Source organism: Entelurus aequoreus, linkage group LG02 (assembly GCF_033978785.1).
Source record: "Entelurus aequoreus isolate RoL-2023_Sb linkage group LG02, RoL_Eaeq_v1.1, whole genome shotgun sequence".
In the NCBI taxonomy this organism is placed as follows: Eukaryota; Metazoa; Chordata; class Actinopteri; order Syngnathiformes; family Syngnathidae; genus Entelurus; species Entelurus aequoreus.
This window is the reverse complement of record NC_084732.1, coordinates 40,836,940-41,125,297: the sequence shown is the minus strand read 5'-3', so window position 1 is coordinate 41,125,297 and position 288,358 is coordinate 40,836,940. Positions and strand designations below refer to the sequence as shown.

General features: G+C 40.0%; 1 protein-coding gene and 1 long non-coding RNA gene across 3 annotated transcripts; both read right to left on the bottom strand.

Moving 5' to 3' along the window:
- Nucleotides 1-82,431: 82,431 nt before the first annotated feature.
- Nucleotides 82,432-84,103, bottom strand: LOC133663233 (uncharacterized). The gene is made up of 3 exons (XR_009828268.1): nt 84,062-84,103; nt 83,930-83,987; nt 82,432-83,457 (listed from the first exon to the last, which is right to left on the bottom strand). It is a non-coding gene; the product is annotated as an uncharacterized LOC133663233 (long non-coding RNA).
- Nucleotides 84,104-123,739: 39,636 nt separating this feature from the next.
- mafa (MAF bZIP transcription factor a) lies at nt 123,740-284,080 on the bottom strand. 2 transcript variants are annotated; one of them, XM_062026837.1, is made up of 3 exons: nt 282,690-284,080; nt 274,740-274,805; nt 123,740-124,602 (listed from the first exon to the last, which is right to left on the bottom strand). In XM_062026837.1, exons 1-2 carry the CDS (start codon nt 283,682-283,684, stop codon nt 274,778-274,780), a joined length of 1,023 nt encoding a protein of 340 aa, XP_061882821.1. In that variant the 5' UTR covers nt 283,685-284,080; the 3' UTR covers nt 123,740-124,602; nt 274,740-274,777. The 2 variants fall into 2 exon arrangements, with proteins under 2 accessions (XP_061882821.1, XP_061882831.1); XM_062026847.1 differs by lacking the exon at nt 123,740-124,602 and adding an exon at nt 137,101-137,181.
- Between the last annotated feature and the right edge of the window lie 4,278 nt (nt 284,081-288,358).

Here is a 288,358-nt window from a genome sequence, read left to right as displayed (position 1 = left end):
TGAAAACAGAGCTATTTTGTATTGTATTCAATGGGCTACCGATACTTCTGTTTCACTGGTTACGTCACGCGCATACGTCATCATCCAAAGACGTTTTCAACTGAAAATTGCACTTTATAAGTTAACCCGGCTGTATTGGCATGTGTTGCAATGTTAAGATTTCATCATTGATGTATAAACTATCAGACTGTGTGGTCGGTAGTAGTGGGTTTCAGTAGGCCTTTAAATTGGGGCATGTTGTTTCTTAATGGGGAAAGGTGTCTCTTGAATTCATGTGAGCATTTAACCTTAAGAGTTAGCGCTTGTCAGTCCATGAGTTAATCAAAGTGCAGGTGTTAATCAGGTTTTTGATCTTTTTCAATTTGAAAAAGTAATACTAATTGTCAAAAGTTTTGCCTTGGTTACCATTATTACCATTTGTCGTTACATCATTAATTGGACTATATCAACGATATATGAAAAAAATTGTAAAAATGTAGCCTACAGTAAGGATTTTAATGCAAGTTAACACACTCTAGCTGATTCACACAAAATCGAAAGCTGCAACAGCCTGCGACGACGTGTCATCAATGCAATATAGCATTTTGATTGAAGGCTAGTGAGTGTGGCTAAAGTCTGTCCATCCACAGTGCAGAGCCACTTTTAGGTCACTAATCCTCATCTAAGAGGCAGCAAATAAACAACATTTCTTTGAAGTACCCTAATGGGAGCAGAGGCGGCGTGCAGGTAGGCAAGTGCTTAAATCTTCTCTCAAGTTGCACAAAGAAGTGCAGCAAATAAGCAAAATAACCAAAAGCAACAAGCATACCGTTGATCAGACGACGTTCAGGTCGAAATTTAATTCCCATCGAGGCGGGTGGTTTATGCTGATAGCACATGCAAACACTTTTCAAAGTATCCTTACTGCGCATGTCTGTGACATCAGCTATATGTCTGTGTACTGTACTTCAGAATTTACGAACGTAGGTGGAAGCCATGGCGGGAGGCGTGAAGCAGAACCGGTCTGTATCTGAAACAAATATTATACAAGATATATTAAAAGAGTTTCGAATTGTTGTACGACTCAACGGCAGAAAGTCCACAAACGGTTGAAGGAACCCTTAATTGACAGAACAGTTGAACGGATAGAAAATCACTGGAACATTTTGAAGAGTGCCTATTATAAAGCCAATAGTTAGAGCCAAGAATGACCAAAGCAGTCATGAACCTTCAAGTTTTCAGTTTTATGGAGTAATGGATTACTTGATGGGAGGTAGACCGGTAGACCGTTGTCAAATGTGCCTGCCAGTGGTCTTGACGTTGGGTTTGAAGAGAGCGAGGATAGATGCAGCATGCCCATGAGCCAAGGCTTGACATTTGAAATAACCTCCACTAAAATGGCATTACTGCTAAGCTAGCAAACTTCAAGTTTTGTTATTTAATACTATTAACTAGTTGTTTCGGAGAAAAAGACCAATTTGACTTGTTTTTGTCAGCTGCGAGGGAGCAGAAAACACTGGAGGTCACTGCAGACGGGGGAAGACTGCTCACATCTTTCTACAAAGACTACCAACAACAGCAACATAATCTGTTAAGAAAAAAAGTCTAATTAACTTCTTAAAGGTATTTAAAGACGATTGTATCACTTTACAATAATTTATTTTGGTCAGATGTCAGAAGTGCTTAACTGTAAAACTATTAAATAGGACTTAATCTATTATAGTAATTTTTTACTGGTTGCTATAATTATTGTACATGTATATTTCCTGAGTGAAATGCAAATCATGTTTTCTACATCCAATTTGTGGTAACAAATTGTCCTGTTGTCTCTATTTCAAACTCATAATGATTTTTAACTCTGTAGGAGAGAGACCAAGCTCCTCTGGTTATGCCCAAGCTATGTGCACTTGGTCAAATGGCTAAAAAACATTTTTGGAGAAGATGCAGGAGTCCTAAAACAGGTGAATCGAAGAACAGCAAGAATGACGTCTGCAGAGAGAAGAGTGTCTCCTCTCATGGCTTGTTGAAGAGACTTGTTGGCCATCTTTTGGATGGTCCAAGGGCCATCATCTCTCCTTAACCTCCTCCATCAGCTCAAGTATTATTATTATTATTCAAAATGGCGGCGCATAGGAATGCAGCGGCTCTGCTAACGCTCTTGGGAGTGTAGAGTGATTTGGCAAAAAACACCCGTCATTTCTGTCAATTTCATGGCTGGCTCAAAGCGTGAACACTCTGTGATCACATATGACCGACAGACAATTCTGGATGTGGATGGATCGGGTCGTTATAGACTGACAGATGCATGTACGGTGGACCTCCTCGCTAGCATGGGAATACTTCGTGGGCTACATCGAGCGGCCTTTGTAGCAGCGGAGTCAAGTGCTAGCGGTGACCGCCAATGGAGACGACATAGGCGGTGCGAGCGGAAGCAGAAGCGGGGATGCCGAGCTGGGCTAACAACAAAGAGAAAAGCTAACCAAAGAAGCGTGGAGTCTCCGGGTAAGAAGCCATTTAAACTAGAACTAGCCGGCGTCAGTCTGGATAATCCCTGCACACATAGCAATTCTCTTAGAATAAAACACAACTCACACGATGTTTTTTATTTTGTGACCATGTCAGAGGCAGACATACATTGTACTGAGGTAGCTAACTATGATGCGTTCAGTTTATCGCAACATCAAGCAAACAATCTGAATATCCCCGTCGTATCAATTCCTAGATATGGTCGAAACTATTTAAAGTGCAATACGCATAATAAACGCAACATTATTAATATTGCTACTTCGGATAATTCCAACAAACAATCCTCAACACAGCCCACATCCTATAATATGGGCTTTTTAAACATAAGATCATTATCTTCCAAAACGCTATTAGTTAATGAAGTCATTAGAGACAACAAACTTGACGTCGTTGGTCTCGCCGAGACCTGGCTCAAACCAGACAATTTTTTTGCGCTAAATGAAGCATCTCCTCCTGGCTATACCAATACACATGTTGCCCGACCTCTTAAAAGGGGAGGGGGTGTCGCACTAATATACAATGAAAACTATAATCTTACACCTAACCTAAATAATAAATATAACTCGTTTGAGGTGCTCACTTTGAGGTTTGTCACACCGCTGCCTCTCCACCTGGCTGTTATCTACCGCCCCCCTGGGCCCTATTCGGACTTCATCAGTGAATTCTCAGAGTTTGTTGCTGATCTAGTGACGCACGCCGACAATATATTCATAATGGGGGACTTTAATATCCATATGAATACCCCATCGGACCCTCCATGCGTGGCGCTCCAGACTATAATTGATAGCTGTGGTCTTACACAAATAATAAATGAACCCACGCATCGCAACGGTAATACGATAGATCTAGTGCTTGTCAGGGGTGTCACCACCTCTAAAGTTACGATACTCCCGTACACTAAAGTAATGTCTGATCATTACCTTATAAAATTCGAAGTTCTGACTCATTGTCAACAAACTAATAATAATAATAATAACTACTATAGCAGCCGCAACATTAATGCTGCCACAACGACGACTCTTACTGACCTACTGCCTTCGGTAATGGCACCATTCCCAAATTATGTGGGCTCTATTGATAACCTCACTAACAACTTTAATGACGCCCTGTGCGACACCACCTAAAAGGCGTACCCCATGGTTTACAGAAGAAACTAAAGCCCAGAAATTATCATGTAGAAAGCTGGAACGCAAATGGCGTGCGACTAAACTTGAGGTTTTCCATCAAGCATGGTGTGATAGTTTAATAACTTATGAACGCATGCTTACCTCAGCTAAAGCTAAATATTACTCAAATATCATCCACCTCAACAAAAATGATCCTAAATTTCTGTTTAGTACAGTAGCATCGCTAACCCAACAAGGGACTTCTCCAAGTAGCTCCACCCACTCAGCAGATGACTTTATGAATTTCTTTAATAAGAAAATTGAAGTCATTAGAAAAGAGATTAAAGACAATGCATCTCAGCTACAACTGGGTTCTATTAACACAGATACGACTGTATATACGACGGATACCGCCCTCCAAAATAGTTTCTCTCTCTTTGATGAAATAACATTGGAGGAATTGTCAAAATATGTAAATTGGACAAAACAAACAACATGTTTACTTGACCCAATTCCTGGGAAACTTATCAAGGAGCATTTTGTATTACTAGGTCCATCAGTGTTAAATATTATAAACTTATCACTTTCCTCTGGCACTGTTCCCCTAGCATTCAAAAAAGCGGTTATTCATCCTCTACTCAAAAGACCTAACCTCGATCCTGATCTCCTGGTAAACTACCGGCCGGTGTCCCACCTTCCGTTTATCTCGAAAATCCTCGAAAAAATTGTAGCACAGCAGCTAAATGAACACTTAGCGTCTAACAATCTCTGTGAACCTTTTCAATCCGGTTTCAGGGCAAATCACTCTACGGAGACAGCCCTCGCAAAAATGACTAATGATCTATTGCTAACGATGGATTCTGATGCTTCATCTATGTTGCTGCTTCTTGATCTTAGCGCCGCTTTCGATACTGTTGATCATAATATTTTATTAGAGCGTATCAAAAAGCGTATTGGGATGACTGACTTAGCCTTGTTTTGTTTTAACTCGTATCTTACTGACAGGATGCAGTGTGTCTCCCATAACAATGTGACCTCGGACTATGTTAAGGTAACGTGCGGAGTTCCCCTGGGTTCGGTTCTTGGCCGTACACTCTTTAGTATTTACATGCTGCCGCTAGGTGACATCATACGCAAATACGGTGTTAGCTTTCACTGTTATGCTGATGACACCCAACTCTACATGCCCCTAAAGCTGACCAACACGCCGGATTGTAGTCAGCTGGAGGCGTGTCTTAATGAAATTAAACAATGGATGTCCGCTAACTTTTTGCAACTCAACGCTAAGAAAACGGAAATGCTGATTATCGGTCCTGCTCAACACCGACATCTATTTAAAAATACCACCTTAACATTTGACAACCAAACAATTAAACAAGGTGACTCTATAAAGAATCTGGGTATTATCTTCGACCCAACTCTCTCGTTTGAGTCGCACATTAAGAGTGTTACTAACACGGCCTTCTTTCATCTCCGTAATATCGCTAAAATTCGTCCCATTTTGTCCACAAGCGATGCTGAGATCATTATCCATGCGTTCGTTACATCTCGTCTCGATTACTGTAACGTTTTATTTTCGGGCCTCCCTATGTCTAGCATTAAAAGATTACAGATGGTACAAAATGCGGCTGCTAGACTTTTGACAAAAACAAGAAAGTTTGATCATATTACGCCTATACTGGCTCACTTGCACTGGCTTCCTGTGCACCTAAGATGCGACTTTAAGGTTTTACTACTTACGTATAAAATACTACACGGTCAAGCTCCTGCCTATCTTGCCGATTGTATTGTACCATATGTCCCGGCAAGAAATCTGCGTTCAAAGAACTCCGGCTTATTAGTGATTCCCAGAGCCCCAAAAAAGTCTGCGGGCTATAGAGCGTTTTCTATTCGGGCTCCAATACTATGGAATGCCCTCCCGGTAAAAGTTAGAGATGCTACCTCAGTAGAAGCATTTAAGTCTCATATTAAAACTCATTTGTATACTCTAGCCTTTAAATAGACTCCCTTTTTAGACCAGTTGATCTCCCGTTTCTTTTCTTTTCTTTTCTTTTCTTTTCTACTCTGCTCCAAACCCGGGGTGGACCGCTAGCCTGTTCATCAGATGGGGACATCTCTACGCTGCTGACTCATCTCCACTCGGGATGGTTCCTGCTGGCCCCACTATGGACTGGACTCTCGCTGATGTGTTGGACTTTCACAATATTATGTCAGACCCACTCGACATCTTTCGGTCTCCCCTAGAGGGGGGGTTACCCACATATGCAGTCCAGTTTTCCTTGCCCGTATGTGGGCTCTGTACCGAGGATGTCGTTGTGGCTTGTACAGCCCTTTGAGACACTTGTGATTTAGGGCTATATAAATAAACATTGATTGATTGATTGAAGTACCTTCATACTCTCCTCAGCATTCTTACCACAACTACAATGGGTCCCCTGACTTTGCCCAACACAGGCAAAACTACAGTGACAATTACAACTCTGATTATACCCTACATGATCTCAGCTAAATATGTGTTTTGGATGTTAATGTGTCAGTTTTTCATTTAAGATACTCACATATTAAACATTTTGTTCTGCCAATTAGTAGGCAACTTTTAGAAAAAAAAAAAAAAAAATCAATTTATGAATGTACATAACATTTACAAAAACTCCCAATGTGAGGGGCAGTGTATTTGCAAGTGTTTTACAGAATACTGATGCACTAAAGAGGTTTGGTGCACAATATTTTTTTTTTGCACAGTACTAGTAATTAAGTTCCAACTTCTGTTAACAGCATCCTAAAAATGTTCAGTATTCAGTTTTTGTATGTTTAGCCTGACTCAAGGGAAACATGTTTTTTAAGGTCAGAATGTTATTTTTTTGTGTGTTTTTTTTCAAATATGACGCACCACTATTGTTTGTTTTTTGATTGTTTAGAAGGCAGCATTAAATAACATTAACATACTTTAATGGCTTTTATTTTGAATTGCTTTGCAATACAATGCTTGGTTTTCCTTATGCTATGTATTGTAAACCTAAACCATGGCAACAATCTTTTGCACAGTATTTGTGAAAACATATTTCAATGATTTACAACCAATTAGTGTTACACTTTTTTGGGTTAAAATGCACACAATACATGCTTAATGTTGTCGCCCTGTTTGAAGTGGGAATGTTGTGGCCATGTAGTTTGTCAACGCCTCTCTTGTGCTGCTCCCAGCATCACTGCACTGAAACTGCCTGGGTTGAGGAAATTTTTTTGTCTGATCATGAGCCTCTTCCAACCAGCTGCTATTGGAATGATCTACTTCGTTCTGACAGAAGTTTTGAAGTGCACAGCAAGTGGCGATCAAGGTTGGTGCAACAGTGAAATGAGAGTCACTTCTTTTCAGGAGAACCCTTAACCTTGACTTAAGTAATCAAAGTTCATCTCCACTCCCACCCTGACTGAGCTGAAGTAGGTGTTAAATGACACCTGCTCTGGAGTTTGGCGAGGTGAGTTATTGTTCTGGTCATGCCCATAAAACAGTCAGTTATAAGGCTTGGCTAGATGTGGGTCAGCCACAGTTGAACACATTGCTGTCCCTTCTCATTAAACTCTGCAAAGTTAGATGCTGTTCTAGCAAGGGACATATCAGGAGGTGCTTCACAGTCTGTGGTCCAGTGCCACAGCATACCTGTCATTCAGGTATCCCCAATTAGCAAGAGTGGCTTCTGCATGTCCCATCCTTCTGTCAAGTCGTTCTTCCCCACTGAGTGACTCTTTCATTGCTTGTGTTCGGTGTTCTGAGAGGTGAGACGGTCTTCAGGAAACGTTTTCAGGATTTAAGGCGGCTTTTAGCTGGAACAAAGAGAAGATGTCTTTGATCACTTTTATGTTGTTGCCGCTGTTTCTTGCTTACTGCATTTCGTCATGGTTACAGGCAGCCAGTGATAAGGTGGCAGCTAGCATCCAACTTCATGGCAAGGGCAGCTCGCTCCTATGCTGGGCAGCATACTCGGCAGCTGAGTAGCAGAGAGCCAGTGCAATTACTTTCAACGTTTGTGGGTTAGCAACTCCTGGTGTTCCAGCGAGCTTGCGGAAAATTTTGTTCCTCGCACTCACTTAAAACTTGGTCTTCTCAATGTGGGTCTTAAAAGAGAGGCGTCTACCCAGGGTTACCCCTAGGTAGACCGGGTGCTCACAGTGTTCGAGGGAGGTTCCTGACCAGTTGATCGTCAGTTGGCGCTGGGCTTCACGATTTTTCAGGTGGAAGGCACACACCTGTGTCTTAAATGGATTTGCATTTAGGTGGTTCTCTTCATAGTAAGATGTTATCTCTGCCAGAGCATTGGAGAGTCTGTCTTCCACAACTTTGAAATCAGTGGCTTGTGCACCTATGCCAAGGTCGCCTGCATAGATTAAGTGGCGAGTCTTTGCACTTTTCGGTTGGTCTTTGGTGTTGATGTTAAAGAGAAGTGTTGCAAGCACACATCCTTGTTGTGGAAGGCCATTCTTGAGTCTTCGCCACCTGCTTTTCTTTCCTCCAAGCTCAAGAAAACGTGCCTGTTTTCAAGCATGCTTTCGATCAGTTATTTTAGACTGCCGTCCCCTGGTGGACTCCGGGATCTTGCCGAGGAGACATCCAGGGTTAACTGTGTCATAAGCAGCTGAGAGGTCGAGGCGAGGTATGTTTGTTTATCCTTTCATCAGCCATTTAAGGAGTGGATAAGCTGAGTCTCCAACAATTAAGATCTTGATGTATTTTACCTGAATGGTCTTCATGCTTCAAAAGCTAGCAATAAATTATGCAGTGTGATCAATCAATCAATCAATCAATCAATCAATTTTTACTTATATAGCCTTAAGTCACAAGTGTCTCAAAGGGCTGCACAAGCCACACCAACATCCTTGGCTCAGATTCCACATCAGGGTGAGAAAAAACTCAACCCAATGGGATGACAATGAGAAACCTTGGAGGGGACCGCAGATGTGGGGGTGAATACTTTTATTCTAATTCCTTAAACAAAAATCTTACTTTGGGCAACAGATGAGCCCTCTGGAAGTTGGCTGATTGGCGTAGGGCATTAGCATCTTCTGCGCTGCCTGGCATTTTTCAGCTGCTGCTCCACCAACTGATGGTCGTGTCATGCAAAAATTTAGATTCCACTCTTGATCGTTGAAGTCCAAGAGAACAATCCTCTACCACCTGTCTTTACTCCTCACTTTCATCCAGTGGCTCCTTGTCTGTAGTAGTAGACTTAGTACTAAACTTAATAGTATCGGAAATAAGTGATTGTGACTGTCTCATTGCTGTCTCCCCCCATTCAACATGTACAGTAGTAGCGTAATATACTTCTAGTAGTTTATTGCTCTAAAACAGAGACTAGCAACAATAAAAGTATGTTCTGAAGGGCACAGAATACCTCCATTTCAAAAATAGAGGTAAAACTAAAGTAGCAAACAGAACAAACAATTGATAAATGAATAACAAGACAACAACAGACAAGCATAAATGCACACAGCCATGTTTGTTTACAGCGGAAGTCAATACTTCTTTTTTTTACTTCCGTTTACGTTATATACTAAGCATGTCCAAAATAAAATATTCAGATTAGTGTGATACATGTAAATGCACGTCATATTCAAATATTTTTTTAAGGGTCAATGTACACAATAACATTTTAATCCAAATTATGATCAGATGAAATACATTTTGCCGATGTACACATAGCTACCGATCAAAGAAAGGTCAGGTCCACTTAAAAAAAAATATTATTTGCAATCAACTGTGCACTTTGTGCATTTAATATAAATTACTTCAACATTTTTACAGTTGTTTTTGCAAAAAGTAGACCGTTACACTCCTACTTTTTTTTTCTTGTCTTGTCGAACATTAAGTGGGCTCACTGTGGTCAGAAACAACTGGTTCTCATTTATAGCACAATGACGGCTTTGTTTGCTAGGCGTGTACTTTGTGAGATTACATTCCTTTCCATCTTTAAATATGGTGAATTGAATTAAGGTTTTTAGAGTTTTGTTTCACCACCGTTTTCACCCATTTTATGAGAAAAAAAAGGAGACAAACAATTTCCCTCCTGTTTATAATCTGTCACATTAATAAGTGGCTGTATATTTGATATGCTATTCCTGTCTACTGTCTCCACTCATGACTATTCTCCACTAGCACATTCTTTGTCTCAGTTCTCTCCCACCAACACCTAAACTGTCTTCTCCTGGTCAAGTCTCTCCAAACAGTTTCTCACAGCTATTTCTTTCCCTCCCCCTCTGGCCCACTCGCTCTCATGGACATGACAGTGCGGGGGGGATAAGGGAAGAGTAATTATGGTTCAGTGAGGCTGCCAGGTGTGATAAATGACTAATAAGGGGAGCAGAGCCCTGGGTCCTCTAAGGAGGACTATTACAGTCTTATCAGCACTAGGTTGCAGCTCACAGCCTGGCCCGGGACAGAGGCCCTTGTTGCTGTGCTCGTTCCTCTGCTAAACCTTTCACCTCAGCCAGCATCGCTTCAGCCCACCCCAGAGACGAGCTCTAGCTTTTAACATTGTAGCTTTTGGCTCTGGAAATACTTTGTGAATTGCACGTTAATGTCTTGGCAACACGTTTTCATGCCTTGCAAGTTTCAAATTTGTGACATTTGAAATAACCTCCACTATATTGGTACCACTGTTGAACGTATAGTACAATACATTCAATAACAGTGGAATTCCTGGCAAGGACAGCAACATTATAAATTATTTTTATTATATACATAGAACTTCAAAGGTTTAACACAAAACATTTAGGATGCCCTTGAAAAACATTGTAAATGATGTTCAATGACCAAACTGGCATCCTCATATCTGTTCTTAACTGTTGCAGGACTGTTTAACCCAGGGGTTCGTAACCTTTTTGACCTCGAGGCCCAATTTTCCCACTACAGAGGTGCCTTGGGCCCACTCAAATATTAATGCTGCATTAGTAATCTTACTTTTGATTTAAATCATATTCAATAATTATATCTAATCTTTACAGTTCAACACCTTGTCAAATTATATAAAACCATGTGTTAATCACAAAGATTAGAATTTATTTAACACATACATTTCAAGCTTAGGTCAGGCTGATTACAAAAATAAGTACTAAACAAATATACTGCATAAGAAGAGTCTTCCGAAAATGAATTGCATTGAAATGGTTTTGCTCTAAAATAAACTCAATTAATAATTCACACAATGAATATGTCTATGAATGTTCTCACTCATCCAGGTTATTGTAATCGCAGGGCATTAAGTCGATAGCAACTGGATACTTTGGTTTGTCTTAGAAGACCAGTGTACGCTTTATCAGTTTATGCTCATAGACTTAGATTGGTCAGATCTAGTCTTAGACTTAAATCGGTCAGATCTAGTCTTAGACTTAGATTGGTCAGATCTAGTCCAGCGGCTGGTGCCAAAACCCCAAATATTTATACTTCAAAACCAGGAGGTTGTGCCTGGGCAAGGATGGTTCCGCCCTATTGTAGTAAGAAACCAGTTGTTTTGATGCAAACAAGCAATCCTACTGTCAAAGCCAATGACAGTCGAAGTGTAATTTCCCCTTGTGACCATTGAGCAGTTAGGTGGCAGAACAATCGCTGTGGATCGATTACTACCAGTCCAAAATAGTTGGAAAATCCCCACGTTAGCATTCCATTCAGCTGTAAACAAATGGCACAAATGGCATTCTTGTCACCATCTGTGACCAAAATGTTTCTAACTCCTGTAATTTGTTGGAGGCTAAATTGCAAAATATTTTAGAAATGGTTGAAAGGACAGTGTTGTATGTGGGGATAGTTGGTGTCGCAGACCACTTCCTCTGTTCAGGGATGTTTTTTTAACCTTGACATAGATGGCTTTCCTCACACCTCTTTCGAACCATCTGTCCTCCTTGTCCAGAATCTGTACATTTTTGTTCAATCAATCAATCAATGTTTATTTATATAGCCCTAAATCACAAGTGTCTCAAAGGGCTGTACAAGCCACAACGACATCCCGGTACAGAGCCCACATACGGGCAAGGAAAACTCACCCAAATGAGTGCTGTTTATCCCTGAGGTGCAGGTAAACAGCTGGTTTCACTTGACAAATCTCACTTTGCAATCAATATGTTTCTTAACTAAACTGTCAATTAAATTAAAGTGCAAATGAAAATGCAGATTCACACTTTAGTCATAATTTTTGCGCTTAAAAAAATCTATACGACTTTATCTCTAGATTTTTTCTGTTTTTGTATTACAACTGAGTATCGCTGCAATCCATATGAACCACAACTGAGAAACATATATTTTTTGGCGGCCCTGTAGAGGGCGCTCGCGGCCGAATAATGGGCCCTGGAACTTGTAGTTAAGAAATACTGGTTTATCCGCACCGAGGGATGGGAATTGATGAGATTTTTCCAGTTATGATTCCACTTTTGATTCTGCTTAACAATTTGGTTCTTTATCGGTTCTCTTATCGATTGTTATTTGGAAAAAAAGCTGGATTAGCTTCAATTGTGTTTAGTTTAAAAGTAACATGACCTTACAAAGCCGTATACAGTAAAGGCTAAGGCACATACATAGTATAGAAAAAAATACTTTTTTGAAAATAAATACAACAAATACTGTAACTACTCTATTCATTTGTAGAATTTAACAAAATAAATCATGTGAAAATTACACAATAATATAACTTTTTGTAACATGTGATGTTAACTCATTACATGCAAAGTGAGATACACTATATTGTATAAGTATTTGGCCACCTGCCTTGACTCACATATGAACTTGAAGTGCCATCCCATTCCTAACAAATAGGGTTCAATATGATGTCGGTCCACCTTTTGCAGCTATTAAAGCTTCAACTCTTCTGGGAAGGCTGTCCACAAGGTTGCCGAGTGTGTTTATAGGAATTTTCGACTATTCTTCCAAAAGCGCATTGGTGAGGTCACACACTGATGTTGGTCGAGAAGGCCTGGCTCTCAGTCTCCGTTCTAATTCGTCCCAAAGGTGTTCTATCGCGTTCAGCCCAGTCAAGTTCATCCACACCAGACTCTGTTGTAACCTATACGTGCTACAAATCAATGCAATATATATGGAGTGTTATGGGCTAGGAACAGAAGACTAGAGTTGCGACTCGGAGAGAGAAGCTTGAATTGCAGTTTGGTTGGCACCGTGTATTAAAGAATTAGTGATGGACAGCAGATACTGTATATACGCAACAATGAGTTGAATGGCCATTCAACATGATAGCAATTTGAAGAAAAACACAGTTACTATATACATATATACAATTCCAATTCAATTATTTAGTGTCTCTGGATTTTGTATAAATCTCAGCTCAGACTCAATAGAGTTCTTGGAAAAAAGGATGGCAGTACAGTCCATGGGTTGGCTCGAGAGCCTCCTACCAGCCCAGACAGAACAGGTGGTGGGGTTCCTGGCTGGAACCTTCCAAGAACGATCCTTGGACTAGATGCTTCTTTTCCTTAGCTCGCCATCAAAAAGAGAAGCCTGGCCTGTGTAAGAACCAGGACCATCCTTATAAATCCATGTGTACACAAAATATCTTCATTACATAACACTAATTGCATTATAAATGATTCAGAATAGGTTCTAGTTCTTTCCTCAATATTGTACAATATAAATCAATATACATGCCAGAATCACAATATGCAATAAAGTGCTAAAATAACCATTAGCAGCATAAATATGACCTATATGAAGCAGTCACTGCACTAAACGTGCTTATTATGAAAACACATTTAAAAGTACATTCAATACACAATAGTTATCATTGGTTTAAGTCATAAACCTTGTATATGGACGATTGAGAATATGCCACAAAGACTGTTGCAATGAAACAATCGAAGAAATATTAATGCTAGAGGTGCTATTTTCATAAATATGGACTCACCAACTCCCCTTCTACAGTCACACACAGCTTAATGACAAAAAAATCTGGCGCTGGTAGTCGGCTCTATAAAGTTAACAAATAGGCATTTAGTTTAAAATGCGTCAGCACAATATTTCAGGTGAAAACGAGAATAAAAACCTACCTCGAGCAGAAATACAATCGATCTCCCCTCACGTCCTGTCTACTGGCCACTTCCTGCTACCGGCTTATAAGCACAGCTAATTGGACCGTGGCGGTCACGTGTCTAGGAAGCGTGCACAGCGCTCAAAGAGTAATAAAAAGCAAGAGCATACCAGTCACATCCTGCTACTGGCATATAACCAAAGCTGATTGGACTGGCGGTCACGTGACTAGGAAGAGCGCAAAGAGTAATAGAAAGCAAGAGCCTAATAGGCTCCGCAAAAGGTAAGGATTTGACACCTGCGTTACACCATCCCCCTTAAGATAGTGCACCTCCATGTGCATACTATATAATGTGAACGGGTAGTCCTAAGCTAGAGTTCCCTGCAGGGCTGGTACTAAGTATCTCACCATAAGCATCTGCTAGACTAGGGAAAAGCGTCTGAACAACTGAAATAAAAGGATTACCCGTGGAATAACTAAATCGCTTAGGTGGTTGTCGCTGTCTTGAAGAACGACGAATAGCATCAGGCTCAACATCAGGCGCATTAAGAACCTCAGAGTCATCAAACACAACCGACTGGGTAAGGGCAGGGTCGGTAGACTCTGGGGATGTCTCTGCTTGGCCACTCTTCTCCGTTTCTCCATCCATTGTATCTTCTTCTCCAATTTCAGGTTCTTCGACTGAAAAGATAACAGGCTCATTGGATGCAGGTACGTGTTCATGATCTTCTCCCATAGATGGAGGCGGCGATTTGGCTGGATCGGCAGAGGACTTCCCTGGATCAGGTAAGTAGGGTTTCACAGGTTTGGTAAGTATACACTCTGGAGCATTGTCAAGTGATGTTAGGATGTTTTTTCAACAGTTAAGGTTTCAGGTGAAAGGCTTGCAAATAGAGGTAATTGGCAATCATCTACGGCGTGGCGAAGTTGGTAGAGTGGCTGTGCCAGCAATCGGAGTGTTGCTGGTTACTGGGGTTCAATTCCCGCCTTCTACCTTCCTAGTCACGTCCGTTGTGTCCTTGGGCAAGACACTTCACCCTTTGCCTGTGATGGCTGCTGGTTAGCGCCTTGCATGGCAGCTCCCGCCATCAGTGTGTGAATGTGTGTGTGAATGGGTAAATGTGGAAATACTGTCAAAGCGCTTTGAGTACCTTGAAGGTAGAAAAGCGCTATACAAGTATAACCCATTTATCATTTATTATCATTTATCTTCAAAATTGTCATTATTCTCACTAAGCGGTGTCTCTTGCTGCTGGCTTCAGGTCACTGGCTTGCGAGGAGGCGTTGCCTCAGTAGACTTTTGGCAAGTATCACTCTGAAGAGACTCACAGGGCAGTAGAAGATCACGGTTAAAAGTTCGAATTGGAGCGTTGTCATCCCTTTCTAGTCTCACTGTATATACTGGAAGGTAACCAGCACGGCTGAGAACGACATATACCTCACGCTCCCACTTTTCCTCAAGTTTGTGCTTTCCTCGCAGTTACACATTGCGAACTAAAACACGACCACCAATGTCCAAACTAGATAGGGTAACTCGTTTATGAAATCTTATTTTATTGTGTTCTGCAGATTTCTCCGCATATCTAGCATCAAGGTTGAAACTTTGCTCGAGCCGGGAACATAAATGCTCAACATACTGGGAATGTGACTTTGATTGCTTTCCTCGAACTGGAAGACTAAAAGCAAGATCGACTGGAAGGCGTGGTGAGCGACCATACATTAATTCATAGGGCGTAAAGCCAGTTACATCATTCTTGGTACAATTGTACGTATGGCAGAGTGGTTTCACATATTCTTTCCATCGCTTCTTCTGCTTGGGCTCCAAGGTTCCGAACATACTTAATAGAGTTCGGTTAAAGCGCTCTACAGGGTTCCCTCGTGGATGATATGGCGTAGTTCTTGTCTTCACAATACCAGCAACCTCACAGAATTATTTTATGAGCTTAGACTCAAAGTCTGGTCCCTGATCAGTATGAAGCTTCTCGGGTATGCCGTAGTAAACTATGAAGTGTTCCCGTAAGTAACGTGCAACGGTATGTACTTTCTGATTAGGGGTAGGTAGAGCCACAGCAAACTTAGTAAAGTGATCTGTAAGAACAAGTATGTCTTTGGTGTTACTCTGGTCAGGTTCTAGAGATAGAAAATCCATACACACCAACTCAAGTGGCCGAGTGGTGGTGATATAAACCAAGGGTGCGGCTCTCTCTGATGGAGATTTTCGTCGGACACACCGGTCACAAGTCCTGATTTTGGTTTCAACATCTGCTGACATACGTGGCCGAATAAATCTAGAGCATACCAGGTCTAGTGTTCGCTCAACACCTAGGTGTCCCATGTCATTATGAAGACTTTTCAGAACCAAGGCCCTCAACCCTTCAGGTAAAATGAGCTGGAAAAGTTCTTCATCTCCATCTTTCCTTCTCCTGTAGAGGACACCATCCACCAATTCCAGGGGGTTCAATTCTCGAAGAAGCAAGGCCAATTCGGGAAGCTCGTGTCTCACTGTTGTACATGCTCTTCCATTTCCAATTGGTGAATGACCTCTCGAATGGATTGATCAGATCTCCGTTTCTCCCTGATTTCCTCAATAGACACGGCTGGAACAACCAGCAACCCATGCTGATTTTCACCCAGATAACTCTCAGGGATGGCTTTGGCAGAGGTGGTCATGGACTCAACCAGTGTGATGGGAGTGTAATCAGTAGAACTGGTTGAACTGCAGTTTTTCACAAGACGACTTAGAAAAAATTGGCCGCGACGACTTCTGGGTAAATTTCATATCCTGGTTCACTGCTGTGCCCATCGGTGAACTGACGGACGAGATCTAGATCATAGATTAATCAGATTATCAAGAGATTAATCATGGGAACGGCGTGACAGAGCATCAGCGTCAAGGTTTTGCTTGCCAGTCCGATACTGAAGCGTGAAAGTGTACGTTGAAAGTGCAGCAAGCCAACGGTGACTGGCAGCATCAAGTTTGGCAGATTTCAGGATGTATGTCAATGGGTTGTTGTCTGTAACCACAACAAAATTAGTGCCATACAGATAATCATGGAATTTTGCTGTAATGCTCCATTTCAATGCTAGAAATTCCAGTTTATGAGCAGGATATCACGATTCACTGGTGGATAAACCACGACTAGCATACGCGATGGCTCTCAAATGACCATCTTGCTCTTGATAAAGAGCTGCACCGAGACCTATAGCACTCGCATCTGTATGTAAGATGTATGGCTTCTTCGGGTCTGCAAACCCCAGAACAGGGGCAGTAGTTAGGTGCTCAATCAGGTTTTCAAAGGCACTCTGACATTCCGATGACCACCTTCCTCCAAAAGGTGCATGTGTCGAGCCGTGTGACTTGCAATTGGACCCTCTCTGTCCAGACCTACGGGGTGGTGTATAGCCCCTTGTCAAGTCATTCAGTGGCTTGGCTACAGCGGAATATCCCCGGATGAACCTTCGGTAGTAACCGGCGAATCCTAAAAATGATTTTAGCTCTCTCAGGGTGCGTGGAATTGGCCAGGTCTTTGAGGCAGAAATCTTCTCTGGATCAGTCTTCACTCCCTCCTCAGACACCACATGACCCAGGTACCGTACAGAGGTTTGGAAGAACTTGCACTTCTCCAGGGATAACTTGAGGCCGTATGCCTTCAATCGGTTGAGGACTCCTTGCAGGCGTTCTTCATGCTTCTCCAAGGTTTGTGAAAAGACAATCAAATTGTCGAGGAACACAATAACTTCTTTCAAGTGAAGATCTGTCATGCACTTTTCCATGAGGCGCTGAAAAGTTGAGAGAGCATTGGTAACGCCTTGCGGCATGTAATTAAACTCCCAGAATCCTAACAGGTTAACAAAGGCAGTTTTTGCTTTATCCGCTTCATTCATCTCAACCTGGTAATAACCAGACTTGAGATCTAATATGCTAAACCATCTTGAGCCAGTCAACGCTGAAATGTATTCCTCCAGGCTGGGGAGGGCATAGGCGTCTTTAATGGTTTGGAGGTTTAGCTTTCTGTAGTCAATACACAGACGGATATCACCATTTTTCTTGTGCACGACTACAATGGGCGAGGCAAAGGGAGAATCGGACTCTCTGATTACTCCCACTTTCAGAAGATCTCGCAGATGTCGTCAAACTGCCTCTATATCCTGTGGATGTATTGGCCTTGGGCGCTGCTTGAATGGTGTCTCATCATTCAGTTTGATGTGGTGTTTGACTTGCCCAGTTCTGCCAAAATCCAGATTGTGACAAGAGAAGACCTCCGGTATTCCTTTCAGTTTGGTTATAATCCTGTCCTTCCATTCCGCTGGGATTGGTGAGTCACCAAAATCGAAATGCAGATGGTGCGAAGGACTTGCAATGGGTTCGGAAGAGAGAGAAGTTTGATGTAACAAGATTTGAGGTGCCATGATGACATTTGCAATAGTGCTCATAGATGGAATTGACACTTTTTGACACTCTGACTCATTTTTAAGAATGACGAGAACTTTATGGGAGGTATACTTTGCAATTGTAATGAGACAACTTGTCACACAGAGTCCACCAGCCACTGGAGATGAGGGATGCTCAATGAGCACACAGCCTGCAGTTGGAGTGTTGCCATAAATGGAGCCCTCAACCACAACCGTGTGGCCTGGGGAAATTGTAACTGATCCTTTACTTGAGAGCCTCACAACACCTTCGCTGCCCAACTGTGTTTGTTGGCAGTTGCAGGACAGCTCTGTATCCGTGTGTCTCTGGCTGGAAAGTGCCTTGATTTCTCTCCACATACTGGTCGTACAATGGCTCAAGGGTATTCATACCAATCAGTACTTGTGATTGAAACTCTGGACGGAATCCGGGATCACGAGTGCTAGTGTTGCTACTTCTGTGTCTGCACCCACAAAATCTTTGGGGAATGTAACTATCATTTCAATGTAACCCAGGTAGGGTACAGTTTGGCCGGCTGCCCCTTCAACTTGCAAAAGGTCAGAGAGAGACTTCAAGGGTTCCTGAGAAAAATATTTATTATAAACCGCAACAGGAACAGTTGTAACTTGGGACCCAGTACAGAGTAAACAGGAGCAGATTTGACCAGCTATGCGGACTTCACTTGGATCCAATCAACCCTTTCGGTAGACATGTTTTTGTGATTGGAGTAGAAGGAGTAAGCTCAGTGCAGGTAACAGCCGTAAGATTCTTGGGACATTTTTGATCCGAAGCAGTTCCCATTCGTCCCGTAACAGGAACTATGGTCAGTTTAAAGAATGACCTGTGCTTGACTTCTTCCATCCCTGTAGCTTCTCTGCATGTTGTCTTTTCTTGAATGAGACAAGAGCAGGATTTGGGGGACTGTCCCATGTTGCTTTAATATGCCCCTCTTCACCACATTGGTAGCAATAACCGGGCCTTGGTCCAGACGGTGCAGAACCGGAGTGTCGAGTAGCAGGTTTGGCATGTGGGGAACCAGCACCAGTCAATGGTGTCTTAGCTGGTAAGGCTTATTTTTTTTCCCGATTGTCTCTGTATATCTGCCAGTTGCTTTGTAAGTTTTTCCAATGTTGTACTTTCATGATCTGCACCACCAGCATAAGCGTATTGTGCTTGAGTCGCGGCTCTTGTCTTGGATGGGCCGAGATGCTGCTTCATGCGAAGGGTCTTGGCTGCTTCTCGGTTCTCTGTGCGCAATAGCAGCAATAGTACAGCGAAGGATGGCAGATTTTGCTTAAATTGCCTGAGTTGGAGCTCAGAGATTAAGACATTGTCCCAACAGCCTCTATAAAACTGGTTGAGTAAGTGTTTATTGGTCTCCTCGTGTGGAACTCCTCCTCTCTTGACAGTTAAACTGAGAGAAACTTGCAGCCGCTGAAGGTATGACAATGCCTTTTCATTTGCGTCTTGGAAAGTATCCATAAATTTAGCATAAAGCTCATCTCCGTCTTGCACAGTGCCGTACGCTGAATCCAGAATAATTTAATAAATTTGTGAGGCCGAGGCAACCTCCCAGAAAAAACTCTGAGACGCTGGCTGGAGAGATGAAGCATCGCACTGTCCTCATTTTTAACGAAGTGTTCAACCTAATAACGTTCAAAGTCTGGTGGGTTTCAGGTAGTTGCAGCAATATGTGGGAGAGACGTTCTGGTTTGGGATTGGGTTTTATGTTCTGTGTGATCGGAGAGCAATTCCTGACTCTCAGTAGTGGCAGTGGAGGTTGACTGTGTTGCTTGGGCAGCATAAGTTGGCAGAGTTTTAGTTTGGACTGGGCCAAGCTGCTTAACAGAGTGACCAAGCAGACATCACATCATTTAGGACCTCCGTAAAGTTCTTACCAGTTAGCTTAGCTAACTCTTTTAAATCAGATAAATATGCATTTGTTTTCTGTTTCTCTATGCGAGTAGCGCAAACAGCAGACAGTTTGGATATTTCATACAGTTTACCATTTTGACTCACAAAAGTGTAAGGCAAAATGTGACGCAGTGCGTTAAAAGCATCAGTAGAATTATACTCAATAACCCACTTATGCCTAAACTCAGATTCCCAATCATCAATAATCTCACACTGACCAATTGAACCGTATTTTGACAAAAAGTCCATAACCTCTTCATTTTCTTCAGCCTTTGTATCACACTCAATCAACACTGCATTTTATATATTTATGCCATGTTTCTCAATTACGTCCATTGTAAAGTTATATTTTGTCCACACACACACAAACACACAATTTAAGCTGAGCTCTCTCCTGGCTATCTCGCCACTAATTTTGTAACCTATACGTGCTACAAATCAATGCAATATATATGGGGTATTATGGGCTAGGAACAGAAGACTAGAGTTTCGACTCGGAGAGAGAAGGCAGAGCTTGAATTGCAGTTTGGATGGCAACGTATATTAAAGAATTAGTGATGGACAGCAGATATATACACAACAATGAGTTGAATGGCCATTCAACATGAAAGCAATTTGAAGAAAAACACAGTTGCTATATACATACTGTATATACAATTACAATTCAATTATTTAGTGTCTCTGGATTTTGTATAAATCTCAGCTCAGACTTAATAGAGTTCTTGGAAAAAAGGATGGCAGTACAGTCCATGTGCTGCAGGTTAAGGATGAAAATGTGTAGAGGGTTGGCTCGAGAGCCTCCTACCAGCCCAGAAAGAACAGGTGGTGGGGTTCGTGGCTGAAATCTTCCAAGAACGATCCTTGGAGTAGATGCTTCTTTTCCTTAGCTTGCCATCAAAAAGAGAAGCCTGGCCTATGTACGAACCAGGACCATCCTTATAAATCCATGTGTACACAAAATATCTTCATTAAATAACACTAATTGCATTATAAAGTATTCAGAATTGGTTCTAGTTCTTTCCTCAATATTGTACAATATAAATCAATATACATGTCAGAATCACAATATGCAATAAAGTGCTAAAATAACCATTAGCAGCATAAATATGACCTATACAAAGCAGTCAGTGCACTAAACGTGCTTATTATCAAAACACATTAAAAAGTACATTCAATACACAATAGTTGTCATTGGTTTAAGTCATAAACCTTGTATATGGAAGATTAAGAATATGCCACGAAGACTGTTGCAATGAAACAATCGAAGAAAGATTAATGCTAGAGGTGCTATTTTCATAAATATGGACTCACCAACATCGCTTCTACAGTCACACACAGCTTAATGACAAAAAAATACGACCCTGGCAGTCGGCTCTATAAAATTTACAAATAGGCATTTAGTTTAAAATCCGTCAGCACAATATTTCAGATGAAAACGACAATAAAAACCTACCTCACGTCATGTCTACTGGCCACTTCCTGCTACCGGCTTATAAGCACAGATAATTGGACCGTGGCGGTCAAGTGACTAGGAAGCGCGCACAGTGCTCAAAGAGTAATAGAAAGCAAGAGCATACCAGTCACTTCCTGCTACTGGCATATAACCAAAGCTGATTGGACTGTGGCGGTCACGTGACTAGGAAGAGCGCAAAGAGTAATAGAAAGCAAGAGCCTAATAGTCTCCGCAAAAGGTATGGATTTGATACCTGCGTTACACCGTCTTCCATGTCCTTATGAACCTTGCTTAGTGCACTGGTGCACAGTCATGTTGGAAGAGGAAGGGGCCCGCTCCAAACTGTTCCCACAAGGTTGGGAGCATGGAATTGTCCAAAAGGTTTTGGTATCCTGGAGCATTCAAAGTTCCTTTCACTGGAACTAAGGGGCCTAGCCCAACTCCTGAAAAACAACCCCACACCATAGTTCCTCCTCCACCAAATTTCACACTCGGCACAATGCAGTCCAAAATGTACCATTCTCTTGGTAACCTCCAAAACCAGACTCGTCCATCAGATTGCCAGATGGAAAAGTGTAATTCATCACTCCAGAGAACGCATCTCCACTGCTCTAGAGTCCAGTGGCAACGTGCTTTCACCGCTGCATCCGACGCTTTGCATTGGACTTGGTGATGTATGGCTTAGATGCAGCTGCTTGGCCATGGAAACCCATTTCATTAAGTTCTCTGCGTACTGTACATGGGCTAATTGGAAGGTCACATGAAGTTTGGAGCTCTGTAGCAACTGACTGTGACGAAAAAGTCGGCGACCTCTTTGCACTATGCGCTTCAGCATCTGCTGACCCCTCTCTGTCAGTTTACGTGGCCTACCACTTGGTGGCTGAGTTGCCGTTTTTCCCAAACTCTTCCATTTTCTTATAATAAAGCCGACAGTTGACTTTGGAATATTTAGGAGCGAGGAAATATCACGACTGGATTTGTTGCACAGGTGGCATCATATGACAGTTCCACGCTGGAAATCACTGAGCTCCTGAGAGCGGCCCATTCCTTCACAAATGTTTGTAGAAACAGTCTTCATGCCTAAGTGCTTGATTCAAAACACCTGTGGCCGGGCCAAGTGATTAAGACACCTCATTCTGATAATTTGATGGGTGGCCAAATACGTTTGGCAATATAATGTATATCAAGCCTTTACTTCTTATAATTGTGATGATTATGGCTGACAGCTTATGAGCACCTTGAATCGGGGTTTCAAAACCTGTAAGCCATGATCATCAAAATCATAATAAAGACTTGACTTATCTCACTTTGCATGTAAAGAGTTATAATAGTTTCATACCAGGGGCGGTATAGCTCGGTTGGTAGAGTGGCCGTGCCAGCAACTTGAGGGTTGCAGGTTCGATCCCCGCTTCCGCCATCCTAGTCACTGCCGTTGTGTCCTTGGGCAAGACACTTTACCCACCTGCTCCCAGTGCCACCCACACTGGTTTGAATGTAACTTAGATATTGGGTTTCACTATGTAAAGCGCTTTGAGTCACTTGAGAAAAAAGCGCTATATAAATGTAATTCACTTCACTTCACTTCACTTATTTGAAGTTTAATTGTTGACAACTGAGTGAAAATCTGTTGGAAGGAAAAATGCAACTTTTCTTTGTCTACAATTGAAAATTCCCCTACCGAAAAACAGTATTGTCTACTGTCGCAAATTTGTGCAAGCTTTTGACCACAAACTTTGTCACTGCTCTGTAGCATTTATCTAGTGGCAGACGTGAACTGGAGCAAGTAATGCCCGTTTCAGAGCCAGTCAGAGTCTGTCCCTTGTCCCTTATGAGAACGCCTTTAAGGCGGTATAGCTCGGTTGGTAGAGTGGCCGTGCCAGCAACTTGAGGGTTCCAGGTTCGATCCCCGCTTCCGCCATCCTAGTCACTGTCGTTATGTCCTTGGGCAAGACACTTTACCCACCTGCTCCCAGTTTGGTTTAAATGTAACTTAGATATTGGGTTTCACTATGTAAAAGCGCTTTGAGTCACTAGAGAAAAGGGCTATATAAATGTAATTCACTTCACATTTCAATTTAATAAAACATAGCGCTAACTTTATACTACATATATTTTTCATAACTGTTGTATTTACACCTGATGACTGCTGCTGAGATTTAGTTATTGCATGCTATGTGTTCAAATGTTTCAGCATATTGCTAGTATGTCATTTTTATGAAATAGCAAATATGCAATTATTACAAGTAGTGCTATTGCAATCTTTTCTTGTAAAAAGAGTTGGGAGTGTTTCTGCAGCCGTGGGCGTCATTTTGCTGTCTGACCTCACTACTAATTATGTCATTCCCACCTGCCGGAATCGTTAAGAGAATCGTTTAAAAATGGGTTGTGTATCAATTCCTCGGAATTGATACACAACCCATTTTTGATTCCCATTGCTAACCCCACCAGTTACGTACTTAACTATTTCGACTACATAATGCACAGGTCTAATTCTGTCCAAAATTATTATTGCTTTTTTCTTAATGTCATTTGACCATATGCGTAGCCTAACGGTTGTTGCAATACATTTCATTGCTGGTTCCATGTCCATCATGAAATTTGTGCACTAAGCTCAAGTGTTTTGACTTTAGGCTTTTAATCCCAGGAACACCATACTTACCGTCAAGCATGGTGGTGGTAGTATTATGCTCTCGGCCTGTTTTGCTGCCAATAGAACTGGTGCTTTACAGAGAGTAAATGGGACAATAAAAAAGGATTACCTCCAAATTCTTCAGGATAACCTAAAATCATCAGCCCGGAGTTGGGTCTTGGGCGCATTTGGGTGTTCCAACAGGACAATGACCCCAAACACATGTCAAAAGTGGTAAAGAAATGGCTAAATCAGGCTAGAATTAAGGTTTTAGAATGACCTTCCCAAAATCCTTACCTAAACGTGTGGACAAGGCTGAAGAAACAAGTCCATGTCAGAAAACCAACAAATTTAGCTGAACTGCACCAATTTTGTCAAGAGGAGTGTTCAAAAATTCAACCAGAAGCTTGCCAGAAGCTTGTGGATAGCTACCAAAAGTGCTTTATTGCAGTGAAACTTGCCAAGGGACATGTATCCAAATATTAACATTGCTGTATGTATACTTTTTTACCCAGCACATTTGGTCACATTTTCAATAGACTCATAACACATTCATAAAAGAACCAAACTACATGAATGTTTTTTGTGACAAACAAGTATGTGCTCCAAACACTCTATCACAAAAAAATAAGAGTTGTAGAAATGATTGGAAACTCAAGACACTCATGACATTATGTTCTTTAGTGTATGTAACTGTATGTAAACTTTTGACCACGACTGTGTGTATATATATATATATATATATATATATATATATATATATATATATATATATATATATATATATATATATATATATATATATATATATATATATATATATATGGCTATAATGTAATTTAGTTATAGATAAATCAAATAATATACATTTAATATCTACATCACCACACTAACTTCAGTTCTGTCTAAAAGTTATAGTATCTTGTAGTTCATTTTTTTAAGGAGAAAACTTTTTCTTTCTGATAATTTATTCCATATTATGCACAATTGTGAAAGTCCGTGTGTGCGCTGCTCACAGTTAAACAGATGCTTTAATTCACAAGGGACGGCAATAACAATGATTTAGGTCTGAATATAAATGTTTAAACAAATTGAAGAGGGAAGTTTGCCAAACATGATGAACATGTAAAAATCTAGTAAAACCAGCTCCGATGAAACCCGGGTTTTGGGGAAAATCAACCCAAACGCTGTCATGTAGACCCACGCGTGCCAACACACACACACACTCACACACACACACAAAACACAGATATACACACACAACCCTTGTTTCGCCACAGAGCACAGCGTTGATTAAAACAGTTTTTTTGTAAGGATCTTATCGTTTTTCTGTCCGGTAAGTACAACAGACACAGACATCAGTGTGGATTTATGTACTATAGCTTTAATTTCAACAACTCTTGCGTAAACAACTTAGCAATGTACGTAACTGTGTCACAGCGTATATTCCCAGTCCTTCAACAATCGCATATGCGGCCCCTTCCCAAGGTTTCTCGTTTTTTCCATTGGGTTGAGTTTTTTATTGCCCTGATGTGGGATCTGAGCTGAGGATGTCATTGTGGCTTGTGCAGCCCTTTGAGACATCTTTGATTAAGGGCTATATAGGTAAACTTTGATTGATTGGAATATTGGTATCGGTAAAGAATATCAGTATTGGTATCTATATGGATAAAATCCTACACCCTACTTTTAAGAACCTTGGACACTTAAGACAGTATTTAGACTTCTATTATCCACTGAAGTCCAAATCCAAGTTCAAAACATGACACGATGGGGAAACTCCCTTTGTTGACTTTTAGCAAAAGAAGAGCGCACACATTTTGACCTCCACTTTAAAAATATGCAATGCTGTTCCTTGAATTATGCCAAATGATCTGCTACCAGCCACTCCGACACTGCGGAGCCATGTCAACCACAATAGTAAGACACTATCGTAAGATGAATAAAGCTGCTGTTGTGTCTTTGAACTACCCCAGTGACCCAAAGGGAGGATGTAGGGCAAGTGTTTCAGTTTTCATACAATTGGACTGCCAGACAAAAGTACAAAGCTCAGACCTACCAAGTTGAAAAATGTGTTGGACAGATCTCTTGCAATGGATGTATATCTGGTTCTTCTGTGGATCTCATTTGGCTTGAGAACAGTTGTCTAAATGTAAGAAAAAGCTGCAGAAAACCAGTTAATGTGATCAAATTGATTTTGGACACTACGGAATAATTTAAGCCATTGACCTTAACGCCTCACGTTATTATTAATTTACCTTAGGCAACTAAAACATGGTAGTTAGGTGTTATGAGCTTGGGTGTGTGCTTATATGAGCTTGTTCTTAGCGTCTTATCTGGACTGATTGGACCGACTGAGGAAATGAACCACAAATGTGTTAAACATGCATTGCGACCCTTTAAACTACCCCCCCCCCCCCCCATCTAAAACTCCGGGCTAATTCATAGCCCCGTTGATTACCCAGGGGAATTCTTTTATCTCCCCCATTTCATTCCTGAAGCGCTCTGTGGACGTTTTAATGGCTGCACTTTCATCGTCTGTCAGATATTTAAATGGGGAAGAGCATGCGTGTGGTAAGAAGTGAGGCAGTGTCGGAGCCCTCTTAGATTCAGCATGTCAATCTTTAATGCCTAGAGATATAGATGGGCGCTGACCTCTCACTCTGTCATGCTGCCTGGATCTCACATAAATTGACCTCCTGATAATCATTTCCTGCTCCTATATGCCATAACGAGTCATCCAGAGTACTTGGCAGTCACATGACCCAAAGTGAGCCATTAGGGTTGAGAGATTGACCCCTTTGCAATGGCTAGGCAATAGAGCTCCTATCTGACATATGGACTACAGTGGGACGGCCACGGCACGTGAATATCGCTCTGCATGTTATGATCATGAACATCCCAAAATGGTAGGTAATAGAAATGTGAGCCATTCGTATAACAGAGGCACAAGAAGAAGCCATTATTGCTATATGTTAGTTAGTATTGGAGAAATGTGTAGCGAAATAAACATTATGTGGCAAATATGATGTTCTTGGTCAAATTGTGACTATTTTTATGCTGTTTGTATGACATTGAAACAGTCATTTCAAATGTTAAATGCTAATTCATTGGTTTCTGTGTTTATTTAGCGCTACTGCTTCATGCACCTTTTCAGTTACTTCAATATATATATATAACTATATATATATATATATATATATATATATATATATATATATATATATATATATATATATATATATATATATAGTTATATATAAATATATATATAACTATATATATATTATATATAACATATATATATATATATATATATATATATATATATATATATATATATATAGTTATATATGTATATATATATATATATATATATATATATATATATATATATATATATATATATATATATATATATATAGTTATATATATATATATATATATATATATATATATATATATATATATATAACTATATATATATATATATATATATATATATATATATATATATATATATAACTATATATATATATATATATATATATATATATATATATATATATATATATATATAGATAAATATATATATATATATAGATATATAGTTATATATATATATATATATATATATATATATATATATATATATATATATATATATAGTTATATATAAATATATATATAACTATATATATATTATATATAACATATATATATATATATATATATATATATATATATAGTTATATATATATATATATATATATATATATATATATATATATATATATATATAGTTTTATATATATATATATATATATAGTTATATATATATATATATATATATATATATATATATATATAGTTATACTATATATATATATATATATATATATATATATATATATATAGTTTTATATATATATATATATATAATATAGTTATATATATATATAATATATATATATATATATAACTATATATATATATATATATATATATATATATATATATATATATATAACTATATTATATATATATATATATATATATATATAGATAAATATATATATATATATAGATATATAGTTATATATATATATATATATATATATATATATATACATATAACTATATATATATATATATATATATATATATATATATATATATATATATATATATATATAATATATATATTATATATATATATATTAGGGCTGTTAACTGATTTTTTAAAATTAGATTACCAAAGATTGGCTGCCCACCGAGACTCCTGAGCATGATCAAGTCGTTCCATGACGTCATGAAAGGCACAGTTTAATATGACGGCTCGACGTCAGATGCCTTTGACATCCGCTAGTGGCGTCAAAAAGGGCTGTGTCCTCGCTCCCACTTTCTTCTGCATCTTCTTTGCCGTTCTGCTGAAGCACGCCTTTGGATCATCGACAGAGGGTGTTTACCTCCACACTCGGTCCGAAGGCCGACTGTTCAGCCTGGCTCGCCTAAAAGCAAAGAGCAAGGTCCAGGAGGTAACCATCAGATGCTGTTTGCAGATGACGGTGCTCTGGCCACCCACATAGAAGAAGAGCTACAGAGCCTGATGGACCGCTCCGCAAAGGCATGCGACAAGTTCAGCCTGAAGAAGACAAATGTTATAGTCCAAAATGCAGAACCATTCTGTATCACCATCAACGACTAAGAACTAGAGGTCGTCAGCCAGTTCACATACCTTGGCTCCACCATCACCGACAACCTCTAACTGGAAGCAGAGATCAACAAGAGGATCGGCAAGACATCCACAACCTTGGCCAGGTTGTTGCAAAGAGTGTGGAACAACAGCATGCCTACGATAAACACCAAGATCGCTGTGTGTCGTGCCGGCGTGCTAAGCACCCTCTTGTACGCCAGTGAATCCTGGTCTCTGTACTCCTTGCAGGAGAAGAGGCTAAGTGCCTTTCACATGCGCTGCCTCCGTCGCATACTCGGGATTACATGGAGTGATTGTGGGACAAACAACGAGGTGCTGAGGCAAGCCAAGATTCCCAGAATGGTTACTCTCCTCCTGTCAGTGTCGCGTTCGATGGCTGGGCCATGTGCGTCGAATGAACGACGGCCGGATCCCCAAAGACATCCTCTACACAGAGCTTGCCTCCGGCAAGAGGACAACAGGACGACGACATCTCCGCTTCAAGGATGTCTGCAAGTGTGACCTGAAAGCGCTCGACATGGACCTGAACACCTGGGAAGAGCTTGCTCAGGACAGATTCAGCTGGAGACACACCATGAACACTGGACTGAAAGCTGGCGAGGCAAAACTCCGCCAGCTTGCAGATTAGAAGCGAGCTCAGAGAAAGAGCAAGCAACTACATCCTGCAGCTCACTCGACCTACAAACTCACCAAGTGCAACAGAGACTGTCACTCCTGTGTTGGTCTGTACAGCCACAGCAGACGCTGCATGACCGACTAAAACATATCCAAGGGGCGCCAATGCATTGTCTTCCGAGACTTATGGATGCCAACAATATACTATATATTAGGGCTGTTAACTGATTTTTTCAATCAGATTAATCAAACTCTAAACCTGTGATTAATCATGACTAATCACAGTTTATTATTAATTTGCTGAAGAAAATACCCCAATACAATGCACATACAATACAAGGTTCAAGGTTCAACTTTATTGTCCCCGCGGGGAAATTTGTCTTGGGCACAGTGCATCATTGCTTTCTTAACATACACAAAAACAACAGAACAAAAACACAAGCGCAGACACAACTACAACCAAACAACTAACATTTAAACATCAGAACATGGAGCCTGATAGACATAGATGGCACTTTGATGTAGGCATACAATCTACAGTATGGAGATAAAGATAAAGTGCCAGTGTGCATTGCACTAGAGCTCATAGATAAAGTGCTTTGTGCTAAAGTGCTTAGTTCTAAAGTGCTATGTGCTAAAAAAGTGCTAACCTATGTATTAACATTCTATTGCACCTTGTTGGTCAGCTTAATGGAGGCTGGGACAAATGATAATTTAAGGCGGTTCGATTTGCATAGTGGGACCCGGAGTCTTCTCCCTGATGGCAGGGTTCTTTCTATATTCAGGGAAGAGTGGGTGTTGTGAGTTGGAAATAATTTTCTTAGCTTTTTTCCTAACTGCCTGCTCATAGATGCTATGTATAGGCTCATATTCTTTCCTCCCTACGATTTTCATTGCCGTTTTATGCATGCCGGCCAGTTTGCTTTTTAGCTTAATGGTTAGGTTGCCAAACCATGAGGTGATCCCGTATCTAATGATGCTCTCTACAATGGCACGGTAGAAAATCATCATGATGTGGGTGCTTACGCCGTACAATCTTAATCTTCGCAAAAAATATAGCCTCTGTTGCAGTCTATTGCACAGTTTGTCAATATGTGTCTTCCAGCAGAGAAGATTATCAATATGAATCCCTAAATATTTATATGAGGATACCTGGGTGATTTCCTGATTTTTGATGACCACTGGCTTATGGTCAGTCACTTTCCTCGGATCCAAAACCATTTCCTGTGTCTTGGTCACATTTAAAATAAGATAGTTGGTATCACACCACCTAATAAATAGGTCTATCTCGTCTTGGTACACAGAGGGGTCCGTATCCTTGTGTAGAAGGCTTAGGAGCACGGTATCGTCCGCAAATTTCACCATATAATTGTTAGGGTGCACAGTCCTACAATCATTGGTGTACAATGTAAACAGTGTTGGTGATACAACACAACCCTGTGGGACGCCTGTGTTGCAGTGTTTGGTGTCTGACAGTGTTCTGTTGACCTTCACTTGCTGTGTTCCGTTTGTTAAAAAAGAGTGGAACCATTTGATCAAGGTGGAGTTTACACCCATGTCTTTGAGCTTCTCCAAGAGTATGTGAATTTGCACTGTATTAAAAGCTGAGCTGAAATCAACAAATAAAATTCTAGCATAAGCTTTTGTGTTCTCAAGGTGCTTGGAGATAAAGTGCAAGGTGCAAAGGATTGCATCATCAGTACTGCATTCCTGCTTGTACGCAAACTGGTACACATCTAACTTTGGCTTGACATCCTTCATGAGCAGTGACACAACAAATTTTTCAAAACATTTCATAACAATCAAAGTGAGAGCTACGGGACGAAAATCGTTGTTTACTGTGACACCGGGCTTTTTAGGCACTGGAGTTATTATTGACTTCTTCCACAGAGCTGGAACAGTGTGAGTGTTAAGTGACTGTTGGAATATTGGACACCATGCTGTAGTTAGTTCCTCTGCACAGCTTTTGAGCAAAAAAGCTGGGAGGCCGTCAGGGCCTGCGGCCTTGCCTGTACGTACTCTACTAAAGAGACGGCGAATGCTGGTCGGGTCGACTTCCAGGCAGCAGGTGTCATCAGTGTCTGGCAGGGACTGCAAAACACTGTCACACTCCTGAGAGAAGTTTTGATGGTCGAATAAAAGTCATTTAGCTCATTTGATTTTTGCTGCTCATCCAGGGTGATGATTTGTTTCTTTGCAGGGTTCATATTAGTGACTGATTTCATTGTGTCCCAAAGTTTTTTTGTATTTGACATTTGGAGATGATGTTCCATTGTTTGCCTATGTTGTTCTCTTGCATTAGTGAGAAGTTGTTTGAGTTCTTTTTGGACAACTGACAGTCCTGCTCTGTCTTTACTTCTAAAGGCCTGCTTTTTCCTATTTATGCAGTCTTTTATTTATTTTGTTACATAGGGTTTGTTATTGGGATATACTACAATGTTTTTCTTGGGTACCACATTGCCAACACAAAACTCAATGTAGTCCGTTATAGTTACTGTAGCCTCATCTAGTCCTAGTGCATGGAACAGGGACCAGTCTGTGCACATGAAACACCCCTTCAGTGTCTCAATAGCATCGTCTGACCACACATTAATTGTCTTATGCTCAGGTTTAATTGATTTAAAAACAGATTTATATGTGGGTATTAGATGTATGGTGTTGTGATCCGAGTTGGAAAGGGGGGGGCTTTGGTTTTGCTGAATATCCCCCCTTTATATTGCCATAGCATTTATCTAGAATCTTGTCATTTCTTGTGTCACATTTCACAAATTGTTCAAAGCCCGGCAAGGCAGTCTCCAGTTTACAATGGTTAAAGTCACCCAAAAAGAAAACAGGAGCTCCGGGTGTGCGCTGCAGCTGTTCATGTGCGCACTCTGCTATGCTCGCAGCAGCTCTGCCTGCATTGCCGCTGGGTGGGACATAAACAGCGGCTATGATGATGTTGCCAAACTCCCTAGGCAGGTAGTAAGGTCTCATTGATAAACACAGCAGTTCTACGTCGGGGCTGCATATGGTTTTTTTCACAGTGAGGTGTTTACACCACTTGTCACTCACGTACACGCCGACTCCGCCCCCTTTTCTCTTCCCGGAAGCGTCAGAGCGGTCAGCTCGTACGAGTGAGAATCCATCCAGGTCAAGCAGAGAATCCGGGACGCCTTGGTGAAGCCACGTCTCGGTGAACACCATGATGTTGGTTTCCCGGTATTCAAAGCAACTCTTTAGGTTGACCCGAAGCTCATCCAGCTTTGGTGCCAGCGATCGCACGTTGCTGAGTATTATTGACGGCAGCGGTGGTCTGTTGATTCGCCGGCGGAGGCGTTCTCGGACACCTCCCCGTCTGCCTCGCTTGCGTTGTGGCCGTGTGCCGGTGTGTGTCGCTCGGATGACTGCCGGTAGATGTTCTGGTGGTGTGGATTGGCGTGGTGTGGGTCGGAGGGACAGTAAGGCATCTCTGGAGTAGACGCGACATCCATGTTCCCATTGCACGTTCGTTGCAAGACAAAAAATTACGCGTTCGCTGATAAAAAAGAGGATCAGCAGTACGATATAAAAGCTTGCTTCCATTGTTAGGGCTCGTGCTACAAACAATTGGTAGTTCAGACGGCCGAGTTCTTTGTATGTCGAATGTCAATTAATGCCGTGATCAGTTTCACGTAAAGTCACAAGCACCAAAGCATGTTTTTAAAAACGAATAAACAAAACGAACATGATGGTACGAACACTTAAAAAACACACTTAAAAAAACACGTAAAAGCAACAAGCACAAGCCCTGGTCGCTGCAGTGCTGCGCCCTCAGGGTACAAATGCTATTTAGTAGTCAGAATGTCATACATAAAGCTTTTTTTTTTAGTTTTACTGAACTGCAAGTAATTTATTTGGTGAAAATAAGTATACTATAATAAATATTAAGTGCACATTTTGAAAGTCTTTGCAGTTTGTAATAATCTTGCAAACAAGGTACGGTTACTAATTAGTAATGTAGTAAACATACTCATGAACAACTTAACATATTGCACCATTTGTTTTTCTTAAGTTTAAACAGTTGTTGAAACAAACAAGCTTCTTTACGTTTTTCAGATGACAATGCTGATCCCTGTTTTATTGGCAAAATGCGACACCAGCTCGTTATGATTACTTACAGATGTGCAACGTTCTCCAGGAAGCAAAAACAAATTCACATTCAACCCATAGTTGCATCTTCATGCTCTTATTTGTGTAGTACAGTTTGTTCATCCTTGCTGAAATTATAACTCTTCAAGGTACGACAGATCAGCTGTGGTGATGTGAATGACATCTTCTGCAGGACTTGGTCTTCACAGATGTTAGATGTCCTGCTTGTGTGTGTTTAGCAAAGACATACTGTATGTTTAACTAAACTGTGCTACTTTTGTTGACAACATTTAATCAGTAAACTTTGTCATCGTACAGTTCTCCTCTGCTTTTGTCGATGTAGCTAGCATTAATGCTTTCACCTTAGAGTGTCCGAGACACAAAAAAATCTTCAATATCCCTGGGAAAAATCATGAGATTTGTTGCCAGTAGCTGTTTACAAAATAAGTCGCTAAAAGGATTGGCAACACTGTCGGTGCCATCTACGAGTACGTGTTTCGCTTTAAGATGGTATTTTAAACTTAATGTGCGCAGATGATAAGAACGTTTGTCGCTGCAATTGTCACGACGCAGAGTCAAACCCGCGTTTCCTCGGCAACTGGAGCTGCTGGCACCTCCGCTGACAGCGCGCTCAGACACGCCCCTACTTGCGCTGAGCGCAGCACGCCCACGCAGCAACGAGCCTGCAAACAATCCGTAATCAACACACCTGGACTTGATGAGAGGGAGCTGCATAAAGACCAGCGGACCCGAGGAACCTTTGCCAGAATGTCGCTAACCTTCCAGTAAGCATCACCTCTGGCATTCCCTCCCCAGTGCTTTGCTCGCCCTTTTCTTTGCTCTCTCTCTCCGTGTCTCCCTGGTTCATGTCCCTTTGTGTTTTTGCAGTGACTCCCCTGACGTCCATGATCGTGCCTTGTCACGCGACATCCATCCTGATTCCTGACTGCCCTCCTCGATCCATGACCTCCCTGCTCAGACCCGGACCACGCTGCCTCGCTCCTGCTCACGGCCTCTTGCCTGTCCACGAACTGCCTCTTCGCCTTGCCCCTTGTGACTCGACGAAAGATACAACCAACACAGACAACAACCCTTGGTAACATTTACATTATTAATATTACACATAGTCTACACTCATTCACTTAAGGGTAGCATACACACGCCACGTAATCATCAAAGGTTTTAAATAAACATTGTAAACCACAGTTCTGCCCTGGTTGTCTCCTCCTTTTCTTCTCTGAACACAACAGTACGTTCTGGCCAAAGCATGTCGGAACCAGGCGACAAAGGCAAGTCTCAGTCCCGGACATCCAGAACTTCCGACCTGGCTATCCTTAGCTACCTCGTGAGCGAACATCAGGTTTGTTTTTCCTGCCCTTGAAGACAACCTCGAGAGAGCCTTTACTCGATTATATTCCAAGCTGGACGACATGTGCCCTGGGGCAAGCCCAGACCCGTGGTACCTCCGCATGTCTCTCAAACCCGGGGACCTGAACACAGCATTCCGGAACGAGAGTCCAGGATTGCCAGTCCTAGACCCTTTGAGGGTGACTTTGAACTATGTAGGGGTTTTTTGGAGCACGGATTGCATTTATTTTTTCCTTGCTTTCCGGTCCAGCTCTTAAATAGGTTACTGCCACAGTCGACAGGACCGTGGGTCTCAACTCCGACTACTCTGCATTTCGTACTGAATTTCGGGCCGTCTTCGATCACCCCAAGGATGGGGGTGACGCGGCCGGACATCTGCACTCCATTTCACAGGGCTCCAGTTCCATGGCAGCCTATACCTTGGAATTCCGGACCCTGGCGGCGTACAGCGATTGAGGGGACAGGGCGTTCCAAAGCGCATTCCGCCGCGGCCTCTCTGAAGAGATTAAAGACGGTCTACTGAGAGACAGACCTACTTCCTGCAAGGACCTCATCGAACTGGCCCTCCAATTTGACCTAAGACTTTGTGAGCGAGCAGCAGAGCGAGACCAGAGAACTACCTCTAGGAGCCAAACTCTGCCTACCTTCAAGGCAGAAGTGGAACCAGACCGCTCCCCTACTACCTCAATGGCAGTCCTGTTGAGCCATGCTTTATTCCCCCGTAATGAAGAAAACCCCGACATACTGCTATCCGCTATTCTGGCCTGGGACCAGAGGAGCATTCAAGTACAGGCATTTGTGGACTCTGGAGCTGACGAAAGTCTTTTGGACTACAAGTTCGCCCGGCAGATGGGCATTCCCTTGATCTCCCTGGACAAGACGCTGCCAGCACAGGCCCTGGATGACCGGCCATTGGGCCCCATCAAGTACCGCACAGAGCCCCTTTCCATGACCATTTCTGGTAACCACAAGGAGACCATCAGTCTATGGGTGCTGGAAGCTCCAGTAGCCCCACTGTTGCTTGGAAGAACCTTGGCTTCGTCACCACAATCCCCATAGTTCCTGGACTTCCGGCAGAATCCTAGCTTGGAGCACACCCGGCATGGGCAACTGTCTTGGGTCAGCGTCTCCTCCGGTCCACCACTCCACTACCCCGACTCCCCAGGCCGATCTATCCCTGGTTCCTGCTTGCTACCATGACCTAGCCGAGGTCTTCAGCAAGGTACGTGCTCTGGGACTACCCCCTCATAGGCCCTACGACTGTGCCACTGGACTACTTCCTAACGCTACCCTGCCGTCTAGCCGCCTCTACAATTTGTCTCTTCCAGAGAAGGCGGCCATGAGGAGGTACATTACAGAGGGTCTTGCCTCGGGCATCATTACCCCGTCCAAGTCTCCACTGGCGGCGGGATTCTTTTTTGTGGCCAAGAAGGACGGGTCCCTTCGACTCTGCGTTGATTACAGTCACCTTAACAACATTACCATCAAAAACAAGTACCCTCTTCCGCTACTCAACTCTTCCTTTGAGTCCTTGGCACCTGCAACCATATTCACCAAACTGGATATTCGTAACGCCTATCACCTGGTACGAATCAGAGAGGGAGAAGAGTGGAAAACGGCCTTCAACACCCATATGGGGTATTACGAGTACCGGGTAATGCCTTTTGGACTTACTAACACACCTGCAGTTTTTCAAACACTTGTTAACGACATCCTCCGGGACATGCTGGATCAATTCGTGGTTGTGTACCTTGACGATATTTTGATTTTCTCCCGTAACCTCTCTGATCACCAGCAACATGTCCGACGTGTCCTGCAACGTCTCTTGGAGAATTGCCTATTTGTTAAGGCAGAACAATGCTGCTTCCACTCCTCTTCGGGGGGGGGGGGTTCCTGGGATTTGTGGTCGAAAGGGGTCACATAAGACCCGACCCGAAGAAAGTGGAGGCCGTGATGAAGTGGCCGCAACCAGCCACTAGGACGGAACTTCGGAGGTTCCTCGGCTTTGCAGTCTTCTACCGACGATTCATCCAGGACTTCAGTAGGGTTGCGCAACCGCTCCATTCTCTCATGTCAACTAACGTGCCTTTTGTATGGACTCTTTTGGCTAGGAAGGCCTTCAAGGAATTAAAGGAGCGTTTTGTTTCTGCCCCCATTCTAGTCCACACCAACTTGGACACTGCCTTCTTGGTGGAGGAGGACGCCTCAGACTCAGGGATTGGGGCTATTCTCTCTCAAAGATCCAAGAATGACAATTTGATTCATCCTATTGCCTTCTTCTCTAGATGCCTGACTCAGGCCGAACAGAACTACGACGCTGGGAATAGAGAATTATTGGCGGTCCACAAGGCCCTGGTGGTATGGAGACACTGGCTGGAAGGGGCTAGACACCAGTTCCAGATCCTGACCGACCACAGCAACCTTCTGCACATCCGAACTGCCAAAAGCATCAACAATCGCCAGGCAAGGTGGCAGCAGTTTTTTTCCCGCTTCAATTACGTGCTCTCTCTCAGGCCAGGTTCCAAGAACACTAAAGCTGATGCTCTATCCCGGTTATTTGTAAGAGAGCCCACTTGTCCGTCAGTAGCGAAACCCATCCTTCCTCCCACTCGCATCGTGGGAATGGTAACCTGGAAAGTGGAGGACCTGGTAAAATCTGTGCTGCGCTCCAATCCAGGACCAGGAGGTGGACCACCCAACAAGCTATTTGTCCATCGGGAGCTACGAACCAGAGTCCTGGATTGGGGGCACTCGAGCCTGTTCTCTTGCCATCCAAGTTTTCAACGAACCCTATCACTGCTGCGAAGACGTTTTTGGTGGCCATCCATGGCCAAAGACACTCATGAGTTCATCGCTTCTTGTTCTACTTGTGCCCGTAGTAAGATGTCACACAGACCTCCGGCTGGTGTCCTTCACCCTCTCTCCATTCCTGCCCTTCCTTGGTCGCACATCGCCCTGGATTTTGTCACGGGATTTCCAGCCTCCAGAGGTAACACCACTATCCTTACTATTGTTGACCGTTTCTCCAAGGCAGCCCATTAAATTCTGCTACGCAAGTTACCTTCTGTCTCAGAGACTTCTGACCTCCTCACACTTCACGTCGTCAAGCAACATGGTATCTCGATGGATATCGTTTCTGACCGAGGCCCTCAGTTTACGTTGCAAATATGGAGAGCCTTCTGCAAGGGAATCGGGGCCTCAGTCAGCCTCACATCGGGATACCATCCCCAAAGTAACGGGCAGGCTGAGAGGGCGAATCAAAGCTTGGAGACCATGCTCCGATGTGTCGCCAGTCGTCAACCCACGTCCTGGAGCAAGTTTCTGCCATGGGTGGATTTTTCCTATAACTCCTTGAAGAGCTCTGCTACCGGTATGTCCCCATTTGAGTGATCATTAGGTTATCAACCCCATTTGTTTCCTCAACAGGAACTTGAGATCGCTGTACCCTCAACTAGAGCTCATATTAGACGGTGTCAGAGGGTGTGGACAGCCGCTCGTGCTGCTTTGGAAAGAGCATCCGAGAAAATGTGTTGCAACGCCAACCGTCATCGCATTCCAGCCCCGTCCTATAAACCAGGACAACAAGTGATGCTTCTCACTAAAGACCTCAGTCTCCAGGTACCCTCTAGGAAACTGGCTCCACGTTATGTTGGTCCGTTCTCCATCATGTCTATCATAAACCCTGTTTCTGTTAAATTGTCTCTCCCACCCTCGGTCAAGCGGCATCCAGTTGTTCATGTTTCCCAGATTAAACCGGTAGCGGAGAGCGCTCTGTCCCTTCCTGTCCCTGCCCCCCCACCCTCTAGGTTATTGTCTAATGGAGATCAGGTTTGGACGGTCAAGGAAATCCTCAGGGTCCGTCGACAAGGTAGGGGGCTCGTTTATCTGGTCGACTGGGAGGGATATGGACCTGAAGACAGATCTCGGGTGCCAGCCTCCTATCTTGCCTATCCCTCACTTCTAGAGGATTTCTACCGTGCCAATCCTGATGCTCCCTCGCATAAGGGGGGGGGGGGGGGGGTTACTGTCACGACGCGGAGTTAAACCCGTGTTTCCTCGGCAACTGGAGCTGCCAGCACCTCCGCTGACAGCGCGCTCAGACACGCCCCTACTCACGCCTAGCGCAGCACGCCCACGCAGCAACGAGCCTGCAAACAATCCGTAATCGACATATCTGGACTTGATGAGAGGGAGCTGCATAAAGACCAGCGGACCCGAGGAACCTTTGCCAGAACGTCGCTAACCTTCCAGTAAGCATCACGTCTGGCATTCCCTCCCCAGTGCTTTGCTCGCCCTTTTCTTTGCTCTCTCTCTCCGTGTCTCCCTGGTTCATGTCCCTTTTTGTTTTTGCAGTGACTCCCCTGTCTTCCGTGATTGTGCCTTGTCACGCGACATCCATCCGGATTCCTGACTGCCCTCCTCCATCCACGACCTCCCTGCTCGGACCCAGACCACGCTGCCTCGCTCCTGCTCACGACCTCTTGCCTGTCCACGAACTGCCTCTTCACCTTGCCCCTTGTGACTCGATGAAAAGATACAACCAACACTCACAGACAACAACCCTTGGTAAGATTTACATTATTGATATTACACACAGTCTACACTCATTCACTTAGAGAAGCATAAACACGCCACGTATTCATCAAAGGTTTTAAATAAACCTTGTAAACCGCAGTTCTGCCCTGGTTGTCGCCTCCTTCCCTTCTCTGAACACAACAGAAATACCAGTTTTATGAAAAGTTTTGTTTTGAATCGAAATTAGCCGCCTCTCCTTGTAGTTACAGACTGTGTAACAAATGCATGCGTCTTCCGGGTTAATCCTTATCCCGGAAGTGATTAATCATCATTCATATTTGATAACGCGATCATTTATTTTCATTAATCAAATGGTTTAAGGTTGACAGCCCATATAAATATGTATATATACATATATACATATATATATATATATATATATATATATATATATATATACATATATATATACACATATGTGTATATATACATATATATGTATATATATATATATATATATATATATATATATATATATATATATATATATATATATATATATATATACACATATATATATATATATATATATATATATAATATATATTAAGGCTGTCAAACGGTTCACGATTAATCGCATGTTTCAAAGTTAACTCAAAATTAACCGCAGATATACATAATTTTTCATCATTAATAAGTGTACCCTACACAAATCATTTCTAGTTTTTACACTGAACGGACAATGAATTTGCTTTAATGAAATGTATTTTAAACTTTATTATTTTTTAAACAGCTCATCATAAATAGGACAAACATGATTTAATGACAATAATTTAAAAAAAACACCTACTCTGTGTTGGTGTTTTACCAGATTTTATGTGAATACAGAATTTTTATTCCTGCTTTAGGATCAGACTTCCATGTTCAGATAAAAATGTTACGCATAAATAAAACAAAATGTGAATTGTTATGATCATGCTTTGATTTTTGAAGATTTTTGGTGATATTCATCCATCTATTTTCTACCGCTTGTCCCTTTTGGAGTCACGGGGGGGCTGTAGCCAGCTGTAATCTGTGATATTTCTGCAGATTACGCTTGCTGCTTTTGTAACGTCAAAATCAAGGCAGGTGGCGGGAATACTTCCAATTTTAGGAAACATCTGATTAAAGATAGGATTTTTCTCATGGTTGAAAAGTGAAGCCAAGTTAGATGTACGGCTGCAACTCCTGCATTTGGCACCTTTAGCAACTCGGCTGCAGCCAACAACACGGAGGAAGAAATGGCGTTAATATCTGGTGACGATAACAGCGACATCCTCATCGTCTACGTCTGTTCCAGGTAAAAAGCCTATTCTATTGGAATATGGAATATGATATCATAATGAGCTCAGTATCTTGTACTGTGTTTTGTAGTGTAATGTAAAGTGTTTGCTTGACTTTCATTTGTAGTTGAATACTTTAGAAAAAAAAAGGTGGTCTTTATTTTTACTCTATCCTCTTTTGCTTATTTGTTTTTAACTTAATTGGCTTAATTGCCTACATGGACCCCCATCACACATGTTCCAGATGGAAAAAGAAAGCAGTACATGAATCCAGGTTTTATTTTGTGCAACACTAAATGATGTTTTGTAATGTTATTTTGTGATATTCACACCTAAAGAAATGCTAGTACATCCGTTGAGGAACCTGTGTAAATAATTTTATGACATGTTCTGGTCAAGTCCTCAATTACAGAATGATTAGCAGGCTGAATATCAATCAATCAATCAATCAATCAATGTTTATTTATATAGCCCCAAATCACAAGTGTCTCAAAGGGCTGTACAAGCCACAACGACATCCTCGGTACAGAGCCCACATACGGGCAAGGAAAAACTCACCCCAGTGGGACGTCGGTGAATGACTATGAGAAACCTTGGAGAGGACCGCATATGTGGGTAACCCCCCCCCTCTAGGGGAGACCGAAAGCAACGGTTGTCGAGTGGGTCTGACATAACATTGTGAAAGTCCAGTCCACAGTGGATCCAACACATCAGCGGGAGTCCAGTCCACAGCGGGGCCAACAGGAAACCATCCCGAGCGGAGACGGGTCAGCAGCGCAGAGATGTCCCCAACCGATGCACAGGCTAGTGGTCCACCCGGGGTCCCGGCTCTGGACAGCCAGCACTTCATCCATGGCCACCGGACCTATGCAACTCCCCCTCGCAAGGGACAGGGGAGAAGAGGAGAGAAGAAAAGAAACGGCAGATCAACTGGTCTAAAAAAGGGGGGGTCTATTTAAAGGCTAGATTATACAAATGAGTTTTAAGATGGGACTTAAATGCTTCTACTGAGGTAGCATCTCTAACTGTTACCGGGAGGGCATTCCAGAGTACTGGAGCCCGAATAGAAAACGCTCTATAGCCCGCAGACTTTTTTTTGGCTCTGGGAATCACTAATAAGCCGGAGTTCTTTGAACGCAGATTTCTTGTCGGGACATATGGTACAATACAATCGGCGAGATAGGCTGGAGCTAAACCGTGTAATATTTTATACGTAAGTAGTAAAACCTTAAAGTCGCATCTTAAGTGCACAGGAAGCCAGTGCAAGTGAGCCAGTATAGGCGTAATATGATCAAACGTTCTTGTTTTTGTCAAAAGCCTTGCAGCCGCATTTTGTACCAACTGTAATCTTTTAATGCTAGACATAGGGAGGCCCGAAAATAATACGTTACAGTAATCGAGACGAGACGTAACGAACGCATGAATAATGATCTCAGCGTCGCTAGTGGACAAGATGGAACGAATTTTAGCGATATTACGGAGATGAAAGAAGGCCGTTTTAGTAACACTCTTAATGTGTGACTCAAACGAGAGAGTTGGGTCGAAGATAATACCCAGATTCTTTACCGCGTCTCCTTGTTTAATTGTTTGGTTGTCAAATGTTAAGGTGGTATTATTAAATAGATGTTGGTGTCTAGCAGGACCGATAATCAGCATTTCCGTTTTCTTAGCGTTGAGTTGCAAAAAGTTAGCGGACATCCATTGTTTAATTTCATTAAGACACGCCTCCAGCTGACTACAGTCCGGCGTGTTGGTCAGCTTTAGGGGCATGTAGAGTTGGGTGTCATCAGCATAACAGTGAAAGCTAACACCGTATTTGCGTATGATGTCACCCAGCGGCAGCATGTAAATACTAAAGAGTGCAGGGCCAAGAACCGAACCCTGGGGAACTCCGCACGTTACCTTGACATAGTCCGAGGTCACATTGTTATGGGAGACGCACTGCATCCTGTCAGTAAGATAAGAGTTAAACCAAGACAAGGCTAAGTCTGACATACCAATACGTGTTTTGATACGCTCTAATAAAATATTATGATCGACGGTATCGAAAGCGGCGCTAAGATCAAGAAGCAGCAACATAGATGACGCATCAGAATCCATCGTTAGCAATAGATCATTAGTCATTTTTGCGAGGGCTGTCTCCGTAGAGTGATTTGCCCTGAAACCGGATTGAAAAGGTTCACAGAGATTGTTAGTCACTAAGTGTTCATTTAGCTGCTGTGCGACAGTTTTTTCGAGAATTTTGGAAATAAACGGAAGGTGGGAGACCGGTCGGTAGTTTACCATGAGGTCAGGATCGAGGTTAGGTCTTTTGAGCAGAGGATGAATAACCGCTTTTTTGAATGCTAGGGGAACAGTGCCGGAGGAAAGTGATAAGTTTATAATATTTAACACTGATGGACCTAATAATACAAACAGTTCCTTGATAAGTTTCCCAGGAAGTGGGTCAAGTAAACATGTTGTTTGTTTTATCCCACTTACACGCTGTAATAATTCCTCTAATGTTATTTCATCAAAAATAGAGAGACTATTTTGGGGGGCAGTGTCCGTCGTATATACAGTCGTATTTGTGTTAATAGAGCCCAGTTGTAGCTGGGATGCGTTGTCTTTAATCTCCTTTCTAATGAGTTCAATTTTCTTATTAAAGAAATTCATAAAATCATCTGCCGAGTGGGTGGAGCTACTGGGAGGAGTCCCTTGTTGGGTTAGCGATGCTACTGTACTAAACAGAAATTTAGGATCGTTTTTGTTGAGGCGGATGAGATTTGAGTAGTATTTAGCTTTAGCTAAGGTAAGCATGCGTTTATAAGTTATTAAACTATCACTCCATGCTTGATGGAAAACCTCAAGTTTAGTCGCGCGCCATTTGCGTTCCAGTTTTCTACATGATAATTTATGAGCTCTAATTTCTTCTGTAAACCATGGGGTGCGCCTTTTAGGGGCCCTTTTTTGCTTTAGCGGTGCTATACTATCAATAATTTCGCGCAAGGCATCGTCAAAGTTGTTAGTGAGTTTATCAATAGAGCCGACATAATTTGGGAATGGTGCTATTACCGAAGGCAGTAGGTCAGCAAGAGTCATCGTTGTGGCAGCATTAATGTTGCGGCCGCTATAGCAGTTATTATTATTATTAGCTTGTTGACAAAGAGTCAAAACTTCAAATTTTATAAGGTAATGATCGGACATTACTTTAGTATATGGAAGTATCATAACTTTGGAGGTGGTGACACCCCTGACAAGCACTAGATCTATTGTATTACCGTTGCGATGCGTGGGTTCATGTATTATTTGTGTAAGACCACAGCTATCAATTATGGTTTGGAGCGCCACGCACTGAGGGTCCGATGGGGTATTCATATGGATATTAAAGTCCCCCATTATGAATATATTGTCGGCGTGCGTCACTAGATCAGCAACGAACTCTGAGAATTCACTGATAAAGTCCGAATAGGGCCCAGGGGGGCGGTAGATAACAGCCAGGTCGAGAGGTAGCGGTGTGACAGACCTCATAGTAAGCACCTCAAACGATTTATATTTATTATTTAGGTTAGGGGTAAGGTTGAAATTTTCATTGTATATTAGTGCGACACCCCCTCCCCTTTTAAGAGGGCGGGCAACATGCGCATTCGTATAGTTAGGAGGAGATGCCTCATTGAGCGCAAAAAATTTGTCCGGTTTGAGCCAGGTTTCGCTAAGACCAATGACGTTAAGATTGTTGTCTCTAATGACCTCATTAACCAATAACGCCTTGGGAGACAATGATCTTATGTTTAAAAAGCCCATATTATAGGTATTGGGCTGTTTTGACGAGTTTTTGTTAAGATTATCCGTAGTGGCAATATTAACAATGTTGCGTTTATTATGCGTAGTGCACTTTAAATAGTTTCGACCATATCTAGGAATTGATATGACGGGAATTTTCCGATTGTTTGCTTGGTGCTGCAATAGACTGGACATATCATAATTTGCCACCTCAGTAGAATGCATGTCCACCTCTGACACAGACACAACAGAAAAAACATTATGTGAATTGTGTATTATTCTAAGAGAATTGCTATGCGTACATGGATTATCCAGCCTGGCGCTGGCTAGTTCTAGCTTAACTGACTCCTCACCCGGACTAACAGACATTGTAATTGCCTGTGACCGGGCTTGCTCTAGTGTAGTCAGTCAAGTGAGACTTAAATAGTAGTCTATGTTTCTAGACAGGATGATGGCGCCTTCCTGGTTAGGGTGAAGGCCGTCTCTCATCAGCAAGCCTGGTTTGCCCCAGAAAGAGGGCCAGTTATCAATAAACGTTAGTCCCTGCTGCCTACAGTAGATAGCCAACCACTTGTTAAGCGAGACTAATCTGCTATATCTCTCATCATTGCCTCTCGCAGGCAGGGGGCCAGAGACAATTACTCGATGCCTGGACATCTTTCTGGCGAGATCACAAGTCCTGGCTATGTTTCTCTTTGTAATCTCTGACTGTCTCATTCTAGTGTCATTGGAGCCAACGTGTACAACTATATTCGCATAATTAGTGGTGCGATTAGCCTGTCGTACGTGTTTACTAGGCCTGTTGCGAGTTAGCTCCCTAAGATTAGCTTCAATGTCAGGTGCTCTGGCCCCGGGGATACACTTTATTGTGGCTGGTTTGCTAAGCTTTATGTTTCGGGTGATGGAGTCCCCTATAACTAAGGTGTGGTGCCCGGTAGACTGGGGTGTAGGACTAGCTAAAGAGCTAAATCTATTATGCGTCTCAACCGGTACACCGTAGCTTGTAGGCCGCTTAGGACTGCTACAAGCTGGGCTAGTTAGCTCGCTACAGCTAACGCTAGCAGATGTGTCCGCAACATCTAAAGTTACGACATTACTCTGCTCTAACTGGCGGACACGGCCCTCTAGCAGAGCCAACCTCTCCGTGAGTATGGTGCAAGACGCGCAGGAAGCCATTACTCACAGTGTTTTCTGTCACCGAGTGAAGTTCCTGCTGTCCTCAGGGAAGTGGTCGCGGTCTGTGGGAGTAGCTTCTTACTGACCGGCGCTGCCTTTCTCCGCGCTAGCTTAGCAGCTAGCTAGCTGAGGAAAGGGTGGTGGGACAGAGATCGGGTGATTTGCAAGTTAAATAGTACCACTAAAAATGTTTGAGAAGTGATAAAGAAAGCTGTAGAACAATTAAAAGCACACAGATAGAGCACTACTTAGCTTTTTCGCAACAGCGAACAGACGGCGAGCAGTCACGCACGGTGAACCGGAACCGGAAGTCATTATTAATTACATTTTATTCATTAATAGGGAAGGTTCAAACATGGCCATACAGAAATATGAAGACCATTAACTTGTACAACATGTAATTTACGGACTATCAGAGTCATTTATTCAGGTAGTAATATCACAGACTACAGCTAGATAGACTCCAGCCCACCCCGTGACTCCAAAAGGGACAAGCAGTAAACAATAGATGGATGGATATTACCAGACATCTTCAACAATCAAAGCATGATCATAACAATTCACATTTTGTCTTATTTATGCGTGAAACTGTTATTTAAACACGGTGCAGCTCCTCCTCTGAATGCAAGTGCTCCTTAAGCAGAAATACAAGTTCTGTATTTATACAAAATTTGGTAAAATACCCACACACATTAGCCATTTTTTGTATTATTATTGTCAATAAATCATGTTTGTCCTTTTTTGTCATAAGCTGTTTAAAAAAGAATACCGTTTAAAATACATTTCTTTAAAGAAAATTAATTGTCCGTTCATAGAGTTAAAACATGAAAATTAACTGTCTCGGGTACACTTGTTAATGATTAAATATTATGTATATGTGCGATTAATTTTGAGTTAACTATGAACAAAATTTGATTAATAATGATTAAATATTTTAATCGTTTGACAGCCCTATTATGAATATATATATATATATATATATATATATATATATATATATATATATATATATATATATATATCCATCCATCCATCTTCTTCCGCTTATCCGAGGTCGGGTCTCGGGGGCAGCAGCCTAAGCAGGGAAACCCAGACTTCCCTCTCCCCAGCCACTTCGTCCAGCTCCTCCCAGGGGATCCCGAGGCATTCCCAGGCCAGCCGGGAGACATAGTCTTCCCAACGTGTCCTGGGTCTTCCCCGTGGCCTCCTACCGGTCGGAGGTGCCCTAAACACCTCCCTAGGGAGGCGTTAGGGTGGCATCCTGACCAGATGCCCGAAACACCTCATCTGGTTCCTCTCGATGTGGAGGAGCAGCGGCTTTACTTTGAGCTCCCCTCGGATGGCAGAGCTTCTCACCCTATCTCTAAGGGAGAGCCCCGCCACCCGGCGGAGGAAACTCATTTCGGCCGCTTGTACCCGTGATCTTGTCCTTTCGGTCATAACCCACAGTTCATGACCATAGGTGAGGATGGGAACGTAGATCGACCGGTAAATTGAGAGCTTTGCCTTCCGGTTCAGCTCCTTCACAACAACGGATCGATACAGCGTCCGTATTACTGAAGACGCCGCACCGATCCGCCTGTTGATCTCACGATCCACTCTTCCCTCACTCGTGAACAAGACTCCAAGGTACTTGAACTCCTCCACTTGGGGCAGAGTCTCCTCCGCAACCCGGAGATGGCACTCCACCCTTTTCCGGGCGAGAACCATGGACTCGGACTTGGAGGTGCTGATTTTCATCCCAGTCGCTTCACACTCAGCTGCGAACCGATCCAGCGAGAGCTTAAGATCCTGGCCAGATGAAGCCATCAGGACCACATCATCTGCAAAAAGCAGAGACCTATTCCTGCAACCACTAAACCAGATCCCCTCAACGCCTTGACTGCACCTAGAAATTCTGTCCATAAAAGTTATGAACAGAATCGGTGACAAAGGGCAGCCTCGGCAGAGTCCAACCCTCACTGGAAACGTGTCCGACTTACTGCCGGCAATGCGGACCAAACTCTGGCACTGATCATACAGGGAGCGGACCGCCACAATCAGACAGTCCGATACCCCATACTCTCTGAGCACTCCCCACAGGACTTCCCGAGGGACACGGTCGAATGCCTTCTCCATGTCCACAAAACACATGTAAACTGGTTGGGCAAACTCCCATGCACCCTCAAGGACCGTGCCGAGAGTATAGAGCTGGTCCACAGTTCCACGACCAGGACGAAAACCACACTGTTCCTCCTGAATCCGAGGTTCGACTATCCGGCGTAGCCTCCTCTCCAGCACACCTGAATAGACCTTACCGGGAAGGCTGAGGAGTGTGATACCACGATAGTTAGAACACACCCTCCGGTTCCCCTTCTTAAAGAGAAGAACCACCACCCCGGTCTGCCAATCCAGAGGTACCGCCCCCGATGTCCATGCGATGCTGCAGAGTCTTGTCAACCAAGACAGCCCCACAGCATCCAGAGCCTTAAGGAATTCCGGGCGGAGCTCATCCACCCCCGGGGCCTTGCCACCGAGGAGCTTTTTAACTACCTTAGCAACCTCAGCCCCAGAAATAGGAGAGCCCACCACAGATTCCCCAGGCACTGCTTCCTCATAGGAAGACGTGTTGGTGGGATTGAGGAGGTCTTCGAAGCATACCCTCCACCAATCCGCAACATCCGCAGTAGAGGTCAGCAGAACACCGTCCTCACCATACACGGTGTTGATAGTGCACTGCTTCCCCTTCCTGAGGCGGCGGATGGTGGTCCAGAATCGCTTTGAAGCCATCCGGAAGTCGTTTTCCATGGCTTCCCCGAACTCCTCCCATGTCCGAGTTTTTGCCTCCGCGACCGCTGAAGCCGCACACCGCTTGGCCTGTCGGTACCTGTCCGCTGCCTCAGGAGTCCTATGAGCCAAAAGAACCCGATAGGACTCCTTCTTCAGCTTGACGGTATCCCTCACCGCCGGTGTCCACCAACGGGTTCTAGGATTACGGCCACAACAGGCACCAACTACCTTGCGGCCACAGCTCCAATCAGCCGCCTCGACAATAGAGGCGCGGAACATGGTCCATTCGGACTCAATGTCCAGCGCCTCCCTCGTGACATGTTCAAAGTTCTTCCGGAGGTGGGAATTGAAACTCTCTCTGACAGGAGCCTCTGCCAGACGTTCCCAGCAAACCCTCACAATGCGTTTGGGCCTGCCAGGTCTGACCGGCATCCTCCCCCACCATCGCAGCCAACTCACCACCAGGTGGTGATCGGTAGAAAGCTCCGCCCCTCTCTTCACCCGAGTGTCCAAAACATGAGGCCGCAAATCCGACGACACAACTACAAAGTCGATCATGGAACTGCGGCCTAGGGTGTCCTGGTGCCAAGTGCACATATGGACACCCTTATGTTTGAACATGGTGTTCGTTATGGACAATCTGTGACGGGCACAAAAGTCCAATAACAAAACACCGCTCGGGTTCAGATCCGAGCAGCCATTCTTCCCAATCACGCCTCTCCAGGTTTCACTGTCGCTGCCAACATGAACGTTGAAGTCCCCCAGTAGAACGAGGGAATCACTCCCTCGAGCAAATCCAAAAAGGGTGGGTACTCTGAGCTGCGGTTTGGCGCGTAAGCGCAAACCACAGTCAGGACCCGTTCCCCCACCCGAAGGCGGAGGGAAGCTACCCTCTCGTCCACTGGGTTGAACTCCAACATGCAGGCTCTGAGCCGGGGGGCAACAAGAATTGCCACCCCAGCCCGTCGCCTCTCACTGCCGGCAACGCCAGAGTGGAAGAGAGTCCAGCCCCTCTCGAGAGAACTGGTTCCAGAGCCCTTGCTGTGCGTCGAAGTGAGTCTGACTATGTCTAGCCGGGACTTCTCCACCTCGCGCACTAGCTCAGGCTCCTTCCCCCCCAGCGAGGTGATGTTCCACGTCCCAAGAGCTAGCTTCTGTAGCCGAGGATCGGACCGCCAAGTGCCCTGCCTTCGGCTGCCACCCAGCTCACTTCGCACCCGACCTCTATGACCCCTGCTATGGGTGGTGAGCCCATTGGAGGGGGGACCCACGTTGCCTCTTCGGGCTGTGCCCGGCCGGGCCCCATGGGGACAGGCCCGGCCACCAGGCGCTCGCCATCGTGCCCCACCTTCGGGCCTAGCTCCAGAGGGAGGCCCCGGTGACCCGCGTCCGGGCGAGGGAAATCTGGGTCCTTTGTTTTTATCTTTCATTGAGGTCTTCGAGCTGCTCTTTGTCTGATCCCTCACCTAGGACCAGATTGTCTTGGGAGACCCTACCAGGGGGCATAAATCCCCCGGACAACATAGCTCCTAGGATCATTGGGACAAGCAAACTCCTCTACCACGGTAAGGTGGCAGCTCAGAGAGGAGTATATATATATATATATATATATATATATATATATATATATATATATATATATATATATATATATATATATATATTGTGATGTGCGGTCACAAAACAACCTCCCAGAGTCAGTTCTGTTAGGGTTCAAACGCAGCAGCGTTGCTTTATTCAGTCACTTTTTTGGAATGCAGGTTAACTTAAGTTCCTCCCGGTTGGGGCTATCATTTAAACAAACAAATTACCGCATGTCTCATGCCTTGTTCAGGTCTCCTAAATTGCCTGGAACATATAGCAGAGAAACATCTGATCAGAGCAAAGTTCAACTATCACAGCATTCAATGAATCAAACATCTTACACATTTAGCAGACTAATTTACAATCTATATTTCAGTAGAGCAACACACTTACCGCCCGATGGAAGCATGAGTAGTTCATGGGCAACATTCTTGGCGGTAGCAACACGCAAGGGAATGGCCTCGGGGTATCGGGTTGCATAATCGACAATGACAAGGATATAGCGGTGTCCACGAGACGATTTTGGCAACGGCCCCACAATGTCCATAGCTATCCGAGAAAATGGCGTCTCAATAATAGGAAGGGGTATGAGGGGATTCCGGAGAAAGGGCCGCGGTGCCGCTTTTTGACATTCCGGACAGGTGCGACAAAAGTCCTCGACGGCTCGTTTCACCCCAGTCCAATAAAAACGTGCGACCACTCGGTCGTAAGTCTTCTGGGCTCCCAGATGAGCCCCTAATTGGTGGGAGTGAGCGAGGTACAACACCCGGGTGACGTAACTTTTCGGCACTAATAGTTGTTCGACAACTTCCCCCCCCCTTAGTTTTTTCACTTCGGTACAACAGACCCGCTTTTACCAAAAAATGAAGATAAGACATCCCACTCACCCCAGAGACCAGTTGACCGTCGATGTTGGCGATGCTTTGGCGGGCCATTTCCAGGTTCGGGTCAGCCCATTGGGCTGTGGCGTACTCGCCTTGAGGTGGATTCCCCTCGACTGGCATGAGCGGGAACTCAGAGAAGGGGTCTTCACTGGCTGGAGGGGTCTCTGCCCCACTGGCGTCTCTTTCAGATGCTCCACCTCCTGGTGAGGTTCCTCTAGGTGCTCGGAAGGTGGGGAATGCGGTCCGCGGGGTCGAGGCTGCTGGGCGCCGGTCCCGGCGTCTTGTTTGTCGGGGAGGATGTGGGTGGCGGCGGCCTGGGTTCCAATACCGCTGGAAGAGGATACAATCCGTGCCTATCAGCAGAGGGACAGGTAGGTTGGGGACCACCCCAGCAGCCACAACAGCGTCTCCACGGGGGGTCTGGACCCAGATATGGCTGACCGGGTAATGGCGGACATCACCATGGACGCAGGTGACCGGGACGGTGTCTGAGCCGACAGGACCAGCGTAGTCAGTCCTAACCAAGGTGACGACACTGCCAGAATCAATCAGGGCATGGGCGTCGGTACCTCCCACCCGCACCGGTAGGGTGGCATGGGGTCGGCCGGTGTCCCCGGTGTGCAAGCAAGGTCGGTGGCCACCCGAGCTGGCGGCAGAGGGCATTGAGACGTCTCGGTCCCGCGCCGGACAGGTCCTGGAGATGTGGCCTTCTCGCCCGCAGACATAGCACCTTCTGGGGGGTCGGGCCAACCTTTCCGGTGGGTTACTATCCCTTGGGGCATTACGTGGAGGAGTACGGGGTGGAGATCGCTGGCGCTCACGACCCATCCTTTCAGCAGGGGTGGGCTCAGCTCTGGTGGTTCGGAGCATCTCTTTGCTAACTTGGTAGTTCTCCAACAGAGCTACCAGAGAATCCAGGGATGTGGGGCTCACCTGCGCAGCATACTTTCTGGCATCGGGCGGCAAAGCTCGAATACACCGATCAATCACCAATCTTTGGATCCAGGGTGTCTCCCCGCCACTCATCAGCCAGCCCTTGGCATGACGTAGCAGCTCTGCGAGCTGGGCCCTGGGCGGATGGCTGGCACAGTAGGCCCAGGCGTGGTATCGCTGAGCTCTAGCTGGTAGGCTGTACCTATGGCTTGCTAATATGGCGGCCTTGAGCTTGGGGTAGTCTCGTGCGTCCCCTGCTGGCAGGTCACGGCAGGCGTGCTGGGCCTCCCCAATGACGAACGGGGCAATTATTCCTGCCCACTCACCGGGTGGCCATCGCTCCCTTGTCGCAGTGCGCTCAAAGAGCTCCAAATAGGCTTCAACGTCGTCCTCGGGGCCTTGTTTGGTGAGGACTCCCCCCGGGGCTCGAACCACTGCTTCGTCTTTGTCGACCATCTTGAGCAGTTCCTTCATCGCATTTTGCAACTTCGCCTGGCTTTGCAAGAGCGGCCTTACTGCTTGCTCCATACTGTGGTTGGGGAGAGTCTTCTATGCCCGCATTCTCCACCAATTTGTGATGTGCGGTCACAAAACAACCTCCCAGAGTCAGTTCTGTTAGGGTTCAAACGCAGCAGCGTTGCTTTATTCAGTCACTTTTTTGGAATGCAGGTTAACTTAAGTTCCTCCCGGTTGGGGCTATCATTTAAACAAACAAATTACCGCATTTCTCATGCCTTGATCAGGTCTCCTAAATTGCCTGGAACATATAGCAGAGAAACATCTGATCAGTGCAAAGTTCAAATATCACAGCATTCAATGAATCAAACATCTTACACATTTAGCAGACTAATTTACAATCTATATTTCAGTGGAGCAACACACTTACCGCCCGATGGAAGCAGACCTTTCCCAGCAGGGAGCCAGCCACACAATGAGTCAAACACTGAGGTGCTATTTAACTCAAACACAGTGATTGCCAACCTGACACAGCTGCCTTGGGGGAGGTGGCCACACCTCAGCCTGATTGAGGATACAATTAGGGATGTACTTGCCTTCAATGACCACACCTAAAGAGTGGCGTAGTTTGACCATCTGGTGCATGCTTTCACTGTGATGGCTGGCCCTCTGCCCAGTCTCACCTGTTCGGAGGTATTGTGATGCTCCACAATATATATATATATATATATATATATATATATATATATATATATATATATATATATATATATATATATATATATATATATATATATATATATATAAATATATATATATACACACGATTAATCACAGGTTATTACTCTTAAAATACCCCAATATTTGGACAATAATACTATTTCACCGTCAGCATGTCCTCCAGAGACCATTTATTGTTGTTATGTGTTCATACACACAAACATATATATATATATATAGTATATATATATATATAACCACAAGTATGACCTTCTGAATGTATTAAATATTCCTTACTTAGTCCAAGATGCAAATTATAATTCTGTATAATTCGTTTATAATAGCTGCTCACTGCTGGTCCTCCAATAAACATATAATCCCTTTGGGGGCACCTCTAATCTTTTTATATGAAAAACCAAACGGTCAAATGTGAATATTGATTTAATTACACATGGACTACTCTAGAGGCCGTTAAACTAAATGTGTTCGCCATGTACCGACCCAGCCATCGTTGTCCTTATATACAGTATGACCATAAGACTGAGAGCTTGTGGAACAGTGAAAACTTTAACTATTGACCAAGGTGCTACAAGGCTGTCTGTCTGGCTCCAGAAAACAAATACCAAATTCAGAATACAGTTCTGGGCTATAAAAGTAAACATATACTGTACTTGTTTAAAAACATGGATACTAACGTGGGTGGCACAACATCAATTGCAGGTGGATAATTTTATTGTGAAAATCAGAAACCGCCCGACATTGCCGCCAGTTTATTTTAATTTAACTTGCCACTACGTACAAGAGGAAGTTGTAAGAAATATTAGTGACAACATTATTTGCAGGAAATTACCTGACAATAACAGTCTGCTCTGCATACCTTTTAATGTTGGTGCTATTTGGAGGTCTTCCCAAAGTTGGTTTACATCTTTCAAAATTAAAATGGAAGTTTAATAGTTACAATACAATAATAACCCACTTTGTAATAAAAATGATGAACAAATAAAAGCTTTCGCTTGATTGTTTCGAGCACAAATAACGTGCCTGATAGCAGAGCGGGTTAGATTAGGTTTGACACTTTCTCAGTGCTTTAAAAATGAGAGTGGAACAGTCCAAGAGTTTCCATATATAGTCCTGCCAAATTGTGTTTTAAAAGTTGGCAGAAAAAGTGGCTTATTTTACTATTTTGTGTGTATGCAGCCTTTATTTTCATCAAACCCCTACATATTGGTTGGCGGTACGGTTCTAGATCTGTAAAATTGCTACAATACAGGCCATGAGTCTGTTAATACTGACGAAGACTCAAAAATGCACAACAAGTAAGTTGACCATTTTGTTTAAGACCAGCCATCTAGGTGCAAAAACCATGGGTCATACTGTACTTTGTCGTAGTACATGAAACAATTCCTAGGGAATTTTGCAGGTTGACTTAAAATTTTGGGCAAGAATGATAAGACTGACAAGCTTGAAGGGGCTGTTTGCAACTTGTATGCGGATGCCAATGAAGCGCTAACTTTCCAATGTGTTTTTAAGCATTACATCACGCCCTGTTACGGATTTTAATACCTAATCACGTAACTACGTCCGAATGTTCCACAGGTAAGTGCATTAGCTTTGAGTTTTGTGTGTTGTTAGTTAAGGATAGCGATTTGGCTAGATAGGGTTTGCTATCATTGAATTTATATTCTATTGTAAGAACAACATGGCGTATGCACGTACTCCTGCGTGTACGCAGAGGTGGGTAGAGTAGCCAGAAATTGTACTCAAGTAAGAGTACTGTTACTTTAGAGATTTATTACTCAAGTAAAAGTAAGGAGTAGTCACCCAAATTTTTACTTGAGTAAAAGTAAAAAGTATGTTGTGAAAAAACTACTCAAGTACTGAGCATCTGATGAGTAACCTGTTCGTTTAATGACGACGGCAACAAATAATGCACAAAAACATAAAAATAGCAATGAGCAAATTCAGAGCCAAGAATTTCTCTTAAGCAACTAAAACAATAATATATATATATTAAATAATAATACATTAACATAAAAAAGTAAGGCAAATTGAGCCACAATAACTTACCAGCACCATAGGCTCAATAGGCAGAGATTACAAAGGAAAATAACAAGTTAGCTTTTACGCAAACCATAAACTTATAGGTGTGGGCTGCACGTGGCTTTGGAGAATTCAAATCTGCTCACACGGTCACTAAGGTGGGCACCTTGTTTGACATGTCAACTTAATGCATACTTGCCAACCCTCCCGGTTTTACCGGGAGACTCCCGGTTTTACCGGGAGACTCCCGGAATTCAGCGCCTCTCCCGATAACCTCCCGGAAGAAATTTTCTCCCGATAAACTCCCGGAATGCAGCCGGAGCTGGAGGCCACGCCCCCTCCAGCTCAACGCAGACCTGAGTGGGGACAGCGGCGACAGTCGGTTTTCACGTCCGCCTTCCCACGATATAAACAGCATGCCTGCCCAATCACGTTATAACTGTAGAATGATCGAGGGCGAGTTCTTGGTTTCTTATGTGGGTTTATTGTTGGGCAGTTTCATTAACGTCCTCCCAGCGCGGTAACAACACACAACAACAGCAGTCACGTTTTCGTCTACCGTAAAGCAGTTTGTCCGCCGTAAACAGCAATGTTGTGACACTCTTAAACAGGACAATACTGCCATCTACTGGATAGCCACTGAAATTCAAGTATTACTTTTATTTATATGTATAATAAAATAATATATATATATATATATATATATATATATATATATATATATATATATATATATATATATATATATATATATATACATATAGCTAGAATTCACTGAAAGTCAAGTATTTCATACATATATATATATTTATATATATATATATATATATATATGACATATATATGAAATACTATACTGAATTCTAGCTGTAAATATACTCCTCCCCTCTTAACCACGCCCCCAGCCATGCCCACGCCCCGCCCCCAACCACACCCCCGACCACGCCCCGCCCCACCCCCACCCTCCACCTTCCGGAATCGGAGGTCTCAAGGTTGGCAAGTATGACTTAATGTGTATTATATTTATCCATTAGAGCATTTTTGTTGTAAATTGTGAGGTGTGTCTGTTAAAATCAAGGTTGTTTTTACAAATGGTGACAGATGAGAACAAGAGCATGTATTGTCTTTGTGTGATGGTGTAAATGAGGTGTGGTTGTATTGTATATTAAGTACCGGTATGTGTCCATGAAAGGGCATTTTATGACTTTTTTTCTTAATACTTGTGTATGATTTTATTGTCATAATTTTATTGCATGATTTTTGTATCCCTTTAATTTAGGTAGCCAGGGACTGCAGATAAAAATTAGCTATTTAGCTATAATCTGGTACAGAACATATCTGTCTTTGAGCTTAATGTTTCTGTGCATTGACCCTTCAAATAAAGACTAAACTAACTAAACCTGGGAACACACTGTGCACTTCTGATTGGTGTTTCTATGCATGCGTGTGTGTGCGTGTGTGTGTGTGTGCGACTGTGCGTGTCTATGAGGCTGCAGTGCGTTAATAAATGTCTCCACACGATGTACATTTGACAGTGATTCATAGCAGGTAAGCTAACATCAGCCTACGGTGACAGCCAAAATATCTACTAATGTTGCTTCCCGCGATGTGCTTCCTCAAATTTGACGTTGAGTTCATATAAGCTTAAGCTTGTTGTTGTTTTGCCGCTTTATGTTTCAGCGGCCGTCACATGACCGCCTGGCTCTGTTTGATTGGTGAAACGGAGTCAAACGTCACCAGTGACTGTATCTGATTGGTGAAACGCAGGCATGCGATAGATTCTACTTTGAAGGTCTGTCTGACAAACCAAAACAAACAAAGCGTGCATTAACAGATTGATAAAAATCAGTAGCGAGTAGCGAGCTAAATGTAGATAAATTGAGCGGAGTAAAAGTAGCGTTTCTTCTCTATAAATATACTCAAGTAAATGTAAAAGTATGTTGCATTAAAACTACTCTTAGATGTACAATTTATCCCAAAAGTTACTCAAGTAGATGTAACGTAGTAAATGTAGCTTGTTACTACCCACCTCTGCGTGTACGTATGGACGAGACTGCGGTGGAGTGACAAGCTTGAATGCCAGTCAATTCCTTGGCTTGGCAAGCATATTTCAGTATAATTAGTAGATATAAAATATAGAGATTTAAAAACTGTATATGATAAGCTAGCCGGTCGTGCAAAATACCATTTTAAAGCAAGTTGCGAACAAGGCCTTTAAGCCCATTTGTTTGAATCAGCCTTTTTGAGGCAAAAACACTTATCATTTTGGCAATCTCCTTTTAAGATTTTTACCCAAATGAGCCCAAATCAAATACAAGAATACTAGACAGTAGTGTTGTCCCGATACCAATGTTTTGGTACCGGTACCAGCACCACAAAAAATTGCATTATTTGCTTTATTTTAACAAAAAATCTTACAGTACATTAAACATGTTTCTTATTGCAAGTTTGTCCTTAAATAAAACAGTGAACATACAAGAAAACTTATCTTTTATTAGTAAGTAAACAAACAAAGGCTCCTAATTTAGCTGCAGACATATGCAATAACATATTGTATCATTTTCCATTCTATTATTTTGTCAACATTATTAAGGACAAGTGGTAGAAAATGAATTATTAATCTACTTGTTCATTTACTGTTAATATCCGCTTACCTTTTCTTTTAACATGTTCTACCTACACTTCTGTTAAAATGTAATAATCACTTATTCTTCTGTTGTTTGAATGCTTTACATTAGTTTTGGATGATACCACAAATTTGGGTTATCAATCCGATACCAAGTAGTTACAGGATCATACATTGGTTATATTCAAATTTCTTATGTGTCCAGGGACATATTTCCTGAGTTTATAAACATAATATACATTTAAAAAAAATTAACGAAGATATGGTGATGCCAAAAAATATCGACGTAATCATAGTAGTATCGACTAGATACGCTACTGTACTTGGTATGTGAGGTGTAGATCCACCAATGGTGTTTGTTTACATTTTGACGCCGGTAAACTACGGTGTGTAGTGAAGCATGTTTAGCTATTCCTCGTCCTGCAGGGATGATACTTGTAAAACACTTACTTTATTTGTCGCCAAGGAGGCGAGGATTAGTGATTTAGAAGTAGCTAAAACACTGCAGACTGCGGATGGACGTTCGCCGCTAGCTAGCTCGCCATGTCTTAAATCACCTCTTCCTGAGGGCGTTTCAGTGTTATAACTTCACCTTTATCGTTAGTTTTTGAGCCAAAATGCGTCCGTTCTCCCTTTTCTGTCTACACACTGTGTCTGCTTGTAAGTACTCCGTGATTGTGCGCTGCCGAACATGCTCGTCTGCTTGAAAACCAGCAACGTCACGATGTGACAACGACGGGGGCGGCGGACCGGTACTTTTCAGAGGCTGGAAAGTACCGAATATGATTCATTAGTATCGCGGTACTATACTAATACCGGTATACCGTACAACCCTACTAGACAGTTGGTCAACGATAAATTGCAAATTATTTTCAGCTTTGCTATAAAATATGTGCGATCCTCAATTATACCCAGTGTCACCTAGTGGTGACAGGAAGATCCGCCAATTACACGCCTAATACATAATCCCACAACTCACACATGTACACATGGCACATTAAACTGACTGATGATGTGAAGCATGACTTTTCATCTCACGTGGTGGGATGGAACATGGCGGCAAAGACTGCTCCTCGGGTGTTTAACCATTAGGTAGTCATTACTTCACTTCAGATGATCACATCTCCTTTGAAACAGATATGGGGCTTAAAGGTCAAGGTTTGATTTTGACTGCAAATGTATTTATTCAAATAGCACCCCCTACTGGTAAATATTTATAACAGTTATAACTACCTTCGACATAGTCCACTACTCCATTTTTATGATGGGTTTATTTTGAATATAGGATAATACATGACTGCATAGACACGAGAGGTGGGTATCTTTGGACACCCCACGAGTCGATTAGACACCGATTCAACACCATTTTCATAATACATAATTTGGTAAGTAATTATAATGTTCCTCCACATTGAGGGTAGCCAGATGAAGTTGTTCGGGCATTTGGTCAGATTGTCCCACAGACACATCTCATGGGCAGGTTTTTAGGGCACATCCCACTAGTAGGAGGCCATGGGGTGGATCCAGGACACATTGGAGAGACAATGTCTGCCATCTGGCTTGGGAACGTCTTGGTATACCCCAGGAAGAGCTGAACTAACGAGCTGGGGAGAGGGAAGTCTGGGCTTTTCTACTTAGGCTGCTGGCCCCGCGACCCGGCCTCGGAAAGATGGAGGAGGATGGATGGATGGATGGATACATAATTATTCAGTTCAGTTCAATTCAGTTTCAGTTTATTTGGAACATGCATACGATACAATGTAATGCATCACACAATTCCAGTTGTTTCATTGCAGCACGTCCGAAAAGGAGTAGGAAGAAACAGAGCTTATTTAATCCTACCCCTTTTCATACCGTAACAATTTTATCCCATTTCCTTGTTCTCTGTAACAGAACAGTGAACAAATATATAATACATAAATAATATACCATAGTAAGCAAACAAATATTAAATACATAAATAATATTTGTCTCAATAAAAAAAAGGAAAAAAAGGGTTCAATAAAAAATAATAAAATATTTTCAAAACAGGTTGCAAAAACTCCTGCTGCTGACGTTTGACTTATATGAGCAGTGTTGGCCTAGCAAATGTCTTTTTAAACATTTTTTTTAATTCATTTTTGTCACAAAAAGAATGTTAATCAATCTAATAAAAGAAAATAGAACAACTCCAACCCAATCTCAGCGTTACCATACTTAGGATATACAAAGCAATTGAGAAGACACACAAATGCAAAACAAAAGAAAAAAGGAAAACTAAAAATGTAAAAACAGTATCAATACCAATAATAATAATAATGATAATGATAATAATAATATCAATAATTATTGTCTAACATTTTTCATCCAAAAATGATTGAACAAAAGAAATGTGAAAAAAACAACTTTTTTTAATCCAATCTCAAAATGTATGTTAATAAATCTGATTAAATACTGTAAAAACCGCGGTTTGAATGTCAATTGATTTTTTGAGCACCACTGATAGACACGTTGAAGCCAGTGTTGGACCCTACGAATGAAAATTATAACTGTCAAACTGTCAAAACTAACTATGCTTTGATCCGCTTCAAACTTTACATGTGACAGGACACCACTTAATTCTATTTATGTTTATATTTGTGCTTTCACACAAGTACTTTTTTGTTTCTTAATTTTATTGTAGTTTGGTTCCCTCTTGGTGTGGTTTGTTGGGTTAGTTGTAAACATGGTAAGTAAACTCAAACGCAAAACAATATCAACCAATCTAAGACAACAAAAAAGTGGATCAGGCTAATTGATGTCGTTTTAGTTGCAGACAAAGCAGTTCATCCTTTATGGGCACCGACTGGCAAATTAACCAATCAGTTTTGGCTCGCAACAGCAAGATGTATGTGTGCGTGTGTGTGTGTGTGTGTGTGTGTGTGTGTGTGTGTGTTTTATTTTGTGAAACATATTTTGTTGCACAAGGACATGTGTTTTCTGCTCTTGGTAACAGACTGAGCCCTGGATTGAAAATTGCTGTATCTAGACTTTATTTATTTAGCATAGTGAAGTTTAGTTTTATGCTTATGCAAGGGAATTGTGTCTTGACATCATGTTCCCCAACCTGCCCGGCTCATACTAAAAGCACAGCTGCTTGGTTGTATCAGCTGAGTCCAAATTATGCAACACAAACAATGTATGCAAATTATGTTAATATGCATGTACATGCATTTTGAGCTGTTATTAGGTGAAATGAACAATATCATCCTATTTAAATTTAGAACCTTAATTAACTACCCTTATGACAACATTGACTAATGGACAATGTCTTTAATGTACGCAGTGTCCAAATTGTTAGACTACTGTACATTTCTTTTGTGCTCAAAATATTTGTAAGGTATGTTGCCATACATACTGTATAATATAGATATCACCCTCTTCCTGGTTCAAACCATCGAAGGTACGCCCTCATGTGCACACGCACAGAGAAAAAGGCAGACACAATGCTGCAAGTGTGGCGTATGTAGTAATTTATGGTTTTGCTTATCTGTTTAATAGCTACACGGCGACCATTACATCAATTTATTAATTCTTGCGTTTGCAAATATCTCCTTTGTGGGTGGGTAGATTCTCTGAGCAGGCACCCGTGTAGAAGACAGTCGTGATGGACATCCATGAAAGCCAATCAAATCCAATATTTAGTCAGGCCCATGGTAAATATTTTACAAAGTTTAAAGGGGAACTGCACTTTTTTGGGAATTTTGCTTATCGTTCTCAATCATTATGAAAGACATGACAACGGATGGATTTTCTTTGTATGCATTCTAAATATTAAATAATCATAAATAAAAGTCCACTTACAGGAGGGCCAATGGGAGCTCCACTGTTCCGCCCATAAAATCAGATAATCAACCATTCAGAAAGCGCCATTTACATTTCGTGAATTGAATATTAACCAAGTATTAGTGATATTTTTGTTGTAAGCGCAGACAAACTATTTATAGCAGTGCCATGATTCAACTCGGTCGCCGTGATCACTTCCATGTCTCAATCAATCAAAGTATATTTATGTAGTCCTAAATCACGAGTGTCTTAAAGGGCTGAACAAGCCACAACGACATCCTCGGCTCAGATCTCACATCAGGGCAAGAAAAAACTCAACCCAATGGGATACAATGAGAAACCTTGGAGGGGACCGCAGATGTGGAGACTTTCACCCCCCCCCCCCCTGGGCGACCGGTGCGATGGACGTCGAGTGGATCTAGTTAATAGTGTGAGAGTCCAGTCCATAGTGGGGCCAGCAGGAGATCATCTTAAGTGGAGACAAGTTAGCAGCGCAGAGACGTCCCCAACTGATGCACAGATGAGTGGTCCACCCCGGGTCCCGACTTTGAACATCTAGCACGTCATCTGTGGTCACCTAATAACCTCTCCACGCCGGAGAGGGGGGGCAGAGCAGAAAAGAGACGGCAGATCAACTGATCTAAAAGGGGGGTCTATTTAAAGGCTAGCGTATACAAATTGGTTTTAAGATGGGACTCCCTATGTTTACATCATCCAGTGGTCTGCTGTCACCTGGCTTCCATTTGTCCCTGTAAGTTTATTATAGATCATAAATCATGCATCTCACCTGGACAGAAGAAGGCTGAGGAGTTGGGACACTTTGACCGCCATGTTGGACCTGGACCTGGCGAGGACGACATGATAAGCGCTTGTCCAGCCCATCCTCCCATACGCTCCATTTTAACCGGACTTTTAATATTTAGAATGCATAAAAAATAAATCCATCCGTCATCATGTCTTTCATAATGATTGTGAACGACAGACAAAATTCCAAAAAAAGTGCAGTTCCCCTTTAACTTCTAAATATGACACATACAGACAGTTATTTGTTCAAAGCTTTTTTGGTTTAAAAAAATTTAATCTTGAGCTTGTGATATACAGTCGAGCAGCTTTAGGCTATGTCTACACTAAGCCGAATAACCCCTTAAACGAATAATTATTTAGCCTAAGCATCGTTTCAGCCACACTAAACCAGTGTTTAAGGTCCCCCTCCTTGGATAATGTTTTACACAGGTAAGTGCGCTGTGTATTTCTTGAATCTCCGGCTCTTAGCTTTGTATGGACTGAGTACGGAGAGGAAGTAAGGTCAGAAAAACCCCGCCCCACACAGGAAGTGACGTCAGAAAGAACGCGCCACAGCCAGCTTCATAACAACCGGAGCTAACCACTGGAAAGATGGAGGCGAGTCATCCAGACATGCCCGTGTTTCTCTTTCTTCTACATGTACAGACGCTTGTGGAAATCACACATGAATACCTTAAGTGAAGGAAACGTACAATTGCAGCTATTTCGGATAGAACACATCTCAGACGCCAAGAGAACTTTTGAATGTCCGGGTCAGCTGTGATGCTACTTACCGAAAAACTTTGACTATTTGTAGAAAGGGGAGACAAGAAGAATGCGGGCTCCCGCGGATGTGATAAAAAAGGTAGTGTTGCAGGTCCCAGGTAGCCAGGACAAGCAGTCAGATAATAATGTCCTGTTATACAGGAGGAAAATCACACAGAACGTTTCAGTTGTTCACAGACTGGTCGCTCTCATCAGAATTTATTAACAGAAATTAGAAATCCACAATTCACTTAATTTCCCATATATTTTGTCACTTTGTGTTATCATGTAAATGTCTTTTACTTTATCTTCACCTCTAATTTCATCAAAACACTCAAAAAACTATCATTAAACCGTTACTGTATCACTGGAGTTATAATTACCATAACAATACTGTATGCCTTTGCCATATATTTTCACACAACCCACATCATCACTCCAAAACATACAATATAGTGCCCAATTAGACATTATTTCACTGTCTTGTCTTTCTCAGGAATATTCACCTTTAACTTAATGCACAATTTAGCAACATTCATTTAAATACTTTACTTTTCTTCATATTGTCCTTATAATAGAAGCTTTAAGTTACTGTATTTGAATACCAAAGACTATAAAAATGGGACCCATTACCTCCCTGCTTGGCACTCAGCATCAAGGGTTGGAAATGGGGGTTAAATCACCAAAAATGATTCCCGGGCGCGGCTACGCTGCTGCCCACTGCTCCCCTCACCTCCCAGGGGGTGATCAAGGGGATGGGTCAAATGCAGAGGACAAATTTCACCACACCTAGTGTGTGTGTGACAATCATTGGTACTTTAACTTTAACTTGAAATGTTAATTGACCATTCCTGAGAGCTTAACTTATATAACCATGTCTAAACACAATATAATAGCATGTAAAAGCGTGCGTTTTGTATTACCTGGCCGCCGAGTGAAGATCTGAATGCATTTGGGCTGTTGAAGTACACTGTATCAGTTATTGTCCGCCATGTATGTCGCGGACTCAACGTCTAGGTCCAGAGTATATAAAGTCACCAAAAATAAATGGACAATGAAGGTGAAGGCAAAAAAGTGAGGAGTGTCTTGACCAGATATCTAGATCCCTAGATTGATTGTTGTCAAATGTTCTTTATCACATTGTTTACTTTCACATTTCCAATAAATATTTAATTAATTTATGATGGCTCAGGTGTGATTCACACAGCACACTGGATACCAGTTAATTGAAATACCACAACACTGGATATTGTTCAGATAAGTTACATTTAATTTAAGAACTTGCACACAAAGCAACACTGGAGGGGACTATGACGAGCACATTTTCAGCGCATGCGTTCTAGGTCACGTTGCGCCGGACTGACTGGGGAGGGGGTCTTAAACGACCATTGTGTGTGTGTGGACAAGGATAAGGTTAGGTGAGATTTACCTTGGATAACCTTAGCCGGCTTAGTGTAGAAGGGGCCTTAATGTGTGTGCCAAATTTCACATTGATTGGCCTAACACCATACAGTTATATTGGGTATTGTGTAGTGCACATTGAACCATTTGAGGAATTTTGAGAGCGCCCGATTTAGTGTGTCAAATGCCACCATGTGGCGTATTTCTGCTACACATAATAGTACAGGCAACACAGTAAGAATACACTTGTTGCTACTGCATATGATTACCCAGTGACTCTGGAGTAGTTACGCCAACTTTGTGTCTGCTTATCTGAAAGCTAAGTGGTTGACTTGCCTGACTTCAGTCATAGGCAACGTGGGTTCAGTTCCGACTCAGTAACTGTGTGAAGGGTTGTTTGGCTTTATATGTGCTCTGTGATTGATTGGCAACCAGTCCAGGCTGTAATCTACCTTTGCTATAAATCACCTGGGACAGGCACCAGCTCCCTGCCACCCACAACAGGATAAGCAGTAGAAAATGGATGGATGAATGGATGGGTAAACACCGTGCTTCCATGCAACTCTGTGGGAAGTAGAAGCTGTATAGCAACATTGTTGCACTAGTCCGGGGGCCAGCAACCTGCAGCTCTTTAGTGCTGCACTAGTGGCTCCCTGGAGCATTTTTTAAAAAAGGATTGAAAATGGAAAAAGATGGGAGGAAAATATTTTTTTTTGTTTTAGTATATTTTTTGTTTAAGGACAAACATGATACAAACCTTCCCAATTGTTAGAAAGCCCACTGTTGTTTAATATGTTTGTGTGTATGCTTCACTGATGAGAGTATTTGGTGAACATTGTTTTGTCCTACTAATTTCGGCGGTTCTTTAACTCACCATAGTGTGGACTGTGACGCAACAGTTTGTTTACCTGTAAAATCTTCCACTCCTTCTTTGTCTCATTTTGTCCACCAAAAGTTGTATGCTGTGCGTGAATGCACAAAGGTGCGCTTTGTTGACGTTATTGACTTGTAGGAGTGCTACTCAGGCATATTTGGTCAGTACATGACTGCAATAGCATGCTAACATGCTATTTAGGCTAGCTGTATGTACATATCATTATGCATATTATGTATATTTGAGCTCATTTAATATCCTTTACTTTTATCCTCTTTGTATATAATTTAGTGTTGCATGTCTCATGACACATTATATGTATGTAATATTAGCTGGATTTCAGATAGTTGTTTGTGTGCAATGTTGTTCCAGACCATAGCAAACATTAGCATAATTTCTGTCAACAAAGATTTGCTTAAGCCTGCGACACATAGTCATTTTGATAGTAGGCTATTATAGCTAATATAAACACTTACATCATGTGTTGCCTTCGTTATATGACTTATATATGGCTTTTAATTTTTTGCGGCTCCAGACAGATATGTTTTTTGTATTTTTGGTCCAATATGGCTCTCTCAATGTTTTGGGTTGCCGACCCCTGCCCTAGTCCTTCTTAGTTCAAGCCCAATTACTGTAAACTGGCTAAATGGATGTTTGAAAACCATGAATCCGTTCATGTCTTGCACATGAGAATTATAATAGTTGGTTGAAAGAGAAACACCGCTTTTAATGTTCCTTTTTTAATGTTACACTTAACTAGTGTGTGAAGAAAATGTTACTTAAAACAATGCCTGCATAATCAATACATGTCTGAAGATAACAGCAGTTTCTTCTTGAAATCAATTTAATCTGTGCTTGGTCTTCTCAAAACACCACCTTTTAAATATCTAATACACCTGTAAAAAAACAAAAAAAACTTTTCCATAGGAGATATTGTTTAAAACACATTAAAACATAATGTGCTACAAATACCTACAATATATTTATGAAGTAATGTCAAGGTTTCCCCCAAATTGCCAATATGATTATATGATACTACTCAAATCTCATCCGCCTCAACAAAAACGATCCTAAATTTCTGTTTAGTACAGTAGCATCGCTAACCCAACAAGGGACTCCTCCCAGTAGCTCCACCCATTCGGCAGATGACTTTATGAATTTATTTTATAAGAAAATTGAACGCATTAGAAAGGAGGTTAAAGACAACGCATCCCAGCTACAACTGGGTTCTATTAACACAAATACGACTGTATATACGACGGATACCGCCCTCAGAAATAGTCTCTCTATTTTTGATGAAATAACATTAGAATAATTATTACAGCGTGTAAGTGGGATAAAACAAACAACATGTTTACTTGACCCACTTCCTGGGAAACTTATCAAGGAACTGTTTGTATTATTAGGTTCATCAGTGTTAAATATTATAAACTTATCACTTTCCTCCGGCACTGTTCCCCTAGCATTCAAAAAAGCGGTTATTCATCCTCTGCTCAAAAGATCTAACCTCGATCCTGACCTCATGGTAAACTACCGACCGGTCTCCCACCTTCCGTTTATTTCCAAAATTCTCGAAAAAATTGTTGCACAGCAGCTAAATGAACACTTAGTGACTAACAATCTCTGTGAACCTTTTCAATCCGGTTTCAGGACAAATCACTCTACGGAGACAGCCCTCGCAAAAATGACTAATGATCTATTGCTAACGATGGATTTTGATGCGTCATCTATGTTGCTGCTTCTTGATCTTAGCGCCGCTTTCGATACCGTCGATCATAATATTTTATTAGAGCGTATCAAAACACGTATTGGTATGTCAGACTTAGCCTTGTCTTGGTTTAACTCTTATCTTACTGACAGGATGCAGTGTGTCTCCCATAACAATGTGACCTCGGACTATGTCAAGGTAACGTGTCCCAGAGGGTTCGGTTCTTGGCCCTGCACTCTTAAGTATTTACATGCTGCCGCTGGGTGACATCATACGCAAATACGGTGTTAGCTTTCACTGTTATGCGGATGACACCCAACTCTACATGCCCCTAAAGCTGACCAACATGCCGGATTGTAGTCAGCTGGAGGCGTGTCTTAATGAAATTAAACAATGGATGTCCGCTAACTTTTTGCAACTCAACGCTAAGAAAACGGAAATGCTGATTATCGGTCCTGCTAGACACCGACATCTATTTAATAATACCACCTTAACATTTGAAAACCAAACAATTACACAAGGCGGCTCGGTAAAGAATCTGGGTATTATCTTCGACCCAACTCTCTCGTTTGAGTCACACATTAAGAGTGTTACTAAGACGGCCTTCTTTCATCTCCGTAATATCGCTAAAATTCATTCCATCTTGTCCACTAGCGACGCTGAGATCATTATTCATGCGTTCGTTACGTCTCGTCTCGATTACTGTAACGTATTATTTTCGGGTCTCCCTATGTCTAGCATTAAAAGATTACAGTTGGTACAAAATGCGGCTGCTAGACTTTTGACAAAAACAAGAAAGTTTGATCATATTACGCCTATACTGGCTCACTTGCACTGGCTTCATGTGCACTTAAGATGCGACTTTAAGGTTTTACTACTTACGTATAAAATACTACACGGTTTAGCTCCAGCCTATCTCGCCGATTGTATTGTACCATATGTCCCGACAAGAAATCTGCGTTCAAAGAACTCCGGCTTATTAGTGATTCCCAGAGCCAAAAAAAAGTCTGCGGGCTATAGAGCGTTTTCTATTCGGGCTCCAGTACTCTGGAATGCCCTCCCGGTAACAGTTAGAGATGCTACCTCAGTAGAAGCATTTAAGTCCCATCTTAAAACTCATTTGTATAATCTAGCCTTTAAATAGACCCCCCTTTTTAGACCAGTTGATCTGCCGTTTCTTTTCTTCTCTCCTCTTCTCCCCTGTCCCTTTGGAGGAGGAGTTGCATAGGTCTGGTGGCCATGGATGAAGTGCTGGCTGTCCAGAGTCGGGACCCAGGGTGGACCACTAGCCTGTGCATCGGTTGGGGACATCTCTGCGCTGCTGACCCGTCTCCACTCGGGACGGTTTCCCGCTGGCCCCACTATGGACTGGACTCTCGCTGATGTGTTGGATCCACTGTGGACTGGACTTTCACAATATTATGTCAGACCCACTCGACATCCATTGCTTTCGGACTCCCCTAGAGGGGGGGGTTACCCACATATGCGGTCCTCTCCAAGGTTTCTCATAGTCATTCACCGACGTCCCACTGGGGTTTTTCCTTGCCCGTATGTGGGCTCTGTACCGAGGATGTCGTTGTGGCTTGTGCAGCCCTTTGAGACACTTGTAATTTAGGGCTATATAAATAAACATTGATTGATTATGGTGGTGGGGTTGTGGCCAATATGACATCATCATTAATTTAATTTATTTAAAGTATTTTCTTTTTTTTTAAAAGGCAAAAACAAAAAATTGAAAAACAAATATGTTATTAGTATTAAAAAATAGTTTTTCTTATATTATTTTGCTTTAGTTTTCAATTGTTGCTTATTGTACAATGTAACACAGGCCATACCCATATCTGCAGCAGCTCTCCAAGGTGAACAGCGTATGGCATGTTAGAACAAGGCAAGTAAGGGGAAGTCAGCAAGTCAGATCCGTAACTTCGGGCCAAGGATTGGCTCCAAGGGCAATGACACATGCTGTGGCTGGAGGAGCCAGCCGCCAGAGCCACAGTACGGGCGCTGTCTTTGTATGTCAGGGCTGACACCAGCTCCCCGCAGTTTCTCTCCTTCAACGTGGCCACTGTCCTCTTAATATTTACACATTGCACATGTTGTAGATATATTAAACTACCAGTATAATGGAAAAACAAGTTGCCTCTTTATTGAAGCTATTATCATGTATATCTGATTTATGACACCCAATGACTTCCGAAGATTGCGAATAAATAGATATAATCTAAACAGTATAAATTTAACACAGATTCCCAAGCCAATTTAAGAGCGAATGAGAAAGCCAGTCACATGATCCATGACCTAGCGTTAGGAACCATGGATCTCTTCCCCATCAACAACACTGCTAATAGCAGACTTTGTGAGAGCCAACGGTTACTTTGAAAACAATTATGATCCAGGACCTCATACATTTTTTTATTTGTATTTATTTTTAAATATTTTTTTATTAAATCAACATAGAAAACACAAGATACACTTACAATTAGTGCACCAAACCCCAAAAAAACCCTCCCCCATTAACTCATTAACACTCATTCACAAAAAAGGGTTGTTTCTTTCTGTTATTAATATTCTGTTTCCTACAATATATAACAATACAGTCTGCAAGGAATACAGTCCGTGAAGCACACATGATTGTGTGTGCTGCTGGTCCACTAATAGTACTATGGATGATGATGTATCGATGTCGATGCCATTGTCGAATCCTCTTATAGAACCGATTCCTTATTGAATCTCTTATCGAATCCAGATAGGTTGTTGTGTGTGCACCTTGTGTGTGCACTGAGTTCCAAAAGCCGTAGATGTTATGTGAGTGGGCCGGAACGCTGTTTATATGGAGGAAAAGCGGACTAGACTGAAGACAGCATGCGGCCGTTAGAGGGTGAAGGTTTCAGGTGAGAGAGGACGCTAAAGGCACGCCCCCAGTGAGCATACAGTGCTGCTATGTGCGTTGTAAACAAAAAAATTGCAGACAAACACATCACCAACATGGACAAGGTGCCACTCACTTTCGACATCCTGGTGAAGCACACTGTGGAGAAGAAGGGGACCAGCACGGTAGCTAATCGATATGCACAACGGGGCAAGAGAAGTCGGCTTATATTGTTGTGCTAGCTTGCTATGCTAATGGACAGAATAGGGGAAGACGCTGCCGAAAGAAAAGTTTCCATCTGGAGTCATCATTAAGGCATGACGAAGGAACTCCAACCGCTGGACATGGGTGTAAACAGGACGTTCAAAGTGAAGTTGTGAGTCTCATGGGAGCGACGGATGACCGACGGACACAGCTTCAAAAAAACTGGGAGGCAGCGTCGGGCGAGTTACGCCACAATTTGTGAATGGATCGTGGATGCTTCAGCTAACGTGTCTGCTTGCATTGTTGTTCGAGCTTTCGCAAAAGCCGGCATTTTTTCCGAGGAGCCCCACGGCAACGATACTGACTTTGAAAATGAGGAGAGGGAATCTGGCGTGTTTGATGGCGAACTTTCCCAGCTGTTCATTTCAGACACAGAAGATGAGTACTTTGATGGATTTGTGGATGAGGATTGATCAAAAAATAATGTGAGTACATTGATAAATACTTCAATAAAGTACAACCAAACTCAGCTTTGCTCCTGCTGCCTTTTTAAAACAGCGTCCATGCATGCTAGCGTATGTTTTAAGCTAGCGTATGTTTTAAACTAGCGTATGTTTAACCATGCCTGCGGCCAAAAATATGCTGCGCCTTATTTATGCGTTAAATACAGAAATAGCACTCGTAACTGACAAGGCACCTTTTAATATGGTGCGACCTATGGTTGCTAAAATACGGTATAGTGGCTTCGATAACGGGAACCGGTTCTCCTGTCTGACAAGCTCATAAATGTGTTTGTCATGTATGATATATTTTTGTTATTTTTTTTTTGTGATGTGTAATGTCTATTGTTTAAATGTACGGCAGTGAAAATGAATTTCCCCACTTGGACCAAAAATCTATCTAATCTAATCTAATCTAATCTAAAAAGGTATTTTAATCAATGGAATCGGTTCTTTTCTTATCGAAGCATAGGGAGAATGGGTTTTCAAACATCATCCCTAAATAGTACTAACCTTTAACAGTTAATTTGACTAATTTTCATTAATTACTAGTTTCTATGTAACTGTTTTTATATTGTTGTACTTTCTTTTTTATTCAAGAAAATGTTATTTATTTTTGTATCTTATTTTTTTTAAAAAGGACCTTATCTTCACCAAACCAGGTTGTCAATGACATTAGCTGGTTTAAAGTGTTCTTCAAACCAGGTTCAGTCCAGATTATGTCCAGGTCGGGCTGAGCAACACCCACCTTCATTTATGTACACTCAAAATTAGAGAACACAACAACAGATTGCACATAATCTGTAAACAAAATTACTTTTTCAAAATAAGCATTAATATATTTGAGAATGAGCAATAAGTTTTAAAAGCTGATTGCTAAACGGATGCAGCTTTATTGAAACACTAAAACAGGGGTCCCCAAACTTTTTGACTCGGGGGCCGCATTGGGTTAAAAAAAATTTGGCCGGGGGCCGGGCTGTGTGTGTGTGTGTGTGTGTATGTAAATATATACATACATACATATATATATATATATATATATATATATATATATATATATATATATATATATATATATATATATATATATATATATATATATATATATATATATATATATATATATATATATATATATATGTCACATTATCAATGGGAAAATGCATTTTTAGACAATATGACTTGCCTGAGTGGCTAGGAGACACCAAGAGTAACAAGCAGTAGAAAATGGATTAGAAAGGACAGATTAGAAAAAATAAATTACATATTTTTTAATTTGGGACTTCCCGCAGGCCGGTTTTTGGACGCTGGCGGGCCAGTTTGGGGACCCCTGCACTAAAGCATCAGCAGCATTGCTAGGTGCTTCTCTGCTTAGGCTGCTGCCCCCGCGAACCGACTTTAGATAAGTGGAAGAAGATGGATGGATGGTGCCAAACATGCAAACTAAACCATAATAAACTGTTATAAAACAAACACTTGCTGTACAATTACAAGTAGCTCTCTTGCTGAAAAAGTGTGGGCACCCTTAATCTATACAATATATTTGTAATATAATATGTCATTTAAAAGGTCCGTGCTCTGATCATGAATACCATACATAAATAGCATGAGTAAAATTGTAATGAATAGAATACATGTGATGGATTTGTGTGGTCTTTACAAGATGATGACATAACAATTGCATTAGACCTTGCACTGCAAACATAGTTGACTTGTTTCGGCCTTAAAAAGCAGGTGTTGATAAAAGACTTACTGTGACGATCTCTCACTTCCATTCTGTTTGTTTCCTTGTTTGGTGTTTGTCCCCTGATGGCACTCTTACTTTTGTTCCATTTCCTGCATGTCTCCCTGAGCGCTCGTTTCCCTCACCTGTCCTGGATTGGCAGCCCGGCACACCTGGTTGCAGTTGCCAATCAGGCTGCTATTTATGCTTGCCTCACCTGTTCCTCAGGGCTCGAGGATTGTGATTATGTTGAGAAGCTTTACATGTATGACTGCTTCCTCCTATTTTCAGAGTAATAAAGCCTTACACCTGCACATCAATCTCCTGTTTCCTGCATCTTGGGGTCACAAATACTGCAGCCATGCCAGTTCCTGACACTTACCTGTTGTGAGATGATGCTGGTATACAATAACCTGACTCTCGCCAGATCCTTGTAGTTCGCTGAGCTCCACACAAGGATCTGGGACTTCTCTTAATAGGAGATGTATTTCAGAAGGCGGGGCCTTGTAAAAAAAATCATTGTATGTGATTGGATAAACCACTTGTCCGTTATCTTGAATGACGTGCTACTTCAACCACTCACATCCAAATCAACTCGTGACGCTGATGAGAGCGACGCTGAGGAATCCAAAACAGAAGAGCTGACATATTGGATAACGACAGAGCGAAAAGTTAGAGAACTTTTACTGAAACAACGCAGCAATGTCAGTAGACGATCGATGTCGCAAAAAAGTTGCATTAGCAGAATCAATGTCAGCACACGACTCCTCGCTGCGTTTCGTTGTTTGAATCAAACAGTCGCTTCGGCGCAACGTCACATCTATGAAATCTCGCCCGGCGATCCTGATTGGTTCATAATTTTTTTGCTATCTTGAAGGAGTTTTCAATGCCCTCAAGTCCAGATCCTTGTGTGGAGCTCAGCGAACTACAAGGATCTGGCGAGAGTCAGGTTAGGTATACAACCTATTGTGCTAATAAAAATGCCAGTAACAAACTTCAATTTTTACCCAGCTTTATGTACAAAGATTGCATAAAGTGCCAATAAGAGTACCGATGAATACCGGTATCGATAAGGAATATTTTGATATCGGTATCGATAAAATCCTAACGATATACATCCCTACTGTCGAGTCTGTTTATTTTCCAGGTTGTTTCATATACAGCACAGATCTTTTTCTTATCGATTCTTCACAAATTTTCTCACAATTACCGACTATATGTACTGTATGTTTGACAGTTTCTAAATTTGCTATGTTGGGAGCTACATCACAATTCTTAATTTTTTGTCATTCCAGGAAAACTAATTTGCAGAATTGTTTCCACCACGCCAAGAGCAGGTGGGTGAATAAGAAAGGTTATATAACATGCACAAGAGTAAACAATAGGTATATTCTGACTGATCTGTTGATTGTTAAAAGGATATAAATCAATGTTGGTATGGTTACAGTAAAAAGAAACTGGGAGTTAAAACGTGTGTATAGAAGGGTAGTAATGTAATGTAGAAAAATAAATGTGATATAGTTGCTTTGTGAGATGAAGTTAGAGACAGGGAGGGCTGAAGAGATACAGGCACTGTTCTAATGACTTCACACCCCATTAGCCACTTAGTCTGATGCGTCACACCCCATTATGCTGCTCGAGCAGCAGTGCATGAACGCGTGAAACCAGCCGCTCAGCCAGACCTGTCCATCCGCTCCAAAGACTCACTCACTTACTGCAATTAGTGTGTGCACGTTTGTCTTCCACTGTTGCTCGCTTGTTTGCGCGTGTGTGTGTGTAAAGGTAAAATCCAATGAGCTCACATGCTTTCTAAAAACAACTATCACCACCGACACTTTTTCGAAGAAATACCTTCTTTTTTCCCGCAATGTGGCATTTCCGCACAGGCTTGCCATGGCTACCCTGCAGCTCAAGCTAAATATGCTGAGAATAGGCCAGAGCACAGCTCTCTTTGTCAGCCTACATAAGAGAGGCGGGCTTGCATGCTTCAGAGGGCTCTCCTTAATCGCCCTCAGACATCCATGCACAAACACACACACACAGTCACACGTTTAAAGATATTGGAAGAAAGAACACCCCCACCTTCCTCAACGCCATTCCCTGCATGGGCAGCCCCAGTTGGCAGACTGTGAAGTGTTCCTCTTCAGGACCAAAGCTTGCTAACTCAAATCCTTGGCCTTGAGCCATGCTCCTCTCCATTACAAACACTAGGCCCATTTATTCCAGTGTCACCCCTCCTTCCTCTCCAATCACACAGTCACCCTTGGGGGAATACCACAAAATAGGTCTATAACCACTGTAACGGACGTCTATGTTCCAATAAAGTTGATCTCTTTACTCTGATTGGTTTGTTGAATATAACTTTTGCAGCAGAGCTCAGAGAGGAACAAAAATATGATGTGCATCATAAATGTTTCATTTTGAATCTATAACACTGCTTCTGATACCAGCTAAGTTAGCCTTTATGTAATTTACCCTTGATTGACACTTTTACAAATATATTCTTTAGCTCCACTCACATTGTTTTATGGATGCAAATAATGCATTACTTTTATAAACAATCATGCTATTTACAGTGTATACAGTGGAACTTCTGAGGTCAAACACAGTTCATTGCCATGATCGCTCATGACAAGTTGGACTCGTGTGTGTTTGTTGACTTGTGTTTGTTTGTAGATCCTGTCCAGCGCTCTTAGTTTTCATTCCACTTCCAATTTGCATTGTTTTCAGTCACTTCACCTTTGGTTTGAACACTGATTCACACACCTGCCCCGACTTAGTAATTAGGATATTCACCAACCTGTGAGCAATAATAACCAGGAAGCTTCTTGTGCCCGGCCTGCTCTGAGGGATGAGGCTGCATCATTGAATTATGTTGTCCTCTGTGTTAAGTGCTTTCTGCCTTCTCAAGTGTTTATGCTTTGCTACTGCAAAATAGTTTTGTGCTGCTACGTGTTGCCTTGCCTTGCATTTCTTATGGTCCACTGCCTCAACCACGCTGGTCCAACCTGGGTTTTTTTTCCCCCTCATAAAAGGGATTTTTACCTGCACGTCGCCCTACCTTCTCTACATTTTGGGACCGCACCACCAGCAACCATGCACAACTGTAACACACATGTCAGTTCATTTGTCATTTTCTCACTGCAAATACAAATAAAGAGTTCAGGAGTCAAACGATTGCTATCAGGAAACATTTATTGCTTACTATACAAAAAATACCATATTTTCCAGACTATAAGCCGCACCAGTATGTAAGTCGCAACCACTAAATCAATGGTTCTCAACCTGTGGTACGGTACACAGGCTCCATCTAATGGTGCGCCAAATAATCACTTGATTAAAATACAGTGTTTTATTTTTTTAGATTTAAACTGTGTGTAATGTTAGTGGCCAAACATATTAAATAGGCTTGTTAAATAAAACCTCTGCTTTGTTTTTAATAAATACTTAGGCCTTCTACGCTACTGTATATTATTATTATTATTAATCATTAGGGTGGAACTTCGAGAGCCACATTTTTTCCAAGGTTTTACTTGGTGAACAAAATTTGAGAACCACGGCACTAAAATTTAGAAGAAAAACATATTTTCAAATATTAGCCACACCAGACTATAAGCCGCAGCTATATACCAGTATGTTGTGAAATGAGACATTTACATAGAAAGATATTGTAAAAGTTTATTTACATATCTTAATTGTTTCAAAACGATTCCTGTAACACGGCAGTAAAACGGCTGATGAAACAAAACAGAAAAGTCATTAATATATTTATTTATTCTTTATGACATGAATACGATTTTCTCCTTTTTTACTAAGGTTCAATATGTTAAACATAATTCTTATTCCTTGTACTTTGTAAACACTTTGACTTTGAACAGTTTCTTGAAGTGGATCTTTTAGCACATTGTTTGATTTTTTGGGCCTAATCCATTTCATAATTTAGCTATAGATTAGCCACACCTTTTGTATAAACCGCGGGGTTCAAAGCTTGGGAAAAAAGTTGCGGCTTACAGAAAATACGGTACTAACTGCAGTTAGTATTAAAATGCAATATTTTAATCATGTTTTTGTCTCACAGGTGTAAAAAAAGAGAAACCAATGTAAACAATGTAATACTGACACCACTCATGGTGTGGCATGACTTATTTTTTTTAATCTAAATTTTAGACCGTATGGATATTCATTCACAATTGTAAGGTCCACTCTACTTTATTAATCTAATTTACATTCTGAAGTTCACATGCTTTCCAAGTATGTAATCTAATCCTCACTCGGAGTCACAAATGCATGCCGCTACAATCATCAAGAGAGCAATAGAGGCAGAGGGGGCTGTGCGAACAAGCTTGGATGGACCACTGAGCAGATTTGGTGATTTACTTTCTTGCTCAAGGGCACCTTTTTAATAGGGATCCAACACCTATTCAAAAAACATACCAACATCCAAACTTCCTTGTTTGACTTATCACTTTAATCTTTGTGCGCCACACACGTGTAAAACTATGTATTTTGCATGCATGATTTTGCACTCCCAAACATTTAGACAACATGAAGTGACCTTCAGAAGCATTGGGAGCGATAATGTAATCATGGTCAGGGAGTTGTTTCTGTCAAACAAGTCTCCTCCCAGTGATGAACACACGCTGTGTGAGGATGTCAAACATCACACACCTGAACACCTGTCTGGTTCTGTCTCCAACTCCTACCTCACCCCCCATCTTACAGAGTACCAAGGGGGAAAGGACACCATTGGGGGAGCGGTTATTACGGGGGGCGGGGGGTGTAAAACAAAAAATCTTCTTGCACCCCAAGAGCACAAAGATGCCGCATTTGGATCTTAGCACGCCACAGATTATAACTCACGGTAATTACATGTTAATTTGCCAGAATGTCAGTTTAATTAAAACATCTTTATCAGTGAGGGGTGCACATGGGAGGGTACATAAGTAACATTTGACAGTTCAAGTACCAATCAAATGGGACTGACTGACAGCTGTGACAGTGGGGGCAGCTTGTAGCATGTCAGCCGCATGCAGTTTTGTGTTTCACCTTACTGTGAAAATATTGCAGGTGTGATGTCCTCTGTGACACCCCAAGCCTCATTTTGCCCTCCTTTTGCTGTTGTGAGTTGAGTAGATGCAAACATAAAAAAAGGAAAATACAGTTGTGTTACGGTTCATACACCTGCCGCCTCTCACTCTGCGGAGCGCACCTCGGGACACGCCGACGGGTGCTCCTCTCCTGCTGCAGCCGTGCGACTCTACAATCAACACACCTGATGCTGATGAGTCTCCTGTCTTCATAAGCCAGCGTGTCCTGCGTTCCAGTGACAGAACGTAGCTACTTGTACTTGTACAGTAAACCTCTCAGGTCTCTCGCTTCTTTGCTCATGTGCTTCCTCGCTCTTTGTGTTTCCCTCCCGTGGTGCTCACTGTGTCCTGTCTTGTGTCGTCATCCGGCAACCCTTCGTCATCCCCTGGTTTCGAGCTGTGTGTCTCGCCTCCCTGGATCCCCTCTGGACTCTCTGCTGCCTTCCTGGATCTCGACCAAACGCCTGCCTTGGACCACGACACCTCGCTCCAGCCCCTGATCTCTTGCCTGTCCCTGGACCGCCGAGCCTGCCTTGCCCTTTCTGGACTTCTGCGCCAATCTCAACATGCGCCTTCAAAACCACCTGGTAACACTCATATACTTGCTACACATAGTCACACTGTATACATTTGTTTTAATCACACACTTCATATACAGTATATTTGTATATTTCAATAAACACGCTGCAAGCTAATGACGTCCCTGCCTCCGTGCCGTCTCCTTCTCCCACAGTACCGTTACAAGGTGTCTCTCATTTATTGCAGGTAATTGGGACTGGGCATGACCGCAATAAACACATTTCCGCAAAGTAAGATTATTATTATAATAAACACGATACTTTCATACAAAAACTGTTTCCAGCTGCTTTAAAAAAAAAAAGAAGTAACATTATCCGAGCCCTCTTAATATGAATTAACACCAATATAATCACCTTTAACACTATTCTCATCCAATAAAAGTCTGTGAGTGTGTTCTATTGTAGATTACAGCACTCACCAGTAGCCCAGAGGATCCCCAAAGCATCATTGCTATGGCCCTCGTTGGGCCACTAAAACACGGCCACGATGTGGAAATACTTCATCACATTCTGGGTAATTCCTCATAGTTAAAACGGGCCTTCATTCTCCTGAAACCACAGGCGTAAGTTGTTCTGCAAAAACTTGGTCAATAGTAGCAGCTGCAATCATTTGCAGACAAACAAACATTAAAGAACACAAACAAATTAAACACATTAAAAGAGCACAGAGCTGATCCAACCTGCTGCCACTTCAGGCTACATACAGCATTCATCCATCTATCCATTTTCTTCCGCTTATCCGAGGTCGGGTCGCAGGGGTAGCAGCCTAAGCAGAGAAGCGCAGACTTCTCTCTCCCGAGCCACTTCATCCAGCTCCTCCCGGGGGACCCCGAGGCGTTCCCAGGCCAGCCGAGAGACATAATCTTCCCAACGTGTCCTGGGTCTTCCTCGTGGCATCGTACCGGTCGGACATGCTCTATACACCTCCCTAGGGAGGCGTTCGGGTGACATCCTGACCAGATGCCCGAACAGCCTCATCTGGCTCCTCTCAATGTGGAGGAGCAGCGGCTTTACTTTGAGCTCCCCCCGGATGACAGAGCTTCTCACCCTATCTCTAGGGGAGAGTCCCGCCACCCGACGGAGGAAACCCATTTTGGCCGGTTGAACCCGTGATCTTGTCCTTTGAGTCATAACCCAAAGCTCATGACCATAGGTGAGGATGGGAACGTAGATCGACCGGTTATATTGAGAGCTTTGCCTTCCGGCTCAGCTCCTTCTTCACCACAACGGATCGATACAGCATCCGCATTACTAAAGACGCCGCACCAATCCTATTGTTGATCTCACGATCCACTCTTCCCTTACTGGTGAACAAGACTCTGAGGTACTTGAACTCCTCCACTTACATACAGCAACAAAAGTAAAATGCAACAAAAAAACACAAACAAGCAACAAACTATATAAATTGCACACATACAATTGCACCATGCATTGGACAAACAACAAAACAAAAACGCCATCTCAGCACCCACATACGGTGGCCTCCTTGGTCTGCTGGGATGGGAGCAGCACGGCCAGAGACAGGAACAGACCCAACAAAGCAACCAAGAGAGCTGACACCCATTTAACCAGCCCCCGGCCAATGCCCGGTATGTGTGGATGAGCGAGAATTCATCCAGAGACACTGAAGTGTCCGATACGTGCTCATCCAGCCATGTCTCCTTGAAGATTGTCCATCCCGCCATAGACAGCGAACATTCCCCATGACAACTAATGGCATGGAACGGCACAAACCTCAGCCCTCTCTCTCGATCCTCAACACCAGCTCCGCAGCCCCGTCTCTTACACCGCATCTCCACTGGAACCTCTGGTTTCACCACGCAGACTCTGGTGTGGGAGAGCCAGCAGCTGGTCTCTGATGCAAACAACCGAGCCGTGAAAAAGCAGCGCAGAAGTCATAAACCTGCCAACCCTTGTTGTGCAGTACGCCCAACCAAAAGGCAAAAATACATGAAAACAAGAGGGAAACATCAAACACAAAGGATAAACAAGAGCCCAGAGCTCCTGCAACCAGCTTCCACCACAGCCGTCTCAAATATTGCGCTGTAATACATATGATCTATTCATAAAACTTAATTTAGCACTTAATTTTGGACAAAACCATGAATGTGCTTAAAATAGCAGTTTTTAAAAAACAATCTGTGATGTGGCGAAGCTGTGATAATTGAAACACAATATAGTAAGGGACGACTGTTTGTGTATCCACGGCAGTGTTTCCCAAAGTGGGGTATGTGTACCCCTGAGGTGATTCTAGGTAGTACGTTAAGGCCAACGCCGACCGGACGCGGAGCGACAATACAAAGAATCAGAACTCGGTTGTTTTTAACACAAAGCCCAATGGAAACGTCTGCCACGCGGCTGACGTGGAGGGTTGGAAAACTGTTCTAAAATCCTGCACGTCAAGCCCATAGAAATATATTGGTTTCACTTTTTGTTTTGCTTTCCCCAGCCATGTATTTCGTATGACTATTGGATAAAGGCAATATACCACCCCGCGCTATAGACCTACATTCTAAATACATACTTGTCCCTCGCTCAAGTCTTCTCCCGACACAGTGTTTCAATTGTTGAGTAGCAAACAATTAGGCTACTTGTTAACGTCAAGTTACTATTCATAGAAAACAGCCATACCTGCGCCGGGATAATGGACAAATGGCTAAAAAGAGTAAATCCCCCCCTCCGGAGAGACATCATCGGTGTCTACCAGTAGGCCTACAATCGAGGATGCCCCTGCCGGTGACAGCAACCCAGGTTTATCTTCTTTGGATCAGGGTGCAAGCAGTAAGGCTAGCGCTTCAATTGATGCTAGCCAAGTTACTAGCATGGCCACTGATAGTGACAGTGAGTATGATGCAGAGCTTCGGCCCCCTGACATGAGAAAGCATGCGGAAAGAGACATCATAACGACATCATCAAAAGACGCAAATATGATGAACTACATTGCTTTGGGCTTCACTTGTATCAGTACTGTACCTCACAACTCAATGAAACCTTTACTCTTGCGAAGACATCTAGAGACGAATCACTCTCACTTGAAAAATAAACCACGAGAGTTTTTTGAACGGGAATTATGTGGACTTTTGACCAGTAAGATGTGTATAAGGGAAACCGATACAGTGAATAAGAAGGGACTAGAAGCGTCTTATATAGTGAGATACAGAGTGACCAAGACTGGCAAGAAAAACAAACGGGGAGGAAGGGGTACAGAGCTGGAGATTAAATGTTTGAAGGGGTACGGGATGGTAAAAAGTTTGGAAACCACTTATCTACGGTATACTTCAATAGACATGATGAATATCTGTCTGCCCTGTGCGTATTTATATGTTTGAAATATTTTTATTAAAAAGACTTGTGAGGTGATCATCTACTATGATCAAATCCACTTCAGTTATTTCCTTAAGTGATTCCAACCCCTGTTCTGCAACCTCTCTCTTCCTCCCATCTTCACTCCCTGGCTTGTTTATCCTTCTTCTCTTTTTTTGGACAGAGGCATGGCTGAGATCATAATTATGTTTTGACACATGGCGTTAGCCCCCAGAGCATGCAGATTTTAACTCAAAGTGGGAATTGTCAGAGCGGCAGCCATTGCTGCTCATAATTGGAGGGGAGGGCCAGGAGGCCCGCCCACTAACCAGTAGTGGCAGTTTTAATGAGGTTATGTTTGTGCAGGAAGTCAAAGTTGTGACAGGAGGAAACAGTCATTGGCCTGTTATAGAGAGCAGATGACATCTCAAAGCCTGCTGAGCTCACCGTGTAGAGGGGGACCTCACTGCTCCTCTTTCTACAGGTGGAAGCAGGCAATTAGAACAAAAGTGAGTAAATAATAAAACCCATGGCAACCATTCCAACTGGAGTACATTGTCAATATAGACCACATGTGCAAGGAAAAGCTGCGGATAGAGTAATAATTCCTAAATAAAATTATTATGAACCCCCTTGGCATCACCTCAACAAGACTTATTTGAAAAGGAGCCACAATTAACCCCCGACTAAATGGCAATTAATTGGGAGTGCGGCACTCTCTGACTTAGCACGTCCATCGTTGCGTGTCCATGTCTTATGTATGTGTGCACTCCAATTACTTTGCCTTTGCTTTAGTGTTGAAAGTGTGGTGAAAAGGTGTCGAAAGAAAAAGTACAGATCTCTTCAGCCAAGACACTGGCCCCAGTGTGCTCCAGGTGCAGCATGTTGAAGAAAGATGCTGTTGCCAGAGTTTTGCGGTTGTTGATCCTGTGCCTCAACAAGCAGGCGGTGCGCAAACTTTGATCTGCGCCACCTTCAAAGTGAAAATCCCTGGAGGTTCCTTTTCTCTGAAAAAGCCATTTAGTAAATGTGTTCCATTCCTTTCTCTCAGCAATAACTGAGAGCGTAATATTGGCGTGATGTTTCAATTCAAATAGGCATGTATTTAAAAAGGAGGCTGACTTTATTTTTCCAAGTCATTTTTGAAAAGGTTTGAGTTTCATCTATGCTTTTAAGCACACAGGCAATACACCCCTTTTTCCTCACACATTTGACATCACACTCATATGCCCTCCTGGTGTTTGTCCTTTCCTTTCTGCATGTCTCATGCACACATGTCTGTTTTTTAAGGACCAATTCCCAAAACTTCTCTTTAATTTAGGACTTGTTTCACAGTGAACATAATGTTTTTTAGACCAAATAGGAAAAACAATCTTGGTACTTCAAAAACATTATATTTTGTCGTTCCTTAATAGCCACAATTCTCCAGAAAAGGTTACAATTAATTTTGTAACTTGAGCTATATTAAATAGCAGGGCTATTCAACTGCGGCCCAGAGGCCTGGCAATGACACCATAGCGGCCACCAAGTTCAGTTCAAAACCTGGGAGACAAATATTTTTGCAGCAAATTCCTAAAGACGGTATACAGGAAGCTGGAGCACTGTAATGACATTGGCAGATCCTTGTGTAACTTGTATGTTACTCTAATAAAGCACTGTACAAGTATTAAGTAAAACAGTGAATGATATGTCTGGGCTAGATCAAAAGAAACTAAACTCGGCTCTAGGAATGGAGAGTAATAAAAACTGAACACAGGTTTTAAGTTTAAGTGGTACCAAATTATATTAAAGAATAATAGGAAAAATAAACAAACAACATCCACATGTAAATTCGAATGGCCATTCACATATTCAACAGTTCACAGAACGTTCAGTATTTACAATACAATAGTGTACTTGATTCAGTCCTTGTTTTCTACCAACGATGGTATAAGCGCAACACGAGTTCAAAGTTCATTAAATGGGCCCCGCAAAGTCCACGTTGTGGTGGCAGTGTCCAGAGGAGTTTTAGTGAAGGGACGGGGGAAAAGTGAATGTTCAGGAGGACCGCAATGAACACGTTGTGTTTGGTAAAAAAAAAGGGAAAAACAGAAGGCGCCTGCTGAGGAGCCTCCTACCAGCCCGGGGCTTGGTTTGGTGGATTCAGTTCAGTTCAGGTGGTTCGGTTCCAGGCATAAAGCTTCAGACTCTAGTTCAGGGCTCTAAGCTCGCCATCCAAACTGGCCTGTATAAAAGGGCAGGACCAGTCAAGTTTCCAGTGGCAACATAAAAGAAAATACATTCAAATACTAAATACTAAATAATACTACTGTATTCAAATAGCAAAGTATATTCCTTAATATTGTACAATAAATAATTCATAAATCCAATTAGAATAAACAATATAATAATTGTTAAATCAAAATATTAATTTCTCTAATTGTATCAAAATGTAAACACTGCATCCACAAATAGAGTGCTAGCAGACACAGTGGTTGTCTGGACTGCTTCATAAAGTGCCTTGGATGCATAGCACTGATAACCATCAAAGCAAGTAAAACAAACCAAGAAAAATCAGACAATTGTTGACAGTGATAACATTTCATTCATTGGGTTAACTATATTCAGAGAGAGCGGGCATATAAGTAGATGCTAATAGCTCCATTCAAAACGAATGCAGCGGCTAGGCTACGTAAAGCTACACAAATGCAACTCACCAATTCCGCAGATAATTCACACTCCCGCGGGACGACCCACGGCTCCGGTAGTCTGCTCCTACAGTTCGACATTATTACATTTCAGTTTAGAAGGCTTAGTTAATAATTAAAGCGTAAAACCAAGTCACATACCTGCAGCAACCTCACACAGCGTGTCCCTCTCGCTCTCACCGGTAGCAGCCCACTTCCGGGTTTTATGCTAGTCTGATAGCCGCGTTAGGTCACGTGACCGTGTGACGTAATGACGCATGCAGGACAGCTTAGATGACGAAAATAAATAGAAAATATATTTAATGGGGTTTTGTCACCCGGGTTACACTTGCATTGACATTCCAACCTTGCTAGCGAACATAGATCCGTGAGGTCCAAATGTGTCATTTATATAACTGAGGAATTCCTCAAGGCACCGCTTTAAGTCCTTTCCTTTGTGGAAGTTAAAAAACAATTTCGGAATGGTAAGGTGTTGCTGTAGCTTGCTTAGTTCAGATGGAGTCAGTAGTCATTTGTTCAAAGTCTTTAGTTATACTAATAGTTCCTCGAGGTCCCGTTTTGGGTCCTCTCTTTTTCATCACTTGGGCTATTCAACTAGTGGCCTGGAGGTTCAGTTAAAAAATGTGTGTGATTCCCACTTTTGCAGCAGATTCTAAAAAACACGAGGGTGCTGTAATAGATATGATTTTTGACTAGCTTTTTGCATAAGGTCCTTTCAAACAGAGGAACATTCCTGTAAGTCTGACAAAATAAACAGACCAAAATAAAATGTCTACTGTAAAAGAGGAATGTACAAAATAAGACTAATAGTGGTAGAAGTATGGCCCGCTGGTCCTTATCTTTCATATATAGTAGTATATATTGTTTAACCTCCAGCGTTCTGGTTGTCAGATTTACAATCAGAATATAAACAACAACAATAGAAATGTAATTATTAAATTCAAGCCTACACTCACCTGACATTCCAGTGAACATCCTGTTCTTCTTTAATATTTGTTGACTTGTTGTTGTTAAGACATATTTTAAAAACAAACAAATAGATAACCACAGTAGAGGCTCACTCAGCTGCAGTCTTGCATGATGTAACTGCTACAGTGTTTGCGACTTTAGGGGCATATTATTTCCAGAATAATTTTCAGAATTAACCTCCAGATTAGTCAACTTGAGTATACCAATCAAACTTGGTTTATTGCATTGTCTACAAAATTATATATGTTGGTTGGTGAGCGATATATGAATACTTTTTTGGCAAAAGCACAGAGCTGTTGTCAGCCGCCTCTTGGTGAATGTGTTGCCAGCTCTCTTATATCATGAACTTAATAGACCCTCTTTGTCCTCCGTAACAATACATGGCTTCAAACAATTAGAGACGACTCCTTCCTGCCATAGTCCAGATAAGCATCAGCTGCTGGCTCTATAGATTGGAATGGGCCTTCCAAGGTTGTCTAGAGGTCTTTCTGTGTTTAGCTCTGGATCCAAACAAACACCGCGGAGCTCGCTTCTGTGTTGAAAGCGATGTGCTAGGATGTGTTGTGACCTTGTCTGACATGGGGTCACAGTGGACAGAAAGAGACAAGGTCATGTTGGAATTTAGATGTCAGGTTATCTTATGTGAAACAGAACAGTAGAACACCATGTTTGTATGTCAGTTTATGCTGTTGTAAATATATTATTTTATATTGTTGCCCATTTAAAACAAATCTAATAATACATTGGCTACTACCTTCATGCAAAAAGATCACCATTCGGGGTGTAAAAAAATAAATAAAAATGTTCCGGATATATCGAGATTCTTGTTTGTAACAATTTTTAATCGTAATAAAAAAATTTAAAAATAAAAAAATTGGCAAATTATATTATTGATGTAGATGCCCATATTGCTGTAGATATTTACTTTAGAAAACATAAGTGTGGGATACTTCTCTTGTTACCTTATTTGTATTTGACTTTATTAAATGTTTGTGTAGAAATGTAATATACAAACACAGTTTTATTTTAAGTAATATATAAATATGTATGTATCACAGCTGTTTATCTATTTTATAGAGGAGCGTAGTTATCATAGAACTTGCACACAATGTAAAGTAAAAAGGTATTGATTTTTAATTGAGAATCGTTTTGAATCAAGAATATATTCTGAATCAAATCGTTATCATCAAGAATTGAATCTAATCGTGTGGTGCCCAAATATTCACAACCCCAATCACTATAGCGTCATACTGCTAAATACAGTATGTGGCATTGAAACAGGAAATTCAGAACATCCTCATGCCGCACAAAAAAATTACATTAAATACGTAACAATCTCCCTAGTCAACTAAATGTAGTTGATGCCCATACGTAGTTGTGTGTGCTTCATTAGTTTTCAGAATAATCTTCAGGTTTTAGGCCATGCATTACCAAATGGCGACCATGGTCCACATCCAGATCATGTGACTGTCATTTCCAGATCCACCAATTAAAGTCCGTGCACAACATAATATTAAAGTATAATAATGCTCCCACACCATTGTCGACGGTGATTGCAAAAGTAGATTGTAGGTGCAGTAACTACAGTAAGTACATTTATGTTGGGGAAAGTGTGGTGATTTTGTCTAAAAATGAGCCAATTCATTTGTTTGTATATTAGAGGATCATGGCTTGCTCAAAACTCCAATGATGGGAAAAAAATTAACAATAAAAACTAAAAGTGAACGGACGGACCAATTTACAATTTTTCCAAAATACAAAACCCAAAACCAGTGAAGTTGGCACAATTTGTAAATCGTAAATAAAAACAGAATACAATGATTTGCAAATACTTTTCAACTTATATCCAATTGAATACACTGCAAAGACAAGATATTCAATGTTCAAACTAATTATTTATTTGCAAATAATCATTAACTTAGAATTTAATGGCAGCAACACATTAAAAAAAAGTTGGCACAGGGGAATTTTTACCACTGTGTTACGTCCCTTTTCCTTTTAACAACACTCAGTAAATGTTTGGGAACTGAGGAGACCAATTTTCGAAGCTTTTCAATTATTTCCCATTCTTGCTTGATGTACAGCTTAAGTTGTTCATCAGTCCGGGGGCTCCGTTGTCGTATTTTACGCTTCATAATGTGCCACACATTTTTAATGGGGGACAGGTCTGGACTACAGGTAAACCAGTCTAGTACCCGCACTCTTTTACTACGAAGCCACGCTGTTGTAACGCGTGCAGAATGTGGCTTGGCATTGTCTTGCTGAAATAAACAGGGAAAAAGACGTTGCTTGGATGGCAACATATGTTTCTCCAAAATCTGTATTTTCCGTTCAACATTAACGGTGCCTTCACAGATGTGTAAGTTACCCATGCCTTGGGCACTAATACACCCCCATACCATCACAGACACTGGCTTTTGAACTTTGCGCCTATAACAGTCCGGATGTTTTTTTTCCTCTTTGGTCTGGACGACACGACATCCACAGTTTCCAAAAGCATTGTGGAATCGTCAGACCACAGAACACTTTTGCACTTTGCATCAGTCCATCTTAGATGAGCTCAGGCCCAGCAAAGCCGGCGGCGTTTCTGGGTGTTGTTGATAAATGGCTTTCGCTTTGCATATAGAGTTTTAACTTGCACTTACAGATTTAGCGACAAACTGTAGTTATTGACAGTGGTTTTCTGAAGTGTTCCTGAGCCCAAGTGGTGATATCCTTTACACACTGATGTCGGTTTTTGATGCAGTACTGCCTGAGAGATCAAAGGTCACGGACTTTGCCGCTTACGTGCAGTGATTTCTCCAGATTATCTGAACCTTTTGATGATATTACGGACCGTAGATGGTGAAATCCCTAAATTCCGTGCAATAGCTTGTTGGGAAATGTTGTTCTTAAACTATTCCACAGTTTGCTCATGCATTTGTTCACAAAGTGGTGACCGTCGCCCCATCCTTGTTTGTGAATGACTGAGCTTTTCATGGAAGCGGCTTTTATACCCAATCATGGCACTCACCTGTTCCCAATTTGCCAGTTCACCTGTGGGATGTTCCAAATAAGTGTTTGAGGAGCATTCCTCAACTTTCTCAGTCTTTTTTTCCACCTGTGCTAGCTTTTTTTTAAACATGTTGCAGGCATCAAATTCCAAATGAGCTAATGTTTGCAAAAAATAACAACGTTTACCAGTTCGAATGTTAAATATCTTGTCTTTGCAGTCTATTCAATTGAATATAGGTTGAAAAGGATTTGCAAATCAATGTATTCTGTTTTTATTTACGATTTACACAACATGCCAACTTCACTGGTTTTGGGTTTTATATACTACCAAACCGTTGTGTCTTATAGTCTCTGAAACTGTAGCGCTGATCAAAAGGAGTGGGAACTTGAAACACCATAATGGGACTTACCACAAATCATTAAAGAAGCAAACACAGAGGTGTCAAGTGAGAGCTAGTGATATGCGGATCAATTCTGAAATATCGATAATGCCGATACAAAATCTTTAAGTTCTAATATCGATTCTCAAATCTAAATATTGATACTTTTGAAACTTCTGTTATTTCAGATATCATTATCAGGAACACCGTGTAAAGTAACAAAATCATTGAGATCTAAATGAAAAGTGATTGGTGGGGGGAAAAACATATATAATATTTGACACTACACTAATCTCACATAGGCAAAAAGAGCAAAGATTTATTAAAGTAAAGTTTCCAAAATAATTCATAATCTAGTTGTCATTAAATTATACATGGCAATTGCAATAAAACAGCCATTGTAAACTGTATTTGTTTATTTAGGAACATTACTGTCAATTAAAATTAGTCACTCAGTATTTTAAAACTGCAAGTATATGTATCTTGTTTTGTAGGCTATTTGGAGACACTATATGCAGAAATAAGATAACACATTCAGTACAGAATAACACCATCATTTGTTTTGCCCTGTGATTTTCCATTGTTTGAAGATGATTCCAAAAGAGAAATACACAATTTTTCAAGTGTTACCAGACATATGAAGTGTATTTGCACAATATATCGCTACCGGATGTCCGATCTTAAAATACTATTACAAAAAGAAACATAAATAGTGGAATAAAAGAGAAAACAGCTGTAATGAATTAAGGAAAAAGTTTAAACATTGACACCCTCAACACGATGTTGACATGCAGGCAATATTTTTCTTCGAAAAAATATCTATACATTTAATCTGTTTTGAAAGTGAAAAGTGTAAAAATATCTCCCACCTCCCTTGGATTAGAATTGTATTGCTTTTTTTTAGACATTCAAAAGGCTTTACAGTGAGAGCTGAGAACCCCACATTCATTCACTCCACATTCACACTCTGATGGTGGTAAGCTACATCTGCAGCTTAAGCTGCCCTGGGGTAGACTGACAGAAACGTGGCTGCCAATTTGGGCCTACGGCCTCTCCAACCACCATCAGGCATTCATTCACATTCCTACACCAGTATGATGAGCAGGGAAGGTGAAGTGTTTTGCCCAAGGAAACAACGGTAGTCGCATGGATGGCAGAAGCTGGATTTGTACCTTGAACTCTGAAGTTTCTTGAAAACGGCTCACTTCCTGTCAACTGGCTTTATCCAATCTGTCCTGCCTCTTTCAGAAATACTATGGTACAATAGAATGGAGTAGAATCCCAGCACAAGATTGAACTGAACTAAACACTGATGATCAGTCTGTAATTCAGTGTGTGACACGACTGCGGAATTATCTTGTATCACACAGACTTCTTGGTTCTACACTGATCACCTGTGGTTAAACCAAGAATCCGTAATGCGCCAAGGTCCCCTCAGCCGGGCTTCTCTAACATTAATAATGCAGAACATTTTTCTAATGAAGGAACATATTTTTTCTTTTCCATTTCTCTTTCAACATGTTGGATCACTGTGTTATACAAGGCTTTACTTCCACATTCACCCCACCTTTTAATGGCATATGCGATGGAGACAAAAGGTCACAGTGGTAATAGACTGATCTGTAGTCCTCGGGGAGATTCTCTCCTTCCCTTCCTTTCGACGCCACTTCTCCCCTTCAGACACATCGCAGTCAGACGGCCTTCATCCCCGACATCCTCATCTCCCTCCTGCTGTGCTCTCCCTCCTGTGCCAGGATTTCAATCACTGAACTAAATGTAATTATTAAGAGGTGTAAAACTTATTAATCATTAAATTAGCTAAATGATCCTACAAGTGCTATCCCAGAAGAATGACATGACATTCTCTAATACAATTTGTCTCTACAACGGGTGAAGGTCAAGAGGATGTCATGGCATGCATGTGAAGACTTATTTTTCTTTTCTGTAAGGTCTTACAACAGTAGTTTGAGGGGGGAGTTTTGCGTGACTTTAGAGGCCTATAATTCCCCAAATGCTGGATCTGTCATGCAACAGTGGGCATTTACCTTCAGAGGTTCCACAATGTTTGTCATGGTGTTCACTAGTTTCAAACATTCAGTTTTAGACTGTTCATTATAGATGTATGAGTGTGCATTATGTTGAAGTGTGTAGGCTTATGACTGAAATTCATATCTTGACTTCATGTTAGATACTTGTTTGTAGGTGTGAATGTGTACATGCATTTACAGAATTAAACTCTAAGGACCCATAGTGTCCAGAGGACCAACATTTCACCAGCAAGTTCTCCCTGTGTATTTTTTGCTCCTGAAAATTAATAATGACAGTCATTTTCCATAATGTCAAATAATTTTTGAGTGATCAGTAGTGGTACTCAGACCTCCCTCTATCCATCGCCAGACTCGTAAGCTGCCCTCTCTTAGTGACGTCAACTGGAGCCAATTTTCCCGCATAAACAGTGTGGACAAAGGCTTGTATAAATATAATTTGGATCACTTAATTGCATGTTTTTGTTGCCCTGGTCCATTAATTATTCTCTGATATGGTTACCAATATGAGCAAAATACAAATATAGGAGAATCACCATTTGTGGACTTCCTGCCCTTCCATTGACGACAAAGACTGTGATTCCTCATGCTCTTTCAACATTTCATCAAGCATTTTTGAGGAAAACATAATTAAATGAAAACGCAAAATAGCACAGTAGCAGCTTAACTTCCCCGTCTTTCGTTTTTGAGCGCCAAGTCTGCTCTTTCTCCCCTCAATGGTGCTCCTGATATCTGGAATCGCATTTGCCTTGAGTCTTTTAAATTATTTTCATCCAAACTCAGACCAAAACCCTTCTTCTTCAAAGTCAGAATCATTAAAATGGTCTCTGCAAATTACACTCATCTCGCTTGGGCCCTCCTATTTGGTCCATACTTTCCTCATATTCCCGTCAATTGGAAATGTATGCATGCGAACCTCTTCTTTAGTTGTGTTTCTACAACTTGTAACAATGCATCTGTCTGGCATATTTGCTAATTTCTTCAAATTTAGTGCAAAAGTAACGTGATTTGGGATTAGGATGCTACCGAAACACATACTACGCAATACAAAATTGCCTCTTCAGTTGGTGATGTCAGCAGGCAGATGCAGGCCCGGTCACATTTTGGAGATAAAGTTGGGCAATCCAAAAGTGCTGATACTCGTTAGAAAGCAGGCCTAAAATCACTACTGTGCCTATTTTAATTGTATTAATTTTTTTTTGGGGGGGGGGGAATTTATCTGTTTACATACTTTTTAGGTCCAGAACTATACAATAGTTGTCCGCATTAGAAGGGCACCTCTAGGGGCGTGTATTCACTCACCTGTGTCAGGAAGAGAATTAGAGAGTGAAAGGGGTTGGAATCCCATATTTTTGTCTTCTTATACGTTAGTCCAGAAATTGTTGAATGCTAAAGTGTGCTACCCTACTAATATGATTGCATTCACTACATGATTCCATCCAATTAAGCGTTTAACTGAAGTCAGTCATAAAACACAGTCTGTATATCAAACCTCTTATAAGCGTCGACAAGCTCGAGGAACTCATTTCCACCTCTCAGCGGCCAAATGGAAAATGTGCTTAGAATAATATTGTTCATTTGTTGATTACAGCTAAACTACCTGTTTAGCCGGAAAGTGCAAGAAATGACGAGCAGCATTATTTTTGCCTCAAATATTCAAGTACAACCACAAAGTATTTTGAAATCAATTTTACTTTGTATTAATACGAGTATGATTATATATTTAGTCTGTGATCAATATGCCATCGATTGTTAAACAAACAAGGGATTAGAGCGTTGTCTGCCCTCTGGACAGTTCAGCATTCATGATCTGGACATGTTCGACAAGCTGACCAGCTGACCTGCACAACCTTGACCAAGTTTACATCAATATGTGATTGTCAAGCGCTAAGAGGCTGTGGGAAAATAAACAGCTAAAGGTTACAGAGGGAAAGTAGATGATAACGGCATTGCAGTGCATATTCAAGTTAATGATGTTATGAGAGTTTTATATTATGCATGAGTTTTTGTATGATGTTGATTCCACACCAGTATTGTGTTACACTGTTTGTTGCCTTTTATGTAGCCGGTGTAAATTCAATTCTGAACCAATTCCCTCAAATTGAACTAAATGTCAAAGACAAGAGATTTGTGTCTTGCCTCCTTACTAGTTGTGTCTTGTCTTCGTCTAGATTAGTCTACGCACGGGATAGTATGAAACACAATTTCAATTCCTTGTATGTCTTGTACATGTGAAGAATTGACAATAAAGCTGACTTTGACTTTGATTTGCTGTGGTGAACTGTAATGACAGAAACAGCAAGCAACAAGTACTAATAATTAAATAATCCAATAATTAATATATGTACTCGGAACAAAGGATGGAATAGTTTATGAAAAAAATTCTGAACCATGTCAGGTCAACTTAACGTGTGTGTTGTTGGAATTATGTTTTCCTGGTTTAGAACGTAGGGTCCTAATATTCCCGCATTAACAAAATGGAATCATAGAATTGGCCAGGAACAACGGAATCTACTATCAAACACAAAACTTCCTGTAATGTGACTGGAATCCTGTCATCGTGAAAAGGAATGATTGTTTGGAGAAATGGTGTTTACGGGCACACATGCACCTCCTCACTAATACTCAACTGTGATATCCATACACTCAACCGCTCCCACAAAAAAACTAACTTTTCACTCACCTCCATGGAGCTATGCCAGCCTTTTAGCCGACCACCTTACCCTTCTCCAGTGAACTCACTGCCTGCCTCCTGGACTCAGATCTCGAAGCGGCCACCTCAAACACAAGTGTGCAAATTTAAAACAGTTCCAAAAAGACCTCTATGTATCAGGTGATATACTTTTGTTGTCTAGGGACGTGCCCAGAAGACCCAGTATACGTTGGGAAGACTATGTCTCCTGGCTGGCCTGGGAATGCCTCGGGATCCCCCAGGAGGAGCTGGACGAAGTGGCTGGGGAGAGGGAAGTCTGGGCTTCTCTGCTTAGGCTGCTGCCCCCGCGACCCAACCTCGGATAAGCGGAAGAAAATGGATAGATGGATGGATGGAAGCCAAGTTAAAGCACAGAAATACAGTAAAGCCCCGTAGTAATGCTAATGTTTGCTGGCTGGGTGCTGTGGACTCGATCACCAATGTCATGGATTGTACTTTCCTCGATGCGATGCCAGTAGGAACGTGCTTTATAATTATCATGCTTCAAAACCCACTTTTGAAAAGCTGTATATTACAAAACTCTTAATCCTGATTTACTCATTTTGATTGGAAAAAAATCTGCAGAAATTGTATCGATTTTTGTTTTTTATAGATTAGTCTTTTGAATATTGTGTTAATGTTGCTGATCAATTTAAATGTATTATTACTATATCGTTTATTTCATTTTTTTAGTATCAAATGTTAATGTCAGTCAAAATGTTTTTATAGTTTTAATGATTTTGATTTTGTTTTGAATTTCAGGCAAACTGATGCACTTTAAATCTTTCTGTTAAGGACTATAAAACAATATTAAGTTATTCTTTGTCGTAAGTTGATCTATATTTCTTTCTTTTTTTGTTTTCTTTAATGTTAAGACAGATACAATGTTAAGCAGAGGTGCACATATTTTATAAACAATACTATTTATAGTCACGGTGGAGGGTATGGCAAAGGGGCACACAATGTTTTCTTCCTCCTAGGGTGGACGTAACCCAAAATAATTTAGAAGCATTGCGCTAAGGCCATGCTTTGTCCTAATGTCCATACACAAACATACACTTTCTTAATTAAAAACAGAGCCTTTTAAAAACTTTGCCCATAGTGAACAACTTGACTTGGGTGTTGTGTTGATTGCCTCCAGCTGCGGCAGAGTGTGGGCGCGGTCTGCTTGACGAGCGCGGGGGCGTGTCTGGTGCTCACAGCAGCTTCTGAGCGCTCCCGCAGAAGAGGGAAGCAAGGAGCGCGTGTGTGCCGTAACAGGAGTTTAGCGGCTAATCCAATTTATATCACATTCCCTTGTAAAATGTCATGGATATGTATTTATTTTGTTAACATCAGTGCAGGCGGGAGGACATTAGATGAGAAGGAATGACATGGGAAACTTCAGGACACAGTCTCAGCTGCCTGACCACAAGTGCGCATTTGTCAATTTGTGACGTCACAAATGGCCTACTTTTAAAAAAAGATGGCAAAACCCAGCGTTCAGAGGCATCCCAAACTGTGTTCAAGTTTAAACTTGTCATGTCTGTGTGATCATGTTTTGTTTTAGTCATGTTCGGATTTGTTTTTGGACTTTTTGTGCACTTTTGTTTGTCACCATAGCAACCATTAGTTTCACCTGGTTCACATCGTCATGTCACGCACCTGTTTCACGTTTTGAGTCACGCACCTGTTTTTACTAATCATGTCACTATTATTTAAACCGGGTGATGCCAGGAAGTCTCCCTGGCGACATCACACTCCTGACACTCTGTTTCATGTCCATTGTTCATGCTGCTCCTTTCGTCCGCAAGTAAGTTATTGTTTATTAAGGCCATAGTTAGCAAGTTTTGTTTTCTGTCCATAGTTTACGCCAGGGTGGTAGTTTTGTTTTTCATAGAGTTTCATCAAGTTTTCTACCTCCGCTGTGAGCGCCTTTTGTTTATTGTTCCTTTTGAGTGTTAAAATTAAATATGTCTTCAACTTCACGCCATGTCCGCTCCAACTTTTATTGCATCTCGGAAAAACAAACCCGCCATAGTCCACATCGTGACAGATGTCGACAGCTAGAAAGTTCTCCCGCAAACATTTTGAACGAGGCTTCTTGGGCGGTCCTGCGCGCGATGGAAGAGGAAACGCTGCGCTACTCCTCCATGGAGCGCAGCGACTCCATTTGGCATCACCGCAGTCCCGGAAGCGCCGCTCCCGACGAAGAACGTCAAGGAGGGCTTCCGCAAGCAGAGAGGAGGCGTCGCCCCGCAAGCTCCTCCCCCTCCGGGCGGAAATACGTTACAGGCTGCTCAGCTCCCCCAGGACGACGTCACGCTACCGTCAGCAGATGACACCAAAGACCAAGAATTTTTTTTCCTGAATTCTTTTTCTTTTGATCACACGCATCCAACCAAAGACTCTAAAAACATGATAAGACACTATCAAAACATGTTTTTAGAAATAAGAGCATGCCAATCCAAGCCACCCAAATTTCATGCCCCGCCCCCCAGGACTCAAGCCACGCCCAAGTCAAAAAAACATTTTTCACCCACAAAAGCCCAGGTGGGGGGGAAAGAAAGACTTTTTGGACAATTTATAGGGGAGGATTTTACACCCCTCCTGACCTTTCTCCACCCACCCCAAAAAACGGTTCCAGACAGCGGGGAGCGCATCTGGTAACCGCTCCTTGAGGGGGGGTTCGGGCTGGGAACTGTTCAGGTGGGGTCGCTCAGTGTCACGCCAAGCCACAGCCTCCAGCACGGCCACCACCACCAGTCTTTCGGCCTGCTAAGCCGCAACCCCCAGCTAGGCCACCTCCACCTGCTCCACGCCCTGCTCCAAGGCTACCAACATGCCTAGCAGCTCCACGCCAAGCTCCACCACGCCAATCTCCACCACGCCATGTGCCAACAGTCGCAGCTCCACGCCAAGTGCCGCCAGTCGCAGCTCCACGCCAAGTGCCGCCAGTCGCAGCTCCACGCCAAGCTGCCAGTCGCAGCTCCACGCCAAGTGCCGCCAGTCGCAGCTCCACGCCAAGTGCCACCAGTCGCAGCTCCACGCCAAGTGCCGCCAGTCGCAGCTCCACGCCAAGTGCCGCCAGTCGCAGCTCCACGACGCCAAGTGCCGCCAGTCGCAGCTCCACAACGCCAAGTGCCGCCAGTCGCAGCTCGACGATGCCAAGTGCCGCCAGTCACAGCTCCACGATGCCAGGTGCCGCCAGTCACAGCTCCACGACGCCAAGTGCCGCCAGTCACAGCTCAACGACGCCAAGACCCCCCAAGCCAAGACCAAGACCAAGACCCATGCCAAGACCAAGACCCGGCATGCCAAGACCAAGACCCGCCAGGCCAAGACCCGCCGCCTGTTTCGTCTGCTGCACCCGCGCCTGCTTCATCTGCTGCTTCCACGCCTGCCATGACAATGCGCGTAGCTTCCACGCCCGCCAAGATGACGACGCGCCTGTCTCCTCGTCGGCCACGGATACGGCCGGTACCTGGTCGTCCGCCACGCCAAGTGCGCCCACCTCCTCGTCGGCCACGGATGTGGCCCTTCCCGGGTCGCCCACTTCGCCTGCTGCAGCGGCGTTCCACTCGCCGCCGCCACATGACTATGCCTCGGTGGATTCGGGGCCACTTGGTCTGGCGACCCACCCCCATGTCCCCCTCCCGCCCTCCCCTGGCTCTTGTTAATATGTTTTGTTTTAAACATCTGGGATCTGTCCGTAAGGGGGGGGGGGGTTCTGTCATGTCTGTGTGATCATGTTTTGTTTTAGTCATGTTCGGTTTTGTTTTTGGACTTTTTGTGCACTTTAGTTTTTCACCATAGCAACCATTAGTTTCACCTGGTTCACATCGTCATGTCACGCACCTGTTTCACGTTTTGAGTCAGGCACCTGTTTTTACTAATTAAGTCACTATTATTTGAACCGATTGTTGCCAGGAAGTCTCCCTGGCGACATCACACTCCTGACACTCTGTTTCATGTCCATCGTTCATGCTGCTCCTTTCGTCCGCAAGTAGGTTATTGTTTATTAAGGCCATAGTTAGCAAGTTTTGTTTTCTGTCCATAGTTTACGCCAAAGTGGTAGTTTTGTTTTTCATAGCCAAGTTTTCTACCTCCGCTGTGAGCGCCTTTTGTTTATTGTTCCTTTTGAGTGTTAAAATTAAATATGTCTTCAACTTCACGCCATGTCCGCTCCAACTTTTATTGCATCTCGGAAAAACAAACCCGCCATAGTCCACATCGTGACAAAACCCAATGTGTATAAATTATGACTTGACACTTTGTCATTGTTTAACACAAGTATCCAACATTGTAACAACATGTATAAGTCAGAAAAGAGGAAAATCATAATAGGTCCCTTTTACACTAATAAACACTGCAGTATGAGATGTTTTTAGTATTTATTCAGCGCAACTTGCACTATTCCTCTATTTTCACATGAGTCATTAACATGAACAAGTCTGAGGTTGACCATAATTCCAACATTAATTGTGTTCAACTTCAGAAATCATTATCTTTGCATTCAAATCATGCCACAACAAATATTGATACTAAAGCAGTGAATGATAAAACAAATATTGTACAATAATATAGTTTGTCGCTAATCTCCACATTAATGGCAACAACACACTACTTTCCAACTATCAAAGTCAATTTTTCATAAAAATAAAAGGTCTAAGCTTAAGTGAAATGTGTTTATTGGCTCAAAGTTTGTGTATAGATGTCAGCAAAGCAAGTGAAGTTGTTATTCGCCCCTCGCTTGTATTGCTACAATGTGAACTACAACGGTACTCGTAGAGCCTCTTATTTCCCCCGATGTTACTGAGTGTAGCCCCCCAGAGAGTGATTGTTACATCCATGAGCAGTGACTCCTTCATGCTCCACTGACTTTCGATTGCCAAGCAAAGAACTCTGGAGAGACATCAACGATCACAGTCGATGTTTGCCCAACAGTGACTCGCCGTTGCGTGTTGCAGAACCAAGTAGTATTACCCACAAACTGAAAGATAAGTGAAAGACAAATGACATAACTTGAGTCGGATTTAAAGTAGTTCTTTTAATTTTGTCTTCTTATCGTGGTAAATCATTTTCTTTACATCCACCAGTGGCAATATAATTAAAAAAAATGTTCACATGGCAAATTGTATGTTTGTTAGCATGCTGCTTTGTTTTTAAATATACTGTTCAAGCTTATTATGTTGTGCGCATTTAATAATTATTTGAACGTCTTTTCATACCTTCACATTTGTGTCTGTACATTAGTGCTGTGAAATTTGTGACATATTGTTTTGCTCTGTTGAATGAACTTTTTGTAGTCAACAACAAACATCCAAAGATATTGCCAAAATTAGCACAATAGGTACAGTACATAAAAAACCTTTGTCTATTACAATTGCATGCTTTCCCCTCATTTTTCTTTTGTTTTGTGCAGGCTCAGTTGTGATGGTATTCATCTCGGTAAAAGATGCAAATGCTTTGCTTTTGTGTGAAAGAAGAGTCATTTACAATCTACATTAACCAAAAACATTATTTTATCATTACAATAAGCTCAGACAATAGCATGTTGTTCGTTTTTGTGTTGCAGGTGAATAGAATGCTAACGCTTCCGATGTTCTGAGGAAAACACACTCCAATCTCCTCTTGCACTTATGTAATAGATAATGAGAAGACGCTGATACATTTCACAATAAAATATTCTCTTCATTGCTAATCCACATCTTTCCGTATTGTAACGATCACAATTGTGGGATATTACTCCTCATTCAAAGCACAACAATGAGAGAAACACCCTCAGATTACTTCCCCATTGAGGGGGATGAAAGTCTGCCTGGTGGCAGCTTTTAGAGGGGCTGTGGTTGTGTGTGTGGATATGACAACATATGGAATATTTTGGGATGATGGAAATTTGTTATGAGCCTAACAAGGGCTCCTATAACTAAACTAGGCGAAGTGAAGTTGTCACGCGGCAGGCGTACCAGGAAGAGTAATACCATCTGATATCAACGGCATCGTATATTTAATTTTATTTTTTATGAGCACAGCTTTTGTAACCTGACTCTCGCCAGATCCTTGTAGTTCGCTGAGCTCCACACAAGGATCTGGGAGTTCTCAATAGGAGATGTATTTCAGAAGGCAAGGCCATGTAAAAAAAAATCATTGCATGTGATTGGATAAACCACTTGTCCGTTATCTTGAATGACGTGCTACTTCAACCACGCACATCCAAATCAACCCGTGACGTTGATGAGGGCGGCGCTGGGAAATCCAAACCCGGTCAGAAGAAGAGCCAAAACATCCTTGCCACCAAAAAATGCCTTCAAAACCGTTCTCTGTTCATCTTTTAAATAATTAATATTCGATAGATTCAACAAAACAGTTGCAAAACCAGAATCAATGTCAGCACACGACGCAGCATTGTTGTTTGAATCAAATAGTCGCTTCGGCGCTACGTCACATCTATGAAATCCCGCCCGGCGAACCTGATTGGTTCATTATTTTTTGCTATCTTGAAGGAGTTAGCAATGCCTACGAGCCCAGACCCTTGTGTGGAGCTCAGCGAACTACAAGGATCTGGCGAGAGTCAGGTTACAGCTAATGGGGATCCCCACAAATAAACATACTACATTTGTTATAATTTTTCCTTACATTTTTCGATTCTATAACTCCAAGCCAAGGCAGTATGCGTCCCAGGGGATTCCATGTCCGACGATTTAACTGCAGGGTTTATAGTTGATGCAGACTCCTACAAATTGAATCGTTGACAATTACTATAAGACAGCCCTACAATAAATCATTACAGACAAAAAAAAATCAACCACCACAAAAGCTGTAAGCATACGAGTTATAAAGTACCTGAGCATTCTGATATCACATATTTAGTCCAATACACTCAAGTCCAATATAATGTGGTCGTTTGTGTCCATAAAATACAGATCATGTTATTTCCAAGATCGCATTATATAGAACTAAGGGGTGTAACGATTTGTTTCACCAAGGATTTGATATTCGTGTTTGCCGCCGATTCAGGAACACCCTCATTTGTTTCGAATCATACGATCCGAAACAATTCCGTGATTTGAAATTGATTCAGTAACTTTTTAGCAAAAAAAAAACCCAGTGTGACTGTGAAGTATATACTGGATACTGGACACTGCAAGTGACATTTTCTATATCCCTGTTATTTCTTGTAGTATTTCTTGGGGTCACCCAAACAATTTTGTGGAATAGCCTTCATTTCTAAGAACAAGAATAGACTGTCGAGTTTCAGATGAAAGTTCTCTTTTTCTGGCCATTTTCAGCGTTTAATTGACCCCACAAATGTGATGCTCCAGAAACTCAATCTGCTCAAAGGAAGGTCAGTTTTGTAGCTTCTGTAACGAGCTAAACTGTTTTCAGATGTGTGAACATGATTTCACAAGGGTTTTCTAATCATCAATTAGCCTTCTGAGCCAATGAGCAAACACATTGTACCATTAGAACACTGGAGTGATAGTTGCTGGAAATGGGCCTCTATACACCTATGTAGATATTGCACCAAAAACCAGACATTTGCAGCTAGAATAGTCATTTACCACATTAGCAATGTATAGAGTGTATTTCTTTAAAGTTAAGACTAGTTTAAAGTTATCTTCATTGAAAAGTACAGTGCTTTTCCTTCAAAAATAAGGACATTTCAATGTGACCCCAAACTTTTGAACGGTAGTGTAGATTTAAAAAACAAGCAAGTAAACAACAATTAATGGTCAATGCATTCACATTTTCTTTGAACAAAGAGCAACCAACACCTTAGGTTGAATTAACAAAGGATTTTCTTTCTGCTCTCATTTTAAATTTTTAATAAAACTACAGTAACCAACATTTTTATAGTCAAATAAAATTCCCAGACCCGGCCATACAATATCTGTATTCTACCCTGGCGTCCTAGGTGTGCAGAAGTATGTATTACCCCTCTATTTTGATATACTAGATGTACAATGACATGTATGTTATCTTTAAAACCAGACTGCACTTACACAGAGCCCTGGTAACATATAAATATTTTTTTGAAGTGCCTAAAGCGCACATACACGCCTGTGATGCTGAAACACAGCATTTGTTGCATTATAACATGTTTAATCAGCAACATGTTGATTCATTGCATGTGCAGTGAAGTTTAAATTATTTCTAAAATCAGAACAAGGAGCCAAGGAAACCTCTTGAATGTTTAAGTGCCTAAAATGCGCTGCAAAACTCTTGTGAAAATATAACACATTTATTAATCTGTATAGTGATATATCACAAATGCAATGACGTGTATACTGTCTCTAACGTCAGTACCCACTAATAAGGAGGACGCTACATCATGTAGCGTGCGCTTTTTGTAGTCGCTCGGGCGCGTTATACACGTGCGCATGGTCACACCCGGCTTTATTCACAAATGGAACCATCACATACAAGTTAACTTAATGATCTGTTGTTAAAAAAAACATTAAAAATATGACATAATGTTGCACCTTTCGTACGACACAAAGCAAAAACCTTTGCTTGTAAAAGTTGTCCCATCAGCTGGAGGTCCGACAGCGATGGTATCCAAAACAGCTGACTGTCATTGGCGCCGGGCGGAGTGTCACAGCGTCTTTCAAAGCCCATTTTGATGCTTCTTTTTTATCAATGTTGTGTACAAGGTGTATTTATAATATGTTGTGCAAAGGAAATTTCATATTTTTAGGAAGCCCATCTTGTATTTGACATTGTTCGTAGGGTTAGGCGCAATAAGTGTTCAACTTCAGCCTAAACCCTTTCGGTCTGCAACATTTTCAACTGTTTGTTTATGTAAAACTGTTTATTTATTTTGTTGACCACTGCCCGAAGAAATAATAAACAAAAAAAATGTAGAGTGAAAATAGCAGCAACCGTGACGTCATCATATGAGTACAAGTCCCCGTTTGAGTCGTGTACACGCATACCCTGAGCAGAGAGTTTTGGAACTCTTCACCTTGGCCAGCGTTTACAACAGTGTGCCTTTTTAAAGACAAAATGATGTGTTTGCGTGTGGACAAGAGGCCTAAACGCTGAGATAAGTATGCGTTCATTAAGTATATGTGTTTGTGTGGACATGGCCTAAGACGCATACCAGATTTAGCTCGTTAGCTAGTCCTACACCCAAGTCCACCGGCCGCGAGTTTAGAAACCCTAGCGCAGAGCAGGGATGACCACACCCTGCGCTCCCCGGAGCTCATTTGATTGGTCGCTGCAAAGTCCCTTCTTCTTCTGGCTGCTCTCGCTGATTCCTCATGCAGTGTGCCGCTTTTGCCACCATCTCTCGCTGAGGGAAAATGAATCGCTGTCTTGTTCATTATGACACCTGCTGAATTAAGGAAGGTAAAGATGTGATGAAAAGTTGATAACATTGCACTCGCCAGTCATCATCATGCCAAATGCAAATTGTACACACTGCCAGCGCCAGGAAGCAGCGACGCTGAACATCCACTTTTAGGGGTAGGTTAGACTTGTTTTCCACGATATTAATATTGTTAAATACGATTAAAGATAGGCTCCAGCACCCCCCGCAACCCCGAACGGGACAAGCGGTAGGAAATGGATGGATGGATGGGCGATTAAATTGTGATTGCCAACTGCATGCTCTAGTCTATGCTATCGCTATGTGGCCCTTTGTTGTGAAAATGCAGGTTTTTCTTCAGAAGCTGTAATGCTGTTTTCCTTCAGAAACTATTAGGAACCCTGATGATTCAAGTGTGTTCGACAGGCAGTTAATATGTGTTGCTAGACGGTGCTTAAACAATATAGGTAATCTAACGTTAGACATTCACTAAGATTTCTTCCTTTTTTTCTATCTTCTTCCAGAAACTGCTACCTGAGGGCTACGACCACTTGGCATGCACCTATGAGGAGAGTGGAGAGGGTAAATTTAGGGCCCACATTTAATTAAGAATTACCTTCAAAGATGAGGTACACAAATGGTTGAAAGACTTTGAAACATCCTCCCAGCTAATTGGAGGAAGCTTAGAACTTATCCAAACAATGGATGTGAAAACATCATTATGGTGTGTGTATGTGTGTTCTTGTATTTCTACCCTTCTTGAGACACCAACAAGGAAAAGTACCTTCCATATGAGGACCGGTGAAAAAGTTAGGACCCAAATAATGGTCCCAATATGGAAAACCATTGCATCTAATAGATATTGTCTCATTTGCACCCCTGGTGGTGAAATCTATCAAAATTAGGGTGGTCCCAAAAAGGAGGTTTTTTTTCAAATTGACTGTGTGTCGGTTTTAAAAGTGCTCCCCCTTTGGCCAACATATGTAATAACAAGTGTGTGTAAGAAATTGAAATGTGCCCTCTTTGGCCAATTAATTAAAAAAACAAAATAAATATGTATAAATAGACATACTGTATTAACTTGAAGTAAATAATGAAGATTAAAAACCAATTACAAACAAAAAATTCAAAGCAAAAAAAAAAAGACTAAAAGCTTACGTTTTTTTATATTTGCCTAGTATGTATACATTATTAATGTTGTAAATACAAATCTTTATATATCTGGAAAGGCTGGTCCTAAAGAGGTAAGCATTTGTCGGAGGTATTAAGAATGTAACAAATACAAGAATGTGTGTGTGTGTGTGTGTGTGTGTGTGTGTGTGTGTGTGTGTGTGTGTGTGTGCGTGCGTGTGTGTTCATTATAGCGTGGCTTATAACCTCAGCACGCATTTCCTCCTAATGTCACAATTGAGACCGCATATAATTATAATGTATAGATTGGGGGCATAGCTACGTTTGGCCGCCATTCTGCAGTTTTTGTTGTAGAGCTCATCTTGCAGATCTCTGTGAGAAAAACTACGGATTTCGGCCATTTTACAAGTTTTTGCAAATTATGCACGTAATCTTTTAATAAAAGTAGAGTTGTGTTTCCTTCAGCAACCAAAGGTGGCGTACTCAAGGCAAAAGCGAGAGACTTTGCAGCGACCAATCAAATGAGCTCCGGGGAGCACAGGGTGTGGCCATCCCTGCTCTGCGCTAGGGTTTCTAAACTCGCCTACCGGCCACCACACCGCGATATAAACGGGCGAAAATTTGAGGTCCAGAGCACGATCGCGTTTTACAGAATATTGCATTGTATTTGTATATCGAACTTAGAGTGTATTTTACATTATATCAGAATTTAAACATTTAAACTTTTGTACTCGAATTGAACAGCCGCTGAAGTCGTCCCTCGCTTCTATCCCGTTTCAAATCTTGTAGCTTTAATACGTCACAGTTTTATTTATTTTCTTAAGCATATTCTGCATGTTTTTGTACTAAATGAAGTACGAAATCAACTTATATGGGTATTATTTGTGTCCTTTTCCTATTTTGTTTTAATCATGTTTTGGTGATGTTGTAAAAATATGAATTTAGCTTCTTCTTACACTGCTAACAACAAACGGTGGCTAATCTTGTGCTACTCTGTCGTCACCCCGACTTAAACAAGTTGAAAAACTTATTCGGGTGTTACCATTTAGTGGTCAATTGTACGGAATATGTACTTCACTGTGCAACCTACTAATAAAAGTCTCAATCAATCAATCAATCAAACCCTGACAATCCATCCATTTTCTACCGCTTGTCCGTTTAGGGGTCAAGTCGCCACCTCATCGCAGGGCCAACATTCAACATTCATAGACAACATTCACACTCTAGGGATAATTTAGTGTTGCCAATCAACATATCCCCAGGTGCATGTCTTTGGAGGTGGGAGGAAGCCGGAGTACAGAAAGGTCCTGAGCTTCGGGATCGAACCCTCGTATTGTGAGGCACACACACTAACCCCTGTTTCACCGTGCTACCCTGACAATCTCAAGTCAAATTTGGCACACCAATTTTTTGATGGATTTCATCTTTAACTCCTGCCTAGAATAGATACGGTAGTACAATTTTGCATTGCATTATTTTTCTTCTCAGACATTATTTTGATGTTGTGTATTTGTGATCCACAATGTTTATTTTTAGAAATATTTATCTCATTTTCAATGTATATGGGATAGGATATGGCACCTTATAGAGTGTTTACAATAAAAACATGAAGTTTTTATTGTTTTAGAATATCTATAAATCCATCCATTTTTTACTGCTTGTCCCTCTCTGGAGCCTATTCCAGCTGCATTCGGGCGGTAGGCAGGATAAATCCTGGACAAGTGGCCACCCCATCACAGGGCCAACACAGATAGACAGACAACATTCACACTCACATTCACACACTAGGGACAATTTAGAGTTTCCAATCAGCCTATCCCCAGGTGCATGTCTTTGGAGGTGGGAGGAAGCATGAGGGAACCCACGCAATCACGGGGAGAACATGCAAACTCCACACAAAAAGACCCTGAGCTCAGGGATCGAACCCAGGACCTTCTTATTGTGAGGCACACGCACTAACCACTAACCCTTGTTCCACCGTGCTGCCTTTGTTTCAGAATAATTCCCACCAACCGTGTATATGTTCCAGATCTCATACCCTCTACCTGTGATTATTTCCTTGATAGAAACAAGCTACTTCTAAAAATATATATTTATATGAACAAGCCAGTCTTTTGAACGGCTCTTTGAAAGGTTCCTCAAGATCTGTTTCCCTTCGAAGAGCCATAAATCACTTCTCTACATCAAAGCTAATGGCTGTAGCTACTTCTGACAAACTTTGTTAAGGACAACTTATGCTTGTGGTTTCAGCACTCAAAGCGCCAATCTAACTTAAAGGAATAACCTAGGATGTGACGAAGATTTCCATGTCGTATCCTCTGGGCTACCGATAAATTCAGTAATCTACAATAGATATAATTCAAGGCTACTATATTGGATGAAACGCGTGTTAAGGTGACTATATGGCTGTTTTTTCATGTTTAGAGTGCTGTAATAATCAAAAACGTTTTCGATATATTATAATAATCCCACTGCATGGAAATCCATTCATAGCGGTCATGTACGGTCCCAATTAAACAATAAACGAGAGACGACTGTTTTGAGCCTGGACGTGTAATCTTTAATCTGACTTTTTTCTCTGAACTGCCTACAAGATGGCGGCGCTTCACGGCAGCAGCCTCTTGCGAGCGCTCTTGGAAGTGTAGACCGATTTGGCAAAAATACTCGTCAATTCAGTCAATTTCATGACTGGCTCACAGCGTGTTCACTCCGTAATCACTTACGACCGACTTACGATTCTGGATGTGGAGAGATCGGGCCATTTTGGGCTGAAAGATGCGTGTACGGTGGACCTACTCGCTAGCTTGGGAATTCTTTGCGAGCTACATCCAGCAGTGGCCTTTGAAGCAGCGGCGTCCACTACCAGCGGAGACCGTCAACGAAAGAGACGTAAGCGGTGCGCTCGGAAGCAGAAGCGGGGATTGTTAGCGGGGCTAACGAAAAAGCTAAATGCTAATCCACAAATAAGCGCTAATAAGGAGTCTGTTAAGATAGAACTAGCCAGTGCCAGGCTGGATAATCCCTGCACACATAGCAATTCTCTTAGAATAATATATAACTCACATAATGTTTTTTCTGCGTCAGAGGTGTACATGCATTTTACTGAGGTGGCAAACAATCTAAAAATTCCTGTCATATCAATTCCTAGATATGGTCGAAATTATTTAAAGTGCACTACGCATAATAAACGTAACATTATTAATATTGCTACTACGGATACTTTCAACAAAAACTCCCCAAAACAGCCCACTACCTATAATATGGGCTTTTTAAACATAAGGTCATTGTCTTCCAAAACGTTATTAGTTAATGAAGTCATTAGAGACAACAATCTTGATGTCGTTGGTCTAGCCGAGACCTGGCTCAAACCAGACGAATTTTTTGCGCTGGGTGAGGCGTCTCCTCCTGGCTATACGGGAACGCATATTGCCCGTCCCATTAAAAGGGGTGGGGGTGTTGCACTAATATACAACAAAAACTTTAGCCTTACCTCGGACCTAAATAATAAATATAACTCGTTTGAGGTGCTTACTGTGAGGTTTGTCACACCGCTGCCTCTGCACCTGGTCTGCACCTGGTTGTCATCTACCGCCCCCCAGGGCCCTATTCGGACATTATCAATGAATTTTCAGAGTTCGTTGCTGATCTAGTGACACACGCCGACAATATAATCATAATGGGAGACTTTAACATCCATATGAATACCCCATCGGACCCTCCATACGTGGCGCTCCAGACTATAATTGATAGCTGTGGTCTTACACAAATAATAAATGAACCCACGCATCGCAACGGTAATACGATAGATCTAGTGCTTGTCAGGGGTGTCACCACCTCCAAAGTTACGATACTCCCGTACACTAAATTAATGTCCGATCATTACCTTATAAAATTCGAAGTTCTGACTCATTGTCAACAAACTAATAATAATAATAATAACTACTATAGCAGCCGCAACATTAATGCTGCCACAACGACGACTCTTACTGACCTACTGCCTTCGGTAATGGCACCATTCCCAAATTATGTGGGCTCTACTGATAACCTCACTAACAACTTTAACAACGCCCTGCGCGACACCATTGATAGTGTAGCACCGCTAAAGTTAAAAAGGGCCCCTAAAAGGCGTACCCCATGGTTTACAAAAGAAACTAAAGCCCATAAATTATCATGTAGAAAGCTGGAACGCAAATGGCGTGCGACTAAACTTGAGGTTTTCCATCAAGCATGGAGTGATAGTTTAATAACTTATAAACGCATGCTCACCTCAGCTAAAGCTAAATATTACTCAAATCTCATCCACCTCAACAAAAATTATCCTAAATTTGTGTTTAGTACAGTAGCATCGCTAACCCAACAAGGGACTCCTCCCAGTAGCTCCACCCACTCAGCAGATGACTTTATGAATTTCTTTAATAAGAAAATTGAAGTCATTAGAAAAGAGATTAAAGACAATGCATCCCAGCTACAACTGGGTTCTATTAACACAAATACGACTGTATAAACGACGGATACCGCCCTCCAAAATAGTCTCTCTCTCCTTGATGAAATAACATTGGAGGAATTGTTAAAATGTGTAAATGGGACAAAACAAACAACATGTTTACTTGACCCAATTCCTGGGAAACTTATCAAGGAGCTTTTTGTTTTATTAGGTCCATCAGTGTTAAATATTATAAACTTATCACTTTCCTCTGGCACTGTTCCCCTAGCATTCAAAAAAGCGGTTATTCATCCTCTACTCAAAAGACCTAACCTCGATCCTGAGCTCATGGTGAACTACCGGCCGGTGTCCCACCTTCCGTTTATCTCGAAAATCCTCGAAAAAATTATCGCACAGCAGCTAAATGAACACTTAGCGTCTAACAATCTCTGTGAACCTTTTCAATCCGGTTTCAGGGCAAATCACTCTACGGAGACAGCCCTCGCAAAAATGACTAATGATCTATTGCTAACGATGGATTCTGATGAGTCATCTATGTTGCTGCTTCTTGATCTTAGCGCCGCTTTCGATACTGTTGATCATAATATTTTATTAGAGCGTATCAAAACGTGTATTGGGATGTCAGACTTAGCCTTGTCTTAGTTTAACTCTTATCTTACTGACAGGATGCAGTGCGTCTCCCATAACAATGTGACCTCGGACTATGTCAAGGTAATGTGCGGAGTTCCCCAGGGTTCGGTTCTTGGCCCTGCACTCTTTAGTATTTACATGCTGCCGCTGGGTGACATCATACGCAAGTACGGTGTTAGCTTTCACTGTTATGCTGATGACACTCAACTCTACATGCCCCTAAAGCTGACCAACACGCCGGATTGTAGTCAGCTGGAGGCGTGTCTTAATGAAATTAAACAATGGATGTCCGCTAACTTTTTGCAACTCAACGCTAAGAAAACGGAAATGCTGATTATCGGTCCTGCTCAACACCGACATCTATTTAATAATACCACCTTAACATTTGACAACCAAACAATTAAACAAGGCGACTCGGTAAAGAATCTGGGCATTATCTTCGACCCAACTCTCTCGTTTGAGTCACACATTAAGAGTGTTACTAAAACGGCCTTCTTTCATCTCCGTAATATCGCTAAAATTCGTTCCATTTTGTCCACAAACGATGCTGAGATCATTATCCATGCGTTCGTTACATCTCGTCTCGATTACTGTAACGTTTTATTTTCGGGCCTCCCTATGTCTAGCATTAAAAGATTACAGATGGTACAAAATGCGGCTGCTAGACTTTTGACAAAAACAAGAAAGTTTGATCATATTACGCCTATACTGGCTCACTTGCACTGGCTTCCTGTGCACTTAAGATGCGACTTTAAGGTTTTACTACTTACGTATAAAATACTACACGGTCAAGCTCCTGCCTATCTTGCCGATTGTATTGTACCATATGTCCCTGCAAGAAATCTGCGTTCAAAGAACTCCGGCTTATTAGTGATTCCCAGAGCCCAAAAAAAGTCTGCGGGCTATAGAGCGTTTTCTATTCGGGCTCCAATACTATGGAATGCCCTCCCGGTAAAAGTTAGAGATGCTACCTCAGTGGAAGCATTTAAGTCTCATCTTAAAACTCATTTGTATACTCTAGCCTTTAAATAGACTCCCTTTTTAGACCAGTTGATCTGCCGTTTCTTTTCTTTTCTTTTCTTTTCTACTCTGCTCCGGGGTGGACCGCTAGCCTGTTCATCGGATGGGGACATCTCTACGCTGTTGACCCGTCTCCGCTCGGGATGGTTCCTGCTGGCCCCACCATGGACTGGACTTTCGCTGATGTGTTGGACTTTCACAATATTATGTCAGACCCACTCGACATCCATTGCTTTCGGTCTCCCCTAGAGGGGGGGGTGGGGGGGGGGGGGGGGGTTACCCACATATGCGGTCCTCTCCAAGGTTTCTCATAGTCATTCACATTAACGTCCCACTGGGGTGAGTTTTCCTTGTCCGTATGTGGGCTCTGTACCGATGATGTCGTTGTGGCTTGTACAGCCCTTTGAGACACTTGTGATTTAGGGCTATATAAATAAACATTGATTGATTGATTGATTGATATTTCCGTCTCAGCTTGTAACATAGGACAGCAAATAAAACAACAGGTTTCCATGATGACCTCAAGTTAAATGGTTAATGTAGCCACCTGATCTCGACGTACGTACTTTGCAAAAATCAGATTCAGCAAAAGTATCCCTTTTATTATGAATCATCTGTCGCCCAAATATCACCCATTTTCAATATCGTCAGCCCTTGAATGTGATGTGGTTGCAATAAATGTTAATTTCCCCCGAATTGTATTAAAGGCCTACTGAAAGCCACTACTACCGACCACGCAGTCTGATAGTTTATATATCAATGATGAAATCTTAACATTGCAACACATGCCAATACGGCCGGGTTAACTTATAAAGTGCAATTTTAAATTTCCCGCTAAACTTCCGGTTGAAAAACTCCTTTGGATATGACGTATGCGCGTGACGTAGCCAGTAGAACAGAGGTATGGCTCCCCCATTGAGGCCATTACAAAAAGCTCTGTTTTCATTGCATAATTCCACAGTATTCTGAACATCTGTGTTGGTGAATCTTTTGCAATTGGTTTAATGAACAATGGAGATTGCAAAGAAGAAAGTTGTAGGTAGGATCGGTGTATTAGTGGCTGGCTGTAGCAACACAACAAGAGGACTTACTTGGATGGCAGACGTGCTAGCCGATGCTAGCCACCAACCGATGCTAGCCACCAACCGCATCTGTGATCGGGTGAAGTCCTTCGTCGCGCCGTCGATCGCTGGAACGCAGGTGAGCACGGGTGTTGATGAGCAGATGAGGGCTGGCTGGCGTAGGTGGAGCGCTAATGTTTTTATCATAGCTCTGTGAGGTCCGGTTGCTAAGTTGCTAAATTAGCTTCAGCGTCGTTAGCAACAGCATTGTTAAGCTTTGCCAGGCTGAGAATTATTAACTGTGTAGTTACATGTACATGGTTTAATAGTATTGTTGATCTTCTGTCTATCCTTCCAGTCAGGGATTTATTTATTTATTTTGTTTCTATCTGCATTTGAGCCAGATGCTATCACGTTAGCTCAGTAGCTAAAGAGCTTCGACGATGTATTGTCGTGGAGATAAAAGTCACTGTGAATGTCCATTTCGTGTTCTCGACTCTCATTTTCAAGAGGATATAGTATCCGAGGTGGTTTAAAATACAAATCCGTGATCCACAATAGAAAAAGGAGAGAGTGTGGAATCCAATGAGCCAGCTTGTACCTAAGTTACGGTCAGAGCGAAAAAAGATATGTCTTTCACTGCATTCTAGTCCGTCACTCTAACGTTCCTCATCCACAAATCTTTCATCCTCGCTCAAATTAATGGGGTAATCGTCGCTTTCTCGGTCCGAATCGCTCTAGCTGCGTTGAAAACAATAGTAAAATATGAGGAGGTGAACAACTGACTACGTCACGCTACTTCCGGTAGGGGCAAGGCTTTTTTTTTATCAGAGACCAAAAGTTGCGAACTTTATCGTCGTTGTTCTATACTAAATACTTTCAGCAAAAATATGGCAATATCGCAAAATTATCAAGTATGACACATAGAATCGATCTGCTATCCCCGTTTAAATAAAAAAAATCATTTTAGTAGGCCTTTAAGTTCACTAGTATTTTGCAATATTGAATTACTTTGAGACTTAAGCCCTTAATGAGAGTCAAAATGACATTTTAAAATTAAAGCCTACATTTGTCAATGACTTGCTTTAATACATTATGTCCAATGGTGTCTTTAATGATCTGGGCATTTGTTGCCTTTTATAGGCAAACATAATTGCGTTCTCAGTTCCTTCTGTCCTTTCTTAGCACACTGAATGAGACTTTTGGAGCTGCACAAGTACTTCTTATTTAACTCGTTACGTCTCCGCCACTTTCTTTCTCGGTTTCCTGATCCACCTTCAAATGCACCATCCCCCCCGTTCACTACTCTTAACTCTACTCATGCCTGGAGAGGTTTGCACTTGCATGCCAAGAGGGCCTCTTAAACCCACCGCACCACCAACCCCAGCATACACACATACACAGTCTTGTTTTTGAGTTCTCATTGAGCTATGACAGAAGTTACTTGACAGGTGACACAGTCACATGACGTTATCGGGTCTGGCTCAAAGATTTAGCCTTTTGAGTGATGACAGACTGTCACTTGCATTGTTTATCTAAGCTACAGGATGTCAGAGAGGAAGATGAGCCAGAGGGATAGTTCCTTTTGTGGCTTTTTCACCTCATAAAAAATCAAGAATGAAAGTCTTAAGCAGGAATGGGCAATTATTTTCCCCAAATGGCCACATGAGAAACAGAAAATATCGGGACTGACATGTTTGACTAAATCAGTTATATCTCTTCATAAAAACCTTCAAATAAATTGTTCTGCCACAATGTGAGTGGTAAAAGTAAATGCTGTGATTATGCAATGTAAAATATGCTTAGCAGAAACAAAATTAAACAACATTTCTCAAAAAAAAAAGGGCAGAAATATACCCTGCCTGAAATTAATCCCTACATAAATACAGTACCAGGAATAATCTGAGTATGGGATTCTCAGAGCAAGGCACTGCTCCAAACCTGTTTGTGTGGTGTGAAGGGCAGCACTGGCATTTTTTTTTAAAACCTCAAAACCAAGCCTGGTTTATGCTTCTGCGTCAATGCTTGCGTATGCTCCATTCTGTGTGCACCTCAAAAAAATTTTAATACCTTGTAGGAATAGTTATTAAATCAATTAATAAAAAACTAATAAAAATAAAGTCAAAAACTTTGCCAGCATTGATAAATTGCCATGTCCGTGGGTTGTTTTTTTTGCCGTTAGCCTTCAAAAAGGCTGCAAGAAGGTTTACTTGAGCTCTCAACGCCTGTGCATGTGTATTTAACAGTATAACATGAATTAAATTAATATAAATGAATTATATAATTAAATGAATGGCATGAACCCTCTTGTCAGCCATCCACGATCTTTGTTTCAGTGGGAGGAGGCGAAACTGCTATTTTACAAGCACAGGATCCATGGACGGAGCCTGTGAAAATTGAAAAAAATGGGCATAATAATATAATCAAATCAGGGTATTAGTACCGGTAGGTAATAATGATATTGTTTGTGTGTTATTGATTGTTAAAAAATTGTGTCATGAAGCGATTAAGGCAAAATGGAGTTTACTGCTTGGGTGCAGCCAGCAGAGGTGCTCTTAATTATGTGAAATGGTGCTATTTAAAGAATAGTACATAATTAATTACAATAAGTTCATTATCATCCACCCAAACCTTTCCACAACTCCTGTAAATGTAAAAAAATAATCTGTGACAGCTAGTGTCGTGAATGCATAGGTGCATTGCCAGTGAGAAAGAGCAAAATATGGCAGCATATTAATGATATAAGCAATCAATGACATAACTGGTGAATGTCCTTGAACTGTTTCACTCCAAACATGTGTGCATAGTGTGTTTATGAAGACATGAAAAAGTTGAAGAAAATGCGATCAAACAGTGTGCGTGCTTTAATTACTTCCGTGTCAGACATAATAAAGGGAACTGAGGAAAATATCGCTACTAACAAGTCTCTCTTGGTTTTTACAGAGAGTCAGTGTCCATAAGAATTCAAATAACTTTATTGTCATACCAAAACACATGAGACACATGAGCTGGCTCAACATTTACCACCCAACATCCCAAATTTAGCCCAATGAGTACCACAAGAACAATAGTAAGTGAATTATACTTTAAATCAAATAGGATATAAATAGAGTATAGGTTATACACAGCATAAATTATTAGGAATATATTATAAATAGAATAGAATAGAAAAATAGAATACATTGTGATCCTGTAGTACTTTTGATGAGACATTTAGATTTTAACATTAAAACAATTATATTTAACATTCAGATTTATATTTACCATTTATATTTATCATTTAATATTAGTTTAACATTTATAATGTAAGTTTAAGTTTAATTAAGATTTAGATTTAACATGTAGACCTTACATTTAACATTAAGATTTAAGATTAAATTAACATTTGTATTTTACCTTTAGATTTAATTTTGACCTCAAATGTGAAGAAAATGAGCTAAAATAGGTTAAATGTGAGAAAGTGAGCTAAATACTCAAAATGAGTCAGCTAGAAAAGTGTGTTTGATTTTTGTCATTGAGCACCCCACTGTGTACTGCTTATTATGTATGTTAGTGGCATGAAAGCAGAAATTCAGGCCATCTGTTCTCTTGTTTGTTAGTTTTTCTTATAATTGTTTAAAGAAATTGAGTCGAAATAGCCATCACTATGCAACACACAAGACGCTGGCCGTGATGGTATTTGTCCCGAATGTTTAGATGTTGAAAAGGACAAGCTTTTATCTGAGTACAAACCATTGTGGACGTGATGTTTCAAAAGCAACCATACTAGCGATGTGAAACATGACATCCTTTGGTAAATATTCATTCTGATTTGTAATTTACCACAGAAATGTGCAGATGTTTGTTCATATACACATTTTGACCAAATTTATTTGGGACGTAACCTCTTCACTTCTTATTTCAGAAGAGCCGAGTGGGAAGAGGTCAAAAGTCGTCCATCTGAGACTTTTCCATATTTAATCTCGAACATAATGTGTGCAAAAGACAGACTTTTTTTCTCCTTCGAGAAGAACGGCTTGAATTCACTTTGAGTAAATATTGTTTTCTCTTTGTCTTGTTCAGTTTTCACCGTTCATATTTGCACCACCTGAAAGGATAGGCTAGAACAACACACGTTATTGTTACAATAGTTATTTATTAAAGTTAAAATATCTTTAGCACAGGTTAAAAATTAGACACTTCCGTCGACAATGAGCGCCTTGGGATTGAACATGGTGGAAAATAAACACTCTTTTGAAATCAGACATCTTCACCCCTGGTCCCTCATTGTGATCGTCATAAAATGTCACATCCAAGTTTATAGGGTGGAGACAAATTTGGATTAGATACAATATTAGATTTCAAATAAAAATCTGGACATTTTTCTTGATGTGAATACATTCTGTTGTTTGTCTCCAGCTTAATTTTTTCAATATTGCATTTGAACTGTTGGCCTTTTTCAAAAATAGCAGCACACTTTACAGCTGGTGAAGAGTTACTTCCATAGAGATAACAAAAGGGCCTGCCCAACATTTCCAGTGTTTAAACTTAATTCCTTGACTGTGTGCGCATATGCCATTTCTTATTTCCCACACTGAAATGTTCAGCAAATTATTGTATGGTCCTTTCTTGCATCTGTCGAATCTTATAAAACATAAAAACATGGATGAATTATATAAGCAGAGGACTGTAATTGTCAGACCGATGAATCAGGTATCGGTAAGAAAACATTAACAGCAATTAGATGTCTTCTGCTGTTAATCATTTACAAACCATATGCACTGTAATTGTTGTTGTTTTTTTTGTCTTTTTCCTTCCATGCTATATGAGAATTTGGGATTACAAAAGTACCTGAACAAATTGCTTTTACAATAGCATGCATAGGTGTTTGGTATTTACATCCTATTTACAGACGTTGGCTAAAAGCGGTCTCTACAGTTTGTTTTCATTAGTTGTTCTTGGGTCGGTGATCCCACAGCAGTCTCATACTGGTCTGTTGAGTACAGTACATGCACATACAGTAAAATAGAATGCTTTCATGACTAAGAAAACCCCATTTATACAAAGGAATAGCTTAATACTACAAGCTACGTGTTTGACTACTTTGCATAACACAGACCAGATTTTTTTATTTATTATTTGTCTCTATTACGTGCCAGTTTCTCTGTGCGGAGTACTTGGAAAAGTTAATTTATGATGTTAACTGTGCCGTGAATGGAAAATCAAATAGGAAAGCGCATGCACAGCACCAGCGAAGGACATTAAGCTGAGACTGTATCTTTCTCCCTCTGTCTGTCCAGCAAAAACAGTACAGCCTCATCATGAGTAAGAAGACACCATCCATCACTGCAGACAAACTGAGAGGGTTTCTCAATGGCTGTTAGAAGGTATACCACTTCTGACACCACTGTCGTATTTGTGCATCTGTGGGAAAAATGCAAGTAATAAAAGGCAGCCATTGGGAAAAGGGTCTTTACAAAATCAGTGAAACATAATGGTCATTTAAACAACAATAACAGGAAAATATAGTACAGTGTTATATGTATATGTACATTGGATGACTTAGCATATCTTAGTAAGAAAAGGAAGACTTGTTTACGATTCATGGCTAGGTAACCTCCTCATGGGGTATTGCAAAAAGATATTGCTCGGTAAATAAGAAAAAACATCAGCGTCATATCCTCAGTTCTCCCCACAAGTACAGGTCCATTGTCCACCTCCAGCTCATTTACACCCAGCCTCTCATATAGGCAATCAGCTGCTCTGTGTCCTCACTGGGGGTCCATAAACACTCGATTTCACATAACCGCCTTTGATAAAGGAGGCAAGCGGCTCCAGTAGCATGTTAATGGGCTTTCCCATGAAGCTTATCTCCGACGGGGGGTCATGGAGGCCAAGTGGCAAGGGGCTGATCGCCATTGCAATAAGACCCTAGAAGCTGTTAGCGCTGCTTACGACCCCTCGGACGCAGCCGGCCCAGGGCCTACTTTTTTGACTAATCAAAGTCTTCATTCAGGCCCATGTGGGAAATAATACACACCTTTACAACAGTACAATTGAAATGAGGGCCATGCTCAAATTAACCTCTCCTAACTGAGACGTGGGCTCTCCTTGATGTGATATGAGGAGCCATAACTCTTTAATTGTCGATCAGCAGCAGTTTTACAGCATATACAAACTTAGGAGCTGACCCACGGTATTGAGATATTGAGAAAGTGTTTGGAAGTTTAACTCTTTGGGGACATTCCATTTGAATTATCTTCAAAGCCAAACAGTAAAAATCCCTTAGTTTTACTTATTTTGCTCTAATTTCTAAATAAACATGTATCATCAAACATGTAATGTTTTTTACTTTAAAAGTATTTTGATCAGATAAAGTCACAAGTTTAAGTTAATAAAATAACTATTGCTAAGCAAATGTATACTAGTTGAAAACTGTGACATCATTTAATCAAAAGGCCTTCTTGAACTTAGACTTCGACTAAAGGATGGCGAATGAATGTTGTCTCTTCTGACTATGAATACTGACTGTAAATGGAGTTGGATGTTGGATGTGTTAAACAATGCTAAAGCATCAAATCATAAGGCTTACAATCAGTTTTGGATGCCTCTCTTTGCGGGGTTTAGCATCTGGCTATGTCGTGAAGTCATCGCGAAGTGGACGTACTCATTTGGACATCATGTCAAGTTCTCAGCCAGAGCAGGAGGAGCCAAAATAGGATAAAAAAAGGCAGGACATTTTTTTTTTTTCATATTACCTTGGCATGTGCATAATAACACCAACATTTAGTACTATAAATGCTGCTAAAAGCAACGTTATTAATCGATTGACGAGTGCGCAGGTGTACTTAATGCTGTGAATCTATATAACATTTATTATTTTCGAAAATGTCTGGAAAAAAATAATAGCGGCGATGACTGCGAGATGTATATTTAAACTTTGGACATTTTCAAAAGATAAATTATGATACTTTGACTGGGTGGGGCGTGGTTTCATTTGCAATCTGAGAAGGCCTCCAGAATCAAACACCTTGCAGACGGACTAAAATTGACTGTGGAACAAAATTTAAGCATCATTTACACCAAAGGATGAGGTGGTTTTTCAGACGTTTCGATATTGAAGTGTGTCGCAAAAGCAAGAATGAAACATTTTTTTCCACACCTGAACACCGGACATGACATGTCCGTGAGTTCCTTGTTCACAATTCTCTCCCACAAATCCCTTAGTCGTGGCCGCTGCCAAACATAAGGACGTTGCCTTTGAGCGATCACACGCTGCCTTTGTCTTCACAGCTCCAAAACCATGGAATCGCAAAGCGTCCATTTTCCTATAAGTGTAGTCTCGCTGGATGAGATTTTATCAGAATTACAGCTCATGACGCAACACGCCCTTTAATGGAAACACCTACAAGTCCCAAATGTACTCTGTTGAAATTTTAAAAATATGACTTTTATTTTGCGAGAACCTGCATTGGAAACATAGCTGTTGTTGATGTTTGTGCATTGTGTGTAACGTTACAGTGGCCAAAAATATTAAATATGCTTGTTAAAAAAAAACCTTTGCATTGTTTTTAATGAATACTACTGTATTTTAATATTGGTCATTAAGGTGGTACTTGGAGAGCCGAGTGTTTTCTGAAGTAGTACTTGGTGAAAACATTTTGAGAACCACTGATCTGGACCACAAGGATGGGTTTAACTATGGATTAAAATCATGATATGTCCCCTTTTAAATTAAAAATAAAAAATATTACATGTTTGATATTTTTGTTAGGGGCTGAAGTTGATTGAGAGTTTTGAGCGAAAAAACAAACAAAAAAAATACAAATATAAGTCCAAAATGCTTATACAGTTTGTCCTATTTAGCTTTGGGGTATTGTTGAATAACTAGCAGTGTATCGTACACCTGTGAAATTATTGGACATTGACATTTTTATATTTAACATTAAAAGAGCCCTTTTAGGAAAAATTATGTATAATGGAGTAAGACAACGAAAATTATGGCCAAAATATAGTAAAAAATTACTGAATGAACAAAATAGTCAGCCTTTGTCCACCAGGGTTAACTAAAAAGGAACAAACACAAAGGTTTTGGATCTGCTAATTTAATCTGAACATTGTTTATTCAGGGGAATGCGTTGGGTAGTTGTTTGCATGATTTTGCTTACTAGCATTGATGAAAATATATCCCCTGGTTGCAAGAACAAAGCCAAGTAAAATGTGTTCTTATCACATATATGTGCGCGTATGGTTATATTTCTTTAACGTTATTAACGCCATAATGCTTTTTGTCAGGTCCATTTAACGGTATGGTAATTAAGCAGGCTGGAGTTGTACACTTTTGAGGGGAACACTTTGATAGCATATGGTTATCGCTTGCTGGCTTACACTTTCTGCTCTATGGGAGAGGATGAAGGGGATATATGCATAACTCTGTGGACGCTCCTAACTTTTCACTCCTCTTAAACTGAAGGATTACGCCTTGTTCACAGCAGGGAGAATAGCATGTATCCTAGCATATCCTCTTAAGCCACTTGAGTTAACATTGTGAAGCCTGATGTCCAGCCAGCAGTTCTAACATCCTTTGCTACTTCCACCTAAAGAGGAGAAAGCGATCCTTGCAGGGTCCAAATACGCTTGTGTCCGCCACCAGAAAGTCCATTTGATGTATTTTGTTTTTTAAATTCAGAACATTAGTGTCACCAATTGTGCATGCAAATAGGGCAGTAAATCAAGCTGTCAGAAAGCTGACTGTACAGCTAAATGTAGCATGTGGAATGCCACCTGTCTACACCTGCTGGCTATTTTTTTATCCATTTATTTATTTTAAAAGTTGCGTTGTCCATATTCATAAACCCCTTTCTTTCCTGCTTTGACCAAAGTCCATATGTTTGCGCTTTAATTCTACATGACTCTCTTTCGTAGGGAATGACAAATAGAAGTTTAAAGTGTCTGTTTTCCCCCATTACCTAATCAGATGCCGAAGATTTGTTGTACAGCATTTATCAATGGTATTACTCTCATGTCTGCTTAGAGCTTTTTGGTTAATCCGATTTTCTATATTCCTTCTTAAATCTTCTTGGGCGATCTCCTCTCTCAGCAAGGGGGCTTGATGCCTAACTGCTCACACAAAGCACATGCTTATGTGCAGTTGTTCAGAATAAAGAGGGAGGATGGGCTTTAAAGGCTCTAGAATTCCTTGCCGTCATTAGTTGTATAGCGTAAGGTCTGTTTCCAAGTGACTAGACCAAGCCTTTGCTACTGTCCCTGTGTCTATTTCCAAAACCTAAACGAAGTGACCACTTTTAAGAGTTGTCCATTGAGTTTGTGCATTTCAATGCCTGCATGTGTGTGATTTGTGTCTATGCCGGGGGCGAAGGATTAGAGCAGAGCATTTGCCATGGGTTTTTACACTGTAATCCTTTCACCTTTGACCCCACCCCCTCCACTCCAAACATGTCTGGCTTGAGGTCAATAATAAACGTGACACCCCACCAGGCATGTGATGCCAAGCACTTTTCAGTTACGCTGCAATTTCTAGCAGCCTCACCACCTAAAATAAGTTTGGCTGAACACTTTTTTACTCCCAATTTGACACTAATTTGGTGTCCAATCAGATGGACGTGCGCTTCTTAGTTAGGATCACTGTCAAGAAGGTAATCAAATAAAGGCCTACAAGTTAATCAGCTGAAAGTGCACTGCGGTCTATCCCCTTACTGACACTTATGTGCTGCACAACACATTTACAAGGAAAGGAATGAGGCATAGGAGATGTATTGTCCGTATACAATATATGATAACTGCATTCAAACAGTCGAGCTGCTCCCCACCCTCCCTTCCACATATTCATCATGTTAATATACTGTATTTACAACATGGCCAAGTGGGTAATATACATTTGACCTGTGATTAGAGAAACTGCCAATTGTTTACCCATTGAACAATCCTATTACGTAGACATGTTTACATACTGTCTTGCTCTTTAGATTACTGTGTTTATGTGCGTGTCTGACAGAGGAAAATGAATATTTTGTGTGCATATTCTATATATCCTATTACTGGTAGCAAACAGTCGTCATGTTGGTGTACATGCACGTGAATTAAGGTCCCAAAGGTATGGCAAAGTTAGAGTTCTTTCAAAATATGCAAGTGGATTATCAACAGAAAATCTAAAAAATTACTTTTATGAATTAACTTTTGTGAATGGTAATCTACTTCCAGATCTATGTTGTATCACCGAGGGGACAGAAGATCTAAGTGGCCAAATAGATACACATACAGTATTTGGTGGAGAAGCGTAGCGAATACACAAGAGAGTAGTTACGGGCATACAAGTCATAGTCATTGTTAGGGATGGGAATTGATAAGATTTTTTCCTGTTCCGATTCCACTTTCGATTCTGTGATTTGGTGCCTTAAGGGTTGTCTTATTGATTCTTATTCGGAAAAAAGAACAACAGGTGAATTAGCCTCAATTTTGTTTAGTTTCAAGGTAACTTGACTTTAGAAAGCCTACAGAGAGGTCACATCGTAGCATAGAAGAAAAAAGGTACTTTTTACTTTATACATTTTTAAACAAATGTAGTAATTGATAAATATTCTTCTGTAGAATTTAACAAAATAAATAATGTGGAAATTACACAATTTGACAAAATGTCAAGCGATTCCAAGGAATTGATACACTGGGAACCGGTTCTTGTTCAGAACCGTTTTTTGATTCCCATCCCGAGTCATAGTATAACTATAACACTGGCTCAGCCAAAGACAAGGACACAAGACAGATATGGACAAGGCAAAAAAAAAACAGAGAACTATGTTTGTTAGGTACAGCTAACTGCACCTGCATGGCAGGGGGAGTATTTATACAGTAATGATATCATTTTTTTTTACACTTTTATAACCCATTTTGACTGAGGTTGCGGTATGTTATGTTACAGAGAACATTACTTATCAGTCACTTTATATATTTATCTACATCTAAACCAAGGATCCCAAAGAGACCAACGAGTGAATATATAACCTAATCGACATAAAACGAGCACTGCAAATGCAAGCATGTTATATTATAGCCTCAGTTCAGTTTGTGTCCGTATGTTTGATGTCGTACAACCACTAGTGTTCCCTATAGCTCTGAAAATACAGTGAGTATGTCAGAATTCATACATCTCAATACACACCAACCCTTCAGAGATGATTGTTACCTTTTTGATTTCTATTTACTGTTTTTAATTGGTTTTACCCTTTAAAATCGTTTTTAATCATATTTATTTTTACATTGTTTTTACATTGGTTTTATATTTATTTATTTTTTGTTTTTATTCAGTCATTGGTGGAGCTAAGGATATTTGAATATTGTTTTTAATATTGTTGTGCAGCACTTTGGAAAACATTTTGTTGTTTGAATGTGTTATATAAATAAAGTGGATTGGATTGATTGGATTTGTGAAGTGAATTCTATTCATATAGCGCTTTTTCTCTAGTGACTCAAAGCGCTTTACATAGTGAAACCCAATATCTAAGTTACATTAAAACCAGTGTGGGTGGCACTGGGAGCAGGTGGGTAAAGTGTCTTGCCCAAGGACACAACGGCAGTGACTAGGATGTCGGAAGCGGGGATCGAACCTGGAACCCTCAAGTTGCTGGTACGGCCGCTCTACCAACCGAGCTATACCGCCCCATTTCTGCATTTAGTTTTGAACCTACACCTCCTCTACTGAATCTGTGTGAGTAAATGGCACTAGTGCTTGAATAGTACTTTACTTCCAAGAAATATCGTAAATGCACGCACATGTTTGATGGCAAAGGCTGTAAAAGGCTGTATATCTTGATGGTTTTCTCCCTGTGTATTACATACACTGTTATCCTGGGCCGGGTCATTGCTAGAAAATAGCATGCATCCTGTCAAACTATCAACAGTTGCAACAAAGTGACTGATTGTATGCATGGATTTTTTTTGTTAAATGCATTTTCTCAAATGAAAGACAAAACAGGGAGCAGATGAGTAACATCAGGGCCGAGCATCTGGGTGAGCTGACATTCGTGCTCATTAGCACATAGTAAACGTCAAGTAGGACACGAGGTCATGACAGCCCAGCATGTTCAGGTCAAGTTTTTTTTTTTAAACTCTATGATGTGGTCGTCTAGAAAAAACGGGTTACCATTTAAGGTTAGACAGAGCATAGACTTGACACCCCCTTCACTTTTAAAACTCTTGCTTTCTTCAGCTCCGGTTTTGGACTTCTTCGGCAGTATGTCGACTTATCGAGATGTACAAAACCCTTTGACGTTAGATGAATGGACAGCTTCTGGCAGGATGCCCTTTGCCACTTTGTAACTGCCATTTAATTGGCACGCCCCAGTTCCCCACACTTTTTCTCTTCACCCCCACCCACGCTCACTGTGGCCAGGTTCTGTCCCACATCAAAAGTGTGGTTACGTGTCCCTTCAAAGAGTTTAAGACATATTGGCACCACACTGCTGCCTACTTGGCTGAAGAACATTGTCCAATATAAGAATATGTGTAGTAAAACTACATGAACTACTTTTGGGGAGAACTGGTGAGGCCTATCCTTCTAGAACGCAACATGCAGAGTACAGCATCCCGAGCTATACATAGTTGACATACTGTACATACAGTATTTACAGTGGCATATGTGAGCAATGCTGTGTTTTGGTTGTGAACCTGTGAGCCATGACTGTTTATGTCACTGAGCATCTACCGTAACTGAAATATTATTTTACTTTCCCCCAGCGTAACATCTGTCTGTTGCATCCAACACTTTGGCATGCAGCGGGGGAGAGTGGACTGACTTGACTGACGGGATTGTAGAGAAGTCACCACAAAGTAAGAGGTAGGGGATGTACGGTAGAGGTGAGGTGTTCAGTTCCCTGTTGACCATGTAAAGGTTGCCTGTTGTCCCAGTTGAGGTTGTCCGTGCACTGGTTTGGCATCTTATCTGTCCATTTGATCTTAATGGTCCACTGAAGACAGAGGTTGCGGTGTCCTCATATCTACAATCGATGGTGGAGGTGTTCTTTCTCCCAGAGTATTAGGTTGGAATGAGAGCACCTTATGCAACCATGCAAAGCCAAAGTTCCTCCTTCTGGGTTGGCAGCCGTGGCAGCTATAGTAAATAATACATACCGTAGGCTACTGAACGAAAGAAATCATATGAATGGTACCAATATAAAGATTTATATAACTTTTTTTCAAGTTAAGTTCAACCCCCTGATTCACCAACGTTTCCTTTTAGGTATGACTTTTTTTTCACAGCTAGAAATCGTGTGTTGCCTTGTAATAGCTGTAAGCTTGTCTACAAATAGATTTACCTATGCAGTAAGATCTCTACGCAGTATAGAAAACACTTTTCATGTTACTATTAGAAAATACGTTATCATAGAAAGGATGTTTAAAATTACACATATGGAAGTTGAAAGCTATGATACTCTGGAGCTGCAATGATACACATTATGGTGTTTCATGCTGTATTCGTCATCCATCTCTATTTACATATGCTAAAGTAGATATTGGTGTTCAGAGACCAAGCCAGTGATAATTGGAAGCACTTTAGCTTTTTTACAGTCACAATAAGCTGAAGAGAAATGATACTGGAAATGATAATTACATGGTGTCTGAATAGTAGTGGCTTCATGTGGAAAATGGTGGGCCATGAGGACTACCCACAGTCATGAAGGTTTATGGTATGGTGAGAACGACTTGGTATGTGTCCCGCTTTTAGAGTATGGGTTTTATTATGAATTATTTACAGAAGCATGCATCAGTGCAGTTCCTGCTGACGAGAAAGTTGTCCTCTCGATTTCACTGTCTCTCATGTTGAGTCTTTTTTTCCCCCCTTTTTTGTTTTGTAGAAAAAAGCTGAAGTTAAAATATCAGGGAAGGGGACAGAAGTAGCAATTTTGAGGGATTTCAGCAGGTCCTGTCTTTTGTTCCCCGGTGAAGACAATTTTTGAATGTTGTGCTTTGTGGGTGTCTTCACGTGATTGATCAGCCGCTCTGATGTCCTCACTGCTCAGTTGTGGAGTTGTCTGTGCAAAGAAAGAAGAGGAGGAATGGACAGTCTCATTATTTGTGACTCAGACAACCAGACACTCACACATGCATGAACTGTAGTGCTTCCCTGGAACCATCGCGCATAATGTGTAGCATGAGAAAGTGAAGACCACATTAGAAGCTGTATGGTACTTTTGTCTCGGCACGCAGGGTTTATAGTGACACACAGTGAGTCACGGTCACATTATTTAAGGGCTGCATAGAGCTCTGCCAGCATCAAAACAAAGGCAGCGTGACCACCCTCTGAGTGTACATGGCAAGCCCACTTGGCAGAGATTCAGAGTGACACTGGCGTCTGCATGGGGGGGCTGACTCTTCAATCAGCTTCAATTAAGGCCAAAGGTACACAAGCACATTTAGTGCCTGAGTACCGTGTATTGCGTATGTTTTCTAGCGTAGTCACGTTACACATGTTTATTACAAACAAAATACGTCTTTTAATATTTATGTACAACCCACTAATACTTTTCTTTGTGGGTGGGCCAACAGCAACACACTGGATCCACATTCTTTCTACTGAATATCCAAGTGCCTGTCTCAAAAAATGCCCACCCTGCATGCATAATAAATCAGCATAAACAAAGTATTGACATTGCATTGCATTCAAATGAAGTATCTTACACACTTGCAAAATATTTTTTTCTTTGTTGGGTAGTTGTCTCCAGTTGATGTTTTCTTGGGGGTTTGCCACAGCGAGTCACTACCGGTATTTGTTTGGCTCAATCTTTTTTTTTTATCATGAGCCCTTCCTGATGCAACACTTTTATTTAGCCAGATTTGGGACAGTGTCATTCATTAGCCAAAATAGTAATTTTGATAATAACTTGTTTGTTAACATCACACCGTTGTGTTGGAAGCGATAACAGGTATGTTATACATCACACCAGATGCTAGTGTAACGGAGGCCAACTGGCTGTGATCGTCACTCAAGACACCTTAAGAGCTTGCACTGGACTATATGTTGACATCTTAGGCTTTTAACTCGGTGCCTAGCACACTCGTCTCTCATTCAGGAGGACCCAAGTTTGAGTCCCGGACAGAACGGAAATAGGTGAGATACACTGGGGCTGTGACATAGATGAGAGTGACATTTAGGGAGTTGAGCATAAAAAAGGCCAGGCTATGTAATGTGTACATTGTTAACCTAACTCCTTGACCCCTTAAGAGCTTGCGATGGACCCCATGTTGACAGCTTTGGCCTTTAGCTCAGTGTCTAGTGCACTCTTCTCTCATTCAGGAGGACCCAGGTTCGAGTTCCGGGTAAAACGGAAGCTGGGGCTGGACCAAGCGGGGCGAACTGGTGCCATGACTCGGATGAAAGTGAGGTTTAGTGGAGTGCGTGTAACAGAGTCCAGGTTGTGCCATCGGTACATTGTAAACCTCACTCCCTGACTGACACCTTATAAGCTGGATCCCATGTTAACAGCTCAGACTTTTAGCTTGGTGCCTAATGCGCCCATCTCTCATTCAGGAGAACCCAGGTTCCAGTCCTGAGCGGGACAGAAGGAAGGTCTGGACCAGGTGTGTAACACTGCCGGTGATAGTGACTTATATGATCACAGAATGTGGTGTGAGCCGTGGCTGTGTGAAAGCACACAGTTTTGGCAATATCCCTCTTTACTGGGTTCTGTGTAAAAGGCTCAGGTAGACAAATGCTATATTGTCTGTTACAGATTGGATAAGTATGGGATTTCTTTGTGGAAGAGTACCTTATATTCCTGTTTTCTTTGTGGTCATCTAAACACGGTCATGTCCATCTCCCCTCTCCGTCTGAGTATACCACTTAAACCACCAATTGTTACAAGCTCTACATCAATGTATTGTCCACCTTTTGCACAGTAGCGAGCCATGTGAGCCAATAACCTCACCGCAGAGATCACAGCTATTGCCCCGGGGCATGCTACATCCACTCTCAGAGAAACATCAGTTGTCAGGAGTCCGCAGCCCTTCAAGACTCAGTGTGGTCCCAGGGTGTGTGATAATAGAGTATGTGATGGGAATGCAGGGCCATTTGGACCTGCAAAGCCAGGTGTTAGCACTTCAGCTCACCGCCTCATCAATAATTGACAGAGGCAAACCAATCAGAACAATTTGCTCCCAACAGCGAAGTGCTAGAGCAGCCTAACACTGGTGAATCATTAATGAGGCAATTAGCTGAAATGGTTAGACAGTTCGCCCTCACTGGCAACGCTCCTGTGACGCTTCTGCGACGGATCTCCTTGTTCTGAAGCTACAAATGATGGAGTGGTGTTCAGGCCAACACGAGCTGAAGCAAATCAAGAGACACTGGATCGCTTGAAGACTGAATGAACCAAGTCTCCTCAAGACTGGAGCGTTATTTGTGTCGGCAGTGCCAGTTCTCCATCTGTTGACCACAGCTCAGAGCGCCAATAATGGGAACAAACCCAATTGGCTATTACCATGGGAGATTGACCTTTATTGGCTGTTGCTGCTATTGCACAGACCAACAGATGCCATCTCCTGGGTGATTCAAGTGTGGGAGAGCCTTTATGGACATGGATAAAATCGACCTTGGTGACATCACTCAAACATGGGGGGAGGCGGGACAACAACAAGAACAACAATAACAGCAGAGATGTTGCTTGCCTTTGAAGAGCAGAGACCCCAGATTGTTGTTTGAGAGAAAAATCAAAACCCCAAGGGAGCTGCTCACAAAGCCTCATTGACCGGCTATATTGGAACCATTTTATAGTTTATCAATGCGCCTCTGCCTGCTTTCTCAGCCCTGCATCTAGTACAGGCTCAATTAAGCCAGCAACCTTGATCTCAGAAAAAAAAAAGTAAATGCTAAAAGCTGCATAGATGATTCCTAGTCACATGCCCTTGCATGGTCATTTACAAAGTTTATTTTTAGAGACCAATTTAAATTGATTGAACATTTGATTTTTGGGGATTTTTTATTGCACATTTATCTGTTTAAAGCTTTTGCGCTGTAACACAATGTAGGTGATAAAGTTACTGCATATAATCAGTCTAATGCATTATTTTTTCAATACACCTTGGTAGCAGAAGATTCGGAATGATAGTAAGTACTAAAGAGATGGACTGTGTAGCAGGAAGTATGATGGGGTCAGTAATTATACTCCATTGCTGATACTTTGTTGTCCAACCATGTAGGGGACAGGTTCTATATATATACAGTACAGCCCAAAAGTTTGGACACACCATCTCCTTCAATGTGTTTTCTTTATTTTCATGACTATTTACATAGTAGATTGTCACTGAGGGCATCACAACTATGAATGAACACATGTGGAGTTATGTACTTAACACAAAAAGGTGAAATAACTGAAAACATGTTTTATATTCTAGTTTCTTCAAAATAGCCACCCTTTGATCTGATTACCTTTTTGCACACACTTGGCATTCTCTCAATGAGCTTCAAGAAGTAGTCACCTGAAAGGGTTTTCAATTTACAGGTATCAATATTTGTGATACCTTCAAGGACAATCTACAATGTAAATAGTCATGAAAATAAAGAAAATGCATTGAAATTAGAAGGTGTGTCCAAACTTTTGGCCTGTACTGTGTATATATATATGTACACTACCGTTCAAAAGTTTGGGGTGACCCAAACAATTTTGTGGAATAGCCTTCATTTCTAAGAACAAGAATAGACTGTCGAGTTTCAGATGAAAGTTCTCTTTTTCTGGCCATTTTGAGCGTTTAATTGACCCCACAAATGTGACGCTCCAGAAACTCAATCTGCTCAAAGGAAGGTCAGTTTTGTAGCTTCTGTAACGAGCTAAACTGTTTTCAGATATGTGAACATGATTGCACAAGGGTTTTCTAATCATCAATTAGCCTTCTGAGCCAATGAGCAAACACATTGTACCATTAGAACACTGGAGTGATAGTTGCTGGAAATGGGCCTCTACACACCTATGTAGATATTGCACCAAAAACCAGACATTTGCAGCTAGATTAGTCATTTACCACATTAGCAATGTATAGAGTGTATTTCTTTAAAGTTAAGACTAGTTTAAAGTTATCTTCATTGAAAAGTACAGTGCTTTTCCTTCAAAAATAAGGACATTTCAATGTGACCCCAAACTTTTGAACGGTAGTGTATATATTATTTTATTTTATTTTAACATGTCCTGTCCAGCCACTCAAGCAAATCATATTGTGGATGCAGATGTCCACAGAATTGCTCTACAAAAATAAAAATCTAGTATACTTCTCTTGTTGGCTTATTTGTATTTGACTTTATTAAATGGATGTATTTAATATTGGTGCAGCCGGACCAGAGCAGGAGATGATAGAAACGAAGAAAAAAAAGAAGACACAGGGGGAAATTGTGGGCACAAGGGGGTATACGACAGAGATACAACAACAACAAAAAACAACATCAGCAAATACAACATGTACTAATATAATACCAAAAATTACAGCAGATAACTAGTTAATGAAGTAGATGATTGCACTACAAATGGAGCAATAGAAATTGCACTGTTGATAATTAATTATAATAATAAATACCTCTATTATCAACATTACAATTGCTTCAAATGCAACAATACATAAATGTAATGAATAATTAAATTAAAAAATAGAGCAAAAGAGGATCAAACTATATAAACCTTATAGATTGTTATTGTAAAAATAGGGAAAGCTTCAGCAGTGTGCCATGTTTCTAACCAGTTTCCCTCGGGCCGCGGTAACAACCTTAACATATGTTTGAAGAAATGTGATTACATGCATGAGTGTATGTATGTCCTGTATATATGCATATGTATGTACAGTATGTATGTATGTTTGTACAGTCAATGTGCATGCCCACCTTCCCTCCAGGGTAGGCCTGGGCGACACTAGACAACCAAACCAACACGACGACAATCTAAAAAGAAGCAGGCAAGACCGCCAGGCCCGACAACCTTCACTCGCATGGTCCGCCACAGACCACAATAGCACCCCCACCTCCGCACCGGACTTAGCAGCCACGGGCGTCGGCACCACAAATAAACGGCAGCAAAGGCAAACGTTGCAAAACCCCCAAAGGCCAGCACCACCGCACCAAATAAAACCACCGAAAACCCGCAACCGACAACCACACGCTGACAAAACCACGGACACTAGCCAGCCCAAACGCCAACATGCAAACAGGATAAATCAAACCCCTCCCCCCAGCAAGAAACTCCATTCCCCAATCCAAACCCTCACAAACACACCACCGCCCATACAAACGAGCAACAGCACCCACACAAAAAAAAGGCTGTGCTGCCCCCGCACCAAGCCATTGATACGAACCCCATGGCGTGAAGCCAAACCAGACAGACACGGACCCCGCCCATCAGGAAGCAAACCCGCGAGACGCCACACTGACTGACTACCCGATCCACATCAATAAAAAAAAACACTCCAAAACAATAAAGACAAACACATCCATACACACAAACAAAAACACAACGGCCTCCATGAAGCCAGAACAACACCCGATGACCCCTCCGCCAAGAAAGTACACCCCCCCCCCAAAAAAACAAAAAAAAAACAGTTAAAAGATCCCAAAGCGGGCACAACCACCCCCCTAGTACACCAAACAATACCACTAAAACAATGACAACTGCCACCACCCTGGCCACAACAACTCCATCCAGCAATTCCACCCATTTCCCCGGTCGCATATACCTGAGGGTCCCCCCAAGTTCTCCCCAACAGAGACAAAACCCAACCGCGCCCGTGCGTGATCTCACACAGGCGCATAGGTTAGATTATTTATTGTACCAAATATTGGAATGGTGTGAAGATTACATTGAATACACACAGTATATCTACGGCTACTATGTCTGTTGACTGTTGGGCAATCGTGCTGTGTCGTGTTTCATGAGTTTGCTGTTCAGTCTCTTGCTGGTTTTCATTATGACAAAAACCTGACACCAGCTATTGCCCAACTTTTCTGGGAACTATTATCTACTCAATATGATATACAATACATTCAAAGGGCCTCTATTCAATGAAATGATTATTTAATCATTCATTTTCTCCAGAATTGTTAAATATATTTAGTCAAATACCTACCCTATACTTTTATCGAGCAAAAAACAACTTTTTTTTATTTTTTATAAAGGGCTTCAGAAAACCCGAACTGGGTGCACGACATTGATTAGGAAGCAAGGTGAGTCTGTATTGCTGATATTGACACTTGTGTGAACTTTTGCGAACCGCTTGTCTATCTAATGGTTGCTATCAACTTTTATAGCTCTCTCTGGATGTGGTGAGGGAAAACAGGAAATTTGCACTGTGACTTGAGAGAGTCATAATCCCGGCACCTATGTGTTTTGAGATTAGCATGTAATTAAGATAGTAAATCAGTATTTATTAAACAGTATTATGAAACAAATGAGAAGTGAAGTTGTTTATAATGAGTTGGTGGTGCCTCACAAAAACATGTATTTGGACAAGGCGAACTTGATTCGAACAATACAGTTTTCACAATGTTCCATCAGAAGTTTCTAAGTAGAGAAGAACACCTGTGAAACAAACACCATCAGCCTCCGACTCAACAGTTTCCTGCCTCCATATTTTGTGTTTTTTACAAAAGAATGATAAAAAAGGAAATGCTTAAACTTTAATGGTTTTCTCTTTTTTTGTAATTGTTTTTAAAACCAACTCAACACATAAGTGGCTGAAGCAAAGACCAGATCTCAAGTATGCAATAAAAATAAAGTTTACAGCGCATGTTTAATTATTGATGTTAGTTCAGGGTGCGTAAGGATATTGGCAACATTATCTTATAAATTGTTGCTGACGCTTTGTCTCGTATTGATTATTATTCATCTAACATTCTTGGTCTGTTATAGATTGAAAAACACATTATGAATATTGGATATCTAATGCAGTATTACAGGTAGCGGAAGCTATATGGTTTAACTGATAAGCATAATGGGAACATGAAAACAACAGAAACATGCTTGGCGTTAGGACGTGGACATTGTTTTGTGTTTCAACGGAGTCCATAGCAATTAAAGAAATTCATTATATAATTCATTAATTATATATTATAAATTGAGATTTTTCTTTTTCTTGCTCCTATTATTACAACATTATTTGTTGGGTCATTTTTGCTATTGTTTACAAACTCAGTGGGTAATTAAAACCCAGGGTCGCTTTTGTAATTGTTTACAAACTCAGACAAAAATTTAAACCCAAAAGATATAAATTAAAACCAATAGTAGTTTTTGTTTTTGTTTTAGTCTGCACTAGTCACTTTATTTTGTTAAAAAAAACAACCCTGATATGTAGCATTCAACACCACAACTTAAATACATGAATTGAATTATTTATTTACATCAACTCATATACAACAATACTGGCAAATTATAGTAAGAAAAGCTTTATAAAAATGTGTTAGTGGTTACTTTAGTTACTGTACTTGCTATAAAACATGTTTAGTTCTATAACCTATTGTCAAATTATATCTGAAAAGTTGATCCTATCATACTGTATCTTAATACAAAATGTTCATGAAAAAGTATAGCGTAATAATGAAATATAACAGGGGCACACAATTAGGAGCATAATGAAATTGATTGATTTGAAAGGTAATACTATCTAATTTTAATGTGCAATAAAATTAACATGATACAAAACAATACCTAATTTCGTAGGCAGCAAATTATTTGGGCTTGTACTGATTGCACCCTCCTCTGGTTTCTGCCAAGTTATAAAACAAAATGTTCCTCAATTTTATACAACATCATAGTAGATCAAAAACATTTGTATGATGCTTGTTCCAAAAGTCATAATGTATTTGTATCAAAACCTGCATAATAATACACATAAACTGGGCTTTTAAAGCAATAATAGTCCCTCAGTTTTCGGGACTTGTCCACATCGTTTGCTTGTGGTTCATGCAATTTCTGAGCAGTTTGCAGACCACTTCAGAGATAAAATAAACACCATCAGATGTGACATTTTATCTTCTCATACTGATTTTAATCCATCGGAATGTCTGGTTTTACCTGAGGGAACGTTGGACAGTTTTGTCTTGATTAATGCTGAGATGCGTGACAGGGTTTTTTACGAAAATAAAACCCACCACATGTCTTTTAGATAAAATTCCAACCAAATGTTTAAGATTATTTTATGGTTCTTTGAGAGACGAGATTTTAACATCTTAAATTGCTCACTTCAAATAGGGGTCTTTCCTGCCGCTTAAAAGCGGTGGTGAGGCCCTTGCTAAAGAAAAGCAATTTAGATGCTGACAATTTTAATGATTACAGACCAGTATCAAACTTACCATTTTTAAGTACAATTTTAGAAAAACTTGTTTTCAAGCAATTATATGATTTTTTAAATAATCACAATATTTAAGATAAGTTTCAGTCTGGTTTTAGAGTGAACCATAGTGCAGTGACGGCCCTTTTAAAGATCGTGAATGATCTCAGGTTAAGTGCTGACTCTCAAAAACTGTCAGTCTTGGTTCTACTGGATCTTAGTGCTGCCTTTAATACAGTAGATCACCTCATTCTTTTAAATAGACTGAAACACCTGGGTGGCCTCTTTGGTACTGTTCACAAATGATTCACTTCCTATCTGTCAGACTACATTTTTAGTAAGTATGGATACATGCTCTTCAAATACCTATGAAATCACATGTGGTGTGCCTCAAGGATACATTTTAGGTCCTATTATTTTTAATATTTACATGATTCCACTTGGCAGTGTCATCAGGAGACATGGAATTAATTTCCTCAGTTATGCTGATGACACACAGTTGTATATTTCCGTGTCTCCTGATGACACAAGACCAATTGATACTCATTTTAATTGCATTTCAGATATTAATTCCTGGATGGCAGATAACTTTTTACAGCTTAACCAGGAGAAGACTGAAGTTTTAGTCATCGGCCCTGAGATCCTGAGAGAGAAACACATATCAAAACTACAATCATTGTCTTTAACTCAATCACTACAAGTGAAAAACCTGCCAATCGTTTTGTACTCTGACCTTGGTTTTATACCACATGTAAAAAATATAACAAAAATAGGTTTTTATCATCTTAAGAATATAGCCAGAGTTCACCCAATTCTCTCTCAGGGCAAAACGGAGACGCTAATGCATGCTTTTATTACAAGTCGTATAGACTATTGTAACGCCCTGCTTTCTGGTCTTCCTAAAAAGGTTATTGCACCTTTACAATTACTCCAAAATTCAGTGGCACGTGTCCTGACGAAGACCAGAAGGCGGGCTCACATTACACCAGTTTCAAAATCTCTGCATTGGCTCCCTGTGCGTTTCAGGATAAATTTCAAGGTTCTTCTTATGGTTTATAAATGTTTTTATGGTATTGGGCCTTCTTATCTTTCAGATTTGCTTTTACCCTATGAACCTTCCCGGGCCCTGAGACCTCCGGGACTCGTCTCCTAATTATTACCAAAGTCAGGACACAAAGTCACGGGATGGCATCCTTCCACCATTATGGAACAGCTTGCCAGAGGACCTCAGGGCTGCGGAGAACGTTCATGTTTTTAAGAGCTAATTGTTTTTATTTTTTTTCTATTAATCTTCATATGTCTTACTTGTATTTTATCCTTTATCTCTACACATGGTTCTTACTATTTTGCAAGTTGTATTATTTTTATTTTCCCATGTCCTCAGATGAGCAATCTGCCTCAGAGGTTATCGTCTGTTCTGTGGGGGCAATTTGTGTCAGCATCCTGGTGGCCATGGTCTGATGACGTCCTGGTGCAGATGGCTCCTGTGATAGTGTTTGCTCACATGTCTCCTCTGTACTCAGCCATGTAATCATTGGTCCATATAGTTGCATATGTGTGTGTGTTGTGTGCGTTTATGTTTGGTATCTGTATCCGTGCGTACGTATGTGATAATGGGGGATATGGGTCACCGGGGTATTGTTTTTAACTAAGTAAAGCACTTTGTGTTGCATTTCTTTTATGTATGAAAAGCGTTTAATAAATAAAGCTTGATTTGATTTGATTTGATAATAATTGACTGTCTATCCTATTGACTTGCTGACATACACAAAACAACGCACGCATATAGGGAAAAGGGGAAACTGAGACTAATGTGAATTTTAGCCCGAACGCCACAATTTCCAACTTAAAAATAATAAAGATGTTTGTGCAAGAACATAAAGGAAACTTGCCTCGATGCTGTAATAGACACAGATTTTAAAGATTGTTCTAGTTTTCTCTGTATATTGTAAGAACTGCACTCATTCATTTTTTAAATAGCTTAAAGGGGAATTAATGTGCCACATATGCTTAAAATGATCAAATGAGTAGTCTGAGTCATCCATGATTACATATATACTTACATCATGTATATAAAACCTCAATGGAGGTGTTTGTTTAAGGGCTTTTTAGGCAGAATAAAACAGCGCTCGCAGGCTCCATTTTAAGCAGACTTTTAAATGCATTTATTTAATATTTAGAATTTAAAAAAAACTAAACATCCATCGTCATGTCTTTCATAGTGATAGTGAACGATAGGCAAAATTCCAAAGAAAAGTGCAGTTCACCTTTAACATTATTGCGTCAGATAGTGTGGTTTTGCAGTTTACCAGGTCTAGTGAAGTGTGACTCAGTTCCGTGGGAAATACTCATCGTTTAACACCCGCTTTTTATCTCAGAGTAAAAAGCGCTGTGGTGGAAACTCTAATCAGATACACTGCACGCTACGTCATTTATCGCTTTTTGGTAACAATACAAAGGCTTTGTAATGATGGACAGCTGAGGAAATTCCCCATCAAGTGAAGGATTTCTTACTAAAGATATCTGCTTAAGATTTGGATGTGGAGGCACCATGCACATCTTACTTGCGTTACTGGAATATCTCACTAAAGAAGCAGCAGTTTTCTCAGTTAGTGAATCTGACAATCAAGACATGACAGAGACTGGTTATTTTACATACGAGGTGTATTGATTTTCTTTGTGTGATTTTAGGTAAGTTATTTTAAAAAATTACTTCACGCTCCAAACCCATAAACTTAGAATTTTGTCCTTCTACAGTGCAAATTATTTGCCACTTGCCAAGATTTAATTTTAGCATGAATAATGATATGTTTTTCTACTATTACAATAAACAAAACTATTCAAATAAGATATTTTTATTCCCCTTCATAAGAAAGTCGTGTTTAAAGATTCTGCAACATCTCAAGGATGTTTAATTGATAATACTTGTTTTCAGAATAAAATGCATATTTCTATCTTAAAAGTCCTGCTAATTTCTAGATATACAAATCTTAATTTAGAATGTCTAAAGTAAAATGATCTGTCCATGCAGCTAATTAATTTCAGTAGTTTATAGCATTTCTTCCTAAAAATCTAGCCTTTTTATTTTTTATATTGACAGCTCTTTGTTTGGGGTTTAATCATTTCTAACAAAAATAATAAATTTATTTTTTTCATCTTATACAATCTATTCTTTATATTGAATAATTTTGCTCAACATGTGTGCATATAGATTTCTTAATTCATCATGAGTCATGAGCAAATGTATTCTGCCTGAGAGCAAAGTGACTAACATGACTACAAGTGGAGAGATGACATTTTGAGCAGGCATTAAAAAAAGCTCAATGGATCATCTGTCAGGTTTAAACAGGAAAAGGTTCAACAAGATGTTGTTCAAAGAGAAAACAGAGGGACAAATCTAAGGTTAAAACGAGTGCTTGTGATACATCCCATGAAGCATTGTGATTGATGTTACCCCGCGGCTAGACAGTGTGTTGCACTGGCAAGCACAGACTTTTTTTTGAATGTAGGAGCAAGTCAGGGAGATGCAGACCTAAAGGACCCAATGCATCCAGATGACTGAAATCTCGCTAACAAGTTCTCTTTATGCATCGTTTGCTCCTGAAAATGAATCTGGCAGTCATTTTCCATAATATATATTCATTCTTGAGTAATAAGTTGATAATTAACTTTACTTTGGACATCCCCTTTCCATCGCCGGACTCTGTATGTCGGCCCCTCGTCTGATGTCATTTACTGAACTGGAGCCCATTTCCCCGCATACACAGTGCGGATAAAGACATGACACTATTGTTTTGATCACTTACTTACATTTTTTTGTTGCTCCTGTCCATGATTACTTTAAAACTGATATGGAGTCTTCTGTAGGTGACGTCAGCAAGCTGATGCTAGCCCACATCACATCGTGAAACTAAAAGTGGGTGTTCCAAAATATGCTGACATTCTTTAGAAAAGAAGCCTAAATGTAATACTGTGTCTACTTTGGGGGGAATTTTACCTGTAGACATAATTTTTAGTTAGGTTCAGAACTATACAATAAGTGTGATTGTTTAGAGGGGCCCTTTAGGTGGGCTAGCCTAAAGCTAAAGAAAAGGTAAGTTGAGGTTTAGAGTAAAATATAAACCTCAAGTGATTTAGTTCATTCATTTACTGTTTGGCACCTTTCACCTGCCTTCTGAAGTAGTGCCACTTTCCCCACCACAATAGCAATTGGTGGTCAGGGGCCAATGTTAACCATTCCGCGCCTCCATAGCAGTGTGTTGGGTCACATGTGAGCCGCCTGTCCTTTCCTCTTCCAAGGGTCCCATAATGTTCGCCTGTGGAGATCAATACCCATCAGCTCGCTAAAACAAATACATTTATCAAAGCCTGATTGCTGTGTGCTACACCTCGCTGCTACAAGCGTGTTACATCTGATCGCAGGCCCAGATACCAAGGAGTATCCAGCACCTGGTGACGCACCTGCCAGATTGTCCGCAAGCGTTGCGGTTAAACTGACCGCATAAAACACACTGTCATTATTTTGGTTTGGAGCAAGATGATGACAGGCGTTATGGCGCCTGCTTTTCTGCGCCGTGTCCTCCATCAAGCAAGCTCTATGGCATTTAAAATTTAATCAGAGGGAAATGTTCCTTATGTCGGCCCGCTGCTGCAGATAAAGAACAGGCGTTTGAGTAATTATGGTGCATTATCGCTGAGAAACATTTCATTGCGGCGTTTTAAACTGTGTAGTGAATGGTGACAAACGAACAGCCATTTTAATTCCTATCAGGGGGGAAAACACATAGCCGGAGCCAATGAAGGCAACTCTCTCAGTCTGCCACCGACTGAGACCATCTGGACTGAAAAAAAGTTTTTTCCCTTTGAATCAACAGCTGTTAAAACTTACAAGACACCACTTTGTAATATATGTACATATATAACTGTTGGTTGTTCTATTTCATTTAGTGACACATTTGACAAATGGACCAAGTCATAAAAATAGAAAAATAATATAATAACAAAAAACACCTTAAAAAATACTGTGATGTATTTAGTAACATAGGGATGGCCATAAATATGTATTAATCAATTATGTTTTGAAGCAACGGAGGCAAAATGGTTGTACCAGCAGAGGTGTTGTTGACTCAGTCTCCACAAGTTGACAATCTAAAAATGTCAAGTTGAACTACATCCATGGGCAGCATTGTATTGTGTTGACCATCCTTAATATATTGTTTATGAATTTTGATCTACATAAAATGATTGACTATTAATTAATTAACTAGTTGTTGAGCAGATAAATAGAATAGTTTAAAGTGATCAAGAGTACAGTGGAACCTCAATTGAAGAACTCTTCATTGTACAAACTTTTCGAATTACGAACAGTGTTCTGAATAACAACGTAATAGGATGTTCAAGTGACATTTATTTGAACCCAAAAGTAGATTTGTTTTGCAGTGTAAAATACTAGAGAATGGCATATGCAAATATATCATTATATTTATGTAGAATTAATTACTTGTATGTACGCTACAAATCCCATTACCGATGAGTTTGATGTCACGTGGCACGCTACTTTTAATGGTAATGGTAATGTCATTAGGAACAGCGTGAGAAGCACAGCTTAATGCAGGAAATATATTTTTACTAATGAAAGCAACAAACACGACCAGACTAAAATAAACATGATATACACTAGAAGGAGGCAACAGCAAACAACACCTAACATGTAAGTACACGCACACATACACACTACTACCGGTACTTCGAAAGAATAATGAACAACAATCATAGCGTGGCTCAGTTGGTAGAGCGGCCGTGCCAGCAACTTGAGAGTTCCTGGTTCGATCCCCAGCTACCGCCATCCTAGTCACATCCGTTGTGTTCTTGAGCAAGACACTTCACCCTTGCTCCTGATGGGACCCGCCATCAGTGTGCGAATGTGTGTGTGAATGGGTGAATGTGGAAATAGTGTCAAAGCGCTTTGAGTACCTTGAAGGTAGAAAAGCGCTACACAAGTTTAACCCATTTACCATTTAAATCAATGATTGAAATGACAAGCTTGCAATCCTACAAACAATCTCAACTGCATATACCAGACATTTGATTTTTTTTTTTAAGGAGCGCCTGGTTATTATATTTATTAAAGATTAATTATGTTAGTAATTAAAATAAGTTTTGGCAAAGTAAAAAGCAACTATGATAATAACTTTTTAAAAGTAATTTTCCAAACACTGATTAAGAACCACAGACCTAATAAACATATGCTGTTGTGTACAGACCTTGTCTCAGGGTAAGAACGTTTTCCTCCACTCAATGTGCATTGCAGCCATTTTGTGCCTGGCAGCACATCCATTATGAGTGGGCAGTGCTCGTTCAGTCAGCAGGAAAGTGCTGTCGTTTGCTTCTGTGCTTAGTGCAAATTGTTGTACTTTTTAAATGTTGTTAAACCTTTTTTACAACTTTTTCTAGTTTTCTTAGCTCAATATGAATGCCAAGAAAGCCATGGACATGCTTTATTTGCATTCATATTGAGCTAGGAAAAGAAATGGGAGGTTTGAAACATTTAGGAAGTACCACAGTGTTGACATCACTGCCTCCTCCCCATTTCTTCCGCTGCAAGCAGAGAAGATGAACCAGCAATGTAAAGTGGATTCTTTTTTATATAAATTTATTGTCCTGACCTGTTTTTTAAAGTAAAAGAGTTTTGCGATTTCAAACTGAGTACACCACAGGGCTAGTGACAGTGTCAGTGCCTACAAGTGCATACAAGGAGGAAAGTTCAACTCATTGTTGATGTTTTGACTTTGTTATCAAATAGAAAGTCAATCCATCACCCCCTTGTTATGATTGATATACAGTTCTGTATATAGTGCTTTATATTGGAGCAGCGTAGGTTGGTTGGTAGAGTGGCCGTACCAGTGGCCTAAGGGTTGCAGTTCGATCCCCACTTCCGACATCCTAGTCACTGTCCTCAGGCAAGATACTTTACCTACATGCTCCCAGTGTCACCCACACTGGTTTAAATGTTACTGGGATAATGGGTTTCACTATGTAGAGAAAAGTGCTGTATAAATATAATTCACTTTACTTCACCTGTGTTTAGTGTACAAACCTTTACTAAAATATGGACTTTTGTTGAGGCTGGAACCCATTTTTCATGTTTGCGTTATTTCTTAAGAAAAACAATGCTTCAATATACGCACTTTTCTATTTACAAACCCAGTTCAAGAATCAATTAAGATTGATAGTCGAGGTTCGACAATAGTAAAGTGAAGTGAATTATATTTATAAAGCGCTTTTCTCTAGTGACTCAAAGCGCTTTACATAGTGAAACCCAATATCTAAGTAACATTTAAACCAGTGTGGGTGGCACTGGGAGCAGGTGGGTAAAGTGTCTTGCCCAAGGACACAACGGTAGTGACTAGTATGGCGGAAGCAGGAATCGAACCTGGAACCCTCAAGTTGCTGGCACGGCCACTCTACCAACCGAGCTATACCGCCCGACAGTAGATCCCTGCTATTTGCTGAGTTTACATTCCAAGACGTACAAAATTGGCACGCCCATAAAAAGCCTTAAAAATGCATATTTCAATATTCTGAACCTTATATTATGCCTCTTTGTTATCAAACACATTTTAAATTCAGTTTTACACATTGGAAAAAAAATACAGGCAAACAGTAAACAATATTGTACTTACAATACATGCAGTTACACAACATCAAGTCTTGTCAGAGCATCTTCCTGTTAAGTGAATTGACTTGTGGCCCAGTGCCGTCTGCTGAATTCATGGCTGCAGCATTCCTTCCCCTGGCCATCAAACCACCTTCTATATAAGTAACCATGAAATAATATTTTTTTACAGTTGTAAGCAGAGAAAATAAACCTGCAACAATGTGGGGTATCTACTGTATTTCATATTCATCTGGATCCACCCAAACACAATTTAATGGAATTTCCCTTGGCCGAGACACTACCGCTCCTCAAAGTTTTACGTAAATCACCGAGTAGTTTTTGCATAATTTTGACGAAAACAGTGATGAAAACACAACATCTGTAGCAGAGGTAGCAATGCTACTTGATCAAGCAAGTCCCTGCATCCTCCCTCCTCATGCGTGTCCTCTCTCTCCAAGTGATCGAAGGCTTGACCGTGTCTGTCAATCTGTCAGCAGCTGACAGTTTTACAACATATGCACTATACTGATGGCTACCATCACTCAGTAACGATTGAGCTTTACACTGAAATCTAAATATGAGAACGAGAGAGAGAGCGAGAGTTGTAAAGGGCCAGTAAACAGAAGAGATGAATGTGGTTTCATGTCATTTGAGAAAGACATACAGGCAAGAGATGAAAAGGTCGGGAAGTTCATTTTTTTTGAGTGTCAATGAATCATTTAATGTTTTTTTTTTTCACACTGTCAGAAGGTTTGGAGGTTTCCCTGTGTTGAGGTGGAATCATTGACCTTGTTTTTTCCACCAACTAGCAAATATATGTTTTTCCATTCCAGTAATGACAAAGTAATTCTGGGTTAAAATAATGGAGAACCAGAAATACCAGACAAGATCTAACTAAATAGAGCAAAGACGTTTGTCACAGCTTTGTAATTTATTGTGCTGTTTGCAGCAATTTTCCATTTTTTAATACGCGGGATCATTTACAGTAGATGGAATATTTAATTATTACTTTGGTCCACATTAATTTTTTTTTCCACCTGCAAGTCTGAGCATTCACCAAAATCGACACATGATCAGACAAGTGTTCTTTATAGAATAAAGGGGCTGACAAAGTATACACATTTGTATTTCTGAGATTATTCAAACACACATTTTGGACATTCTTTTGTTTACATGTTTTAATCCAATTAATGCATTTAGATTAATCATGAATAAATACAGGTTATTACTCAATTGCATTATTCAAATGACCCCAATATTTGGGTACAAATTAATTTTATTGTCAGAATGTAATAAATGAACATTTTGAAAGGTTTTACTTAAATGCATGTCATTTATTCGCTCAAAATTTGGTAACCGTTTTATTTTCTTTACTTTAAGTTATTTACTCACTCATCTTAGCCCTGCGTATGCATTGACCTGGTCATTGACCACATAACAACCAATGCCATGTGTATATATATATATATATATATATATATATATATATATATATATATATATATATATATATATATATATATATATATATATATATATATATATATATATATATATATATATATATATATATATATACACAGTACAGGCCAAAAGTTTGGACACATCTTCTCATTCAATGGGTTTTCTTTATTTTCATGACTATTTACATTGTAGATTGTCACTGAAGGCATCAAAACTATGAATGAACACATGTGGAGTTGTGTACTTAACAAAAAAAGCTTGAAATAACTAAAAACATGTTTTATATTCTAGTTTCTTCAAAATAGCCACCCATTGCTGTGATTACTGTTTTGCACACTCTTGGCATTCTCTCAATGAGCCTCAAGAGTTAGTCACCTGAAAGGGTTTTCACTTCACAGGTGTCATTGTTTTGATGCCTTCAGTGACAATCTACAATGTAAATAGTCATGAAAACAAAGAAAACACATTGAATTGAGAAGGCGTGTCCAAAATTTTGGCCTGTACTGTATATACTGTATATTCATATATATTCTACCCAAACATTTAATAAAGTCAAATACAAATAAGGCAACAAGAGAAGTATCATACATTTCTATTTTCTATAGTAAATCTATACAGTAGACACGGGCATATAAACAACATGATTTGGCTAAATGTATGGACAGGACAGATTAAAAAATATATATATATATATATATTATATGTATATATATATATATATATATATATATATATATATATATATATATATATATATATATATATTATAAGATATATATATATATATATATATATATATATATAATACAATGTTTATTTTATAGTTTTTTTGGTTTGATTAACAATCGTTAAAGTAAAAATTGCGATTCATTCGAATATAATTGTATATACTGTGTATATATATATATATATATATATATATATATATATATATATATATATATATTTATATATATATATATATATATATATATATATTATATTATATATATATATATATATATATGTATATTATTATATATATATATATATAATTATATACATATATATTATATTATAATATATATATAATATTTATATTTTTATATATATATATATATATATATATATATATATATATATATATTATATATATATATATATATTTATATATATATATATATTGTGTGTGTGTATAAGAAAAGCAGCTAATGTGCTGCTGTGTTTGCAGTTAACACAAAACAGAAGCATCTTGCCACCCTGTGCTGTCATACGGGAGGCAGGCTCACATACACATGTTTAATTACTCGATTTATTCACCCTGTCACCATCTCTTCATCTTTTTCCTGCTGTGTTTTTGTTTTTGTTTTTGTTTTACCGTCTGGCCTGGATGCACTTACTAGTTCTTGTTCCAAATACACAATTTCTGCACAGGCAGAGGGGGTGTTTAGAATAAGTGAACCAGAAAAACTTGGCCCCGTATGCAAAGCGAGGGTCTAAAGTATAGTTCCCGAAAGTGTACCATTCAGGACGTCACTGCGTACGTTCTTCAAGCATCGGTCATACGCTAGCCCAGGTCTGTCTGTCAACGCTATATTCTCAAATCTACACTGACAGGTGATGACATGATGGAGACGGGCCTGCACTATTGATTGCGTCTTCTCCTTTTTTACTTCCTCGCTTCTTTGTCCAATCAGTCACTGCCTTATATGCTTTGCGCCCCCATCTTTTCTACCCTTTCTCGTTCTCCGCGTTGAGCACAAGATGTCAGTTATTTCCCAGCAGACACTGCGCAGTCTGACGGAGGACCCGAGCATTATATCACTACATGACACTTCCTCTACCGCTAAAACCCCCCGCCTCCCACCACCACAAGCAGCCTCAATCGCCCTGCAGACAACATCAAATATCGCCAGGCTTTTTTGATCATTTAAAAGGCTCGTGTTAGGAGAAGAGCTGTGCTTGAACAAAAGCAAACAAAGTGATTCATCTGTCATGTTTGTCAGTGGACCATATGTGCAGCATAACAGCTTTTCTGTCGCAAAGGTGTTAAATCACACATTATCATACGGAACGCAAAACTAAAACACCCTAGGTATCAAAAAAGGGACCGTGAGATTATTCCGTAATATATAGCATTTGACTTCTGCACACTCATTTATATTTACATTTCCGCATTTACAATTATAATTATTGTCAGTTTTTATATGATCGCTCAGTCCAAATCTTCTAGTAGAAAATTAATGCAGTTTGATGAGAAGGGTCAAGTCCCACCTTAGAGTTCAACCCCTCCTCTTATTGTTTTTGTGGCCCCTGTCCCTCAGACTAATAACTCCAAGGTCTGTGCTTGCAAAGTGTGTGTGGATGCCACAAATTACCTTACTAATTCAGCACCAGGGATTTTACACTGCAGCGTCTCGCAGGATTTATGGCATATTAAGAGAAAGGCGGCGAGAAAGAGGAAGACAGACCGATAATGCGTACCAAAGTGATTAGCTCAATAAGAGAAATCATGCATTTGTCTGCCTGCAATTATTACTATGTCTCTCATCACATAAATACTTAGAACAATGCAGTTAATGGTATTATTGGCTGCCCCCCCAGAAAAGGCTTGTTAATAAGCTTAATAGTTATTTCTTAAAAATCTATAACTCATTCCAGTGCATACAATATATATCATAATCTATGTTGTAACAAGACAACCCGCCTCAAGTTATGATATTTGATAGATGATAGATTGATTGATATCATCACACATATGACAGTGAGTGGTACACACTGTCCTCTTGTGGGAATGAGGAAAATGCATAGTTACTGGCCTTGGCCTTTAGAACTGGCTGTGTAAAATAAATATATAAATAATTACATGTAAAAATTTAAAGTATATCTACAAACCCCGTTTCCATATGAGTTGGGAAATTGTGTTAGATGTAAATATAAACGGAATACAATGATTTGCAAATCCTTTTCAACCCATATTCAATAGAATGCACTACAAACACAAGATATTTGATGTTCAAACTCATAACTTAATTTTTTTTTTTGCAAATAATAATTAACTTAGAATTTCATGGCTGCAACACGTGCCAAAGTAGTTGGAAAGGGCATGTTCCACCACTGTGTTACATGGCCTTTCCTTTAACAACACTCAGTAAACGTTTGGGAACTGAGGAGACACATTTTTTAAGCTTCTCAGGTGGAATTCTTTCCCCATTCTTGCTTGATGTACAGCTTAAGTTGTTCAACAGTCCGGGGGTCTCCGTTGTGGTATTTTAGGCTTCATAATGCGCCACCATTTTCAATGGGAGACAAGTCTGGACTACAGGCAGGCCAGTCTAGTACCCGCACTCTTTTACTATGAAGCCACATGATGTAACACGTGGCTTGGCATTGTCTTGCTGAAATAAGCAGGGGCGTCCATGGTAACGTTGCTTGGATGGCAACATATGTTGCTCCAAAACCTGTATGTATCTTTCATCATTAATGGCGCCTCACAGATGTGTAAGTTACCCATGTCTTTGGCACTAATACACCCCCATACCATCACAGATGCTGGCTTTTCAACTTTGCGCCTATAACAATCCGGATGGTTATTTTCCTTTTTGGTCCGGAGACACGACGTCCACAGTTTCAAAAAACAATATGAAATGTGGACTTGTCAGACCACAGAACACTTTTCCACTTTGTATCAGTCCATCTTAGATGAGCTCAGGCCCAGCGAAGCCGACGGCGTTTCTGGGTGTTGTTGATAAACGGTTTTCGCCTTGCATAGGAGAGTTTTAACTTGCACTTACAGATGTAGCGACCAACTGTAGTTACTTGACAGTGGGTTTCTGAAGTGTTCCTGAGCCCATGTGGTGAGATCCTTTACACACGGATGTCGCTTGTTGATGCAGTACAGCCTGAGGGATCGAAGATCACGGGCTTAGCTGCTTATGTGCAGTGATTTCTCCAGATTCTTTTGAACCCTTTGATGATATTACGGACCGTAGATGGTGAAATCCCTAAATTCCTTGCAATAGCTGGTTGAGAAAGGTTTTTCTTAAACTGTTCAACAATTTGCTCACGCATTGTTGACAAAGTGGTGACCCTCGCCCCATCCTTGTTTGTGATGACTGAGCATTTCATGGAATCTACTTTTATACCCAATCATGGCACCCACCTGTTCCCAATTTGCCTGTTCACCTGTGGGATGTTCCAAATAAGTGTTTGATGAGCATTCCTCAACTTTATCAGTATTTATTGCCACCTTTCCCAACTTCTTTGTCACGGGTTGCTGGCATCATATTCCAAAGTTAATGATTATTTGCAAAAAAAAAAAAATGTTATCAGTTTGAACATCAAATATGTTGTCTTTGTAGCATATTCAACTGAATATGGGTTGAAAATTATTTGCAAATCATTGTATTCCTTCTATATTTACATCTAACACAATTTCCCAACTCATATGAAACGGGGTTTGTATATTCAAGATATACTTTCAGTTCTGTTGCAGGATGTATATATTTAAAAGCCAAATGCAGTAAAATTGCAACAAATACATATGCAGAACATAGATAGTGCTGTCATCCGATTAACATTTTTAATTTGATTTATCACGACTAATCACAGTATATTACTTGCTTGCATGATTTTAGTTAACTTTAAAAAATACCCCAATATCTTGACACAAATGCAATTTTATTGTCAGAATGACACAATATAAAACAAATAAAAAATGTTTTAGTTGAATGCATGTCATTTTATTTGCTCAAAACAGTTTTATCTAAAGTCTCGTCTGGGTGAAATTGTGATGTGAAATTTGCCAGGAAGTAGTGCACTCCAGGCGGACTGTCCTCACTCATCTTTGCACTGATGGTTGACCTGATCAATGACCAATCAGGTAACAGCTGCAATTCAAGGGGCTGTTGGCAACTTCCTTACAGTTACATTTTTCGAACCAAAAAAATATAACAAGAACACCATTGCCTATCGTATGTTACAATTAGTGGTTTAACAAAACACATTTGTTTTAAAACGGTCTATATTTTTCGCAATTATTACGTTTGTGTAATAACACGTTTTGCCGTCCGAAAAAAATGACTGGTGTCACTCACCCTGTCACGTCAACACATGCGCACATGAAGCGCGTGCACACATACAAAAGCATTCTAAAAGAAGCATCTAACAATTTGGAGGTCTTGTTATTGTCATGATATATTATGTATTCAATGATAGCTAACACTAACAATCCAAAATGCTATTATTAGCTCACTACATCCAAAGCTAGTGTGCGTGCACCTGTTACGTACATACAGTATGTAGTTACGTTATTATGTCCTAGAAGCCGTAAGAAGACGGATACAACGCTTAAAATACACTGGAAAGTTAGGCATCTGTGTAAAGGTTGCAAACAGCCCTTGACGGTAAAGGAGCAAAATTGGATGATAAATATGCATTTTACATGGTCAAGGGCATATTTTTTTGTAATTAATTGCATGTGTTAATGTCGGTGTATCAAACTTGTTTTCATTGAGGGCTACATTGCGGTTATGGCTACCATCAGAGGGCTGCTTGCCACAGTGAATATATATAACTATAATGTATAATTGCCTATGCATTTGATTATTATATTTTGTTATGTACAAATTAATGGCTAACTTGTTTTTAATCACAAGTCAAGGAGCTATTTAAGCATTTATTTTTATTTTAACAAAAATATGTTTGGGATATATGATTATATAATAACATTTGCTGTAGTATCAGATAATAAAGGAATTGTAGTATCAGATAATAAAGGAATACATACAATTGCATGAAGTACATGTCAATTTTGTGTCAAAATTGAAAAAAGGAATGCATTTAGTAAGAAAGATGAAGTGATTTATTGACACACATTATTTCCAGGCTTTTGCAGGCCACATATAACTACATGGCGGGCTAGATCTGCTCCCTGGGCCTTGAGTTTGACACCGGTACGCTAACACATTAACTTTGGCAGCCTTAACAAATACACAAATAAATAATAGTTTTGTTGAATGAATAATTATTTAATCAAATTAATTAATATTAATATTTGGATTAATCACAATTAATTACAGGTTATTACTCGCTTGCATAATTGAAACTACATTAAAAATGAGCCCAATATATTTGGGTACAAATGCAATTTTATTAACAGAATGTCTTACGGGAACATTTTTTTAATATTTAACTTGAATGCATGTCATTTATATGCTGAAAACTTGGTAACAGTTTCATCTAAAGTCCTATCTGGGTTTATTTTGAAGTTAAATGTGTCAGTGAGCACACCAGTCGGAGTCTTCTCACTCATGTGTGCACTGACATATGCATTGACCTGATTACTGGCCATACAGCAAACTGGGCCACCTTTCAGGCAGCCATTTGTGGTTAAGGTAAAAGAGTGAGTATGTCACAATAAATAAAGTGATTAATAAAGTGATTAATCTTCATAAGTATGTGATGACTGCGATAATCTATTGTGATTAATCACATGAGTAACTATTATATTTTGTGTCTTATAGAGTGCGCCAGCATGTAAGCCGCACCCACCAAATTTTAGAAGAAAAAAATATTTTTACTATATTAACCTCAACGGATTTTAAGCCACATATACAGTATAAATGCTGTGAAATGAGACATTCGTACATTTTTATTTTCATACCTTAATTGTTTCCATACGATGCCTTTAACACGGCAGTAAAACGGCTGATCAAACAAAACATAAGTCATCGTCATGGACTCAATAGCTGCGGAAGCTAACTCTCCAATCAGATGACCGGACTCAATAACTGCACAGTGACGTTTCAGGAATTTATGAAACTGAAACAGTACAAAAAGAATGCCATTGTAAATTAACAATACTAACACAAACACTTGTAAACGTGTTAGCATATTCCTTAATGTCAATGACGCTAGCTTATACTTGTCAACCCTCCCGATTTTCACGAGAGAGTCCTGAATTTCAGTGCCACCTTTCTCACAAATTTCTCCCGATTTCCATCCGGACAACAGTATTGCTACACTATCTTTCACTGGGTGCCGTTTCCGGTCGGACAATAATAACGGCTCCACCTCGAAGTCAAATGCAGCAATCAGAACAGTAGAAGAGACATCATGTCTCAGACATGGCGAGTAAGTAGAGGAAATATGCGTTCTCTGTCTATGTATGCACCTGTATCTGTTGTTGTATAGGCTATGTTTTCATTTTCTTTTGATGATTACTTTTATTATTTTTTTATTTTATTATTAGCATACATTGCATATATTGACAGCTAATCTATGCAATGTATGCATTTTTGTTTATGTTTTATTTTTGTTATTATTTATCTTATTTATTGAACTAATACCACTAGTCACCATTTGCACGGGTACTGTGGACTGTTATTTTGTTGGTCAAATAAATGAACAATGTAAAATTTAAGTATTTAATTGTTCTTAATTGTTTGTGTAATATATATATATATATATATATATATATATATATATATGGACGACGAGTGAGCAGCGAGGCGGAGCGCGCAGGGAGCAACGCCGCAATCAGTACAAGGTGCGTGGATCGCGCAGCTGGGCACAATTGTATAATTTCCTCTCACTGAATAAAAGGGGAGCAGCAGAGGAGGATGGGAGAAAGGAGACGGAGAGAGACGGAGAAAAGAGACAGCCACAACGAGAAGCGGATGCAGAGCGAAAGCGCAAAAGAGCCAAAGGAAGACGAAGACGCACGCAGCTGAAGAGCTGGAGCGGAGGAGCGAGCAGAGCGAAGCGGAGCTGGAAAGCGGCCGACACTGACTTTCTTATTGCAAAATAAAGAAGTCTACACCTGCTCACGACAATGTCCTTCCTTGGTGGTCCTGCGAACCCGGACGACAACCAGAAACTGTCACATTTGGCGCCCACCGGAGGCGGGGGAGGACGATCCCCTGTGGGCTCTCGTAGGCGCTCTGGCCGGCCTCGCAGCAATAAGCCGACAACAATGCCGGCTCCTGCAGGTGTTGGCGGACCAGACGGGGGTGGGCGGCGAATGGCCCCCCGAAGGTGATGAAAATGATGACGAAGAGTGGGATGAAGATGATGACAAAAAGTGGGATGAAGATTGGGATGAAGTTGATGACGAAGAGTGGGATGAATATTGTGACAAAGATTGGGATGAAGATGATGACGAAGATTGGGATGAAGAAGTGAAAGAGGTAAATGAAGAAGTAAATGAAGAAGTAAATACAGAAGAACAAGGAATAGATACTGAAGAATAAGAAAAAGAAGAAAAAGATACAGAAGAAGAAGAAAAAGATTACAGAAGAAGAAAAAGATTACAGAAGAAGAAGAAAAGGATACAGAAGAAGAAGGAAAAGGTACAGAAGAAGAAGGAAAATATACAGACGGATGTGCGTGACGCTCAGCGCGCGCTCGCAGGACAGATCTTACATGTGTAACGGTCTTTTCCTGACTCTCTTGTTATCGTGCTTGGTGACTTTAACAAGGGAAATTTGAGCCAGGAATTACCAAAGTATAGACAGTTTATTAAATGCCCGACCAGAGAGGAGAACACGCTGGTTCACTGCTACACTACAATAAGCAAGGCTTTTCATGCAGTCCCGCACGCTGCTCTTGGACTATCAGATCACGTGATGGTGCACTTAATCCCTTCATACAGACAGAGACTGAAACTGGCTAAATATGTTATGAGGAACATTAAGTGTTTCACCGCCGAGTCTGTGGACGAGTTGCGTGCTTGTTGGGAAACGACAGACTGGGAGGCAATTGGAGCGGCCACGAACAATCTGGACGAGTATACGGACACTGTGACCTCATACATACAGTTCAATGAGGCGGGCATCATTCCAACGCGCACCAGGGTTTGTTATAACAACGACAAGCCCTGGTTCACACCCAAGCTCTGACAGCTGCGCAAGAAAAAGGAGGCTGCGTGGAGAAGCGGGGACCGAAGTACATACAGAGAAGCGAAGTACCACTTCACCAGGGAAGTGGAGAAAGCTAAATCTGTGTACTCTAACCGTCTACAGGAACAGTTCCGCTCCAATGATTCTGCGGCAGTTTGGAGAGGTCTAAGGGCCCTTACGAACTATAAGCCCAAAACCCCCCAGGCCCTGAATGACCGGACTCTCGCTCAGGGCCTCAACACACATTACTGTCGTCATGAACGGCCTTCAGCTCATCAAAGCCATGCCCCCCCCCCCCCCCCCCCCCCCCACCACCAATGCCAGCACTTCATTAAAGGAGTTAAAGGACTCAAAGGAATCCAATGTGACATCACAGGACTCCAAAAACATCATAAGACTGTAAAGACCCTCTCCATCAAAGAAGAGGATGTACGCCGGCAGTTCTTGAAGCTGAATACGCGGAAGGCCCCCGGGCCGGATGGTGTCTCCCCCTCCACTCTCAGACACTGTGCGGACCAGCTGGCTCCTGTCTTCACTGACATTTTTAACACCTCTCTGGAGCTATGCCGCGTGCCGTCCTGCTTTAAGACCTCTACCATTGTCCCTGTCCCCAAGAAAGCACGGATCACAGGACTAAATTACTACAGGCCGGTCGCGCTGACGTCTGTGGTCATGAAGTCCTTTGAGCGCTTGGTCCTGCCCCACCTCAAGGACATCACCGCCCCCCTCCTGGACCCACTGCAGTTCGCCTACAGAGCCAACAGGTCTGTGGATGATGCAGTGAACCTGGCCCTCCACTTCATCCTGGAGCATCTGGACTCCCCAGGAACCTACGCTAGGATCCTGTTTGTGGACTTCAGCTCTGCCTTCAACACCATCCTCCCTGGACTGCTACGAGACAAGCTCTACCAGCTCAGCGTGCCCGACTCCCTCTGCAGTTGGATTAATGACTTTCTGACAGACCGAAGACAGCACGTACGGCTGGGGAAGATTGTCTCGGACAGTCGAACCACAAACACTGGTACTCCTCAGGGCTGTGTACTCTCCCCCTGGCTCTTCTCCCTGTATACAAACTGCTGCACCTCCAGTCAACAATCCGTAAAACTGCTCAAGTTTGCGGATGACACCACCCTCATCGGGCTCATCTCGAATGGCGATGAGTCCGCCTACAGGAGAGAGGTGGACCGGCTGACGTCCTGGTGCAGCCTCAACAACCTGGAGCTGAACGCCCAGAAAACAGTGGAGATGATCATGGACTCCAGGAAAGTCACAGCCCCACCATTCCCCCTCACCCTGATTGACTCTCCCACCCCCGTCCCCATTGTGGACTCCTTCCGTTTCTTGGGCACCACCATCACCCAGGACCTCAAGTGGGAGCTGACCAACAGCTCCCTCATCAAGAAGGCCCAGCAGAGGATGTACTTCCTGCGGCAGCTGAGGAAACTTAAGGTGCCGACCGAGATGCTGGTGCAGTTTTACTCAGCCATCATAGAGTCCATCCTGACCTCCTCCATCACAGTGTGGTTCCCCGGCGCCACAGTCCAGGATAAGAATAGACTGCAGCGCATCGTACGTGCTGCTGAGAAGGTGATTGGCTGCAAGCTCCCATCCCTCCAGGACTTGTTTTCCTCCAGGACCAGGAGGCGTGTGGGTTGGATCACAGCTGACTCTTCTCACCCTGGACACACACTATTCTCCCCTCTCCCCTCAGGCAGGAGAGTACGCTCCATCCAGACCCACACCTCCCGCCACCTGAACAGTTTTTTCCCCTCGGCCATCAGGCAAATGAACAATAACTCCTAACAGCAGCTCCTTGAATTCCTTGAATCCCTTCTAAGTCTATCTGATAGCTCAGTCACAGCTCTTTTTATTACCAAATATGTGTTTTATGTGTTTTATGTCGCACGTTTGCACCAAGAAAAATTCCTAGTTTGTGAACCAGTTCTCAAACAATGGCAATAAAACTATTCTGATTCTGATTCTGATTCTGATTCAATTCACTGGCATGCTGCAGTCAACATGCCAACTGCACGCAACCTCAAAACTGCCGACATATGTGGCATTGTGCTGTGTGATAAAACTGCACATTTCAGAGTGGTCTTTTATTGTAAGCAGCCAAAGGCCCACCTGTGCAATAATCTTTCTGTTTCATCAGCATCTTGATATGCCACACCTGTGAGATGGGATAGATTCTCTTGGCAAAGAAGAAATCCTTGCTAACACAGATTTAGGCAGACTTGTGAACAGTATTTGAGGGGAATTGGTCTTTTTTGTGTAAAGTGAAAGTTTTAGAACTTTGACTTCATTAGAAACAACAAGAAACAACAAAAGTTTTGCATTCATATGTTTGTTCATATATATATATATATATATATATATATATATATATATATATATATATATATATATATATATATATATATATATATATATGTATATATATATATATATACATATATATACACTACCGTTCAAAAGTTTGGGGTCACATTGAAATGTCCTTATTTTTTAAGGAAAAGCATTGTACTTTTCAATGAAGATAACTTTAAACTAGTCTTAACTTTAAAGAAATACGCTCTATACATTGGTAATGTGGTAAATGACTATTCTAGCTGCAAATGTCTGGTTTTTGGTGCAATATCTACATAAGTGTATAGAGGCCCATTTCCAGCAACTATCACTCTAGTGTTCTAATGGTACAATGTGTTTGCTCATTGGCTCAGAAGGCTAATTGATGATTAGAAAACCCTTGTGCAATCATGTTCACACATCTGAAAACATTTTAGCTCATTACAGAAGCTACAAAACTGACCTTCCTTTGAGCAGATTGAGTTTCTGGAGCATCACATTTGTGGGGTCAATTAAACGCTCAAAATGGCCAGAAAAAGAGAACTTTCATCTGAAACTTGACAGTCTATTCTTGTTCTTAGAAATGAAGGCTATTCCACAAAATTGTTTGGGTGACCCCAAACTTTTGAACGGTAGTGTATATATATATAAATATATACTGCGATGAGGTGGCGACTTGTCCAGGGTGTACCCCGCCTTCCGCCCGATTGTAGCTGAGATAGGCTCCAGCGCCCCCAGCAACCCCGAAGGGAATAAGCGGTAGAAAATGGATGGATGGATGGAAATATATATATATATATATATATATATATATATATATATATATAACCCACAGCACGTACTAATATGCATGAAAACACTCCTACAGTCATCACACATGGGACCGTAAAGTAAGTATATATATTTTTTTGTTATATTGTAAAACAAATGTTGCTTGGAGTGATGAATAAAGAATCATTTCGAGCAGGAGCGCTATGGGCGGTTATACTTCCAGTTTATCGTACGAAACAGGAAGTAAATTTACAACCCGCAGCACCTGTAGTAAGCGAACTTGTCTAAAGGATGACACCGTAGCATAAAAAATAACACACCTTTTCAGTCTCTATGTCGGTGTAATATGAAAACTATTTGTTGAATTCAAAACACTATGGCTGTTAGCAAAGAAAAATCCATAAATTAGCTGCACCGTTTAATAAGCCGCAGGGTCCACAGCGTTGGAAAAAACACAGCGGCTTATAGTTCGGAAATCATGATAGTTATGTTTGACAGCAATGATAAATATGCATACACTGTTCTATTTCTGAAGAAGCCTGTGATAAATCCAGTCACAATGAGTTTGTTTACCTAAATGCTGGATACATTCTGGAACATATGACAACATGAGTTATCATTCCATGGCATACACAAATGGTCAAGTGTGTAGGCTGAAAGATGCAGCGGCCCTTTTACTTGCTCTCCTGAAACTACAAGTTAACTTTTTTTTTTGCATCCACACCTACCACCCCCAATGTTCTCTCTCCACCTCCGATGCTCTCATTCTCTCTCTCTTTGACGGCTCAATAACAGGTGCCAAGCTAAGAGAGCTGTTACAACTGTCCCTGAGTGGTTGTGTCAGCAGCAATGTTGGGCTTGAGCTTTCCAACCTGCTAACCATGCAGGAAAAAGAAGAGGAGAAAGGAAGACAAAAATGAAAAAAAACTCTCCAAGGTTCCCAAATGATGCCCGCTGGGAGCCATCGTGCGCTAAATTTCACCGTGTGGTCCTCCGCTGTTTTCTGTCTTTTGGCTTCCGGACTCTGATTAACAGACAGCGCCATATTGGGCCTTTCTGCATGGCGGAACCCCGGCAGCTGCGTTCAGCAGAAAAAGAATAGCAGCACATAATAAAGATACAACCATAAAGCTTATAGATTGTTCCTAGTAGGAAACTGAACCAACTTGGGCCATACAACCATATTACTCCAAATATTTTAGTGGATGACGATTGATGGCATCAAAATAAACTTTCACTTGAAGAGCCAATCCAGCACAAGCTGATAGGCTGATCGTCAACTTTAAGCACAAACGAGACGATCCGTCGTCGTGATTGCTCATCTTAACTCTCCTTCAAGCACACTCCTGGAGATTTGAGAAGTACGTGGCCAAATCTATGCAAATGAAGACGCTTTGTGAAAAGACGCATCCGCATGCATGGAACCAGAAGCGGGCAATAATCACCGACGGATTGTGTGCAAACAAGAGATGCTAAGCACCTCTGAAAGCAACGGCAAGGCACGGCAGCCGCAGCATGAAGAGATAAGTCAGACAGGTGATTTTACCGTTTCTTTTCTGCTGATGAGCTACTTAACATTTCACATCATCTCAACCTAAAACACTGATTATGTGCACTACTTATACTGCACAAACGTCTTTGTCTACTGAGAGCTGTGTTCTTTTGATTACCTCTTTTACAGCAGCAAAACGACTGTGTGTAGTAAATTATAGGACACAACTTAATGGAATGACACATGTTGCAGGAGGAACTTACCATATTTTTTGGACTCTAAGTTGCACCGATGAACAGGTATATTAGGGTCTATTTTCAGACATAAGGCGCACCGGATCATAAGGCGCTTTTTTTTTTAACATTTGAAACACTTTCTTTGTGGTCACATAACATATACTGACCAACTGCATCTCTGTCTGGACTGGAGCCTGCAGTGCCTCAGACTGGAAGTCTCTGCAGAGAGTGGTGAGGACAGCGGAAAAGATAATCAGGACTCATCTTCCTCCTCTCCAGGAGATCACAAAAAGCCACTGCCTGACCAGGGCTCAGAAAATCTGCAGAGACTCCTCCCACCTCCACCAAGGACTGTTTTCACTGTTGGACTCTAGAAAGAGGTTCCGCAACCTCCGTTGCAGAACCTCTAGGTTCTGTAACCGTTTCTTCCCTCAGGCCATAAGACTTGTGAACGCATCAAAATAATCCACTCAATTCCCCCCAAAAACAGATTAATTCGCTAGAATATAAAGACAATATAACATACATCCATAAACATGGATGCATATGCAAAAGTATTTATCTGTACAGTAATCTATTTATTTATATCTGCACCTTATTGCTCTTTTATCCTGCACTACCATGAAATTCCGTTCTTATCTGTACTGTAAAATTCAAATTTGAATGACAATAAAAAGGAAGTCTACATCTAATGTAATGGTGGTTCTTTGGTCAAAATTATAGATTATGTTTTACAGACCTTCTTCAAGTCACTTTCTGACCGTCTCTTTAGGATGCACCATTTTGTGGGCAGTCCTATTTACGTGGCTGCGTCTTCCCCTGCCATCTTTTGTTGTAGCTTTTAGCCCTTTCATAGCAAGTCTGCTAACAGATTACCTTGAAACTAGACACTACTTTGTATTAAAAATGGCAACAGCGGAGGATGAATGCCCCACAACAAAAGGATAGAGAAAAAGAAGGAGCTTATTCACTACAAGACGGACTATAATGGCAGCCACGCGCAAATTTTCGGGACTTATGGAGATCCCAAATACACAACAGCAGGTACCAAAAAGTAAGAAAAGTCGTTTTTGCATAATAGGGCAAAACAAAACGCCATATAATTTCACCTAATAGGTGACATTTTGGGATCTATATACACACACCATAATAATACTCGTAAGTTGAAGCACAGTACGTCTGACTATGGTCGCCGTAATGATCCGACAATGCACCAAGTGGTGGGGCTTAGTTGCTTACCAAAGTCGTACTAAAATATTTTGACACATTTTTGTGTGCCGTTTTATATTCTCAATGAAACATCAAAGTTTTGGTCTTGATTGCTTACTTGCTAGCGTAATTTATTGAACAACCTGCAGGTGTCAACCTGCAGTCCACACATACCTCTTATGTGTGACTGCCATCTACTGGTCACACTTATCATTATGCCATGTGCCACATAAAGTTGGTTCGAGGTCAGTAAGCACAACCAGACTTAAGACATGCATAAGGCGCGCTGTTGAGGATTGCTCCTTATATTTCGAAAAATACGGTACTACATTTTGGTGAGTGTTACAGTTTGTTCTCTCTGCTGACTCTACAAAATCGACAATAGAGCATTCTTAATCACTGGGTCTTTTTTTTTCATCAAGGTGCATATACATACTGTACATACTGTACATGTCTACTCTGACCTGTCACTTAAAGATGTCCATGTACAACATAAACAACAAGAGCAATTCCTATTATTACGTTTAAATCACAATGACCTCCAATCCGTTCGTCATCCTCCATAAACTACGAAATAGTGTCTCTCACCTGTCCACTTTTTTCAGTTTTGTTAACAGTTAAGTACATCTCCATGATATTTTTTCATTGTGTCATTATTAAATTATGCCCACAGACAACATATTCAAAACAGCTACCATTTAAAGCAGGCCTGTCCAAAGTGCAGCCCACATCTCATTTTCCATTGGCCCGCGACACATTCTACAAGCAAAATAAAGATGTCCCAGATTGGAAGAATACACGAAAAATAATGGAACCAGCCCAAATCCCACCAAATGGGACCTTAAAACAAAATTGTTTGACGACCCGTGTATCTTACACTCTAAGTCAGGGGTGTCAAACTCATTTTAGCTCAGCGGCCACATAGTAGGAAAATCTATTCCCAAGTTGGACTGGTAAAATCAAGGTTAGGATAAAATAAAAATAAAGACAACTTCACTTCGACTGTTTTCTTGGTTCAATAATAGTACAAACACATTCTGAAAATGTACAAATCATAATGTTGTTTTTTTACACTTAGATGTTGCGGTTAATAGTATCCCATCTTCATTTGTTGTTATTTATACTTTTGGAATAAATTATGTAATCATGTTCTTCATAATAATAGATGGAATTAAGTCTGGCAGAGTTATACAACGTTCCCATTAGTGTTCATTTTTAATCTATCAGAAGATTAAATCAATAATAATATCAAAATCAAATTACAGGATTTTATTAGTGTAATTTACTCATTTTAAATTTACTCAACCGATGTAATGCTGTTATGTGGTTTATTTTGTACATATTTAACATGATCCACAACAAAAATTGTGAATTTGGACTCATTTAATTAATCACAGATGAAGTTGGAAGGGGATACATATTATTTCAGCATATTTATGCGCCCCCAGAAAATGTGTCTCCAGTTATATGTACAGCACGAAATATACAGATTTCAAAAGCATTTGTTTGGGTATAAATATCACAGGTTACATTAGCAACATATTTAACAATCAAAGCATGAACGCAACAATCCACATGTTGTATCATTACTATCACTAACAGGCAGGGTTAGCACAATGTGTACAAACACAGAAGTGTTGACACACAGCACATAGCTCTGTGCGCTCTTGCTGCAGGGGATACAAAGAATTGCTATTACAAAATGTTATTTTTTAGTTTCTTTCATTTAAAAAAATTACAGCTCGTTTTTATATTTAGCAAACTCAGACAAAAGTTGTTTGCGGTTTTTGATGAATTTCGTGCATCCTGTCATGACGGTTGTGTACACCTTTCTTACAAAACAAGGTAAGTTTTCGAGTGTCCTAAATCCCTCTAAAATGTTTTAATAATGTTAGTGAAGAAGAATAAGAAGACACTAACTTGCTTCTGTTACCTATGACACAAAGCTAAGCTGTGGATGTTTTGATCAGATAGTTTAGCAAACTTTTTTCACCAAGTACCACATTAGAACACAATAAGCTCTCCAAGTACCCCCTTTACGACCAACAATAAAATACAATAGTGTAGTTGGCCCAGGTATTCATTAAAAACCAGGCAAATGCTTTACTTAACAAGTATATTTAATATTTGTATCCACTGTAACATCTCACAAAGTTTGAACAGTAACACTGTTTAATTATAGGATAATAAAACACTACTGAATAATGAAAGAAATTGTTGGCTTACTACTAGATAGAGCCTGTGCTCCATACTTTGACAATCTGGTTTAGTATATATTGATTGATTTACACTGCCTTGGTCTCAGTATTGTTCATGCACAAAAAAAAATCAAAAGTGGCCCCCTTCAATTTTTCTGTATGTAGCCCTTGCTACAAAAGTTTAGACACCCCTGATATAAAAGGATCTGCAAAAAAAAGACAAAAAAGGATCTGCAAAATGGTTGTGTAATTGGCACACCAACATGGTGTGCCAATTAGAATTAATTAATTAAGAATTTAGATGTGCCTCTCATCTAAATTCTTGTTTTTAATGTCGATGGATGATTGAATTCATCCAGGTCATTGTATTCTCAGGGCATTCAGTCGATCGCAACTGGACTGTTCAGTTGGTTTTTGAAGACGTTGTGCCTCTCATAGACTTAGATTGGTCAGATGTAGTTCGATCGAGGTCAAATCTGATCAAGTCTGAGAGTATGAAATGATAAAGCCTGCTCGAATTCAGAGGCGAAACGTCTTTTTCTTAATATTCTGTATTTTCCAGAGTTGAGAGTTTGAGTTATGGGGTCTCTTTTGAAAACAGTCAATGTATAATTTGCTTGAAATGCATTATCAGGCACCATGCATAAATACATGTAATGTACTCAAAAAGTTGTGTTTGGATAAGAAGAAACAAAACAATGCTTTAAAGTATGGTTCCTAAAACTTTTTTTATGGCACTGTATATGTAGATGGACTGCATTCACACAATGAGGAAAAAAGCACTGTGCTCATTCTTATCTCTAGGAACATTCTGTTTTTGTAACACGGAAGACGGGCAGAGGATGTTGGCATATAGGTAATCTAAATTTAGCGGCCATACCATCAGGAAGGGGGCGTTTCATTTTACACGCACTCAAAAAAATGATAAATTTCAAAGGTGACCCGATGGCTTCACTTACAGCTGATTGATCTGCTTATGTGAGTCAGGGTGGCACAAAGTGGACAGGGCAGACACAGAACACCTTTAGGATGCTTGGAAGGACGTATATATAGGCTGCCTTACCACAGCACATATACAGGACACTACACCAGTTCATCCGAGTGCAATGTATGCATCAACAGTCAGTTCCTAATATTTTGTGGAGGTAAATCTGAATACAATTCAGTAAGAAAATTCGGTAACACTTTAGTATGGGGAACATATTCTAAGTAACAAAGACTTAATTAAGAGTTATTTGGACACTCGGGGAACATATTGTAAGTAACAAAGACTTAAAGGCCTACTGAAACCTACTACTACCGAGCACGCAGTCTGATAATTTATATATCAATGATGAAATCTTAACATTGCAACACATGCCAATACGGCCGGGTTAACTTATAAAGTGACTTTTAAAACTTCCCGGGAAATATCCGGCTGAAACGTCGCGGTATGATGACGTATGCGCGTGACGAAGTCAGAGTAACGGAAGTTATGGTACCCGTAGAATCCTATACAAAAAGCTCTGTTTTCATTTCATAATTCCACAGTATTCTGGACATCTTTTGCAATTTGTTTAATGAACAATGAAGGCTGCAAAGAAGACAGTTGTAGGTGGGATCGGTGTATTAGCAGCGGACTACAGCAACACAACCAGGAGGACTTTCTTGGAGCGCTAGCCGCGCTAGCCGCGCTAGCCGCGCTAGCCGCCGACCTCACCTTGACTTCCTACGTCTCCGGGCCGCCAAACGCATCGGGTGAAGTCCTTCGTCCTTCTGCCGATCGCTGGAACGCAGGTGAGCACGGGTGTTGATGAGTAGATGAGGGCTGGCTGGCGTAGGTGGAGAGCTAATGTTTTTAGCATAGCTCTGTGAGGTCCCGTTGCTAAGTTGCTAAGTTAGCTTCAATGGCGTCGTTAACAGCATTGTTAACCTTTGCCAGCCTGGAAAGCATTAACCGTGTATTTACATGTCCACGGTTTAATAGTATTGTTGATTTTCTATCTATCCTTCCAGTCAGGGGTTTATTTTTTTGTTTCTATATGCAGTTAAAGCACGATGCTATCATGTTAGCTCATAGCTAAAGCATTTCGCCGATGTATTGTCGTGGAGATAAAAGGCACTGAATGTCCATTTCGCGTTCTCGACTCTCATTTTCAAGAGGATATAGTATCCGAGGTGGTTTAAAATACAAATCCGTGATCCACAATAAAAAAATGAGAGTGTGGAATCCAATGAGCCAGCTTGTACCTAAGTTACGGTCAGAGCGAAAAAAGATACGTCCATCACTGTCTCTCAAGTCCTTCACTGTAACGTTCGTCATCTACGAATCTTTCATCCTCGCTCAAATTAATGGGGTAATCATCACTTTCTCGGTCCGAATCTCTCTCGCTCCATTGTAAACAATGGGGAATTGTGATGAATACTAGCTCCTGTGACGTCACGCTACTTCCGGTACAGGCAAGGCTTTTTTTTATCAGCGAGCAAAAGTTGCGAACTTTATCGTCGATTTTCTCTACTAAATCCTTTCAGCAAAAATATGGCAATATCGCGAAATGATCAAGTATGACACATAGAATGGATCTGCTATTCCCGTTTAAATAAAAAAAAATCATTTCAGTAGGTCTTTAATTTAGAGTTATTTGGTTAGGGTTAGAGGGTTAGGGTTGTTGTATAATAAGGCCATGCAGAATAAGGCATTAATAAGTACTTAATAATGACTAATTAAGAGCCAATATGTTACTATTTTGCATGTTAATAAGCAATTAATTAATGGGGAATATGTTCCCCATACTAAAGTGTTACAGAAAATTGATATACATTAATTATGTTCTATTACAATTGTTTATAGTTTTCTCATTGCCATACTATGTGTAGAATTAAAACACATATGTTAAAGATTTATTGCTGAAAATGTTACATTATTTTTCTTATTTTGAACAATAATGGACAGAAAAATCTGGCATCATGTAATAAAATCAATGAAAGTTCCAGAATAGTTTGTTTTTTAAGGCTATGCAGTATTATACAGTATGTGAGTGTTTGGGAACAAAGCAGGCATGTGTGAATATCTCGCAAACTCGTAAATAACGCATGCAATTCATCATAAGCACGCAAAGGAAATGTCAAGGGCATAGGAGTCCCCCCCACCCGTGTCGAGGTCACACACAAAACATAAACAGCAACACGCGTTGGCAAACATACGCAACATTTGCATGCTGCATTGTCGGCCATGCGGCACAACGACAGAGTTGCGGCATTGACAAATCACTGAGACCTGGAAAAGGGGCCGAGGTGGGACTAATTGAAATGAACTTTAGAGAAGGAGGGGGGGGAGACGTCTAATTAAACATGAACTTTCCATGCTGTGTTTGTGTTGACATCACACAGCCTAAATTTACGCTCATCTTGTTTAGCCAAATCTGGCGATGTAGGCAAAATGCTGCGTTACATGAACACAAAGAAGGAATAGGGTCATCGCTCCTCCTCAGTGGAAAACAGTTTTTCCCTCGTCCCAAGTCACTTTTTTGGAAGTGGATAATTAGTTATCTAGCTGTTCTCTTTCGAGAGACAGTTGCACATATGGGAAGTTTCGTTTTCTTCATTTATATGAGATCTGCACCTACTGACATACAGCCTCGTGTGATTGTATGCACGAGTGGAGAAAACACAGGCGTGTAATTAATTGTTGCTTTTTATTGCCCTTTCTAGCTTTTATATCACTTAGTGGAGGAGATATGACGTTTCCCAGTGAGAGCCAAATTCCTCAATGACTGTTTACAATGTCTCTATGCTAAGTGTTCTCCTTTCTGTGCCTGATCAGAAAACAAGACCACTTTTGTTCAGGATTCCCCCTAGATTGCCAAGATACCTGTGGCAGCAGGGGTGTGGTCACCATGACGTCATCATATAATTTGCATAATGTTTTATGATAAAATGATTTTCGTTAAAAGGCAAAAAAAATGTATACATACATTTAAAAACTAATCTGTGTTATTGTGTGAATGCTCCAATCACACATATGGTTTTCTACACCAAAATTCATCTATTTATTAAGCTTCTTCTTCTTCTCCAGATTTTGGCGCGGTCTACCTTCCACATTTTTCATCCGATTCAAACTGTTACAACTTCAAACTGTTCAGCCCGTTTGGGAATCACGGGCTTTCCCTTGACAAATACCAAAAATTCCCAGGTTTCCCAGAATTCCAGGTTTTCCGGGACATTTTTCCCATTTAAAATGATTTGGCCATCTTTCAAATTTCTACCATTTCCACATTTTTCATCCGATTCGAACCATTCTACCTTCAACATATTCCACTCATCCTGGACATTTAAACTATTATTTTTTCAGGTTCAAAAATATTCCAGGAATTCCCAGAATTCACATTTTTTTCTAAACCTTTTTTCACCCTTTTTTCTGTCAACTACTCCTTCCACATTTTTTAACACACTTCAACTGTTCCACCGTCAAATCATTCCTCTTAATCAGGACAAAAAACTAAGTTTATTTTTGAACTTTAAAAATTCCTGTTTTTTCCGAAATTCGATAATACCTTTTCTCAATTAAAAATGTTACTACTTCAACATTTCGCGACTGATTTGAAAAATTCCAGCACCAACCATTTCAACTCATTCAGAAAATTCACATATTTTTCATAAAAAAATCCCGCTTTTCCTGAAATTCCCAAATTTCCATGAAATTGCCATTGAAATGAATGGGATATTTTTCAAAGTTCCTCAACTCCCACATCTTTTTATCCGATTCAAACCGTTCCAACTTCAAAATATTCAACCTGTTCAGGAAATGTGTGCTCCTTTCAACAATTATAACAACAATTCCCGGCTTTCCTAGAAATCCCAGTCTTTAGGGATATTTTCCCTATTCAAAATGAATTATCAATTTTTCAAACTTCCACAATTCCCACATTTTCCACCTTTTCAAACCATTCCAACATCAACACATTACAATAATCCTGGACATTCAAACTAAGACTTTCCCAAGTTCTAAACCGCATTCCGGTTTTCCTTGAAATTCAAACTCTTCAACATTCAAACCATTCCAACATTCAAACTATTCTTAAATTCATACTACATTCTGTCAGCATTTCAGTTCAACTTCAGCATTGGAGCATTCACATGCAATTCCTTCAGGAATTGCCTCATGTAGTTATTAATTAGTATTAACATACGGTACATTTTTATATTACAACTTTTGCTATTTTTCAATTGTTGCTCCTTATTGTACAATGTACTTCTTCAAGTGTCTTGAGACTTAACTTTTTCTTTGTTAAAAATGACTAGCAACTAATCTAGCATCTTTTTCTGATGTTATTGAACACTGTACTCGTGTTTAGAGACTCTAATTCTGTCCCTCGATGTCTCCAACGAAAAGTAAGCTGCTGTGAGCATGACGTCACACTTGCTTCGCACCGCTGTGACAGTTGGACTTTCTCTCCTTAAAAGGCGCCACTGTCCTCTTAATATTTACACATTTTGTAGATTGCAGTCCGCGGGTATATCTGTTATATATTTAAGTTACATACACATCGCAGACAACGCTCTAGACAATCGCGTGCGTTTTGTTTTTGTGAATACATCATCCGGTTTTGGCAGTGCTGTTTAAGCGTACAAAGTCTTTTTTCGGGGGCCAGATTTTTGGTGCATCAGTAGTCAATAATGCGCAAATAATCGGCTATACATGTTATATATTCATACTATATATATTCATACTGTAACAACCTGCTGATAGTAGTGTTTTATGTTCATGTGGTTTTGATTTTATGTTTATTTTTCCCATGTCTGCAAACACACCGTCTGTGCCTGAAAGGGCAAGCATGGAGGTGAAAGTGTTTTAACGGGAGGCAAAATCGTTTTGGAATTGAGACGGTTGTTAGCATAAGATTTGCAAAAAAAAGTTAGTACTAGCGGCTGACTTTTGACTTCTTACTTTAATTTGTTTTCATGTAAAAAACCCTTATTTTCAATGATCAGTTACATTAAGAGGAAACCCTGTAGTTGGTTTGTTTAAGGTCCCCTGAGAATTGATCCTCGCATCCTACCTCGGCTCTCTTTTCTTTCTTGCTCATGCTCATAAGGCATTGCAAATAAATTAAACCTGATACATTTTTACTGTTTATCATCGTTTTCTGTCACACTGTAACAAATTCCTGTATGGATGATACCAATTGACATGTAACGTGCATTACATCTTCAAACAGCAACTATTTGTCAAGCAAACAAAGTCAATTGTCCATACCTATCTTTGGTGTTTCAAACAAACTCAGGCTATATTTCACACTGAGAGTAATTGTGTACTTGTTTACACTGTGTATTGAAGATATAGTACCTCATAAAACAGCACATTAATCAATCCTTCGCCAAGTAAATTATGCTCAGTATGCTGATGTTTCTTGGCTATGAACTGACTGAAGGCGATGCAGTCGACTAAAGGTATGAGTGGGGCAGAAAAAAAACATATTTTTAAAGCTGGTACATGCAAACAAAACCTAAATCTGAAGATACTGTATTTTTTTAGCTGTAACAGACACCTGACATAAAGATAACAAATCAGGAATTGAGCAGTTTTTATCTTTGTGTGGTGTTTAATACAATAATATCAACACAGCACACCACACCCGAGGGCTGCACAATTTTGAGAAAAAACCTATTTACGATTTTTCGAATGCAATTCAGTTTGCGATTTTGGTATAGAAAAAAAAAAGTGCAATAAACTGCGAAAATAACAAGTGAGGAAAGACATGTTACTTTTAGACTGTCAATCGAGATATTCTTGTTTTACACATTAGATTCTAGATCAATATGAAATAATTTACTTTGAAAAATATTTGGCTTTATGCAGACAGACTCAAAGCTTTTGTCTACATCATGCTCTTAAACTGAATAAATAGTTGGCACGTTCTGTAAATCGTACTTAAAAACAGAACACAATGATTTGCAAATCATTTTCAACTTATATTCAATTGAATACATTGCAAAGACAAGATTTTTAATGTTTGAACTGAGAAACTTTTTTTTTTTTTTTTGCAAAAAATCATTCACTTAGAATTTAATGGCAGCAACACATTGCAGAAAATGTTGGCACTGGGGCATTTTTACCACTGTGTTACATGGCCTTTCCTTTTAACAACACTCAGTAAACGTTTGGGAACTGAGGAGACCAATTTTTGAAGATTTTTCAGGTGGAATTCTTTCCCATTCTTGCTTAATGCTTACAGATTAAGTTGTTCAACAGTCCGGGGTCTCCATTGTGGTATTTTACGTTCCATAATGCGCCACACATTTTCAATGGGAGATAGGTCTGGACTAAAGGCAGGCCAGTCTAGTACCCACACTCTTTTACTACTCTTTTACACACTGTTTTAACACGTGCAGAATGTGGGTGGGCATTGTCTTGCTGAAATAAGCAAGGGCGTCCGAAAAGACGTTGCTTGGATGGCAACATATGTTGCTCCAAAACCTGTATGTACCTTTCAGAATCAATGGTGCCTTCACAGATGTGTAAGTTACCCATGCCTTGGGTACTAATACACCCCCATACCATCACAGATGCTGGCTTTTCAACTTTACGCCTACAACAGTCCGGATGGTTCTTTTCCTCTTTTGTCCGGAGGACACGACGTCCACAGTTTCCGGAAAAAAATTGAAATGTGGACTCGTCAGACCACACAACACTTTTCCACATCAGTCCATCTTAGATGAGCTCGGGCCCAGCGAAGCCGGCTGCGTTTCTGGGTGTTGTTGATAAATGGCTTTCGCTTTGCATAGTAGAGTTTTAACTTGCACTTACAGATGTAGCGACCAACTGTAGTTACTGACAGCGGTTTTCTGAAGTGTTCCTGAGCCCATGTGTTGATATCCTTTACACACTGGGACTGAATTTCACGGGCATTCAATGTTGGTTTTTGGCCTTGCCGCTTACGTGCAGTGATTTCTTCAGATTCTCTGAACATTTTGATGATAATACGGACCGTGAAATCCCTAAATTCCTTGCAGTAGCTCGTTGAGAAATGTTGTTCTTAAACTGTTCCACGATTTGCTCACGCATTTGTTCCATCCTTGTTTGTGAATGACTGAGCATTTCATGGAAGCTGCTTTTATACCCAATTATGGTACACACCTGTTCGGAATGTTCCAAATAAGTGTTTGAAGAGCATTTCTCAACCTTTTCAGTCATTTTTGCCACTTGTGCCATCTTTTTTGAAACATGTTGCAGGCATCAACTTCCAAATGAGCTAATATTTGCAAAAAATAACAAACTTTACCAGTTCGAACGTTAAGTATCTTGTCTTTGCAGTCTATTCAATTGAATATATGTCAAAAAGGATTTGCAAATCATTGTATTCTGTTTTTATTTACGATTTACACAACGTGCCAACTTCACTGGTTTTGGGTTTTGTGTAATAATGATGCATCTAACCATTTAAACGGATATAAACTTTTATTTCTCATTATTGTATAATTGTTTACCATTTTACTGTAATTGGAAGGAGTATAACTGTGTTATCCTTAATAAATAAACAAAAAAACAAAAAGGGCTTTCATCTCTCTTGATCACGGCATTCGTTCATTCGTCTGTGCTGATGAGCACATATCGTCCATCCAAGTTGAAGCTGAAATATTCCGACAACGAGACATTTGGCTTTGTAATCATATTTTTCCATTTAATTTCTTTTACTTTGCGGAATTTCGCACTGGCGAGACGCAAGGCTCTCTGCTTGTGCTTCCTGTGTGTGTAAAGCTGGCGGTCTTGCTCCACGCCCACCAACACAAAAATGTTGAATGACTGAAAAGAGGGCTCACTGCGTTCAGTTAATTCTGCGGGTAAACACATGTGCTCATTTGCTGTGAGCGATGCATAGAGTGAGACCTCTTTCAAGGTGTTTGAAGCAAGAGACAAGCAACTGAGAGGCTCAACAATTCTGATCGGCTATTGTCTGTCACTCAAATTCCGGTGACGGTAGAGGAAAACAAACACAAAATTACTTGCGATTATTTATCACACAAATTAAAACCCTGACGTCGATTCAATGTCAATTATTCGTGCAGCCCTACCGCATAATTAATGATTTTGTCCTACCGCCGATATGAACTGTAGTCCTCCAGTCCCAAAGTCTCACATGAACAAAAGTGATATAACAAAATAAAAAAAAAGAAACAGCAACCACCATAGCAACGACCGGGAGAACAGGCATTATAGAAATGGACATACAAGAGGAAGGAACAATAGTGGTCTTGAGTATGGGCTATTTTTGACAGGAAAATCCCAAACAAAAAAAGAAAAGACCGCGTAAAAAATCATGGAGGCGTTGTAAAAACAATACTTTTTGAAGTCTTGATTTGCGTACATTCACAACAAAGTAGCCCCAATGCGTGGTAGCTTCTTTTGGCTACTTTCTATACCACGTCACAATTACAAGCAATTACTGGAGATGCGTCGGCTTTCCCCACAGACATAAAAAGTTTTGGAACAGGCTCAATTTTTATGATCATCGGCCTGACCCATTTTGGAACCAGTTATTGGGACAGTTTCACTTTAAACACACATCAGACCACAAGACAATCTTACAAGACATGAGATAAGTGGGCGTAGGCTCTCTTTGCAGAAAGGGAAAAATCAGGACAAAAACAGCCCAATTGTCTTCATGTGTGTAAACTGCTTTTGTATACTGAGAAATAATACATTTATAGTTTCTACGGTTAGAAAGTAAACAGACATTGGGGTGCACAGAAAAGGCCACAAAAATGCTCTAGAAAATGTTATATTTCCAGTGAGTAAATAAGTAGAACCGCATTATATTTTCTCAGTGGAGTCACACTCTGCCAAACTTTGAATGCCCCTGATCTTATGAGTACAATAGCCTGTTGGACAGTACTGTAAATACTGTAATGCTTGATAAATAGTAGAACAAGACAATTTTATTGTGGCCCAATATTTTTTTTTTGTAAAGATATTTGGAAAAACATGCTGTTTTAGAGCATTAATATCAAGAAAATTTAATGTGATTATTATGTAACATTAAGACATTATAGGTGATACATATAACCTCTGCAATTACTCATTTAACACTGCATCAAATATATTTTAAACTATAATTTTAGGCTTTCTGTGGACCGCATTTCAGTCCAGATTAATTTCTCAACCTCACAGTTCTCAAAGGCATCTTTTTGTCTTTGGTATGGTATTGAATAAAGCTACAAAGCTATTGGGGAAAATGATGGAAGCCAAGCTGGACCTTCATGGATTACAGCTCATCTATACATCCATACCATTACTCTCCAGCCTGGGAATGAGATCCATATGACGTTCAAAGGAGAGCTGGACCACAGACTATACCAAGTGGTGGAGCAGACAGGTCATAGGAATGACATTGTTTCTATCAAGGAGCTTTTCACCGGTAAAGTCTTTTGGGTGGTTTAAATACAGAATAGTTCATCATGACAGGTTAGAATACTCCCATGCACTTAATAGGAGCCCACCCAGGCTGTTTGATTAAAGGAAATACTGACTGTGTCTTTTACCAGCCAAGTGAAACTGACAGTAACACTGTATTTATATGAACTTTTCTCAATTGATAATAGCTTGAAAGTTAAAGGGGTACTTTTTTCATAGTTATAGACCTAAAATCAATGTCTACAAGAAAAACTCCCCCAGGATAGACACCATTGTGATTTTAGTACTTTTTTAAAACAGGTTTTTTGAGATTCTCACTTTTAGCTCCAAAACTATCAAATATGTCTGCTTGGTGCATTGTTGCAGGTTGTTGCAATGCAACTAAAAAAGGGGTCAGCCTGCATACATTTCCAACTAATGCAAATGTGAGGAAAATATGGACCTCTCCAGTAAAATTAACTTACGCATAACGGGGCCGACCAAGCCAGATGAGTTTAATTTGCAGACATCATTTTAATCATTCTGACTTCAAAAAGGAATAGTTCCGATCAAAGATTTGACAAAGAAACGTTGAAAGACTTAAGCCAAATACAATCCCAAAAATCAGGAACACCCTAGAGGGGGAAAAGACTTAGCCAGAACCTGCGAAAAAAAACAGAGAAATAAGAGCAGACCCGCTGCTCAAAATTGAGAGAAAAACAAGGTAAGTTTCTAGGTTTGTTTTTTGCATCTTCTACTGATGTTTTCCTCAGGATGCATGAGGAAATGCTGAAAGAGCAAAAGGAAACAGGCTATATTGTCAAAAGAAGAGGAGAAGGAAGAGGAGGCAGGGTCGGAAATGGCATTATTCTTTATATTTCATCATATTTATTTTTTCTTGTCCATCCATCTATCCATCAATGAAATAAATTATATTTATATAGTGTTATTTCTCTAGCGCTTTACATAGTGAAACCCATTATCTACATTTAAGCTACAAACGTACATTTAAAACAGCGTGACTGGCACTTGGAGCAAGGGTAACGTGTCTTGGAATCAAACCCGGAACCCTTTAAGTTGCTGGCACGGCCACTTTACCAACTGAGCCACACAGGCTACTTTCAGGGTTGCAGGGGAGCTGAAGCGTATCCTAGCTGCATTCGGGCGGAAGGCGGGGTACACCCTGGACAAGTCGCCACCTCATCGCAGGGCCAACACAGACAACCAATCACACTCACATTCACACACTAGAGCCAATTTATGATTGCCAATCAACCCACTCACAGGTACATGTCTTTGGAGGTGGGAAGAAACCGGAGAATGCGCTGAGAACCCACGCAGTCACGGGAAAAAAGTATGTCAAATATATTGAAGAGGATGTGTTTAACCTGAAGCGCCTGCCTAGAGTGCTCTAACTTTTGAAAGTGTTATACTTCCCATGTCACACCCCAGGAACTTCATTTTTCTTTTACTCATAATGTTAACCATATCCATTTTGAAGTAATCGTGGACTAGGGTGACAAAAACCTGCAATTAGGTATTCAAATTAATAGTTTGACTTTATCCACATTGTTTATATGGGGAAATGGGCTCCACTTCTCTCGGTGACATCACACCAAGAAGGGGTGGCTTATCGATTCGGGTGATGAAAAGGGGGCGTTACAAGTACAGGTAATTATTTTACCCATTATTTAAATACTAATTGATAGTAAGGGCAGGTTCATTCTCATGAGCAAAATTATGCTTGTTAAATAAATGTTGGTCATCTGAACATAATGGGTCCTTTAAACCAGAGGTCCCCAACCTTTTTTTCCACCAGGGACCGGTTTAATGTACGTATTATTTTCACGGACCGGCTTTTTACGTGTGCCAGAAAAAACAGCAAAAAAATTACCATGAAAAATTAACTCACCATAACGCTGAAGTAGTGGGAGCCCTGGGCATGTTTCTTTGCAAAGACATGGCCCCCTGCACATTGATGGCCAACACTATATACCATTGTTTCTTAACCATAGAACCATTGATGGGCCGCGAGCGCCCCCTATAATTTAACATATGTGTTTTTCAGCTGTAGTTCGTATAGGCCACAGCGGTACTTAGATGTAATACACTTTTCCACCACTTGTGGCAGTAATGACAATATAAAACTATATATAAGAAGAAGTCTGGCGCTAATGTCAGAGAAATTTCTTCAGCGCAAAAAATATGGTGCAGCTGTATTTTCAATTCGCACTTTAATTTTTTTGACAGTTTAGTTAAGAAACATATTTATTACTAATTTTATTTATTTATTTTAGCACAACGGAATACATAATGTGTGTACATTGATCTTTTCTAATCAGCCTGACCTAAGACTAAAGGTTTATTTGTTAAATTAATAATATAATCTTTGTGATTAACACATGCTTGTATGTCATTTTACAAGGTATTAAACTGTAAGTAGGGCGTGGCGAAGTTGGTAGAGTGGCCGTGCCAGCAATCGGAGGGTTGCTGGTTGCTGGGGTTCAATCCCCACCTTCTACCATCCTAGTCACGTCCGTTGTGTCCTTGGGCAAGACACTTCACCCTTGCTCCTGGTGGGTGCTGGTTAGCGCCTTGCATGGCAGCTCCCTCCATCAGTGTGGAAATAGTGTCAAAGCGCTTTGAGTACCTTGAAGGTAGAAAAGCGCTATACAAGTACAACCCATTTATCATTTATTTATTTATATTTAATTTTATTGAATATGATCAAAATCCAGAGTTAGATTACTAATTCAGGTCCTTCTGTAGTGGACAAGTTGGGTCCTGAGGTCAAACAGATTAAAAACACCTGCTATGTAAAAGGACCCTGCAGATGGAAATTAGCCTTTGGCTACAATCTGGCATATTAACATATTTTATATGTTCATTAATGTGTATTAATGTTTTATAACAAATGGCAACTTCCTATCAGGAGTTGCAATATACATCTAATAACAAGTTATTGGTGTGTTTAGTGGGACAGCCCAAAGTTAAGTTGGCGAAAATGTTTCTGTGCGTGGTTGGGGACCACTGCTTTAAACATACTGTATGTGCTTACCGATCTGAGTTCAAAATATTTACATGCCAACATCCCAAGGCACATGTTTTTGAACATGGTGTTATTTTGTACTCTCATTCAACATAAAAAAAAAACCTTGTCAGTTTTACTTTCTCCTCTGGGGAACCAATGTGTTACGCGAAGGTTATCCAGCAGACTATGTGGCTAAGAGGAACTGAGGAGATGTCGTGCAATCATAGTCTTTGTCTTTGAAGGCTTCACGCTGTGTCTGTATCGCTGTTGCAGCGTAATTGATACAATCTCATGCTGTTGAGCTTAACAGAGGCTCGCTGCGGCCTTACGCTCAGATCTCACGCAGCTGTAGGCCTCAGAGCTCTCGTAAAATCGCACAAGCGTGTGTAGGCCTACACACACACATACTGTATACTCGCCCAGCCGGCTTGTGGTGAGATCATAGCCAAAGAGATCCCAGAGTGGAGCTGTTAGGCGGACGATAATGGAGATGAGCTGCCTGGTTAGCTCAATGGAAAATTGAGCAGAGTTGATTCTTATTTCAACCCAGCAGCCGTCCACTCCCCTGGGAATACAAGTGAGTTTAAAGCGCTATGATAGGAAGAGGAAAGGGAAGGAAATTGCTGTGTATAGAGGCTAGGTGGAACACTATAGAGAAAGCTTTATCATGTGAAGTTTTTTTTTTTATGGGACTGCATGTGATAGATGATTGTCTCACAAGAAGCATGCTCAAAGCATACATTTGCAAGGGCATGCTGTGCTCAGTCAATGCTCCTCCACTGACAAGGAGCTCTTATCGCTCGCCTCCTTAGTCGCAAGTGCATTAAATCATGTCGCTAGTATGGAGAAAATGTGTGCCACACCTGAGCACATGTCCTGACCATCAGCACTGTGGCGTAGTAAAAACCACAGAGGATCACTGGCAAGCAGGAGGTGGTCCTTTACTTTTATCCCCCCCACCTGACATTCTGTGACATTTAAGAAGTCGTTAAAGGTGCCAGCATCGGGAGAAGAGCTCCTCCGGCAGAGAAAGACCCTCAGCGCTGTCACCAAATAAAAGCTGGTTGGATGAACTGGGTATGGTGTAAGGAAAATCATGTTCTTACATTACACCCTTGTCATAGTCTGTTTACAAATCATGTTTGCTAATATTATACGTGGATGCCCTTGGAGGTATTTGTAAATTAGCCATACGGTGCATGAAAAATGAGAATGCCCTGCTATTAGTGCATGACATGAAGTCTATCTCTGGTCTGGACTGGCCTAGTTGTGGTTCACAGTGGTCAGACCGGATTGCAACGCAAATACACAGGATCCTCAAAAGATAAGCGTCTCCACTTTTATGAGCCACTTCCTCTTCGCCGACAAACAGCTATTAAAGTGTGGCCAGATCTGCCTCCTGCTGATCATGCTGACGGCTAATGTCCTGCTATTTGTTCATTTCTGGCCTCCATCATCATAAAGAGCCTTGCTGTAAAAAAGCCCCGCTGACCTACGTCGTTAGGGGCCAACCCTGTCTTTACTGCTGTAAATGTTTGTTTTGGGGCACTCCCCGTGTTTTGAAGTGGTGATTAGCCTTTGGTGGAGAGCGGGGCCCTCAGGTTCAAAGCTCTTCCTCTACCAAGAGGCTGTCACCTTCAATGCCAACAGAAAACGCAATTAGAGAAGACCTGAGGTAGAACTTTTACAGAGCAACAGGTATTTCCCTTCTCGAATGAGGCTTAATTCGAATGATCCCTCCTCCACCTCCCTTCTTCTACTTGACTCTCCCCCTTGGCTCGACCAACTAGTGCCTTGGCAAAGTAATGAAACGAGGCCCCTATGCATACGGATGTTGCTTAAGTCTCGCTACGTCATCAACCCTCCCCGTTTTCCAGCAGTGAAGTGAGGCAGATGCGACAAATGTTTGTTTACTCTCAAGATAACATCACACGCGATGTTTGGCTTGGCTTGTGCTCTTATTTTCTTTTGCTTGTCTTTATTAAGTGGAAGACCATTTAGAATACGTTTTTGGCTAAATAACCTACTCAGTGGCCTCGTGCAGTGGTTCTCAACCTTTTTTCAGTGAAGTACCCCCTGTGAACATTTTTTTAATTCAAGTACCCCCTAATCAGAGCAAAGCATTTTTGGTTGAAAAAAAGAGATAAAGAAGTAAAATACAGCACTATGTCATCAGTTTCTGATTTGTTAAATTGTATAACAGTGCAAAATATTGCTTGCTTTTAGTGGTCTTTCTTGAACTATTTGGAAAAAAAGATATAAAAATAACTAAAAACTTGTTGAAAAATAAACAAGTGATTCAATTATAAGTAAAGATTTCTACACATAGAAGTAATCATCAACTTAAAGTGCCCTCTTTGGGGATTGTAATAGAGATCCATCTGGATTCATGAACTTAATTCTAAACATTTCTTCACAAAAAAATAAATCTTTAACATCAATATTTATGGAACATATCCACAAAAAATCTAGCTGTCAACACTGAATATTGCATTGTTGCATTTCTTTTCACAGTTCTTTTTGACAGACATTTTAGTGAGGGTCAAACCATCATGGCATGGGGGAAACTCTGGGTTTATGGTAATGAATGGAATAGCCTACTTGATTTGATGTTCAGTTGATGAACTTACATTCATATTTTGTTGAAGTATTATTCAATAAATATATTTATAAAGGATTTTTGAATTGTTGCTATTTTTAAAATATTTTTTTAAAATCTCACGTACCCCTTGGCATACCTTCAAGTACCCCCAGGGGTACGCGTACCCCCATTTGAGAACCACTGGCCTAGTGGTTAGAGTGTCCGCCCTGCGATCGGTAGATTGTGAGTTCAAACCGAGTCATACCAAAGACTATAAAAATGGGACCCATTACCTCCCTGCTTGGCACTCAGCATCAAGGGTTGGAATTGGGGGTTAAATCACCAAAAATTATTCCCGGGCGCGGCACCGCTGCTGCCCACTGCTACCCACTCCTACCCTCACCTCCCAGAGGGTGAACAAGGGGGTGGGTGAAATGTAGAGGACAAATTTCACCACACCTAGTGTGTGTGTGACAATCATTGGTACTCTAACTTAATTTAATATGCAAGTGTTGGCGCATCAGCTTGCGCTATGTAAAATGTGTTTCATTGTGTATTTGTGTTTGAACCCAATATTTACGTGCAGTAGCAAAGGTTTGAAGTCTGACTAAAACCACAAGTGTCTTTATTATAAAAATCCTTAATTTACATTTATTTGTACGCTTCTTTGGATTTCTGGTCTGCCATCTTTCTCCTTGCACTCGATAGTGTAGGGAGGTCTGCAAGCTCACTTTGCTTCGAGGGAGGTACTTTATCCTTCTCTCCTACCTGATGGATAATTCGAAAGCCTCTTGATTGACGTGATCGCGCAAAACCAAGGAGGGAGAGCAAAACCAAGGGGGGAGAAGGGGTATTGCAATTGCACCTTAAACAACTGTCTTCATGGAATTCATACTAAAACACGAGTGTGTTCTCTATACGTACAGTATGAACAAAAAATTATAAGGATGGGCCCTCAAACCTGTTTTCATAATAGCACCGGTGCCCATGTAAACAGTAATAGTTGGTATGGTATGATACGGTAATAAGACTGAAAAAAGAAGACGCTATCGGTGCTTCATTTCGGTGTTTTTGAATGCATTCTTTTATGACTGGTTCTCAACAAAGGTGGACGCTTCCTTTCACTCTCCTTTATCTCTCCTGCTTTTGCTTCTCTTGCCTTGTCTTAACTTTCTCGGAGTCTCTTTTTGCACTGCATAGACATAGGTTCTTAAACAAATTGGTGTATGTGTAAATAAAGCTGTAGTTGTCAAGGGTGTGTTGTGTGAGACGACAGAGGTTGTAGTGATTTTAAGTACAGACGAACGAGGAGGCAGCGTGCTGTAAAAAAAGAGTATTTAATGATTAAACAAACTAACAATAAGCGATAGCAACAGGGAAGAGCTCTGACTTGACAGACTGTAAAGAAAACAAAACGGAATGCTGGAACACAGCAAAAACACTTACAAAGAATGTGGAGCAGAAGGCGTCCACAAATTATGTATCAGAATCAGAATAGTTTTTATTGCCATTTGTACTTCATCTCAGCATGGAAAGAATAATCAAAAGTGACCAGTGAATAATGTCCCAACAACCAACTGGTGTCTCAAACTCAACTTATATTGTGCCAATTACCAACAGAAAACAGGTGAGGGAAATAGTGCTCAAAGGCAGGTGTAAAGCTGCTGTAGGAAAGGAGAAAACAGGAAGTGAAAAACACAAAATAAAAGCGCAAGACAGGAACTAAAACTACACACAAAAAATACCAAGAAACTCAGGATAAGGCATGATCTGATACAACAGATCATAACAGCCCCCCACCCAATTAAAGAAAACAAAAAAAGTGTCCAAAGTCATGGGAGGGAGGAGGGTGCCGGACTGTTATGGTGCGTTCCATACTGTACATCTGTACCTAGTTTGTTGTATTATTGCAAAGACTTTCAAAATGTGCACTTAATTCTTACTATAATTACATCATCCAAGTTTGTGTAAATTAATGACTTGCTGTTCAGTAAAACATTAAAAACAGTTTCTATGACATTATGATTACCAAACTGCATTTGTATCTAAATATTGCGTTATTTTCTTAGGCAAATTTTACTATGCAAGCAAATATTAACCAGTGAATAATCATGATTAACCACAGTAAAAGAGTGGGATTAATCTGATTTTTAAAAAATAATCACTTGACAGCCCTAATATACATATATCTTAGAGGTGTTAAATGGCAAAACGATATGAATCTCAATACATGGGTTACAATAGAATTCACTTACAATACTTTTTAAAACATTATGATTTGATGCAATTAAATTCTGATGGAAGCTTTGCATGGTGAAAAGAAAATTAAATGTATAATGTACCATGTCAGAACATTTTGAAATAGACACATACAAAACAGGCGGTATGTGTATTAATTTTGAGAAAATAGTAAAAATATCCACTTCAAAGCATTGCAATCAATAAACTTAAAGAAAAAAAAAACACAATCTTCACAGTCCAAAAGGACCGATCCAATTAGAAATCGGTACTAAAACATACTAGTACTAGTACTTGGTATACATCCCAAATGGACAGTGTAGTGGTTGATGTGATTACCTCACAGAGTTGTGGCTAAGTTGGATATGGAAGTCTTTTAAATCGGTTGGTAGCTCTGCTAGCATCACTAGAACCCTCATCGCCAGCTTGAGTGTCTCCATGCCGTCACAACAGGTGAGTGCTCAGATTAGTCGTGCTGCCGCTACTTTATCGCTGCTTTCCATACGTTAAAAACGGTCATACTTTTATCCAACGGATCGTTCCCTTTTTTTTTTTATATCGGACCGCTAACCGCACTTTAGATTTAATACTTGAGGGCGCATTAGTCGTAAACTATTTCGGTGCTGTCTGACATGTTGTTCTGTCGTCAGTCGCAAACGTGAACGGTACTCTCGTATTACGTCATCACAGAAATCTCACAATATTATAGCGGCCATATTTTGTAGAAGATCTTTAAGCAACCGATTCATGACTTTCCAACCGCAAATCGTGACATCACAGACCAGTTTTGAATGTGCAGTTTTGCCACAGTCCCCAACACACACCGAGCAGGCATCTTGTCAGTGCAGCAGATAACTAAAGTAAGTGTATAAAAGTTCAAATACAAGTATTCTGCTGTCTATGGTTGCAATAAGAGCAATATTCATGTGAGCGTGTTTTTTTCGTTACTGAGTGCACACATTAAATGAGGATAGTACACATTCAGTTAGCACTCTTTGGGAGGAAAAGAGAAGTATGTGTCTTAAAGCTATAAGGGACGTGTCATTTATTCCACTTTTAATGAGCTACGAGTGTATGTGTGGTGCTTATATTTAATGACAAATTACACAATATAGCATTAAGACAATAATCTCAATGAGAGGGGATCTCATTCATAAATAAAGCACAATTGAAATGTTGTCAGTCATATTAGTGAAACAAATATATCATCTCTCTTTTTGTTACAGTAATTTTAATAGTGATGCAATTTGGAGACCTGCTTTATCATAAAGCTGCACACTGAATGTATTCTGTTTCAAGTTAAGCAGGACATACGGCTGTTAAATAAATATGTATATTTTTCATTATATGTGGGATCTGAGCCAAGGATGTCGTGGCTTGTGCAGCCCTTTGAGAAACCCGTGATTTTGGGCTATATTAATCAACTTTGATTGATTGATTGATTAAGTTAAGCAGGTAATATTTATTTTTAAGACAAAAAAAACAAACATGTGTAGCTTATTCTTACTGTACTTACTGTCACTAAGTTTTGAGCAAATAAATGACTTGCAGTTTAATAAAACGTCTAATAAACATTCCCGTATGACATTCTGACTACAAAAATACATTTGTATTGAAATATTAGGGTATTTTTTAAAGAAAATTGTATTCATGCCAGCAAATTCATGCCTGTGATTGATTATGATTAATCACAGTATTAGAGTGTGATTAATCTTAACGACATCCCAAATATATATATATATATATATATATATATATATATATATATATATATATATATATATATATATATATATATATATATATATATATATATATATACATATTTATATACAGTATATATGCGGCCCAACAAAAAATGTTCACCTTATGTGGCCCGTCCCTAGTCTAGGATAACAATTGGTGAGTCCAGAGGTCAACTTCATCCCAGATGTGTGAATGGGGTTGAGGTCAGGGTGCTGTGCAAGTTGTTCCATTCCAAAGTTGTTCACGCATACCTTGCGGACCTTGTTCTGTGCACTGAGGAACAGTCAGGCCATGCCTTCCTAAAACTGTCCCCACAAAGTTGCATGAGCATGAAACTTAATAAATGATTGACATGTTAAACCTCGTAATTGATTTAAAGGTGCGTACCCCACACTTTTGAGAATCAGTCATTTCAACCTTTCACTGCAATATGAACCCAGGCAGGCTTTATTCAACACCTCTTCCATAATGCCCAGGATGACATGTGAGCACTGTGTAATTCTGTATGTGACACGAGTGAAAGTCAAGCCGGTCACACCTCCACCATAGTCTACCATTATGACGTTGACTGACGCGTTGTTGCTCTCCGCATGGGGGAGGTCCTGAAATCCCCACTTTGCACACAGAGGTAATAAAGGCTTGTGAGTGCTTAAAGCAGGGGTGTCCAAAGTGCGGCCCGTGGCTAATTATTTTACGGCTTGCAGCACAATCTACAAATACAATAATTTTTTTTAAAAAGTGGAATAAATTAACTAGATTTAACTAGAAAAAGTTGCAATGTTGACCCCAATAACATAAAGCTGCCATGCAGGCTGTTTTTTATTTATTTATAGCACGCATTGCTCAAAACATATTAATGAATCAAAATCAATGTTGTTATGAATTATTGACCTATTCCAGGTTCCGATTACTTCACATCAAATATTCTACTTAAAAATATTTTGGGGTGAAAATAATGCATATGTTGTGTGTTTGCCATATAAAAAAAAAACAAATGCAGAAAAAATTATAATAATAAAAACGACGGATGGATCCGAAGTTTATCTCAAGACTTAAGCGCTAAAAGTAAAAAAAAATAGAAAACAATTGCATTACCCTTTTTAACAATTTTATGAGTGAATGTTTCAGTGTTTTATTTTTTTATTTTATTTTTTTTTAGTTGTCATTGATCAAAATATAATAATGAATCAAAGCCAATGTATATAATAGAATCCTTCCACTTTGACATTCTTTAGAGATAAATATTGCATGTTTTGTGTTTTTTGAGAGAAAGGACAGATAGACCTGAAGTTGATCTAGAAAAGTGTTGAATAAAAAAAACAAACACATCAATAAATGACTTTTTTATTTTTTTATAATTAAAATGTTTATGACTGAGACTCTTTCGGGTCCCTGGGTCGAAACTTGAGACGCGCCCTCAAGGTAAAAAAAAATCGACATATTATACTGAACAAAAATATAAACGCAACACTTTTGTTTTTGCTCCCATTTTTCATGAGTTGAACTCAAAGATCTAAAACTTTTACTATATACACAAAAGATGTATTCCTCTCAAATATTGTTTACAAATCTGTCTAAATCTTCTTTGCCAAGATAATTCATCCCACCTCACAGGTGTGGCATATCAAGATGCTGATTCATCAGCACAATTATTGCTGATTATGGCTGCTTACAATAAAAGGCCAAAAAAAAAACTCAAACACTAAAACTCTCAGGTATCCCAAAGGGCCCCACTCATAATTGTTAAAAATAAGTCATGCATTTATATTTACATTGACCGCTTAAGTCTCGAGATAAACTTCAGATCTATCCGTTGTTTTTATTAATATTATTCATTTCTTTATTTTTTCATTTGTTTTAATGCCCTTTTTTTTTTCAAATAAACTTAGTTTTTTAATATGGCAAACACACAAAATATGCGATATTTTTACCCAAAAATATTTTAAATGCGAATATTTCATGTGAAATAATCGAAGCCCTGAATAGGTCAATAATTCATAACACAACTCTTGAAAAATGGGTGCAAAAACAAAAGTGATGCGTTCATATTTTTGTTCATTATATATTGGTTTGGAAAATGGATAATGTCAAAATGGCCCCCGCATGCAGTTCTCAGTGGAAAAAAGTTAGGGCACATAGGTAGCAGTAAATAAGATATGCTCACTGAATGGCAAGAGGGTAATACAGCAGAGTGACCCCTGCTCCAGGTACACCATTCAAATCGGTGATATCTAGATCAGGTCTGCCCTCAGTGACATCACATGGAGCAGACTAGGTGGATTTTTGATTGATGTTAAAAAGCTGATGGCTTGAGGTTTGGGACCACATTTGTAATTTGTACCTCAGCTGCTATTGCTCTCACAATCATTCACCTATCTGGTGGAGATGACAACCACAGGCATGCATGCTTCGTTGTGAACAGCTACAGTGCTACACATTCTAGACAAAGGACAAATAGTGCATGTAAGACAAATAACAGAAGCGTACCTGTGTCATTAGTCAATAGAATATTCCACAACATCAGCAACAAAGCTGTTCTGTATATTGTACACCCATTTAGAAGCATTATTATAACAAACCAATACACCGGTGTCCTTTTCAATAAACCCTGTATAGAGGATTAAACATTTTACAAGGGAGCTAGCCAGAGCTGACATGGTTTCATAGCCACTTACTGTCAGATCAATACTTCAATGAGCACTTTAGATTATTTATGTAAAAGTTCAAGCGGGTTTATTTAGCATGGTCTGGAAGTTGGGAAGGTGAACTTTACAAAATACATACCCTTGCCTTCTTTAAGCCATGCTATTCCTTTACAGACTCTGTGAATAGTTATTTTTTTCTCAACATAAATAACTGCATATATATACAAGAATTAAATGGCCCGTCAGACCCAAACATGTCTGAGCTAAAGCCAAACTAAACACTCAGACATCTGGTGGCTGTAATCCTCTTACAAGTGCCCTCCACACATACTGTAGCTGCCAATGGTAAATTGTTGGTGACTGTGACATTGTGCCTTTGAAATTAACCTTAACTTATGTCCATTGACTGCCCAAAAGCAGCTTAGACCAGCAAGGGTCAAGGAACTTACTTAAAGTTTAATCATTGAACACAACTGAGGAAGATAGGTCAAGGGGCAGTCGCATCCATATGACTATTAGTTTGTTGTTTTGCTCGTACAATAGGGAAACCCCTCAAATTAAGACAAACTATTTGTACTACCCTAAATACTGAGAACCTAATGATACTTTTGGCAAGAATACATAATAATCTCAAAACTCACAGTTGTCAAGGCTGTTAAATTGTCTTTGGAAGTCAAGGAAATTGTCATCAGATTTGTAAGTATTTTTTACTTTCTGCACGCAAATTAAAACACTTCACATTCACACTGCAGGGTCAGACCTGCAATTCGAATTTGTTGTCAACTCCAATCTTTTTAGTGGCCGTTCACATAACAAAAAAACCCCAAATTTTCTAATAATTGCAGTCTGACCCGCATGCGGACATGACACATGACGTCACACACTGCAGTGTTTATGAAAGTAAAAATAGCTTACACTTTAGTCTGTCTCAGTACTGACACGTTTGTGGCACTTTCAAGGATTTTTTTGCAATCAATGTTAACATTTTCTGAACCAAATTATTACGCTTAGAAGTTTAAGAAGGAGGACAAGTATTTTGGCTCTGGCAATTTTACGGAATATTTTGCATTGATGTCTGCTTAAATATCGTGTCTGTGGGCGAGCGGTCGGAAACAGGAGTGGTGGAACTTTCACATGAATTCCTAAAACATATTATATTCACCTGTTTCCTGCTCCGTTGTCAGCTATTTATTTCGTAACCGTCTATGTTGGCGAATAATTTTGATGCTTATCCCTTTTTGATGACGTTCTGGTCAGATGAATGCGACCTGGGAGCGGGAGCGTTCACATTGAGGATGCATCGCATATATATATCCGATTGACTTCCACATATGAAGGGGGCCTGGGTCGTAATTGCACCGTTCACACTGGCATAAAAAAGTCAGATACAGGTCACATATGGGAAAAAAATCTGAATTGAACAAGGCCTTAAATGCAATGTGCTTTGGCATCACAGTTTTGATGTTGTTTGCTCACTTTACAAAAAAATACTTGGTGGGTTGGGTAAAAACTTCTGATTTCCAATGTATTTGTTGCTTTAAATTCCAGGTACACCACACCACTTGACCAATAAACAAAGATCTGTGAACCACCTACTATCTAAGTATTAGAAATAAAACAATATGGCTGACTCACACTTTAGCAGTATGAAGTCAACTTTCATAACTTGAGTAGTTTAGTATTCAAATAAGTCAAACAATGACCTTTATTGCACAAGAAATGAGTCCAACAAAAGGTAGCAAGTAATGTTTCAATAATGAATTAAGCAAAATAAATACTGGACAAAAAAAAATCACTTCATATTCTCTACTGCTCACTAGTGTTACCATATTTGAGTTATTGTGAATACATATGGGGAAATAATTACAAAAGTACAATATATTTACTAACCATGCACTGCAAAAACTGAAATCTAAGTAAGATTAAATATCTCAAATAAGGGTGATATTTGCTTATTTTCTGTCTGATTAGATAATTCTTCTCACTAAGTAGATTTTATGTTAAAGTGTTTTACTTGTTTTAAGTGTTTTGGTCCTAAATTATCTCAGTAAGATATTACAGCTTTTTGCTGAGATTTTATGACCTATATTGAGTAAAAATTGCTTGAAACTAGAATATCAACTGTTGCAAAGCTGTGTCATCAACACAAGTATAAAACTACTTTTTTAAAGTAATAATTTCTTATTTCAAGCATGAAAAAAAAAAAATATCATGACATTTGACACAATTGTGTCTCATAATTAAAACAGATGACGGCCAAATGGACTTTGCTGTTTTATTTTCAATGAAACAATAGAAAATACGTACTCGTATAGTAGTATAGTTGGCACAGTACAGTAAACTGACTATTTAAACATTTAACATGTGACGTTTCAAACAATTTTGAACAGAAATAGTTCATGCATATTCAAAAAAAATTATTCAAAATGACAATTAAAAAAAAATTTGGCCGGGGGCCGGGCTGTATATATGCGCACTAATTGACTGAAAGAGCACGCACTTGGCGCGATGATGTCATGTTATCGATGGAAAAATGCATTTTTAGACCATATGATTTACCTGAGCGGCTAGGAGACCCTGAGAGTAACAAGCGGTTGCCTTGTTGCCTTTCCATTAAGAACAATAAATTAGTTTTTAGTATAAGTTTGCTGGTTTCAAGAAATGTAATACCAAGCGCATATCATTATGTCAAGATAATGGCACTAGCATTTACTTAATATAAGAATATTTTTCAACATATTGAGCAAAAAGGTTTCTTTTTTTTTCTACCAAGAAAAGTGCACTTGTTATTAGTGAGAATATACTTATTTTAAGGTATTTTGGGGTTCATTGAGGTTAGCTAATTTTACTTGTTTTGGAAAGTCTTGACAAGCCGAATTTTCTTGTTCTATTGGCAGATAATTTTGCTTAGTTCAAATAAAATACCCCTAATTTTTTTTTTTTTTTCTTGTTTTTGAACACTGACTTTTTGCAGTGTGTTACAAAAAAGATGAATTAGAATAATACATAAAGTTGGATAAAGACATCATCCCAGAATGTTTATATCGAATCCAAAATATTGAAATTCAATGATTTGGTACATTTGCAAAGAGCTAAAGTTAAGCACAAACAAAACCATAACCTGCTACTCAATAATTTACAACAATTATTCAATTATTCTCAACAAAAGAAGCGAAATATAACCTTAGAGAACAATCAAACTTAAAACGTGTATGCACGTACAACACTTAAAACCTTCAGTATATCAGTATATGGAATTAAATTATGGAATGGATTAAGCAAAGAAGTCAATGTACTAATATCATCCATTTTAAGAGGCTGTTCAAACTAAAAGTGTTTACAAGGAAGAATAATTTTGATAAACATCTTGATCTTTATTTTAATATTGTACTTATAATGCATTGATTTAAACGGTTTTACAAAAGGAGAACAATAAATGAATAAACCTATTGGAAGTTGTTATAAAGTGGAAAGTGGTAGTATTAAATAATATTTGCTTCTTCCTACTCCTTTTCTGACATATTGTAATGAAAAATAAAAATGTGTAATATGTGATGTAACATCCTGACATTGTACACATATTCAAAATAAACAGAAACTGTTTTGATCAAAAACAGGGCACAGAAAATAAAGCTGGTGGTTTCCTTCGCTCCCTCTTCTCTCAGCCCATATTTTCTTTTCTGCAGTTTGTAAAGAATAACTGTAATAAGGATCAAACCGTACTACTTTTCAAAGATACATTTTTAGGAGTTTTATGATGAACAGCAATTATTTTTGCCATTAATTAACAGGTAAATATTAAAAACAGAATTTAAAAGTTTGAGCTGGTGTTGCAGCTGCTAAATTACTCACGGTTTACTTGGTTATCTCCAGAACCCCTGAGTGGTTAACTTAAAAAAAATAATGTCCTGCACCATGCATCTGTGTTCCAAACTGTTGCAAAGTGTTTTTTGATGAAGGACTTGTATTTGGCAGCAGCCATGTTTGAGGTGTTACCTCGAACAACGGTGTGAACATATTGATGCCCATCACAAGCAATTAGTGAGCAAAGGCACAATTTTTTTGGGGGGGGTGAAAGAAAAAGGAGCTGGGTATACTTTTAAAAAGCTCGAGTGAAAACTCTGAACAGAAAGGGAAGCCAGAGTGTCCCTATCAGAGAACATGACCCTGCTGTCATCACTCACCGGGATGTCCTACATCACCCTTGTATTCCTCTCTGACTTTTTAATATACTCCATGTGTTAAGTGTGCAAACCTCCTGGTGCAACTTTAGCTCAAGCACAATGATCAACAAATGTTTAATTTCTCCCATGGCCAAGCGCTTAGGAGCCCGCATATACGCTTTTTGAGAGAAACCGACTGGAACTACGCCAGCAACTTAATGTCCTTAAGGCTTTCTTTTGCGCTGCAGCGGATAAAGTTTGTCACTAATGTACAAAGCATGGGTTAAGATGAGCTTAAATTGAGAAGTTCAACATATAGAACAATTGGCACAGGAAAACAGTCCTATATATGTAATTACTCAGCCCACAACGCTGTTACAGGTGCTAGCCCAGACTAAATGACGAATATATTCAAAATCTGTCATCCCAAAGGTAGTGTGTCCTGAGGCAAGCACTCAAGGTTTTGAACCATATTTTTTGACAGTGCCTCTCCAATAAGCTGCACTCCTCATTAGTGCAGTCCCATAGAAATGAAATCTGGATTGGCAAGAACTCCCTTAGCGGAAATGCAAGGACATTTGGCATTGACTCAGACCTATTTGGACTTTGGAGCACTTTGTCATTGTCTAGACATGTAGACATAAAAATCGAGTTCGCACAAAGCCTATGCACCACACATCTGGTTGAGGGGGTTCAAGTATGCATACCCAGACACAAAGATAAGACAGATGTTGGAAACTAAATCATATCCTTGCCTTTAAAAAACTGAACCGTATCAATGCTAATCAAAACCAATGTACTCTTACCAGGAGTCATCGCATTTTCTGTTTTTCATTAAAATTCTGGCCACATCTCTACATTTCATCTCTGTGTGCACCTAAATAGTTAATGGGAAAGCTATCCACTCAGCTACTGTACGCAGACTGAACTGATTCAAAAAGTTACCCGCATAGATCAGAAAGTAACTTTACAGTTTTTAATATTCATGGTGTGTTTAGGAACTCTACACCCTTCCCTGGCTTTGAAGTGTGTAAGTAATGCCAAACATATCTGTCTCTCAAAAATCAGTCATGAGTTATAAATCTTGGAGACTGGATAAGAGCACGTACATCAAGTTAAGCATCTGTCCATCCAAACATCAATCAATCAATCAATCAATCAATCAATGTTTATTTCTATAACCCTAAATCACAAGTGCCTCAAAGGGCTGCACAAGCCACAACGACAGCCTCGGTTCAGATCCCACATCAGGGCAAGGAAAAACTCAACCCAGTGGGATGACAATGAGAAACCTTGGAGAGGACCGCAGATGTGGATCACCCCCCCCCCCCCCCCCCCCCCCTAGGGGAGACCGGTGCAATGGACGTCGAGTGGATCTAGCATAAGATTGTGAAAAAAACATAATCCAGATCAAATTACGTTTCAGTTTAAAAAAGACCAATAGACAAAATTGTTTATGTTTTGTAAATTTTTTGTTTTACCAATGCAATAATACCTGAATGGTATTATATTAATGGTTATGTGTTCAATTGATCTTTGACCTCAGCCAGCCCAGAATCAGTCACAATCTCGAAGTGAAATATACTCTAAAAGTTGACGGCAGGCTTTAGTCAAAAGTAAATGACAAAAATCCTGGGTTATATAAACAGAAAATGTGTGCATGTTCTGAGCAAGCTGACAATCTGTTTGTGCGGGGTTGATACTCTTCAATCAAGTGTCCACATTAACTGTGCACTCACTGTTCCCGGGAGATAAACAGTGGGAGGAAGTATATTGGTGAAGTAGTGAAAGATACCACCACAGAGGTGCAGGATACCGGTTAGGAAGTTGAAATCTTAAACCCACACTGAGACTTAAAGTGTGTGCAGCAGGACCTCTTTGAAGAAAACTATAAAATATTAAAGGGAAGTGGAAACTTCACCTGACTGAATGTGGACATGAGTCGAGCAACTCGTTATCGTTATCGTTATCTCTCCCTGCCTCACTGTCCCTGTGGGTTTTTTTCACTGATCTGAGGGTAAGAGAGGCATCATTGAGGTTTACGTCTCAAGAGTTAAACATTGATAGTCCCTCTTAAAGATGCATATGCTTGTGATACCTTGCGATCGCCAAATATTTTTTATACACATACACTAGTTCATCAATGGCTTTAACCCCTATATTTTTGTTAAACCTACACATCTGCTTTGGTCCACTCCTGCAGGAATGTTCAAGTTTACCGAGTCCGTAGTCCAGGTTTAAGTGGTTGTTCACACTCCAAATAAACGTTTAACCTAAAATGTTCATACGTCTGAAGCATACGTCTATGCTTCAGTCAGTCAAATGAGATTTCTTGTGACCAATGAGTTGTTTTTAAATCTTAGTAGACTTATGGTACCCATTCACATAAAGTATTTCAAGTAGTTAGTACAGCAAGGACTCCACATAAATCAGGTACGTTAAATCCTTGTGACGTCATGAGTCACTTCCCAGCTCCACCTGAGCACTGGGGTGTGGTTGGGATGATCGCTGTGTGTAAATGATCCACCCTGAATCGATCAAGACTGTCAGCATAGACCAGACATTCACCTCTGCCTGTTATCTGTAATGAAGCCTGCCTTGGTCACGGAGGCGACCGCAGCCTTCCCTAGCTCGTCAGCTCCAGTCACAACCTCTGTTGCCGAGATGAATCACCTATGACTCCCAGCCAAGTTCTTGTTTAAAGTCAGGTGTAACTTTGTGCAAATTAAGAGCAGGGGGATGTTGGTTGGCTTATATTGCATTAATAGGTTAAATCTACGGTGACCCTATTTTTGGTGAAGCAGTGTGATAATTGGAAGTCCTGCACAGCATTGGGGATTACCGTGTTTATCCTCTTATAATCCCTATAAACATTAAGACACAGCAAGCTACATGCTGATTAGCTTCAGGCAAAAGCAGTCCATCAGAGAGTGATAAATAGCATCCTGGCTTTCAATGCACATGAAAGAAGCCTATTTTTTCTTGTATTTTCCTTTTACACCTTTAACACTGTGTGAAATAAATTTAAATTTCGATAGTCAAGAAGGCCAAATCACATTTGTGGTTTTAAAGCTAAAGCAGTGCCTCTAAACTGTTTGGTCATATTTTGGATAAAATGTATAACTTTAAATTAAAGTGGATTTTTATGGACGTCATTCAAATAAACATGCAGTTCTTTCCTGAACTCCCAATTCGACAATCACAAGTGTAAACATTTATCACATGCCTCAGGCCTGTGGTTAGGATGACTCCTTTGGCACACTGGAGGCCATTCTGCCATGTTGCATATTTGCCCATTCAAACCGGGGAATGGCCCAAATTCCTCAAGCAGAACACATTTAGGCAGGCGTGTTGTGAGGACTTCATGTTTGCAAATGACTTGCAAAACCTGCTACCTGCTCCTGATAAAATTACTTGTTGAAACCCAGAGAAGCACTGCTGCTCAGCTCCTCCACAGAAGCGGGATGGGGAGACGAGCTGTGCGGTGAAATTGGGGGGAGGGAGGCGAGGACTCCGTGAATTTTCCACGTTTGGTGCGACGCCACGATAAGGAGACACTAGAGCTTGTTTACATGCAGCAATGGGAAAACAAATTGAAAATTCCTGCCAGGCCGCAGATGCATATCAAAGCAGGATTATTTTAGAAATAATCATCCATGCCACAAACTGTCACCCGCTAATCTCCACTTTGTTAGAATTCAAATTACTTTCCCATGTTTACATTGCTATTACTGCAAGGGCAGGGGCCAGACACTCTGTTGGAGCCTTATTTTCACAAAAGTAGCAATAAAATACTGATAAAATAAACATACCATAAATATTCCAGAACAGAACAAATGCTCAGGTTTCTGTTAGCGCAACAGAAATATTGAAAATGGGAACCTTTTGAAATAATGGAGACCAAAAGCAGTTATCAAGGAGAAGCAGCAAACAGATTGCCAATTGAATTTGTGATGGTTTGTCAGACAGCAAAAGCCACAGTCAATCATAGACTAAGTCATACCAAAGTTATGTTTCCATTAAGCCATAAAGGTCATTTTGATATTGATTAGATCAGTAAATACTACTGCGACTGGCACCCAAATGAAAAGGTACTTCAAAGTTGGACAGTTTGGGTCGGTTTTGGTAAAAAAATTATAAATACAGACTACAGACTAAACTTAGTGTGTGAATGTGAGCGTGAACGTTGTCTGTCTATCTGTGTTGGCCCTGTGATGAGGTGGCGACTTGTCCAGGGTGTACCACAACTTCCGCTCGAGTGCAACTGGTATAGGCTCCACCACCCCTGCAACCTCGAAAGGGACAAGCGGTAGAATATGGACGGATGGATAAACCGACCAACACAGATTTTGTTTTAAGACTGCTTTCAAAAACTTAGAGTAGCCTCTGCCCATGTCCTGGGCTCGTCAGACTAAACCGGTTGGGTATAAACAAATCTGGACTTTACCTACTGTAGAGGAATTGAACCGCATCGAGTTTGAACTCTTGTTAGCGCTGATCTCTGGATCAAGTTGCTGGTGTCTCTCACTTCTAGCTGTGCTTGCACTTGGGGGAGACATACTATCCCGTATCCAGCACTGTCAGTCACAAAGTGGAGCTGTCTCAAACACAAGAGCATCAGCAAGCTTCAGCGCTTGGGGGAGCCATGGAAAGACAGCACTGTCACTGCAAATCTAAACAGTCAATAGGGCTCCTCCTTAATTGACATGCACACTGAACATTTATCATGCAGCATTTGTGTCACAAATGTCTTGTTTCTCAATGCAATGCAATGGAATTGTGGCAAAAGTCCCTCTATCCTAACCCTAATATATCAGCGTGAAAACAATGATTTTCTGATAAAGTAGTCCCTCCTTAAGCTGCATTAGTAATTCTTAAACTCTTTAGTCATGGTCACAGTTTATTTGTCGTTTGGCCATGCTGTCTAGAGGCCGGCCTTATAGTTCCCCAAAGGATAGAGGTAGTGCGTTGTGGTGTAAACCATACTGACAGACATAAAGACGCAAAGGAAGCGACTATAATATAGCATCATCTCACAATTTTGCTATAAAACTCGTAAAAATACTTTTTGATCATCAATAGAAAAACATTCTTTATGTTTCATGACCATAAGCGCTCCCTGAACATAACACAGGAAGTGAATTAACTATCTGTAACTGCTGTGACAAGGAGAAAAGATAGGATTAAATTAGCTCTGCTTCTTTTCAAACATTTTAAATCGTGCAATTCTTAATGTAACTTGTCAAGCATGTCCAAAACCAATAAAACCATGCCCATGACCAACTGATGACGTTGTTTAGGTGACATTGCAGGACTGTTACTGCAATGTAAATTGGATAGTTACGCAGAAACACTAGTGATGTCTCCAGCTTTGCTGTGACTTTGCTCTTATGTTCCCCAGCCCTTGCCTGAGGCAGCAAACGGCTTTGCTCACTAGGGGAGGAAGGAGAGGGGCCCACGGTGGCTCGGGGGGAGTTGTGGGGCAGACAGAGGTAGGTCAGATTAGCTTTGATAAGGTAAGGCTTTGAACAGGAGTTCCTCACCTTAACCGATGCTCAGTTCTTTAGACACACTCTTTGTCTCTCCTTCAAATCCTCAAACTCATCTCATTTTTTTCAATCAACGTTTGTTTTACCCGCCGAGTCATTTGACGTTTAAACAAACAAAAAATCCAAATATCAGTACATGCATCACGCTTGTGGCTGACTCGACCTTGTCATTAAGCCAAAGGAGATCAGTCTAGTCGGGGCAGGGCTGCGTTTACACAAACTAAACAGGAAACTGCTTTTTACACGTGTGAGACTATAGAATCTAGAGAACCGCGAGGAGGTTATGGCGAGATATAGCTGCTATGGCAGGAAGGAGTAGAAATAGATACCGTCCTTTCTGCAATGCTGGGAAGGTGCAGCTCATATCTGACAATCGTTTTAAGCAGGGAAACAAATAAATCTATGAGACACGAAACAAGTGGAGAATACACTCACGCACTTTTTGAGTCCTCCAAGTAATTCTTCAATAAGGCATACTCATTTTTGTTTTGATCTTGTCTTTGATGTTCTTCTACAACATTTCGACAACTCAAGTCACAAGCTAAGACTGCACACATTATTGAACATCTGTTGTAATGTGAGAAACACTGAGACAGTTGAGGGAAAGTTCTGAGTCAGATATATTTTGGTCCAAGTCATTTCTAGGAGTTTTATTTTGCTGCCACACGTCTAAATGTGGACCTAATGCCACTTGGTGTAGTTTCATTTTTGGAAAAGGAAGTTGCTTTTTTTTGTTAAAGTACAGCCTGGCACCAATGTTGTGGATGCCTCTCAACCATTAACATATCTTTATAGTTGGCCTGGGCGATATGGTCTAAAAATAAAATCTCCTTTTTTTTTTCACAAAAAAATCGATTTACAATTTCCCCGTTTTTCCCCCCCCTACTTTTTAAAGAAACCATTCAATACAAATGACAGAGATCATTTAAAACAAGTTTTTCTTTTATTTGATCAAAAACTAGTAGTTTGAAATGACACTGCATACACTGTATCTTACTCTTAGCAACATTCTAATTTGAATAATGTTGTTCTTTATAGACCAGATATGAATTTTACATGTTATGTAATCATTTTCAAATAACAAAATTAAGTAAAATTAATACTTATGTTAAGAACATGTAGTATTGTACATTGTATGCAAATAAATAATCAAGTAAAACTTTACTATTAGTGACAACACTTTTGCTTTCTTTGGAACAAACGTCTCGCTCTCGTTAGTGTTAGCCATGTTTTGCCCCTCCCTTATTTCTAAAAAAATAAATGAGGGGGTGGGAGGGGGGATTTACAGAAGCTTCTGGGGACAGAAAGTATGCCATAGCAAAATGAGAATGGTGTTATTTTTTAAATTGTCTGCAACAAAAAAATCTAATATATTGATCAAATCGATATATCGCCTAGGCCTACTTTATAGTTCTAAAAAAAAAAGGTGATTTAATACACCAGTCCCTCATTTTTTTTAGGCAAACAAATTATAAATAAAACAGAGAATGCACAAAATATCAGTGTATTGCAGTGCACTGTTACAACAAACTTAACTATCCAAACTTACTAATTGTCTGGACATTTTCCTGAGTCTTTTTTCCGCTTCAGTTTCACTTTTGAAGTTATCATGAAGTACGACAGCGTCTATGGTGACAGAGACTTTACAGCCGGCCTCCCTTGCCTTCGGTCCTGCAGGTGCAGCCAGTTACACTTGCACCCGCTCACTCATAACTGTGAACCTCAGCGCGCCCAATTTAACCGCAGGTTTTCGCTGGAACCCCTCTTGACTTCAACAGTGGTTAAAAGTCATAAGATGCCCTTTTTTCTGTTTAATTGCAATTTTGCAATAGATAAAACAACTACGTCAGGAAAAACTATTTGAATGCAAGCTATTTCACTTCAGCAGTGCTGAGCAGAGAGGCAGATGCAAAGAAGGGCGGTGGTTTGAGATAACAAAGTGAAAGAACGAGAAGTTGCTCACACCTCTCTAGAAAACAGGGCCGGAGCGGTCACAGTTCTTGGGGGAGGTAGAGTGTGATGATGATGAAACACTGGATGATTCACATTTTACTGTCAGAGGTTGTAAAGGGAACGCTTGCTCACTTGCCTCGGAGAAAACAGCGCAACTTCAATACTGTGGCTTCTGTTGACTCATGTCTCCTCCTCTTTGTCACTTGGGCAGTTTGCTTTTTGTCATGACAGCAGGGAAACACCACATGTATTTTTTTTTTTTTTTTAGGCTGTTGTTTCTTCAGTTATAATCTGATGATTTGCTTTGAGTCTTTGCAAATGTTGCACATGCATTTCTGTTTCCAACAGGAAGTTCTGTGCAGTTAAAAGGGGGTATCAAAATATGTACTGGAGTTAGGGATGGGTATTGTTTGAATTTGAATAATTCCGTTCCAACTCCAGTTCCTGAAGATGCTTGATTCCGATTCTTGATTAGGCATTGTCATTATAAAAAGTTGCATGGGTTACATGAGGGTGCGAACCAGAGTTATTATTGGATTACAGTGCATCCAGAAAGTATTCACAGTGCTTCACTTTTTCCACATTGTGTTATGTTACAGTCTTATTCCAAAATGGAATACATTAATTTGTGTCCTCATAATTCTAAAAACAATAACCTATAATGACAATGTCAAAACTGTTATTATGTAATTTTACAAATATATTAAAAATAAAAACCTGAAAAATCACATGTACATAAGTATTCAAAGTCTTGGCTCAATTCTTTGTTGATGCACCTTTTGGCAGAAATTGCAGCCTCACTGTAAATGTCCTCTCTATTAACTAAACAAAAATAAACATAAGAAACTAAATATAAATATATGAATTGCTTACCTGCTAACCTAAAAATATTCACAAATAAGTCTGATTAATAAAATTAGCTCAAAGTGTATTTATAGACTTACGTTTTCTTATCTGTGGGTTGTTTTTGTGTTCATAATATTGCAATATTGTGTGAGGTGTTTACTTTGAAAATCTCTTGAAAACATTTACACATGTTGTTCATATGTTAGTGTACTGATGCATCGATTTCATTGTTAACCAGCAAGAAATAGAAATATTAAAAAAAATATGATTCCGTGAGAATTGGAATGTAAGTCCTTGTTCCATCAATACTCAATGCTTCGATGCCAACCATTCTCGTTATAAAAAAAAACAATACCTTGATACCAAGTCAAAACCAACAAGTAAAAATACATGAATACCTGCTTTTTTCAGTATCATAAGTATCAAATGCTGTACAACATTTTTTCCACGTCCATTATTGGCATGTGAACACAGAACAAAGAAAGCCTATGTTAGCCAATGTTCCCAACATTCATGGTATGTACTTATTTGTGGCAACCAGCTACACCCGAGGATTTGGCACTTCTTGTTCAAGGTGAAAGAGAGGAGTATGTTTTGGGTCATGCGTTTATTGGTAATCAAGCTGTCACAATAGGCAAATTATTCGCCGCTAGAGTGAGAGCGGTTTGAGATCCGCCACCACAAGTCCAAGGAGTGTGCACTAACACGGCTCTGCAAGTCTGGCAAAAAAACAACAGATATTTGCGCCTATAAAAAAATAGGGCCAGTATATCAAATGTCACCATAAGTCATCTGGTACATCTGGTAAGCCCCGGTTTAAAATGTGATGTTGGGTCTGTGTAATTGTCATTGAAGATTGGCAGTTTTCTGCTCTAAACTTTTTAATGCTTCACTTTGTTGTGACTTGTGTGTCTACTGCAAAGTGTATAACATTCTTAAAAATCTAGCACTCGTACTGTATATGTGTAATTGTGTCTCATTGCAACAAATAACAGTGAGTACAATCATTACTGGTAAATTAGTTTGTGTTGTCTTGAATTTGTGTATGCGTAAGATAAAATTGCATTTATAAGTCCATAACAAAAATCAAATTGCTGCAGTCATCGATAAAGATTGGACAGCGGTCAAAACCAGTGATGCTCCTACTGGTCCATAGTCTTTATCTAGAGGATAGAATTACTTAAGCAAACATTTCAAAGGCTGTTTATTTTTTTTTTATGTTTTCACATTATTGCAATTAAATCAGTTATCATATTTTTGTTTTAAAAACAAAATTGGTGAACTTACCACAGTGTGATTTTAAAACCGTTGAGTTATAATTATGATATTATTACAGTAACTGCATGTATGCGGCGGTATGGCGTAGTGGGTAGAGCGGCCGTGCCAGAAACCTGAGGGTTGCAGGTTCGCTCCCCGCCTCTTGATATCCAAATCGCTGCCGTTGTGTCCTTGGGCAGAACACTTCACCCTTGCCCCCGGTGCCGCTCACACTGGTGAATGAATGATGAATGAAGGAAGGATAGGTGGTGGTCGGAGGGGCCGTAGGCGCAAACTGGCAGCCTCGCTTCTGTCAGTCTACCCCAGGGCAGCTGTGGCTACAAATGTAGCTTACCACCACCAGGTGTGAATGAATGATGGGTTCCCACTTCTCTGTGAGCGCTTTGAGTATCTAATAATAGAAAAGCGCAATATAAAATCTAATCCATTATTATTATTATTATTATTATTATTATTATTATTATTATGTGTGAGTGTGCCTTAAAGGGGAACTGCACTTTTTTTTTTTTTTAAATTCACACACACAATCATTATGAGAGACAAGAAGAAAAATTGTTTTTATTTATTTTGCTTACTTACTCATTTTACAGCTCAATTTTTTTTTCATCTGACCACAGAACTTTCCTCCAGAAGGTCTTATCTTTGTCCATGTGATGTCAGATGAAACAAAATTTGAGCTGTTTGGCCACAATACCCAGCAATATGTTTGGAGGAGAAAAGGTGAGGCCTTTAATCCCAAGAACACTACGCCTGCCGTCAAGCACGGTGGTGGTAGTATTATACTCTGGGCCTGTTTTGCTGCCAATGGAACTGGTGCTTTACAGAGAGTTAATGGGACAATGAAAAAAGAGGATTACCTCCAAATTCTTCAGGACTTCCTAAAATCATCAGCCCAAAGGTTAGGTCTTGGGCGCAGTTGGGTGTTCCAACAGGACAATTACCCCAAACACACGTCAAAAGTGGTAAAAGAATGGCTAAATCAGGCTAGAATTAAAGTTTTAGAATGGCCTTCCCAAAGTCCTGACTTAAACATGTGGACAATGCTGAAGAAATGTCAGAAAACCAACACATTTAGCTGAACTGCACCAATTTTGTCAAGAGGAGTGGTCAAAAATTAAACCAGAAGCTTGCCAGAAGCTTGTGGATGGCTACCAAAAGTGCTTTATTGCAGTGAAACTTGCCAAGGGACATGTAACCAGATATTAACATTGCTGTATGTATACTTTTGACCCAGCAGATTTGGTCACATTTTCAGTAGACCCATAATAAATTCATAAAAGAACCAAACTTCATGAATGTTTTTTGTGACCAACAAGTATGTGCTCCAATCACTCTATCACAAAAAAATGAGAGTTGTAGAAATTATTGGAAACTCAAGACAGCCATGACATTATGTTCTTTACAAGTGTATGTAAACTTTTGATCACGACTGTATATACTTGCAGGGTGTATACAAAACATTGATGGAGAGTTTTGAAGTTGTTTTAGAGGGCATTGAAGGCTACAACAGTGACTCCTATTAGCCACTTCTTCCAAACGTTTTTTTTATCATCTTTCAAATACTAATAAAAAAAAAAAGACGTGTGTTCTTGTCCCTCACAATGATTGTGAACGATAGGCACAATTCCCCAAAACGTGCAGTTCCCCTTTAAGTGTTTCAGACAGTGACCTCCCTCTTCTTCATCAGCACCATCTCAGTAGAAATATATAATGTAATAATAATATATATAATGTGAGGAGGTAGCGATATTAAGGTTTCCTTACCTTTGCCTGCTCAGTGGCCTTGTGGTTAGAGTGTCTGCCCTGAGATTGGTAGGTCGCGAGTCCAAACCCCGGCTGAGTCATACCAAAGACTATAAAACCGGCACTCAGCATCAAGGGTTGGAATTGGGGTTAAATCACCAAAATGATTCCTGAGCATGGCCACCGCTGCTGCTCACTGCTCCCCTCACCTCCCAGGGGGTGGAACAAGTGGATGGGTCAAATGCAGAGATTAATTTCACCACACCTAGTGTGTGCCTGACTATCAGTGGTACTTTAAATTTGACTTTACCAAGTGGGTCAAAACAATCACAATGAACACAAGGTCAAAGACACACACTGTAGAGTACTGTATAGCTCAACAGACAACACAGGCTTCAAACAGAAAATAATTGACCAGTGTGCTGAATGGAAAATTCTGTGTAAAAAATGTTTGTACTTGTTAAGGTTCTTGGCCTTTTTGTTGCCTTTGCCACATGGTGTGATCCATGTCCTTTTGGCTTTACAATAGCTTGTGTATCTTTTAGACCCAGCGGTATCTGTGCAAACATTGATATAATGATTCCAGAGTTTCCTCCTGTCATGCAAAGAGCTTACTGCTAAAACAAACACTGACCCATCCATCAGTGACATGCCACAGGTACAATTAAAGCCGGACGTAATCCATTCCCCCAGTCTGCTTCTACCTCCACTTTACTTTTTACATTAATAGCTGCTCCTCTATTGCTCTTTGCACAAGGAATGTTTAGTCCTTCCGCATCTTGAACATTATAACGTTTATGGCGAAAGTTCATTTTTCCTTCCGCGAGCCGAGTTACCGACCCTGTGAATGGGAAGACGCATCTCAGATAAGAATGACGCCTGAGCAAGCAGGCATCCTGTCCCCAATGCTTTTCTAACCCCAACTCTGGGAGCAGCTGAGGGCCTGGAGTCCGATGTCTTAATGGTCCCCCAGGGCACTTAAAGCTGCCAGGCCCATGATGCAGCACACAGTTACTGCACTGACCATGTCACCCAGTGCTCTTTACCATCCCCCCTTTTTGAGGCTGCGCATGTCAAGAAAGGGTACTGGATGTTTGATACATGCCTCATGCTGCAGTGTTAAGATAACAAAACAAGAATCATTTCTCACCTCCTTCTAGCAAGATATTTACTATATGTCCTCTCTACCAAGGGGATGAATGAAGTGGAAAACATGTGAGTAAATAGGATAATAAAATGCTGTAAAGGTTCTTAGACAGTAAAGATACAGTGTGCTGTTCATACCCTGGACTTGCAATGACTCTCACAGTATTTTCTTTTAACATCTGGATGAATTAAAACTGTATTATTGGAAACAGTGTGCAATAATATTACAGTTTAATCAGCATCTTAATATCCCACACCTGTGAGGTGGGATGGATTATCTTGGCAAAGAAGAAGTGCTCACTAACACAGATTTGGACTGATTTGTGAAAAATATTTGAGAAGAATAGGTATTTTGTTTATATAGTAAAGGTTTTAGATTTAGTGTAGTTTTAGAACACAGGATGGGAGCAAAAATAAAAATGTTACGTTTATAATTTGTTCAGTATATATATATATATATATATATATATATATATATATATATATATATATATATATATATATATATATATATATATATATATATATATATATATATAGTCGCAATCAAAAGTTCACATACACTTGTAAAGAACATAATGTCATGGCTGTCTTGAGTTTACAACAATTTCTACAACTTTTATTTTTTTTGTGATAGAGTGATTGAAGCACATACTTGTTTGTCACAAAAAAAAAAAATCATGAAGTTTGGTTATTTTATGAATTTATTATGGGTCTACTGAAAATGTGACCAAAACTGCTGGGTCAAAAGTATACATACAGCAATGTTAATATCTGGTTACATGTCCCTTGGCAAGTTTCACTGCAATAAGGCGCTTTTGGTAACTTCTGGCAAGCTTCCGGTTGAATTTTTGACCACTCCTCTTGACAAAAATGGTGCAGTTCAGCTAAATGTGTTTCCTTTCTGACATGGACTTGTTTCTTCAGTATTGTCCACACGTTTAAGTCAGGTATTTGGAAAGACCATTCTAAAACCTTCATTCTAGCCTAATATTAACATTGCTGTATGTATACTTTTGACCCAGCAGATGTGGTTACATTTTCAGTAGACCCATAATAAATTCATAAAAGAACCAAAATTCATGAATGTTTTGGTGCATTTCAGCTAAATGTATTGTTTTGTGTATGTGCTCCAATCACGCTATCACAAAAAAATAAGAGTTGTAGAAATTATTGGAAACTCAAGACAGCCATGACATTATGTTCTTTACAAGTGTATGTAAACTTTTGATCGCGACTGTATAAATATATATATATATATATATATATATATATATATATATATATATATATATATATATATATATATATATATATATATATATATATATATATATATATATATATATATATATATAACACTAACATACTATGTTTATTACACAGTTTTTAATATTTCGTCTCAACCTGGTGAATCTGCGAACTTGCCTTGCTGTCACTTCTGTTTTGTCCGTCACATTCTTTGTGGTTTAAAGTTAAATTGTGGCTTTATATTTGTGATGATCTGTCACATCACATCTCACTTGTTTGTCATGTTTCCTTATGTTCTGCATTTATTTCCGAGTCAGCGCTCTTATTTTATTTCCACTTCCTGTTTGTCTCCCTGAGCGCTTTCCCCCCTTACCTTTCCCTGATTGGCAGCCTGGCACACCTGGTTGTCAATCAGACTGCTATTTATGCCTGCCGTGCACGCCAGTGAGGGCTCAAGGATTGTTAAGTTTATCTATGTTGTTACTGACTGTTAGCTGCATGCTGTGTGCAAATCGTGTGTTTGCTATAATTAAATACTTGTCTTACCTGAACGTCGTTCTCCTGTCTCCTGCATCTTGGGGTCACAACTATAGCAGCCATGCGAGTTTGTGACAATATTATTTTGTTATGTCATTTTTATTTGTTGTGGCTTTAAAATTGTGCTGTAGCTGAAAGTTTTAGTGTTGTAATTAATGACATTGTCTTGTGGCATTTGGTATGAGCCTTCTTGACCACTGTAGGTATCCGCTATTTTTGTTTTGCTGACAGACGGGCAGACTGACTTAACGTTTAACGTCATTTTCAACAAAGTGCTACACTTCATATAAAGTCTGCCGTTTTGAAATACCATGGTTTCTTTTTACTAATATCGATAAAATCTCTATATTGCCTTTTAAATCGATGTTGGATTGATACCTAGCTTTCGGAAGGCCAACTTGCCGATTACACATTGATATACTTGAAATTTAAGAATATAATTTGATTTGATATATCGATCAATCGTTACACCCCTATATATTACAGAGGACAATGAATACAATATTTTACAGAGAAATAACAGTTAATTGCTGTGGAATATAAGGGTATAGTGATTTTTTCATAATGATTCCGTACATACTGTTTAATGCTGTGAAATCCTGGTATATTTTTATAGCGCATGTTATGTAGACCTCAAGGAAGTATTTTAAATGTAAGATGTTATGATGTATTTATTGTCTGATTTTAAAGAACTCTATGAACAAAATTGGTATGGCATGGTATTGTGCATCTTACGAGAGAATATTGCGTTACACTTGTATGACGGTTAGGAATATTACGATGCTTTGAAAATGTGTTTTTAGAATACTAATGTTTTCGAATTTATTGGCGATTTAGGACGAGCTTCCTGGAACAGACCAAGTTGAATCTTTGAGGTCTCAGTGTTGGTAAAACAAGCAGGACAATAGCTACATCACATTATATAGTACATGTATGGAAAAATCAATGTTGCAGCATCTTGTGTGATCAATACAAACAAAGAAAATTGATCTAATGATCCTGCAACATAAATCTGGAAAGTAACGATATTGAGTTTGTATACAAAAGCACAGCAAGGAAGCAACTATCTTCAGTCTCTTCCCACTATGATTGTCATATACCCGTACGGAAACGCTACCACTTGTATATGCTTATTTTTCCCTAAATTCATTATTGTAATTGTTGGGTGTACATACACATAACCAGGTTTTATTTGAAGCATACAGACACACACACACACACACACACACACACACACACACACACACACACACACACACACACACACACACACACACACACACACACACACACACACACACACTATACTCTTATAGTGTATACAGTATACAGTGGATAATGTCGCTCGCTCTTGGTACCAGGGGACCGGGTTTTAAATTTAGATCAGGGTAAATCCCTTAAGAGGGTGAGTTAAATGCAGATATGATTAAAAAAGTTCAGTTATTCTTATTTTTGTTTTTACATCTGGCCTCATACAATGCAATGCAAACCCAAATATGTATGGTTTTGTTTTGTGAGTTGCATGATTTATGCCGTAAACTCAAGATCAGCACTTCGTATTCAAATGCCCGTCATGGGGGCATCGAAGTGTTAAAAAAGGACTCTGCACACAATGCCCCTAGTGGTAAATAGAAAAGTGCATCTTACTGTTTGTCACGGTCAGGAAGCTTATTAGAGGGCGCTCGTGTTCGAAAGAGCCGTCATCAAAAAAACGAATTGCCATTGCATACCTTTTTTTAATCCTTTCGTCATGTGTGCATGTACAAGCATGTACAAGACAGCCGGGATTGACAGCCATGGAAACCAATCAAAGTCAACATTTTATTTGGAAAAAGTTAAACTTCTAATTGTGAGAACTATAAATATGTTAAACCTCTTCTCTTAAACCACTATTAACATATGCTAGCTGTTGATGGTGGTGTATGTATTTTAAAAAAGTGTAATATTGAGCACCATTAAGGGGACCTATGGTGAACTTAGTCTTTTCTGACTTATAAATGTTGTTGCAATGTTGGATACTTGTTGGATACAATGCCAAAGCGTCAAATCATAAGGACATGCATTTGGCCGTGAGCCTACCAGTTTCTGAACATTGTGTTTTGTTGTACTTTTTTAACACGGGGGATCAGTGATGTCAGTCACTACGTTTCCACGCACTAAATTGGTCTGATTTTTCAAATAGTTAGTTTTTTAAATATTTTTACGTTTACATGTGAAGTCCCAGTGTCCACACACTGATCTAAACCACAAGGAAGTGTTTTAATGTAAATTTAACTCATCTTTACCTGGCAAAATTTGATAGTGCATTATTACATTTTTCAATTTCCTTTCTTTACCATCTTTAAGCCTATTCATTCATGCCGAGTAAGTCAGACGACAGAGATGCAGTGATTATGATGACTTATTGTATCAGAGCTTCAGCAAAGATTAAAGGGGGGGAAAAAAGTCACGATAGAATAATGGGAAGACAAAAGTGCTGTTCTTGTAGTTTATCAACATAAAGGCCATCAAATGGGTGCACCTTGAGCAATTATTTCTAAATATCTGCCCAACTCTCTTTTGAATTTAAAGGGAGATTGGCTGAGAAAGGAGCACTGAATATGTATCCAAAGCATGGCTTCATGTACGTGGGATATCACACAGACTGGTTAATGAGCATTAACATTACAGCTAAAAGATACACAGGTGAAAAGACAGAAGAAGGAACCTCCTGAGGATATTTTTTCCCAAATGCTCCTTTTTTCCCTTCTCTCCCTTATTTCCTCCCCTACAGACTATTAGCCAATGGATACCTCCCACCTCTCCTCCTTTTCTCTTTCTTTCTGTCTGTGTGGTGCAATTAGCACTCTCAATGAATATTGAAGGTATAGAGAAGAATGAGGCCTTTTAAGCTGTTTCTCTTCCGCTAAGACAACGCCGGCTCCAATGAGGGATGGCTGAGGGCTTCGACTAAATCAGGATGCCGCGCTACAGCAGCGGCACTTAGAGCCGAACAATCACTGATCATTTATTTAAACAGACTTATTTATTCATTGCCGTTTGCTGTTGCTCAGAGCTGTGATTATCTCACCGAGGATTATTCTCATGTGAATATGCTGTACCTTGAAGAGGAAAGCTGCTTTTTAGCTCTTCGTGTGATTATGAATCCTCAGGCTTGGTTTACCAATAGAGATGATTTTGTCAATCATACATTTTCAGTATGAAAAACATAATTACAACAATTTTACCAAATCACAATATCTGCCCAATACAAATTGAAAAATGAATGAATAAATATTGTTGCGACAATCTGTATATGTGTACACTATGGCTTTTATCGATAATAACTAATAATAAAACCACTTTTATATTTTACTGATTTAATTTTTTTTTAACTTAACTTGATGTTTATCCTATTTTTACTTAACTTAACTACTGTTCTTGTTGTGTCTTATGTTTTTATATATAACAATGTTTGTATTTTAGTGCTGTCTATCGCCTGTGTTGGTGAGTCAAAAACTATTTTCATCCTTAGTGGACAATAAAGATTTATTTCATTCTATTCCATTCTATTTATTCTATTATAATTTTAAAAAAGACTATAAACTCTATAAAGAAGGCGTGACCTTCAGCAATTGGCTTGTACACTTTGTGTATAATAATGTGTCTTTCGTGAGTTAATCAAATGTGTTTCATTTTATTTGAATAAAGTGTTTATGTATGTGTTATATAATTATATTAATCCAAAACCACTGTTTTTCAGCATTTTGCTTCTTTTTACACATGTCTGATAGTTAAAAATATAAACATTTTATTATAATAATGACTTTTAGGTTAATAAAAAGTGTAATTATAGCAGGAGTTTGGCCCTCAAATAATATTCAAATACATTTCAAGTGTTTTCTATTGGGGGGGAATATAAATCACACAAATCATAAACATTTAAAAATATTTAGTGTTTGTGGGAAATGTAATGATTAAGCTAAAATACATTATAACCTTTTCAGTGTACACCTTCATGTCCAATATGTTCACATTGTTTGCTGTTCTGCTCTGACGAGGAGCTGAAAGGCAACATTTACCACTCGTGTGTGATCCATGAATCAGCCAGTACATTTTTACAGAAAGGCATTCGGTATGCCTCATATACGGTATACTTTTGCATCTTTCTATTGTATTTATCTTAATGTGTTCTTTATCTTAATGTGTTCAGACTGTAGTGCTTTTTGGAATGAGCCATTTATTTAATCTGCTGTATTTCTGAGCACAACTAACACACACACTCCAGTTGTAGAGAAACGAGCTACAGAACAGCAATAAACACACACATGCACAATGTATTTTTTTAAATTCACACAGATTATCTGCTCAATAATCACTACAACCTGTATAAAGGTGACGCTTAGCTCTATTTATTGCTCAGACATGTACTTTGCATGTTGACAAAAATGTTTTAAAATCATATTAGTAAAATCCTCTCAATCTTTTTAATGTGATTGCACTGGATTTTATCGCAATTCCAGTGGAAATGATGTGCTGTTTATACATAATTTAAACATTTGTGCTGACAGTTTTGGCTCTATGTACAAAATGCAATAATGAAAAATAAGTTAAAAAAAAGGTTAATTGTTTCAATGTTGGATACTTGAAAATAGCAAAATATATATAAAAAACAGTCTTGCTGAGAAATATCTAATCTTTTTTCGATTGTGACACGTTGGTTTTGTTGATTTAAGATTATGAAGCAATACCATGTTTTTTTTCATCATGTTCAAATACTGGAACACACGCACGCACGCGACATACACACTGATCAAGGAAGGAAAGTATTGGTGTCTCCTACCACTTCCTTTCATATAGGCGAGCCGTGTGGTAAGAGTCATAATGCAGAACATAAATGCACCACACATTGACAGTGATGCAACTACAGGAATCGAACACATGCATAGAGCAGTTTCCAGGAAGCCTCGTCTAACTGCTGTGAAACTGGCCACAGGCAGCAGCAGACTCTTATCATTGATGTGTCTCAATGAACACTAAAAAAAAAAACACATATTCAGCTGCAGGCAGCCTCTCTGGACCACATTTAAGTAACAACCATAGCAGCAGGACAAGCCTCATGTATGCCATAAATGACATAAAGAGGGAATTACAATAATTACCAAAAAGAGCTAGCTTGCAACCAGAGAAGAGACTTGACTACTGTGGGCCAAAGCCAGACCACAATACGAGACGGGCTCCAGCCTTCGCTTAAAGGTCCATCAATGTTTAATGTGGTGGGGCAGCAAGGGGGCCGAGACTGGGCTGTCATCCTCATAGAGGGGGTCAGCTGTGGAGTCAGTGAGTGCAGCTCTTGTTAAGGAGTTAACAGGAGACACAAGAGGCATCCAGTGGAAACACATAAGCGGTCACAGTCTTCTGTCAAGAGTTGACTCAGTGGAGCTGCTTTGCCTCCTTTAACAATACTCGTGTGACATCCACTTTTTTAGGTGTACTTTTATCAGTATCAGTTACTGTATGTGGCTAAGCCCTAACTAAGCCCTCTACACCCAGTCAATATTTGAAGTCATATTTCATGTACTTTATTTTTGTAAAAACAAAACTTTAAAAAGTAATTTAAGTAAGTAGGTTCCCCGTCAGTACGTGTGCCTCACGATACGAAGGTCCTGGGTTCGATCCTGGGCTTGGGATCTTTCTGTGTGGAGTTTGCATGTTCTCCCGTGACTGCGTGGGTTCCCTCCGGGTACTCCGGCTTCCTCCCACCTCCAAAGACATGCACCTGGGGATAGGTTGATTGGCAACACTAAATTGGCCCTAGTGTGTGAATGTGAGTGTGAATGTTGTCTGTCTATCGGTGTTGGCCCTGCAATGAGGTGGTGACTTGTCCAGATTGTGCCCCGCCTTCCACCCGTGTGCAGCTGGGATAGGCTCAAGCAACCCCTACGACCCCGTAAGGGACAAGCGGTAGAAAACGGATGGATGGATAGGTTCCCCTTGTTGGGTTAATTAAGCCGTAGGCTCCTATTCTGGTGGTGCTCTTCCGTCTATTCCTTTAAGTTCCAGCTTTGCAACCATACTCCCACCCACCATACTCCCACCGGAATCCGAAGACTGGGATGGCGTGGCTTGTTTGGTAGAGCGGCCGTGCCAGCTACTTTTCAGTTCCAGGTTCGATCCCCGCTTCTGCCATCCTAGTGAGTGCTGTTGTGTCCTTGGGCAAAACACTTCACCCACCTGCTCTCAGTGTTACCCACACTCGATTAAATGTACAAACCCCCATATGAGTTGGGAAATTGTGTCAGATGTAAATATAAACGTAATACAATGATTTGCAAATCCTTTTCAACCCATATTCAATGGAATGCACTACAATTGTTATTTTTTTTATTTTGCAAATAATAATTAACTCCGAATTTCATGGCTGCAACACATGCCTGTGTTACATGGCCTTTCCTTTTAACAACACTCAGTAAACGTTTGGGAACTGAGGAGACACATTTTTTAAGCTTCTCAGGTGGAATTCTTTCCCATTCTTGCTTGATGTACAGCTTAAGTTGTTCAACAGTCCGGGGGTCTCCGTTGTGGTATTTTAGGCTTCATAATGCGCCACACATTTTCAATGGGAGACAGGTCTGGACTACAGGCAGGCCAGTCTAGTACCCGCACTCTTTTACTATGAAGCCACGTTGATGTAACACGTGGCTTGGCATTGTCTTGCTGAAATAAGCAGGGGCGTCCATGGTAACGTTGCTTGCATGGCAACATATGTTGCTCCAAAACCTGTATGTACCTTTCAGCATTAATGGCGCCTTCACAGATGTGTAAGTTTCCCATGTCTTGGGGACTAACACACCCCCATACCATCACAGATGCTGGCTTTTTAACTTTGCGCCTATAACAATCCGGATGGTTCTTTTCCTCTTTGGTCCGGAGGACACGACGTCCACAGTTTCCAAAAACAATTTCAAATGTGGACTCGTCAGACCACAGAACACTTTTCCACTTTGTATCAGTCCATCTAGTTACTGACAGTGGGTTTTTGAAGTGTTCCTGAGCCCATGTGGTGATATCCTTTACACGCTGATGTCGCTTGTTGATGCAGTACAGCCTGAGGGATCGAAGGTCACGGGCTTAGCTGCTTACGTGCAGTGATTTCTCCAGATTCTCTGAACCCTTTGATGATATTACAGACCGTAGATGGTGAAATTGTTTGTGAATGACTGAGCATTTCATGGAATCTACTTTTATACCCAATCATGGCACCCACCTGTTCCCAATTTGCCTGCTCACCTGTGGGATGTTCCAAATAAGTGTTTGATGAGCATTCCTCAACTTTATCAGTATTTATTGCCACCTTTCCCAACTTCTTTGTCACGTGTTGCTGGCATCAAATTCTAAAGTTAATGATTATTTGCAAAAAAAAAAAAATGTTTATCAGATTGAACATCAAATATGTTGTTTTTGTAGCATATTCAACTGAATATGGGTTGAAAATGATTTGCAAATCATTGTATTCCGTTTATATTTACATCTAACACAATTTCCCAACTCATATGGAAACGGGGTTTGTAACTTAGATAATGGGTTTCACTATGTAAAGTGCTTTGAGTCTCTAGAGAAAAGTGCTATATAAATATAATTCACTTCAATTCACTAATGCAAACAAGCAAGGTGAATATAATATATAGATGCACTTCGTACATGTCTATTTTGTAAATATTTTTGTTACAAGTGCATAGAAAAGTTAACCACAGAGAGCATAAGTATAAAAGCAATACTATGTTTTCAACTTACTTTAACTTTCAAACTGTTTCCCTAAATCAGTGTTGCCAACTTGGCGACTTTCCAGCTAAATCTGGTGACTTTTCAACACCAATTTAGCAATTTTCTTTTCTCCTAGAGACAAATCTAGCAACTTTTTCGGATGTTTTGGAGACATGAAAGTGCGTATCACTCTGCAGGCAAAGTGGGTGTGGCCGTTAGACCCTCCTCCAAGGTGGTCAGGTTGATGGGAGCCTTGCGCAGCAGTCCCAGCTGCAATCAGAGCAGAGAGCAGACCCACACCCCTCAGCGTTCGGACTACGAAACCCATGTGCATGTGCAAAGTTGCCACTGTTACTGTTTACAGAGCGAGGTGTAAATGTTTCTTCACGGCCTTGTCACACTTATAAAAATAAAAAAATTACTGCAATTTATCAATCCCATCATTTCAGTAAAACGGGACCGTGATGAATTTCGTCTTTTTGGACTTATGTGTCAAATCATAATGTTCATGCATTTTGGCTTGAGTTTGCGCACATTTTCAGATATCTTTGTTTGTGGGGTTTTGCAGTCTGGCTGGGTTGTGATGTTCTTATTTGGATGTTAGGTCAAGCTCTCGCCAGAAGGGGAGGAGCTTCCCTCTCCCACTCACAACCCACAAAAAATGTAGGATCAAGTATTATTTTCATATAATCTTTACATGTGCATAATAACACTGATGGGTGAAATGTAGTGACATAAATGCCGCTACATGTTGAAAAGAGAAACTGGAAATAGTGATGTATCATGTTGTATGCATGCATGTTCGGAATAAACGCAAACTCAAAAGCAGCTTTTTGATGCAGAATCTGAATTGATTGGAGTGTGTGCAGGTGTACCTAATGATGTGACCTCGATGACTATAGATGGTTATGAAGTTTATTTTTGACTGTGTCCAGGAAAAAATAGCGCTGATGACTTCAAGATATATATTTAAACAGTGTACATTTTCAAAAGATAAATCATGATACTTTTGGAGAGGGTGGGGCTTGATTTCAGAAACAAACATCATGTAGACCAGGGGTGTCAAACTCATTTTAGCTCAGGGGCCGCATGGACAACCATCTATTCCCACGTTTATTTTTTTTATCTAACAAATTGTTCTTAAGATAATTTGTATTTGCTTTTTCAATGTGTATTTTACCTCTGTTTTAAGTGTTATTTTTTAGTCTGTCCTTTGCCTGTATTTTTTTGTGGTGCACAGCCCTTTGTTCTTCAACTGTGGTTGTTTTTAAAGGGCTTTATAAATAAAGTTGGTATGGTATGGTATGGTACGTGGGCCGGACCGGTAAATTCATAGCATAATAACTTACAAATACAACTACGACAACTTCAGATTGTTTTCTTTGTTTTACTCCGGCCCAAAATAGAACAAGCACATTCTAAAAACATTGACAAAACATTTCAAGTTAGTTGAAAATTCTAAGGAAATAAATGTCGCAGTTTCAAAAATATATTGAAGAACACAATTACCTAAGACTTAATCTCAGTGTATCTACAAAGCAATTAAACTTTAAGTCACAGTCCATCTAGAATTATAAAAAAAAAAAATTCATGAATAAAACATTTTTTATGTATCAAATAACCTAATTTGTCATTTCCACCGTTCACTTTCTTTCAATTTGCGCAGAAGACACTATTCTTTACAGAACTATATCAATGTGCAGTGTTAATGTAGCATTTTAAGAGGGGTTACCAATTGTTTATTTTATTTTTGTTTTACGTTGGGTCGAGTGGGAGGAGTCACAGCCCCGCCTTTCCGTGTACCTCTTGCTTGGTATACTTGCTCGCCCCGGTATAAACTGTATGTTTTTTTAAATGTGTCCACTGGATGTCACAATAGAAATTCTGTTAGGCAAGCAGTTTCTTTAAGTTAAAAATGCAGCGCAATTTTACACTGACTCATCTCGCGGGCCGGATTGAACCTGTTCGAGGGCCTGATCTGGCCCGTGGGCCGCATATTTGACATACCTGATGTAAACAGATTCGAAGGATGCATTATAAATGTGACTGTGAAGCAACATTTACACAAAAGCATATTCATTATGTATTATCTGGACCACAAGGAATCATTCGTAAATGTCACAACCCTCCAGGCTTTTGGTCAAATTTGATATTCTAACATTCAAAAATGCAAAAGAAAATTGAATACCATTTTAAGAAAAAAAAAACTTTTTGCAGTTCCAATCATAATAAGCAGTTTTTTTAAACTCACTTTCTATCCCTCCCACGATTCAATTCCTCTCTCATACAGCATCCATTGCAATCAGTTATAGAAATGAGGAGACGACTTCGTCTAGCAACTTCTAAGACAGCCAATAACTACTTTCCTTTGTGAGTACATTAAAGGTAGAAAAGTGCTATACAAGTATAACCTATTTACCCATTTAATGTTTCATGCAGGACCATTGCACAGAAATACTGACAATGGCAATAAAAGCATTTTGATTCTGATTCTGAGCTGTATCAGGAAATTTGTTATCGGAGTATCAAATACTATGTTTACACTGCAGGCCAAAGTGGCCTAAATCAGATTTTTTCGAAATCAGATTTTTTTCCATCTGACAGTTTACACTGCAAATAAAATGTTTTTTTCTGTTTTTTTTATCAGACTCCATTTTAAACACGCACATGGTCAATGTGGCCCCAATGGGGCCTCAACGTCACTTGCCTGCGCAGTTTGATAAAGTGAAAATAAAGGAAGTTGACCGGATTCCGTAAATGAACAAGGAAGTCACTACTACTGCTACAAAATAAAATAGAAGTTGCCACCATAGATATAATCACCACGCCTTTAAAAATTAGTGATTTTTTCTATGTGAAAATAAATTAAAGTAATATAATTTATAAATATATATATATATATATATATATATAGTTTAATATATTTGGGAGGATTCTAATCTTTTTTATGGCTGTTAGGTATCAACGTTGACTTTTTTTTTCAACTCACATGTAAGCAAATACGCCACAGCATTAATTCTGTTCCATCAACAATTGATATTTCTTCGACATCAAAATATATGTTAATATATTACACATAGCCAATTGGCTAGTGATGCATCGAAAATTTGGCCGTCGAGAATAGACTTTGCTCACTGAAACCGGATGTTGTGACGGAGTACCCACTTCTGCTGGCGGGCTGCATCTCTCCCCGCACACATAAATGACATAGCTCGCCCAAAGCTGGTGAAAAAGTCTCATACGGGTGGCATTCAGGTCTCATTGCGTTTAGACCAGGGGTGTCAAACTCATTTTAGATCGGGGGCCACATGGAGAAAAATCTACTTCCAAGTGGGCTGGACTGGTGAAATCACAGCACGATAACTTAAAAATAAAGACAACTTCAGATGTTTTTCTTTGTTTAAAAATAGAAAAATCACATTCTGAAAATGTACAAATCATAATGTTTTTTTTTTTTTGTTGCAGTTAATTGTAATCTATCTTTAGTTTTCGTTATTTATACTTTCTGATGTGATAATGTTCATCAGTCAACTCATTGGTATTAATTTTTAATCTATCAAGATAAAAAAAATAATATCAAAATCAAATTATGGGGTGTTCTTTAAGTAGTTTGGTCATTTTCCTCGACTGGTGCACTAACATCATGTGTTGTTTTTACTTTACATATGGAGCCTAATCTAGTCACATCCGTTGTGTCCTTGGGCAAGACACTTCACCCTTGCTCCTGATGGCTGCTGGTTAGCGCCTTGCATGGCAGCTCCCGCCATCAGTGTGTGAATGTATGTGTGAATGGATGAATGTGGAAATACTGTCAAAGCGCTTTGAGTACCTTGAAGGTAGAAAAGCGCTATACAAGTATAACCCATTTATCATTTATCATTTATAATCTACAAAGATACAAATAATTTATCTTGCGACATCTAGTGGACACATTTAGAACAGCAGTTTCTTTCATTCAAAAATTTTGGCAAATTTTTATAATTAGCAACCTCATCCCGCAGGCCAGATAAAACCTGTTCGGCCCACGGTACGTTTGACACCCCTGGTTTAGACTAAAGACACATTTGAAAAGATCAGATTCCAATCGAATTTGGACTACCTCCTGATCTGGCCTGAATCTGATGTGAAAAGATCGGATTTGAAGCACTTTGGAGCGTTTAGACAGGCAAAAAAATTCTGATCTGTGTCACTTGAGGGCAAAAAATATCAGATTTGGTGTCCAGTGTCATTGAGGTCAACATTTTAGTATCGATCCACCGATCACTACACCTTGTTGAGGTTTCCCCTTCTTTTGGAAAAAGTGTTTTCCTTTAAATGCTGTATCTTCACAGGCATATTTCTTCCCAAATTCATACAGTGAATGTAAGACAGTGGTCCCCAACCTTTTTGTAACTGGGTCAACGCTTGAAAATTTGTCCCACGGACCAGGTGGGTAATGGTATTTTTTTTAATTTTTCTTTGTTGTCATAAAAAAATGCAATCATGTGTGCTTACGAGCCCTGCGATGAGGTGGAGACTTGTCCAGGGTGTACACCGCCTTCCGCCCGATTGTAGCTGAGATAGGCTCCAGCGCCCCCCGCTACCCCGAAGGGAAAAAGCGGTAGAAAATGGATGGATGGATGGGTGTGCTTACGGACTGTATCCCTGCGCAGACTGTATTGATCTATATTGATATATAATGTAGGAACCAGAAATATTAATAACAGAAAGAAACAACCCTTTTGTGTGAATGAGTGTGAATGGGGGAGGGAGGTTTTTTGCGTTGGTGCACAATTGTAAGTGTATCTTGTGTTTTTTATGTTGATTTAATAAAAAATAAAAAAAATATATTTTTTAAATGTATTTTATTTTTTGTTTTTTTTTCTTGTGCGGCCCGTTACAAATCGATCCACGGACCGGTACCGGGCAGCGGCCCAGTGGTTGGGGACCACTGATGTAAGACATCAGGGCCACCTTTAACTTTTACTGTTCCATTGTAATTAAAACGAGTAACGCTGGGGTAATGAAGTAAAATAAACATACTGTATTTTCACTTATAGTCACCTTATTAAATGAAAAATAATACATTATGTTGAAATATAAACGGCACCACCCTGACATTCCTTCAAAGAATGAGAAAATGTTAAGTAGAAACACTATGGTGATCTTTGAGCAACATGAACTCAATTATCGGAATCAAACGATTACACCATTAACTGTCAAAAACGCACATCATTGTTGTGTCTTCTGTGAAAGCCAAGAAAGTGTTGAAAATGTTGGTTGAGCTCACGGCTCATAAATTTAAGGCTGTTTGTAAAAGGACATCTTGCCATAACACACACATCAGCCTGCGGTCTGACAGACGTCTGCTCTGTCATCAGAGCAGGAAAAAGTCTGCTCTCCTCAGGTCCACTCTCGTCACAGTGGGATACACTCGGCCAAAGACATAAACCCACAGGGAACCTCCCATGTACAGTCACCTGCGCACATATTACCCTCACAAGCTATGATTACCAGGACTAGAGTCTGCCTTCACTGTTATTGGGGCCATCAGGTGGTGTGTATTTGAGCAGGGAGGAATGATTTAAACACACTTACATAGTGACCTTCATCTGTTTTACCCCTGGTGTGGGCCGTGGTTGCAGGGTTCAGGCAGTACAAAGGATAGAAGGTTTGCGTGGGTGATTACAGATGTAGCACATTTTCAAACTGTGAGACAAAAAAAAAAGAGTATCTGAAACTTCTCGAGTTGATTGTCTTGTACAATTCTGACTATGACTAAAAGCTTTGAAGAAAAATGTTCCTCTAAAGGCCCTCAAAAAAGTCAAACTAATATCAGCATATCTAAAAAAAAGTGGGACAAGAAATACACAACGGCGTTACTTACATTGTTTTCTAGTAACAAGAAATATACTCTTTTTTTAAAGTTACTACCGGTATACGCTCTTACCGTGAGAGTGAAATGTGGAGCGTTTTTATGCAATGCCCCGTTGATGAAGGAAAGACAATTGTATTTTTGTGTGAATGCTGTAAAAGCTGAAGCCGGACTAAAATGCTGTCAAAAAACAACGTACAGACCATAAGATGAAGCTGAACTGAAATACTGATTAGGTAATATATATGTCAGTCGTAGTTTAGGACTAGTACGGGAAGGAAAAAGAAATGCATACAATATAAGTTTGTTTTATTTAGATTTTTTTTAACAATATCGCCATGTGCTCTAAATAATACTCTAAATGCAGGGAAATACATGCTGGACAGATAGCTTAGTTATGAAAAAGTGCAAATTAGCAAAATCTTTACATTCTATGTGTAAACGTTCTAAAGTGGCTATAATGCTTACCTAAAACCTCAGCATGCTAACATGGAAACATACTTGCACTTTACAACTCATAACAAGTCCATGATTTTTAGGTTTAAACGTACAACAATCTTTAAAATGGATGTAGTGTTAGGATTTTATCGGTGCCAATACCAATATCGATATTCCTTATCGATTACGGTATTCATCCATATATTTATCGATACTATACGTAATTGATGTGAATAAAGATGTGAAAAAATGTGTTTTTTATCACCATGTTTATTAGCACAATACACCCCCAAACATCATGTGACATCAACAATCAACACCTGCCTTGTATGTCTTAAACAAGTGAACTATGTTTGCAGTGCAAGGTGCATTCCAGTTATGTCATCATCTTGTAAAGAAAAATCCATCACATTGTTTCTATGCATTACATTTATACTCTAGTGGAAATATTTATGTCTGGCATTCATGTGCAGAGCAGAGACCTTCTACATGATATACCATATCAAATATATAGTACAAATATATACAAACAATTTGTTTATGATTCATTTTAACAATGATTCGATTCAATTCAGAATTTGTTGTTGCCCTACGATTCAGGGACAATATTATTTTTTCAGAACGATACGATCTGAAACGAGTCAGTGAGTTGAAATCAATTAGGGAATTTTTTTGCGAAAAAAATCAAGCAGTGTTACTGTGAAACAAATACTGGATACTGGACACTGCCGGTGAAGTTTCCTATATTCCTGTTATTTCTTGTAAGGGAATAAGATATATAAATGAATTATGGCTACAAACAAACAAATAAACAACAATTAATGGCCAATGCATTTACATCTCTTTTGAATAAAGTGCAACCAGGTTGAATTAACAATAGGATATACTACCGGCTCTCATTTTCAACATTAAAGACATTTTCAATAACAATATGCTGTTGCTGTTGTTTATCAAACATAAAATAATACAATATTAATATCAAAATAAAGTTCAACCAACATCTCTTAAGGTTGAAATTACAGTATGTTTACCTGTTACTTTTACTGTGGTTTTTGACATAGAAATAATATGAATTCAAACTAAATTAATATAAAAAATTAAGTGCAACCAAATCTCCATCCATCCATCCATTTTCTACCGCTTGTCCCTTTCGGGGTCGCGGGGGGTGCTGGAGCCTATCTCAGCTGCATTCAGGCAGAAGGCGGGGTACACCCTGGACAAGTCGCCACCTCATCGCAGGGCCAACACAGATAGACAGACAACATTTACACTCACATTCACACACTAGGGCCAATTTAGTGTTGCCAATCAACCTATCCTCAGGTGCATGTCTTTGGAGGTGGGAGGAAGCCGGAGTACCCGGAGGGAACCCACGCAGTCACGAGGAGAACATGCAAACTCCACACAGAAAGATCCCGAGCCCGGGATTGAACTCAGGACCTTCGTATTGTGAGGCCCACGCACTAACAACCAAATCTCTTCAGGTTAAATAAACAGTGGTTTGACTTGCCATTTTTTGGGTTATAACGGTATTATTTTAACTAAATGTCTGGGTTTTCAAAACTATGAACCATTTTTGGGTAGTTTTTCAATGAGTAACGCATTTTTGGGTAAAAGGCTTTTTTTATTAAAAAGGTACTTTTTTTTATTGAAGGGAATTTTATTAAGGATTAATCTCATTAACATTATTTACAATCACGCATCTCATGTACATGAACATATTTGAGCATGCTGTATAGAACTACTATGATCATACACGGCAATTCTTGTGAAAAAAATGTCACTCATATTGCTTTTGAGTATATTTTAATGGAATAAAAATAATGTTGATCAGTAGTTGGGAAGGAGTAGGACAAACCAGCAGTAACATGTATAATTTTTAACCAACTATTGGGTCTAGGATCGCTAAATTGTGCAACCCAATAGTTGGGTTTGGAATAACCAAACATTGTAGTGAGCATAACTCAGCTTTTGTGTTAAATAAATTCAACCCAATAGTTGGGTTATGAATCAATCAACATTGAGTTAGCATGACTCAACATTTGGGTTAAATAATTCAACCCAATAGTTTGGTTGGAAATAACCAAAAATTAAGTTATCATAACTCAACTTTTTGGTTAAATAATACAACGCAAAAGTTGGGTTGAAAAAAATTACCCAAAATGTTGAGTTAAAAAAACTCAAAAAAGGGTTTGTCCTTTTCTGAACCAGCAGTTGGGTTAAAATTGGGTTATTTTTTAACCCAACATTTTTTAGTGTGTACTCTCATTTTAATAAACAGCTATGATTGCAGACAAAAGCCACGAGAAATACAAACGCCACAACACAACAACATGAAGCCACAACACAACAACTATAAGCCAAAAGACAACAATACAAAGACGGAATGGAAGTGACAGCGGACAAGTTTCGACGACTCACCGACTTCTTGAGGCAGAAAGTGGAAAACGGTGTAATGAACAAAGTTGGGAAAGTAAGAAAAGTTTATTCAATCATAAATATTTTTTTCAATACTACTCATATTTGCACTCATAAATATTTTTTTCCAATACTACAAATAGGCTCTGTTAATTACTCTGTTTTTAACCTTCTCCCTCAGGAAGTTGGTCTGTCGCCGTAACTTGGTCTGCTGTCACTTCCATTGTGTCCGTTGCATTTGTTGTTGCTTAAAGTTACGTTGTGGCTTTATATTATTGTGTTGTGGCTTTTGCAGTCATGATGTAGCTGAAAGTTGTTGTATGGTGGCTTAATGATAGTCTTGTGGCGTTTGTATTAGTTGCGACCTTTCTCAATTTTTGGGGGGCCTGGATTCTCTGTAGCTTGTAGCTTTGATGTAAGCTACCTCGCTATATGTGTCTAAAAGTAGCTAAGCTACAGGAAAAGCTACTCTTTAAAAAAGTAGCTAAGCTACCGCGAAGCTACTGAAAAATTTAGCTAAGCTACATAGCTTAGCTACATGTAGCTTGTTACTGCCCATCACAGTGTGCATGTATACAGTATGTGTCTGTGTACAATATAAATAAAAGAACCAGTGATTACTTAAAATGTTCACTTTTTTGAGAGTATCAGTATTGGCCTTTGGATTACTGAATTGCTAAGAGAAAGTTTGATGGAATGCGGTAGCAGCAGTCGTTAGTAGAGTGTGTTCACTTCAAACTGACAGTAATTCTTATTTGCGGGTGTGACTTTGAGGGACTTTTGAGGGGGAAATAATGTTGTGTTGCAAACGTTTGTGTGGTGTTGCTTCCTTATTTGTGATTTTTTTAAGCATATTATCATCTATCCTTTTTTTTTTTTTTTAAAGCGTAGCAGCGGCACTTGAACTGAATGTGACAGCGTGTCATAATTACAATGGTCAGCTGGATGAAAAAAACCACAGATAGCCGTATTATTTATCCAGTATCTTAGCAGTCTTCCGTGACCGACCCAATTAGGAACCGGTCCCAAAAAATACCGGTACTCCATATACATTCCTACAAAACATTAAAAAAAAAAACAAGCTGCCCTATTAATGTATGTAGGACCCCCATTAGCTTTGTAAGGTTATTTAGTTGCCTACTAAGGTGCCTAAGTTAAAAACACTTTTTTTTAGCTCCTTCGATTTCATTGAGCAAAAGTTGATCAAAAAGGTAAATGAAAACTATCAGCCAAGCAGCCAACACATTTCTCCCTTTGGGTGGAGGTGAGTGTAACCAATCACTTACGCATAGGCTAATTGTTGGCGCTAATCAGCATGCACACAAGTCGCAGTTTTAAATAGCAGTGAACACATTCAACAAGAGGAGCTAATGTCGGCCACTACTCATGCCAGTCACTTCACACAGCAGACCTCGAACGCTGCAATAGGACAGCTAACTCCACTATTGCATGCAACATGTTACTTTTTATTTGTTTCATTTTCTGATGAGTATTTAATTTTTAGCGCTTTATTTTAGCAATGGTTAGCTTGTTTGCTTATGTTGTTACACATGTTTATTTAAACAATTTTGTTGAGACTGGATTATTACGAATTCTGTTTCCATCCATCCATCCATTTCCTACCGCTTATTCCCTTCGGGGTCGCGGGGGGCGCTGGAGCCTATCTCAGCTACAACCATTATTTCCTATTTGAAACATTTAAAATATGACTAAATTAGAGGTCTCAGAGCGGATTGTGTTCAACATTTTAGGTTGCAGAATTAAGCATATTCACTCAGGTGGTGTGTCATCAAGTGATGTCAAACATTCCGCCTGTGCTTGGCATTAGTATGTGGGGGCACTAATGCTCGATGAGGGAAAGTGCTGACTCTGATACTAGCTCTGCGTTGCTAAGACAGGAACCAATAATCTGCAAGCCAGCTTCCGTCGCCTGTACCATTACAGGACGTCATATGGGAGTCCCTCGGGCTGACTGCAACTTTGGGTCTTTGGTGGCACATATTTTGGACAGGCGTGAGAAATGTATTTAACCCTTGTGTGGTGTTCATATTGTTGTTACTCAGCCAGTGTTTGTGGGTCTGATGGACCCGTTGCATTTTGTGGCTTTTAATGCCTCAAAATCAAACACTTTTATGTTAAAATACTGACATATCCCAAAAAACATCTGTAATGAAGTGCTTCGAGAGGCTGGTAAAGGAATACATTGTCTCCAGACTTCCCCCCACATTCGACCCATACCAGTTTGCTTATCGCCCTAACCGCTCCACAGAGGACGCCATCTCCTCTGCACTCCACCTGAGCTTAGCACATCTGGAAGGAAAGAACACACACGTGCAGATGTTGTTTCTGGACTTCAACTCAGCATTCAACACCATCATCCCACAGCACTTGGTGAGCAAACTGGCCACCCTTGGATTCAGTACCCACCTGGCTGCTTGACTTCCTCACAGACAGACCCCAGTCTGTGAGAGTGGGCAACAACATCTCCAGTGCCATCTCCCTGAGCACCGGCTCCCCCCAGGGCTGCGTCCTGAGTCCGCTGCTGTTTACGTTGATGACCCATGACTGCTGCGCCAGGTCCACTACTAACCACATTGTGAAGTATGCGGACGACACGACAGTAGTGGGCCTCATCCGTGACAACAACGACATGGACTACAGGGAGGAGGTGAAACATCTAGTTGACTGGTGCAGAACCAACAACCTGGTCCTGAACGTGGACAAGACCAAGGAGATCATCGTCGACTTCAGGAAGCCCCAGTCCAGCCACGCTCTACTCTACATCAACGGCACAGCGGTGGAGATGGTAAGCAGCACCAAGTTCCTGGGGGTGCAGATAACTGACAATATGACCTGGTCCATACACACCGGAGCTCTTGTAAAAAGAGCTCAGCATCGCATGTACTTTTTGCGTTGGATGAAAAGAGCACAGCTCCCTCCCCCCATTCTCAGCACATTCTACAGAGGCACTATAGAGAGCCTGTTGACCAACAGCATCTCTGTCTGGACTGGAGCCTGCAGTGCCTCAGACTGGAAGTCTCTGCAGAGATCATCAGGACTCCTCTTCCTCCTATCCAGGAGATCGCAAAAAGCCGCTGCCTGACCAGGGCTCAGAAAATCTGCAGAGACTCCTCCCACCCCCACCAAGGACTGTTTTCACTGCTGGACTCTAGAAAGAGGTCCGCAGCCTCCATAGCAGAACCTCCAGGTTCTGTAACAGCTTCTTCCCTCAGGCCGTAAGACTCTTGAACGGTTCATAATAATCCCCTCATTTCCCCCCAAAAATGGATGAACTCGCTGGAATATAAAGACAATATAACATACATCCATAAACGTAGATGCATATGCAAAAGTGCAATATATTTATCTTTACAGTAATCTATTTATTTATATCTGCACCTTATTGCTTTTTTATCCTGCACTGCCAACCAGCTAATGCAACGAAATTTCGTTCTTATCTGTACTGTAAAGTTCAAACTTGAACGACAATAAAAAGTAAGTCTAAGTCTAAGACCCACAAACACTGGCTGAGTAACAACAATATGAACGTTGCATGGAAATGTATCTGCCAGTTTCTGCATCCCACAGGAATTATTCTTTTGTGTTTCTGCACCTGCGGTTCCCACACAAGGTTGCAACATTGTTTGTCAACACTGTCTGCTCTCAGTTTGTCGCACATTTGACCCTCTGATGTTCTGTGTACCTACACTCTGTCCTCCCCGTCTAGGCCTGCTGTGTGTGTGTGTGTGTGTGTGTGTGTGTGTGTGTGTGTGTGTGTGTGTGTGTGTGTGTGTGTGTGTGTGTGTGTGTGTGTGTGTGTGTGTGTGTGTGTGTGTGTGTGTGTGTGTGTGTGTGTGTGTGGTACACAGAACATCAATTTCCACACTTCTATTAGACCCGGGTCCAGTGGACCCCGGACATCTTATATGTAATAGAAATGTGTAGGGGGGGTGTATGGTGTGTGTTCATTAAATTTGTATTCTGATATATGTTCTTCACAGAAAATGAGCCAAAGCCAGTGAGTCTCAGTTTGAAAAATTAATTAATTGTATCATTTTTCTTTTAATAAAAATCGAAAACGGGTCCCACAGACCCGAACACCACACAAGGGTTAACTTTAGGATGTTTTGGATATAATATTTGTATCAATGAGGTTCATGTTGCTGTCTTGAAGAAAAGGAAGGCATACAAAATACATGGCGGCAACCAACAGAGGGTGCAATTATTTCAAGCTCAAAAATGTCTCAACTAAAAGACGACAACTACTGTAAGTGTATCTATTTTCAAGTAAAAATCACAATGGTTGAAGTTTTGTATAACGAGTATAAAGTAAATGAAGTGAGGTTCCCAAAGCTGGAAAAGTAATCACATTGATTGGTCTTCGACTTACACTTCTACTGTGGGAGTGTACAAGAGCCTGCCTGACCACCCACCATACGTCATGCATCATATTTCTCAACAATAGTCAGCTGGAGTTTTTAAAGTTTTTTAAGTTCACTTCCATTTTATTGTACAAACAATTAGATCAGACTCTCAGGTTCTGACTTTCATTTTCATGTTCAAGGAATGGTTGGTGTGCTCATTCCTGGTAAAGTAACAATGATGATGACATGGGTAATTAGTTGCAAACTAACCCAAAGATTCCTTCATCCACGTTCTACTTATATTATGCTATAGCATGCAACTTTTTGCATGCAACTTTTTGCATGCGACGATATTATTTCCTAAATGTCCATCTTCATGGAAAGACAGGGATGTGAATTGGTCCTCTAGATCAGTGTTTCTACATTTAATTTAATTCTGTCATGATCGACTTGATAATATACATTTATTCATGTGTGAGTTACAATATCTACACTGTATATGCCGCTGACGATTCCAGTTTTCTTTTCATTCCTGTCAAAAATGACGTAATCTCTTCGCTTCCGTTCGCCCTGTACACGTATTGCTGTGTACTTACTACTTCTACTGGGTGGAACAGGGCTGATCAGATCAGTGTCGTGTATAGAGAGAGTATGGCCAACTAAACAAGAAGCAACATCTTTGCTACCAAAGACGTGTGCGGCTGCGTCCGGAAGCATGCATTTGCGATAGTTTTGCCGTTAGTTTTCCTGACTAAATCAAGCAAATAATAAGTCTAAATATAGTTCTAAACATAGTCCAGCTAATAAACTTACAATTAAACATGCTTTTATTTCGTCCAAGTATAATTTTTGCTGCCGTATTTGATGCACTCTGCTGTTACATTCATGCAGTGTTTAGTGACCAGCAGACTGTATAACACGCCCTCGACAGCCCAATAAACGTAAAAAAAAAATACACAGAACAATCAAAGAAATTATTTATTACTCTCATCTTGTCAAAATTTTCATTAGCTTTGGACCAACAATGACGGAGAAATTGTGACTTCTGTGTGAAGTATGTCAACTGTGGTGGCTGCCTCCAATGTATTTGTCATCACTGTGCTATTGATGTGCTTTTAGACTTACACTGTCACGTCGGGGTTTTCGCAGCTTACTGCGGGGTTCGTTCTCCCGAAAAGCAGACGGACTACTCCGGAGAAAGCGTGCAGGTAAAAACACGATGTATTCCTCCAGAAATCAAAGGAGTACAATAACAGAAAGCAAGCCGACAGAACAACGTGCCTGATCGCACTCGAAGCTAAACTAACACTTAGCATAGACTATGGACAAGGAATATTCATGAAACTGTGGCATGAAACAAACAAGACTTACGTAGCAAGGCATGAAGCAAACAACTAGAGACAAGGCAAAACTCAAGTAACAGGTGCATGTAGCATACAAATCTTACGTGGACCAGGCATGAAGCGAACAATGACGCCAGACTGAGCGTGGCGAGCAAGGTGAATAAGTAGCTCTCTGATTAGTGGTTGACAGCAGCTGAGCGTGGGATCACTAACCAGAGGCAGGTGAACCCAATTAATCCCCATGGTGACCAAAATAAACCCAGGAGTGCACACAACAGGAACTAAGGGAGTCCAAAACTAACAGAACATAACTAACCAAAACATGATCCGGACCACGGATCATGACATACACAAGCTTTATTGAGTCACTATCATCGATTATAACACCCAAAATTTGGTTTATTTTACTCTTTTGGGCCATAAGACTCTTGAACGCATCATAATAATCCCCTCAATTCCCCCCAAAAACGGATTAACTCGCTGGAATATAAAGACAATATAACATACATCCATAAACGTGGATGCATAATGCAAAAGGGCAATATATTTATCTGTACAGTAATCTATTTATTCATATCTGCACCTTATTGCTCTTTTATCCTGCACTACAACGAGCTTATCTGTACTGTAAAGTTCAAATTTGAATGACAATAAAAGGAAGTCTAAGTCTTATTCTAAGTCTAAGTCTTTCAATGTCTACTCTGTCTATTTGTATTTGACCTTGACTTTCTCTTCTGCTGTTATGGAATAGCATCATCTTAGTTTTACTGAGATTCAAGGATAGTTTGTTTTTGACAAACCATCTATTTAATTTAATTTATTTGTTATTATTTGTATTAGCTCCTGTGTGTTCTCTCCTGAGCAAAACACAAACGTGTCGTGTGTTTACCTCGCACAAGAAAACTGTAGTTGGTGGCTCTCCATTGTTAACGCTGAACCTTTACTTCCCATACGTGTCTTCTTTTCGGGTTGTGGGGACAGCGATGTAAAAGCTTTCCGCAATTCTTGCGGGTGGAGCAGCGCCTTGGACATTTTCACATGCCGGAAAACTAAAGAGAAAATGCAGCAGACAGTGCATCAGCTCAAAGTTCGTAGCAGTCATGGTGCCCTGTAGTCATCTGAGTGCCTTTTCACCAATCATTGAGGAGATCGTCTGAAACTGGGTTGCCCATACTCTCTCTATACATGACTCTGGATTGGATTGAGCACTGCTGACGCCTCACTGCGTACTTATGTATCATTCTAGCATGAATACTAAAGTAGAAACAAATAATACAAATCTCCTGGACTGTTCGCGAGGCCTACCCAGTGTTTGAGAAACACTGCTCTAGACACACAGGGACATGTCAGCATTCAAACTACATGGTGGATCAACAGATTTTTTTGATTTCATTAAACAGCATTTCCTAACTCTATCTTAACAATTTGGAAACGTGAAAGCCTATAGACCAGGGGTGTCAAACGTACGGCCCGGGGGCCGGATCAGGCCCACAAACAGGTTTGATCTGGCCCGCGGGATGAGTTTGCTAAGTATAAAAATCGACCTGAAATTTTTGAATGAAAGAAACAGCTGTTCTAAATGTGTCCAATGGATGTTGCGATAGCAATTCTTTGTATTTCCGTAGATGACGCTACGTATGTACAAAATAAACCACATGATGTTAGTACATCAGTCGAGGAAAATGATCAAACTACATAAATAACATACTGTAATTTGATTATGATATAATATTTTTATCTTGATAGATTGAAAACTAATACCAATGAGTTGACTGATGAACATTATCACATAATTTATTCAGAAAATATAAATAACGACAAATAAAGATAGAATACTATAAACCGCAACATGTAAGTGTAAAAACAACAACAACAACATTATGATTTGTACAATTTCAGAATGTGCTTGTTCTATTTTTAAATAAAGAAAACAATCTGAAGTTGTCTTTATTTTTAAGTTACCGTGTCCGGCCCACTTGGGAGTAGATTTTTCTCCATGTGGCCCCCGATCTAGAATAAGTTTGACACCCCTGCTATAGACCTATTATGTTTGTCTAACATATTTAGAGAAATTAATGATAATGTTCTAATCTACCTCAGAATGTAATTTGCTTCTTTCATCAGTCCATTTTACTGAACACAAAACCATTACCGTATTTTCCGAACTATAAGACGCTACTTTTTTCCAACGCTTTAGACCCCGTGACTTTTTTAATTTATGGATAATTCATGGATTATTCTTTGCTCACAGCCATAAGCCTTAGTATTCAACAAATAGTTTTCTCATTACGCCGACAGAGACACTGAAAAGGTGTACTATTGTTTGTGCCATGGCGCGATCTTTTGGATGAATTTGCTCATTGTAGTTGCTGCGGGTTGACAATTTACTTTCTGTTTGGTGCCTGGAAGTATATTTGTCCATAGCGTTTCTGCTTGAAAGCATTCTTCATTCATTGCTCCGAACAACGTTTGTAAGTTTTATATTATAACTAAAAATTATTCATACTTACTAAAATGTCCCATGTGGGATTTCTGCATGAGTGTTTTCATGCATATTTGTATGTGCTATCATAATGTAATCAAGCTAGCGTAGCTAGCATTAGCGAACACGCTAACACGTTTACAAGTGTCTGTGTTAGTATGATTAACTTACAATGGCATTTTGTTGTATTGTTTCAGTTTCATAAATTCATCAAAACGTCACCGTTAAGTTATTAAGTCTTTTTAGCAAATTGGAGAGCTGGCTTCTGCAGCTAATGGGTCCTTGACGATGACTTATGTTTTGTTTGATCAGCCATTTTACTGCTGTGTTACAGGCACAGCTTGGAAACAACTAAGATATGTAAATAAACATTTACAAAAACTATCTGCGTCTTCTAGTCCGGTGCGGGTAATCTATGTAAAATGATTTATTTCTTCTAAAATTTGGTGGATTCGGTTTCGATAACGATGCACTCTGTAGCCTGGGAAATATGGTAGTTTTTTTGTGTGTAATCCCACTGACAAGTACATATAAATGTTCAGATCAATGACTTTTACCTGACCCATGTCATGCCACCCGTTAAATTTAAAGTTTCAGCACTTCCTAAATCACCTCAAATATCACATTCTGTGACTCATTTCCTTCCAGGTAACACATGTGTTTCACATAATCCACAAAATAAACCTCAAGCCCCGCTTATTCAACTATATAAGCACATGTTAAAATGTATGTACCAAGTACTTACACAAAGGTCCCACGGCTGTGTGCACTTATTTATGCATGCATGTATACACATGGACGTCTCCTTAACCTACACCTCCCCTCGCTGTCCTGCATAAAGAGGGCAGCGGGTGACGCAGTCTTTTTATGACACGTATTGATCCTGTGGAGCGCAGTAAAAACTATCCCCAGACGGACAACAGAAATAACTGTAACCATATAACAGCTTCCTGCCTGGGGAACAGATCCCACTGTGAAGCCACGTGACTCAACTATTTCTGGAGCAGCACTGTTGAACCGAAGCCGGTCCAAGACACACGCATTAGGCACACACTCCTATATGGAACGTGGTAGATGAGTGGTATGGAATTATACACTGTAGGTTAGGGCCCAATTTCAAGTGAATGATGCTGTGGGAAAAAACTATTTCACAGAATAAAAGTCCACTGTTGCCCCAACTCTGCCTAGATAGTCGCCTCTGTCCTTTTCAAAGTTGAAAGCAGAGCATAAGGTACCATTACATCCAAATCAATTTTGTCGGTGTGTTGGGGCATTAAAATAATCAATGAAGTTTACAGCTTTTGTTCTGAAGATGTTCAAAGCTGAAGTCATGTAAGTAGAACATCTATTGGGGTAGACATGGTGTGCAGCATTAAGAGAGCTGAAACCACCACTGTGCATGATGTAATTGAGATTTCAGCACATGTCAAATTTTAGCTTAGTGACGTAAAGAAGAGTTTTTATAAACTTAGTGTTGGTACTCAAAATAGGTGGTGTTGTATTGGGTCGCTTATTGTCAATCTAAGATGTTGGTATTGTATTAATATCAATAAGGCAATCGCTTCCAATGTTAAATTCTATTAAATTCAATGTTCAGCTCAGTTTATTTAAAATTAATATAGTAACTATGTTCTGTTATCTGGACTGGACCCCAGGATGCAGAATAGGGTGGGAAATTTCACGGCAAGATGTTTGTTTAATTAGGGAAACCAGATGTAGTACAAAACAAATCTAGTGCAGCATGGAAGTGTACAGAAGACAAACGCGTATTGAGGTACAAAGTACAATGACCCAGCAGCCGCAAGGAGCAACAGGTAAAACTAGATCGACTAGATCAGTGATTCTCATGTACATGTACCACTAGTCGGAGCCATGTACAGAGAGAGTATGGCCAACTCTTTTTCAAAGTTCGGAGCAAACATGGCATCCTGTAGTCGCGTAAGGGGCTTTTGACCAATCAGAGAGAACGCCAGACAATCTCCTAAATGATTGGTCAATTAGGATTACAGGGTGCCATGTTTGGTCCCAACTTTGAAACTGAGTTGGCCATACTCTCTCTATACACAGTTCTGCCACTAGTGGTACGTGTGCTCCATCTACTAGTACGCCAAAGAATCACTTAATTAAATATTCAAACACAGTGTTACTTTTCAAACCGTGTGTAATGTTACAGTGGCCAACATATTAGATATACTTGTTAAATAAAACCTCTGTCTTGTTTTTAATGAATAATAGAGCTTACTACACGACTGTATTTTATGTTGGTCAATGTGGTGGTACTTTGAAAGCTATGTGTTTTCTGAGGTGGTACTTGGTGTAAACGGTTTGAGAACCACTGGGCTAGATTAACTAATGGACAAAAGGTGCGCTGGCAGGAAAAAGAACAGAATGTGAAGTTGCAGCAAAACAAGGAAGCCAAAAGTAAGTACAACCAACATAGGAACACCAGAACAGCAAATTATACAAATCAGGGAAATAGCGAGATAAAGTCAAAACTGCCACGGGGATCATACCAATCTGTTCTTTACCCTTTGTGTACTGGCTGATCAGTACAATGTAGTGTAGTCGACTTAGGTACAAAAACCTTTTACACCAGAAAATGAGCAGTGGACTAGCCTCCAAAGCAGTAATCTTTTCGCATTAACAAACAGCGGTGAGTCCAATTTTTTGTTGTGTTAACTTATTGTTAAACTTGTATGACAGTTAAATCGTAATAAACACTTTCTTGATGACGGTTAAACCAGAACACATTAGTTCAGTGTTTAGTTTTTATTTATGGCAAAAGTTATTTGAAATTTAAAAACATTTGCAATTGCCAAGTACAGCCTTACCTCTCACACAATACATACAATACTTATCTCATACCAGTAATAATAATACTTTGTTGGTCCTTGTTGAAATGTATAAGAAAGTAAGGATTCTTAACAGGAATTTGTGGGGCGAAACATGTTGTGTATTATTATTGACATGGTCAATGGTGCGACTGTGCCATTACAGTATTTTTAAAGTTCAGTTCATTTATTTATTTCATTCATAAAAAATCAAACAAAGGAATAAAAATTAAAATTAAAAAATCAACATAACAAAGTAAATTATAAATGAAAAGGAGCGGAAATAAGTTAAAAACGTATAATATCTGCCCCCTATTTTCACAAATACAACAATTGACTATCAATGTTGGCGACTACAAAGCCGAATTTTCATTTTACAACAATTAAATCCAATAATTGTGTTCAATCATATCTTTTCATCATCATTATTTATTTATTTTTTTATACAGAAAGAGCTGCTATTTCAATGTAGAGTTTGCCAATCGCAGGCTGATTGAGGCATCAAGTTAGGAAAGCAGCCTCATTGCATTTCTTTAGATAAACATGTCCATGGGTGCTGGTGCATGTTGTGCTATCCAAACATCTACCAGTGACACCTGTGATGTGCTTTAGGTGAGGCGGCGCGATAGCACCCTCGGACTTGCTGCGGCCTGAAAAACGAGCGTTTCATGTACTTGTGTTCACCGAGAGGCTTTCAGTTTGATTGTTTATGAGCGCTTCCTCTCCCTCGCCATATGGTGCCGTTCACTTTTAATTATGATAATATCAACGTCTTTGTCTTGTATAGTCCATTTATGTAATAACATTTTCTCAGTGCACCACTCAACCACAAACACTCCCTCAAGCAAACGCACACACACTTCCAGTAGAAACATAGCATATCAAATTCCCTTAAATGTATATTCAATGTTACATATAGAAAACGTGTTAAATGTAGCCTTTTTTTAGCGGATAAATACGTGCTACCAGATTCATTGCCACAATGAGGAAAGTCACTATTTCTCTGTGAGAACAATTGGGCTGCCAGTACAAAGGAATTGCTGTTGTAAAGCTGTCTGTCATTAATAGAGTCAGCTAAAACGCAGCGAGTACCTGAGAGATGACAGAGAAAGACAAATGGACATAACTGGGCTCTGGGCAGGATGTAAGGGAGCAGAAAAGAGAAAGATAAATGCGTGAAGGTGAGCAAGCATTAGGGTTCTTATACTACAATGTGCTCAGCCTTCAAAGTGCTATGATACTTTGTTTTCTTAGTCTTGCTGAGTTTCAGCCTCACTGACCTGTCTTAACAAACTTAGAAAAATAGAAATGTGATTCATCAAATTATTCCATCATCATGATTAATCAGATGCATTTGTTTAATGCAATTAACCCATCTGCTGCGCAAAATGACTCAAAATCTATTAAACGTCTCTAGCAATGTATTTCAGGCAGTTTGTCCATGTAGTGGCAGGCTGCAGAATTAAACTACTCAATCTCGATGAGCAATTTGAATACAAACATGACAAAACCTAAAGTACTACACAATGTTCAGGAAATATATATTTTTTTCCCACCAAAATGCTTCTATCTTAAAATACCATATTAATAACACAAAACGACTAACAGGTCCAATGTTTGTTTTGTAAACTATTTTGTTCACATGAACATGATGTTTTAATATATTTAACAAAATGTTAAGTGCATGTACAGTATGATTCTGTTTTCCCTGACTTTGTTGCAAAATGATACACCATGAATATAGATTAAAAATATATATTTTATTACAATGAATCAAAATTAATGCAGAGCAACCCAATGATTTATCTGAATCTAAACTGTAATTGTTTAGCTGTAGTATTAAAAATTAGACCTATTATAAATTATGAGTTAACTCATGTGATTAATCACAAAAAAAAATATTGCATTAATAAGGTATATACTGTATGCAGATTAATCACACAATTAATTTTTACCGTACATGCTCCTTTACCTTAACCACGGTTACCTGAAAGGCGGCACAGGTTATTAGGTCAGTGATCAGGTCAAGGCATACGTCAGTGCAAAGATGAGTGAGGAGACTGTGACCCTTGTGCTCGCTGGCAAAATTCCCTTCACAATACACCCAGATGGGACTTTAGATGAAATATTTACCGTGTTTTGAGCAAATAATGATTCACAAACATAAATCCTGTATGATATTTTTAAAATAAAATAGCATTTGCATTGCAAATATTGGGCTCTTTTTAATGTTTAATTATTAGCATTATTTGACTGCACTACTAAAATTACTTCCTTGGTATACCTAAACAACCTACAGCAAACGCTATTCCCTGCATTTAACCCATCCTTTAGAAACAGTGGGTGACATGTTGCAATTGAATCTATATTTATTCACTGTGAAATTCATTGAAACATGAATATTTTGATTTTTTGTCTCTGGGAGGGAAACTGATGAAACCCACATTGGTAAACAACGTACATAAAGAAATGACCAAAAGTTAGGTTTTCTGTTCTTTTTTTATGGCATGCAACAGATACAGATAGTATCATCATGATCTGTAGCTCTCAACCACTTAACAGACAAATGTCACGACTTGGTCCTTGGCGTGGATTGTTTTTCCGTGGTGCAAAGCAACTTGACTGGACATGACATGCAGGTGAGGACATGTTTAATATTTAAACTCAAAAGGCTCAAAAGGGTATAAACAAAAGGCACTCACAGCGGAGGTAAAAAAAACTTGACTAGGAAAACAAAAGGTGCGCACAATGGCGGAGAACTATAAACATTAAACAAAAACTTACTTGACAAGGAACTGTGAACATGGCATGAAGAAGCGTGATCATAAAGGGTGCAGAGCATAAATGTGGAGCATGAATGTGATGTCGCCAGGCCGAACAACAGAAACACAATGGACTTAAATAACACAGACATGATTAACAACAGGTGCGTGACTCGAAACGTGAAACAGGTGCGTGACAAGACAGGTGAAAACTAATGGGTGACCATGGAAACCAAACCAAACAAGGAAGTGCAACCAGGAACTAAAAATAGTCCAAAAAACAAACACATGGCCAAAACAAAAACATGAACAGACATGACAGAACCCCACCTTACGGACAGATCCCAGATGTCCAAAAAACAAAACACAAAACAGGATCAAGAGTCATGGGAGGGCGGGAGGGGGACATGGCGGTGGGTCGCCAGGCCAAGTGGCCCCGAATCCACCGAGGCATAGTCATGTGGCGGCGGCGAGTGGAACGCCGCCACCACAGGCGAGGTGGGCGACCCGGGAAGGGCCACATGCGTGGCCGACGAAGAGGTGGGCGCGCTTGGCGTGGCGGACGACCAGGTAGTGGCCACAACCGTGGCAGGCGAGGAGGCAGGCGCGTCGTAGTCATTGCAGGCGTTGAAGCCGCAAATGACGCAGGTGCGGGTGCAGCAGACGAAGCAGGCGGCAAAGCTTGGCGTGACACTTCGGGCGGCGAAGCTTGGTCTTGGCCGCTTGGAGGGTCTTGGCTGCTTGGAGGGTCTTGGCGAGGGTCTTGGTGAGGGTCTGGGTCTTGGTTTTGGCGAGGGTGGTCTTGGTCTTGGCTTGGACTTGGGGAATCTTGGTCTCGGCTTGGACTTGGGGAATCTTGGTCTCGGCTTGGACTTGGGGGATCTTGGTCTTGACTTGGACTTGGGGGATCTTGGTCTTGGCTTGGACTTGGGGGATCTTGGTCTTGGCTTGGACTTGGGGGACCTTGGTCTTGGCTTGAGGGGTCGCGTCGTGGAGCTGCGACTGGCGGCACTTGGCGTCGTGGAGCTGCGACTGGCGGCACTTGGCGTCGTGGAGCTGCGACTGGCGGCACTTGGCGTCGTGGAGCTGCGACTGGCGGCACTTGGCGTCGTAGAGCTGCGACTGGCGGCACTTGGCGTCGTGAAGCTGCGACTGGCGGCACTTGGCGTCGTGAAGCTGCGACTGGCGGCACTTGGCGTCGTGAAGCTGCGACTGGCGGCACTTGGCGTCGTGAAGCTGCGACTGGCGGCACTTGGCGTCGGGGAGCAGGTAACGGAGCTTGGCGTGGTGCAGCTACTCGCGGCGCTTGGCGTGGAGCAGCTACTGGTAACGGAGCTTGGCGTGGAGCTGGTACCGGTGCCTGGCGTGGTGCTGCGACAGGTGCCTGGCGTGGTGCTGCGACAGGTGCTAGCTTTGGTGCAGGTGGCCTAGCTGGGGGTTGCGGCTTGGCAGGTCGAAAGACTGGTGGTGGCGGCCGTGCTGGTGGCTGTGGCTTGGCAGGTCGAAAGACAGGTGGTGGTGGCCGAGCTGGAGGCTGTGGCTTGGCATGGCGATGCTGAACCACCCCACCTGAACATTTCCCCGCCCTAGCCCCCCCCTCAAGGAGCGGATCCCAGACACGCTCCCCGCGGTCTGGAACCGTCTTTTGGGGTGGGTGGAGGGAGGTCAGGAAGGGGGCTAAATCCTCCCCTCTAAATTGTCCAAAATGTCTTTCCTTCCCCCCCACCTGGGCTTTTGTGGGTGGATAAAAAGAAAAATGTTGTGACGGGGGCGGGGTTTGAGTCTTGGGGGGCGGGGCATGAAAACTGGGTGACTGTGATTGACAGGATCTATTTTGTAAAAACATGTCCTGATAATGCTTGATCATGGACATGGAGTCTTTTGCTGGGGGCGGGTGATCAAAAGAAAAAGAGTTCAGAAAAAAAAATCCTGGTCTGTGATGTCATCCTGGGGAAGCCGGGCAGGCTGCGGCCCATTTCCGTCCGGAGGGGGAGGAGCTTGCAGGAGCGCCGCGTTCTGTCCGCTCACCTTCCCTGACGTCCTCGGTCTTGAGCGGCGCTTCCGGGACTGCGGTGACGCAGCGCCATCCTCGGACCAAATGGAGCTAATCGGAATTAGCTTGCCATTTGGCCCCCACATCAAGTCTCGGTCCCCCATGGCACCTAGCGCTTCCCACCTTCCTTCCTCCATCCGCCAAGTTGCTTGCGGAAAAACGGATTGCTGGCGACATCTGTCACGACTTGGTCCTTGGCGTGGATTGTTTTTCCGTGGTGCAAAGCAACTTGACTGGACATGACGTGCAGGTGAGGACACGTTTAATATTTAAACTCAAAAGGCTCAAAAGGGTATAAACAAAAGGCGCTCACAGCGGAGGTAAAAAAACTTGACTAGGAAAACAAAAGGCGCGCACAATGGCGGAGAACTATGAACATTAAACAAAAACTTACCTGACAAGGAACTGTGAACATGGCATGAAGAAGCGTGATCATAAAGGGTGCAGAGCATAAATGTGGAGCATGAATGTGATGTCGCCAGGACGAACAACAGAAACACAATGGACTTAAAAAACACAGACATGATTAACAACAGGTGCGTGACTCGAAACGTGAAACAGGTGCGTGACAAGACAGGTGAAAACTAATGGGTGACCATGGAAACCAAACCAAACAAGGAAGTGCAACCAGGAACTAAAAAGACTCCAAAAAACAAACACATGGCCAAAACAAAAACATGAACAGACATGACAACGAATGTGTAAAGAAAATATGTATATGTTGCATATGCTGCTTCTATGTCCCTTTTTTTAGAATATTATTTAAAATTATTTGTATATTGATTTTCATGCAGAGATGTTGCATGTGAAGTACAATGGTACCTCCGTTTTTGTTTTTTCGTTTTGAAAAGTCTCATGGGAAAACATTTATTTTCTCCAGACACACTGAAATTTAAACACAAAATGCTTCTAAATGAGAATAATTATGTTTTTAGTTAGAGAAAACAATGCATATAATTGACAAATTACAGGGATAAAATAGCAAATAACATCCATTTTAGCAAAGAAAACAATGAGCGCAGAGGCACTTATGTTATACGTTTGTATATGTCTGCTCACTAGGGCTGCAGCTATTGATGATTTTAGTAATCGAGTAAGCTATTGATTAGTTTGTTCGATTATTCAAGTAATCAGATAAAACACTCTTTATAGCCTCAATGTATATTTTAGGGGAAATGGTTCAAATAAATATGTTTCTGTTTGCTTTCCACAGCGTTCATTATTTTTTAAACATTGAAATTGCACTTTTAACAAGTGTGCATTAACTTTAAAAAACAAAAACTTTACAGCTGTTTGCCACCACACAGATCACAGCACCCTCAAGCCACTGATCTAACGTGCGCTCCATTGCAGTGGCCGTGTGGAAACTATGTCTGCGTATATAAAGTTCTGAGCATTCCATGGAGTTTGGATTTTATCAAACTATTAATCGAAGCGACACAATATAAATGCAAGACTTTTCTAATTGAAATATTTGATTTAATCGATTAATCACACAACTTTGTTAACATCAACTGATGCAATCACATGCATGCGCTAAACCTAACATTTCCACTACAGAGGGGTTGAAACCCTCCCTGTATTAATAATCTTACTCCTGATTTAATCATATTAAAAATGATATGTAACCTAAATGAACAACCTTTTAAAAAATATTTGAAACCTTTTGTTAATCACAAAGATTATTATTTATTTAACACACAAACATTAGGCTTTGGTCAGGCTGATTAGACAAAAAAAGCACTAACCAAATATACTGCAAAAGAATGGACTGACGAAAAATTAATTTGTATACAGTTACTGTATGTTATGCTAAAATAGATCAACTAAATCAATAAAGAATGTTTCTTAACTAAACTGTCAATACAATTTAAGTGCAATTGAAAATAAAGCTTCACCACTTTAGTTAAAATGTTTGTGCTTAAAAAACTTCTCTATGACATTAACTCCAGACTTATTCTGATTGTTAATATTGTCATTACTGCCAAAAGTGCTGAAAACGTGTATAACAACTGAGTACTGATACCGCCCTTTCGGACCCAAGCTGGGATACATTATTTTTTGCCGGCCCTATAAGGGGCGCTCGCGGCCCAACAATGGGCCCTATAGTTAAGAAACATTGCACTAGACAGCGCTATGCAGTACAACACGTAGACTTTCTTGACTTGCAGCCCCTCAGCATGTTCTGGGAAACTGCCAGGTAGCCCCTTCTCCCTTTTCATCAGCCGGTAATACCAGGTACATCTAATCTTTGAGGCAAACTGAGCACACCAGATATTTAAAGTGGCGGGATACAAGCAGCTTTTTGTAGCTATCAGAGAGCCAGCAAATTCCATCTGTGTCATTAAAATGAAAGTGCAAAACCAGGCTCTCTACAAAACAATGGGAGACAAACGGTAAGCACCATATTACCTTTGATTGTTTGGCTAGACTTACCATAGCAATGTGCTGTGTTCAGTGAACACCGACTCTTAAAGGCCTACTGAAACCCACTACTACCGACCACGCAGTCTGATAGTTTATATATCAATGATGAAATCTTAACATTGCAACACATGCCAATACGGCCGGGTTAACTTATAAAGTGCAATTTTAAATTTCCCGCTAAACTTCCGGTTGAAAATGTCTATGTATGATGACGTATGCGCGTGACGTCAATAGTTAAACGGAAGTATTCGGACACCATTGAATCCAATACAAAAAAGATCTGTTTTCATCTCAAAATTCCACAGTATTCTGGACATCTGTGTTGGTGAATCTTTTGCAATTTGTTTAATGAACAATGAAGACTGCAAAGAAGAAAGTTGTAGGTGGGATCGGTGTATTAGCGGCTGACTGTAGCAACACAACCAGGAGGACTTTGACTTGGATAGCAGACGCGCTATCCGACGCTAGCCGCCGACCGCACGGATGATCGGGTGAAGTCCTTCGTTCTTCGATCGCTGGAACGCAGGTGAGCACGGGTGTTGATGGGCAGATGAGGGCTGGCTGGCGTAGGTGGAGCGCTAATGTTTTTATCATAGCTCTGTGAGGTCCCGTTGCTAAGTTAGCTTCAATGGCGTCGTTAGCAACAGCATTGTTAAGCTTCGCCAAGCTGGAAAGCATTAACCGTGTATTTACAGGTCCATGGTTTAATAGTATTGTTGATTTTCTGTCTATCCTTCCAGTCAGGGGTTTATTTCTTTTGTTTCTATCTGCATTTAAGCACGATGCTATCACGTTAGCTCCGTAGCTAAAGTGCTTCGCCGATGTATTGTCGTGGAGATAAAAGTCACTGTGAATGTGCATTTTGCATTCTCGACTCTCATTTTCAAGGGGATATAGTATCCGTGGTGGTTTAAAATACAAATCCGGGATCCACAATAGAAAAAGGAGAAAGTGTGGAATCCAATGAGCCAGCTTGTACCTAAGTTACGGTCAGAGCGAAAAAAGATGCGTCCTGCACTGCACTCTAGTCCTTCACTCTCACGTTCCTCATCCACAAATCTTTCATCCTGGCTCAAATTAATGGGGTAATCGTCGCTTTCTCGGTCCGAATCGCTCTCGCTGCTGGTGTAAACAATGGGGGGGAGGAGCCTTTCAACTTGTGACGTCACGCTACTTCCGGTACAGGCAAGTCTTTTTTTATCAGCGACCAAAAGTTGCGAACTTTATCGTCGATGTTCTCTACTAAATCCTTTCAGCAAAAATATGGCAATATCGCGAAATGATCAAGTATGACACATAGAATGGATCTGCTATCCCCGTTTAAATAAAAACATTTCATTTCAGTAGGCCTTTAAGCAAGGCTCTTATTGAATTGGACTCTTACAGTTGGATATAACTTTATTTGGCACCATGGCGGGTTGTTTTGCAGCAATACTAGAAAAAAAACAAAAAAAACAAGAGACTTGACTACCAATGTGTGATATTGCTTGTTTGGGCAACAAACTGTTACACACTACGTACAATCGCATGAAAACTGAGGAAAAGTTTTGTCGAAAACTGAATCATACATACACTGGGACATAGGAAAACCAAGGCACATTTCTTTTTTATAGGCTCTTTTATTGGCTATTGCTATAGCTATTATTTCAGAATCAGAATAGTTTTATTGCCATTGTTTGAGAACGGGTTCACAAACTAGGATTTTTTCTTGGTGCAATCGTGCAACTTGCAATTTGCAGTGTGTTTGGATTTTGACTGCAAATTTCAAAGATTGAGTCAAAATGTTAACATTTTATGTATTGACTCCAACAGGATCGTTGTAATACTAGTGACTCATTTTCATAACATTGATGTTCAATCTGTTTCATCAATTTTTCAGCACCATATGACACTACACATAAACTTAAAGGGAACCTATGATAAAAGTTGTATTTTCTGACTTGTAAATGCTGATACAAAGTTGGATACTCGTATTACACAATGACAAACTATCAAATCATAAGGGTGATGCAATTTAGCGTAACTTTGAGGACAGTTTTGGATGTTTTTATTCCCGAAGTTTTGCCATTGTGAAGTCCCAGCAAGGTGGATGTCCTTATTTGGACATTAGGTCTAGCTCCCAACTAGAGGGCGACAAACTCCTCCCCCACTGCTTAGGGCTATAAGGAAACACATACAAGTAGAATAAAGTCTAATTTCATATAATCTTGGCATGCAGATAACAGCGACGTGCAACATGCAGTGACATAAATTCTGCCAAAAGCATCTTTTTTTATGCAGCTAGTCTAAGCTATCGGAGAGTGTGCTGGCGTACCTAATGTTTTGAACGGTGAATCAGTGCAACGTTTTTTAAGTAAAGTTTCGACTGTGTGTATAACAAATTAACAGTAACAACTTCAAGATATACATTTAAACAGTAATTTTTTTAAATGATACATTTAATACTTTTTAGAAGGTGGTGTGTAGTGTCAATCGCAAACCGGGAACACCACCACAGACTGCAAGCTTGCAGACAGACTCAAAGAACAGGTAAAAAAAAGTGGCTGCGGAAATATAAATCATGAAGTCAGTACAAAGCAAAATGTTGGACAACACACAAATATGTATTCATGCACACTGCCTCGGTGTAACAATCAAGAGAGCGTAGGTACCTATGTGTGCACGTATGTATGTATTTACAGTATGTATGAATAACAGTGTGTAGGTGAGTATATATGTGTATTTGTATGTACACTATATTTGACTCCCAGTATGTGCGGGAGCCAGAGTACGGCCCCGGCCACCCAGAGAGCCCAACCCAAAACAGCAGGTGTGGCGCCCAGGGAACAAGGGACCACCGGCCCCACGCAGCCAGCCCAGCCAGCGACAGGAACCCCTGAGCCAGGCCCACCGTGCCGCCCGTAAGAGCTAGCAGCAGGTCGCAGACAGACGCGCCCAGCAGAGGACAAGGCACGGGAGAAGCAGGGGACAGCCAGCCCCCAAGCCAGCGAGAGACCACACCCCACACGGGCAGAAAGGCGGGACTCCCCGCCCAAGGGGCCCAGAGATTCTCCCTGCAACCGGACGGGAAGACCGCCACCGCCCCACCAGCAACCGGGCCCCCACGAGCCCAACCCCCACCCGCCGGAGAGCACGGCGGGGCCCTCCCCAGGCCACTCCACCCAAGTCGGCCGGTGTAGGACCGCCCAGCACGGGGCCACGGGAACCACCCACCCCACCTGCTGGGACCCCAACGATGGAGATGGAACAACCAGCAACTGCCCTGTCGAATCCTCCCCCTGAGGGAGGGGAAAAATAAACAAACTAAAAATAATAATAATAAATTATAAATAAAAAAATTAAATAATAATAATGATTAAAAAATAAAATACAAATACGCTTCCACATACATACACAAAAATACAGTACATACCTACACACTCAAAGTTCGTACATCCACACGCACATTCACTGTACAAACATACATATACACATACTGTACATATACATTCACTGTACAAACATACATATACACATAATGTACATATAAATTCACTGTACAAACACATACACACATTCTGTACATATACAAGTACATATACATACATACATACACTCATGCATATAATCACGTTTCATCAAACATAAATTAACGTTGTTGCCCTAGGGTAAACTGGGTAACACATGGCACATTGACAAAGCTTAACCTATTGTTACTATAACATTCTACAAGGTTAATATAGGTTGCTTCTCTTTCTCCCCCTCCATGTATCTGCTTTCTTTTGTATTTCATGTTATCATTACATATATGTATTGTTGCATTTGAACAATTGTATTGTTGACAATAGAGGTAATTAGTGTTATTATTCATTATCAATAGTGCTACTTCTATTGGTATTTGTAATGCTCCATTGTCATTTCTGTATTATTTATTTCACTAACTGCTTCTTTGCTATCACTTTTACCATCAGATTTGTACATATCGTATTTGCTGACGTTGTTCTATTGTTGTTGTTGTTATCGTTATTGTTATTGTTGTTTGCTGCTGTTGTTGTTGTCTCTCTGTCTTATCCCCCTCTTGTCCCCACAATTTCCCCCTCTGTCTTCCTTTTTTTCTCTTTCTATCCCCTCCTGCTCCGGCCCGGCTGCATCAAATAATAATATACATCCATTTAATAATGTCAAATACAAATAAGGCAACAAGAGATGTATCCCACACTTCTCTTTTGTAAAGTAAAAACTCAAACAAATATAATTAATAAATATATATGCGTGGTAAACTGCAAAAGCGAGAGAGTGAAATTGAAAACACACTAGTCCATTGCTCTACAGACTATTTCTGTACGCCAAGCCTTGTGCATCTGTATGTGAAATAGATTCCTTTGCCATTCACAGTCCTTCACGCTGTTAGGTAGCGGCGTCCCGAAATATAAGGAGGGTGCATGGAAGAATGCATGCAGATTAGGTCGAGCGCAAAGGAGACGCACCTCAGAAGGAAAAGGAGGAGGAGGAGGAGTTGTCTTACTGGAGGAAAGTATTTTAGTAGTGAAGTGAAGGCCTGCAGGGTACTGCTTTTCTGCAATGTCTGCAAAAAATAGTGTTAATTTCCTGGAGGAGTTTCCTTTTCACTTTTTTTTTTATTTTTGTTGTTTTGAAAGACTTGGAGGCAAGAGGAAAAGTTGAGTTGGGGATGCTGGGGGCTTCTGGTAGATGGTTATCTGTTTAAATAAAACCATGCAAAGCAGTGTCATTGTGAAAGGAAAACACACATGCAGAAGATATTTTTTGGGGGGGAATAGTTATTCAAAGATTTAAAAAGAGAGAATGGAAACATTAAGACAACTATTTTAATTACTTATATTTCAGGACATGTAATAAAAAAGTGGGGGTGTACACATTGTTTCTTGAGTTTGAAACAGCCGAGTGATAACCCTACCATTAATCATTGCAATATTGCAGATTTTTAGCCATTGTATAATACAAATAACATCCAAAAGATTACAGAATATAACTATTTTCGATTAGTGTGAATGCCTGACGTTGTCCAGTGCTCGAGTGAAAGCATTTGCTAAATTAGCTTTTTTTAGAAGATGGCTTCTATTACAAAATAGAAAACTGTATTTCATGCCAGCGCTGTGTGTGGACAATAGATGAGCCCATAACAGATCTGGCCATAACGCCCAATCCGGCAAAAACAAAAGGTACTTTTCTGCTGGCGCATCAGAATGTGGGCTTCAACAGGCATCTGCATGTCACTGGCCCTGAATAAACCTTCAGACTTCAACGTCGAAATAATAATGTCACCTGCACTAAAAATATTAGACCAGTGTTTTTCTTTCTTAAGCAATTGTCCTTTGACAGATTTTGACTAAGTTACTTTTATTCAACCATCAAGTTTTTTTTTTTTTATAATTAGAAATGAAGATAAGATGATAACACAATATGTTTTATTAGGTTAAAGTGAAATAAAACAATGCAGACAATTGCAACAATTAATTTTAACAGTGAGAATTATTTTATTTTTGGAAAATCAAAAGTTGAATTTTTGTTTTTTCATTAAAGGTCCAGAATTATTTCCAGGCTTAAGAAGACAGGCGAAAGAATGTCGAACTGGGTTTCAATTACTTCCAGCATATTATTGCATCCTGACAACAAGCTTAAATCTGCTCCAATAAAACCCCTAATTGCATTTTTATACGGCATTGGCTCTATCTGAAGTGAGGGTCTGTTTAAATTTAGTATGAAGATGCTTTTGGACCGCGCTAACTTTTTCCTGTGCTACATTGGCGCTCACAATTCCGTGGTGCTTTTTCAAATGAGTAAACATGCTCAACGTACTGCCAAAAGCCTACCCGATCAATGCGTGTAGCGTCCTCAAATATCTAGTTCTGTGTCGTTAAGCCATGTTCTTGTGCCAGGTCCTACTTCTAAGAGGTGGTGATGATGTAGTCTGCTTATGCTCCCCACACTTACATGCTGCACTGTCCGTTAGTCCCCACTTCTTCCTGGAAGACCCAAAGCACCAAAACCCAGTGGGGAGGCGGTTGAGGAGGGTCTGGGATGTAGCTGTACGCCCTCAACGCTGTCTCCGAGGTCCCGAATGTACTGGTTTGATCGTGTCTATCCTGCCTATTTCAACTTTCACTTGGGCTAGCCATGTCTTTACAGATAGGTCCTCTAGGATGGAAGTCAGCTCTTGGACTACTCTCTTGAAGGAATGGCGGGACTGAAGCCTGCTTGGGGGAAGCTTGCTTCGTTGTTGTGGCATGCAGGATATGCAAGTGGTGTTGTCTGGCTTTCCTTGCCAGGGTGAGAGTAGTTGCTTCTGCTGCAAAATGTCTGGGGTAATTCCTGCAAGGGCTGGTAGGTAGAACATGGGGGTGAGCCTCAGACAGCCGGTTACATTCCTCAGGGCACAGTTGAGGTTGATGACGACTACTTTCTTGGTGCTTCTGCTCCAGACATGGACACAATACTTGGCAACAGAAAAGACAGGGGGTTACATGGAGATACGGGGTACACTAGTTGACAGTTGTTTGATGGTCTGCTATGCCTTACAAGTAGGTCACGTCATCGACTCCTCGACCTCCATCCATCTTGCCCTACGGATGGCGTCTAACTTCTCTAACTGTGCCGTTGCCGTTTTATGCACGTTTGCCCTTGAGGTAGCCTACTGGTGGGTAAGCAGAGGGTTGTTAAATTTTTCATCCCAACTTGGAATGTAGTGTTTGTTGTAACCTGATGGGATGTTTTTCTTCTCTGCCCTTATCAATACTCTACAGGAGGCTGCATACAGAGCATCAGTGTCCATGGTATCTGGGTCTGGTAGACTGGCGGTTGTTATTTCAGTCTCCGCTGTGAATTACCGCCAGTTGGCCTTTTGGAAGTTCCATCTTCTGACAGTTTTGCGTATGACCGGCTGTACCAGTGATGGAATTCCAATGAGAGACTGTTGGTTCTGTGAGCGGGCGAACCTATCGATGACCCTTCTTTCTGGCATTGGATAATCACTACGGCAAGAAACGAATGCAAGGTCTGGGTTGATGAAGGTATTCCATTTGGAAGAGTGAAAGCTCTCTCTTTAGGGTCAAACAGTAGCTGGATCTATGTGTTGGAGGCCCACTCACTTCGGGCCTTTCCGTCAGTTGTTGTGTGGGAGTAGCCCCAGTCCGTGTGTTGGCAGTTATAGTCCTCGACGTCAATGGCGGGTGTGTGTACAATCGGGACAGCTGGTGTGGACAATGCAGCAGGAGGGGGCTTTTACACATTGACAACTGATGTACCCTGTATCTTCGTGGACAATCACACAATACTGGAGCCATGTGGATATTGGCCAGTGGTGGTCCAACTGAAGTCAGACTAGACAACGGAACAGAAGCACGGGGTGGACCAGGCAGGTAAAGTGTGATTATATATGTATGTGTATATATACATATATATTATAGCATATATATAAATATATATACAGTGAGGTTCACAAGTATTTGCACACCCTGCAATTTTGCAAGTTCTCCCACTTAGAAATTAGGGAGAGGTCTGAAATGTTCATCATAGATGTATTTCCACTGTTAGAGACATCATATAAAAAGAAAAATCCGGAAATCCCATTGTATGATTTTTTAATGCCTTATTTGTAAGTTACTGGGGTTCATAAGTATTTGCAAACATGAGAACATCAGTGTTAATATTTAGTGCATAATGCAATTACAGAGGTCAAATGTTTCATATAGTTCTTCAGCAGGTTTGCACACACGGCAACAGGAATTTTGGTCCACTCCTCTACACAAATCTTCTCTAGATCTGTCAGGTTTCGGGGCTGTCGCCGAGCAACACAAAGTTTCAGCTCCCTCCAAAGATTTTCTATTTGATTTAGATCTGGAGACTGGCGAGGCCACTCCAGAACCTTGATATGTTTGGTATGGAGCCACTCCTTGGTTCTCCTGGAAGACCCAGCCACAACCCATCTTCAATGCTCTGACTGAGGGAAGGAGTTTTTTGGCCAAAATCTCTCAATACATGGCTCTGTTCATCCTCTCCTTAATACAGTGCAGTCGTCCTGTCCCCTTTGCTGAAAAGCACCCCCAAAGCATGATGTTTTCCCCCCATGCTTCACTGTAGGTATGGTGTTCTTGGGATGATAGTCATCCTTCTTTTTCCTCCAAACCCCACGAGTGGAGTTTATACCTAAAAGTTATATTTTGGTCTCATCTGACCACATGACTTTCTCTCGTGACTCCTCTGGATCATCCAGATGGCCATTGGCAAACTTCAGACGGGCCTGGACATGGGCTGACTTAAGCAGGGGAACCTTCCGTGAGATGCATGATTTTAATGCACTACGCCGTAGTGTTCTACTGATAATAGCCTTGGAAACAGTGGTCCCAGCTCTCTTCAGGTCATTCACCAGCTCCTGCCGTGTAGTTCTGGGCTGATTCTTCACTTTTCTTATCATTAGTGATGCCCCACGAGGAGAGATCTTACATGGAGCCCCAGTCCTAGGTAGATTAGCAGTCATGTTTAGCCTCTTCCATGTTCTAACAATTGATGCAACAGTTGATCTATTCTCACTAAGCTGCTTCCCAATTGTCCCATAGCCTTTTCCAGCTTTGTGGAGCTCTACAATTTTGCCTCTGTCCTCTTTTGACAGCTCTTTGGTCTTGCCCATGGTAGCAGTTGGATCTTGACTGACTGTGGGCTGCACAGGCTACTTTAATGAGCTCTAAGAGGTGGTGGGTGGGTGATTAGTTGTGGGGTAATGGTGGACTTTTTTTTAAAGTAGACTGACAGCTCTGTGAGAGTCATAATTCTTGCTGATTCTCTTGTGTGCAAATACTTATGAACCCCAGTAACTTAAAAATAAGTCATTAACATATCATACAATGTTATTTCCTGATTTTTCCTTTTAGATGATGTGTCTAACAGTGGAAATACATCTATGATGAACATTTCACACCTCTCCCTCATTTTTAAGTGGGAGAACTTGCAAAATTACAGGGTGTGCAAATACTTGTGGACCTCACTGTATGTATATATATATATATATATATATATATATATATATATATATATATATATATATATATATATATATATATATATATATATATATATATACATATAGCCAGTGGGCCATAGTTTGCTGATGTATAGTCAAGAGTGACGAGAGATAAGTGTCTACAAGTTGCACAAGTCACAATGTCAAGTTGCACAAGTCACAATGTCACCTCTTATATATCATAGTGTTTGGTCGGTGTGATACTGTACCTCCAGCCTGTCTAACCACTCATATGCATCGAAGCAGCATTGTGTTGTGGGTATGTGTGTGTGTTTTACAGGAACAAGCTGTCAGAATTATACAAGCTAGTTTTAACTCGCAATGCAGTTTTATGAAATGTTTCAACTGGAACCAATTTCCCGTTAAGTGTCATTACAATGTTTCTGCACGCGCGTACGCCTCCAAAGTGTCACAATTAATTGGAGTTCATTTCCAGGAGATCATTTCCGACTGTTAGGCAGGCTGTAAAAGCATATCACCATGCACGTAATTACACAGGGAGGCACAAGCAGCCTGCAACATTTATCTTCCAGCCCAAATATGAGAGGCTGGTGACGAGGTGTTTGAAGAGGCGTTTATGTCTTAATGTTTAAATGAGCCTGCCTTTTCACATTGCTTGTGCAGCTTCACTTGATTTTACAAAAAAATATTATTTAGCAGGCTAATAAAAACTGACTCACACATTTGACCAAAAAATACAGAAGAGTGAAGAAACAACTCAATTACATCCAAATTAACTGTCCATTCAGCATGAGGCCTCCAGCTGTCCTAAGCAGCCGAAAGCAGAAATTAGTGTTGTGAGTAATTGAGCTCTCTGCTCAAGTGAACCCTTGCTTACCTTTCGCTTACTGTGCAGATGCTTTAAATACAGCAAATAGCACAATTCTATCTAGCTGGCTCTGTTGCAAAACCCTCTCAGTGCAATATTCTTTTTTTTTTTAATGTATAAGACAGTAGGGGTGTGTGGTGGACATTAAATGGCACTCAATATTTGTAGAAGACTGGAAAACTCTGCAACTGCAGGAAACTTGCAGGGAAACATCTAGTCTACTCGCTGGATTATGCTCTTCAACTTAAAAAAAAGAAGCACTATCTAAAAAAAAATCATCCATTTGTGAAACTGCACATATCACGTATCATGTGAGACAGAAGGTTCCGGGGCTGCTGTGCCGAGTACCGGTTGGCAGGGTGACTGTCAGGATGGCCCTGTTTCCTGTGTCAGCTCTAAATTAGGTCCAAACACAGCAGAGATGCTCTGCACACTCTGGCTATTTCCAGCAAGCACAGTGTGAGCGTAAGATGCTGCCAAGGTGTGTCGTCTAAGAGAAGCCTCTTGAATCCTGTGCGAATGTCATGGCTAGTGCCTCCTGTTTACTGACACATTGCCCTCCCAAACCAAAAAACCAATGAAACCAAAATAGATACATACATGCGCCAAATATGACGATCCAGCTTGCATCACAAGTCATACCAGAGTGCGACAAAGGATCAGGATTTTACTAATTCATCCTATTTCTCTCTCATCAGTGTCTGGCCTTAAAAAATAAAGTAAATGCCGCCAAAAATACAAACACTTTTTGCGCTTTTTTTTTTTTAAGTATTAGTGTGAGTGGTTGGTGAGCAGTACAGTGTGTATACCCCTTTCTTGCTCAAAGTAAGCTGGTGTAAAATCCAGCTAACTTCTGACCCAGGAAAGGATATGTGCTAATGAAACAATATTACAGAAGTATTCCAACATACGCCATATGAAACTGGAGATAAGTGTTAAAGTTAAAGTACTACTGATAGTCACACACACTCGGTGTGGTGAAATTACCCTATGCATTTGACCCATCCCCTTGTTCCATGAGGAAAGCAGTGAGCAGCAGCGGTGGCCGCGCTCGGGAATCATTTTGGTGATTTAACCCCCAATTCCAACCCTTGATGCTAAGTGCCAAGCAGGGAGGTAATGGGTCCCATATAGTCTTTGGTATGATTCGGCCGGAGTTTGAACTCACGACCTACTCGGTGGCTGCGTAGGTGCTGCTGTTTGGATTAATTACATCAGTAGTTCCCAAATGTATCACAGTGGCATACCCCTTCAGATGTTTGATCTGAAGCCATGTACCCTGCATACCTAAAACATAAATCACTGTCCATAAGCACACAATAAAATGTCTTACTCTGAATTGTTTATCACCTGTTTGACATAGTTAATTGGTTATTTTACAAGGTAATTATTAGGGATGCAGGTACAGCTGACCAATGATGCCCACCTCAGCTTTTGGGCCACAGTTGTAGTTCAGTTTCTGTACAGAAAACTTTTTTCGTCCCAAAATGTTCTTTATTTTGCCATTCAGCAAAAACTTAATTTCACAGTACACAAAGTATCACTGATGTACTGAATAGTATAAGACACAGGTGTCACACTCAAGGCCCAAAAACAAGTTTGACACCTCTGCTATAAGACTTTTCTTTTAACTTTGCAGTTGTAAAACACAACACTTAAATTGCCTCTTAGTCCTTGACTACTTGAATACACCGGTGGTTCTCACCAGTGGTTTGGTTGCGAGATCATCCCTTAATAGATGACTTAAATTGTGAAAACGCTTAAACTCAAATATCTTATATTTAATGAAAATACATTAAAATGTGTGCCAGGCAGCACAAAAAACAAATTCAATGATCCTTTCAAGAACGATAGGTTTTTAGTCACAAACTTAAGTGTGATTTAAAGAAGTGTGAGTGGAGGTTTTTAGTACATACTATATCTGAAAAGTTGAATAAAAGCCACTGAAAAAAGTGTGATTCAAAAAGATTTGAAAATAACAATTATTTAAACACACTAAATTGGCCCTAGTGTGTGAATGTGAGTGTGAATGTTGTCTGTCTATCTGTGTTGGCCCTGTTATGAGGTGGCGACTTGTCCAGGGTGTACCCCGCCTTCCGCCCGATTGCAGCTGAGATAGGCTCTAGCACCCCCCGCGGCCCTGGAGGGGATAAGCGGTAGAACATGGATGGATGGATGGCATTTCCTGATAATGTATTAGGTAAGTTTAATATCCCAGTCTGGACCAATAGTTCAGTCACTAATTCATACCTGGCAGTCTGCATTGTGGCTGAATACACCACACGCAGCACATCGTGAGATATAGAGGTGAGACGCTGTCTCTTACGAGGCACATTCATGAGGTTTGAATGAAGCCCATACTTCTGTTGTCTTTCAACTTCTCTTTAAGTGCGGGTTATAATTCTTTATCGTCTTTCTTCTGTGCTTCGTTACAACACTGTCATAGTGCATGTGCGCTGTATAAGCAGGGATCCCTTTTATTTGGGGGTGCTGGCAATATATATTGACTTATCCAGCTGTAGTACGTAACATTCACTGACTGGTTCCTATGGTAAACATAAGTAAGTGCATGTATATTATTCAAGGAAATAAATTATAGGCTTTCAGTTCCAAAGATGTCCTAATTAGTCACATCACCGTGTGAGAAAGTAGCTCTCATTTAGCACACAACATGAATTTAATTTCTATATGAAACACTTTTAATGCACGACATAATCAACAAACTCACTTAGTTATTCACACAATATACTCAAAGAGCAATGAACAACTTAGCGTCTGTCTCTTTCGTGTCTTTGTGCAGGCACTCTGCGTAACTATGAGTGTTCACCAGCCTCGTCACGCTGTTTTTCATTTTTATTCACGTACCCCCTATGACAGTTGGTTTTAGGAGCTACATTGCCCCGCATGTGGATTTTATTGTTGATGAACTGACGTCATTACAGTTACTACTTTTTCCAGAAAAGAAGAGGATGTTTTGGGGGGTATTTTAGGGTGGCATTTTAAAGGGATAAATCATCTAATTCTTATTTTTGTTACTAATTGCGGAAACTAACTATAGCTAGTTGTATTTATTATTGTTCTTGTTCTAAAAATAATACATTTAAGGCACAGCGGTTAGTGTATGTGCCTCACAATACAAAGGTCCTGGGTTCGATCCTTGGCTCGGGATCTTTCTGTGTGTGGGTTCCCTCCGGGTACTCCGGCTTCCTCCCACCTCCAAAGACTTGCACCTGGGGATAGGTTGATTGGCAACACTAAATTGGCCGTAGTGTGTGAATGTGAGTGTGAATGTTGTCTGTCTATCTGTGTTGGCCCTGCGATGAGGTGGCGACTTGTCCAGGGTGTACCCCGCCTTCTGCCAAAGTGCAGCTGAGATAGGCTCCAGCACCCCCCGTGACCTCAAAAGGAACAAGCGGTAGAAAATGAATGGATGGAATATATGAATGCAATAGAAATGTCTGGTATCATTGTATAATTAGATGCCATTGTAGATGTTGAACCTAATTTTTTAACCACCTTTCAAAGTGTGCTATAAATGGCGGCCCAGTTGTATGCAGAATGCATACATGCAGGCTGAATGACATTTTGAATATGTTTAAGCACCAACATAGTATTTGTTTTTCTTTTGGATTACATTCATCAGCCTGTGTGGCTTTAAATTTATATATATTACGAATCTCTCTTGTTGCAGTATTAGTGCAGTAAATATACACTTTGTTGGAGAATTCCAATATAACAACCTTGCGTACACATGTCCAAAGATTACTGTTTACAAGGTCTATCTTAACTTCAAAAGACTTCAAACCCATTTCCAAATATTTTCAAGCATTAAAACATAAAAGAAAAAAATGCACCATTTTAAACAACAAAACAATCAATCTCTCAGTGTTAAACACATTTACATAACCTGAATAAAGGTGTCTTGTTGTTGACATGTGTACGTTTGCTCAATGAACCCTAGTGCTCAGATCAGTTACATCCTATGTCGGGCTTAAAGCTGCTTAGAATAGGCCAGAATGTGTTCATCTTGTGTGTAATCTTCTTCCTCGGGTGAGTGTAGTGAGGAGGAGGAGGAGAAAGAAAAAAATCCATAGTCTTTTCATCCTCCCGTGGCCACTGTGCCTGTGAGACAGCAGCTGTGGGAATGCAGAAGGATCCAAGCAGCCCTGCCTCTGACCTCCCTCTACTCCAACGCAAGTGTGGAGATAAACAGGGCCACAAGCATCGCTAACATCTTTCTCAGGAAAGCAAACACAGTCGCGCACACACACACACACACACACACACACACACACACACACACACACACACACGCACAACTGCACAGACACACACACAACTGCACAGACATCTCATTAAAGCCATTGTAGGTGAGTGTTTGCAATAGCAATGTGCCACTGGGAGAGAGGTCTCTTAGTGCTTCTATCAGGAGACGTGGAAGGGAAATGAGAGTTTGTATGCCGCTACTCCGTGCATCAAATCGTGGAATTGCATATACGCTTGACGTCTATCTCATGATCACCCGAGGGATCAAGCCTGTATGAGTACTTATTGGCTGACACATTATGATAGTTTAGGGACCAAGTCATTAATTCTCAGGTCACCTCTGCCATTGAGGTTATGATTGTATTGGTAGTTTGCTTGTTTGTTGTCTTAATTTTGATATTTAGGATTGGTCAGTATTCTTTTAAAAGTCAAACCAAGCTCGTTCTCAACCAGATTGCAGACTTGGAAACAAGTTTAATTCCATCCATCCGTCCATTTTCTACCGCTTGTCCCTTTCGAGGTCGCGGGGGGTGCTGGAGCCTATCTCAGCTGCATTCAGGCGGCAGGCGGGGTACACCTTGGACAAGTTGCCACCTCATCACAGGGCCAACACAGACAGACAGACAACATTCACACTCACATTCACACACTAGGGCCAATTTAGTGTTGCCAATCAACCTATCCCCAGGTACATATCTTTTGGAGGTGGGAGGACGGCGGAGTACCCGGAGGGAACCCACACAGTTTCGGGGTGAACATGCCAACTCCACACAGAAAGATCCCGAGCCCAGGATCGAACCCAGGACCTTCCCATTGTGAGGAACATGCACTAACCCCTGTCCACAATGCTGCCCCACGTTTAATTCGATATTAAAAATATATTTTAGATGTGTACTATTTACTTTGTATATGTGCCTATACCCTCAGAGAACCAAGTGGCTTGTGCATTGAACATTTTAGTTTTATATAACAGGGCTATTTTTCCAAAGGACACTAGTTTTCAGGAGGATCTCGGGTAATATTACATTTTCTTCTCTTGGATTCAACTTTGAGCTCCTTTTAGTTATACAAATTGTAGATACTAACAATTCATTGATTTTATAGATGACAAATTAGAAATTATTGGCTTATGTGTGCTCTCTTTGATTGCTTTCTTGGCCACTTTAGCTAATATGTGTAACAGACTGATGAACTGTAACTGAATAATCGTCTATAGTAAAAATCACAACTGCATTAGAGCCAAAGGTTAAAAACGCCAACAAGCTGAGATTTTCCAATGTCAATTGACATTAATGCAACGTTTATATCAATTATTATATTGTGTCAATTTATAAGTCATACAAGGTAGAGCTTGCAAAAGTCAATAGAGACTTATTTAATCAGGAATGTGGTTATTTTAAACATTTTAAACACTTGAACGTTTGCGTGTATTAAATCACATACAAACTTGATAGTGCCCGCAAAGCTGATCTACAAAGCTCAGGCACAGAGGATTGTGTCTCTTAAAAAAATTAGCAAAATAAAGACTACAATCCATTTAGCTTGTCTGTCTTCACGAATATGCAGAATATATGCCGATCATTAGACGGCCCACAATACATGGAGGAGGAGATGCAAATTATTAAGCCCTCGTAATGTGATTTCTCATGACTGAAACTGTTCTGCGACCGCTGATTTGTGTCCATATGTTTGGAATAATTGTGCAAATTGGCAAAGTCATTTTCACAGTTACTCACAAATAGTTGTGAGAAAGGAAGTGATTGCGGGGCAAATACAGAGGATTGAAAGAGAGGATATTTCGTTTGTGTGCATGTCAACATAAATGGAAAAAGATATGATATGTCGTCTATTCAGCAATGACATTTCATTCACCTAATTAAAACAAATTAAATTGATTAATTTTGGTGTCTGCTAGCTTTTTTTAAAATGGTGTTCGATTTTTTTCATGAAGGAGTTACAGTATATAATACTGTACAATACTGTAGATATACTGTTTTAGCGTAATATATTTATTATATGAAAAAACATCTTGCAATATGAGTTTTCTTGTACCTGGAATGATGTGGATGCACCATCATAGCAAGACAGGGCCTCCTAGAGTACACCTTTAGCATGCTAGAAGTAACTTATATTTTATAATCCCACTTCTATTTCGCCCAGAAAAGATGGTGTATTATATACAGTATTTGTGTGTTCAACAACCAGACGAAACGCAAAGGGACGGCGTGGCGAAGTTGGTAGAGTGGCCGTGTCAGCAATCGGAGGGTTGTTAGTTACTGGGGTTCAATCCCCACGTTCTACCATCCGAGTCACGTCCGTTGTGTCCTTGGGCAAGACACTTCACCCTTGCTCCTGATGGCTGCTGGTTAGCGCCTTGCATGGCAGTTCCCGCCATCAGTGTGTGAATGTGTGTGTGAATGGGTGAATGTGGAAATACTGTCAAAGCGCTTTGAGTACCTTGAAGGTAGAAAAGTGCTATACAAGTATAACCCATTTATCATTTATAACTGGTTAGACCATATGATGCCATCAGTGTCTCCATGGGGACAACCGGTAGACACGCCAACACTTCATTTATATCGGCGATCTGCACCACTTTTGCACTTGTTATCAATGGTACACACAGTCTTGGTAAATCACCGGCAACACGGTAACTTATTTCATAGTTTGCTCATGCTGTTTGGCATTTGTTTGGATCGCGCTAGAAGCGGTCCTTTGTGTGTTTAAAATCAAATAACCACATATATCACCATGTATTGTGTGCAACTTCAAAATATTGAATTTTAAATCAAACGATTTGCATTTCAGCTTTGATAGTCGAATATAGTCCACTTTGACATAGTAACACTTGAGAAACGTGTATTTGTTACGGTTTGTCTGGAGTCATTAGTGCAATCCAAGTCGACAGACATTTTAAATGAGTGAAATTCATATCTCCTTCTTTGAGTGTTTTTTCTGTTCATGTCAATAAGCAGCCACTTCCGATAATGTCATCCTACCCTGCTGTCCGCTACTTGCAACCAAAGACCATCAGCTCTCACCCCCCTCCTATCATGACCACATTGCATATTCATTGTGATGAGGAAACCAACTCTAAGACGTTTGCATTCCTCAGCCTGGTTAACCAGAACTATGAGAGGACTATTTGATTGATTTATCCTCCTTCGACACACCAAGCATACACTCTACGAAAAAAGGGGCAAGTTGTGTAAATACACAAATTATGTCAACACTCACATGGAGCAGACTTACAGACTCCATTGCACTTCTAGCTCTGCTCTCGTCCTTTTTTTTCTTAGCTCGCATCCCCGTCCATTTACTCTGATGACCTCCACTCTCCTCTCCTCACCTCTACTTTTCCTTCCACACCTATCTCTGTTCTCCCATCTCTTTCTCCCTTTCCACGCCTTCTTCCCTCCCCTCTGCTTTACTCGCATCGTTTTTATTCCCTCCCATTTTCTTCCTTCTTCCTCAAAGAAATATCTATGTTATTAGATAAATAACCACTGCTTTATCTTGCTTAAGGAATAATACACTACAATGATACAGCATGTATTAATATGTGTTTAAGATAACGTGCAATATCTGGGCACTAAACACTGTTGTTTTCTTTTTTAAGGGTGGGCTTTACTGTATGGCAATTTCTGCTTGTGTAAATAAATATCTGGCATGGTTTTGACAGGATAAATACAAAAAGTAAAACATTCCGTAGTTTTATTTTCATATGTGTCTATTAGGGCTGCAACAAACGATTATTTTGATAGTCAATTAGTCAACGATTATCTTAACGATTAGTCGACTAATCGGATGATAGAGCGTACACATATGGCTCTAATTGTCTCGACTTCTAAATTCAGCTTAAGTTATTTTAGGCATGTGCTTACGAACAACAAAAATGAGTAATTCATTCATAAATATGTATTTATACTGTAACTGTGCTGCTCATTCAGCTGTTACAAAAATGTAAATGTTGTCCATTTAAAAGAAAGGAAACGCATAGTGCTAAAAAAAAAACACTTAACCTTGTTTATGTATGACAAAACAGTTAAAATAGCAGCAATGAAAACAAACAACAAAACACAAAATCTAACTTCCTCAAACAGAAAAGCATTTTGTGAAGTTTAAAAAGGTGCACACTAGTATACTGACTATTGATTAACTCTTGGTAGCTTTAGCACTCTAATAGACTCAATGTGTTGAATTCTAAACTTTGATACATTTCTAAAATGTTGGCTATTTAATAGATTTAATGTTTAATTTTATGATACCTTGGCATTGGTACCAGTCTGTCTCTCTCTGTGTGTGTGTGTGTGTGTGTGTGTGTGTGTGTGTGTGTGTGTGTGTGTGTGTGTGTGTGTGTGTGTGTGTGTGTGTGTGTGTGTGTGTGTGTGTGTGTGTGTGTGTGTGTGTGTGTGTGTGTGTGTGTGTTCTTGTATTGAGACATCAACAAGGAAAAGTACCTTCCATATGAGGACCGGTGAACAAGTTAGGACATAAATCATGGTCCCAATACGGAAAACCATTGCATCTAATAGAGAATGTCTCATTTGCACCCCTGGTGGTGAAATCTATCAAAATTAGGGTGGTCCCAAAATGCTCCCCGTCTAGCCAACATATGTAATAACAAGTGTGTGTAAGAAATTGAAATGCGCCTCCTTTGGCCAAAATTAATAAAAAAAATAAACTAAATATGTATATAGAGACATACTGTAATAACTTGAAGCAATTAAGATTAAAAAGCAATTACAAACAAAATTAATTATTAATTAATTTTTTTTAAAAACAAAAAAAAACTAAAAGCAGTCTTTTTCTCACAGTGTCAAATGTTTTCTCCTAAAATTGAGAACAATTTCTCATATTCTTTCTGTTACTTTTTTATGTAAAAATGTTTACTTCTTTATGTAAAATTTTTACTTTTTGATGCAAAATGGTGATATTTGTCATATACAATTCTGACTTATCACCAATGTTGGGACTAACATGTTACTGTAACGCCGCTAGTTTCGGCGGTAACTAGTAATCTAACGCGTTATTTTTTTATATTCAGTAACTCAGTCACCGTTACTACATGATGCGTTACTGCGTTATTTTACGTTATTTTTTATGTAGTATCGGCTAGAAACTGAAGATCTGAGTGTGTTTTGTGGCAGCGCTGCGGTGGAAAACAAAAGGCGTACGTGCTTTCTGTGGGTGGGGGGCTCTCATACCGTAGTTAAGGAGCGCAGGGGAGACGTTCCTTCGGGGCTAACAACTTTCACTTTACCCGGAAGAGGGTCTTTACAGCTGAGGGTGAATGACGAGGCCGGCGGTTTGTTGCAACTTTGTGACTTTATTGGACGCAGCCATCCACCAAGCTAGAGCACCTGCACGCACTCACTGTTGCCGGTCGCTCACTTCTCTCGCCCACTCACTCACTGACGTCACTCACTCACATGCTGTCATATTTTAAAGGGACACACACACACACACATACGCTACTCTCATAACAACTAACAAGACATCATGGTGAAGCCAGAAGTCGAGTGTCTTAACATTCTCACTACTTTTCTTTTGTCGAGCACAAAGAAAATAACATTTTAGTTAAATGTAAGTTGTGTCTTGGATCAAAGATCCTATCTACTTAAAGTTAAAGTGCCATTATGTTGCAGCTATTTAAAATAGTTTTTTGGCAATTTGTTCTGGCCTGAAATAAATTGGCCCTTTGAAACATATCTTTGTCTTTGTGTGTTGTATGTAGACCACATTGTTTGTGTGTTGTATGTAGACCACATTGTTTGTGTGTTGTATGTAGACCACATTGTTTGTGTGTTGTATGCAGACCACATTGTTTGTGTGTTGTATGTAGACCACATTGTTTGTGTGTTGTATGTAGACCACATTGTTTTTGTGTTGTATGTAGACCACATTGTTTGTGTGTTGTATGTAGACCACATTGTTTGTGTGTTGTATGTAGACCACATTGTTGGTGTGTTGTATGTAGAGCACATTGTTTGTGTGTTGTATGTAGACCACATTGTTTGTGTGTTGTATGTAGACCACATTGTTTGTGTGTTGTATGTAGAGCACATTGTTTGTGTGTTGTATGTAGACCACATTGTTTGTGTGTTGTATGCAGACCACATTGTTTGTGTGTTGTATGTAGACCACATTGTTTGTGTGTTGTATGTAGACCACATTGTTTTTGTGTTGTATGTAGACCACATTGTTTGTGTGTTGTATGTAGACCACATTGTTTGTGTGTTGTATGTAGACCACATTGTTGGTGTGTTGTATGTAGACCATATTGTTTGTGTGTTGTATGTAGAGCACATTGCTTAGCAGAGTTCAGTGATGCAAATGCATGTCAAGTTGATCAACACATTGTATTATTCTCCAGTGCAATAACAGTACTGAAATGAAGGCTAAAAGGGCATTAAAAAAAAAGGGGGAAAAAAATAAGTAACTAAATAGTACTTTTCACAGTAACGCATTACTTTTTGGTGTAAGTAACTGAGTTAGTAACTGAGTTACTTTTGAAATAAAGTAACTAGTAATTGTAACTAGTTACTGGTTTTCAGTAACTAACCCAACACTGCTTATCACAATATTGCCAATTGTTTTGTTGTTCTTGTAAAATAGTGAAATTGTTTGAGTAAAATGATAACTTTTGTCATAATTTTGCAAAGTAAAATTCTGATTATTATTATAATATTGCCAGAATTGTAAACTTTTCTTGTAACATTGCGACTGTTATTGAGTAAAATTCCAACTTGTATCATAATATTGCACAAATGTTCAGTTTTTCTTGTAAAATTTTGACTTGCGTTGAGTAAAATTACGACTTTTATTATAATACTGCCAACATTTGAAGTTTTTAATGTACAATGTGCAATGTGCAGTGGTGGGCCGTGCGTTTCACACCAAGGCCTTCAGTGATGTCCGACTTCAATGATTACCTCTCAAAATACCATAATTGATGTCACCACATGACCATTGCTGGAGAAATACTATACAGAAACACATTCACGCACTACTGGGCATTGTACAAAAGTGGTTATTTTCTGGCGCATTTAAAAATCAATAAACCCGCATCAGCAATTAAAACATATATTATGTGGTACTGTCAAAATAAAAATTGCAAAAACATATTAAACGTGAAAAAACTAAGAAATAAAATATCTGAACTCCCATTTCATCGCCGGAAGGCTGAGCTAGCTCCCGGGGTTGGCGGACTTCGTCCCACAAGATGCAGTTTCTCTTTAAATATCCTTCTTGAAAATGGCCTTGCAAATTTATGCGTTGTCTTGTCTAATCATAAAAGATGCAGACGAGGCGTGTTGGCTGAGTTCTTAAAGTTTACTCCACAGCGTGCTCTTCAATAACATCCCGCTGCCGGCATGTCTTCATTCAACAACCTAAACGAGGCTACTGCGCATGCTCTTCACTACTGCGACATGCTGGGTAATGGAGTTCTTATGTTCTATCGCAACTGTCTGTCAAATGTTTGAGTCCGTTCACTTAGAGTGCATAGACGCCTGCATTATTGATTCTGAAGCCTCTGGGCAGATTTGGTACAGCATGGCAACATAAGCTAGCTGAATTCTGATTGGATAAAACTCTATAACCTAAAAACAACAGCACTGGAAGGAGCATAATATGACATGAAGAGAATATGAATACTTTTAGATATTTAGGGAAAGTAAATACAAAAATAATTGTATCTTTAATTATGATCATGATTTCTGGTTATGTTAGGTCTAGCAGAGAAGGCCCTGCTGGCCCTAACGGCACACCACTGACAGTAACCCTGCGTAACGTCTTTCCTGTTTTCCATTGTCGCTACATATACGCTATACATTTCATACAGTATTGTTTTATACATTCCTTCTGTTTCAATCTATGCTTCTGTGCTAAAAAAGCAGGAATGCGTAGTAGCATGTTTTGACACAAAATATTGAAGTCTTGCGATTCCAGAGCGTATCTGAGCACTCTAAATGCAGGCTTCACCTCTGCACAGGGTGACTGACTACAGGAGCGACTGCATGGCAGGATGAAGTGTGTTCATTTCCTTATTTATCGACTCGCTTGCTTTTCTCTGAGTGTTTGAAATTAATAACAGCCAGCAGAAATCAGACAGAGGGATGAAAATCAGCACTTTCCCTCCAGTGAAGCCATTCATCAAGCTAACGAGGGAGAGAATGGGAGTGGGGAAGGTGTGTGTGTGTGTGTGAGTGTGTGTGTGTGTGTGTGTGTGTGTGTGTGTGTGTGTGTGTGTGTGTGTGTGTGTGTGTGTGTGTGTGTGTGTGTGTGTGTGTGTGTGTGTGTGTGTGTGTGTGTGTGTGTGTGTGTGAGAGAGAGAGACGTTGGGAGAGGGAGTATAGGTAAGCAGGTGCAATGTGAGGAAGAAAAGTAAATGTGATATTAGAGAAAGTGATGGAAGTTTGTTTGCGGGGTGCGGAATGGGTATCAGAAGGAAAAGGGTATCAAAAATTAAAGTATTTTTTTTATACAGTATATACCGGAATATTTTTCAAGCAACAAGCATTACTGCTACTTCACAAACAGTCATGTAGTTAAGTGAGTTAATTAGTTGAAAAATAATATTTATCTTTATACATAAAAATTTGTCAAGCAACATGCTAAGTAGGCTTGGGTACTGAATGTGGTACTTTTATTGGTACCGACCGAATTCCGTCGGTACAAACCAGTACCAATTCATGTTGAAATTGAAATCGTAAATGAAAATACATTTTTGGGAGTAATAATTGATAGTAAACTATCATGAAAACCTCATGTCAGACACATTAAAACAAAAATCTCCAAAAGTCTCTCAATTATAAACAAAGCAAAACTATACCTCAATGAAAATGCACTCCGTAACTCTATACTGCACCTTGGTACTCCCATACCTTACATACTGTGTTGAAGTATGGGGGAATACTTACCACAACACAATTCATCCTCTGATCATATTACAGAAAAGAGCAGTGCGGATCATTTACAACGTTGGTTATTTAGAACATACTCATAATCTCTTTATGCAATCAAAGTTGCTCAAATTTGATGTCTTTGTTAAATATAATACATTAATAATCTTATATAAAGCATTTAACAAATTATTGCCGCCTAATCTACAACGTTTTTTTATAAGACGAGTGCAGGCTCATAACTTGAGAGGCTTTGGATATTTCTCATTGCCGAGAGCTCAAACCACTCGTAAACATTTTTGTGTGTCTGTATGTGGTCTTAAACTATGGAACAAACTGGACTTTCAACACAAGCAATGCCAAACTATTAATCGATTTAAACTATTATACAAACATTGGGGTCTGGTTCAAATATAGAGATGAGGGTCTTTAATTTGACCTGCTGTTGTACTCTGTCTCAAAGTGTTAACATGTGCTCAATGTTTCCTTACCATTATTGCTATGTTGTCTATTGCCATTGTTGCTATGTTGTCTATTACCATTTTTGGCATTTTGTCTATTACCAATGTTAGTATATTCATTATTCCTACATTGTTGATACAAATTATTGTTACAATGTAATAATTATTGTTACCTGTGGTAATGCCACTATGATACAACATCTGTATTATAATCCTTGAACAAAGTAACAGTGAAACTCATGTGAATAATCACTAAATGGAGAACTGGGGGTGGGATTAAATAAATTATCTTCTTCCAACTCCCTTTCAGGCAAAACTGGACAATCATGCATTACATACTATACATGACCTTTTGCACTATATTAATTTATATTATTGTGTGTTGTCAACTTTGTACTTTTTTATGTCATTGTCTGAAATAAATAAATAATGATGATGATGATGATGTGAAATCAAAGGGTGTCATTTTCCGATACCAGGGTTACACATGACCTCACGTCCTGTTGCAGGGCAAATATGTGAATTCATGGCGGACTGCCTCAAAAGTTAACTTTTGCAGTTTTCCCTGCCAACAAAGCAAAATAACGAAGCAAAAATAAGGCTCCACTTTTCAAGCTAGCAACAATGCCAATTTACAGTGAATATGGCATATACATGCTGCTCATTAGCATTAGCGATTTTTACATGGCAATTTGAATTCCTTTAAATTTGGTAATGGAAACTACAACCAAGATGAACATTATCAAACAACTACTTTGCAGAACTCATCAAAAGACAAGACTGTCACATTTAACCTAAGGCCAAAAGACTACTTTCTAGCTACGGCAACACAGCTAGGACAAACTGAAATGAATGCATACTTGCAAATGAGACTTACAAGTGTAAGCAAACAAGATATGCACAGTATAGTTATAATCAGCTCAGTAGTAAATGTTGAATAAAATACATATTTTATTTATACTGTCCAGAATTGGTAATGTGTCGGTTCAAATTAAAAACTTCCCAGGCCAACTGCTGTGCAGTGATAAGCAGTAACATGCCATGTGTAGCTAAGCTATGTAGCTTCACTACATTTTAAAACAGCTTGGCAGTAGCTTCACTACTTTTTGAACAAATAGCTTTTCCTGTAGCTTAGCTATTTTTAGACCCGTGTAGCTAGGTAGCTTACATCAAAGCTACAAGGACAGAAAATGAACTGCAAATCCATGTCCAAAAACAATACAGAGAAAATACAATGACCTGGATGAATGAGAACATCCATACATACAGAACAAATCCATGATGATTGGTCGGTGTTCGCATGGTGAGTCACAATTGGCTAAGGTTAGGGTGAAACATTACGGACTGGCCAATCAGAGGCAAGATAGGGCGGGTCATCAAAACCAGGAAGCAAAATCATAACAGACACGCACTCATGTCACATGACGACGAGGGAGTCGAAGACAGAGGGACGCTTCAAGCTGACCACTCAAAAAAATTCAATATACTGCAAAATGGCAGAGAGATTCTCTCCCACGGGTTCGATTTTTCCTTTAGTCATGAAGATGACGTGCAGGAAACCCATAGTAATGTGTTTCCTTAGCCATATTTAGACAAATGTATGCGTTTTTTTCGAGTAAGTCAACTTGAAACAACTTCCAGCCGGACCAAAGAGACAACTGTCCATCGAGTGACTCACTTCGGTGTGATGTCACGTCCGGAAAAGTCTGCTGACGCGAAAAAGCTAAGTACTATCTTTCTACCTACTTGTTGTACAGCTTTCTTTATTCCTTCTCAAACACACTTTATTTAGTAGTCTTATCAAACTTGCAAAGCACCCACTCTCTGTCTCATCGCCCCTTTCTCAGCCAGCGAGCTGATAAGCTAACGAAGCTAATCTAGTCGCGGCTCAAAGCAATGATGCCCCGAACGCGTCTGCTACTCTTCGCCTATTGCTCCGAAGACAGCAAGAACTCGACTTGGCGAAAAAAACAATGTGAGTATGGCTCCCTGCTCTTCATGCACCGTTCTCATTGATAGGTTGGCCCTCCTAGAGAACCGTGTCCGCCAGTTCGAGTAATTTTGTAATTTTAGACGCTGCGGACACATTTGCTAGCGTTAGCTGTAGCGAACTGACTAGCCCAGCTTGTAGCAGCCCTAAGCGGCCTACTACCCATGGTAAAGCGATTGAGACACGTAATAGATTTTAAAATACTAAACAATAATAGTAAAATACTAAAACTTTAAAGCTTGCGAATGTGAAAACAATAATGTCACATAGCTTCAAAAATTCACAAGATCGAGACAACAGTCGTAGATGAGGGCTTCTTCTCCATGTAGTTCTTCGTTTATTCATCAACTGAAGCATGATAAATGTAAACAAAAAAACTATCCCAGCTGTTACCTCCATTGCTGACGGGTTTGTTGTTGGGGTGTCAAACGTAAGGCCCGCGGGCCTGATAACAGGTTTTATCTGGCCCGCGAGAGGAGTTTGCTTAGTATAAAAATGAGCTGAAATTTTGGACTGAAAGAAACAGCTGTTCTAAATGTGTCCACTAGATGTCACAATAGCAATTATTTGTATCTTTGTAGATTATGTTACATATGTAAAAAAAAATAAACCAAATGATGTTAGCACATCAGTCGAGGTAAATGAGCAAACTACATAAATAACATCCTGTAATTAGATTTTGATATTATTTGTTTTATCTTGATAAATTTAAAATTAACACCAATGAGTTGACTGATGAACATTATCACCTAATGTATTCAGAAAGTATAAATAACGACAAAGGTAGAATACTATTAACCGCAACATGTAAGTGTAAAAAAACAACAACATTATGATTTGTACATTTTCAGAATGTGCTTCTGTTTTTAAACAAAGAAAACAATCTGAAGTTGTCTTTATTTTTAAGTTATCGTGCTGTGATTTTACCAGTCCGGGAGTAGATTTTTATCCATTTGGCCCGCAATCTAAAATGAGTTTGACACCCCTGGACTAGAGGGTTGTACAGTACACCGCTACTAATAGTATGCATGAAATAAGAAAGGTACTAGTGCTTTTGGAAAACACCCGTAGTTATTTTTCATCCTCATGTGCTGCCGTGCGGTGGTGACGTTGCTGAGCCAAGGCACGACGCAGTCGTGTGTCAAAACACACACACTAAGCGCATACAATAATAATTGTCCGAAGAAATAACGACTAAATAACAGCAGAACTACTGGTGAATAAAAAGTGTGCGCAAAAGGCAATGTGAAGGTATTTGGGCTTCAAAATTATCAATAAAGGTGAGGCTTTAAACACGGAAGTGCTGCTTTGCAAGCGCTGTTTTAAAACATGCCTCGCCAAACGTGTCAATACAGAATCACCACCGTTGCTTCGAAAATAGGTAAATATTTTAAAATAAACATTCAGACCTACACAAGAAGTTTAAAGTGTGGCAGGTAATATAGTTAACAGCTTCCCCCATGCACATATACAGTAGATACGAGACACGCATACAGCTGGTTGGCTTGTTGAACATTTTTACAGCAGTCCAAACCGTCCACGTAATATAAAATAATGCAAGTGCCCATCCATCCATCCATCCATTTTCTACCGCTTGTCCCGTTCGGGGTCGCGGGGGTGGCTGGAGCGTATCTCAGCTGCATTCGAGCGGAAGGCGGGGTTCACCCTGGACAAGTCGCCACCTCATCGCAGGGCCAACACAGATAGACAGACAACATTCACACTCACATTCACACACTAGGGCCAATTTAGTGTTGTGAATTGACTGAATTTTGTAACAAATTCCCACTTTTTAACAATGTGTGTTTTACCTGCTACTTGTCTTATTTTTGTTTGTTTAGCCTTGTTTTCAGTGTTTACTAATTGTTGTGTATGTCTTAAAGCCCGGGTCAAAATCGGCAACCATAAATCATGAAGCATTTAATACAATGTCAATAAAGCTTTCTATTCTAACCTAATTCTAGATTATGGCAGGCGGTATCTCATATGTAAAATAATTGTAAACTGTTGTTTGAATAAAATAAAATAAGAAAAACCCATGTGTTTATTGCGCATTTTAATTTTACTTCTACTATTGTTCTTTGGGTGCAATAAGAAACATATGTTAAATCACTAGTTTTATCATAAATGCCTGTTAAAATGAAGCCAATAATGACTTTTTTTGTGTTCTACTTTATTTTGAAAAGTATCAAAAAGTATTGAAATACAAAATGATATACATTTTGGTACCAAAATATTGGTCTCGGTACAACTCTGGGTGGGACGTACGTGCAAATGTAACCATGTGGTCGCTTACGTGCCCGAATGTAAATTATGCAGTGACGTAGCAAGTGGTGTCCCATATAGGGAAGATACTTCATTTCGAGGGTACAGTGGTAGTGGGTGAGGGCTAGTGGTAGTGAATTAGGGGGTGTATTGCGACTGGGCCTAAGATATGTCAAGTTTGTAATATTTACCTTATAAATGTAATAAGAACATGCCTGTGTTAAGAGCTTATATGTACGTTACAACACCGTTACTGATGTGTTTGATGCAACGTGGCACGCTACTTTTGATGTGGTTGTATGTCAACAAGACCTAAAGCACAGCAAGTTCAATGCAGGAAGTACATTTTTACTCATGTAATCAACAACCAGCACCACACTAAAACAAACTTGATATTAAATAGGAAGAGGGAACTTTACACAGCAAACAACATGTAGACTAAGTGTACACGCACACACACACACACACACACCCACATACACAGATACACACACACACGTCTTCTACAACAAAACCCAAAACCAGTGAAGTTGGCACGTTGTGTAAATCGTAAATAAAAACAGAATACAATGATTTGCAAATCCTTTTCAACGTATATTCAATTGAATAGACTGCAAAGACAAGATACTTAACGTTCGAATTGGAAAACTTTGTTATTTTTTGCAAATATTAGCTCTTTTGGAATTTGATGCCTGTAACATGTTTAAAAAAAGCTGACACAAGTGGCAAAAAAGACTGAGAAAGTTGAGGAATGCTCATCAAACACTTATTTGGAACATCCCACAGGTGAACAGGCTAATTGGGAACAGGTGGGTGCCATGATTTGGTATAAAAGCTGCTTCCATGAAATGCTCGGTCATTCACAAACAAGGATGGGGCGATGGTCACCACTTTGTGAACAAATGCGTGAGCAAATTGTTTAAGAACAACATTTCACAACCAGCTATTGCAAGACATTTAGGGATTTCACCATCTATGGTCCGTAATATCATCAAAAGGTTCAGAGAATCTGGAGAAATCACTGCACGTAAGCAGCAAGCTGTACATCAAGCAAGAATGGGAAAGAATTCCACCGGAAAAGTTTGTTACCTCAGTTCCCAAATGTTTAGTGAGTGTTGTTAAAAGGAAAGGCCATGTAACACAGTGGTAAAAATGCCCCTGTGACAACATTTTTGCAATGTGTTGCTGCCATTAAATTCTAAGTTAATAATTATTTGCAAAAAAAAAAATAAAGTTTCTCAGTTCGAACATAAAATATCTTGTCTTTGTAGTCTATTCAATTGAATATAAGTTGAAAAGGATTTGCAGATCTTTGTATTCTGTTTTTATTTACGAACTACACAATGTGCCAACTTCAATGGGTTTGGGTTTTGTACTACGAGGGACTAATGAACAACAAATCAATGATTGAATAGACAAGCTTGCAATCTTACAATACCCAGTTTGTGAACAAGGAGAAAAAAACAGCCTTTGAAGCACATTCAATCTCTTTATTAACTAGTGCTAACACAATTTTATTAATTGCATTTATTAAAGCGTAATTCCATTAGTAATTAAATTATTATTTTGAAAACGTAACAAGTAATTATAATTAATATTTTTTTTAAAGTAATTTTCTAAACACTGCTTATAAGTAAGGTAACAATCAACTCAGTCCGTTGCAGACAAAAATGTCCCCAACTGCAGCGTTTTAGCCCCCTCCCCTTTACTGATGGGTAATGATGCCTTCGCCCAAAAGTCCCCAGCTGCGCCGCCTCCCTGACAGTCCACCAGAGACCCAACAGTATCTCAAACCCAGAGTTGGGCTGACTAAGCACAAACTGCCGAGCTCGCCTTCTCTGAGCGAGAGAGGCGCTCCTCAACGAGAACTTAGGAAAATAATGATTAAAGTGGAGCGCTGCCCAAGCGCGCCATACTAAATGTAGTAGCACTTCACAAACATATGAAGCCATCCGCCGACCAGCATTTTTGGACGCTTCAAGTGACACAAAACTGTTCCCATCTTACTGTATATGGTTGTGTTTATTTTTAACTCTCAACTGTCTTATGTTCATCACGACTAAAAATAGTGAAGTGTCCAGTTCCTCCCTCCTTGCCTGAGAGGCAAGCAGAGAAGGTGGAAGGGAGAGATGGCACCCAGTCCTGGATTAATCATCCAGAAGGTTGTTTATGTATTTCTGCGCAGTCCCTTTCGGTCCCTCTGAGGCCTCTGCACCCTCGTCTGTCTCATTAATTTTCCTCTCCACGCGAGAGGTCAATCTGGATCGATGTCACCTGCCCTCAATTGCAGAGAGCAACATCCCAGGACCCGCAAATAGACCTTGCTGTGATAGAGAAGCCTTACTGTAAATACACACACTTTTAAGTACGAGTGGCTGACATGAACAAACTGATATGACGATGTACAGTATGTGCGCAGGTGGTATTTTTTAACAGCATCTTTTTGACCAAAAGTGGCAAGCAACACAGCTTCTGTGCAGCCAGGTGTTTTTTGGTGAAACCAAGGCGAGCCCCTCGACATTGGGAAGGGGTCATCGTTCAGTGGTCTGAATGGTGTGCTTTTCCAGCCGACTGAGCTTGTTGATTTGGCAGCAGAGGTCTGATTGGCTGGTCAGCTTCAGTAAATTAACCCATGAAGGGCGGAACAGTCAACAAAAGTTAAAAAGGAAGCAAAGTGACTTACGAACCATTTACGTGATTAGAAAGGCCGGTCAGTCTTGTCAGAGATTTGAACAATTTGCCTCAAATTTGAATGCACTAAAATTTGGCAACTGACCAAAATGCTGGGAAAACAATTGCAGATTAACTGGCACAATTAGGACTGCAGCTATTAATTATTATATTGTAATTCTTTTTTTTTTTGACATCCAGCATCAGACATTCCTATACATTACATCATATTTACAAACATCATATATCTGTTGTCTGCCCTAAATGTAGAAATAGGTTTTTGTTTATATCCCAACGATGCCCCAGCCCCCAAAAAAGAAAGAAGCAGCAGGAAAAATTGTTTTATTTTTTTTTTTAAATAAATCAATTAAATAAATAAAAAATAAATAAATAAATATTCATAATAATTTGAAATAACATAAAATAATATAAACGGATAATAAATAATAATTAAAAAAATATATTTATGTATACAGTATATGTATATATATATATATATATATATATATATATATATATATATATATATATATATATATATATATATATATATATATAGATACACAAAAGGATTACTCCCTATATGTCTATACATATATATATGTCTATATATATATATATATATATATATATATATATATATATATATATATATATATATATATATATATATGCATATATATATACATATATTTATACATATATACATATATATATATATATATATATATATGCATATATATATATACATATATTTATACATATACATATATATATATATATATATATATATATATATATATATATATATATGCATATATATATATATATGTATACATATATATATATATATATATATATATATATATATATATATATATATATATATATATATATATATATATATATATATATATATATATATATATATATATATATATATATATATATATATATATATGTGTGTGTGTGTGTGTGTGTGTGTGTGTGTGTGTGTGTGTGTGTGTGTGTATGTATGTGTGTGTATACATACAGTGGGGCAAAAAAGTATTTAGTCAGCCACCCATTGACAATCAATGGGTGGCTGACTAAATACTTTTTTGCCCCACTGTATATATAAACAGTATATATATATATATATATATATATATATATATATATATATATATATATATATATATATATATATATATATATATATATATATATATATATATATATATATATATATATATATATATATATGTATATATATATATATATATATATATATATATATATATATATATATATATATATATATATATATATATATATATATATATATATAGGGAGTAATCTTTTTTTTTTTTTAAACAGTACAATCACTAATTCGAGAAATTAAATTCAGGCATATGGGGCGTGACATAATTGATGCAGTAAATTTCTCAAATATATAATTAATAAAAGCAGGGTTTTTTTCTATTTTATATATTTCCATTGTGATTTCCATCCATTGCTTCAAAGTTGGGCTCTCCTGGGATATCCTTTTCCTAGTGATGGACTTTTTACAGGCCACTAGTAGGATTTTCATTAAGTGTTTATCTTTTTTCAGCTATTAATTATGTTTTAACTATTTCTATTGATTAATTTGTTTGATTAAACGAACAATCAAATATAACCCATGTTAAAGCCTCAATGCATCTTTTAGAGAAAACAACCAAAATAAACAAGGATTTTTCCGATGACCCTTAGTCCTCTTATAAATACACATAACAATGAAATTGCACTTTTGCCATGAGAGCATCATGATATATTACTTATATTTAAGAAAAAAATAAACTTGTGTAAATTAAAACCAGGCAAGCGATGATACAGAACCAAACTAAACAAAAATAGATTCTGATAAAGAATGATACGTTGAGTGATAATGTATTTAATTAACAATGTAAAACATATACAATTAGAGAAATGCCACCTAGCATTAACATAAAAAAACTTCAGATGCAAACATAACCTCAGATACCCCTATGTGTATGAGACCAAAATAGACTTTTACCTTTTTTCTGCTAGTTTGCTTCTATTAAATATACAGGATGCATTCTCATAACATGCTACATCATCGATGTAGTTGGAATTGGGGGTTAAATCACCAAAAATGATTCCCGGGCGCGGCACCGCTGCTGCCGACTGCTCCCCTCACCTCCCAGGGGGTGATCAAGGGGATGGGTCAAATGCAGAGGACAAATTTCACCACACCTAGTGTGTGTGTGACAATCATTGGTACTTTAACTTTAACTTTAACTTTAGTACGACTGTGAAATGCCAGCTTCCAGTAGAAACATTTGGTCACGTTGTCTGTCTTTTTCAGTGTAAATGAAGGCAAAATATTTGACAGTTACCACCACAAGCTACATCGCCTTATGTGCGCTGTATTGGTGTTGTAGAAAAAATAGATTTTCACATTTGTTTTAACTAATTAAACGAATCATCGCTGCAGCAAAATACAAATTAAGGCTTTTTTCTAATGAAATTATAAGTTTAATTGGTGAGCACTTGTAGCCCTAAATGTCATAATGCATGACATCACACAAGACTTTGGGCACAAGAAAGACATATTGCATGTATAACACAAGTTCAGCTACGTTTAATGTTTGTGTGACGCGACTTCCCTCCCAGGCACATTACTCCTTCACACCGTCATCGTGTCAAGCGTCAGCGTATTATACAAAACTATTCAACCCCCCTTGTAAATTACTGTTTCAAAGTGTACAAACTCTTAATAGACAACCTTTAACAAAAGTGACCTACCGCATTGCGAATAGATTAGAAAATGAAGGTTGAACACTCTTGAGAGTGACAGTTTTCTTCTTTTTACACTTGCAACTAGAAAATTTAACTCAATTTTAGGACATCCCTACTTTCTTAGACACTTTACATGTTACACATCAGTAAAACAGTGAGTGGTTTGTTTTAAATATAGCTTTGTATAGTTTGCAGTGGTTAATTTATGTTTACACTTTTATGATAGACTGTTATACTATTTGCTTAAAGAAAAACAAAAAACTATAATGCAGAGTGTATTATGGACACATTAATTATTTCACATTCTATTGTTTCGGAGCGTGAACATATTACTGTATATGTGTTTATAGATACAAACTACTGCCACCTACTGGCAAAATATTCATGAGCTCAGAGGTCACTGATATTGGCCCGATTTGTGTTCATCCAAAAAGGGGGTTGAGGTCAGGGCTTGCAAGCTTTTCCACAGTTGTTTTTCAACATGTGTTAATAAACTTTAGGGGAAATTAAGGACTTAATGCCAACATTACATTGTTTCAATATTAGAACAAGAAGTGTGTCTCATACTGTAAAGCGCAGGTCAACTCAACACAACTCTAGGCATGCGGGCCCCATTTTTCCGCTGCATAATTTTCTGTGGCACAACAAAGCCTGGGAATAATGGGTGTCAATAGGAAATTTCATCTTTCTCGATTAATATAGTTACATTTTGGGCCCAAAAAATAATGCATGCAAATGTCGATCGTAACTCAATATAATTTGATATAACAAGCTATTCCAAGCTTGTTTTTGTCACTGAAACCCTTTTCAAATCAAATTCTACACTAGCTGAACTAAAATACATGCTTGTCATTTCAACTTCTGATTCCAAAGCCCGTTTTTTTTTTAATCTATCATTTTTTTGGTAAATATATATATATATATATATATATATATATATATATATATATATATATATATATATATATATATATATATATATATATATATATATATATATATATATATATATATATATATATATATATATATATACTGTATGTAAATATACATAATAAACTTTTTGTTGTTGTTGTTGTCTTGTCCCCCCCAACAAATTTATAAGGCAACAAGTGAAGTATTCCACACTTCTCTTTTGTAAAGTAAATCTGTGCATCAGTTATGGGGGCATCTACATCCACAATTTGATTTGCATGAGCAGTTGGACAGGACAGATTTAAAAAAACAAAACTGGGACTTCCTGCGAGCCAGATTGTGGACGTTGGCAGTGGACTGTAATTTGGGGACCCCTGTGTTAGACAGTTGTGTTGCATTTGAATGCAGTGGGGCATTTTCAATATCCAAAAATACTGATGATTGGCCAAGATGTGCGGCGAAATTGCAGGGATTGGGCAAATTTCCGAGGCTGAGCAGTTGAATATGAGTGTATAAGGGCAACGACACCAGCGCAAAATCCCAAAGGGACTGAATAATTTCATCAAGCAGCCCTCTGAGGGCTTCCATGGCTGCGATGTGGCCCACGATGAAAATGAAATTTATTTTTTTTGTCTTGTCCAGCTACTTAACTTACTTACCTGACCAGCAAATCAAATTAATTACCGATTCCGATATCAACCGATACCGATATATACAGTTGTGGAATTAACACATTAGTATGCCTAATTTTGTTGTGATGCCCCGCTGGATGCATTAAACAATGTAACAAAGTTTTCCAAAATAAATCAACTCAATTTATGGAAAAAAATGCCAACATGGCACTGCCATATTTATTATTGAAGTCACAAAGTGCATTATTTTGTTCAACATGCCTCAAAACAGCAGCTTGGAATTTGGGACATGCTCTCCCTGAGAGAGCATGAGGAGGTTGAGGTGGGCGGGGTTTAGGTGGGGGGGGGTTTAGCGGGGGGTGTATATTGTAGCGTCCCGAAAGAGTTAGTGCTGCAAGGGGTTCTGGGTATTTGTTCTGTTGTGTTTATGTTGTGTTACTGTGCGGATGTTCTCCCGAAATATGTTTGTCATTCTTTCACAGTGAGGCGCATATTTGTAACAGTGTTAAAGTTGTTTATACGGTCATCCTCAGTGTGACCTGTATGGCTGTTGACCAAGTATCCCTTGCATTCACTTGTGTGTGTGAAAAGCCGTAGGTATTATTTGACTGGGCCAGCACGCAAAGTCAGTGCCTTTAAGGTTTATTGGCACTCTGTACTACTCCCTACGTCCGTGTACACAGCGGCGTTTTAAAAAGTCATAAATTATACTTTTTGAAAACGATACCGATAATTTCCGATATTACATTTTAAAGCATTTATCGGCCGATATTATCGGACATCTCTAGTATTAATGAATGCATATATGTATGTGTGTATATACGCACGATTAATTGTGTGTATGTGAGTATGTCTGTGAATTTTTATGTACAATATATTTGTCTCCCAGTGTGTACGGGAGCCAAAAGTACGGCCCCAGCAACCCAGAGAGCCCAACGCAAAACATCAGGTGCGGTGCACAGGGAACCACCTGCTCCACGCAGCCAGGCCGGCCAGCGACAGGAAACCCAGAGCCGGATCTACCGCCCGGCAGGGCCAGTGGCAGGCCATAGACAGACGCACCCATCAGAGGACAAGGCACAGGAGAAGCAGGGGACAGCCAGCCACCAAGCCAGCAAGACATCACACTCCACGCGGGCAAAAAAGCAGGACGCCCTGCCGCGAGGGGCCTAGAGACTCCCCGCAGCCGGACGGGAAGACCGCCCCCACCCCACAAGCACGGTGGGCCCCCCCACCCCCTCAAGTTTTCCACCGCATCACCACCCAGCACGGGGCCACGGGAACCAACCACCCCACTTGCAGGATGAAAATGAGTTTGACGCTCCTGCTAAAATATATGCCTGCTAACTTCATCTTGTTTCTGTGCTGTGTTCAAGTGCAACACAAGTGATGTGAGGCAAAGCAGCAATCGGACTCCTGCAGCTATATCTTTAATGTGAGTTTGGTGTGTTTGCACTTTACAGAATGCTTATGTGATCACACTTACGCCAGCCAGCTGCACTCTATATTTGTACTCATACCCCACACATTTTTTCACACACTGATATGTACTGTATATAAACACACACACCTGGTGGTTTATCTATGTCGGCATATCCAGGGTCCCTTATTTCCCATGGGGGACCCAACATTTTTTTGAATAGTGAACCCTTGAAGTTTCTATACTTGCACCCACATTGGCCAGTCTCATAGAGATGTTAACATGTCCTAATCTCCTCAGCAATCAAATCTTTAGCTTTAGGTAGATCCACCATGATTTTGGTGCCGGCTTATGCAGTCCTGGTCAGATTCAGGACACTTTCCCCAGGCAAGGACACCAAGACCTGGCTCTTCATCTCCATCATTCAGCTTGTCCCCCTGGAGCTACGTGGCCAGACTGTTCATCGGCCCTCCCCTCTCCTCATATACTTTGCATAAAACAAAGACGTGCCTCTTGCATGGTTGAAACCGCTAATAACGGGATGGAGCAGACCACACTGCACGCGACCCCTCCGCGCTCCGCTGGCAGGCTGTCAGAGCGCAGCGTCGGCACCGTGCAGCGACGCAGCCAGGGGGCCGAGATTTACGAGGCCATCTGAGATAGACATCCTCATGGTTTTCCACTTTAATTCGTTTAACATCCGTTCCATTGGCATTGTTTATATTCCCTAGCCCTGAAATGCGAGCATGGGGCACCTAATTCACAGTGATGACATGTGGAAGGGGAGGGGATTGCTTAAAACATTTCATCTATACAAGATTTGTCCTTGTTGTTCTTGAAGGCTTTTGTCCTACCTCAACTCTGGCAGTGAAGTAAAACTGGAGAACGGCCAGCTACTGATCACTGCTTAGTCACAATCCCGCAGACGGCACATTTACATGTGAATAGCCCACGCTGTAAATAGGGATGGGTACCTTTCATATTTGAATCGATTTGGTACCGATTCCCAGGACCTGGGAATCGAAACATGTACTCCATGGTACCAATTTTTGGTGTTCAAAAGTGTTAATAACTGCTAATTGTTTATATTTTTGTCTTACACTTCTGTGTCCTGTTTGCAAGTACTGTAATGTACTGTATTATATACTAAACTTTGCATGCAGTTGCAATTCCAGGCAACATACCGTAGCCCAGAGCCGTGTATAGAGAGATTATGGCCAACTCGCTTTCAGAGTTGGTACCCAACATGGCGCCCCGTAGTCACATGAGGGGCTTCTTGTGACTTCAGGGCACCATGTTGGGGACCAAATCTGAAACCGAGTTGGCCATACTCCCTCTATACACGGCTCTGGGCTACGGTATTTTGCCTTAGCCAGGAAGTGGTCTTTGCCATTAAGTTGAATGAGCCAGTCATTTTTTTCTGTTGAGTCCCACAAAGTGTTTCTACTATTAGCTTTGTATTTATCAAACACCAGATGTTTGATTGTAACGTGCATCTTGGTTGTAGTTTTTATTACAAAATTTGGAGGTGTTGCAATTGCTATCTAAAATCACTGTAGCCAATCAGTAGCATGTCTATGGCAAATCCAATGTAAATTGGCATCAAGCTAGCACATATTGAAAAGTGGAGACTTACTCTGCTCTCTAGTGCCTTCTTCTTGCTTTGTTGGCATTGAAAATTGTAACATTACTTACAGGCAAAGAGGCCGGTTCCACTCTAAGTGCTTGATGGCTTGATGCCTGAACCTGTGCGAGTCTGCAACCAGACCGTTTCATTTTACGTGAATCGGTATCCGGTAGTACCGACAGACTTCGGCCGGTGCCTATAAAATTACTGATTTGGGTACCCATCTCTAACTGTGACTGTGAGATTATAAAACTGTCTTATGCTCTTCTCTCTTGATGAATTAAGATGAGAATGTCACTGAACGTATTGTGTTTTTCCTTATTAGGTTTTAATTTGTGTGTCAAATATCTTATTTATATTTGGATGACAATGTAATTATTGTTTTTTTATGAGGACAGCTATTACATAACAGCACTTTTTGGTTTCCCCCAAGATTAAAACAAGATGGAAAATGGACACAGCATCTTCACTGGAGGTTGGCGGGAAAATCAAGTGAAGCACAACGCAGTAAAACATTTTTGGCAGAGCATCTGAATTGCTCATCTTTAACTTTCATTGGTAAAACTGCTTTTCTCAAACAATGGGAACTGTTTGATGAAAGTGAACCGACTTGCCCAAAAGCAAACACCACAAAAGTCCTTTATATGTGGATCTGCTTTGTTTAAAATCTTGTATTCTCCCACAAAAAAAAAAGAAATAAATGTAGAGTGGTTTAAAAACGTTCAACAATACATTCAACTACTTAAAGTTGACGATTGTTTGTAGAAAAAATGTACTAGAACAGTGGTTCTCAAACTTTTTTCACAAAGTACCACCTCAGAAAAAACCTGGCTCTCCAAGTACCACCATAATGACCAACATTAAAATACAGTAGCATAGTAGGCCTAAGTATCCATTAAAAACAAGGTAGAGGTTTTATTTAACAAGTAAATGTAATATTTTTGGCCACTGTAACGTTCAGTTTAGTTCAGTTTCAGTTTATTTCGAACATGCATACGATACAATGTAATGCATCACACATTTCCAGTTGTTTCATTACAGCACGTCCGAAAAGGAGTAGGAAGAAGCAGAGTTTATTTAATCCTACCCCTTTTTATACCATAACAATTTTATCCAATGTCCTTGTTCTCTGTAACAGAACAGTGAACAAATAAATAAATAATATACCATAGTAAGCAAACAAATATTAAATACATAAATAATCTTTGTCTCAATAAAAAGAAAGAAAAGGGTTCAAGATGTTCATCATAATTCTTGTTCTGTGTACTTTGTGAATACATGTAGTTTGAACAGTCTCTTAAACTGAATCATATTGGTGCTTTGTTTGATTTCTTTGGTTAATCCATTCCATCATTTAATTCCACATACAGCTATGCTAAAGGTTTTAAGTGTTGTACGAGCATACAAATGTTTTAAATTATTTGTATCCTCTTAGGTTATATTTCTCCTCCTTTGTTGAGTATAATTGTTGTACATTCTTGGTTAGCAGGTTATAGTTTGCTTTATACATAATTTTAGCTGTTTGCAAATGCAACAAATCGGTGAATTTCAATAATTGTGATTTAATAAATAAAGGGCTTGTATGTTATCTGTATCTAACATTATGTATTATTCTAATTGATCTTTTTTGTAACACACTTAGTGAACGAAGCTCACATTTGTACTTGTTTCCCCATATTTCTACACAGTAACTCAGATATGGTAACTAGCGAGCAGTTTGAACAGTAACATTGTGTTTGAATATAGGAAAAAAGAATAATGGATTTTAATCAAGTGATTCTTTGAATGGAGTCTGTGTACCAGTAGTGGTACACGTACCACAGTTTGAGAATCACTTTACTAGAATATTCTGAACAGACACTTTAGTGAGCTATTGTACACATATAGTTAAATCCACTGAAATAGTGGACTATATAACTAAACATATAAATTGTAAGAGAGGATAGTACATATATATGTCATCGTTGCATCACAGGACTCTACTGTACAGTGTAAAAAAAGAAGACGGAAATACTTTTTTTTTTTTTACCTCTGGAAGCCAAGGGCACGGAGGAATGGGGCTTGAAATCACAGATGGAGGAATTTTCTGGATGACCTAGAGGAGCGGATAAGATTGAAGAGAAAAAACACGAGACGATAAATGAGGACGAAGGTAAAACATACTGTACCATTTCCTCTGTTCCCTCCAGCATGTGTCATTCTCTGTCAAACACACAACAAATGCACAAACAGTTCCACTCCGAGAGAGAGATTCACTCTCACCTTGTCTGACTGGTGGAATACAGTACATGCATCACTGTAAGTGTTTGATGCAAAGGGAAATGTAAAAATTTGCATGTAAATAGACTTTATAGGCAGATCCCCATGCATCAAAACACTGTAACCACCAGGGACAGAATATCTAAGCATGCAGTGTGTCGCTGCACACAGAAGACAAAATAATTATTTTTTTTTACCTGCTCAGCTCGTTAAATTATACAATTAATTATTTTAAAAAGGGTCTCCAATTTATCACACGAACAAATGAACTGTGACGCTTGGCATTTCTGGTCTTTGCGCTGACACTTCACGAGAGACACTTTCATTTCCACACTCCTCCCCCCCATTTTCTATTTTCTAAAAGCACAATTCCAAGTAGGAGAGCAGGTGTGTTCTGGGATCCTCAGACGCTCAATAAATGTTATGGGGGAAATCTTCGCTTGGATCTCAGCTCCCTGTGCTGGGATGCCAAACAGGCCCATGGAGGGAAATAGACGGCGCTAAAGGAAAGTTTAAATCATTGCATTTACAAATAAGTGCCACATAAATCTCTTTTACAAATTGTGTACAAACCGAAGCCTCTTAATTAGCTTCATCTTTTGTTATAAAACATATTTGCCATTAAAACAGTGATAATAACTTTTTAAAACCAATTCACTGTTATTTGCATATGCTGAGGGATAGTGTTGCATTTATTTAAGTCAACCGTCTCTTGGTCTGGGTCCATTTACAGACATATAAAATTACCACAGCAGGTCCCGAGCACCTCATTACCAACATAACCTGCAGCCAGTCTTTCAAGGACAACTCTCTAATGACACCACACGTATCCGCTTAATGTCTATTTGAAGCACACTGTGACTTCCCTCTGTAGGCAGGAAGAAGAAAAAAAATGAGGAAATTTAAAGAAATCGCATTCTCGGATTGAATAAGCACCTTAATGGATCCCTGATGTCGGTTTAATTCTAAAGGAGTTTAGTGTTTCCACGTTCAATCTGGCTCATATAGAATGACAGAAGACAGGATTTTCGTTATCTTCTTCATCTGCTACGAATGTGTAAAGACTATCCGCCATTTGAGACATTTCGTAGTCTAACTATGCATATTTAAGACGTGCATCACTACATTTATGTGTTTCAAATATTGGGAGTCATTTAAATTGTGTGAAACAATTAACGAACGCATTAAAAAAAAAAGGAAAATGGAATGTGCTACTTCACTTTCTACCAGCAGTGGTTCTGTTGAGTCAGTCTAAACTAGTTACCGGTAGTTGCGTAGGCAAGACACGCCGTCAGCAATGTATGGCACTACTGAAACAGGCAGCAGTATCTTGCTCAACACCACACTGACGTGGAAATTCATTACTCTATAAATTGATTTATTACCCATTTTTAACAACTGTTTTAATATTATAGTTTTGGGAAATTTAGTCAAATGTTCCAAGTGTTTTTAGTCATTGTTGGGCTGTCAAAAATAAGTAGTAACTTGTGATTAATCCCAAAAATGCTTGCATTAATCATGCAATTTATTTTGACTGTCCACACTTCTTTAAATGAAAGGCGGCGCGGGTTGTTACAGTAGGGAAGGGATTCATATGCCCCTGTCACTTGGTGGCTCTTCCGTGAGAGGAAGAGCCATGATGGAAATGATGGAAAGTGCCACTCTACAATCTGAGGGTTGCTGGTTACTGGGGTTCAATCCCCACCTTCTACCATCCTAATAACGTCCGTTGTGTCCTTGGGCAAGACACTTCACCCTTGCTCCTGATGGGTGCTGGTTAGCGCCTTGCATGGCAGCTCCCGCCATCAGTGTGTGAATGTGTGTGAATGGGTGAATGTGGAAATAATGTCAAAGCGCTTTGAGTACCTTGAAGGTAGAAAAGCGCTATACAAGTATAACCCATTTATCATTTATTTATTTACATAGCAACTGACTCTGTGGTCAAAGTTGGAATTGCCACAAAACACATTTTAAGATATACAACAATCTACTGCCATCTGGTTGTGAAAGTGCAAGCCCCCCAATTTGTCACGTTTCCTCTGTCAGGTAAACCGTGCGAATGGGGCCGTATGAATCCACTTCCCACTGTATCGGGTCAATGCATATGTCAAAAATGAGTGAGGAGACTCTGACTGGTGTACTCACTGGCACATTTCACCCCAAAAAACACCCTGACTAGACTTTAGATAAAACTGTTGCCACATTTTGAGCAAATAAATTACATATATACATTCAAGTAAAAAGACTTTAAAACATTTCCTGGAAGACATTCTGACAATATAATTGCATTTGTGTCCAAATATTGGGGTCTTTTTTTAGATTAACAACCTGTGATTTATCGTGATGAATCCAAATTCAAAAGTGCAATTTATCTGATTTTTTTTTAACTATCCTTTGGCAACGCTTGTATTTTATTAATGTATTTGTTTATTTTCATGCAGAGCAAAAATCACATTTTTATCTGTAATACAAAATTACTAAATTGCATTTATAAGAGAATGGCTATACGATTGTGCTGCAAAATGACAATTTTTTTTGTCTGGTAGGGTACATTGTGGTCATCCACAACAGTGCCCACACTCCATTGTCTAATGGGTGAAACGATACTGAAGCATCGATGCATTATGAAACATACAAAGTGATAATTTGTCCCTTGATGTGTGTATCCATTATAAGGAAGAAAAAAAACTTGCGACCGATACAACTGCTGTGTCATTTGACTATGAAGCGCCAAACTGTGTTTATCAGGAAACACCTCTTTTGGCTCACAGCTCGTACTAAATTAAGTCAAAGAAGGGGTTTGCCGTCTTTGACATCAGATTTTGTCGCCATCGTTGATCTTAATGGGATGAAGAAAAATTCCAAAAACCTGGGATCAAGTTTATTTTATAGGTAAATGTTCTTTTTTGTTCTGTTTACTATTTGACTCATTGACCAGAGTTGTACGTTTCACATTCCGTTCTGTACAGCTATTTGTTTAAAAAACAACTAAAACAAAATTTGCTAAATATAAATAGATGGCTGTTGGCCATTATGAAACACAGTATCAGTGCGGTGTCAATACAGCCAGTGAGTGTGCCATACACTCTCTGAGGCGTCATTTACCCAAAACCACCCTCAGCTTTGAGCCATTTGAGGACAATGGAATAAAAAAAACCAAAATGTTTAGTTAGGGACATAAAACTAACTAACCAACCGTACACTTATTTCCAATCACAAGCCACATTCCAAAAAAGTTGTCCACTATAAACCAGCAAACCAACTACAGCTAAGTTATATTACAGCTCCCAAATATATACTGTTACACAAACATACATTAGGCTGGTGTTTTTATTTGTGTTGCATTGAAGGCCAATAAAAAGCATAGCTGTTTAAGACGGGAAATGGGTGGGAGACGACAAGTGAATCATCTAGAATTGACTTCGGTTCTGCGGCATGTCGGATGTGTGCTCGTCCATCTCATTTGGTGAGTTCTGGGCAGAGGAAATGAGCGTGGAATCCCCAGGGCAGGGATTACTCTAATGACTTTGAGAGCAACCCTGCGTGCCGTCACTTCTGACCCCAACTCGTCTTCCTCTCCAGATGATGACAAGCAGATATGCGCACACACATTAGTTGACAAACACGCACCGTTTACGCTCGTGGACAAGTTGTGTGTGCTGAGTGCAGACACTCGCATATGAATCAATGTGTTGAAAAAATGTAAACAAATACTTAGATCTGATATTTAACTGTAAACTGTACAGCGGGCCACATTTCCTTCTCACTAACAAAGATTGTCTATTTAACAGCACAAGACTAATGGCTGAGAGTTAGTAAGCAGTAAGCCTTGCGCAAAGATATTGTTGTCAACAAAAATGCACAGGCGTGATTGCAAATATAAATGAGGTATTTATCAGTCAGAGACCTGCTTTGTGTAAAAGCAGTGTTGCCTTTTTTGCTGATTGTTCGACGAGTGCAAAAATAATTTAAAAAAACAGTTTCAAAAGCAGGCTAAATTGGGGCCCTAAGCAGAATTTTATCTACAAAATGTTTCACACTTTATTTATTAATACCGATTTAAAAAATGTTTTCGATCAAACTTGAATTTAATTTGAAACATTTTTCGTACCAAAATGATTCCATGCGAAAGACGTTTGCTGTAATATTCTTATCAATGACAGAGCAGGAAGGGGCTAGGAATACTTTTGCAGTAACATTTAATTTGAAGTTCATTAATTGACATTTTACAGGCGCTTTCTTCATGCAAAACCTCGCGAATCAACGAGACGGACTTGGCCCGTGTTCCGCCTGTTGAATTAGGTTACTTCAAACTGACATGTTGGTCACAAGCTGCATGGCAAGGTGCCAAAGTAAACACGTTAACTCGTACGAGGAGCACATCTCTGGGAGATTGACAAATGTCACTCTTTGTTAACAACTCTGTAGCATGGGGATTTTTTACACTAGATCCATCTTTTGGCACATAAATGCCACAATCGCATGAAGCAGAACAATGGAATCTACTTACAGTATTGTTTGTGTGTACTTCTACAAAGCATGGGAGTTTGTTATTATTTTTCTTCGAACTGATGTTTGCCAAACAAGGAAACAATCAAAATATGCTTGCGAGTTGTAAGAAGATATGTTGACCAAAAACCAGATTTACATGTTTTTCATACCAGTAAAAACCTCCACCACATGGCTATAAAAGCTATTAAAGTAATTTCTTTGAAATCACAAACACAGCCTCTGAATGGGAGTATAAGAGAACATCCATCCTGAAGTTATTTGATACATACTGTTTTAGTGAAATGTGAAAATAGCTGCACCAAAGCTCAGAAAAGATAGATGCAATTAGATAAATTTTGGAAGAAGGCTTGGTTGTGAATTGGGTGGTGTGCGCACGTATGCAAAGACGCGACAGTGGCACAGCTGCACGGAGCTGCGCTCTCAATTTATCATCCCTACATCGCAGGAGCTAGTGAGCCACGCTACTATTAATCATCAGCAAAATCATTTAATTCAGCACAAGCCCAACTATTGTCTCAGTCTCTCCCCTCAGTCGCAAAACAGCAAGCACCTCCGAGGAAATCACTCCAATAAGACGGCCATGGGTACCTAAATGACCCAATGGGTAGCGCAGTCCTACTAGTGGGAGTCACCATGCATTTTAGTTATGGCATTCAACTTAGAGGGTACACAAAGACCATGCAGCTTTGGACAGATGCACTGTAAAAAGTGCATTTTGTTCAGGGTTGTTAATAAAGTGTCAAAGTTGCATCAAAAGGTCAGTCTCAGTTTGTCCTCAGAAGCTTTCGATGTATGCTGACACTATTTTTAATCAATGTATTTGTACTGGGCCAAAGGAAAAACATACTCTTGAGACCCTGATATAGTGTTTAAAAAGTAGCCCTTTTTTAGCGAGAGTTTAGAAGAAATATTTTTTAAAAATCCAAAGGCAACGTCCAAAAACCGACCAAATTACACGATCGGGTTTCTTCTGCTGCACTGGCACCTTCTGCAGCGCCCCTTCCTCACATGCCTGACATGAGCGTGCCCTCCCAGCTCTGCTCTGAGCCAACATCCATGCAGGCCCTCTGACAAACAGGATGCAGTAGAACGCTCCACAAATAACAAAGTGTGAGCACACACTGTCCAAAAGAACCTGACAACAGATCAAGCGACATGCAATGTGACATGTGAGGATGTGAGGGGTGAGGGGGGCAACATGCACCTATCACATCATGTAGGGAAAGGCTATGGACGTACATTCACGCTCACATTAAAACAAATATTTAGTCACACACTCTCTACAGACAAGCACATCAAATTAACAATAATACATCAATATAATATAGCAATATATTATCATTCCCCTGATTGTTGTTCATTATTTAGTTTCATTTGCAGACCAAAAATTGCATAATTTAGTGTCACTATGGTTGTATAACAACAATAGCAGCTGTCTATTCCTTGTGGTGTGTGGTTGTGCTGCGTGTGTATTGACCATGTTTACATGCTGCTTCTAATATTGTGTCTCAACATAGTGTGCCAATTGTGTTTTATTGTAATTTGGGGTGAATACCAATTTCTGAAACCATAGTATTGGGTGGTCTGGAGGAAAACAATGCATGAAAAAAAAAAAGTCTTTTTTTTTTTTGCTTTGTTTTTGTAATGTTTGGATCACAATCCTGAGAATAAATAAAAGAAAAGTGAGAAACTTATTGAAGGCAATTATACATTTATTGCATATCATTTAATTGTATGAAATGACAAAACGAGCACATATGAACATCACATATGGTTAGTGAGTGAAATCATTTTGCACAGCAAAATATATATATTTAGATGTATGTACGAAGATTAATTCACATATTCTCAAGAAGCAAAATGAGCTCCCTCTTTTCTTTTTTCATTTATACATGCAGGGTATCAATCCCTGACCTTCTAACAATGTCCAGACATTATTACTTATAAGAATTGTTATTGCTCAGCAAATTTTCTTTGAAGTCAACACATCAGGTTTTTTTTTGTTTGTTTTTTTCCTGAAGTGATGATAAAAGTATTGCATCTTACGAAATACCTGACACGGGCCAAATAACTTTAATACGTGTGGAAAATAGTTGTTCTGAACTTCCTGCCTCATGAAGACAGGCGAGAATGTTGAATGCACTTCAGTCCAAATGCTTCAACAAGGAAAAGCATCTTTGTTTAACAGTCTGAGATGTTTTTATTTGTATTTAATTTGTGTCAATATTGGTTGTGCAGTGCTGCACATGCAATATATAATCCTGCTCACTGCATCCACTGGAGCTGAACCAGTCACTTCAAATCACGTCCTTGTCAACTGTATTTGTGGCACTTTTTGGGGGGTTTGTTTTTCCATTTACATTTATAAAACTTTGTACTTATATTAAGCTTTCAAAATCAAATGCTGTCAAATGTACAGTGGGAATATATTTAAATAACAGTAAAAAAAAAACAACAACAGAAAAACAAAAACAAAGGGTAATTTCCTTTTTTTTCTCCTTTTCAACCAGGATCCCCGCCGATCAACTTCCATCATATTCACTGCAGGCTAAAGGCGGTGGGATGTCGGTGGTGCACTTCAACACAGCTGAAATGCAGTCGCACTGTACACAGGTGGGAAAGTCCTGTCACTTTTTTGTATAGCTGTCCCAAAAAAGTGAGGAGGCATAAATGAAGTATGAACGACATGCTTGCTGGAGTCATCCCACAAAGTAAGAAACAAAAAGACAATATAGGAAATAAAAACAACAATATAAAACATACACATGTCCAGCATGCAGGATAGTTCAATACCTCTTGAGGGAAATAAAAAGTCTTTTAAGCAAGCAAATGCATGAGATGGCTGGCAATCCTCCAAAATAAAAAGTCAATGAATGCATTTTGCACACTAATTTCAAACTTTAAAAAAAGGGCAAGTTAAGTGCATGCATGCACTTCTTCTGCTGAACTGCAATGGGTGAGAAATAGTGACAAAAATGATGAAAAAGTAGACTAAGTGAGAGTTCTAATAGATGTAAAAAAGCATCTCCACATTTAAATTGCAGTTTGTTTGAAACGGTGTAAAATGAAACAAAAAGTTGACGAATGAGTTCGTATCGAATGGAGAATGAAAACAAGTTTGTTTTAAAACAGGGCTGCAACTCGTCAACTCTTTTTTTTGTTTGTTTGTTTCTCTTTTTTTTTTTTGCACGAATATGTGGAGACTCACATGAAAAACTCCGGGGACGAAGGGTTGTTGTCACTGCTGGAGCCACTTTCTCTGAAGCCGTTGCCGATGAGCTTCTCATACTTTTCTTTGTACGCGTCCCTCTCCCGGACCAGCCTGGAGATCTCCTGCTTGAGGTGCTCCACCTGCTGCACCAGTTGCGTCTTCTCGCCCTCCAGGACGTGCCGCTGCTGGACGCGCTTGTAGCGGCACGACTGCGCGTAGCCCCGGTTCTTGAGGGTCCTCCGCTTCTGCTTGAGCCGGATCACTTCTTCCTTGCTGACGCCGCGCAGCTGCCGGTTGAGCTCCCGCACGGACATGCTGACCAGCTGGTCGTCGGAGAAGCGGTCGTCGAGGCGCATGTGCGGGTGGTTGGTGCCGGACGCGCCGTTGGACTGGACGCCCGGCGACGGGTGGTGGTGGTGGTGGTGGCCGCCGCCCGCGCTCGCCCCGCTGTGGTGGTGGTGATGGTGGTGGTGGTGCTGAGCGCCGTTCTGAGCGGCGGCGGCGGCGATGACCGCCGACACCACCGCCGCGGCGGAGCCCATCTCCTCCCCGGCCATGGCGCCTCCCGCGCCGGCTGCGACCCCGAACTGTTGCCCCCTGGCGTAGCCATCGAACGACTGGAGCTGGTGGCTGCTGTTAATGAGCGCCTCGACCGCGTCCTCCGGGCTGAAGCCCAGCGCCTCTGGATTGAGCTGCTGTTGGTAACCGGACATCCAGTAGAAGTCCTCGATGTGCGTCTTCTGCTCGCTCCCCGAGCCCGGGCTGGGCGCCGAGAAGCTCGGGGACGGGGGCACCGAGCTGCAGGGCGTGCTCATCGGCGTGGAAGACAAGGATCCCCCGGCGATGAGGCGGCTGCACTGGCTGATGTTGCGATCGGGCTCCAGCGGCTCCTTTTTCACTTCAAACTTCATCAGATCGAAGTCATTAACATATTCCATGGCCAGGGGACTGGTGGGCAGGTCGGAGTTGCTCATTGCCAGCTCTGATGCCATCCTCTTGCTGCTGCTCACAGTCCTCCACGCCGGCTGAGGAGCAGCTGTCACGCCGGGCTGGGTGGCGAGAACGTGAGCCAGCTTGAATTACTTTGCTTTTTGGGGTTTTTGTTTGCTTCTAAAAGAAGAGTTTCTCTGCGTCCTGGACTACTTTGGCCCTGCTCGGCGGAGTCTGTCGCGCACACACGCCGGCCGGTGCCGCGCACACAAGGAGCGGAGTCCCCTTCTCGGCGTGCGTGTTGTATTTCAAACATTTAACACAACTTTTTTTTTTTTTTTTTTTTTCCTCTCACGGAGACATCGCCACACAGTTGCAGCCACCGGGAGCGGACGAGCGGACAGGCGAGAGAAGCGGACGCGGGAGCGCTTTTCGCCCAACACGCGTCACACGGCAGTTTAAGAGCTTTAGAGCGCACATGACGTCACGTTGCAAGTGGGAAATTGTCTCGGACGAGGAGCCAATGGGGTCGCACACTCCGTCAGCTAATTAGCATATTAGTCGGCTGCACAAACCTAACTTTTTCCCCCCTCTTCCCATGTCAACTGTCAAAGGCCGTCAGCTGACACTCAGCTGAGAAAAAAAAACTCTTGCATTGCAGCACAATATGGAAAAGAAGATAAACATAAAAGTTTCATGTTATTCAAATTGTTGCCTGAATAAATGCAGTCCATGCCAATATACTTTTCATTTACAATGTTGCCACTAATAACGTCTTAAAACATAAATGTGGCACAGATGCCTCAGTGGTTCCTGCATTTATTACAGTTTATAAGTGAGAAAGTGACTAGAAAAGAAAAAAGGTTAATTTAAGACGATGATTCCTTGCGCACCATTATAAAACTCAACACTGCCGCCCTTTGGACACCTTAGGTATTAACACTTTTTTTTTTAAAATCAAATCAATTTCACACATTCATCTTTAAGAAGGGAAAACATTTTTGACATATTATAATCTATTTAATTTGTTTTCATTAGACTCACAAATGATTGTTATTATATCCCAGATGATCAGCACAGGGGTTAGTATGTGTGCCTCACAATACAAAGGTCCTGGGTTCGACCCTAGGCTCTGTGTGGAGTTTGCATGTTCTCCCCCGTGACTGCAGGTTCCCTCCGGGTACTCCGGCTTCCTCCCACCTCCAAAGACATGCACCTGGGGATAGGTTGATTGGCAACATTAAATTGGCCCTAGTGTGTGAATGTGAGTGTGAATGTTGTCTGTCTATCTGTGTTGGCCCTGTGATGAGGTGGCGACTTGTCCAGGGTGTACCCCGCCTACCGCCCAAGTGCAGCTGGGATAGACTCCAGCACCCCCCGTGACCCCGAAAGGGACAAGCGGTAGAAAATGGATAGATGGATGGCTGTTCAGCACAGAGGACATATAAAAACATACAAGCACTACACATGAACTCTAACATGCATGTTTTGGGAGTACCTGGAGAAAACCCACACAAGCACAGGGAGAACATTGGAGATTTGCAACTGGATCTTCTGATTGTGAGGTGCACTGTAAACATTGTCTTTGTAAATTCTTAGCAAATTACTGGCTTATAATTGCATTACTTCCACAGTAACATTTACAGTTACTGTGAAAGTAACATTTACAGTAATTTAGTGTAACTACAGACCTGTGATATTACGACTAATTACAATAAAGTTACCACTAAATGCTGGAACTTCACAGTTGTAGGGGTATGGTTTATTAAAACAAAATTACAATTATCTGCTGTAATTTCACTATTGTAATCTTATAGTTAATTACTCTCTCGGTTTAACAGCATACCACCATTTACTGTACTCTTCGGAACCCAAAAAGAGTCAAGTGATTTGTCGTGACATTGCAAAGGAATATGATTAAACTATTTGACTGAATAAATGCTGTGGTAATTTTGTACAGTGTGCTAACCAGTATTCCACTATGCAGTCTTCTTCTTAACAATATGTAATATTTGCAAATGCACTTTATATTGATTATGATATTAGACTGTCCAAGATGAAGTTGTTTTTGTGTGTAAAAGTGAACCCAGTGTTCCATGCAAACTGATCCCACAGCCATAAAGTGACTTTTTATCTAAGCCTGTCGTGTTGCAGGGCCATCATACAATCAGCATGCTTTCATTGCACTTTATCTCAGTTCAGAGGTCTCCTACTTTTCATTTGACTTGTGTACAACACAGCCATAAGACTGCTGTACTGTAAGTATGTGAGCCTGCATGGCTCCCTTTCCATCTTGTCTTGTTACATGCTTTTGCAGCTGTAACCATGTGGGGACACCAAATTTTAGTCTTTCCCAATTAAAATATATATAAGTTAATGTATCTTTCATCTGCTTCTAATTAGTTTAATTAAACACTAACAAAATAGTCAGGCATGATGCTCATGGGAGGAATTTCAGTGTTACTTCTGATAATGTTCCTTCTCCATAATGCTCATTCTTACGCAGTAACAAGACCAGGATGACATTGCATTCGAGTGGAATTTAGTGTCGTTTGCATGACTTCCCCATTGTGCGCTCCATAATGGAAGAAATGCAATAAACGGAAGGCACATGGCACATTTAGTAATAATGCTGCAAGGGAGTGAGGCTGACTGACATACTGCTTGTAAATAACAATTTATTTACTGTTTGCCAGTCGCACACTGTTGGAACACATTGTTTTTGCAGGTTTATTGTGTTTTTATTTGCCTTTTTCCCACCTAAAAACTACAAAATAGACAGAAAATGAGGACACTGGCCATGGAAAATTTATTCTGGATCAAATGTTTTCCATGTTGCTAACATTGAGACTAGAAAGTGCAATTGTGCACATGTTCCTTACTTTTATCGGTGAATCATGCAACATATCGGTCCCTCCAGAAATTTGCAATGTTGCCAATTCACACAAATTTTAGCAATATATATATATATATATATATATATATATATATATATATATATATATATATATATATATATATATATATATATATATATATATATACACACATATATATATATATATATATATATATATATATATATATATATATATATATATATATATATATATGTATATATATATATATATATATATATATATATATATATATATATATATATATATATATATATATATATATACAATATATATATATATATATATATATATATATATATATATATATATATATATATATATATATATATATATATATATATATATATATATATATATATATATATATACATATACACACACACACACATATCTATCTATCCATCCATTTTCTACCGCTTCTGCCTCTCGGGGTATTGTGTTTAAATGGCAATAAAGTGTTTTAGATTTTTTTGGGCTTAAACAGAAATCTCAACTAGGAGCCTATTGTTTCCATTTCCACGCTGTTGCCCTGTCATCTGTTTGGACTTACCTGCACAGCAGTGGCCCGTTCCCTGGGGTACGTCCACAGCAGAGCGAGACTAATACACAAACGAAGGGAGAGCTCATTAGTCATGACAGAAGAAAGTGGCAGAGTTAAATTAGCTGCTTTTGTGCTGGCTGAAGTTATTGATGATGCCTAGCGAGCAGATATGTGCACGGAAAAGAAAGAAGGAATCAAACCACCAAGTTCAGTGGAGGATGAGGAAGAGCCAAAAAATAGGTTTGTAATATAATATGTCCGCCATGTCTCATTTATTCTGTATTATATGTAATAGAAGAGTACATCTGAAACTTTAGCAACTACATTAAATAGAAAAGGAAACATAGTGGCCTCATTAATGCAGTCTGTCATTGTTTCCACATGCATTTTACCAGGCATGACACTAATAGGTATTTATCCATTACTCCTGGATGGAAACATGCTTCATATGAAAATGCCTGTAAAGTAGTAAAGACGTTGAAAAATAAGTGGTAAAGTCTATTTCACAAACACGTACAGTTATTATGAAGAATTATTAAGTACAATTGCCATGTGATGCAACTTGTATGATTGAAGAATATTGCTCCCATTGGTTTTGTATATTTGTAAGTTTAATGTAAGTGCAGGCATTATGATCATGGTGTGATATTGATTCTTGATTACGTCATTTCTAAGCCACAGCGCCTGAATACAAGCCGCACACCTGCACTTTTTCCAAAGGCAGTTTTTGTCTCCTACACTTTTTACCATCCAAAAATAATGTCACGCTATTGAATGGAGACAAGTCAAACATTTGTGCCAGGTGGAAAACTGCTGCTCATTCTGAAGCTTGTCCTTTTAGACCACCCACATGCTCACTGACTGGCTTTCTGGCATTGCCTTCTTGGTGACACTGACAGCACACAGCAGTTGACCAATCAGCAGTGAGATGTTAGATAAGAGCAAGTTGGCCTCGACCCGACAATATAAATCCCAAACAAGTAAAACAAAACAAAAAATCAAACAAGTTATGTCTCGTGCACCACTCAAAGGTAGTTATATTGCTGATTAAATGTGTGTGGCATGAACACCGCTATGAGAATAAGAATTCAAATTACATCTCTATTACTGTCGTCCATGGTAGTGCACCCACCCAATGTTTGGCCAAATTTTATTTTGTCCATATATTGGCCGCATGAGTCTATAAGCCACAAGTGTACACATTGAAACATGAAATATTTACACAGACACTTGTGTTCATTCACAAACTTAAATAAAGGCTGTGCCTATTACAC

Coding starts and splice junctions, on each gene's coding strand:
- mafa (XM_062026837.1), bottom strand. CDS start 283,684: ATGGCATCAGAGCTGGCAATGAGCAACTCCGACCTGCCCACCAGTCCC. Junction 274,806..282,689: donor TCGTCCCCGGAGTTTTTCAT/GTGAGTCTCCAC, acceptor CCGCTCCTCTAG/GTCATCCAGAAAATTCCTCC.